Below are 288,358 nucleotides of genomic sequence, written 5' to 3'. Positions count from 1 at the left end.
ATGAAACCCAGAGTTTGGTATAATGTGAGTGTTTGGAGGCGGCACCCATGCTAGGTGACAAGCGTGTGGGTGTATGCCATGAGGGATTGAGACTTGGTCCATCCCGGGAGACTGTGAAGTCTAATAGCCTTTATTTGTGTTTATATGCATTCCTGTCTACTAGAACTTGACTGCCTTTCATGTTCGAAATCATGCTTAGGCTATATTCCTGCTCATGGTAGTTATATTCAGTCATAGTGATTCTTGTACATGTTTACCTCAGTCTCGGTTATTTGCCCATCTGATATACTGTAACACTTTGATTTGGGTTGTTTTCCCTTTCTTTATTGAGAGCTATGAGACTAGAGAGGTTCATGACCGAGTAAGGTATAGCACGTGAGTTGTCCGTGCAACATGTGAGTTGTCCGTGCAGATCCTTATATTATACTATAGCACGTGAGTTGTCCATGCGGATATAGATATTTATACTATGGCACGTGAGTTGTCCGTGCAAATTATAGCGCTTGGGCTGTAGAAGCCCCTCATGAGTCTTAACACCACCAGTGAGCGCGGCTACCTATTGAGCTTGTGCATTGAGGGCTGAGTATTGAGTGTCGAGTTATTGAGGGTTTGAGTGACAGTGTCTGTGAGGTTTCATCTAATTCACTTTGTTGCTGCATTTAGCTGAAAATTGTCTGGCTGGAATGTGTAATTATGCAACAGATCTTTTACTCATGTTTACTCTTAACTGTGAAAATTATCAACTGAATTTTTCTGTATAGCTCGTCACTACTTCTCGATTCCTTATTTATTTCTGTTACTTGATGAGTTGGTTATACTCATACTACACCCTGCACTACATGTGCAGATCCAGATGTGTCTGAGCACGGAGATTGTTGAGTCCAGGCCTGTTTGAGTTTCGGAGACTGCAAGGTAGCTGCCAGCGTCCGCAGGACCTTGTTACTCCTTCCATATTTCGTTTTGTTTTGTAATGATATTTAGACATTGACTGTAATAGTTTTAAATACTTAGAAGCTTATGACTAGTGACACCCCAATGTTTGGGGTTGGTTTCTGCATTTTGATTCTATATTGAGTTCAACTTTGGTTTTTATGAAAATTTCTGATATGAAAACATTTTAAACTACCTTTTCTATTGAATTACTGGAGTATTTTTGGTAAAGTCAGCCTGCCTAGTACCATCAATAGGCGCCATCATGACAGGTTAGGTTTTTGGGCCATGACACCTGTGAGAAGGTTAGGAGTCACATGGCTTCTGATGAAGTTTCTATAAAAAGTTTTGCCTTCTATCTAATAGGATGCATGTACTATGATGTGGGCTTGGACTGCTTAAAGAAGATGGTGAGACTGTCAGAAGGTCGAGTGTGTGTTTGTTGCTAAAAATATGGGATGTATTATGATTAGTGCAACAAGATCCTGTGAGAAATTTGGTTGAGTAATGGTGTGAGATCATGGTAGTTAGGAGGAGAAGTCATTATGGGTCCTTAGATTTTGCGATTGTGGCTTAAATCCAACTAGGGGAGCCTACCATCGATGATTGGGTCATGTGGTTATGTGTTTTTATAGTTTCCAGTTATCAGTACGTTGATGGATTAGTTATGAATGAGGAAGAGAACATCAGGGGTGATTCGAGCAACGAATTTGATAGATGTGTTCTACATTTCACCTTATTGTTATGTGAAGGTTGTGAAATGACCCAGAGTTGATATTGCTTTGTGAAGGTGATGTGCAAGGGAAGCGATTCGTTTAATTGCTTCTTCTGGAGTATTTGTGTGCTAACGGAGCACTGGTTGTTAGCTATATATTCAGGATTAGGTCAGAGTAGGCGACTCTCAACAATGGTTCTAGTAGGTTCAAGAATTAGAGTTCGATACCTAAGGATTTTCGGGTTCATCGTGTGGCTAAGGAATTAGTTTTGCAGCGGAGTATGAAAGAGACTTGGAATATTTCTATGAATATCACCTGGGCTGCGGTGCGGTGTTAGAAAGATAGAAAAAACAACTTCGAATTCACAGAAGATCTTTCCAGAACGAGTGTATCAGTTGGAGATACTATTGAGTGCATGAGGAGAGTATAAAGTGGCTTAAGGGTGTTGAGGAACCGTGATCTTGTGGTTTGGGGTCACTCGGGATGAGTGTCGATAGAGGACCATTGTGTGCTGGAAAGGAGAGGTATTAGTTCTGAAGATAAGTCAAGAGAAAACTGAGGAGTTGAGTCAGTTTAATAGTGGTTTGGATCGTCATGGTATAGGAAATGATCAGTTCCTTCCGTGCGATAAGGCTATACAGGTGCGTTGTGGCTGTACTTGCAGGCTTGGCAGTCTCCGTAATTTAGTTGTTTCAGAGGGATTCAATTCTGATGGTTTGGATATGCGCAAATGGGTCCCGAAAGAGTTATGGCGGTTTAGGACACGACTTGAGGTTTGTGTCTTCCGCGGTTAGGGGAAGTTAGTTGAGCGTTGCGATTTCTTATCTTCCGAAATGAGGTAAGTGAAAGGTTTTTAGCCGATGAAGTGTTTATTGTACTGGTGGCTTAGGGTTGTGATGAAATTCATATACTCTCGCGTAACAACATGGTAGATGCAGCGAGTGGTATGAAATTGGGATGGAATGATCAAGGTTGTGGTTCATTTGTAATAGAAATGTCACGAGCTTGGAGGAGCGGGGGATATTTCGGATGTTTAGAGTATACTGGAACTATTTTATTGTCGCATGAAAATAGTGTGTTCTATGGAAGGGGAATTTGTTTATTGGTTTGCAGATTCTTGATTAGAACTACAGAAATATCCTTGTTGGTAGCTGCTGATGTTCAGATTTTGTTACTTAGTGCGTAATATGTGGGAGTATATCCCATGGGATGATTATGTAGGTGTGACATATCGTTCATTTGAGTAGTGGAGATTGAGGTCAGGTACAGAGATTCTGGTTTTGTCATAAATTGGAGAGTTATGTCTGAGAAACACATAATCCCTATGGTTGTGGGCTGTGAAAATTTGTTCTGGATTTGACAGTTGCTTGTACGTGTCATGGATAGGGTCATTGTGGATCTTGAAAGGATATTTATCTATTTGGAAGTGTTTGGAATTGATCTAGAGGCTCATTGGTAGGACTAATGTGAAAGTACATATTCAGTACTAGATCAGATATATTTATTCAGCACAACATTTGTCTATGGATGAGTCTTCGATAATGGTTGATGTTATTCCTGTCATTATATATTTCCGATGTTCCATTTTATGCTATGAGGTGACTTGATTATTCACTTGCATGTTGTGGTCCTGTGTAGTTTGTGGTATTATAGGAGTGAGATGACCCTCGAAATGCTGGTTGTTTATTGCAACTTAGCCATGCTTGGCCCTTTTTAGTGCATGATGCTACCCATCTCCCCAAGGTTATGTGTATGAGCATTTTTGGCTCGATGGGTACCCCCATTGCTGATTGTTATGTGTGGATCGAGTGGCACGCTGCCACAGGTATGATTTTTGGATTGGGTTGCACATCGCAATGGTATCACGTGTACATCGGGTTGCATGCCGCAATAGTGAGATGTTGGGTACGGTTCATTATACTAATCTTGTGCGTATTGTTTCTCATCTGTGAGATAGGATCATAGCATTTGTTCGGTTGTTTTATCCGTTATGCGGACTGGATAGTTTTGCACTCCGGTTCACTTTTTCTTATTAGTCATATTCAAGTTGTGGCTTGCTGGCACATTGATGACGTCCTATGAGATTTTAGATGGTATTTAGTGTGGCTTATTGGTCGAGCAGCTTGTACTGGGTGAGACAATGTTGATAGACCTGGAACCAGCGCAAACGAATTTGTATAATGTATGTTTGAAGGGAGAATACTGCTAATCAGTTCAGAATACGGCAATGGTTCTTGTCGAATGGAAAAACCCCATGATTTATTGATCTATCAGGTGATTATGAGAGTCTGCACCTCTCTTTCATTGTTGCAGTATTGCGATCTTTGGAATATAATTTTTATGTGTCATGAGGTATATTATCGGTACCGGGTTCGTAAATTACAACTAGTATGGTTGGGAGATATTACTATGTGCATATAAATTATGCGATGCACCGTGTGGTTAGGACTTGACTGTATACGTATGTTTTGGTACATCTTATGGAGATTGATACAGTGTATGTAGGCAAGGAAGTTGGATCTTATAGGATATTTCGGATGTTGGAGTTTGGTTCTAAGGCTTGTGGATTAAGGTAGAAAGAAGCATCTTTAGTCTGGGTTAAGCTAATATGTTCATATGGATTATGGTGGCACGGGTAGGTGCACAACAAGTTAAATAGTGATTTTAGCAACTTTGGAACGACTCTTAGTACGTTCGAGCACGAATGTATGTTAATTGGGGAGAATGTAATGATCATACTAGTCGTTCTGAGCTCTACCATGTCATTCTGCGGTTTGAGAACTTAAGTAGCTTCACTTTATGTATTACGACTTGCACGTGCAGTCGGTTTTAATTTTCGAGTTGTTCAGAGTTGATTTGGAAGAATAATTCTCAATTCAGAAGCTTTAAGTTAGAAGAGTTGACCATGGTTCAACTTATAAGTAAACGACCAAGGAATATGGATTTGAAGATTCCTATAGGTTTGTAAGGTGATTTCGGACTTGGGCGTATGTTCGAGTTGAGTATTGGATCGTCTGTGAGCGATTCGACGGTTATTATTGGAAGTTTGCATTTTGAATGTTTTGAAATTTACTAAGTTTGACTTAGAGTGGACTTTGGTTTTATCAGACTACAGGCAGTGTTCTGGGACCTTGGATACGTTCATTTTATTGATTGGAACTTGTGCGTGAAGTTTGGTTGTGATCTGGTATGTCTAAGTGTGATTCGAAAGCGTTCGGCGAAGTTTGAAGGTTTAAATGTTTTGATTGGTTTGCATGTTCTTTGACTAGTTATAGATTGTATGGCATTGGTTTGAGGTGTTAAAGAGGCGGTGGAGCTGGTCATCGTATTTCGGAGCGAGGTAAGTCTCATGTCTAACCTTGTGATGGGTTACTTACCCCGTAGGTGCTATATTTGTTATGTGCTATGTGTTTTGGGAGCTACGTATGTATGAGGTGAGGAGTGTCCGTGCGTATGCTAGGATTCCTAATTATGCCTGAGTAGACTTAGACTCACACCATGCTATAATTATATTATTTGAGTCATTCTTGCCTGTTTAAATGCATTAATTTATATTTTTCCCGAGACTAGACTTGCATAAGGGATCATACTTGCTATTTTAGATACTTGGTGAGCTACTTGATTAGTAGTAGAAATTTATACTTCCTTTTACGGATTTTCCCCGCATTATACGAATTTTTTCTGAAAGCCTCTTGAATTTCATAACTCACACATATATTTGTGAAATGAATTTTTTTGAAAGTCTCTTGAATTTCATAATTCACACATATATTCTTGAGTGGGGCTAGTGACCCATCAAATTTCACTATTCCAATTGGGTCGGGATGAACGCCTCAACAGTACCATTCTGGGATCGGGCTGCTCGCACGGGGTAAATTATAGACAACTTTATGCCTTGTTTGGTTGTGTGCTCTACTCGTTCTATGTTTTACTTGATTGAATGACTACTTGAGTACAATGAGCTATGCTAGAGTTAATGTTTAGGTTAATGATACTTTACAAACACAAATCTGTACTTGTTATTCTTGTGTTGTGCCTCAAATTGTTGTATGAGTACCTAAAATTCAACATGATATTGATATTCATTATTCGTATGCATGTGTTCTTGTATATGCTTTCTATGAGATGGACTGGATTGACAGCATGTGAGTCATCCGTGCGGGTTGAGTTATTATAGCACGGGAGTTATTCATACCGTTGTTATGATTATGGCACGTGAATTATTTGCATTGTTTTTATGATTATGGCACGTTTATTGTCCATGTGATTATTATTATTGTACGTGAGATATGTCTTGTAGTGTCTCTAGTGGTGGGATTGATTGCTTAGTGAGTGACAAGATAGCTATGTGATGGGTATTATGTGATTGAGGACTACGTTTATATGGTTTGGAAGTGACGAGAAATATTTACTTAGGATGTGAAGGTGTAACGACCTGACTGGTCATTTTGTGTATTTGAGCCTCGTTCTCCTATTTTATTCTTCTTGTGTGCTTATTTGTGGTTATGCGACTTGCGGGGATGGTTGGTTTGGTTTCGGGGAGGTTTTGGATTGAGCTGGAACATTTAGTTCCTAGTTCGGAAGCTTAAGTTGGAAGTGTTGATCAAATTTGATTTTTGTGTATTTGACCTCGGATCAGAGTTTATATTCCTCTGTTAGGTCCTGATAGTAATTTTGGAATTAGTCATATGTCATGATTTGGATTTGGAGGTTCCTAGGTTGATTTTGTTCTAATTGGCGAAAATTGGTAATTTGAAAGTTTAGAAGTTCATAGGTTTGACCCATAGCTGATTTTGTAGTTATCGATGCCCGTCTGGAATTTCGAGCCTTGGACTAGGTTCGTATGGTCCTTTATGACTTGCATGTGAAATTTGGGGTCATTCCAAATTGTTTTGGCATGTTCGGCGCAAGTTTGGAATTCAAATATTTGGATTAGTTCATTAAGATTGAATTGGCGCGTGATTCATGGTTTTGATGTTATTTTGTGTCACGCTCCAAACTCGGGGAGCATGACCGGCGCTCAACCGAGTGAACCCGATCGAGCAAGCCTACTAGATACTTTCTACCCAACTCACCCATGATTAATAGAAGACATGATTTCATTAATTAGACATTAGGAAGATCATATATACAATACTAGATCGTCTCATTGGTTACCTCACTTTTAAGTTTCAAGATGCACACATTTTTATGATTCGAGTGGAGAAAGAGATCAAAACACAACATAATCTGTTTGACGTTTCTAGCACCCATGTACAACCCACATAGTGTCTATGGAGCCTCTAAAAGATACAAAAGAGTGTTATGATAGTGCCGCCAACAAGGCCCCGGCTATACCTCAAAATATGATAATAATATGAACAAAAGATACAATACATGACCCCGAGATGAAGTGGGGCTCACCAAGTCTGTTGGGAAGAGGAGGTACAACTATCGCTGATCAACACTGCCTGCTATGGAACTACTTGCATCCATTTAAAGATGCAGCGCCCTCGGTAAAAGGGACGTTAGTACTGTCGAATTGTACTAGTATGTAAAACTAAACACCATCTCAATAGAATGAATAATAATACAAGGGGGAAACAGTCATGAGTTCAATAAGAGCTTCAAACAATACTAAAATATCAAGTAAGGATCACATAAGTTCTCAAGTCAATTTCCATGTTATTAGGTTGGGTGATCTTTAGTGCCGATATACAATAATTCACAATACCACTGTATTCTTACACGGAGTCCGATCACGACCCGATCGGCTAGGTGGTCTCATTTGAGACATCAACCATAACCATAATTTCATTATAATTTTCAGCACAATTACCACCATGTGTGCGGCATGGAGTCCGATCACGACCCGATCGGCTAGGCCATCTCATCCGAGACATTACCTTTTTTAGTCAATCATCTCACATCATACTTCTTTCACATCCATTCAATTCATTGGCACTAGTGGCCACAATTATAAAGTCATTCTTGGCACTTGGCCGTATTTTATAATTCCAGTTTCCCCTTTCCACATTCAAACATCATTATCATTATCAACAACAATAAGGCTTCCCATTCAAGACATTAAATTCACATATGAGAAATTTGAGAATCTTAGGCACATAGAGGCTTTTCATACAATTTGACATAACAACCTTTATTCGATCTTGACATAAAGTTTTAACATTTCTAACACATATTCCACATTTTGATCGCATCCTTAAATGACAAGATGACATGAGGAAGCATTTAGAATAAATATTGAATATACATCCTTCAACACAAACACATTAGGAATAGCCAATTCTATAATGATCAATTTGGGACTTACAATAATTACATGAACACTGTGGGATTCGATTCTTAAGAAGAAGGGGGTTTAGCCAACATACCTCAATTGAGCTCCCTTTAAACTTTTAAAATGTTTTGAAATTCTTAGCAACTTCAATCTATTTTAGAAATATGACAAGTTGAATCAAAATTAGGAAGATGGTCATGATTCTAGCTCATTTGAGCACATTATCAAAAAGTAGATGTGCATTAATGTTTTTAAGGCCTTTTTTCAAAAGATTCCATCATCCCTCAACCCATTCTCTATCATTTTTAGCTCACAACCTTCTTACACCCTTTGATAACACATGCATGCAAGATGAACCACTCCCATGCCCGAACATTGTCTTGCTAATTACTCCCTTTTTAGTAGATTTTCGAAATTATGAGCTAGGGCATAGATTCTTACCTCTAAGATGAGGACTTTCTTGATAATCTTCAAGGATTGAGCAAGAATTGTTGGATATTAGGTTGAAGGTTACTTCCCCACTCTAAGAACTCCTTCTCACTCTAAAAATATTTGAAATATGCTAAAAATGGACAATGGCACATGTTTTAACGAAATAGGGTCGAGTTTAAAAACCCTAAAAATGAAGCTCCGGAATAGGGTATGCGGTCGCATATGCAACAGCAGAATGGATATGTGGTCCACATATCGGCCGCATAATTTGGTGCCAAAATCTGGAAAGAATCTTCCTGGGTCTGCGGTAGTTATGCGGCCCACAGACCTGTTCTGTGACCGCATAATGCGCCGCAGAACCTCCCTCCGCAAAAATCCAAAGGCTGATTATGTGATCAAAGTGCGGGCCGTGAAATAGTTGTGCGGTCGCATAACTGGCCGTGAAATTGACATAAAAAATGGACCAAGTAGCTGCTTCACGCTGCGGCCATTCTGCGGCCCGCAGAGTGATTATGCAGTCGCGTAATGGGCCGCAGAAATGCCCATCTCTGCAAAATATTTTCCTTTAATTCCCCAGCGCACTGTTCAATTCAAAAAGTCTGAACAGCGGCTTGCAAGCTCGTAGCGAAGAATATCTACTATCATTAACCACTACGCCTACCCCGGCATCACGGAACCCCGATTTTTAGGAAAAGTTTTACGGGGCCTTATATTTGTATCATTTGGGGCCTCGAGTAAGCCCGTGATACCTTTTGTGATTGGTTGGACGGGGTCCCCAGGGCTTCGGTGTGTTTCATGTAGGTTTCAGACAATTTCACTCATGTTTGGAGTTGCTGAATTCTGGTGTTCTTGTGTTCATCGCGATCGCAGAGGGTGTGTCATGGTCGTGGAGTGTGTTTTGGGTGGCTGGTAAATTTTCCTTCACGTTCGCGCTCGCGATCGCGAAAGGGACACCTGAGCAGACTTAAATAATTCAATTTTGAGGGTTTTTGTTACTTTATCATATTTTAAAATTTGGGAGCTCGGTATTGGGCTATTCTTTAGGGAATTTTCACGATTTAAATTGGGGTAAGTGTTTTTGAATCGAATTTGGTTATTATTCATGATTCCAACCTTGATTTTTGCATTTGAATGATGAATCTAAGTGAAGTAAATTAGGGATTTTGGAAAACCTTTTGAAAATAAAAAAAAAATGAGGATTTCTTAATGAGATTTGGATGAAACTTATATGGCTGGACTCGTATTCAAATGGGTGTTCAAAATTTTGACTTTTTGGGGGTTCCAGGAGATGGAGCCGGGTTGAATTTTTGGTTGACTTTTGATTTTTGTTAAAGATTAGAGCTATATTAATTGGAATCGATTTCTATAGCCATGATTGATATTATTGAGCTGGTTTTGGCTAGATTTGACCCGTTCGGAGGCAATTTGAGAGGCAATGGCTTTTTAGAGTATTGATTTGACTTGTTTGAGGTAACTATCTTGCCTAACCTTATATGGGGGGAATACTCCTTGAGATTTAGCCTTAATTGCCTAATTGTGTTATTTGAAAAGTAACTTGTGCACGAGGTGATGAGCGTGTACACGGGTGCTATGTATGGTTTATTACCAGATTGGATTGTAGGCTATTAATATGCCCTAATTTGATAATGTAACTTATATGAAACTTGATTAACCTATCTTGTGATTACATGATCATGATCGTTAAATTTGATTTAGCCATAGTCATGGTTTATTGTTGAACGGTTCTCCGCACTTTTATGTTATTGCCATGTCCTTATGTAGTTTATTGTTATGTTGTGAGCTTATATCTTGATGAAACTTTAGGTAATGTTGTTTTGTGATATTGTGGCACATGTGGATATGTTGTGCGGGTTGATTGATGTTGTGTGGAGTATAAGGGTGGCGAGATGCACATGTGGCGACATAAGAGAGGCATTTCATTATGATGCGCATGTGGCGAGATAAGGGTGGCATTGTTGATTATGTTATGTGATGATTTGGGGTGAATTTCTTGATTTTGTTATGTGTGAAACAGGGTCAATATTTTGATTCTTACATGTTTCTTAAAAGCTTTTGTCTTGTATTTTAATGAGTTGTTAGTTGAATTGACATATTATTACATCCCCTATTTCTTAAAGATTTGTTGACTAAGAAATGAGTTTGCTACATTTAGTTGTTCTCACATGCTCTACGACATGGTTGATATTGTTCTTTTGTACATATATTCTATTTGCAGTTATTGATATATTGCACATGTTTTAGACTAGTGAGTATCACATGACTTGAACCTTGTCACTACTTCACCGAGGTTAGTATTGATACTTACTGGGTACCGACTGTGGTGCAGTCATACTACGCTTCTACACATTCTTTGTGCAAATCAAGGTACTTCTGACCATGCGAATATCTAGAGAGGCATGCTCGATCTATTTGGAGACTTCAAGGTATCCATGTTGTTCATTTCGTAGGCCCCAGAGTCATCCTTTTACTTTAGTTCTATTGTTTATGTATTTCAAATAGTATTGCACTCTTTGAGACTTGATATGTATTCTATTTAGAGCTTATAACCCAGTACTACCGGGTTTTAGAAAGTTAATTATTGTATCCGATTTGGCTCTATTATCGCATTTTGCAGTTTTTGTTAAATTTAAAGTTGTTATATTTTGATTGCTATCGTTATGTAATATGCTTACCTAGTCTTAGAGGATAGGTGTCATTACGACCCCTATGGTGGGATTATGGTAGTGATAGAAGGGCTATAGATGCTTGATTATTATCTCGATGTGTTGTACAATCTTGGGATGTGGACATGTTGGTGGATCTTTCAGTTGTTCATTATTGGAATGAAGTAGATTCTTATATTATGATGACGAGTGTAGACTCGGGGAGATTAATTGATTGTAAAATGGTTGTGACCATGGTAAGATCATATGAAGATGTCATTTGGGGGTTAAGCAGGTGGGTTATCCCCCTTCGAGAAGGTTTGAGGTTGTATGATTCTTATGAGGCTTCTATGAAGAGTTTTCCTTCAATCCAGTGGAATGCATGTGCTACGATTGGAGTTTGGATTGCTTGAGAAAGTTCGCACGACTATCATGAGGATAAGTATACACTCTACAGATGATTTGGAAGGCGTAATTACAAGTGTTTCATGAGCTTATGAGGAGATTCGACTAGAAAATAGTGCGAGACCATGGCAGTTAAGAAGGAAGAATATTGTGGATTATCAAAATGATGTGTTTGTGACTTTAAGCCAAGTGGAGAAGTCTATCATTGATGATTGGATAATGTCGGCAGGTAATGGTTTAGTTCCTAGATATGGTTACGCTTGTGGATTGGATATGGTTTGAGAAGGATGTAGTCGAGGATGATTAGGGCAAGGAAATTTGCTCGATGCATCAATGTATTATACCTTATTAATACATGTAGGTTGTGGAATTAATCTTGTTTATATTCATTGTGGATTTAGTGTGCAAAAAGAAAGGATCCACTTGGTTGCTTAAGGATGAGGTTGCTTCTTAATGTATCTATGTGCTAATGCAGCACAAGTTATTCGGCACGTATTGGTTGTGCATCGGAGATTGGCGCAGAGTGGATGACTCTCGAGAAAGGCTCTAGTGGATTTAAGTCCTAGGATGAGTGCTTAAGTATTTGCCGGATTTTGTTGTGTGGATAAAGATTTGAGATCTACCTTAGATGGTGCCGAGACTTATAGTATTTGTGTATCATTATTGATTAAACATTGCAGTATTCGAGAAATAAATTGCAACAACTTCACATTCATTAAATATTTCTTTGGACGAGTGTTTTGATTGAGGTACTTTGGGGTTTGGCGATCAACGAGGTTTGGCTGATTTAGATGGACTCAGTTCTGATGGATTAGTTAGGTTCTAATGGATTTCGAAGAGTTCATAATGGTTTTGACTACGGCTCGAGGTTGATTTCTTCTACGGGCATAGAAGGTCTATTGTGTGTTATGATGTTCTTCTGAAATGTGTTAAGTGAAAGGTTTCTGATTGATGTAGTATATATCCTACTTGTGATTTTGAGTTAATAATGAGATTCTCATATTTTCATATGATAGCATGATAGATGCGGAGCACCTGTGGGATTGCGATCGCATGGATAAGGTTGCGGTTCAACTTTGAAAGGAAGGTCATAAGTTCTAGATAGCATGGGAAATTTTAGATTCTTAAGAGAATGCTAGCACCATCTTGTATCTCCTGAGAAGGGTGTATGTTGTAAAAGACATGTTGTGTAATGAGTTGCGGATGCTTGATTAGTACTACACAGATTACGTAGTTGGTAACCACTGATGTTCAAATTTTGTTGCTTGGTGCAAAAGGTGTATGTGAGTATTTCTCATAAGGTGATTGTGTATCAGTGATATTTCTGTCATTTAAGTGGGAGAGTTGGAGATATAATATGGAGATTCCTATATTCTTGAGGTTTAGAGACTGGATGTTTAGAGGCAGATTATTCCTTTGGTTGCAGATTGTGAAAGTGTGTTAAGGGTTTGACAGCTAATTATATGTATCATGGATAGGGTCACTGTGAATGTTTGGAAGGTTATATACATATGAGAATGTGTATTCTATAAAAGGTTGGATTTGCTTACTCTTGTGCTGCATTTGTTGTGGGTGTATCATCGGGCGGAATAGATGTTATTCATGCCCTGATTTGTTTCATATGCTACTCTCTTGTGCTATAATGGGTTGTGAGGCTACAGGATTATTCACACGGCTGTTGTGGTCTTGTTTAGTCCTTGTGGCGACATATGAGCGAGATGGATTTTATAATGTTTATTTGCTTATAGCACTGTAATAGTGCTTGCCTTTTTCATAGCTCATTATGTTATCCGTCTTCCCATGATTATTTAATGCACGTAGCGTTCTTGTTGTTGATATACACGTATTTGGCGAGTATGAGGATTATGGCTTATGGGTATTCCCATGTGGGTTGGTATGATGTTGGATTGGGTTGCACGCCGCAACGTAGTTATGTTTGGATATGTGTCATGCCCCAAACTCAGGGAGCGCGACCGGCGCTCAAGCGAGAGAACCCGGCCGAGCAAGCCTATTAGACTTACTTCTACCCAAACTCATCAATGAATAAAGAGGAGATGTACTCCATTAATGAATCACTAAAAAGATTTTATTAAAAACTTCCTTTTCATTCCCATTAGTAGCTTTATTCATAATTTTCAAAATATTACAAGTTTATAGAATTAATGAAAAACATAATTTTCATGTACCAACATTTTTAGTTCAATTCCCATTATCAACCATAACCCACAACCTGTCTACGGAGCCTCTAAATACAATAGAAGAGTAATATGAAAATGCCGGCAACAAGGCCCCGGCTATACCTCAAGACACTGTACATGAGAAGCAAAAGATACATGACCCCGAAATAAAGTGGGGCTCACCAAATCAGCTGAAAAGAGTGTACTGCTATCACTGATCAATGCCGCCTGCTGAAAAACCACCTGCATCCATTAAAGATGCAGCGCCCCCGGTAAAAGGGACGTCAGTACTGTCGAATAGCACTAGTATGTATAGCTAAAAAATTTCTTTCAAAATAGAATGCTCATATAAGAAAAGGCAACACATAGAAACAACAAGTCGGAATCAACAATATCCAAACGTCCAGTTAAAACACAATAATTTCCAAAATACAAACTTCATATATAATTTTGGTTAGGAGATCATTAGCACCGATATACCACCGTCTTTGTTAGCACGGAGTCCGATCACGCCCGATCAGCTAGGCCATCTCCCCACGAATAATGTGGTTTGACATGTGATGCGAAAGAAAGTTGTTACCAAGAGTAGTACCACCATATGCGCAATATGGCGTCTGATCTCCACCCGATCAGCTAGGCCGCCTTCCCACATATGCCGTGCGGGTTGGCTTTTTCAATCCACAAAGGTTCCAGCTTCATCCCAATTAAGGGGAATAATATCACAATCCACCCCTACACCGGCACGTGTAGTTTCAGGTGTGGGCCTTATGACCCACCCTTCCTCGGTATTGCTAATGATGCTCCCAAAAATAGTTTTGATTTGATTTGCAAACACAAATATCATAAATACAATTGTACTCACCTCAACATCTTTCACATGGTATGAATTCTCATTAGTATTTCCAGTCATTCAAAATGACAATATTTTCTTGGCTCATTAGGCCATTCACAAGATTCTTTATTCCTGGCACGATGGCCATATTTCATATTCCACACTTTCACCTCTTTTAATTTATAAGATCACCATCAAGTATCAACATATACGATATTTTAAAAATCATGTACATCAAATCCATTTGAAATAAAAACTTCAAACACAAATTGTTTCTTCCCAAAGAAAGAAGCATGCCAACCAACAATAGAAACACACATGAAAAATCATAAACAGTCAATACACCATTTACTCTTGCACTACTCTCCCCCAGAAATGACAATGTACAATTTCAACACATAAGTATATAGAACTCGAATCACACTAGATATATTTATAAATCAAAGCATTAGTTAAAGCAGCCACTAATGGGCATGAATTTAGTACAAAAGCTTTTAGACAATTCTATCTTTCATTGAAACACGACTCAAAGCCATAACCTTTTAATACGTAACCCACACTTTGAAACTTATAGAAACATTATGGAATTCAATTCCAAGAGAGAAAGTTTAGCCAACATACCTCAATCGCGCTTCTTTAGACTTTACAATTATCCGGAACCCTTAGCAACCTCAATCTATTTTAGCAATATACAAATTGAACCCAAAATTAGGAAAACGTTCATGGTTCTAGTTCACTTTTTATTTTTCCCACACTCTTTATCACATGCATGCAAGATGAACCACCCTCATACCCATGAAGTATCATACTAATACCCCATTATAGCTATGTTTGAAATTAAGAGCTGGGGTGATGAAGCCTTACCTTTTAGGGTGAAGAATTTTGGTGCTCTACTTGAATATTTCCAAGGCTTTGAGTGATGGTTGAAGATAAATTGATGAAACTTAGGCCCTCCCTCTAGAACCCTCTCTCTCTCACACTAGAAATATCGGAAATGAGCTTCAAAATAGACTAAAGGGGTGTTTTAACAGAATGGGGGTCGGGTTTTAAATTAAAAAAATAGGTGCCCCGACACAGGTCTGCGGCCGCATATGTGACTGCATAATGGTTATGCAGTCTGCAAAGTGACTGCAGAAATGGCCCTCAAGGGCCTAAACTTTCAGCCCAGGTATGCAACAAGTATGCGGTCCGCATACTCGTTCTGCGATCGCATAATGCACCACAGAACTCCCTCTGCAAAAACCCAAGAGGGATTATGTGATTGATATGCGGTCCGCTTATCGATTATGCGGTTGCATAATCGACCGCAAAAAGGACCTCATGTTGGCCAAACTTACTGCTTCACTCTGCGGCCATTATGCGGTCCGCAGAGTGATTATGCGGCCGCATAATGGTCCGCATAAACGCGCTTTTCTGCCAAATATTTTTCTTTACTTTTTGACACATTGTACAACCTAAAAAGTCCATCCTCAAACACGTAAGCCTACTCCAGCACCACGAAACCTTGAATTCATTTGCAAAAATTACGAGGCTTTACACTGAAATACTTCAAAATTTTTCGGGGTGTTACAATATGATTCCTCCTACTTATTTTGTGTGTTTTGTTTCTCTCTTGTAGATGGGTTCATAGCATTGTGCTTTTGTGGTGGTATTTGTTGACTTTATTGGATAATTCTTTTATTTGGTTCTCTTTTTATTATTAGTTACATTCGAGTTGTTGCTTGTTTGGTGCACGGAATGCATCATATGTGGTTCTAAGGGGCATTTGGGTTGTCTATCGGTCGAGCAGCTTGTACTAGGTGAGATGGGGTTATTAGTGCAATCGGATTTGGATAAGGTATGTTTGGAAGAAGAATATCATTAGTCAGCTTAGAGTTTTGCAAATAGTTCTTGTTGGGTGAGAGGACCCCATGACTTATTGATTTGATGGGAGGTTATGAGTTTCCACATGTTTCTTTCACTATTAGTAGTGTTTCTAAGGTTCAGAACAAGGTTTATTTGATAAAAGGTATGTTACCCGTACCATGTTTGGTAATGAGCAGCTAATGTGGGCAGAAAGTATTGTTATAAATATATGAGTTATGCAGTACATCAGGTGGTTATATCATGGGATTATATTTATGGCTTGGTGCAGCTTGTGCGGATTGATATAGTATACAAGTACAAGAACCGAATGTTAGAGGGAGTTCCGAAAGTTAGAATTTGGTTCTAAGGATTGTAAGCTAAGGTTGAAGAAAGAATTGTCAGTTAGGATTATGTTAATGGGATTATGTGGATTGAGGTGATGATATATCATCCACGAGTATATATACTATGAATTATACAGTGATTTGGCAGCTTTGGAACGACTTTTGGCACGTTTGAAGATGGACGTATGTTTAAGTGGGGGAGAATTAAACGACCGGACCGATCGTTTTGAGCTTTAGCATTCCGTTTGGCAGTTTGAGACCTTGAATAGCTTCATATGATGTACTTATGTATTTGCCGGTTTTAATTTGCAAGGTTTGGGATTGATTTGATTGAGTGATTCTCAATTTGGAAGTCTTGCATCGGAAGAGTTGACAAAAAGTCTGACTTATGAGCAAACAACCTCGGAATCGGGATTTGAGGATTTCAATAGGTTCGCATGGTAATTTTAGACTTGGGCGTATGTTCAAATTTGAATTTGTATGTTCCTAGAAGGTTTTGGCTCTATTTGTCGAAAGTCAACAATTTGAAGAGTTGGAGAGTTCATAGGTTTGACCTGGAGTTTAATTTGGTATTTTCCAGACTCCTAGTGTGATTTTGAAACCATGCATAGGTTCATATATTTTAATGGAACTTATGTTCAAGGTTTGAAAGTAATCCAAATTGTGTGAGTGTGATTCAGACACTCTTTTGAAAGAATAAAGATTAAACAACTTTTAAAAAAAAATTATTTGGTTGAGCCTCGATTCTTTGTTGTGATATTCCAATAGGTGTCTTGAGACTTTGGATAAGTTTGAATAATTGTGGTTACCTGATAGGTCATTTTGAGTTTTAGCATTTATTACCGTATTCCGAGACCTCGATTAGCTCTATTTAGCATCCTTGATTTGTGTGCACAGTCCGTGTCTTGTTCCGGAAAGTTTTTATGTGAAATATTGAAGAAAATGTGAATCTTTGTCTTAAAAATGGTTTGAGTTGACTACGGTCAACATTTTGTGTAAACTGACCCGGTTCAGTATTTTGACGGTTCCGGTGGGTCCGTATCATGATTTGGGACTTGGGAGTATGCCCGGAATTGAATTCGGAAGTCCCTAACTTGATTTTACGTGATTTGTTGAAAACTATATTTGAAGGTTTAAAGATTTTCGAAGTTTGACCGTAGGTTGACTTTATAGCTACCGGGTTTAGATTTCGGTTCCTGAACTTGGTATAGGTTCATTTGACTATTATTGACTTGTTTGCAAAATTTGGTTCAAAACGGAGTTGATTTGATATTATTCGGATACTCGGTTATAAATTTGAAACTTCTTAACTTTCATTGAAAATTTCATGCATTTTGATGTCTGATTCATGGTTCTAGGTGTTATTTTTGTGATTTGATTCCACGAGCAAGTTCGTACGATATTATTACACTTGTGTGCATGTATGGTTTGGATCCCGAGGGGCTCGGGGAGTTTAGGATAGGCTACGGGTCATTTTTGGACTTAGAAGGTTGCTGGTTTTCACTGTTGCTGATGTCTGGTGTGTTTTTCTTCGCGATCGCGAAGAGTAACTTGAGCTGGGGGTGGATTTCTTCATCGCGAACGCAATGCCTAGGTCGCGAATGCGAAGTACTGGAAGATTACCCTTCGCGATCGCGATCGCGGCCAGCCTCTCACGAACGCATAGTGTTAGGGGGCCTGGGAATAAACTTGATGGTTTCTCTATGTGAACGCGAGCCCTGGCTCACGAACGCAAAGGTCAGGGGGTGAAGCCTTCGCTAACGCGTAGGCCATTCTAGCTGATGTGCATTGTGAACGCTTCTGACCTTTCACGAATGCGAAAAAGCCTGACGCCTAATGACTTAAATTTCTCAAAGTCGGGATTTAACCCATTTTTTCACCATTTCCAAGTTTGAGCTCAGCCTAGAGGCGATTTTGAAGAGATATTTTATCCCAACTTCATAGGTTAGTAGATTTTAACTTGTTTTCTTCCATTTCCATAAACACCCATTGATTTCTAATGTCACGACCCAAAATCCGACTAGTCGTGATGGAACCTAACCCAACCCACTAGGTAAGCCAATTATCAACTATCCAATTCCAATGAATTTAGTAAGGCAATTAATTAAAAGAAAATATATGAAACCAATACATTTCCCCAAGAACTGGTAGTACAAATCATGAGCTTCTAAGAATAGAGTTTACAAAGCTGGTATGAAATAAATACATTATCTGTTTGAAAAGTATATAAACAGAGTTTTATGAATCTAAGGCTACCATGAACAAGAGGCAGCTACAACCGTAACGCAGGTACACCTTTAGATCCAGCTCCCGGCGAACACAGCAACATCAGCAGCCAACATCTGTACACAAGGTGCAGAAGTATAGTATGAGTACAACCGACCCCATATACTCAATAAGTAACAAACCTAACCTTAAGTTGAAAGTAGTGACGAGTTTGTACCAAGGTCAGAGTCCAACTCCAATAACCAACAACAGTTCATAACCACATAAAGCAAGTAATGAAAGAAGTAACCCAAGGAACAAATGCTCAACTAAATCATGATTTTCAAAAATAGCTCTGCCTTTCAAGTGTATCAGTGAAAGTCCCAAGTCGTTTACCGAAGTTACCAAAAATACGAATAAGTTTGAAAACAGTAATTTTTCCCAAAAATCCTTTCAACAATGATAAGATGTTTTATTTTCTTTCAAGATACCGGTGGAAAAATGCATTACTATGCCAATAGACCAATATGTGTGAGAAGTCATGAATGACGTGATACCGTACAGCGTGAGGAAAATACATCTCTATGTCTGTATGTCATGGGTGCATGTCAATGCAATGTATTTCAGTGATAAAACCATATGCATACTTCTTAGAGTATCAATTCACTCAGTCCTCCCCATCACTCAGTCATCACAGTCACTTAGTCCTCACAGTCACTTAATCCTCCCAATCGCTCGGCACTCACACTCGTACTCGCACTCGGCACTCACACTCAGTAGGTACCTGCGCTCACTGGGGGTATGTACAGACTCCGGAGGGGCTCCTTCAGCCCAAGCGCTAAATCTACACGGACAACTCACGTGTTGCACAGACAACTCACGTGCTATAGTATCAATATTTGTATACGCACGGATAACTCACGTGCTATAGTATCAATATTTGTATACGCACGGACAACTCACGTGCTATAATAAAGCCTACAAGGCCTGCTGCAGGCGGGCAGCCCCGATCCATATAATAATAAAGTATATAAAACCAATATGGCTTGCTGCGGCGTGCAGCCCGATCCCATAATTATCCTCACAATCAGGCCCTCGGCCTCACTCAGTTATCAATCTCTCTAGTATCTCGGGCTCACAATGTCATGAAACTAGCCCAAAATGATGATATGATGAATCAATAAATAGCAACAGAGACTGAGAGATGATATGAAATGAATGAACATGACTAAGTATAAAATTTCATTTTAAACCAATAATTCAACAACAATATGATTCTCAGCTCAATTTCTTTAACACATAAAACTACATAGAAAATGCTAAGATTATTTGACTACAAAATTTCACGGAACCAATTACATCACAATTTCTATAGTGCCCGCCCACACGCCCGTCACCTAGCATGTGCGTCACCTACAAACAATTCACATAATACGTATATTGAGGATTCATACCCTCAGCTCCAAGATTAGAAGAGTTACTTACCACGAACACGACGAATCCAATGTCGAGCAAGCTAAACAATACTTCAGAAATCCAATTCTGCACGTATCAACTTCTGAACGGCTCGAATCTAGCCACAATTAATTCGATTCAGCCAATACCAATTATTGTAATTAATTCAATAAAAAAATACTAATTTTTCAATAAAAATCCAAAATTAACTCAATAATCTCCTGTGGGGCCGACGTCTCGGAACCCGACAAAAGTTACAAAATATGAACGCTCATTCAACCACGAGTCCAACCATGCTAATTTTATCAAATTCCGACACCAACTCGGCCCTCAAATCTTCAAATTAAAGTCTATGACATTTTCTACTATTTTCAACCCAAAACACTAATATGTTGATAAAAACAACAATAGATTCATATAATTTAACCAAAACTGAGTTAGAATTACTTACCCCAATCCATAAGGTGAAAAATCGCCTCAAAAATCACTTCAATCCGAGATCCATAGCTCCAAATGTGTTAAAATGGCCGAAACCTCAAAATATAGCTTCTGTCCAGGTATTTACTCTTCACGATCGTGAAGCACAAAAATTTCCAGCCCAAAATTTGCACTTCGTGATCGCGGAAAACCACTCGCGATCGCGAAGCACAAACTCCCCAACTCTTCCAGATAGCCTATAGTATAATAGTCATAACGTTTTATACAACACTCCAAATGATAAATGGTTTGATTTTCTGAAAACTAGACATTAAGGGCTATAACTTTCATTTTTGGATCATCTTCATATTCCTTGTAGATTGCGAGATATAAGCTTCCAAAGTTGGGTTAGTGCAGCAAAGATTTTGTTCTGCGCGATCGCGAAAGAGCTTCCGCGATCGCAATTCACAAGGCCCCAAACTGCTGTTTGCTCTTCGCGAACGCGACAAAATTTTCGCGATCGCGATGCACACCTCTGTAGATAGAAACCAGCAATTAAAAATGGCTTAGAAATGGTCTGAAACCACCCCGAAACTCACCCAAGCCCCTCGGGACCTCAACCAAATATACCAACAAGTCCTAAAACATCATACGAACTTAGTCGAAGCCTCAAATCACATCAAGAAACGTTAAAACCATGAATCATGCCCCAATTTAAGTTTAATAAAACTACAAAATTCCAAGTTCTACATTCGATGCCGAAACCTATCGAATCAAATTCGATTGACCTCAAATTTTGCACACAAGTCATAAATGACATAACGAACCTATTCCAATTTCCAGAATCGAATTCCGACCCCAATATCAAAAAGTCAACTCCTCGGTCAAACTTCGAAACTTAAATTTCTATTTTAGCCATTTCAAGCCTAATTTAGCTACAAGCTTCCAAATAATTTTTCGGATACGCTCCTATGTCCAAAATCGCTATACGGAGCTACTGGAATCATCAAAACTCTATTCCGGGGTCGTTTACACATAAATCGACATCCAGTCACTATTTTAACCTAAGCTTTAAGCCTTGGATTTCATTCTTCCAAACTAACTCCGAAATACCTGAAAACCAAAACCGATAATTCACACAAGTCATAATACATCGTATGATGGTATTTAAGACTTCAAATAGTAGAAAGGAGCATAAATACCCAAAACAACCGGTCGGATCGTTACATCTAACCTTTTATCTATGCTTTTCGTGGAAGAAATTAGGGATTTAGGTAGAAATTGGGGATTTTGAGAAATTGAGATTTAGACCTCAAATGGAGGTCAGATTTCGAAACTATTCACATAATCGGGCTCGGGGGCGAATAGATTATTGAGTTTTTGTTCGAATCTCGGGTTTTGACCAAGCGGGCCCGGTATTGATTTTTGTTGACTTTATCCAAAATCATTAAAGATTGAATCTTTTTGAAATATGGGTAGTTTCTAAAGCTTATTTTAAATTGTTTGAACTATATTTGGTTAGATCTGATTGGTTTGGAGATGCATTTCAGAGGAAAGGACCTTGTTGAGCTTTGATTTGATTGCGGAGTGAGGTAAGTGTTTAATCTAACCTTGACTTGAGGGAATTAGGAATTTTTGAACTATATGTGTTGTATGGATTTTGTGAGAAAACAGCATATATGCGAGGTGGCGAGTGTATATATGCCGTCAAGATATTTGTTTCCGTGTTTCTCGTTATTTCATGAATTATCTTATTCCATGCCTTAATTATTACATGATTTATTTGACTTCTATGTCGTAATTGTTAATTGTAATTTATTTATTCTTGTATTATATTGTTTGTCCCTTCCATGACTCCGTGCTTAATTGCTACTTTCCTTTAACTGTTTCACTTACACTCTTTGACTGTCACATGCTTTACTTGTCCTATTATTTTTGTAATATTTATTACATTCTAAGATGTAGTTTCATTTGCGCGAGTTGTTGAGTTTGTTAGATACCGATAAACCTTTAAATTAGAGACTTCGAATTTTAAAGATACTTGGATTATTATGTGGTCCTTTATTGCCTTGTACTTTTACTCTTTGATGTAGAAATTCTAGTAAATTGAGTTATTGGATTGTTTATGTTAATTGGAAGTATTTGGGGATTGGGTTGTATGCCGCAACGGAAATTGAAAGATATTGAATTGAAATGGTGGAATAAGGGAGGATACTTATTGACGGTCAATTTTGACCCTCCCTTTTAAAATTAATTTATTTATAATTAATAATTTACAATGAATGTTTTGAAAATATTTTCTATCAATAAATACCTCTTTCTAAGAATTAATTCAGTATTAGTTTTTAAAATTAATCATTTGGTATGAGTATTATATAATTAAAAATATATTTACTATTTTAGGATTATTAAAATAATTTCTATGCGTAAGTTTTATAATTAACTCAATAAATTATTTCTTAAAATAGTTAATTAGTTTACTATTTTAATAATTCAAAATTAATGTCCTAGTGAAGTATTTTACCAATAATCAACTGCATTAATTAGTGGTATTTAAGAATTATAATTTTTACTATATTTTATTGAAAATAATTAAGTTTATTTAAATTAATTTCAAAACAGTTAAAAACCAAAAGGCTACAATTGCAATTCTTTTATTAATTACAAAGTGGCTACCATTTAAATAATTTCTAGCCCAAATACAAGGCCCAATCCGAAATGACCCAGTCCAAACACCCATCTCATTTGCCACCTTGGTGATCCGTGATACCCTATCTTAGCCAATGAGAGCGTGCCACATCACTCGCCTCTCTCACTCACAAAATAAGCATAAAGTCATCTGGGTCGTTCATTTTTTGATCAATGACCCATGATTTTCACTTCATGTTCTCTTTAATTTTTAAACACTCAAACCATTTAATCCTAATAGTTGGATTTCAGGAATCCAACGGACACCGAAATTCCGCCCCAAAAATCTTTAATCCTTGATTTATTAGGGCCGTTGATCTAATGATCCAACGGCCCAGGTTCTATCTCCCAACTTTAACCTAAAGACCAACCAAACTTCCCCCAAACCATGATCATTCTACTCAAAGACTCGGCCGCCTCCATTCCCCTTTCCTCTCTATTCTCTCAACTCCCATTACCCTAATAAATCAAGAAAACCTTGCACAAATTTGTGAAAAGCCTCAAATCGCCCAGAAAAAATTCCTTCTGCCCTTATTACCCAGGATTCTCGCTGAATCCTTATCATTTTGCCTTTGAAATTCATTGCCCCAAATCCGAAAACCCTAGCCTGGAGAGGAAACTTCAAATCAACCATGGCTTTTCAAATCCATGGCATGCATGGCCTTTCATTTTGTCTTTAAACTACAAAGCTCATCATTCCTTTCCTTTTTCGCCATTCGATTTCAAAAGCCCTATTTGAAGAGGTCACAACAAATAGTGAAATTTTAACTCGACAGACCTCCTCCTCTGTCTTTTCAAATCAAAGGCGAGTCTGGGACATTAGATGGCCTCAATGTTGATATTCAACACCAGTGGTCAAATGCAATGACCTTTGAGTATTAGGGTTCTAACCAGTGGTCCTTCGCACCTCATCGATTAGCTTCTCTCTTCTCAGGTAAATCCTCAAACGATATTCCCTTTATTCTCTTTCAGTTTCAATCAATATTGCTATCATTTTCAATCTGTCATCACTTTCCACTATTATTTTGAATTCTTTGAAACCCTAGAGCTTTAAATGGCACTATAAGTAGAGCTTTTAATGTTCTCACCAAAGACACAAAAAAATTACGAACCGATCACCTAACACTGAAAAGAAACGCACACACACAAATACTGAGAAGTTTATGATTCCAAGCCTTAGGTTTCTTACTGTTTTTCCTTTCTTTTTGCTAAGTACTATTGTTAGTCTAAACTTGAGGTTTCTGGGATCTTACGCGACTGAAAGAGCTCTCGTTTGGTCTGCTGCTCTCAAAAAGGTCAGCACATCTCTCATTCTTCTCTTTTGTTCATTTTATTTGAATACTACAAGCATGCTAAGTTAGGTTATGAACATTACAATTATTTTTATGGTGTTAATATGTTAATACTTGTGTTCAGTTAGTTTAATGGCTACTTGTGATTAGTTGTCTTGCTATGAATCTTTAAATGATGATAGATTAAACTATATAATTGATTCTTGTTGATCTTATTTCCTTAGTTTCCAACAGTCTACATATTTAAGTTATTATATGTTCATGTTCACATGAAAATCATAGCTCTTATTGACAATCAATAACCTTTATCCTTGCATGTAGCATCTCTGTAGTTTGTGAGCTTATGAAGTTAAACTTATATTTTGATAACTATGATTGGATGAATTTGAAGGGGTTAAGTTTATATCCTCTATCCCTTTAAACCTTAAGCAGGAACTTTGAGTGTTTATATGCTAGCTTCCCTGCTTATGTCTGCTAGACTGTTTCTGAGTTACTACTATGGTCTTTCACTTTGTTTTAGTTGCTTGTTGCTTCTATTAACCTAATCTTGTTTGAACTAAACCTCTCCTTTCTTCTCCCAGTAATCCTATTGTACACACCTGTCAAGGTTAACTTATGTTTTCTCACAATGTGATCATGATCCTTGTTCTTTCTATTTGTTATAAAGACTAATATTGGTTAGACTGAACTTAACTATTTTCTTGATAAGTCAAAACCCTCAACAGCATATTCATTTGGTATCATATATCTTATCTCTTATCTTTAAAGTTATCATTCATTCATCTTTGAAAAGCTTGCATGCATTTTATCTTTTAAAAGGACCTAGTCACTCTGCCTTAACTAAGTGACAACTTGTAAAAAAGAAAGCATGATTATCTTTGGTATCCATATACTAACTTAGAATTACGTTTTGAGTTAAACCTATCCTGATGTAGTTTCTTTCCCTTATCTGAAACTCTTTTGCTTAAACTAATCCTACAAAAATATTTAAAGTTTACCCTGTTTACATAAGAATCATTAGTGCATTTGAAGTGTTTAAGTATCTGACTGAATACTGCATGCTCTTGTTTAGTTCTTGATTATATATCCTATCTAGAATTGCCCTAATCCTTGCACTCTCGATAACTTTTAAACCAAGTCTAATCCACAAAGTCTCATAAGGATCCTTGCTGATGTTATCTAAATTTGATGATTTGTTAGGAGCATGATTCTGTAGAAATCCATTGGGATTCCATGTTGTAGTCTATAAATTGCATACCTATTAAAAGGCTTGATCATGTCCAGGATATCTTTGACAACCTCTGTAAATGATTAGTCATGACTGTGTTGCTTGAATTTTCATTGCTGATTCTATTTTAAAATGTTAATATAGTAGTACCGACCTATATATGTGCTGAAAGCAAAGTAAGTCAGTTCCTACTAGGTTTGCCATACATAAGAAACCTCTGCATATGTTGAGTTGCTGCCGTATAGCTTTGCCTTTCTTGGAATGTTATTCTACCCTAAATTTAGACCTTTGTAATATGCTTATGATGCTCACATGTATGTGTTTCAGAATCATATCTTTAGAATTCATGTGGTATATGTTTGTTTCGTAATTCAGTATAGACTATATGTTCTTATGTTAGGAGGAAACATATATATTTTGTGGTAGGCAATGCTATAGCATTTAATTTACATTGGAAGGGCCTCATTGGCATTTAAACCCGTAAAAAAAATATGTTGTTAGTTTTATGGGTATTTGGGAGTGGAGTTCAACTCTAGGTTAGGCTGCCCTCCCCAACACAAGCATTGTCCTGGGTAACTTTGAAGTGTTGGGGGATCCAAAGGAAGCATCGACCTTGAGTGGAGCTTCCTTCTTAGCCCTTAATTAATTGACGCATTTACTTCTTTGAGGGTTTAATTTTTAATGACAATGAAAGAACCACCACATTAGTATAATTTCTCACAGTATTGATTATTGTTTGTTTCAATTGTTTGTGTATATTCTTGTCATGTATATTTGAATATGCTGAGAATGTGGAGTATATTTCTAATGACCTTCTTTGTTCTTTTGGGCATATGTACATTTGGGCTTGCTGAGTTCCTAAAGAGTTTAGGCCCAAACCAGCTTTGCTGCATCTTTGAAGAGTCCAGTCTTGCCATATTCGCACCTCTCAAATTGTTGGGGCCTACCTTATTGAGGCCCAATCATCAGAGTCCAGTCCTATCTCCCTACTTCTTTCGTTATTGTTCATTATTTCCATAGCTTAGTTTACTGCCTTTATTATTTTTCGCTTTCTGCCTTCGTTGTTTTATCATATTTTATTCTCACGTATTTAACACTCATATATTAGATTATGTACTTTACCTTCATGATTTAGTATTACATGAAACATAGGCAAATAACTAATATAGGACTTAAAAGGAAATAGGTAGTAATAAATATTCACCTCCTTTAATTATAATTTGCTTATCTTGTATACTCACCTTTCTTAAAGATTATGAAGCTCAGGCCTTTAATCAAAACGCATCAGTCCATTTTCAAAAGAAAATCAGAAAAGAATTGCCGGATTTTACTAACATCGATTTTCTCATAAAGGCAATAAGGTACTGCCATCTCAAATGAATTTTCAAAGATTCGCTTCTTCAGAATTTTTAAAACCAAGGTACATTTAAAATCACTTTCCTACAAACATCTTTTAAAATTACTCTATCATCTATCTTTCAAGGTACTTACCTCATGACTTAATAATCATAAACTTTAAAATATAGACCACTTTCAAACTCTCCTAACCTTCAATAACTCTTTTATAATCCTACAACCCTTCTAAGTGTTACATATACTCCCTTTAATACGTAGTAAGCCATGCCTTAGTAATAATTAAGTATAGTATAAATAATTAATTCCTTAAAATTAGTCTAAGTCCTATGGAGCTACCTCAGGTAGATTTTAAGGGGTGCCTAACACCTTCCCCTTAGAAGAACAAAAACCCTTACCCATAATCTCACCGGTTCGAAGAACCCCAATGAATATAACTTAGTAATTGAATAGGTACCCTAGTATACCTTTAAATATTAGGTGGCGACTCTCTTTCATCAACAACATAGAAAACACAAGTCGAATCCTATCTTGACTAGTGCAAAAGAGGGTGCAAAAACATGGCGACTCTGCTGGGGATATCACACTTACATTTTGACCTTAGAAGACTTAGACTAATTTGTCCTCTAGATTTATTTATACCTTGCTTTGATATGCTTACCTGCTTTATTTGCTCTTTATAAGTATTTTCTCTCTATGATTACTATATTTATTACCGATACACCTGTGTTTATTACTGCTTTATATACACTGTCATCACATTTCTTCCAATCGAGTCTTGATCGTACAATATCACACACAATGGCACACAAGGGATATCTTTAAACCCTCCGAACCTTTTTTTCAAAACTCTCTAGTTTCAGAGAATGGCTTTGTTACGTCAACTGACATAACTTCTCGCATCCTTCAGTCCAATCTAAATGTAGGAAATACTCTACACTAGTAAAATAGGTCATATTGCATAAACCTTGGGTGAGTGGGTCCTTGGTACCGACACACAATTAGGAAAGCCACCTTGATGTCAATGGGTCATGCACCCAACGACATAATTTCTGTGGAAAGACAAACAAACTTGACAAGACACTTAAGGATCCGAAGCAAACACTTACCCAAATATCTTTCTTTCACCGACCTCAAAAAATGAAAACCAACCAAAACATCCCTGAAATCAGCATGGCCATGGGAGCACCACATAAGTTGAAATAGTGGTGGAAGAATATTCGTCAGGAAAACGAAGATGAGGTTCGGACGCACCTAGGGGCTTTAACCTCATTGATGAACATCCGAGCAGACAAGGTGCTCACTCGCCTGTTGATAGAATTTTGGGATATGGCTAAGGTGGTGTTCTAATCTGCCGATAGTGAGCTGGTACCGACATTGGAAGAAGTCACAAGTTTCATGGAGCTACCGTTCAATGGAAGAAAGCTAGTATTGCCAGTTACTATGCCCGGTTATCGATTCTTGGATGTTTTTGGTCTTAACAACAACAGAAGCCTCAGACGTATCGAGGACGGATGGGTGAGTCTCGACTGGATGTTTGATAGATTTGGGCACCGCGAAAGCTACGAATGGTATTCAGGGGAGTTTCAATGTGACCAGGAAATGTGGGAGAGTCTCAGGCCTATCACTTTGGCAACGGCACTGTTTGGATTATTGGTCTTCCTGCAGCGAATGGTCTGTATCAATATCAACCTGTTACTAGTGATCCAGGCAACCTTCTGTGGCAATCTTCAAGATATTCTGGTGCCGATGGAGTTAGATAAGATGCTAAGAGCCTTGTCCGCATGTGCATGAGGGTCTGATTTCTTTAAAGGTTGTAAGTTGCTGCTTCAGATTTGGGCCATTGAACACATCTTCCAGCGAGAGGCCACCATCGACTACTTTGTGGGTGTCAGCAATATGATCCGCAGCCACAATGAAAGAATGAGACATAGGATCTCCCCGCATGGGCAATAAGAATTGAGAGAAATAATAAGAATAGGAAAATGGATCAACTGGAAACCTTCTTGGTTAGGTGGAAGGGCAATCTTGAGGACTCCTCAGAAGTACTTCATTGAGTTGATCGGACTGGAAGGCATTCAACCATACTCACCCCTGTGTGTCCTCAGACAATTCGGGATGATCCAACATGTTTCTCTGTGGACAAGGATGGCGATGTATGAGGATGAGTACATTGGCCAGATCATATTCACGGGATAAGAAGATTACAAGAAGAGTGGAATGACCTGGTGACAAAGCCTATGGTTAAAAACTCATGGTGTACTCCCTAGTATTACGTCTGGATTAACGAAGAAAAAGAACTAGCCCGGCCAAGCAGAGAGGGTATAGCCTGGTTAGAGGACGCGGTGGTTACTTTACAGATTTACCATGAGATCTTGTTGTATTATCCTGTGACCACATCAATGCATCATCAGGTGGTCCCAAGATCCATTGACCACATGTTGCCACCTGCTGAAGAGGATGATCAGGTAGTAGAGTGCATCTAGATAGAATCAAGCACATAGCCAGAAGAAGATCTGGAAGAGCAGTCTGAATTCAATGACGATTATGAGGAGTTTGAGGAAAACTCGGAGGATGATCCGGAAGAGGAGCCTGAGGAAGAGAAAGTCATGGGAAACGACTCAGGGGATGGTTATTAGAGTTGGTTGATTTCCCTCTCTTTCCCCATTTTGTACCTTTACCCCTAGGTTTCTCTTTTACTTTCCAAAAGGGCGAATTGTCCAAGCCCATGCGAGTTCTATGAAACAATAAAGTCTAGAAAAATACAATCCATGGCAGCACTGCAAGCGGTCAGCAAGGTCATCAAGTCAGGATCAATCGGTAGTGGAAAGAAGAAGAAAGAGGACGTCTCAACAGTCGTCCCTTACTACCAACCCAATCCACCTCACGGAAGCACCTCTTATTCCCCAAACAACCACTCACCACCACCCACTTATGCTCCAGTCTATAATACCCAGCCATTTACCACCTTCAACCACAATACAACCCTCCTCGAGTCAACAACAACCAAAACCCACAACGGACATATGCTCATATCCAAACCACTACTCATCAGAACCGACATGTTTATGCATCACGCACTCATCCCAACTTTGAATAGAGGGGTCCTAGAACTTATACCCCGATTGCTGAGCCTCTGGCCCAATTGTTTGAAAGGTTGAGAAGAGCGATATTGATACACCCAATCAAATGAAGGGTTCCTGAACATCCCTCCAAATATTTTGATGCCACTAAAAGATACGTGTATCATTCCAATGTACCTGGGCAAGATAATGAAGACTGTTTCATGTTGAAAAATAAAATTGAAACCCTGATCAAGAGTAGAGCCATTCAGTGCACTCTAGCACCACCAAATGTGAATCGCAACCCACTACCAAATCATCGAAATCAGGGAGCTAACATGATCACATTAGACGAAGAACATGACCTGAAGGGAACAATTGTCACTATAGGGAATGCAGAAGCCGCAAGGATACCTTATCAAAAGGCTCCAATCATTACAGTTCAACTAAGGCCTACAGTGACGGTTCAAACTTATCCGCAGCAACCTGCCGATGCTACTCGAGATGAAGGAGATCGGGAGTACAAAACAGTCCCATGGACATGCCAGCAAAAGAGAAAGGACAAAATGTCAGACTCTGTCGCATCATATGATATGACTTGGTCGGGGAGAGAAAAAATTCTAAGGAGGAACAGAACAGCCCTAGAAGCCGCTGAGTTTTGGAACAGAATGTCAAGCAAAGAGTATTCTTTGGAAGAGCAGTTGAAGAAAACTCCAGCACAGATATCTATCATGGATCTATTAATGAGCTCTAATATTCATAAGGACACTTTGTTGAAAGTACGAAGTGGGGTAAGTGTACCAAGTAACACCACTAGCGAGGCGTTGGTCGTGAAAATTGGAAAAATGGTCAAAGCAAATCTGATCACTTTTAGATGCGATGAACTTCCTATCGAAGGTGCAAGTCACAACAAGCCTCTTCACATCACTGTCAAATACGGGGACAAAGTGGTGTCCCGGGTGCTAGTCGATGGAGGGTCAGGAGTCAACATTTGTTCACTCTCCACCCTGCGGGAGTTAGGAATTCATTTGAGGGAAGTCAAGGAAAGCCACGTAAGAGTAAGAACCTTGGATGGTTCGCAAAAGGATGTTATTGGAGAAATTTATCTAGCTTTGCAAATTGGGCCGGTCGATTTTTTGGTATTGTTCCAAGTGATGGACATCTCCTCTTCTTATAATTTGATGCTGGGTAGGCCCTGGATACATATGACAGGGCCCATGCCGTCTACTTTGCACCAATGCATAAAATTCAAATAAGGATGCCAAGAGATCGTGGTTCATGATGATTGGGGTCAATCAGCCTATTGGAGTATGTTTTCCCATTCATTGAAGGGCTGGACGGAGTTGCCTTCCACACAGTGGAAATCATGCAGACTACTGAGATGTAGAAGACTGAACAAAATTTGGGAATGCAGTCGCCGTATATATCCAAGATGGCTATGAGGGAGATGATGAAATATGGATACAATCTAGAAACATGGTTGGGATCCAAGTCAGATGGAATCACAAAGCCAATTGAACATAATGGGTAGAAAGGAAGGGCTGGTAGAGGATATCAGCCTCTGTAAGGGAAATCTCGCACTGTTAGCTCCGAGAAAAAGGTTTTTGTGCCAGAGTATGTTTCAAGTTCGGGACAGAGTTCAGTACCCGAAGATGATATCATTGACAGGATGGGAAAGTTATTCATGAATATGATTGAAGAATATTGTGAAGGAACTGACATCAAGACACCGACTATCAGGGATGCCGAACTAGGGGAAGAGCTGTAGGATTGGACATCCAGTCCATCTTTAGTTCACCGGGATTCATGGTAGTATGGAACTATAAAAAATGTTTCTTTTGAAAAGAGCACGGTCAATTGAGGCTTGTACCGTGTTTGTACCCTTTTGTCATTTTCCTATTGTGAATGCTTAAGACATTCCCCTTTTGATGAAATAAAAGAATCATTTTCCTAAATATCACAACTTTGGTTTACTGCTTTATTTATACTTAGATTTTCTTTTTAGTAATCAAACCGATAAAAAACCGTGTTCCACGATTATGACATAAACCCAAACCGCTAAGTGAAATGACCCAGATTACGAGGAATATAACGAGAGTATGATGCCAGACAATCTCCCACAGTAGATCGATTAGCTGGAGAGTCAGAAAAAACCCAACCTTGAAGAAACGAAAGTGGTCAATCTTGGAAGCGAAGAAGATGTAAAGGAAACCAGAATCATCATTCATCTAGAAGCCGAGAAGAAGGAAAAATGATTGAGCTCCTCTGACAGTACATCGAGTTCACATAGTCCTATGATGACATGCTAGGAATAAGTACCGACATTATCTTGCATCGACTACCCACTGACCCAACCAGACTGCCGGTCAAGCAGAAGCCCAAAAAGTTCAAACCTGATTTAAGTCTGAGGATAAGAGAAAAGTGACCAAACAGATAGAAGAAAATGTAGTAAGGGTAAACAACTATCCAAGCTGGATGGAAGACATCTTCCCAGTGCCCAAGAAGGATGGAAAGATCATAATATGTGCGCACTACCGGGATCTCAACAAAGCTAGTCCAAAGGACGATTTCCCCCTGCCAAATATCCACATCCTCATCGACAACTACGCAAAGCATGAACTGCAGTCGTCTATGAATTGTATCATTGTATACCATCAAATCTTAATGCTCAAGGAAGACGCAGAGAAGACATCTTTCACCACGCCTTGGGGAGTCTACTGTTATAGAGTTATGTCGTTCGGTCTCAAGAACGCCGGCGCCACCTACATTAGGGCCATGGAGACCCGCTTTCACGATATTATCCATAAAGAGATTGAAGTGTATGTGGATGGTATCATCATAAGGTCTCAAAAGATTTCAGAGCATTTGGACGACATGAAGAAATTTTTTGAATTCCTGTGAAGGTACAGTTTGAAGTTAAACCCAGCAAAGTGTGCGTTCGGAGTCCCAGTTGGGAAGCTATTGGGGTCCATTGTAAGTAGGAAGGGGATAGAACTGGATCCATCAAAAGTCAGGACCATCCAAGAATTACCACCACCAAAGAGCAAGAATGATGTCATGAGTTTCCTGGGAAGATTGAATTACATCAGTCGTTTCATAGCCCAGTCCACGGTAATCGGTGAACCCATTTTCAAGCTGCTAAAGAAGGATGCTGCCACGAAATGGATGGAGAAGTGCTAGAAAGCCTTCGACAGAATCAAAGAGTATCTTTCAAACCCGCCAGGTTTGGTTCCCCTCAAACCAGGGAAACCATTGTTTCTCTATTTGTCAATCTTGGAAAATGCCTTCGGCTGTGTGCTAGGGCAGCATGACGATACCGGGAGAAAGGAGCATGCCATCTACTACTTAGCAAGAAATTCACACCATGCGAGGCCAAGTATACCCTGATAGAACAAACTTGTTGTGCTCTGACTTGGATTGCTCAGAAGCTAAGGCATTATATGTCAGCATACACTACGTATCTGATATCTGGGCATGACCCACTCAAATACATATTTCAGAAGCCAGTGCCTACCTAGCTAAATGGCAAATTCTCCTCAGCGAATTTGACATTATGTACATAACTCAAAAGGCTATCAAAGGGAAAGCTTTAGCCAACTACCTCACCGAGAATCCACTGGATAGAGATTACGAACCGCTTACAATGTATCTCCCCGATGAAGAAGTACTATTTGCCGGGGAGGATATTGCAGAATCATACCCCGGGTGGAGAATGTTTTTCGATGGAGCAGTAAATTTCAAAGGAGTCGAAATTGGGGCAGTCCTGATTTCAGAATTTGGATAACATTACCCAACATAGGCAAAGATAAGATTCCCTTGTATTAATAATATGGCTGAATATGAAGCGTGCATTCTTGGAATCAGAATGACAGTCGATATGAACATCAAAGAACTTTTGGTCATAGGAGATTTCAATTTGTTGATACACCAAGTCCAAGGAGAATGGTCCACCAAGAATGTCAATATACTGATGAACTTGCACTGCGTGAAGAAGTTGTGCAAGAAGTTCACAAAGATTGATTTCAAGCACATCCCCAAAATTAAGAACGAGTTTTCCGACACCCTTGCAACCTTATCATCTATGATTCAGTATCTAGACAAGAACTACATTGACCCTATCGAGGTAGAGATCAGGGATCAACATGCCTATTACTTCCATGTGGATGAAGAACCAGATGGTAAACAATGGTATCACGACATCAAGAAATTCCTTGCAACCCAGGAGTACCCAAAGAATGCTACTAATGATCAAAAGCGAGCCTTCAGGAAGTTAGCAAACCATTTTTTCCTCAACAAGGAAGTCTTGTACAGGAGGACCCTAGACTTAGGTTTGCTGAGATGTGTAGACGCCGCTGAAGCAACCAGACTACTTGATGAAATACATGCAGGGATGTACGGACCCCACATGAATGGGTTCACATTAGCCAAGAAAATTTTGAGAGATGGATACATTTGGATGACTATAGAAAGCGATAGTATCCGCTATGTGCAGAAGTGTCACCAGTGCCAGATTTATGGAGATTTCATCCAGATTCCACCAAATGAGTTAAATGTAATGGGTTCACCCTGGTCGTTCGCCGCTTGGTAGCTATCGACTATTTCACCACTAGGGCAACACCATACATGTTGGTATACGATACTGAAGCGGTGATACCCCTATAGGTCAAGATACCGTCCTTAAGAGTCATTCAAGAGGCAAAATTGAATGACACGGAGTGGATACGGATCTGGCAGGAATAACTCATGCTCATTGACGAGAAAAGAATGGATGCAGTATGTCATGGCCAGCTATATCAGAACAGGATGGCCATCACATTTAACAGAAGAGTGAAGCCTCGCCAATTCACACCGGGGTAGTTGGTTTTGAAGAAAATCTTTCCCCATCGAGAAGAAGCCAGACGAAATTTTGCACCAAACTGGCAAGGTCCTTATGTTGTTCACCGTGCACAATTAGGTGGAGCTTTAATCTTGGCAGAAATGGATGGAAGAGTCAACACGAAGCCTATCAACTCAGACATAATCAAGAGGGATACATTGGCAACCCACGTAGGGTTTGATTTCTCTCCCCCTTTCTCTTGTAATAGAAAAACCAAATATTATTTTTGTATATTGTTTAGGAACTAGACCAACTTGATTTACTTAAAAAGGAATAGGTAGGAAATCCTCATTGGATTCAGTCGTCTTCGGAAATTGAACTACGTTCTGGCATGATTCCACTTGGATACGTAGGTTGTCTGAGTCAGACTCGACCATTTTCATTATTAATCTTATCATTTTGCATATGTTGTAATCGAACTACGCTTCGACCTGATTCCATTTGGATATGAAGGATGCCTGAGTTAGGCTCAGTCATTTTCATCATATCTTATCATCATCCCACGAACTACGTTCACACCTGATTCCATTAGTTCTAATTAGGACGCAGTCGCAACAGCAAGTAGCCGCGTTTTTAGAGGCATCACAGAAGATCGACATCAATAGGATGAAGTTCTCAAAGGAATACGTTCACGTGTGGAGAACCTTTCGTAACATATTAGAATCCGGAACGACGGCATTTTCCTTAAAAGAAAACAAGTATTTTCAAAATGTTTTCTAAAAATATATATACATATGTGTATACAATAATTTGTTCCATCTACCGAACCTCGTGGCGTAATCATGTCAAAGTTAGGGGCAAACCAACACGGCGGTCGACACAAACCAACTCCCCCTCCCTACTAAGAAGTTTTCTTTGAGTGTAGAGTCAACAAGGAATAAGGAAGCACTAGGACCACACTGGGGCAAATGACGAATTCACCACTTGCATAAGATTATCTCTCCTCCTCTTTTACTTAACATTTTCTAGTACAGCTAAAAGCTAACTCTTGAATCCTCTGTAGGTGCCTCGGAATCAGACTGCTGATACGGAAATTTGTACATAGCAAATCGTCCGCTCACCTAATCGGAGCATCTTGTACAAAATGGACAGTCGGCTTCACCAATCGAAGTCTTGTATATAGCAAACCGCCAGTTTAATCAATTGGAGCACCTTGTACAAAATGAACGTCAGCTTCACCAATCGAAGTCCTGTATATAGCAAACCGCCAGCTCAATCAATCAGAGCGCCTTGTAAGAATCGAACGTCGGCTTCGCCAATTAGAGCCTTGTATATAGCAAACTGCAAACTTAGCCAACAAAAGCAATTCGCAGAACCACTCCGTTAATCACGGACACCGGAATAGACAATCGCAAACTTCGTCACCAACGTTCTGCCAATCGATGTCCGCAACCTAGTTTTGCAGTCAAGAGTATCTTTTGGGCATGATTTTATTATATTTGCTATTACTTTGAATGTTTTAACATTTTGTTCGTGCAGCTTTAGGCATGATTATGATTTTAATCGATGACTCCCGAGCAGAGAATACTTTACATTTCAGTGCAAAGCTCTCCCAATAAGCGTAGATGCACTTTAGAAATCAAGCTCTCCCGAAAGCGGAGACATTTCTCAGTGCAAAGCTCTACCAACAAGTGGAGACACACTTTACCAATAAAGCTCTCCCAGCAAGCGGAGATAATTTTTGAACTCTTTGACAGCTGCAGAACGGTACACAGCCTGGCTAACAAATCAAGTCAGTATCAAGTATCCCATCATCCCAATACCAAATAACGGCTCGCCGACTATCGGGCATCATCATTCCTGCATCATTTACATCACATCTTAATATATTATGCATTACAATATATTGGTATGTGTGTATTTTATTTGTTTTGTAGGAACAAACACCGTAGTATGGAACTTCTTCTTAGCAGCAGACCGAACTACAATGCTATGGGGAAAGCCAACCCAGTAGCAGGCCTAAGATCCCAACTCAAGACAATCAGCAAGCTTAAAATTTTGAATCATTCAAATCAGGCCACAAAATTTAAGCTACCATGAGTGACCAATCTTCTGTCTCGCCGTATCGTCGCAATACGATACTGGGACAATTCCTGCGAGTGCTGCTTCCCCAAAGTCCCTACTCCAGAACTACATGAGGCTTGATGCTCGTTAAGCCTGAGGAATGTAAGCAATTCAAAGCCAAAATTCGGCCCCATATTCCCAAATCTTTCCAGATTCTTCCTCAACTCAATCCTACAAATTCACCATTTCTTGCAATACCTGCCTAAAAGTCGAGACAAAAATGGCTTTGGTTTAGTTTCTCTGCCCGAAACCTCTTTCATCGTCTCCGATCATAGAGGCGCAGCTGTTGACGGCCAATTTTGACTCTCTCTTTTAAAATTTAATTTTTTATATTTAATAATTTATAATGAATATTTTGAAAATATTTTCTATCAATAAATACCTATTTCTAAGAATTAATTCAGTGTTAGTTTTTGAAATTAATTATTTGGTATTAGTGTTATGTAATTACAAATATATTTACTATTTTAGGATTATTAAAATAATTTCTATGCGTAAGTTCTATAATTAATTCAATAAATTACTTCTTAAAATAGTTAATTAGTTTACTATTTCAATTATTCAAAATTAATATCCTAGTGAAGTATTTTACAAATTAAATTAATTTCAAAAGAAATAAAGATCAAAAGGCTACGATTGCAATTCTTTTATTAATTACAAAGAGGCTACCATTTAAATAATTTCTAGCCCAAATACAAGGCCTAATCCGAAATGACCCAATCCAAACACCCATCTCATTTGCCAGCTTGGTGATCCGTGATACCTCTCTTAGCCAATGAGAGTGTGCCACGTCACTCGCCTCTCTCACTCACATAACAAGCACAAAGTTAACTGGGCCTTTCATTTTTTAATCAATGGCCCATGATTTTCACTCTATTTTCTCTTTAATTATTAAGCACTCAGACCATTTAATCCTAACCATTGAATTACAGGAATCCAACGAACACCTAAATTCCGCCCCAAAAATATTTAACCCTTGATTTATTAAGGTCTTTGATCTAGTGATCCAACGACCGAGGTTCCTTCTCCCACCTTTAACCTAAAGACCAACCAAACTTCCCCCAAACCCTAATCATTCCACTCAAAGACCTGGCCGTCTTCTTTCCCCTTTCCTCTTTATTCTCTCAACTCCCATCACCCTAATCAGTTAAGAAAACTTTGCACAAATTCGTGCAAGGTCTCAAATCGCCCAAAAAAACATTCCTTCTGCCTTCATTACCCAGGATTCTCTCTGAATCCTTACTTAATTCGCCTTTGAAAATCCTCCTATAATGTCAAACGAATCAATACATATCTATCTCTAAGTAATCTTATATTGCATTCTCCTTTGATTCAACATTGAGCTGGAAATATTTTGCGTAACTCTTGTAGTTCAGTCCATCCATATGAGAACTTGCCTACTACAACATACTGGAGTCCTTCTATGACGTTCATTCGTTCAACTTCTGCTTCTGTGAACTTAACAAGAGGCTGCCCATTCAGAAAAGTTGCTCGTCTAACAGGAATTGGCTCAATAGTAGGTCTCAAATTGGAGTTCGCAATCACTGGATTATTTATCACAGCTGGCTTCAGAATATTGGAGTAATCTTGTGGCTTGAAGTTGTTATTTGTGGTCATAGTAATTGGTGAGATGGTTGGAGGAGGATGACCAGCCGTAAAGGGTTGTTGGTCACTAGCCAGAAAAGTCATGGCAGCTTGAATCGCTTGATGATTGTTAATGTCCTTTGGATTTAGTGGAGCAACTAATTTATTGATGTGGAGCTGGACATTTTGGTTAGAAGTTGCTGATAGCTTAAAGGTCTGTGGGTGCTTTGGTTTATCAAAATTGGTTGAAATCTTTGGGTATGTGCATGTCATTAGTAAAGTGGTGCTTTGAGTTTGTATGTGGGAGGGATGAGAGGCCTGAACGTCGACTACCTGTGAAAACGCATTCTTAGGCAAGATTTGATCACCACAGTTTTGAGCTAATTCTTGGAAAGTAACATGATGGGTAACATCCTGATTACCCTGAGCAACATGAGGATTAGTCTGGACACCCAAAAGGGCTGTCGAATTGGCCTTGACATTTTGTCGACTAGCTTGTGATCTCAACTCAAAAGAATCACCATTTTGAAATGTTGTGGATTTTGGCTCAATGAAGTGTTGATTTTGGAAGTTGTTAGCAATCCGCTCAGCAGTAGGAGTCAATTTGTATTGGTCTTGAGACAATTGAATCACCGTAGCATCCTTGCCGACCAACTGGTTTTCACCGAATATTTGCAGCACTTCTCGGAAGATGACTCGGACGGTGGAATGCTCTGAATTTTTGTGGAGAGTTATAACATGAGCTGGAGAACATTTCCCACGGCTTGGAATCTCAATATTTGACTTATATTTGACCATTGGAATTTTTGAAGAAACTATGTGTTGTTGCGCTACAGTAGTCCGTGTATTGCTATGAAGATTTGTAACCGGTGGTAATGAAATTGATGATGAAACCAATTGGGGATTGTGCGCATTGATAGTGGGTTTGTTTTGGGACAGGTCCGGTGGAATTCCACCGCTGGATGGTGAAGTTGTGTACATTCCGGCTAGTGTGGAGAATTTGGAGCCATGGTCATCAGTTATCTACAGCCATAATCTCAGATTGGGTCTTCTATGCTATTAAATCAACAACAAAAAATTGGAGAAGAGACACACACGTACGGAGAGATTGGATATGCTGGCTATGGTGATGACTTTTTGTCTTCTTTTTCTGATTATATTATGGTGATGATTTTGATGATCAGAAAAGACAACCTTGGCTAGAATTTGTATAAGAATTTATTCTTTGCTTCTTTTAAAATTGGAACTAGTTTGAGGGATTTGACTTATTATGGGGAGCCTGTGGGCATTTTGGATCGGTAGGTTCGAAAGTTGAGATCAAAGAATATAGCTTCGGTGATGGTTCAGTGAAAAGGCCAGCCACTAGAGGAGGCTACTTGGGAGACTGAGCAGGAGATGCGGAGTAGTTATCCACACCTATTTGAGAATCAAGGTATGATTCTAAACCCGTTCGAGGACGCACATTTATTTAAGAGGGGAAGAATGTAATGAATCTGTCGGTAAGTTTGTGTATTATAGCCCCCATTCCCCTATTTATCGCTTCTTATATGTTCATTTTTTGGTTATGTGACTTACCAGGGTGGTTGGATTGGTTTCGAGGAGGTTTCAGAGTGAATTGGGAAAGTTAATCCCAAGGTTAAAGGCTTAAGTTGAAAGAGTTGACTGGAGTTTAACTTTTGTGTAAATGACTCCGGAATGGAGTTTTGATATCTTCGATAGCTTCGTAGGGTGATTTTGGACTTAGGCGTATGTCCGGATATTGATTTGGAGGTCTGTAGGTTGGTTTGAGACTTTTTGGCGAAAGTTAGAAAGTTGAAGGTATAGAAGTTTGAGAAGTTTGACCGAGAGTTGACTTTATTGATATCATGTTCGAATTTTGGTTCCGAGAGTTGGAATTGGCCCGTTGTGTCATTTGGGACTAGTGTGCAAAATTTGAGGTCATTCAGAGTTGATTTGATATGGTTCGGCATTGGTTTTAGAGGTTGGAAATTTATTAGTTTCATTAGGCTTGAATTGTGGTGCGATTCATGATTTTGATGTTGTTTGAAATGATTTGAGGCTTCGACTAAGTTCGTATTGTGTTTTAGGACCTGTTGGTATGTTTGGATAGCGTCCCGGGGTCCTCGGGTGTGATTCAGATTAAGTTCAGCTTCATTTTGGACTTTGTTGGACTGCTGATTTTCTGTGTATCCAGTTTCCTCTTTTGCGATCGCGAAGATTTGTTTTTGGAAGCTGAAAATTTATTCTTTGAGTTCGCAATAGTAATCTCGCATTCCCATAGCTTTGTAAGGCTCAGGTCATCGCAGATGCGAGGAGGTTCACGTGTTCGCATAGAGGAGTGGTCAGCTGGAGCATCAGGCTTTAAGCCTACGCGATCGCGTAGATGTACACGCGTTCATAAAGAGTCAGGTCTGGTAAGCATCATGTTCGTGACTGTGTCTTCGCGTTCCCGTAGACTAATTTGGAGGGCAGTGATTATTTGTTCTTCGCGATCGCGACATAGGTCCCACGATCGCGATGCATAACACCTGGGCAGAATGTTTAAAACTCATTTTGAGGGTTAAAGTTATTATATCATATTTTGAGTTGTAGAGCTCGGTTATGGGCAATTTTGGAGGGTATTTTCACGTCTTGAATCAGTGTAAGTGTTTTTGACTCGGATGTGTTCATTTATCATGATTCCATCATTGTTTTTATCATTTATTTAGTGATTTGGAGTAGGAAAATTGGGGATTTTATTGAAATTTTTCAAAAATGAAAAATGGAGATTTGAAGGTCGATATGAAGCCAGAATTGGATGATTTTGGTATGGTTGGACTTGTAATCAAATGTGTGTCTAGAATTTGTGAATTTTGTCGGGTTCCGAGGTGCAAGCCAAGGGTTGACTTTTTGATTTTTATAAAGATCAAAACTTTATTGTTTGAAGTTGTTTCCTACTACATTATTTGTTGCTATTGAGTTGTTTGTGACTAGATTCGAGTCGTTTGAAGGCAGATACGCGTGGGAAAGGCTTGTTGGAGTTTTGATTTCCACGTTTTGAGGTAATTAACGTTTCTAAACTTGGAATTGAAGGTAGTTATCCCTGAAAATAGTGTTATTTGTGTTGTGTTGGGCGTGTGGGCGTACACCGTGGAAATCATGGTTCGGGTTGATTTTTGTACTGTATTGCTTTCAAGTCTTATTTTATCCATGCAATCCCTACTTGTTAGAGTAATCTGTGATTCATGTTTAAAATCATGTTTAGGCTATGTGCTTATTCGGTTGAGACTTAATGAGGTTATTTATATTATTTTGAGTTAATTGCTTTAACTGTAATTATATACTCAGTCACGATTCTTAATTTGAATATCATATCTCAGTCTCTATTATCATTCATTGTTACATCACATGTTATTATTGTTTGGACTGAGTGGTACGAGATTGTGAGCCCGTGAGACTGGAGAGATTGATGACTGAGGTGGACCTGAGAGCCGAGATCTGAGTGTTATTGTCACGACCCAAAACTCCGCCTTAGGTGTTGATGGCACCTTGTCTCTAAGACTAGGTAAGCCAATTACTTACAACAATTAAGTCAGTTTAACAATGACGTTTCAAAATAGAGTTTAATATAAATACCGAAATAAAGGTGAAACAAGCCTACGTTGCAATAATCACAACAACCTCCCAAGACTAGGTAATACAGAGTCACGAACTCTAGCTGAATACATAGAAACATCTTCAAACAAAATAAAACACTGTTCGGATATCGAATTAATAGTACAATCAAAAGGAAAAGGACTCCAAGGGACTGCTATAAGTGCGATGCTACGGTGTATGCTTGTGCTAGTGTACTATCACAGTTCAAGTCAACAAGTAATATCAAAGACATCGAGTAAATCATTAAAAGCAACACAATAAGGCATGTAAGGTGCATGACATACATAAGAAACATCACACCATCACACGAATATCATCAATACAATGTCCCCAGGCCATCACATATCATCTCTGACATAGCCACCCTTATCTCTCCGTATTGATAACATCATAATAGTCACCCTTATTGCTCCGCCCAGACATTTAACATAATAGCCACCCGTATCACTCCGATAGCCACCCATATCACTCCGCCCTGACAATATCATTAGCCACCCATATCACTCCGCATAATTATCAATCGTGAGATGCCACCCTTATGCTCCGCATAACGATAATCAATCCACACAACAAATTCACATGTGCTAACATCATAACAACACGACATATCAACTTATACACAAGTGCCCATAGGCCACAACCTCTTAACAACAACAATACCAATATCACCACAACACATAGCCCATGGCTCAAACACGATGTGTACAACATCACAATAGCAACAAAATTAACAGGGAAAGTAACTCAACCATGAACAATGCCCCATTAAACAACAACTTCAGCTAAAACAGGTTAATGACTTTTAATAACTTCAACTTCAATAAATTGCTTAAGAGTAAACTCATTAATGAAGGTATTTCCACGAAATGGCAAACTTCGAGTTCTAGTGTATGACATAAGCTAACAATGAAAGAGATGGCATGAACTAGCAACTGCGTCAAAATGCATGAGAATAACTCGACAATGAAAGGATATCATGTAATAACAATTTCAATTAGGAATAACTCAACAATAAAGGAGGTCACATTACAAATAAAGAGGTAACAGCTTCAAATAAAGCATATAAGAGTAAATTTGACGAGAAAAAGATATGAAATGTACTAACAACTTCAAATAAAGCACGTGAGAGTAAACTTGATAAATAAAATATATAACATGTGCTAACAACTTCAAATAATTACATGAAAGAAGCCTAAGAGTCTAAACCGGTAAATTTCTACATATAAACCCGAGTATGCACTCGTCACCTCACGTACATGTCTTTCACATAATTCAAATAATACAATCAACCCAAATCCTAAGGGGTAGTTCGCCCACAAAACCTTAGGCAAGATACTTACCTTAAAGAAGCTAAATCAATAATCTAAAATGACCTTCTCGTGTGAAACAACCTCCGGACGGCTCCAATCTAGCCAAAATAACTTAATATAATAAATAAAATCCGTAGGAAACATTTCCGAATAATATTTAATGAAATCTAAAAAGTCAACCCCGGGTCCACACCTCAAAACCCGACAAAACTCATAAAATCTGAACACCCATTCCGATATGAGTCCAACCATACCAAAATTATCCAATTTCGACATCAAATCGGCCTTCAAATCATCATTTTACATTTTAGAAAGTGTTTTACAAAAAATCCCCAATTTCTCCAATTCAAATCACTAATTTAATGATAAACCTCTCAATCTTCCGAACATTCAACTTTCCAACTTTCGCCAAAATGCATCAAATCAACCTACAGACCTCCAAATCCAAATTCGGACATACGTCTAAGTCCAAAATACCATACAAAGCTATTGGAATTATCAAAACACCATTCCAGAGTCATCTACACAAAAGTCAAACTCCGGTCAACTCTTACCACTTAAGCTTCTAAAACAAGAATCATTCTTCTAAATCAATCCGGAATCGCCCGAAAACTAAAACCGGCCATGCACGCAAGTCCTAATATATTATACGATGTTTATCAAGACCATAAACCACCGAACGGAATGCTAAAGCTCAAAACGACTGGTCGGGTCATTACCTTATCCCCCTCTTAAATAAACATTCGTCCTCGAACGTGCCAAGAACCGTACCGAAGCCACGACATCACTGAATAAACTCATCATACATATACTCGCAAGTGACCCCACGTCACCCCAATCCACATAAACCTGACAATACCATCTCAACTAAAGATTTTTCCTTTCACCCATACCGATAAGACTTAGAACCAATATTTTCACCATCTAATCATCTCCCAAAGACCCGATTCCCACATAAACACACTGTATCATCCTCAACCAGCTGCCACAGCTCATGCATACACCCACAAGGTATGACCATCCGATGTAATACATCGCCCATATGCCCTCTCTAACCACAATAGTTGTTCATAATCAAATCCTGCACGGACAAATAACCTCATATCAGCTAAAACCTTGTCCCAAACCTTCACAAAACTAACAATGATGAAAACAAACAAGAAGATCTCATAACCACTCACCCAAATCAACAAGTCACACCCAACACCACCTGGGCACATACCTCGCAAGCTAAACCCAATAAGCACAACTCGAATATGACTGAATATGAAAAGAGAAACACACGATAGAACTATCAAACAAGTCCGATAGGAATAACTCCCTATCAGCACCATACTATGAATCCATTCCACAAGGGAGAAACAAAACATATGAACTAATCATAAGGATCTCATCCTAATATAACTCCACCGTGGCACGTAGCCCGGTCCAAACATATCCATCCATATGAAAACACGAGGATCCCATCCTCATCTCTAAATCACAAGTAGAATACACATCACATCAATCGAAACCTTCCAGTAACTCAATTCTGCGAGACAAAATCACAACACGTAACAAACTTCCTATAATGGTAGAGTGCCTAAATGACCAATCGTAACCAAACCACCCAGAAATCACATCAAAACCTACCATAATGAATAACAAAAAGTTCATTCTTGTCTCATAGCTCTCAATTGTGAACAAACCAAAACTATAGATATGGACTACCACTAAAGAGTCTCTCAACAGAGGTAAACACATAAGTAGAGCACAAGAATCACGGAACACACCCATATATGAAGCAAGATAGGAGGACTCACTCTGATAAATAGGATCGGATCAAAATAAGACTGTTACTCCCCTATGACAAGTCGAAACCATACTTGTAACAACACCATCTAGTGCAGCGGGCTCAGCCCTTCCATGGAAAGCGTATCAACGGGCGGGGCCTCCCCCTCTAGGGCGCCCTCTACCCACCTGTCCTCCACCCCTAGTTGGTTGTGCAGGTGGAGTAGCAGCTGGAATAGAGCATATAACCTGAGTGCTCTGATGAAATCCACCTCTCCCGAGTCTGGGACAATCTCTCATAATGTGCCTAATATCGCCACACTCATAACAACCCCTTTGAGGGCGTGGCTGCTAGTACTGAGTCTATGCCGAATAACTAGAATAATTGATATAGGAACCCTGTGCAGATGGTGCATTACAAGATGACTGTCCCATATAAGTACCCTGAGATCCCTGACTAACTGGAGCACCACGCATAGTCTGAAGTGCAAACTGGGCTGGCCGACTACTTGAGCCTCCGCCATGATGGGTCATAGTTGAAGAGTAGAATCCACTGAATCTTCTAGATCCTCAAGACCTCTTAGCCTCCTTATCCTCCCTCTCCTCACCCCAAATATTCTCTAACCTCCTGACAATCTCCACAACCTGCTGAAATGGAGTATCAGTCTCCAACTCCCGAGCCATGCTGAATCTAAGACCATAATTAAGCCCCTTGATAAATCTGCGGACTCATTCTCTGACTATAAGAACCAAGGTAGGTGCATGTCAGGATAGCTCGCTAAACCTGATGGCATACTCCGACACTATCATAGTGCCCTGGCGCAGCTGCTCGAACTCTGTGCGCCACGCATCCCTGAGGGTCTGGGGAACAAACTCCCACAAAAACATCTCTAAAAACTGAGTCCAAGTGAGTGGTGGTGTATCAGCTAGCCTACCCTTCTCATAAGCCTGCAACCACTGATACACTGCTCCTGACAGCTGAAATATAGTAAAAGAAACTCCACTCACCTCTACAATACCCATGGTGCGGAGAATACAATGACACTTCTTTAGAAAACCCTGTACGTCCTCAGTCACCGTGTCACTGTAAGTCTCCACTGCTCCTTCTTAGATGCCTCTGTCCTGACCTCAGGCTGAACTGCGATAACGGGTTATACTGGAACCACACCCGGAGTATGACCATCATGAGCCTGCTGGTCAGGAGTACGGGCGGTGGGAGTCGGAGCTCCTCCACCAATCTGTGAAGTAGCCGGTGCAACTAGGATCAGTCCCGCCTGAGCCAATGTACCAAACATGCTCCAGAACTATGCTAAAGACTCCTGAAGTCTGGGGGTAACAACAGGCCCTGCGGTTCCTATCACCCTACCGGAGCTACTGACGGTTCCTCAACTACTGCTCTGGCAAGTTCTCTAGCTGCGACACGTGCCACTTCTTGGCCTCTACCTTGGCCATAGCCTCTCGCAACTCTAGCAGGGGGTGCGGGTGTCTGCTTAGCTCATTCGACAGTACGTGTCCTCACCATCTGTTAGAGAATAGAGATACAAAGGCTCAAACTTCAAAATCAACAAATTCGCACGACATGAATAAAAGAAGTGGAATTTTCCTAAAAATTTCGTAGCCTCTCAAAGATAAGTACAGATGTCTCCGTACTGATCCGCAAGACTCTACTAAACTTCCTTGTGACTTGTATAACCTATGAACCTAGAGCTTTGATACCAACTTGTCACGACCCAAAATCCCGCCTTAGGCGTGGTGATGGAATCTAGTATCTTAGACTAGGTAAGCCGATTACTTACAACAATTAAGGCAATTTAACAATGATGTTTTAAACAGAGTTTAATATAAATAGCAAAATAAAGGTGAAACAAGCCTACGTGACAATAATCACAATAACCTCCCAAGACTAGGTAATACAGAGTCACGAAATCTTGTTGAATACATAGAAATATCTTCAAACAAAATACAACACTGTTCGGATATCGAATTAACAGTACAATCAAAAGGAAAAGGACTCCAAGGGACTACGACAACTAAGCAGCTCTACCTTGAATCTTCGTGATCAAGAAACTAACTCTGCCTGAGTCCGTTATCTCCAATACTTGGATGTTTACAAAAATGTGCAGAAGTGTAGTATGAGTACACCACGGTCGGTACCCAGTAAGTATCAAGACTAAACTCGGTAGAGTAGTGACGAGGTACAAGTCAAGATACCTACTAGTCATAATAACTTGTGCAGTAAATAGGTGTAAAGCTAATAATGGAAGCAATAAGAAGTAAATGACAACAAGGAATAAACATGTGATATAACTGTAAAGTAATCCGAACACTGTTAAGTACTAGTGAAAACAATTAAGGAAAAATAATGACAACCGAATACTCAAACTGATCTAACACAAGTTTCACAACAGAATTACTCTGAGATACCTCATCTCATAAATGCAAGTTATGAGTCTCCAAGCACAAATCATATGCTCATGGCACCTCGTGCTCGCATTATTAATCACAACCGCACAAACAACTCATATGTCAATATCTCAATCCACCCGGTATGACCACTAGCTCACAAACACAATCTGTCCGGTGTGGTCACAGGCTCAATACCAAAATCCGTTCGGCATGATCACATGCTCAACATCGCAATGGAAGCAGATAATACAAGAATACATAAGCATGACCAATGGATGTCAAGTTTCATACTTCTGAACTGGTATAAGTGGCATGCTATAGTGTATGCTTGTGCAAGTGTACTATCACAATCCAAGTCAACAAGTAATATCAAAGATATCGAGTAGCTCATTAAAAGCAACACAACAAGTCACGTAAGGTGCATGACATAAACAAGAAAAATCACACCATCGCACGAATATCATTAACAAAATGCCCACAGGCCATCACATATCATCCCTGACATAGCCACCCTTATCTCTCCATATTGATAAAATCATAATAGCCACCCTTGTCGCTCAGCCCAGACATTTAACACAATAGCCACCTATATCATTCTGATAACCACCCGTATCACTCCACCCTGACAATATCATTAGCCACGAGTATCACTTTGCACAATCATCAATAGTGAGATGCCACCCTTATACTCCGCATAACGACAATCAATCCACACAACAAATTCACATGTGCTAACATCACAACAACACGACATATCAACTCATACACAAGTGCCTATAAGCTACAACCTCTTAACAACAACAATACCAATATCACCACAACACATAGCCCATGTGTTACAACCCAAATTCGCATACCATAGATCACATCGTAAGTTAGTCGATGTAAATCCAAGAAGAGATTATCTTTGAGATGATAAGAAGTTAATCCTATTGGTCTTAAACGATACAAGGGTGTATAAGAGTGGTTAACAAGTATTTGAAGTTAAGCTAATCAAGGATGTTGTAACCCGTATTTTCGGATAACACTAGAGGTGATTAACTGTCCCAAGAGGTCTTGTTTTAATGTATTTGAATCATATAATATCCGCATCATATGTCTTGAAGTCAAGCGAGTTATGAAATAAAAGTCGATAAAAGTTGTCGCAACTTAGGTTTATAATTTTACTTAAACTTTAGGTCAAATGTTACTGCATTTTACTCCCAATGTGCTTGGAATTATGGGGTGATCTACCTATCAAATTGAAGATCTATGAGTCTAGTTTCCAACGCATTAAACCGTTCGTCGATACGATCTCGGAATAGAGAGATATTCGCGTTTTCGCGAGAGTGCGCCAAGCTACTCTCTATGGGGCCCACAAAGGCGGTTTAAGACATTTGGACATATATAAGATAACTCAACCCCGTTTTAAGTCATTATTTTTCAGTATATTCAGACCTTATAACCCTAAAAACATTCTCTCAAGGTTCTCTTATGATCCAAGACCCAAACAAAGGGCAAACAACACAAATCAAATGTCGGGAATCCCGTGGCGCTAGTAAGTTTCTTGTTCTTCTTGTTGTTGCTGATTTTTGTGTTGTTCCAGCTCGTGTGGGAGGTTGTTTTAAGTGTTTTATGTCCTGTAAATACACCTTCAAGTTTTTAATATCAACCCTAGGTGATTTCAAGTCTTCTAAAGTAATTCTAGTGCTGAAAAACCCGAATTAATTGCTAGTTTCTGCTTCCTTGTTCTTGTGGCAGAATTGAAGGGATATTTCGTGGAAAATTAAGGTCAAATTGGAGTTGTTCTTTCTGTTTAAAGGTAAGGAACCTCTTACTCTATATATATTTAAGATTATCCAAGTTGCAGCTAAGTCGTTGAAGCTAGAACTTGTGAAATATATATCGAAAAGCTTGGTAGTAATGTTGTTGGTTGGTGGACTGTTTTGGAGGCTCAATATGATTATTAATGATGTTGTTTGGGCTGTTTGGTGATTGTATTGACTTGTGGGAAGTCATATAAATAGGGGAGGTGCTGTCCGTTTCATCGTAAAATAGGTTGTGGTCGATACATAATAGTTACGACGCTTAAACGATAATGATAGTGTCATTTGTCTTATTGTAGACTAAGGAGTCGTGATATTTGCATAGCTTGAGGTTGGGCAGTATATACAAGGTATGTGAGGCTATCCCCTTCATTCTTTTGCACGACTCCGATTGTACATAATGTAATGAACGAGCTCCCAAAGATACTCTACTCTTAGAAGCTAGCAGTACTTACATTGCTGCCCTTCTTATGAAACGATTGGTATTGATGTTACTTCTCTTATTCTTATATTATCAATGTTGTTGGTAGTTCCTAATTCTTATAAGTTTCTTGATGAAGAGTTAATCCTAATAACGTGTACGAAGGATACCGACCTTACGTCACTTCGAAAGGTTCAAAATGTGATTCCAATGAGTCCAGCATGCATCATATATATGTATCTATTTTACTCTACCGAGCCGCGCTATAGTTGGCCGGGTATGGCACCTATTGTGCAACCACTAATCAGTTGGGTTTTACCGAGCTCCACGTGGCCGGGTACGATTCTACCGAGCCCTATGATGGCCGGGTACGTTTTACCGAGCCTATTACGGCCGGGTACGATATGATGATGATGATGCCCACAAAGGCATATGTTTTAAAAGTTTATGTATATATATATGTATGTATCATGTATTTCATGTCAGTAGCCCTCAGAGGTACCCAGATGTCACAGGTTGTATATTCCCTATCACTGTTTACATTATTGTTCTTACTTATGCTATTCTGCCTTACATACTCAGTACTTTATTCGTACTGACGTCCTTTTTATTTGTGGACGCTGCATGTCGTGCTGCAGGTCCTGATAGACGGGTAGACGCAGCTCCCCCATCACAGTAGGCTATCCGGTTCAGCGTTATTGGCAAGATCCTTTCTCCGGACTTGCCGTGGTCTTGGTATGCATTTTTGTTATAGACATTATGGGTATGTCGGGGCCCTGTTCCGGCAATGTTGTAGCACTTATGTTCTTTTAGAGGCTCATAGACAGGTGTCGACTCATGTATGGTTTGGAATGCCTTGTCGGCTGATTTTTGTTGTATAGTCTTTCATGGCACCATGGTAGCTCGTACCTGATATATAGTTTCTTGATAGTCTTGTCGTCCCATGTTACGTATGTTCATGACATTATCTTTCATTGTTGGATGTTCATGATCCATGTCTTTTATTTATATTGGTCTTGTCGGCCCTTAAAGATAATAAGGAAGGTTAGATAAAATGTACGTTGGTGCTCGGCAAGTATGGCCCGGGTGCTAGTCATGACCCTCCAGTTGGGTCGTGACAAACTTGGTATCAGAGCAAGTCTGTCCTAGGGGTTGTCTATGAGCCGTGTCTAGTAGAGTTTTGATTATGGATGTGTAGCGCGCCACATTTATAATCAGGAGGCTACGTGACATCTAGGGTTGTTACCTTCTTCCTGAATCTAGATCGTGCGTAGAGTTGAGTAGTAAGTGTTCATATCTAATATTCACCTTGTTTTATTTCAGCGATGCCTTCGACTAGGAAGCAAGCAATTAGTAAACGGCTTGATACAGCTGTGGGAGAGGGTAACATTCAGGTGCCTCCAGCCAGAGCAGGCCAAAGTGAGGCTCAGAGTGAGATGCCGTCTCATACCTCTCTGTCTCCTCCAGAGGATATTAGGAGGCACCCAGTACATCCAGTTCCTCCGTCTGGCACTACAGACCACGATATGCGCAGTGCGGTACAGTTGTTGGCTAGCTTGGTAGCTGCTCAGGCTTAGAGGCAGAATACCGGTGCTGCTGATAAACCGGTTAGTGCGAGAGTTCGTGATTTTATTAATCTAGACCCTCCAGTGTTTACCGGATCAGACCCCAAGGAGGACCCGCAAAACATTTATTGATCAAGTTCATTGTACATTGCGGGTTATGCATGCTAGTGATACGGAGGCAGTAGAGTTGGCTTCTTATCAGTTACAGGATTTAGCGATTTTATAGTATGATAGTTGGGAGAGATCTAGGGGTCCGAATGCTCCTCCAGTCGTGTGGAAGGAATTTTCTGAGGCCTTTCTTCGTCACTACTTGCCAGCTGAGATACAACGAGCTAGAGCTGATAAGTTCTTGAACCTTCGACAGGGTAATATGAGTGTACGAGAGTATAGTATACAGTTTGATTCTTTAGCAAGGTATACTCCCCATATGGTGGCCGAGATGAGTGATAGGGTGCACCTGTTCGTGAACGGGTTGGGACCACATCTGATAAATGAGTGCACAACAGCCTCCTTGGTAGAGGGCATGGATATTTCCCGTATTCAGGCTTATGCCCAGACCCTTCAGGATCATAAGTTATAATGCTAAGCTCTCTAAATGTGAATTCTGGCTGAACTCAGTAGCATTCCTTGGCCATGTGATATCTGATGAGGGTATTAGTGTCGACACTCAGAAGATCGATGCAGTGAAGAATTGGCCGAGACCTACAACACCGTCAGAAGTCCGCAGCTTCCTGGGGCTAGCAGGATATTATAGGCAGTTTGTAGAAGGGTTTTCCTCTATATCAGCACCATTGACTAAGTTAACACAGAAAACTAAGTTCCAGTGGTCTGATGCTTATGAACATAGTTTTCAGGAGCTAAAGAATCGATTGACATCCGCGCCAGTGCTCACTCTCCCAGAAGGAACAGAAGGTTATGTGGTATATTGTGATGCCTCAGGTATAGGTTTGGGGTGCGTATTGATGCAATGTGGGAAGGTGATTGCTTATGCATCAAGACAATTGAAGAAGCATGAAAAGAATTACCCGACTCATGATTTGGAATTGGCTGCAGTAATATATGCTTTGAAGATATGGCGGCACTACTTATACGGCGTCCATGTTGACATCTACACAGATCACAAGAGTTTACAATACATCTTCAAGCAGAAGGAGTTGAATTTGAGGCAGCGTAGGTGTCTTGAATTACTGAAAGACTACGACATCGAGATATTGCACCATCCTGGTAAAGCCAATGTTGTGGCAGACGCTCTCAGCCGTAAGTGAATGGGAAGCTTAATACATATTGAGGCAGGTAGACAAGGGTTGACCAAAGAGCTTCACCTGCTGGCCAATATGAGAATCAGATTGTTGGACTCTGATGACGGAGGTGTTACTGTACAGAATACAGCAGAATCATCTTTGGTAGCCGAGGTAAAAGCACGGCAATATGAAGATCCTACCTTAGTAAGATTGAGAGAGGGAATTCAGCAGTGTAAGATTACAGCTTTCAAGATCGGAGGAGATGGGACACTGAGATACCAGGGCCGATTATGTGTACCTAGTGTGGCAGGGTTGCGAGAGAAGATTATGATTGAGATTCACCAGTCCCGATATTCTATCCATCCTGGCTCGACAAAGATGTATCATGACGTTAAGGAGCAGTATTGGTGGGATAACATGAAGAAGTCTATTGCAGAATTTGTAGCCCAGTGTCCTAATTGTCAACAAGTAAAGATCGAGCATCAGAAACCTAGTGGATTGATTCAGAATATAGAGATTCCGACCTGGAAATGGGAGGTGATTAATATGGACTTCATTATTGGATTACCTCGCTCTTATCATAAGTTTGACTCCATCTGGGTGATAGTTGATCGACTTACAAAATCTGCCCATTTTCTACCAGTTAAGACAACTTACACGGCTGAAGATTATGCGAAGTTGTATATCAAGGAGATTGTTAGGCTTCATGGTGTGCCGGTATCTATTATATCAGACCGAGGAGCTCAATTTACGGCTAACTTTTGGAGGTCTTTTCAGAAGGGTTTAGGCACACAAGTAAATCTCAGCACTGCATTCCATCCGCAGACTGACGGACAGGCTGAACGTACCATCCAGATGCTTGAAGATATGCTACGAGCATGTGTTCTAGATTTCAAGGGGAATTGGGATGACCATCTGGCACTTATAGAATTTGCCTACAATAATAGCTATCATTCCAGTATTAAAATGGCCCCGTATGAGGCACTGTACGGGAGGAGATGTAGATCACCAGTTGGATGGTTCGAAGTCGGTGAGACAGAATTATATGGGCCAGATTTGATTCACCAAGCCATTGAGAAGGTGAAAGTGATACAAGAGCGACTGAGGACGGCACAAAGCAGGCAAAAGTCTTATTCCGACGTCCGACGTCGTGATCTGGAATTTAAGGTTGGTGATTGGGTTTTCCTGAAGATCTCGCCGATGAAGGGTGTTATGCGTTTTGGGAAGAAGGGTAAGTTGAGTCCGCGGTATATTGGGCCGTACAAAATTCTTCGACGAATTGGACAGGTTGCTTACGAGTTAGAATTGCCATCTGAATTGGAATTTGTCCACCCGGTATTCCATGTATCTATGTTGAGGAAATGTATTGGAGACCCTTCTCGGGTCATCCCTATCAAAGATGTACAAGTTACAAAGGATCTATCATATGATGAAGTGCCAGTGGCTATATTAGATCGACAAGTCCGCAAGCTGAGAACAAAGGATGTAGCTTCCGTGAAAGTATTATGGAGGAACAAGAATATAGAAGAAATGACATGGGAAGCAGAAGAGGAGATGAAGTCTAAATACCCTTACCTATTCCAGAGTGAAGATAACGAGGATGCCGGGGGAAAGAAGGACGCATTATAAGGTGAAACGGCTCTATGAGATAAGCAATAGCTTGTGAATACTCTTTTTTTAATACAAAATGGTGATATGCAGATAATGTACATATCCATAATGCTTTGTATAGTCTTGTATGGCCATAGGTTGGGTTTAACTGCTTGAAAGTTTCGCTAGTGTCCATTTTATAAGGGAAACTCAGCCGGAAATCGCCGTCGGAATCCACGATGAGTTAGACACCCCATAAACCCTTACATTCGAGGACGAATGTTCCTAAGGGGAGAGGATGTTACAACCCAAATTCGCATACCATAGATCACATCGTAAGTTAGTCGATGTAAATCCAAGAAGAGATTATCTTTGAGATGATAAGAAGTTAATCCTATTGGTCTTAAACGATACAAGGGTGTATAAGAGTGGTTAACAAGTATTTGAAGTTAAGCTAATCAAGGATGTTGTAACCCGTATTTTCGGATAACACTAGAGGTGATTAACTGTCCCAAGAGGTCTTGTTTTAATGTATTTGAATCATATAATATCCGCATCATATGTCTTGAAGTCAAGCGAGTTATGAAATAAAAGTCGATAAAAGTTGTCGCAACTTAGGTTTATAATTTTACTTAAACTTTAGGTCAAATGTTACTGCATTTTACTCCCAATGTGCTTGGAATTATGGGGTGATCTACCTATCAAATTGAAGATCTATGAGTCTAGTTTCCAACGCATTAAACCGTTTGTCGATACGATCTCGGAATAGAGAGATATTCGCGTTTTCGCGAGAGTGCGCCAAGCTACTCTCTATGGGGCCCACAAAGGCGGTTTAAGACATTTGGACATATATAAGATAACTCAACCCCGTTTTAAGTCATTATTTTTCAGTATATTCAGACCTTATAACCCTAAAAACATTCTCTCAAGGTTCTCTTATGATCCAAGACCCAAACAAAGGGCAAACAACACAAATCAAATGTCGGGAATCCCGTGGCGCTAGTAAGTTTCTTGTTCTTCTTGTTGTTGCTGATTTTTGTGTTGTTCCAGCTCGTGTGGGAGGTTGTTTTAAGTGTTTTATGTCCTGTAAATACACCTTCAAGTTTTTAATATCAACCCTAGGTGATTTCAAGTCTTCTAAAGTAATTCTAGTGCTGAAAAACCCGAATTAATTGCTAGTTTCTGCTTCCTTGTTCTTGTGGCAGAATTGAAGGGATATTTCGTGGAAAATTAAGGTCAAATTGGAGTTGTTCTTTCTGTTTAAAGGTAAGGAACCTCTTACTCTATATATATTTAAGATTATCCAAGTTGCAGCTAAGTCGTTGAAGCTAGAACTTGTGAAATATATATCGAAAAGCTTGGTAGTAATGTTGTTGGTTGGTGGACTGTTTTGGAGGCTCAATATGATTATTAATGATGTTGTTTGGGCTGTTTGGTGATTGTATTGACTTGTGGGAAGTCATATAAATAGGGGAGGTGCTGTCCGTTTCATCGTAAAATAGGTTGTGGTCGATACATAATAGTTACGACGCTTAAACGATAATGATAGTGTCATTTGTCTTATTGTAGACTAAGGAGTCGTGATATTTGCATAGCTTGAGGTTGGGCAGTATATACAAGGTATGTGAGGCTATCCCCTTCATTCTTTTGCACGACTCCGATTGTACATAATGTAATGAACGAGCTCCCAAAGATACTCTACTCTTAGAAGCTAGCAGTACTTACATTGCTGCCCTTCTTATGAAACGATTGGTATTGATGTTACTTCTCTTATTCTTATATTATCAATGTTGTTGGTAGTTCCTAATTCTTATAAGTTTCTTGATGAAGAGTTAATCCTAATAACGTGTACGAAGGATACCGACCTTACGTCACTTCGAAAGGTTCAAAATGTGATTCCAATGAGTCCAGCATGCATCATATATATGTATCTATTTTACTCTACCGAGCCGCGCTATAGTTGGCCGGGTATGGCACCTATTGTGCAACCACTAATCAGTTGGGTTTTACCGAGCTCCACGTGGCCGGGTACGATTCTACCGAGCCCTATGATGGCCGGGTACGTTTTACCGAGCCTATTACGGCCGGGTACGATATGATGATGATGATGCCCACAAAGGCATATGTTTTAAAAGTTTATGTATATATATATGTATGTATCATGTATTTCATGTCAGTAGCCCTCAGAGGTACCCAGATGTCACAGGTTGTATATTCCCTATCACTGTTTACATTATTGTTCTTACTTATGCTATTCTGCCTTACATACTCAGTACTTTATTCGTACTGACGTCCTTTTTATTTGTGGACGCTGCATGTCGTGCTGCAGGTCCTGATAGACGGGTAGACGCAGCTCCCCCATCACAGTAGGCTATCCGGTTCAGCGTTATTGGCAAGATCCTTTCTCCGGACTTGCCGTGGTCTTGGTATGCATTTTTGTTATAGACATTATGGGTATGTCGGGGCCCTGTTCCGGCAATGTTGTAGCACTTATGTTCTTTTAGAGGCTCATAGACAGGTGTCGACTCATGTATGGTTTGGAATGCCTTGTCGGCTGATTTTTGTTGTATAGTCTTTCATGGCACCATGGTAGCTCGTACCTGATATATAGTTTCTTGATAGTCTTGTCGTCCCATGTTACGTATGTTCATGACATTATCTTTCATTGTTGGATGTTCATGATCCATGTCTTTTATTTATATTGGTCTTGTCGGCCCTTAAAGATAATAAGGAAGGTTAGATAAAATGTACGTTGGTGCTCGGCAAGTATGGCCCGGGTGCTAGTCATGACCCTCCAGTTGGGTCGTGACACCATGTCTCAAACACGATGTGTACAACATCGCAATAGCAACAAAATTAACAGGGAAAGTAACTCAACCATGAACAATGCCCCATTAAACAACAACTTCAGCTAAAATAGGTTAATGACTTTTAATAACTTCAACTTCAATTAATTGCTTAAGAGTAAACTCTATAATGAAGGTATTTCCATGAAATGGCAAACTTCGAGTTCTAGTGTATGACATAAGCTAACAATGAAAGAGATGGTATGAACTAGCAACTGCGTCGAAATGCATGAGAATAACTCGACAATGAAAGGATATCATGTAACAACAATTTCAATTAGGAATAACTCAACAATAAAGGAGGTCACATTACAAATAAAGAGGTAACAGCTTCACATAAAGCATATAAGAGTAAACTTGACGAGAAAAAGATATGAAATTTACGAACAACTTCAAATAAAGCACGTGAGAGTAAACTTGACAAATAAAATATATAACATGTGCTAACAACTTCAAATAATTAAATGAAAGAAGCCTAAGAGTCTAAACCGGTAAATTTCTACATATAAACCCGAGTATGCACTCGTCACCTCGCGTACACGTCTTTCACATAATTCAAATAATACAATCAACCCAAATCCTAAGGGGTAGTTCTCCCACACAAACTTAGGCATGATACTTGCCTTAAAGAAGCTAAACCAATAATCTAAAATGACCTTCTCGTGTGAAACAACCTCCGGACGGCTCGAATCTAGCCAAAATAACTTAATTTCATAAATAATAGCCATAGGAAATAATTTCGGATTATAAAGCTTCGATCTTTAATGAAAACAAAAAAGTCAACCTCGGGACCGCACCTCGAAATCCAACAAAACTCACAAAATATGAACACCCATTCCGAAAAGTATCATACCATACCAAAATTATCCAATTCGGACATCAAATCGACCTTCAAATCATCATTTAACATTTTAGAAAGTGTTTTACAAAACCCCCCAATTTCTCCAATTCAAATCACTAACTTAATGATAAAAACAAAGATAAAATAATGAAATATAATCAAATCTGGGTCAAGAATACTTACCCCAATCCAACACGTGAAAATCCCCTCCCAATTCGCCCGAATTCGAGCTCTCTAATTCAAAAAGTGATAAAATAACAAAATCCTCGAAATAGAGTACTTTTATATTTTGCCCAGGTGTTCCTCTTCGCGATCGCGTAACAACCTTCGCAATCGCGAAGCATAAAAATACTACCCAGAGAAAACAAGCTTCGCATTCGCGGCACATACCTCGCGAACGCGATGAACAATGAGGTACAACTTCGCGAACGCATCCCAAATTGCGCGAACGCAATGAGTAACAATCCACCAGCCCCCAGCTTCCTTACGCGAAAGCAGATGCTATAACGCGAATGCGAACAACAACCAGCTCAACCTTTGTGATCGCGTGCCCACATTCGCGTCTGCGATGAAAAAAATCACTGAGTTCCCAGAATCACATCGCGATCACGGCTTCATCTTCACGATCACGAAGAACAACAGACACACCAGAAAACCAACAACTCTAAAACATGCAGAAATGGCCCGTAGCCCATCCGAAACACACCCGAGGCCCCCGAGACTCCGTCCAATCATACCAACCAATCCCGAAACATAATACAAACTCTCTTGAAGCCTCAAATCACGTCAAACAACACCAAAGCCACAAATCGCACATCGCTTCAAGCCTAATGAACTTCTAACTTTAAAATCTAATGCTGAAACATATCAAACCAGTTCCGAATGAGCTCAAATTTTGTATGCAAGTCCCAAATGAGACAACGGATCTATACCAACTCCCAAAATCACAATTCGAACCCGATATAAATAAATTCAACACACGGTCAAACCTCTTAACCTTCCAAACCATCAACTTAACTTTTGCCAAAATGCATCAAATCAACCTACGAACCTTTAAATCTAAATCCGAACATACGCCTAAGTCCAAATCCCCATACAAAGATATTGGGATTATCAAAACACCATTTTGGAGTCGTCCATACAAAAGTCAAACTCCAGTCAACTCTTACCACATAAGCTTCTAAAACAAGAATTATTCTTCTAAATCAATCCTGAATCGCCCGAAAACCGAAACTGTCCATGCACGCAAGTCCTAATATATTATACGAAGCTTATCAAGACCTTACACCACCGAATGGAATGCTAAAAGTTAAAATGACCAGTCGAGTCATTACAGTTATTGTGGAACAGACTGCAGGCCATATTGGCATTATGACTATTATGTGGATCGTGTTGCACACCGCAGCAGGCCTTATAGGCTTTATATTATCGCTTGGAAAAAATCCGCCCCTTCAGAGTCTAACATACCAGCAGTGAGCGCAGGCACAAAAATATACATACACGTGTTTTGGTGAGGGGCATTGATGCCAAGCACTCGTCCAGTGCTGAGTAGTTGTGTGGACATTTGGCAGACAGATTGAGTATTTTCTGAGAGTGTGAGTACTCAGGGATATCACCGTGAAATCATTCATTGACATGCATATTTGACATGTAGGCATAGAGATGTACCATTCCTCATGATAACTGTAATTGACATGTTCCTATCAATGTTGGCATTAACTGTTGAACTTGAAAGTATGTCTAAATATCTGTAACATGAACGAGCTTATTATGATATTTTCTCTGAGTTGTTTATTGTTTCTGTCATCATTTAATCTGTTTTGTCATTATGTTGGACTCTTATTGTCTTCTTCTGATCTCGTCACTGCTTTCAGCCCAAGGTTAATTAAGTTACTTATTATACATGGGGTCAGTTGTACTCATACTACACTCTGTACTTTATGTGCAGATCTAGGTACATCTAGACATGGTGATTGCTAGATCTGTTCTAGTACCTGCTTGGAGACTTCAAGGTAGTTTTTATGACGTCCGCAGACCTTGACTCTCTTTCCTTTTATTTTCTTCAATACTGTTCTATTACTCAGACAGTTGTACTAGAGTTTTTGGTTTATGTTGATACTTAGTAGTGCTCATGTACTCGTTGACACCTGATTTTGGGGTGGTTTTAGTAGTATTTCACTTATTTGTATCATATATTTATGAGATTTCCACTGTTGAGTTTATTTTAACATGTTTATTTAGATGTTTAGTTGTTATGTGATTGTCGGCTTGCCTAGAAAGTGTGTTAGGCGCCATCACGATATGCTACGATTTTGAGTCGTGACATAAAGAGATTAAGAATGTTTCATTGAGAAAACAACCCTAAATCAAAGTATATTAATAGCCTATGGTCTAATCCGGTCATAAACCACACATACGCAGGTGTACACACTTGTCACCTCGTGTACACATAGTTTCACATAACACAATTATGCAATGTCAACCAATTCCTAGGGGTATTCCCCTACAAAAGGTTAGGCAATATACCTACCTCAAACAAGCTAATTCAATACTCCAAAAATACTTTTCCTTTAAAATTCACCTCCGCTCGGCTCAAGTCTATCAAAATAGACTCAATAATATTAAACAATGATAAAGGAAATAATTCCAAACAATAAAGGCCCAATCTTTACCTAGTCTCCAAAAAGTCAACAAAAGTCAACCAACCTCGGGTCCGACCGATCAAAACCCGAGAAAAACGGGTAGATTTTGACTACCAATAACTCCACGAGTCCAAATATATGATTAATTTTCAAAACCGAGTCCAAATCGACTCTCAAATCGCAAATTTTTATTTTTCAAACTATAGTAAATAATTTCCAAAAATTCCCTTAAAATTTTATGATTTTGATGTTAATATTCATAAGTAATCATGTTATAATATCAATATTGAGTGAAAATCACTTACCCAATAGCTATGTGTTAAAATCCCCTACAAAAATTGCCTCCACCAAGTTTAGGGCTCAAAATGTGATAAAATGAGACTAAGTCCCGACATCCCATCTATAAACCCACCTGTAGAATGCGACACAGGTATCGCAAATGCAAAGTTTGAGCAGCCCATAGAATGTTGCAAATGCGACCAATACTTCGCAAATGCGAGCCAACAGGCGTTGCAAAAGGGACCAAAAGATCGCAAATGCGGCCAGCCCATGCCCAGTTCCTCCATCGCAATTGTGAGACTGGCTTCGCATTTGCGAAGCCTGTCACCCATGTCCACCTTCGCAGTTGCGGTTAATACCTCACAACTGAAAACTGGTCTTCGTATTTTCAAGACCTGCAGCACCAGCAACAATCTGATCTCAACTCAAAACACTCTGAAACACGTTCGAATCTCCTCCGAGCCCCAGGGGCTCCACACTAAACATCCACACAAGTATAGAAACATCATTCAAACTTGCTCACGAGCTCAAAACACCAAAATAACATATAAAACCATGAATCGAATACCAAAACGCATTATGCAAACTATGAAACTCTAGAACTTCTAAACTCACAACCAAGCGTCTGATTCCTATCAAACCAACTCAGAATGACACCAAAATTTGTACACACATCTCAAATGACAAAACGGACCTATTCCATATCCCGAAATTATAATCCGAATCCGATAGCAACAAAGTCAATCCATGGTCAAACTTATAAAATTTTTAAACCTTTAAATTGCCAATTTACGGCAAAAGAGCATATTCATCCTAGGAACCTCCAAATTTGATTCCAGGCATACATCCAAGTCCAAAATCACAATTTGAACCTATTGGAACTATCAAAATACCATTATGGAGTCGTTTTTTATAAATGTCGAACCTTGTCAACGCTTCCAACTTAAGCTTCCAAACTAGAAAATAAGTATTCCAATTCAATCCAAAACCTCCCTGAAACCAAATCAACTATCCCTGCAAGTCATATAACTACAAATACACATACGGGAAGCTTCAAAAGGGGAAACAGAGCTCAAATACACAAAAAGGTCGCCCGGGTCATTACACAATCCAACTCAGTCCGTGAATCAATTGCTAATTTATACATCAAATATTATGGATGAAACATGTTTATACATCTATGTATCATCTCAACCAGTAATGTTTTGTAAAGAAAACTATAGAATTCTTGGTTTATAGACATTTTCTGCTACGGCTTTCAACTTGAAATCTCTTTTTCACCTTCTTATAAAAGTGTAGTTTGAAAATGTTTTTCTATAAAGAATGTTGGTTACCATACCCTAAGATCCCTCTAAAACAAAAGAGGGAGAAAAAAGAAAAACAAGAGTTGATCTTTGAACCATTCAGAGATTTCTATCTCTATTGTAGTATCCCCGTGAACTGGATATATAGGTAAAAATGCTCTCTAGTATCATCATTTTGCATCATTTTTATGTAACAAATAAGCTATATAAGGCCTTTTTCTAATCAATTTCGGGGTTGATTCCTCTGGAAAATTTATTGCAGCACATATACATTAACAAGAAGACTACACTGACAAATACTATTGTTTGAGGACATATAGAAGCGCATTGAAACACCTCTCCCCATTAAAATATAAAATCATAACAAAAAGATTTGTATCTAGGTTTGAAACTTTTCTTTACTACATGTGCAAATAAGGACATAAGAATACTGCAGGTTCTGTTACATCTAAGTTTCAATGATAACAACAGTGTAAATCTAATCGTATCTATTTGATTGCAGAACATCAGGAAGTAGCACTACTTCAAGAGAAGTTCAAAGGCAAGGATATTAGAATAGAAACGAGATCAAAGGCAACATGAACAATGCTAAATCAAAGAAATTCAAAGCCATCAAAAAGGAAATAAAACCAGTCCAGACGCTCTAGTCTCAATCAAAGGATATCGAGGCTGTCTCAACAAGGAAACATATAAAGTGCAGCTGCTAGAGAAAATCAGGCCATACTTCAAGGACTAAATTAGAATCAAAAGATTGATCAACCAAATCCAATCCACAAGTCACTCCTTGAAATTTGGATATGAAAGGGGAAGGACGTAAACGAATCCAGCCCATCTCACGTGCAGGATTCGGAGGCACCACTTGGGTCAAATCTCTTAGAGGATTCGGTGCATCAATCAAAGATCAATCTGCAACGGCTATTCAAACTCTCCTATAAGAAGACGGGCAATCTCAAGAAGAAGATTAACACAACTACACAAACTATTTTCTTAGCCTCTCTAGTTCTTAGTACAAACATTGTATTCTTGAGTCTGTAAGTGTCACAAAATATAGGAAGAGTTAGAACACAAAAAGAGAGTTGTGTCAATATTACAAAAACCACTGCTACTGAATATCGTTGATGGTGAACGTACTAAAATCATAACTATTGTAATCCTTTATCAAAGATCTATAAGAACCCTTGTAACCCAAGGGAACTGGACGTAGGTACCACACCGGTACTGAACTAGTATAAAAATTGATGTGCCTTCTTTACCTTTCCGTTTGTTTATTTCATTCCTACTGAAATTGTTCACTGTGCAAAAACTAATTGACTAAACTCACACTTAGTCAACCAAGATTTTAATTGGCTACAATTTACCTCATTCTCCCCCCCCCTCCCCCGTACTTTCAATTGGTATCAGAGTAAGGCTCACAAATATTGCTTAACAGCTAGTGAGGAAAAGATCATGAGATCAAACAAAGTTGTTGGAGCGCTATTTCAAGAAGGAACCTCTCAGGTACGACCTCCATATTTCAACGGGCAACACTTTTCTCACTGGAAAGTACGTATGGAAACATATACTATGTCATATAACATTAAAGCTCGGCGCGTGATCAAAAAGGAAACTCTTCCAATTCTGCCAAAGAAAGATGAAAATGGTCAAGTCATAGTATCAACTGATCCACTTGACTTAGATGACTACACTGATGAACAATCAGCCGTCATAACAGTGAATGCCAAAGCAAAATATTTACTGTATAATGCTAATAGTGGAGAAGAATATGAAAATATATCAAGCTGTGAAACTGCTAAGGAAATGTGGAATAAATTAGAGGTCACGTATGAAGGAACTAACAAAGTGAAAGAAACAAGGATCAATCTTCTTATTCGGGACTATGAATTATTTCAAATGAAGGATGGAGAATCAGTAGAGGAAATGTTCTCCAGATTCAGCAAAATCCTTGGAGATTTAAAGTCATTTGGTAGACCAATAAAAAGAGGAGAACAGGTCAGAAAAATCCTAAGAAGTCTTTCCATGATTTGGCAACCCAAAGTTAGTGCTCTGGAATGTCAGGATCTTGACGAGATGTCGTATGATGAACTTAGAGGTGATCTAATTTCCTTCGAGAAAACTCACTTGGACAGGCAGATTCAACAAGAAAAGACGAAAAGAGTTGCATTCAAAGCGACTGTGGCTGAACCCGAAAATGAGAACGGAAGAGGAAGGAGGAGAATAGGATGAAAACATAGCCGTGCTCTCTCAAGTTGTAACAAGCATGATGAGGAAAAACAGAAATAGCAGGAGAGGTAAATCAAACTTCAGAAAAGAAATGACGAATAATGATAATGATAAAAATGATGGAAGATGCTATGAATGTGGAAAATATGGACACATTCAAGCTGAATGCCCCGAACTGAAGAGGAAACTTAGCAGGAACTTTCAAAAGAAAAAGTCCTTTGGAGCCTGGAGTGATGAAGAGGAATTTGACCATGAAAAAATTACAAATATGTGTTTCATGTCCATAAAAGAAGACAACAATGAGGACTCAAGTGAACTTGGGTTGATGGCAGACGAATGAACAGATGAGGAAGATAACTCAGGTGAACTTGGTCATATGGCATACGAAGGAACTAGTGAGGTACGTCTTCCTACATGTCCTAATTGTTATGAACTCCAAGAATTTATTGATATTGCTCTTGCAGATATTGAGAGAGTTCTAAATGAACTCATAAAAATCAAAAGAGAAGAAAAATTGGGCCTTAAAGTTCGAAGTTTGTGAAATTGAGCGTGATATGCTTCAAGATGAAGTTAATGAACTTCAACTTCAACTGAATGGATTGCAAAAATCCACCAGTCATAGTTCTATCAAATCCAATCAGATTGCTCCTCATACATCTTTGATTATAACTAGAAATCCTACTGCATGCTCTTATTGTGACAAAAATGATCACAACACTAACCAATGCAGGAATAGAATCAGAGTAGAAAGAGGCTCTGAAAATCCCAATAATCATTCTTGCTTTTATTGCGGAAAACTTGGGCACACTTCTAACCATTGTAGGTTCAAGGACAACAGGAGATGGGTCTGGCGACCTAAATTTTCTAGTCAAGCTAATACTCAGAAATCTAACCATTCAGGACTCAAGCAGGCTTGGGTACCTAAAAACAAGTAATCTTTTTTTTTTTGCAGGAACACCACAAGAATAATCGAAAAGGAAAATAGTACCTTGATCGCACGTGTTCCAGACATATGACTGGTGACAAACAGTTATTCAAAACGGTCACCAAACTAGATGGAGGAACATTTACTTTTGGTGATAAATCAAAAGGAAACGTAATTGGAGTTGGAAAGGTTCCCGTCAGCTCAACATGTGATGTAGATGAAGTATACCTGGTTGATAAACTTGGTTACAATCTTCTCAGTATCAGTCAACTATGTGACAAAGACTATGAGGTTCGTTTTAAGAAACATGATTTGTTTATAGAAGACGAATCAGGTAAAGTTATTTTTTCTGGTAATAGAGACAGGAATGTCTATACTATCAGTAATGTAGATAGTCTTGGTAATAAAATTTGTCTAGCATCTATGATTAATGATCCCCGAGTATGGCATAGAAAGCTCGGCCATGCTAGCATGCATACTATTCAAAAACTTTCCAAACACGATCTTGTCATTGGTCTTCCAAAACTAGATTTCTCAAAAGATCATATTTGTGATGCATGTCAATTAGGAAAACAAACTCGTTCATCTTTCAAAATCAAAAACATTGTCTCTACTACTAAACCTCTTCAACTCTTGCATATGGATTTGTTTGGTCCAACTAGAATAGCTAGTACTGGTGGTAAAAAATATGCTTTTGTTATTGTAGATGATTTTTCTCATTTCACTTGGGTTATTTTTCTAAGTCATAAAGATGAAGCTCTAAGGAATTTTGAAGTTTTCTGTAAGAAAGTTTAACGTGAAAAAGGATATTACATTTCCACTATCAGAAGTGACCATGGAGGAGAGTTTGAAAACTTCTGCAATGATCAAGGAATCTCTCATAACTTCTCTTCGCCAAGATCACCTCAACAGAATAGAGTGGTAGAACGTATAAATAGAAAGTTGCAGGACATGGCACAAACTATGATTGTAGAAAACTATCTACCCCACCACTTCTGGGCAGAAGCTGTGAGCACAGCATGTCATATTATTAACAGATGTCTAATTCAACCCATTATTAAAAAGACTCCATATGAGCTATGGAATGGTAAGAAACCCAACATCAGTTACTTCCACCCATTTGGATGCAAATGCTTCATCCACAATAATGGAAAGGACAATTTGGGTAAGTTTGATCCAAATAGAGACGACGGTATATTTCATGGATATTCTCCCTCAAGTAGAGCATATAGAGTTTACAATAAAAGAACTTTATGCATTGAAGAATCAATTTATGTTATTTTTGTGGATACTAAACCTCGCTCAAGGAACGAAAAACTTCCTGAAGATGAGGAAATTTCTATTGTCCCAAAGTCTGTTGTTGTAGGAAAAGACAGTCAAGAAGAGTCGACCATTCAGCAGAATCAGTCAACTGAGGAGCACATTGAAATTCAGGAATCTTCTTCTGCAGAACAGTCAACCACTGGGGAAAAGGAGCAAATCACAAATGTTCCAAATGAATGGAAAAGTGAACCAGGATATCCTCACAAATTCATCATTAGAAATCCACAAGAGGGTATCACTACTAGAAGATCTCAGAAGTTAAACTCTCACGTAGCCTTAATATCACAATTTGAGCCAAAGAAGGTGGATGAAGCCCTAAAAGATGGCTATTGGATCAAAGCAATGAAAGAAGAACTTGATCAATTTGAAAGAAATAAAGTATGGGAATTGGTTCCAAAACCATCAAATGCTTCCATTGTAGGAACTAAATGGGTCTTCAAAAAGAAGTTGAATGAATCCGGTAAAGTGGTTCATAACAAAGCAAGGCTAGTTGCTCAGGGTTCCTCTCAGCAAAAGGGACTCGACTACGATGAAACTTTTGCACCTGTAGCAAGATTGGAATCTATTCGAATACTACTTGCTTTTGTTGCTCAAAAAGGATGCAAACTCTTTCAAATGGATGTAAGAAGTGCCTTTCTCAACGGATACATTTCTGAAGAAGTATACGTGAAGCAACCTCCTGGATTTGTAAGTGGCAGCTTCCCAAATCATGTATTCAAGCTGTCTAAAGCTCTATATGGACTCAAGCAAGCTCTCGAGCCTGGTTTGAAAGATTAAGCTCTTTTCTTCTAAATCAAGGTTTCAAACGAGGTAATATCGACACAACCTTGTTTATTAAGCACTCAAATTTAGGTAATATTATTACTAAAATTTATGTTGACGATATTATTTTTGAAAGTCCTAACTCTGTACTATGTGAAGAATTCACTCATGCTATGAAAGGAGAATTCGAAATGAGCATCATTGGAGAGCTAACATTCTTTCTTGGACTGCAAATCAAACAGTCTCCCAAAGGAATATTTATCGGCCAAACCAAGTACACCAAGGAACTTATAAAGAAGTTTGGCATGGAGAATGCAAAGTCCATTGGAACTCCAATGAGTTCAACAACAACGCTTGAAGAAGATTATAATGGAAAAAGTGTGGATGAAACGATGTATAGAGGAATGATTGGATCTTTATTATATCTCACTGCTAGTCGACCAGATATAATGTTCAGTGTGTGTAAATGTGCAAGGTTTCAGTCGGCTCTAAAAGAATCCCATTTTACTGCAGTTAAATGCATTATTAGATATCTTATTGGGACCTCTAAATTAGGATTATGGTATGCCCACTCTAACAATTTTGTGTTAAAAGGTTTTTCAGATGCAGATTTTATAGGTGATAAGATTGATAAGAAAAGTACTAGTGGCACATGCCAACTATTGGGAAATTCTCTAATTTCCTGGCATAGCAAGAAACAAAATTCTGTTGCTTTGTCAACTACTGAAGCATAATATTTAGCTGTTGGAAGTTGTTGTACACAAGTTCTTTGGATCATGCATCAACTTCTCGATTATGATTTATCTCTTACCTCTACTCCTATATTTTGTGATAATACTAGTGCTATATATCTATCAAAAAATTTTGTGCATCACTCTAGGTCAAAGTATATAGAAATTAAGCATTATTTTATCCGTGATCATGTTGCAAAAAGGTGATATTGTATTAGAATTTATTAATACTGAATCTCAACTTGCTGATATTTTTACAAAACTTCTTTTAGAAGAAAGATTTTGTTTACTGTGTAAAAAGAATGGCATTATGCCTATTTTGTAAAAACTCTTTCGTTTCTGTATAATATATTTTATTTCCTTACTTAAGTTTGCTTAATTGATGAAGTGTTTTAATTTTGATGTGTGTAATTATTACACTCCCATCGGTGCCGCCGAAGAAACTCCTCATAAGTGTCACTTCATTCTGAACCTGGCCTTTCCTTAACCGAGGCAACCCTTCAACCTTCCAAGCGCCTAGATAAGAAACCTTCTCTCCCTCTCATTCTTCATATACTCTAACAAAATTTCCTTACCATGGCAAAAAGAAACCTCTAATCTTCCACTGTCACCAGACGAAGCAGACGATTTCAGAAAACCCAAAACCCCGAAGAAACTGTAGACCTGGAATCATCACCTCGACTTAGACTTTCTTAAAACCGACAATGAAAGTAGTGAATCATCGGAGGATCTACCTATTATTCAGAAAAAGGCAGGAAAGAGGCCTATGGAGGAAACCCCCAAAAATCCTACATGCAAGAAAGGGAAAGTGGAAAGCACGGATTTTGGGCCAGAGGATAAACTAAACTTTTATGGACCAAGTGAGAAATCAAGGTTTGAGTCCTACAAGTCAAAATCTATAGCTTATGGACGCTCTGTAAGTCTTTCTCTTATGAAAAGTCTGCATTGTGATATGATTGCTATTTTTGACTTTCAACGTCTTTCTTCTATGTTTGATACTATTGGAAATTCCGTGTATGAAGAGCCTGTGAGAATGTTCTATGCTAATCTGTTTGTTAATGACAAAGATGGCTTGGAATCCATGGTTTTAGGCACTCGAACTGTTCTTGACTCTTATTAATTTGATAAAGTATTTTCTGCTAAGTTCCATGGGTATGGTGTTTTTGTGCAAAATTCCTGGCCAAAAGATTTTGAAGTTTCCTTAGAAGAGGCAAAAGCTTTTCTGTCGGATAACCCCCTGACATTGGTCCTAAAAATCTGAAGTTTGAACACCAAGCTTTAGCCCACATGATAGCCACCACTTTACTTCCTAGAACTGGGTCCCTCAATACTTTGACTACTAAAGATATTTTTGTTCTTTATTGTCTTGTGAACAATAAAAGACTTGATTAGTTTGTGTGGATTCGTCAATATATGCTTGAAAGTATCAGGGATATATCCTTTTCTGTTGCTTGTCTACCCTATGATTTGCTCATCTCACACATTCTTGAAGTTATGAAGGTTGATTTGGCACCTTTCTCATCCAAGCACATTACCAATACCTATGATAAGACTGCATTTGCTATGATGGGTTACACCTTAAGTGACGACGGATGGGTCAGGCGTGCCAAAGTTGAAAGTGCTCCAGTACAGGTTGAAGCACCGACTGAACCAACGGAGACTCAGTCGACTGCCACTAACAACCTACAGGAGATTCAGCAAAATCTAGATGGGCAAAAAATCCTTCTCATTGCAATGAAAGAACAAGCGGACAAAATCCGGGAAGTCGCCAAGGAAATAGGTACAGATGTGGCTAAGCTCAAGATGGTCATGGGAGCCACGAGGAGGCAAGGGATCAGGGCATTCAATTCCATGACAGAAAAGATGGACAAAATCACCAAAGAAGTTGAAACCTCCTATGACGCCTTCTACACCAAAGTGATCAATACCCTGAAGTACTTTCTAGGGAGAAACTAAAGCAGTGCATGTGTGTTATAAAATTTTTGCTTTTATTTTGTGACTTCTTTTTTTGTTTGTTTTTGCGTTGGTCTGTAAGAACCATCACTCTATGCTTCTGCTGAAGGCATAACCTCTGCTACCCTAACTAGTCTGTCTATTATCTGCCTATTATATACTCTATTATGTATGTTTTGTATTCATTTTTTTTCTTTTTGATTGATGTTAAAGGGGGAGAAAAATCTGAAGAGTAAACCAAAGCAACAACTCAAGGGGAGCAGTGATATGCAAATCTAAGTAACAACTCAGGGGGATCAGGCATCTCAAGCTATTAAAGGGAAGTATACTCTGTTTACTCTCTCTTGATTGTCATTATCAAAAATGGAGAGATTATTACATCTAAGTTTCAATGATGACAATAGTACAAATCTAATCGTATCTATTTGATTGCAGGAAATCAGGAAGTAGCACTACTTCAAAGAAAGTTCAAAGGCAAAGATATCAGAATGAAAATGAGATCAAAGGCAACATGAACAATGCTAAATCAAAGGAAGTCAAAGCCTTCAAAAAGGAAACAAAATCAGTCTAGACGCTTTAGTTTCAATCAAAGGATATCACGGCTATCTCAACAAGGAAACAAATCAAGTGTAGCTGCTAAAGAATATCAGGCCATACTTCAAGGACTAAATTAGAATTAGAAGATTGATCAACCAAATCGAAGCCACAAATCACTCCCTGAAATTTGGATATGAAAGGGGAAGGACGTAAACGAATCCAGCCCATCTCACGTGCATGATTTAGAGGCACCCCTTGGGTCAAATCTCTTAGAGGATTCTGTGCCTCAATCAAAGATCAATCTGCAACGGCTATTCAAACTCTCCTATAAGAAGACGGGCAATCTCAAGAAGAAGATTCTTACAACTACACAAACTATTTTCTAAGCCTTTCTAATTCTTAGTACAAACACTGTATTCTTGAGTGTACAAGTGTCACAAAATATAGGAAGAGTTAGAACACAAAAAGAGAGTTGTGTCAACATTACAAAAACATTGTTGTTGAATATCGTTGATGGTGAATGTACTAAAACCATCACTATTGTAATCCTTTATCAAAGATCTAAGAGAACCCTTATGACCCGAGGGAACTGGACGTAGGTACCATACCGATATTGAACCAGTATAAAAACTGTTGTGCCTTCTTTACCTTTCCGTTTGTTTATTTCATTCCTACTGAAATTGTTCACTGTGCAAAACCTAGTCGACTAAACTCACACTTATTCAACCAAGATTTTAATTGGCTACAATTCACCCCCTCTAGAAGATTCTTCAATTTTTGTTTTTTAAATTCCTCTGCCTCCTGCATCAGATCTTTATCTAACGAATTCTCATCTTACAGCTTTCCAGAAACTGACTTTAAAAGGTCTATCTTGAGTAGAGTTGTTAAAATTTTCTGATTAAATTCAGTTTTTAGTTTCATTTTTATTCTTTCGCTAATAAGCCATTGTCATACTAACTGTTTGAAACTTTAACTAATCATTCAAGAGACTTAGATAATTGAAATCTAAGGATTTGTCCATGACTTTTTTATATTAGTTTCAAATTGAGTCATAAATAAAGCCACCTTCCATGAGGGAAACCATCAAGACCATACTCGCAAATGAGAAAAATTATTATCCTTCTGCTAATATTCATCTCGAGAATAAAATTTGAATTACCTTTTTCTATGAGCACACTGACCACCGAAACCTGTATGTCCAAGCCAAAAAGTCAACATAGAGATGCAGTTGTATTACTTGCAAATATTTTTACAAACAAGATAATGAAGGTAAGTTGGTAGAAGACATAAAGAGAGTTTTAACTATATTTGAATAACCTCTCAGTTGAACATGTTGGGAAAAATAATATCCCACCCACGAGTAATATCTACGATAAATAATAATGACACAAGAGAGTAACAATGAAACCAAATCTTTTAACGGGGTAAAATTTAATATCCGAGAAGAGCAATATAATACCACTATAATATTACAACGTTATAATGTCAAAAGACTACTACGACTCAGAAGAAATAACACTCTTTATTTTAAATATCTCACCACAATACTACTACCACTCTATTTTCTCACATACTATAAAATAGTCTGTGGATTACTCTCACAGCTCTAATACTTTATTCTTATTTTTGGTACGATTGAAATGAAGAAACGAGGCCTATATTTATAGTAAGAGCTGCCGTCCAAATAGCCAATAAAAATTTGACTTTTGCAATTGCAAAATGCAAATTGGTTTCAGGCGCCCACAATTGCTTGACATTGCATTCCTTGTCTGCTACAATGCTTGACCTTTAATTTCAACTTGCATTCCTTTTGCTTTTGCTTTTGAATTTCCTTTTCTAAATCATTTTCTTTTTCTTTTCTTTATTCCTTTTTTATTTAAATAGGTCCCATAAATTTTCCTTTTAATTTTGATTTTTCTTCTTCATTCTAAGATTTGATCTCAATCTCGTGAAATCTTCAAACTTGAGAGGTTTTGTAAAAATATCTGCAACTTGATCATGAGACTTCATATATTTGAGCTCGACTTCCTTCTTGGCAATGCAATCTCTAATGAAGTGATACCTTGTATCTATATGCTTGCTTCGATCATGATACACCAGATTCTTGGCAAGTGCCTGTACGGATTTGTTGTCAATACAAATCTCTGTAGCTTCAATTTGTGGTAAATTGAGCTCCTTCAATAATATTCTTAGCCAAATAGCATGACAGGTACATGATATTGCTGCTACATATTCGACTTCACAAGTCGAGAGAGTAGCTATGGACTATTTTTTTGAACTCCAAGAAATAACAGAATCACCCAAAAAAAATATAAAGCCAGATGTGTTTTTTCTATCATCAATATCTCCCGCATAATCACGATAACAATATCCCATAAGGTTGAAATCACTAGAAGAAGAATAAAATAGCCTAACGTCAATCGTACCTTTTAGGTAGCGAAGAATTCTTCTAGCGACTTTCAAATGAGGGGAGGTAGGAGCTTCCATGAAGTGGCTTACTACTCCAACTACAAAAAGTATATCTGGCCTGATACAAGTCAAGTATCTCAAACTTCCCACAGGACTTTTGAAAAATGTGGGATCTACTTTTTCTCCTTCATCAAACTTGGACAATTTTGTCCCATTCTCTATCAGTGTGTTCACGGGGTTGCAATCGAGCATGTTGAACTTCTTCAATATCTCTTTTGTATAGCTTTTTTCAGAGATACAAATTCCATCCTCTATCGGCTTCACTTCTAGGCCCAAGTAGTATGACATGAGCCCTACGTCCGTCATCTCGAACTTACGGGACATATCTTTCTTAAAAGCTTCAAACAAACTTGGGTTATTACCCGTGAAAATAAGATCATCAACATAAAGACAAATAAGCAAGATATCTCCATTAGTATGAATGTTAAGGTAAAGAGCATATTCATGGAGACAACGAGTAAACTCATTTTCTTGAAAATACTTATCGATGCAACTATTCCATGCCCGTGGGGCTTGCTTCAACCCATATAAAGCTTTGTTCAACTTCAATACTTTATCTTCATAGTTTTTGACCATGAAACCCAATGATTGTTCAACATAGACTTCTTCTTCAAGATAGCCATTCAAGAAGGCTGACTTGACGTCTAGTTGATGGATCTTCAACTTCATTTGTTCCGCCAAAGAGATCAGCAAATGAATTGTCTCCATGCGGGCAACGGGTGCATAGACTTCTTCATAGTCAATGCTTTGTCTTTGCTTGTAGCCTTTAGCCACAAGTCGTGCCTTGTATCTCTCCACATCTCCATCAGTATTCTTCTTTGTCTTGTGTACCCATTTAACTCCAATTGCTCGATGACCCTTGGGAAGAGTTGTTAACTCCCAAGTGTTGTTCTTCTCTATTTACTTGATCTCCTCCTCCATGGCGTGCCTCCACCTTTTGTCTGTAATAGCTTCATCAAAGTTCATTGGTTCACTATCAGCAAAGAGACAGTATAAAAATCAAAATTAGTAACTTCTTCTGTGTCATCATAGAGCTCTTGAATACTCCTCGTCCTTTGCGGTTGTTCGTTTGAACTTTGTTGAGAAGAAGGAGATGCAACATTGGTTAGAGAAGGAGGTGGAGTTGTATCCTTCATAGGTTCCATGGTCTCTAGCTCTTCTTCATCACCAAAGTATGGAAGAAAATCATATGAAGTTTCTTCCCGAGCTTCCCAATTCCATGCCTATTCATCATCAAATTCAACATCACGACTCATCACCACCTTGTCGCTATTTGGGTAATATAGCTTGTAGAATTTTGACCTCGTATCATAGTCAACAACCACATGCTTGACACTTCGATCGTCAAGTTTCGCTCTCCCTTGATGTGGCACATGAGCATAGGCTATGCTCCCAAAGATTCTCAAGTCCTTGACACTTGGATTTCTTCCACTATATGCTTCTTGAGGGGTTTGATCTCTAACATTCCTTGTTGGAGACTTGTTGTTCAAATAAACTGCACAAAAAATAGCTTCGGCACAAAATTACTTGGGCATACTATTAGCTTTCAACATACATCTAGCCATATTAAAAATCGTTCGATTCTTTCTTTCTGCAACTCCATTTTGTTGGGGTGAATAAGGTACCGTTAGAGGGCGACGAATTCCATGAGACTGACAAAAGTCATTAAATTCTTTTGAAGTGAATTCGCCTCCTCTATCGGATCTTAAAGATTTTATTTCATAGCCACTTTCTTTTTCCACAAGTACTTTGAAAATTTTAAAAGTAGTAAAAGCTTCAGCTTTTTGGTTCAAGAAATAAACCCAAGTCTTTCTACTAAAGTCATCAATAAAGAGCAGAAAGTATTTACTTTTTCCAAAGGAAGGTGGATTGATTGGTCCACACATTTCAGTGTGAATATATTGGAGCGGCTTGGTTGATCTTGACATAGCCTCCTTTTGAAAATTCCTCCTTGCATGTTTTCCAAGAAGATAAGCTTCACACGATTGATTGGATGGTTGATTGATGGTATCCCATGCACCATGTTCTTTTCTTCCATTGTTTTGAGCGCTTCAAAATTCAAGTGCCCAAGTCACATGTGCCAACACCATGATTCATCTTGCATATTAGCCTTCAAACACTTTGCATCAACTGTCTTAAGATTCAGAGAAAATAATCTATTATTTGCCATATGCACTTTAGCAATTAGAATTCTACTTGAATCTCTAAGCCAAAGATGCATATTTTCACGTAGATGTCATATTTCTTTCAAGAAGTTGGCCCAAACTCAAAATATTACTTTTTAATTTTGGGACATAATAAACATCTTGAATTAACTTGTGGTCACCTTTTTTACAAGAGATTAGAATCGTACATATCCCTTCGATTTGAATCTTTGAGGTATCTCCAAACGACACATTACCTCTCACCATTTTATTGATCTCCACAAACATCTATTTGCATCTACACATATGATTGCTTGCTCCATTGTCCAAATACCACGAGCTGCAATCATCCTTGTCTTCTTCCTTGAGATTCATATTCTTCTTTCTTGTCGTCAACAAGGTTAGCTTTTTCTTCAACATTGCTACGACATTCCCAAGAGTAATGACCAAATTTATGACAATTATAACACTCAATTTTTGATTTGTCATATATTTGTATATTATTTTCTTAGTAGTAGCCACGTCCTCTTCCTCCTCTTTGTTCATGACCACGACCTCTAAATGTTTGATGGATTTTAACTTCATTGTTGAAGTTATTACCATTACTTCTTCCTCTTTCATGACTGCTACGCCCTCGTCCTCGTCCGTGTCCTTGATATCTCTTTTTACCTCCACACTCCTTAAAGGATGTCTGAGTTTTAAAAAGTTGCTCCAATGGCACTTCTTGTCTTCTTTTGATCTTTTCTTCGTGGGCCTACAAAGAACCCTCCAATTGCTCTACCATCATAGAGTCTAAATCTTTATACTCCTCGATAGCATACACCATAAAATCAAATTTAGGTATTAAATTATGAAGGATCTTTTCTACCACATGGACATCTTCTACGTTCTCCCCGTATCTTCTTAGTTGATTTACAACAGCCTTCAGTTTTGAACAATAATCCGAAATGCATTCGGATTCTTTTATTTTTAAAACTTTAAAGTTATCCCTTAGAGTTTGAAGTTTTACCTTCCCCACCTTGTCAACTCCTTGGACAGAATTTTGTAAAATTTCTCAAGCTTCCTTTGAGGTGGAAGCATCTGCCACATTCTCAAATATGGTATCATCCAAACATTGGTGGATGAGCGTGAGGGCTTGTTGATCCTTCTTCTTTATCTTTGCCAAAACATCTTTTTTATTTTGAGGCAGAGCTTCCTCATTATCGAGTTTTGCATACCCTTTGTCTATGATTTCTCACACATCTTGAGAGCCAAGAATGGCTTTCATACGTAGACACCATTTCTCATAATTTTCTTTTGTGAGATGGAGGTAATGAAAAGACAGCGGACCATTATTCGCCATGGCTCTGATACCACGTTATTGGGAAAAATAATATCCCGCCCAGGAATAATATCCACGATAAATAATAATGACACAAAAGAGTAACAATGACACCAAATCTTTTAATGGGGTAAAATACAACACCCAAGAGAAGCAATATAATACCACTATAATATTACAACTTTGTAGTGTCAAAAGACTACTGCGACTCAAAAGAAATAACACGCTTTATTTTAAATATCTCACTACAATATTACTCCCACTCTATTTTCTCACAGACTATAAAATAGTCTGTGGATTACTCTCACACCTTTAATATTTCTCTCTTATTTTTGGTGTTATTGAAATAAATAAACGAGGCCTCTATAAATAAGAGTTGCCGTCTAAATAGCCAATCAAATTTGACTTTTGCAATTGCAAAATGCAAATTGCTCACATGCGCCCACAATTGCTTGACATTGCATTCCTTGTCCGCCTACAATGCTTGACCTTTAATTTCCGCTTGCATTCCTTTGGCTTTTGCTTTTACTTTTGCTTTTCCTTTTCTAAATCATTTTCTCTTTCTTTTCTTTATTTTTTTTTTATTAGGTCCCACAGAAAAAAGAGAGGCTTTTCTGGATGATGGAACCACTATTAACATCTTGACAGATATGCTATAATTTACATGCCGTGGGATCAAAGAGGATTTTTGTAAATGAACTGCTGCATTTATAATTTCTATGTTTTAGCATTTACTGAATTAAGTCATTTATTGCTGAAACACGAAAAAGAAAATGGCAGTCGCTTGTCAGCGTAGATTGGGAGGCGAAGCATTTTTCTTGCCTTCAAACTCTCTGAAATCTGAATATGCATTTGAAATTATTGAGCAGATGTATATGTTCAAGGAAGTCAAAGAAAGTGACAATATCACTTGTCTACCTTTTCAATATTTCATAATGATCTAATACTCATGCTAAATACAATATATGTCCCCAAAGAAGTGATAAAGTTTATGGTTTACATGAACTAAAAGCTTTGTTCAAGACTGCACTTTTTTTTTCCAAAACATAATCACCCCAAGTCAATATTATATATTTATACACAATCCATGTTGAAAATACAATAAAAACACATATATCATAATTTCCCGAAAACCCAATATAAACAAAATAATTAAAAAATCATTACCAAAAATATGAAACTAATGTACAAAAAGCTTAAAATCATTCATATAAAAAAAAGCAAATTAAAATACCAAAAATCTCTTTTTTGAAGGGTAATAACTATTATAAATCATTTAGCACCACAAAGCTATGTATAAAAACTCAACTCTTTTTAAACATTTGTCACCTTATAGGATCGGGTGGTTCGCCTCGGCAAGATTATGTATCACACTCTTATGGGATCGGACCGTTCGCCTTGGCAGCTCTATGAAATACTCTTATGGGATAGGGCCGCTTGCCACGGCAGAATCGTGCGAAATACTTGATAAGGAGTCTGCGTACTCATGAGTTTTCTGACTTGAGATGTGACGTTGATTTGTTGTTGACCATTAAGTATTCCATTTGAGGTATCTAATAATTGACAACTTTGTGTTCACTGTTCAGTTGTAGACCGTATTATTTGCCTATATTTGTTCTCACTGTTTACTTACCATATTTCATACTTGTCTACCTTATTATATTTGATTTATTGGACCACTAGTAAGTATCAATATCGACCTCTCGTCACTAGCTCTTCGGGGTTAGACTAGATATTTACTGGGTACGCTTTGATTATATACTTACGCTATACTTCTGCACTGAATGTGTAGGTACTGAGACATGTAAATTAGATGGTCATCTTAGCGCATCGGCACAACTGCAGAGGGAACTTTATGGCGAGCTGCATTCTATGTTATGATTCGCGGTTCACGGAGTCTCCATCTTATTCAATTATTATATCTTGTCTATTTTACATTCCAGACAGATGTTGTGGTAGTGTTGTATTGTTCTAGTAGATGCCCATGCTCTTGTGACACCGGGTTTGAGGATTCCTAGTGGATGTTCATTATTTTATTTCACGTTATTATTATCACTTCACTTTATGATTTATTTATATTCGGAAATTTGGTATAGAAAAGCACATGTTTCTATGAGTGCTAGATTTTATTCTATTTATTTAATGAAATTCCTGATTTTAAAAATTTTAAATGGATATTTAAGTGGAGGTTCACGCGTTGGCTTACCTACCAGCATAGTTGGGCGCGATCACAATGTATTATGGGATTTGGGTCGTGATAACTTTATAATAGAGCGCTAGGTTCACTTAGGTCTCACGATTCATGAGCAAGTCTAGTATAGTCTTGCGGATCGGTACAGAGACGTTTGTACTTATCTTCGAGAGGCTACATGGCTATTCGGAGAACTTCCCTTCTTCATTCCTCATCGTGCAGTTTGATTTAATTGAAGCTTATGTCTTCATTTTATTCCTACTCATTCTTATATGATGTTGAGAGCCTGTTATCAACTGGGCATCGAGGAGTTTTAATGGTGCTGCAAATGTAGTGTAGGATATTTTTATCACTCCATCTTCGGGCGGACTATTATCATCGCCTTGTGGAGGGGTGTTATGTCATTTCATCCCAGTGTTAGAGTTGCCTATGGTTTCGAGGCTATGCATAGTGTATTGTGATGTTCATGCATTATCGCACAGTGATGGTGTGAATGGTAGGGTGCTTATTTATTGTCGCGGCAGCGAATGTCCCTAGAGGATGATTTCTCGGTTCATGGCTTAGAGATTCAGCATTTAATTCCAGCAGAGGAGAGGCAATCAGACTATGGATGTTTAGGCTTTGGTTGACGGAATAATAAGATTGGATATTTTTGAATGTGGTGGAATTCTTGTTTATGATGTGGTGTCGTCGTCTTTGTTTGAACACATTTAGGCTCGTCAGTGTGATGGTCTTCATTGGTTTGCCTTCGGGGTAGGGTGTTGTGAAATGGTACCTAAGAAGCGGGTATCAGAGATGGTGTGTGTCGCAACTTCAAGGTCGAATCGGTGTTTCTAGTGTTGATGGCTCGAGAAAGATGATCTTTATGGAGGCTTAGAGTTGGTGGCAATTCATTAGTTCAGATGATACACAGATGGATTATAATTTGAGGTAATACTTAAGTAGCGAAGAATGAGGAAGGACATGGAGGGTTATGTCTCGAGGTAGAAGAGTTGTTGGCAGGTCATGTACGAGCAGGAGAGATCGAGTAGTTTGCTTAGGAAGTTTGAATGTGACGTGAAGAATTTGCTTGGAACATAGAGGAATGTGTAAGCTTGATTATCATTTTTGGATGCAACATGACTTCAAGTTTTGGAACATATTGTTGGACCTTTAATTGATGCTAATGGGATGAACGGACTATTGCAGCTGGCGGATGATTGTGGACACAAGAGAATCAACTGATTTTATAATGGTCGAGGTTTTGGCTATGCTGTTGGAGGATATCGGTATGAGGTTACATAGGTGGGCTATCTCCTGTGAGAATGGTAGGGTTGCATGACTCCTGATAAAGTTCCTATAAAGAGTTCTGCCTTCTACCCAATGGGATGCATGTACTGCGATGTGAGATTGGATCGCTAGAACAAGATGGTACGACTATCAGGAGGTCGAGTATGCGATTATTGTTGATAATTCAGGATGTGTTATGATTAGTGCAACAAGAACTTATGAGAAATTTGGTTGAGCAACGATGCGAGATCATGGTAACTGAGGAGGAGGAGTCATTATAGGTTTTGGATTTATGTGATTGTGGCTTAAAGCTAAGTGGGGGAGCCTACCGTCTATGATTGGGTCACGTGGTTATATACCTTTGCAGTTTCAAGGTATCGGTACGTTGGTGGATTAGTTATGACTAAGGGAAAAAAATATCAGCGGTAATTTGAGCAAGGAATTTGATGGATGTGTGCTATATTTCGCCCTATCGATTCATGAGAAGATTATGGAATGACTCAGATTGGATATTTCTTTGTGAATATGACGTACAAGGGAAATGATTCATTTGGTTGCTTCATTGGGTGCTCATATGCTGATGGAGAACTAGTTGTTGGGTTATATAATCGGGACTGGATTAGAGTGGGCGACTCTCAATAATGGCTCTAGTGCATTCGAGATTTTAGGTGTGGTGCTTAAGGAATTTCAGGTTTGTTATATGGCTGAGGATTGGGTTTTGCAGTATAGTTTGAAGATTACTTGGAGCATTTCTATGTTATCAACGGGTCTGTGGTTTAGTGTTAGAAAAATGGGAAAAACAGCTTCGGATTCACAGAAGATCTAATCAGCGCAGGTGTATCAGTTGGAGTTACTATAGACTGCATGAGGAGGGTATGAAATGGCTTATGGGTATTGAAATGACGTGGTCTTGTGATTTGGGTCACTAAGAATGAGTGTTGATTAGGATTTGTTATGCGATTGAATAGAGGCATTGATTCTGAAGCAAGTCAAGAATAAATCAAAAGAAGCTGAGTCAGCCTAGTAGTGGTTTAGATTGGCATGGTTAAGGAAATGATCGGTTCCTTCGGTATGGTAAGGCAATACATGGGTTTCGTGGATGTACGTGCGGGCTTGACGACCTCTATAATTTGATTGATTTGGAGGTATTTGATTTTGATGGTTTTGATTATGTGTAAATGGGTCCCGTATGAGTTATGGCGGTTTAGAACACGACTTGAGTTCTATGTCTTTTGCGGCTATGGGAAGTTGTTTGTGTATTGCAATTCTTCTTCTAAAATGAGTTAAGTGAAAGGTTCTATCCTATGAAGTGTTTATTCTACTGGTGCTTCAGGAGTTATGATGAAATTCTTGTACTCTCATGTAGAAGCATGATAGGTGTAGTGAGCGGTATGGAATTGGAATTTCAGGATCAAGGTTGCGATGCAGTTTTGACAGGAATGTCGCGGGCTCAGAAGAGCTAGGGAGAGATTTCAGTTGTTTAGAGTATGTTGGCGTTATTTTTGTGTCGCTTGAGAATGGTGTTCTATGGAAGATGCATTGTGTATTGATTTATGAATTCTTGATTTGCATTATAGGAATAGTATGGTTGGTAGCCATGGATGTGCAGATTTTGCTACCTAGTGCGGAATGTCGTGGGAGTATCTCCCGCAAAGATGATTGTATAAGTGTGACGTGTCAGCCATTTATGTAGTAGAGATTGAAATCAGGTATGGAGATTCTAGTACTGTTGCTGATGGGCGAGTTTATGTCTGAGAGGTGCTCTATTTCTTTGGTTGCGGACTGCGGAAGTTTGTTCTTGATTTGATAGTTGATCGTATGTGTCATCAATAAGGTCATTGTGGATCTTTGGGAGGTTATATACCCATTTGGGTATGATCGGAATCGGCTTTGTCCATGGGTGGGTCTAATGTGAATGTATATTCTATACCAGATCAGATATGCTTATTCGGCATAATATTGCTTATGGATGGGTCTTCGGGCGTGGTGGATGGTATTCCTGCCTTCGCCTATTTCAGGTGCTACTCTTTATGCTATGTGTGTTATGAAACAGCTTGATTATTCACACGTGTGTTGAGATCCTATGTAGCTTGTGGTGTTATGTGAGTGAGATGGCTCTCTAGATGCAGGTCATTTATTGCACCTTAGTCGTGCTTGGCATTTTCTAGCGCATGGCATTATCTGTCTCCCCAGGGTTGTGTTTATGCATTTGGCGTGCTTGTGATCGATATTCGGGCATTTCCTGGGTATGAGCATTTTGTCTAGATGAGTGTTTACTTATTGATTGTTATGTGTAGATCGGGTGGCACGCCTCCACGGGTATGATGTTTAGATCGGGATGCACACCGCAATAGTGAGATGTTGAGTACGGTGCTTTATACTTATTTTGTGTGTTTTGTTTCTCATCTCTAAGATAGGTTCACAGCATTGGTTTGGTTGTTTTTGTTCGTTGCACAGGCGGGATAGTCTTGTATTCGAGTTTATTATTCCTTATTGGTCATATTCGAGTTGTGGCTTGATGGCGCATTGACCGCGTCCTATGAGATTTTAGATGGTGTTTAAGGTGGCTTATTGCCTAAGCAGCTTGTACTCGGTGATACGAGGTTGTTGGACCTGAAATTAGTGTAATCAGATTTTTATAATGTATAGTAGAGGGAAAATGACACTAATCAGTTCAGAATGAGGCAATGGTTCTCGCCAAGTAGAGAGACTCCATGAGTTATTGATTTGGCAGGTGCATATGAGTTTCTACACATCTTTTTCATCGTTGGAGTATTGCGAGGGTTGAAACAGGGCTTATATGCGTTATGAGGTATATTACGGGCATCTGATTCATGAATTTGCCGCTATTGTGGTTGGAGGATGTTATTATGAGGATACGAATTATGCGGTGCATTGTGTGAATTCATCATGGGTGCATGATCATGTTTTGGTACAGTGTATTGAGATTGATACGCCGTGCGTATGTTAGAATCAGACTTGGTATAGAATTTCGGATGTTGGAATTTGGTTCTAAGGCTTGTGGGCTAAGGTAGCAGGAAGGATCTTTAGTCTGGCTTGAGCTAATGTGCTCATATGGGTTGGGGTGGCACGGGTAGGTGCACGAGGTATTAAACAGTGATTTTGGGAAACTCTGGAACGGTTCTTGGCACATTCAAGGATGGACATATATTTAAGTGGGGGAGAATGTAATGATCCGACCGGTCGTTTTGAGCTCTAGCATTTCGCTCGGCAGTATGAGACCCTGAGTAGCTTCACTTCATGTATTATGAATTACACGTGTAGTCGGATTAGATTTTCGGGAAGATTAGAGTTGGTTTGGAAGAATAACTCTCTATTCGGAAGCTTTAAGTTAGAAGAGTTGACCAAGGTTTGACTTTTGAGTAAACGACCTCGGATCGGAGTTTTGACGGTTCCATTATATCCGAATGATGATTTTGGACTTAGGCGTATGTCCGGATTTGGATTTGGAGGTTTGTAGGTTGATTCGATGCTTTTTTGGCGAAATTTGGAAGATTGAAGGTTTAGAAGATTGATAGGTTCGACCGAGAGTTGACTTTATTGATATTAGATCCAGGAGTTAGTATAGGTCCGTTGTGACATTTGGGACTTACATGCAAAATTTGAGGTCATTCCGGGTTGATTTGGTATGGTTCGACATGAATTTTTGAAGTTTAAAAGTTCATTAGTTCTTTAGCCTTGAATTGATGTGCGATTCATTGTTTTGATGTTTTTTGGTGCGATTTGAGGCCTGAAGTAGGTTCATGTTATTTTGGGACTGGTTTGTGTGATTGGACGAGGTCTCGGGGGCCTCGGGTATGTTTCGGATAAGTTTGGGTTGTGTCGCGCTCTTATTTGATATTTCGACGGCATTTCTTTTGGAATAAAGGATACCATATTGAGAAAACGACCTTTTATTTGTGATTAGATTGAGCCATTAGATCCGCATCGTAATTACGGAACCATAACAACAAGAATCGTCAAATTCCGAGGTCGTATGAGATAGTTATGCCTATTTCCGTATCGGGAAAGATTGTTGGTTTCTGGTGCGCATTTTTGTTCTTAGAGAAGGCGAGTGAGGTCCTACGAACGTGAAGAAGGAATTCTGGGTTGACCGGTCAACGCGAAAAATTGCTCTTCGCGAACACAAAGGTGTCCTACGAAGTCGAAGAATAAAAATCACATGGGCAGTATTTTAAGTTGGGAGACCAAGCATTTTAGTGTTTGGAGCATATCTTGAGTTCTAGAGCTCCGTTTGAGGTTATTTTTGTGGTGTTGTTCTCATCTCAACAAGGGGTTTCAGATCGTTTGGAATTGGGTTGAGAAGTTATGGAGGCATTGGAGCCGATTATCGGAATTTAGAGCGAGGTAAGGCTCCTGTCTAACCATGTGAGAGGGAATTTACCCCGTAGGTGTTATATTTATTATGTGCTATATGTTATGGGAGCTACGCACGTATGAGGTGACGAGTGTCCGTGTGTATGATAGAATTTTTGATTATTTCTGAGTAGACTTAGACTCACGCCATGCTTTAATTGTACTATTTGAGTTATTCTTGCATGTTTAAATGCTTTAATTTACATTTAGCTATTTGGGATTAGGCTAGATACTTACTGGGTACGCGTTGATTTACGTACTCATGCTATACTGTTGCACTGAATGTGCAGGTATTGAGGCATGTACATTAGGTGATCATCTTAGCGCATTGGCGCAGTTGCTGAGAAAACTTTATGGTGAGTTGCATTCTATGCTACGATTCGCGGCACATGGAGTCTCCATCTTATTCAATTATTATATCTTGTTTATTTTATATTCCAAACAGATATTGTGGTAGTGTTGTATTGTTCTAGTAGATATTCATACTCTTGTGACACTGTGTTTGGGAATTCCTAGTTGATGTTCATTATTTTATTTCACGTTATTATTATCACTTCAATTTTTCTATGAGTACTGGATTTTATTCTATTTATGTAATGAAATTACCGATTTTAAAATTTTAAAATGGATAGTTAAGTGGAGGTTCACGCGTTGGCTTGCCTAGCAGCATAGTTGGGTGCCGTCACGACCTATTATGGGATTTGGGTCGTGACATATTGGGTGCTTGATTTTTGTTTTGATGTGTTGCACAGTCTTGAGTTATGAGTGTGTTAGGGATCTTTCATGTTGATTGTGGAATGAAGTAGATTCTTATGTCTTGTTAACGAGTTTAGACTCAGGGAGATTTAGCGATTGCATAGTGGTTGTGACCACGGTAGGGCATAGTGAAATGCCAGTTTGAGGCTAAGCAGCTGGGTTATCTTTTGTGGGGTGGTCTGTGGATGTGTGATCCTTATGATGATTGTGTGGAGAGTTTATTTCTACCAGTGGGTTATATGTGTTACAATTTGAGTTTGGATCGGTTGAGGAAGTTGACTTGACTGTCACGGGGATGAATGTGAGCTTAGAAGATGATTTGAGGTATTTTATGATTTGTGTTACATGAGCTTATGAAGGATCTAGTCGAATTACAATGCGGGATTATGGCAGTAATAGAGTAAGGGTATTGTGGGTTATCAGATGTTTTATTCTATCGCTTCGAGCCAAGTGAAGGAGTCTGCTATCGACGATTTGACTACATGGTTATGTGCTACATTAGTTTTGTCTGAGGCATACTTGTGGATCGATTATGACTTGAAGAGTTTGATTTTGAGGATGACTTGAGTAAGGAAATTTCTGGATGCATGATGTATTACACACTGAGGATATATAGAAATCTTGTGTCACGACACAAAATCCAACTAGTCGTGATGGAACCTAACCCAACCCGCTAGGTAAGCCAATTTAACAAAAATCCAATACCAATGAGATTTACTGATAGAAATAAAGTTAATATAACTGAACTTCTATACAAAGAATTCCCAAGGATTGGTAGTACAAATCATGAGCTTCTAAGATTTAGAGTATACAAAGCTAGTATGAAATAAATACATCATCTGTTTGAAATATACATGAACAAATTAACAATTCTAAAGCTACCAAGAACAAGAGGTGGCTATGACCGGAACGCAGGTACATCTTCAATGCTAGCTCCCGCCATACACAGCAACATCAACATCCAAAATCTGCACGCAAGATGCAGAAGTATAGTATGAGTACAACCGACCCCATGTACTAAATAAGTAAAAAACCTAACCTTAGGTTGAAAGTAGTGACGAGCTAGGAAAAAGGTCAGAGTCCAACACCAATAGCCAACAACAGCTTATAACAATATAATAAAAGTGGTACAAGAAATAATTCAGAGATATAATACTCAGCTCGTTCATAGTTCCGAAAAATAAACATGGTTTCCAAGTATATCAGTGAGAACCCAAATCTTTTACTGAAATCACCAAAATTTGAGTAAATCTGAAAAACTATGATTTTTCCCAAAACATTCAACAACAGGTAAGATGTTTCATTATCAAATGGCATGAGGAAAGTACATCTGTATGCCTACATGTCAATGTGTATGTGAAGTCATGAATGACACAATACTGTACAACATGAGAAAAATGCATATCTATGCCTGTATGTCAAGTGTGCGTGTCGAATGAAATGCAACACAGTGATAAAACCATATGCATACTCTCATAGTATCAATTCACTCAGTCCTCCTAGTCACTCAGTCCTTAGAGTCACTCAGTCCTCACAGTCACTCAGTCCTCCCAATCACACAAAACTCGCTCTCAGTACTTGCGCTCGGCACTCGCACTCAGTGGGTACCTGTGCTCACTGTGGGTGTGCAGACTCCGAAGGGGCTGATCCAGCCCAAGCGCTATAATAAGCCAATCATGGCATGAATCAATAAAGCGTACTGCGGCGTGCAACCCGATCCCATAAATATCACTCACAAATAGGCCATTGGCCTCACTCAGTCATCAATCTCTCCAATCTCTCGGGCTCACAATGTCATGAAAATCAGCCCAAAAATGATAATATGACGTATCAATAAATAGCAATATAGACTGAGATATGATATGCAAATGAATGAGTATGACTGAGTATGTAACTGCAATTTAAGCAAATAACTTCACAGCATATATGACCTCAGTGGGTCACAACAGAATAAGCATATAGCCTAAACATGGTTTCGAACATGGATCACAGCTCAATTACTCTAACACGTAGAAATCTCATGGATAGAAACAAGATTAGGTAACTACACAGTACCAAAGAAACAATCGAGTCATAATTCACACGGTGCACGCCCACACGACCGTCATCTAGCATGTGTGTCACTTCAACACCAAACACATATCACGTAAATTCAGGGGTTCATACCCTCGGCACCAAGTTTAGAAGTGTTACTTACCTCGAACAAGCCGAATCCAATACCGAGCAAGCCAAAATATACTCTATAAATCCCATCTCGTGTGTACCAACCTCCGAACGGCTCAAAACTTGCCAACAACAACTCAAATACATCAAATAATGCCTAAGGAAATAATTCCAAATGATAAAGGTCAAATCTTTAATCAAAAGCCCAAAGTCAACCAAAAAGTCAAACCCAGGCCTGCACCTCGGAACCTGACAAAACTCACAAAATCCGACAACACATTCAATTAGGAGTCCAACCATATTAGTTTCACTTAAACCCGACTCCGAATCAATGTTCAAAACTCAAAATTTCACTTTATGACACTTTAGACAAAAAAAACCCCAATTTCTCTTTTGAAATCATCAACCAAATGTAAAAAAAGAGGATATATTCATGAAATATAATAAAATCGAGTAGAGAACACTTACCCCAATCCATATGGTGAAAATCGCCTAAACAATCACTTTAATCCGAGCTCCATAGCTCCAAATATGTTAAAATGGCCGAAACCCCCGAAAATAGAGTTCTTATAATCACTGGACGAATTAATGAATCGCGATCGCAGAAATACCATCGCGAACGCGAAGAAGAAAAATACACTACCCCAGAAATACTCTATGCGATTGCGGACAAACCTACGCGATCGCGAAGAAGAAAAGCATCTGCCACCAAAATGCACTACGTGTTCGCGGTACTCCTCACGCGAACGTGATGACCATAGACTTCAAAGCTCCGTGAACGTGGTCTATATAACGCAATCGCATTGAAGAACTCTCTAGCTCTCAGCTGCCCAATCTCAACACTACGTGACTGCAATTCCTCATACGCGAATGCTTACAGTAACCCACATAGCCCTACATGAATGCAGCCACCCAATCGTGACCGCGATGAAGAAATTACCCAACTCCAGATTTACTCTACGCAATAAAGATCTATTCTCCGCGATCGCAAACAAGAAAACCAGATGCTCAACAGAACCAACAATGCCAAATTGAAGGAAAATGATCCGAATTAAATTTGAAACACGCTCGAGCCCCTCGGGACCCCCGTCCTAACATTCCAACAAATTCCATAACATAATACAAACCTACTCGAGGCTTCAAATCACACATAACAACATCAAAATCATGAATAGCACCTCAAATCGAACATAATGAACTTTGAATCTTTCAACTTCCAAAACTCGTGCTGAAACATATCAAATCAACCTGCAATGAGTTCAAATTTTGCACACAAGTACCTAATGACATAACGAAACTATTCAAATTCTCAAAACCACAATACAAACCCGATATCATCAAAGTCAACTCCAGGTCAAACTTATGAACTTTCCAAACCTTCAAATTTTCAACTTTCGCCAACTAGCGCCGAAACCTTCTAGAAATAACCAAATGCAAATTCGGGCACGCTCCTAGGTCCAAAATCACCATTTGTACCTAACGGAACCATCAAAACTCCGATCCGGGGTAAAATTCATAAAGGTCAAACTTGGTCAACTCTTTCAACTTAAAGCTTCTTAGTTGAGAACCGTTATTCCCAATTAATTTCGAATAACCTGAAAGCCAAAACCGACAATTCACACAAGTCATAATACATCATACGGAGCTACTCATGCCCTCAAACTACCGAGCGAAGTGCAAATACTCAAAAAGACCAGCTGGGTCGTTACATTCTCCCCCACTGAAATATATGTTCGTCCTCGAACGTGCTAAGAGTTGTTCCTAAGTCGTCAAATCACTGTGTAACCTTACCACGCACATAACCGAGGGTGATTCCACGTCACTCTAATCCATGTAACCCTGAAAACACATCATAACTGAAGATCATTACTTTAACCTTAGTCTGTAAGCCTTAGAACCCAATTTCCAACATCCGAAATCCCTTACAAGACCCGAATCTCGCATCTACACATTGTATGATTCCAAACATGCTGTATCAAGCCATAACCATAACTCAAGATGTAATCACATGATATGCCATACAACTCGCATACTCGTATCAATAACTCCCGATCACAGTAATTGCTCAAAACAAACCTGATACCGATAGTAAACCTCATATCAAATAAAACCTCGTTCAAAACCTTCGTACATTGCCGATGATGAAAGAAACACATAGAAACTCATAACCACTCATCATGTCAACAAATCATGGAACTCCCCCTCCTTCAACAAGAACTATAGCCAATTTCTAAGATGACTTTCGATACTATCCTTCCAAACATACCGTAATCAAATTTGATAGCAATCACTTCAGGCCCAAAGACTACATTTCATCAAGTACAAGCTACTCTACTGACACGCCAATCCAATACTTCCTAGAATCACAAACTGTGCAATCTGTGCACCAATAAGCAAAAATTCAAACGCACCCAAAGATGGAAAATGACTCAAATGAGAGAACCGTCCCGCAAGCTCAACAAGTACCACCACCAACACAATGCTACAAACCCATCACACATAGTAGAACCAAAACACATGAATCTATCACTACGGATCATACCCCAACATAGTCCCGCTGCAATGCGTAACCCATCCAAACACCAGCCCAGATGAAATACCTCTAGTCATCATGCTCAAAATCAACAACTACACGTAATTCGATATCAAATACACGAAGTGTATGCCCATAACCACGGAGAAGCAAATAGCACAATATACCACAACCGAAAAAAGGCCATAACCATGGTGCAATCAACCATTCCACCCCCTAATCACCATCTCGCTGGAATTCTGCTATAAGGCCCAAATAGAACCGCACCATATGTGCATATAACCAATGAGTCACAACCCCTCGTAGCGTAAAAGAATAGCTCATAGAACATATCAGAACACGAACAAGCTCAACTCTAACTGAATGACATGCCTTTCAACAATAACAATGCCAAGTCAACAAATCCGACCCGACGTAGAATACACATCCTCATTGGGCCAACCAATGGGGCCCCAAATCAACTCCGGCCATCTCCAAATGAATAAATATCCCTCCAACAGTCCACAAGGATTTAACCATAATACGTACCACCGTTCGGCTAACCTTGGCCATATCTTCACAGTTCACATCCATGAAATGATCTTCTTCTGGGAACTCCCAGTCTCCAAATCCATAGCATACACGAATCACCATATCCGATCCCAACTCCACCGCCCGAATGTCTAGCACATCTCTCATACACGATCAACCCACGAGGAACACTTTTATAATTCTTCCATGCTATATAGAAAAATCTGAACATCAGCAGTCGATCAATCATGCGAGTACCACAATACCAATGAAGCATCCATAAGTCAAAACACAGTGCGCCTTCCGAAATGCGCACCCTTCTCAGGCTTTACCAAGTAGTTATAGCATTCATCGAAACAATAGAGACCATCCGTGCTGTCTAAGAATTCAGGACCTTCCCTTCCAAAACTAAACCATGACCTTGCACATGCAAATCTTAATCCCACGCAACATACTGCATCTATCATGTCATCATATGAAAAGCACGAGAATCTCATAATCAACTATAAGTCACCAACAGAATACATACACGATTAGTTAGAAATCTTCCATTTGATCCCATCCAAGAGGAAATCATAACATGCAACATGTTCCTCATGCCGGTAGGAAATATCCATCTCATACCGTGGTAGAATCCATTGAGAACTCTCTGAAACCCATTTGCACCTAACCAAACCACCAGAACTGAATCTTACTAACTCAACCAAACCTACGCAGGTCGCCAAACCCAAGAGTATTGCTACAGAACCCCTGTAGAGATTCACCACATTATTAGCACCCAAAGAACCGATCATATCTATTACTTTGTTGATCCAACCTACTACCAAGCTGTCCTATTTCTCTGAGTTCCTTCCGAATTATCCTCAAGTTGACACTTCTCCTTGCCAGAAAACCACGATCCTTACCCAAAGCTCGCCACGCGAGATTCTAGCATAAAACCACACCGCCCTAAAGCTCATAAGCCGTTGTATTCCCTCTTAAGCACCCCAAAAGTACCACAACCGAGACACCTACTCCGAAGAGACCTTATGTGAACCTAAATTGTTTCTTTTACCCTCCCGATCTGAAATGTAGAATCCATAGTGATACATAAATACTGCAAGTCCCAATACCATTCGACTCAAATCTCTGATTCTAGCCATATTCAAATCCGAATAAATTCTCAATTGCTATATATAAATCTTTAATCCATGAAAACCTTCTTGAGAATCATCCACTATGCTCAAATCTCAATTGCACCGCCCAAACGGGCCGAACGACCTGTGCCCCATTATCATGAAGACACCCAAAGACATCCTTCACGAATAATAACTCAATCATTTCATGATTTCCATATACCCATAAAGTGTAATACATCTTGAATCCAGAAATTTCCTTGCTTAAGTCATCCTCAAAACCAACCTCTGCAAGTCATAACCTATCCACAACTATGCCTCAGACCGAAACCAATACAACACATAACAATGCAATCAAATCGTCGATGGCAGACTCCCCACTTGGATCAAAGCCATATATCAACACATTTGATAACTCACAATACCCATCTTCTATTACTACTATAATACCGCAGTGATATTCAACTAAATCCTTCCTAATCTCATGTAACACAAACCATATAATACCTCAAATCATCTGCTAAGTTTGCATTCATCCCCGTGACAGTCAAGTCGACTTTCTCAACTAATCCAAACTCAAATCGCAACACCTATAACCCACTGGTAGAAAAGAAAGCCTCCACACAACATCATAAGTATCACAACTCCGTAGACCACCCCGCAGGAAATAACCCACCTACTTAGCCTCAAATTGGCATCTTTCTATACCCTTTCGGAGCCATAATTACTATGTTATCACTTAATCTTCCTGAGTCTGAACTCATTAACAAGATATGAGAATCTAATTCATTCCATAATTAAACAACATGAAAGATCCTTCAACACACTCACAACTCGAGACTATACGTCACATCAAGAGAGAAATCAAGCACCCAATAGTCCTTTTTACATCTCAAGCAAACTCTTCTCGTCACATTCAAACCATCTGAACACATCCTGCAGTCACATCATACTCATCATATATCCATCCAACCACTCATTGAGCCACAAATCCCACTCATAGGGACACTACTGGACATATAAGTCCAAAATCATATACTCACACAACTGACACTATCGAGCCTAAGCTGCGATCTAAAACCTGGCCTCAAGTCCTCCACACTGACCCATCACCAAACATCAGAAACACATCTTGTACCTCATCCATAGAATCAAGAGTCGTTGATGCACAACTGATACAAAGCGCTCACATACGCATACGTGTGAGTGAAAGAAATTCAAGAGATACGCTTCATGTTGAATCAATGTTGCACGATAAGGAAATAAAGATGGGATATTTATCCAAAATGCCCTGTAGCCTCTCGAAGATAGGTATGGATGTCATCATACCGATCCGCACGACTCTACTAGACACTTTCTCATGACTCGTAGAACCTATGAACATAGAGCTCTAATACCAACTTGTCACGATCCAAAATCCAATTAGTCATGATGGCACCTAACTCAACCCGCTAGGTAAGCCAATTTAACTAAAATCCAACACCAATGAGATTTACTGAGAGAAATAAAGTTAATATAATTGAACTTCTATACAAAGAATTCCCAAGGACTGGTAGTACAAATCATGAGCTTCTAAGATTTAGAGTATACAAAGCTGGTATGAAATAAATATATCATCTGTTTGAAATATACATGAACAGATTAACAATTCTAAAGCTACCATGAACAAGAGGCAGCTATGACCGAAACGCAGATACATCTTCAATGCCATCTCCTGCCATACACAGCAACATCATCATCCAAAATCTGCACGCAAGGTTACGGAAAATAGGGACGCTTTTCAAGTATATCAGTGAGAACACAAATTTTTACTGAAATCGCCAAAATATGAGTAAATCTAAAAACTATGATTTTCCCAACACTTTCAACAACAGGTAAGATGTTTCATTATCAAATGGCATGATAAAAGTACATCTATATGCCTACTTGTCAATGTGTATGTGAAGTCATGAATAACGCAATACCGTACAACATGAGGAAAATACATCTCTATCCTTGTATGTCAAGTGTGCGTGTCGAATGCAATGCAACACGGTAATAAAACCATATGCATACTCTCAGAGTATCAATTCACTCAGTCCTCCTAGTCACTCAGTCCTCACAGTCACTTAGTCTTCAGAGTCACTCAGTCCTCCCAATCACTCGGCACTCGATCTCAGCACTTGCGCTCGGCACTCGCACTCAGTAGGTACCTGCGCTCACTGTGGGTGTGCAGACTCCGGAGGGGCAGATCTTGCCCAAGTACTATTACAAGCCAATCATGGCATGAATCAATAAAGCATGATGCGGCTTGCAGCCCGATCCGATAAATATCACTGACAAACAGGACCTCAACCTCACTCAGTCATCAATCTCTCCAGTCTCTCGGGCTCACAATGTCATGAAAATCAGCCCAAAAATGATGATATGACGTATTAATAAATAGCAACAGAGACTGAGATATGATATACCATCGAATGAGTATGACTAAGTATGTAACTACAATTTAAGCAAATAACTCCACAGCAGATATGACCTCAGTGGGTCCCAACAGAATAAGCATATAGCCTAAACATGATTTCTAGCATGGATCATAACTCAATTACTCAAACACATAGAAATATCGTGGATAAAAACATGATTAGGTAACGACACAATACCACAGAAATAACCGAGTCATAATTCACACGGTGCACGCCCACACGCCCGTCACCTAGCATATGCCTCACCTCAACACCAAACACATATCACGTATATTCAGGGGTTCATACCCTCAGCACCAAGTTTAGAAGTGTTACTTACCTCGAACAAGCCGAATCCAATACCGAACAAGCCAAACAATACTCTATAAATGCCATCTCGCGCGTACCGACTTCTAAACGGCTCAAAACTAGCCAAAAGCATCTCAAATACATCAAATAATACCTAAGGAAATAATTCCAAATGATAAAGGTCGATTCTTTAATAAAAAGCCCAAAGTCAACCAAAAAGTCAAACCCGGGCCCGCACCTCAGAACCTGACAAAACTCACAAAATCCGATAACCCATTCAATTACGAGTCCAACCATACTAGTTTCACTCAAATTCGACTCTGAATCGATGTTCAAAACTCCAAAATTTACTTTATGATACTTTAGACAAAAAACTCCAATTTCTCTTTTGAAATCATCAACTAAATACCAAAAACGAGTATAGATTCATGAAATATGATTAAAATCGAGTAGAGAATAATTACCCCAATCCATATGGTGAAAATCGCCTAAAAATCACTTCAATCCGAGCTTCATAGCTCCAAATATGTTAAAATGGCCGAAACCCCCGAAAATAGAGTTCTTATAATCACTGAACAAATTAATGAATCGCGATCGCGGGAATACTATCGCGAATGCGAAGAAAAACAATACACTGGCTCAGAAATACTCTAAGTGATCGCGGACAGACCTACGCGACCGCGAAGAAGAAAAGCCATTGCTACCAAAATGCACTATGCGTTCGCGGTACTCCCCACACGAACGCGATGACCACAGACATTAAAGCTCCGAGAACGCGACCCATATAACGCGATCGCGTTGAAGAACTCTCCACCTCTCAGATGTCCAGTCTCAACACTACACGACCATAATTTCTCATACGCGAATGCTTATAGTAACCCACACAGCCCTACGCGAATGTAGCCACCCAATCGCGATCGCGATGAAGAATGTACCCAACTCCAGATTTACTCTACGCGATCGCGATCCATTCTCTGTGATCGCGAACAAGAAAACCAGATGCTCAGCAGAACCAGCAATGCCAAAATAAAGGAAAATTATCCGAATTAAATCTGAAACAGGCCCAAGCCCGTCGGGACCCCGTCCGAACATTCCAACAAGTTTCATAACATAACACGAACCTACTCGAGGCCTCAAATCATGCATAATAATATCAAAACCATGAATCTCACCTCAAATGAAACTTAATGAACTTTGAATCTTTCAACTTCCAAAACCCGTGCCGAAACATATCAAATCAACTCGGAATGAGCTCAAATTTTGCACACAAGTCCCAAATGATATAACGAAGCTATTAAAATTCTCAGAACCATAATCTAAACCCGATATCATCAAAGTCAACTCCTGGTCAAACTTATAAACTTTCCAAACCTTCAAATTTTTAACTTTCGCCAATTAGCGCCAAAACCTTCTAGAAATATCCAAATGTACTCCCAAGTCTAAAATCACCATTCAGACCTAGCATAACCATCAAAACTCTGATCCAAGGTCAAATTCTCAAAGGTCAAACTTGTTCAACTCTTCCAACCTAAAGCTTATTAGTTGAGAACCATTCTTCCCAATCAATTTTGAATAACCTAAAAGTCAAAACCGACGATTCGCACAAGTCATAATACATCATACAGATCTATTAATGCCCTCAAACCACCAAGCAAAGTGCAAATGCTCAAAACGACCGGCTGGGTCATTACATCTTGGAGCGATTTGGGTTTATCATTCGTGATTGATGTCATGTGCTAAGAAAAGGATTCACTCGGTTACTTAGAGATGTGGGTTACTTCTGGAGGTAGTCATGTGTTACTAAAGTATAAGTCGTTCGGCTCGTATCGGTAGCGCACTGCGAATTTGAGCAGAGTGGATGACTCTCGAGAAGATTCTAATGAATTCACGATTCATATGTGGTATTTGAGTAATTTTGGAATATGTAAAGGGCTATGATATGAGATTCACATTGGATGGTATCAGGACTCGTGGTATTTCTATATCATTATGGATTCTACATCTCAGCATCTAAAATATAAAGGAACCAACTTCAGATTCGCGGAAGGTCTCTTTATAGTGGGCATTTCGGTTGTGGTACTATTAAGGGCTTAAGAGGGTATACATTTCTTATGGGCATTAAGACGACATGATTTTATTGTAGGATCTCTTGTTGTGAGCTTTGGGTAAGGATCGTAATGTATTAGTAAGGTGGAGTGTTAACTTGAAGGCAATTCAGAAGGAACTCAGAGAAATAGGACAGCTTGGTAGTAGGTTGGATCAGCATGGTAATGGATATGATCGGTTCTTTTGGTTATTACGATGTGGTGAGGCTTTACAGGTGTTTTGTGTAAATACTCTTGGGCTTGGCAACTTGCGTGACTTGGTTGAGTTAGGGGAATTTTGTTCTAATGGTTTGGTTATGTGCAAATGGGTTTCAAAAAGTTCTCGATGATTTCTACCACGGCTTGAGATAGTTGTACTCTACAAGCATAGGGAGTTTGTTGCATGCTGTGGTTTTCTCCTGGATGGGACCAAGTGGAAGGTTTCTAGCTGATTGACTATGTATCCTACTTATGACTCAGAGATGATGACTCTCATGCTTTTATATGATGGTATGTTAGAGGCAGTGCATCTTGTGGGATCGAGGTTTGCATGTACGAGGTTGCAGTTCTGTTAGGAGAAAAGGTCATGAGTTCTAGACAGCATGGACGATTTCAGATGTTTAGAAGAATGCTAGTACTATTTGGTATTACTTAAGAAGAGTGTACATTTCAGAGGGCGCAATGTGTTTTGACTTGCGGATGCTCGACTAGTACTATGGTAATCGCCTGCTTGATCGACTGGTGATGTTCAAATTTTGCTATATGGCATGGAAGAATTATGTAAGTATTTCTCGAGAGATAATTATATATGAGGGATTTGTCAATCATTTGAGTGGTGGAGTTGGGATCGGACATTGAAATATTTGTATTCTATGGATTTGAAGACTAGGAGGATTTGTAGAGGCAAATTGCTCCTTGGTTGCGTACAATGAAAGTATGTTAAGGGGTTGACGACTGAGTGTATGTATTATGGATTACGTATTCTACATTAGGTCGGATTTATTAACTCAACAAAACTATTGTTGACGGGCGTATCACTCGGTTAGGGTTAAGCTTGTTTGTGTTCTGATATGTTCTATGTGTTACTCTTCTATGCTACAATGGGTTGTGATCGGTTGGTTATTTGAACATGTGATGCATTTTTGTTTGGGACCTATGGCAGAACTTGGGTGAAATAATTCTTGGGGTGTTGAATGGTTGGTTGCACCTTGGTTATGGTTTTTCCTATTTATGGTATATCGTGCTACTTGTTTCTCCATGGTTATGGTCCTACACTTCGTGTGTTCGTTGTTGATTTGTGTATGGTTTTTGATTTTGAGCATTATGGATTAAGGTATTTCATGTAGACCGGTGTTTGGATGGGGTCACGCATCATAACGGAGTTATGTTGTGATATGATCCTTTGGGTAGATTTGGTGTGTCTTGGTTCTCCTTTGAGTGATGGGTTTATAGCATTGCGCTTGTGCTGGTACCTGTTGAGATTGCAAAACGGTTCTCTCATTTTATCTCTTTCTATTTTTGGGTACATTAGAGTTGTTTCTTGTTTGGTGCACGGATTGCATGGTATGTGGCTCTAGGTAGTATTGGTGTAGCATGTTGGTAGAGAACCTTATACTGAATGATATGAGGTTATTGGATCTCGATTGAGTGCTATCAGATTTGATTAAGGTATGTTTAGAAGAATAACGTCTCTAGTCAGCTTAGAATTTGGCTATGGTTCTTGTTAGGGAAGCGAGATCCACGACTTGATGATATGATGAGTGATTATAAGCTTCTGTGTGTTTCTTTCATCATTAGCAGTGTACGAATGTTAGAATAGGGTTTTATTTGACATGAGATTTGTTACCGGTACTAGGTTTGTTAATGGGCAACTATTGTGGTCGAATTTTATTGCTATGAGTATCTGAGTTATACGGTATATCATGTGAATATATCTTGAGTTATGGCTATGGATTGATACAGCTTGTTCAGACTTGTACAGTGTCTAAATGCGCGATTCGGGTCTGGTAATGGATTCTAGATGTTGGGGATTTGATTCTAAGGCTTATGGGTTAATGTTGAATTAAGAATCTTCAATTATGTTATGTTGTCAGGCTTACATGGATCGGGGTGACGTGGGATTACCCATGGGTATATGCACGGTGAGTTCATACAATCATTTGATGGCTTTAGAGCGAATCTTGGCACGTTTGAGGACAAGCGTATGTTTAAGTGGGGGAGAATGTAATGACTGGACCAGTTGTTTTGAGTACTTGCACTTCGTTCAGTGGTTTGAGGTCTTGAGTAGCTGCATATGATGTGTTACGACTTATTTGCATCGTCGGTTTTAGTTTTCGAGTTATTCGGGATTGATTTGGAAGAATGATTCTCAACTAGGAAGCTTTAAGTTGGAAGAGTTGACCAAGTTTGAATCTTGTGTAATTGACCTTGGATTAGAGTTTTGATGGCCCCGTTAGGTCCGGATGGTGATTTTGGACTTGGGCGTATGCCCGGATTTGCATTTTGGACTTGGAAAGTTCATAGATTTGACCGGGAGTTGACTTCGATGTTATCGGGTTTGGATTGTTGTTCCGGGAGTTGGAATATGTTTGTTATTTCATTTGAAATTTGTATACAAAATTTGAGGTCATTTAGAGTTGATTTGATATGGTTCGACACGAGTTTTGGAAGTTGAAAGTTTAAAATTTTATTAAGTTTGATTTGAGGTGCGATTCGTGGTTTTGATGCTTTTATGTGTGATTGTAGGCCTCAAGTAGGTCCGTGTTATGTTTTGGGACTTGTTGGCATGTTCGGACGGGGTCCCTAGGGGCTCGGGTGAGGTTCGGACGGGTTTCGGACCATGTTGGTGACTGCTGGTTTCTACTGATTTTTGGTGCCTCATTTGTTCTTCGCGATCGTGAGGATAATGCCGCGATCGCATAGTATTAGGAGCTGTATTTATTCGCATTCACGCTATAGGGATCACGCTCGCGGTGGTTGAAGCTTTAAGCCTTCGCGTTCGTGACTGTGTCTACACGTTCGCGTAGTGTTGAGCTGGGAGCTGGGAGCTGGAGGTGATGTCTTCGCATTTGTGAGGGTCAATGTCGCGTTCGCGTAGCGTTGGCTAGTCAATGCATCGCGCTCGCGAGGTATATGTTCCGAACGCATAGTGTTATTTTATGGTTATGCATTTTTTTCATTGCGAACACGAGGATTCTTCCGCGTTCACGAAGCGTATCCCTGGAGTAGATCTATAAGTACTCTATTTTCGGACTTTGAGTTATTTCATCACATTTTGAGTTGGGGAGCTCGGAATTTGGCGATTTTGGAAAGGATTTTCACTATATGGATTGGGGTAAGTATTTTCTACTCGAATTTGATTATATTACATGATTCTATCTTCGGTTTTTGTATTTGATTAATGATTCTAAAAGAGAAATTGGGGGTTTGTCTAAACTTTCCTAAAGTGAATTATTAAGATTTGAACATCGATTCGGAGTCGGATTTGAGTGACATTAGTATGGTTGGACTCGTAATTGAATGGGTTGTCGGAATTTGTTAGTTTTGTCGGGTTTCAGGATTCAAGTCCGGGTTGAGTTTTTGGTTGACTTTGAGTTTTTAATTAAAGATTTGACCTTTATAATTTGGTCTTTTTCCCTATGGCATTATTTGATGTTTTGAGTTGCTTTTGGCTAGTTTTGGGTCGTGCGAGATGACATTTATAAAGTATTGTTTGTCTTGCTCGGTATTTGCTTTGTCTTACTTGAGGTAAGTATCTTACCTGAACTTTGTTGAGGCACTAGTTGCCTGAGTTATTTGTGATAGCTACGTTCTATGGGTGTGCATATGTGTGGGGACAGAGCCCATGTGCGAGCACCGGTGTATTTATCTAGGCTCGGGGTAGTGCTTAGGCTATGGCATGCCTTGAATTGATTGTTAAGCCTTAAGTTGTGATGTTTCTTATATTTGTAACCTTGTTGTGAGCTATTTGATCCATGTTTTGAGGTTACATAAAGGCTAATTTCCTAATTGAACTTGATATTTGCTATTTTCGTGATGAAATTGCAGATTTGAGCTATGATAGTATACATTGCACATGCATACACTTTAGCATGTCACTTATACCAGTCTAGGAGTATGAAATCTAGTATTCATTGATCATATACATGTGTTCTTCTATATTTGCTTTAGTGTGATATGATTTGGACTGGATGTCTGTGACCACAACAGGCAGATTGTGTTGTTATGCATGTGACCACACTGGGTGGAATGTGTTATGATGCATGTGACCACACCAGGTGGATTGTGTTGTTATGCATGTGACCACGCCGGGCAGATTCTGTTGTTATGCATGTGACCATGCCGGGAGGATTAGGTTGTTATGCACGTGACCACGCCTGGTGGATTATGATTATTGGCACATGATTTGTCTGTGCAATACGTGAGTTGTCCGTGCGGATCCGGATACTGATATTATGGCACGTGAGTTTTTCATGTAGCACGTGAGTTATTGATGCGATTGATATTATTAGCACGTGAGTTGTCCGTGCAGTATGTTCAATTGGCCATGCAGCGTGTAGATACGGATCTATCTCCCAAGGGTCACCCTCTCATGTTTCTCTCTTGATGGTGTACACGTAGATTATGAGAAATCGACAGGTTTTTGGTTGATGTGAGCTCTAGGAGAGATGGTTATTGGTTTGGTTTGACTATTGAGATTCTGATATGGGCCTGAGAGTCGTGATATGATTTCTAATTAGATCGGGTTGTGCGCCGCAATGGGTTGATGTTTGGTTATTGCATTTCTTCTTTACTTGAAATTTCCTTTGTTGTCTACCTGATTTATTTGCATATCTTCTTTATATGCTGGATTGTTGACTGAGCTGAATACATTGAGAAAATATGTGAGCACCAAGGTGCTTTTATCTGTGATATCATGATTTGATCTTATTTTTGTCCTATACTTGTGGGAATTTATGAACTATACAGGTGATAACGGGTATCATTTATAATTCTTGCTTTTATTACCTCGCCGAGGTTAGTTATGATACTTATTGAGTACATGAGGTCGGTTGTACTCGTACTACACTTCTGCACCTTGCGTACAGATCTTGGAGTTGATGTTGTTGTGTATGGCGAGAGTTGGTATTGAAGATACACATGCCTTCCGGATTGAACTACCATTTATCCTTGGTAGTTTTAGATTTTAAATTCTATTTATGTACACTTAAAACAGATGTTGTATTTATTTCATACCAGCTTTGTAAATCTATGTCTTAGTGGCTCATGACTTGTGCTACCAGTCCTTGGGTTATTGTATAAAAGTTCAGTTAATTCATCATTTATCTCTTATTAATCTCATTTGGATTGTGTTGACTGTTAATTGGCTTACCTAGCGGGTTGAGTTAGGTTCCATCACGGCTAGTCGAATTTTGGGTCGTGACATTTTGACTCTTATGCCACCTATCAGCATATCATTACTCTAAGTGGCGAGTCTATTTTTCTACCAATACGGATAGTCTCCCCACTTTAAAAATATTCTCAACTAAATATTCCGGAAGTGGAGAGTTTATTTATGGAGGGAATGTCTTGCAGCCTCTTCCCGATATCATTATGATGTACTTCATAAGCAAAGAGAAGTATGTCTCTTCCATTTAATGCTTGAGACACATGTCTTGTCGTGATTGGCTCTGCAGTTTGTAGCGGCTTTTTAGGGTTTCTTCGGTTGTGTCTGTTCGATATGACAGTTCCATGATGACGGTCCATGATGACGTTTTTTCCTTATAACTACCATATTATTCCCCTTCCAAAACTTCTTCTACTCTCTTTCATTTTTATTGAATCCTTTTTGAAACTCTCTCTTTCTCTTCGTGCTTCTATATTTAACTTAACAATGGCTTCCCAATCTTCAAACCCTTCTTCATCCTCCGATCCTCATCGCGTTATTATAGTGGTTGACCACTATTCTTCCCTCATTAAGTATGGTCTTCTTCCTCTCGTATGTAGAGAATTCCATTGGAAACCTTATTTCCTAATCATTTCCCCTAGTATTGATTATCGAATCACCACTTACCATGAAGGTTATTCGTTCAACTACACTTATCTTTTTACTTTAGGATTTAAACCTCTAATAGACCTAGTGATTCTAAAGTTCTGCCGCTATTTCAATGATCGCCTCATACAAATAGGACCGATAATATGGAGGGCGGTAGCATGACTTTGTTACTTATCGAGTTTCGTTCCGCTCCTTTCACTTTTTAACATCTCCTCCATCTATATTCCTCTAAACTCTTTTGCATGGGTGTTTTCACACTCGTAGTAAGGAGTAAGCACGTCTTAGTTGGTCTTGAAGATGATCGTGACCGAAGTTGGTATGCTCACTTCGGTTCTATCCCAACCCATGCTTTGGTGAAAGAAAATAATATGCATTTTCCCGAATAGTGGAATTTTGCACGTAAGTGTTTTCCTTTATTTTTGCTTTCTGCTATTTTTTCTTTCATAGAATACTAGCCTTATCACTTGTGTTTTCTTCTTTTGCAGTAATCATGGAAGTCTTTGGTGAGCTTCCTGACTTCCGTGGTTGGGTAGAACCAATGCTGTGCACTGCTCCTATGTAGCAAAGATCTTGAAAATTTCTATCCCAAAAATTTGGGTGGAAAGTCAAAACCAACGGTATGTAACTTTATTTTACCGTGGATTTTTTTATGCTTATTTTGACATCCTTTTTGATTCTCAGGATTTGCAATCCGCAGACTTTGTCCCTCTCCCTCTCCCATAGTTAGACTCAATGTTAACACTATTCAGCAGTTGATTTTGAATGTGTAATCTTCGAAGAGGAAGAATAAAGAACCCCTTGCCTCCAATGAATAGGATGAATAAGAAGGTTCCTTAGTGAAGATGCCTCGAGTTAGGAGACAAGTCATTTTGGATGATGAATCCAACATCCCTCAAAACTAGCCTTCAGACTCCGTGACTTTTCACTTGGTCGATGAGCCTGAAGATATCCCTCTAGAAATTTCAGAGGAGGAAGATGTTGAGCCTGCTTTGAACCTCCTTCAAGCCCTATTGAAAGACTCTTTACTCAAGGATTTGAGGGTGAAGAGGAAGAATTTGGCTTCGTTTCCGAAGAGCCACCTCTTACCACTCTCCCTATGAGTCCCTTTGCTCCTGCTGCTTCTCCCGTTGTTGTTCCTAGAGATAAAGTCGGTCCTTCCACCGAGGGCAGTATGAAATAAGTTATGATTGAAGTCCCCAAGGGTATCAATTTGCTGAAGAAACCTAACCGAGTTGTGGTGTGGTTGAAGCATCTGATTGACCCCCTCGAGAGGAAAAAACTTGACTCCGTCTTCTCCATTACTCTGATGAATGATGTGATTTATTCTTCTCTCAAGGTATGTTTTTCCTCTCTTACTTCTTTCATTTCTTACTTCCTTAGGTCTAGGGTTTAGAGCAATAACTTAGGCTTACTACTACTGAGTTAGAAGTAATGAGGTCTTCAGCTAATCAGGCAGAGAAGGAAAAAACTAAGATGGAGGCCACTTTTGCTGAGCAGCATTCAAGGGCCACTGGGGAGATTCAAAGTACGAAAAAACTTCTGAATAAAAAAGAAGTGTACGTGGGTGATGTGGTCCAAGCATTGACTCAAGCTCAAGAACATCCCTATGCCTCCGCCAACAGATTTAAATTCCTTGAAACTACATTGGAACTTTTGAAGGTTTCATATGATGTTGCCGAAGCTAAAAAGGAAGAACAAAGGGCTGAAGTTGAACATTTGGAGAAAGTTTACGAGGCTCTCGAGGACAAGATAACTCTAGACGTGAGTTGGGCCCTCCTGAACACTCGTCTTGAGACTTTGACTGAGGATAGACAAGAAGGCTTTGATCTCGAAACTGAGATTGCCAGGGCTTAAGAAGCAACTGATACTACTCAGCAACGTCAAAACGTTTCTACACTCGAGGATGAAAGTTCCAAGGGTAATTTAAGCAAAGGCAGTTTAGAGACCGATGCTACTGATCCTCAGTCTTCATCTTCAAGTCCCCCAGTTGATCCTTCCGCTCCTTCCCAAGATGCTCCTTAGTTTTCTTTTTCAATAGTTATCTTAGATGTTTTTGGATATGTTTGGATGTTTTTATCAATATCAATGTTAACTTTCAGCGTGTTTTATATATACATCTGCTCATTAATTTTCGAGCCTTTTTTCGCATTATCTAAGTAGACTGAATGTTTTAATATGCCGTGACTAAATACACACGGTCTTACTTATAAAAGAGGACCCTTTTATGCAATCGACACTAATGAAGATGACGTCTCACTTTCATATTGGTGTAAAAATATGAAATATGAAGTAATTTGAAGAAGTTTTATTTGAACTTTCAAAGAAAATATTCATCTTATAACATTTTCATAACTGCCTTCTCGTAGCAGGTTTACAAGTAAGGGCATATTTATTCCATGACTATTTTTGTAGCCTTAACCTAATAGCTCTTGGGAGTTTTCTGTTAAATCTTCAATTCTTTGCTTCCCATCCATTCTTTGAGCTTGAAACTTTGAAATTTTCTTCAAAGTTTTCTTTGAGAATTTCTTGATATATGCTTCTCCCATGTGTATAGTCCCTCTAGTGTTTGAGCTTTGAAGTATGAAAACTTGAACATTGGATCAACTTTCCTCCACGGTCCTTTTCCTAAAAAGTAAATACATAAGAAACTCGGGGGTAACTCTTTAGATGATGACTGCTGAACCATTCCCCATCAGAACTGTTGTAACCTTAACTGAGAATAATTAAGTATTTTGCGTGCCTTTTGGGTCTAATATCATCATCTGGTTTAGGTTAGGTTTTTTCCTACCATATAAAAAGGTTAGTAAAAATTATATGAACAAATAAACAATGAACTTTGGGATACCGGACCATTAGTACTTGCTCAAAGGTAGTATTTCTTCAAGTGTACTGCATTCCAATTGGAAGGTAACACTTTCCAGTCCATGGTCTCCAACTTGTACTCTCCTTTCCCAGTAATGCCTCGAACTCGATATGGTCCTTCCCAATTCGAACCTAATTTCCCTGCATTTACCACATATCTTAACTGAAACACCTTCTTGAGGACGAAGTCCCCAATCTTGAAGTATCAAAGGTTCGCTCTTCTGTTATAATATCGCTCTATCCTTTGCTTTTGTGCTGCTATCCGTATTGAAGTTGTTTCCCTTTGTTCTTCTGGCAAATCCAAATTTGTACGAAGTTCCTCCTCATTGGATAGTTCATTTTTATGTTCAAACCTCAGGCTTGGTTCCCCTATTTCTACTGGAATTAGCACCTCAGTACCATAAATAAGTAAAAATGGAGTTTCCCCCGTGCTTATTTTGTCATTGTTCTGTAGGCCCATAATACCCCATGTAGCACCTCATACCACCTGCCTTTTGATGCTTCCAAACGTTTCTTTATACTGTTAGAAATAATTATATTTCTCTACTCTGCTTGTGCATTAGCTACGGGATGATATGGTGTTGATGTAATCCTTTTGATTTTCCATCCTTTGAGAAAGTCAGTGACCTTTTCTCCTACAAATTGTGATCCATTTTCACATACAATTTCCCTTGTAACCCCTAATCTACGTATTATATTCCTCCAGATGAAGTCGATAACTTCTTTTTCTCGTACCTGTTTGAAGGCACCCGCTTCCACCTAGAATAATAATCAGTTAAAATTAATAAAAACCATACCTTTCCTAGTTCTTGCGGCAGAGGACCTATGATATTCATTTCCCACTTCATAAACGGTCACGGTGCGATAACCAAATAAAGCAATTCTGCCGGTTGATGCATATTATTTGCATACCATTGGAATTTATCATACCTTTTTACGAAGTATTTCGCCCCGTCTTTCATTTTTGGCCAGTAATACCCTGCTCTTATTAGTGTTTTCACTAGTGACCTTCCACCAACGTGATTTCCACAATGTCCTTCATGTACCTCTCATATCACATATTCAGTTTGTGAGGGCCCAATGCATCGAGCTAAAGGTCCGCCAAACATCTTTCGATACAAATTGCCTTCTATTAAACAATATCGAGCCATTTGAATTATTATCCGTTTGGATTGTTTTTTGTCCTCGGGTAATATTTCATACAACAAATAATTCACAAATTCATTTCTTAAATCCCACATTCAATTATTAAAATTTACCTCATTTTTGGCTTGATCGAGCGTTTAGTACAATAAATGTACTGCGATTGCATTTTCCGTATTCGACACATCGGCTACTAAACCCAGATTTGCTAATGCATCAAGCTCTGCATTCTCCTCTCTTGGAATTTGAATTAATTTCCACATTAGGAACTGATGCAAAAATTTCCTTACTTTTTTCACGTATTCCTGCATTCGTGTTTCTCTAGCCACGTAATTCCCTTGTATTTTATTTACCACAAGTTGAGAATCGCTTTTGATTTCAACCTGATCAATTCCCATCTCTTTTGCAAGTTCCAAACCTGCAATCACTGCCTCGTACTTGGCTTCATTATTACTTATAGGGTAATATTTTATTGCTTGCCTAATAATTTCTCCTGAAGGTGAAATTAAGACGATACCCAAAGTTACTCCCTTTACATTTGAGGATCCATCAGTGTATAATGTCCAAGTCCTCAGATTAGATTCGGTAAATGCCCGTATCGCATTTTCAACTTCAGGAAGTAAGCTCGAACTGAAATCTGCTAGTGCCTGTGACTTTATGGTAGTTCGTGGCTGATAAACAATATCATATTTACTAAGTTATATTGCCTATTTAGCTAAACAGAAAATATTTCATACTGAAAAAAATAGTTACGACAGAAATAGGATGACATTGAAAATAGGGTCGTAACTTTCTTGAAGTCATTATTAATGCCAATGCTAGTTTTTTTAAATGAGGATATTGTGTCTCAGCTTCCAACAAAAACATAGTAAATTAGAGATTGTGTACGTTTTTCTTCTCGCACCAATACCGCACTTACTGCCACTTCAGATACAACTTAATAAATGAGTAACCTTTCTCTATCCCTTGGCTTTGACAGCAAGGGCAATTTTGACAAGTATGTTTTCAAATCTTTCAAAGCTTGTTGACAGTCATCTGTCCATTTAAACTGATTTTGCTTTTTCACAGTGAAAAAGTTGTGAAACACTTTCTGAGGATCTAGATATGAATCTCCCCAGAGCTGCTACTCTCCCAGTTAACCTTAGTACTTCCTTTTTACTCATAAGTACATCCGGTATCTCTTCGACTGCTTTAATCTGAGCCGGATTTACTTCAATCCCCATGTTAGAAGTAAGGAAACCTAAAACTTTATCGGAGGCTTTACCAAAGGTGCAGTTCTCTCGGTTCAACTTCATGTTATATTTGCGATGTTAAAGGTTTCATTCTTATGTTTGAGATGATCTTCTGCTTGCGCTGATATGAATAGTTTGTCATCAATGTAGACTTTCATGGTTTTTCTCAAATGTTCTTGAAACATTTTGGTCACCAACCTTTGGTGCGTAGCTCCAGCATTCTTCAACCCAAAAGGTATGACTTTGTAACAATAAGTCCCATTGTCTATAATAAAAGAAGTTTTTTCCTTGTCCCGAGGATACATTTTTATTTGATTATATCCAGAATAAGCATCTAAAAACTGAAATATTCATGAACTGCAGTAGAATCGATTAATTGATCTATATGCGATAAAGGAAATGGATATTTAGGACATGCATCTACACATACTCGCCATTTACCATTTTTGTTTAGGTACTACGATTGTATTGGCTAACCAGCCAGGGTATTTTACCTCACGAATCGAACCAATTTTCAAAAGTTTACTTACTTCCTCTTGAATTACCTGGTTTTTGAATGCTCTTTGCTTTCTCTTCTTTTGCTTCACCGGTGGATGTAATGGAACTTCATTTAACTTATGAGTGATTACCTCCGGTGGAATACCTGTCATATCTGAGGGCGACCAGGCAAAATAATCAGCATTTGCGCGTTAGAATTCAATTAACTTACTTTTCAGCTTCGAGCTTATGTCTGTCCCAACATAAACTTTTCTGTCAGGCTAGTGGACGAACAATATAACATCTTCGAGTTCTTCTGCATTTATTTTGATAGTTTTATTCCCTTCTGGGTCTTGGATCATATCAAGTCTTGTATCTATATCTGCTTCGTTCCTCGCACCTTCAATTGAGGTAGAAAACAAATTCTCCTCAAACAGAACACTATAATTGCTATTTTCATCTCTGTCTTTGGATGTTCTATCCGCCGCAGCAACTGTGCTGGTTTCTCGTGCCGCTTCTTGATCTCCCTTGATCTGACAAATCCCCCACCATGATGGGAATTTGATAACATGATGCAAACTTAACGGTACTGTATCCATATCATGAATCCATGACCTTCCTAAAATTATGTTGTAAGCGATGTCTACATCCACCACTTGGAATTTGGTGTCCTTCATGACACCCTCGACAAATGTAGATAGCGTAATTTCTACCTTTGGTATGACACTTGAGTTGTCTAACCCAGAAAAAGATCGAGCCTTGGGTATCACATGATCAATTGCTTGCATCTTACTGACTAATCTCAGTGATATGATATTCACAACGCTACCTGGATCAATAAAAACTTGCTTGACATTAGTATCATGAACAAGTAAAGATATTACAAGCACATCGTTGTGAGGGATGAACAAGCCACCTGCATCCTCATCTTCAAATGTTATGCTATCTCCTTCCAAGATTGTCAAATTTGCTTCCCATGGGTCACTGAGATTTTGGTTGTTCTTTTTTATGTCGTGTATGTAACTCCATTAACCTCCTCACCCCTTGTTATTACATTTACCGTCCTCTTTGGCGATGGGGGCTTTGGTGGTTCTTCCCTATTTTTCATATAAGACTGATTTCCCTTCTTACTAAATAAGTCATTGAGATAGCCCTTTTTCAGTAAATAATCAACCTTCGCTTGTAGAAACCTGCAATATGTCATTCTGTGACTGTGATCATTATGAAATTTACACCACAGTTCCTGGCTTCTTTTGCTAGGATCTTATTTCATCTCTTTAGGCCATCACACCTTATCTCTCATGCCTCTTAACACATCTACTAACTCGGAAGTACTGACGTTGAAGTTGTAATCTCTTATTTTTTATCGGGAATTTTGATCATTGTTTCTTGTCATATCCCGTTCTTTACCAAATCAAGAAGAAGAACATGCCTTTTTCTAATGTGATCTCTAATCAAATCGTGCATGTTCTGGTTTTGGCCTTAGATCTCGCCCTGCATGTCCCATGTAACATTCGTACCTACTTTTTCCGGATCTCCTTTCTGGTTTTGAGCGTCTTGATCCGAACCTCTCCTCCACCTTTGGTTGGGATACCGTATCTTCTTTAATTTGTAACTTTGTGCTATATCTATTATAAATATCATTCCAAGTAGTTGCGGGAATTCACGTAAACTCTCCATTAATCTTCTCGTGGCTTCTGAGCTTCTCTCTTTCAGGTTGCTGGCGAATGCCATTGCTGCCCAATTATCAGGTATAGGAGGTAACATCGTCCTTTCTCGCTGGAAGCGATCCACAAACTCTCTGAGCAATTCCGTAATTCCTTGTTTTACCTTGAAGATATTTTTCATTCTTTTTTCTACTTTTGAGCTCCCGAATATGATTTTATAAATGAATCTACAAGCTCAACAAAAGAGGCAATTGAATTTTTCAGGTAAGAGAGAATACCATGTTAGTGTTCCCTTCGTAAGATTCACCAAATTTTTTCACCAACACTGATTCGATTTCCTGCTTGGTTAAATCGTTGCCTTTGACTCCTGTAGCAAACGGTAATATGATCTCGTGGGTCGGTAGCCCTATCATACTTAGGAGTATCGGGCATTTTAAAATTTTTCAGTATTGGTAATGGTGTTGCACTTAGCTTCCATGGATGTTGTGATTATTTGTCTATATTCACTCATTTAATCACATGTGATACTCCCAGTATCTATTATATCCACTCAATTGGTTCCTTGAGTTGCTTATGCAAAGTTAGAACTAAGTTTTACAAATTAGAATTATTTGGCGTACCTGACCCTCTGGCTCCAGAGTTATTTGATATTTCTCCACTTCCAGAGTTTTCAATCACTGAATGAGAATTTTTCACAGTTGTGTTAACTGGTAATAGAGCCTGAACAACCCTTGGTAACCCACTTGCAAAAGCACGCAAAGCTTCATCAATCTCTATGCAATAAATTATTTCAAGTCATCTTGCACATTTGACTGTTCCTCATGTTGTTGTCAAGCATTGCGATTAGCATATCTAACAGGTGAATTTTCTCATGAACGTTGTAGAGAATACGTGGGTGTGTTGTGTGGAGGAGTCCCTCCTTATTGTCCATCCTCAACCTGAACAATTTGATCAATTCCAGATATAATTTCTTGATAAAAATATGTAAATGGAAAGTGAAAAGATAACTAGATTTTCTGGAAACGGAACCAATTTGTTTAACCATAAAATATTTTTTATCGTCAAAGCAAATAAAAGAATAATTCCGTTTTCTAGTAACTAATTTTACTTCACTTTTTCACATATAAAAGAATTAAAAATAATTCAAAGAAATATTGAGAGAATAAAGAAAAAGAAATCTTATTGATTATTGCAGCTGTCTTCCAATAGGAAAGAATATAATCTTCCAGTAGCATAGAATAGTAGAAGTATAAGCAATTGATAGTATAACTTTGTAAATTTCTTGATGGGAGTATAAGATATGATAAGGGGATTTATATAAGAGTACAATTTGTAACTTTTTTGCCCTACTTAATTCCTGCCCGTTACTAATATTTATTACATTGATTACCCATTATATGGGTGATTCATAAAGGTTATGGTAACAACAACAAATCGCGCATAATCAAGAATTATGCTGATTTCTTTCCCTACTCCTGGCTATTAATGAAACTTCCATATTCGTGGACTTTAATTATCCATTCCGCACCTATTTTCTCTTTCCAGTTTTCATGTATGATATCTTTGTAGATATTCCCGTGGGTGTTTTAATCATATCTTCTCTAATCTTCATTCTTCTTTATTTTTTTGACTATTATGCCACATGTCAGCATATCATTAGTCCATATGGCGAGTCTATTTTTCTACCAATATAGGCACGTGTTGATTTTTTGGTTGACTTTGTGCAATGATAAAGATCGAAGCTTTATTGTTTGGAATCCATTCTTGTAGCCTTCTTTGACGTTATTGAGTTATTTTTTGTTAGATTTGACCCGTTCGGAGGCCGATTCGAGAGGCAAGGGTTTTTTGGAATATTAATTATCGCGCTTTGATGTAAGTATCTTATCTAGGTTTAACTTGAGGGTATTTTCCCCCTTGATTATGGTGTTTTGAATATGTTAGGGTAGCGCATATGCGAGGTGAAGAGCACATATACACGCACCGTGTTTATTCATGATCCAGGCAGCTTCTAGGCTCTTATTTGCCTTGTTTGACAATTTTGCTTATTTGATACCGTGTTATTTTATACTTGTTGACTATGTGAGCTATTACTCATGCTAAAAAACATGTTTAGGCCATTGCTTTTCTATTGATACATGATAGAGCAATTTTGCTATGTTAAGCTATTTGCCTTAGCCGTAGTCATATTCCTCAGTCATGATATTATATCTGTATGTTATAGCTTTGTCTCTGTGTACCCTTTATATGTTATCTTGCATGTTGTTGGTGTCCTTAATTGTGTGACATGGGTTTGAGCTGAATTGTGGCATGTTATTATACTCCGTGTGATGTTTTGTTTATGGTACTGTGAGAGTTTGGCATATTAAGACTTGAGGAGATTAATGACTCTTCTAGGGACATAGAGTCGTGTTGGTATTGGTAGTGATATGATGTGTGATCGGGCCCCATATTGGGCTGAGTTGTATTAGTATTGAGGCGCTTGGGTAGAGTGATATTGATCGTTGACTTAGATCCGATCAACGCTTGGTCTTCGGATCTGCCCCTTCGGAGTCAGGTAATAACCCATGTTACTTTGGGCACTGTGAGTGCAGGCATTTGGTAGATGCTTAGTGATGGGATTTATGCCAGGTACCCATACAGTGCTGAGATTGTACTTAATTGATGATTTAACTGCAAAATCATTTATTTTAGCGTGGATACTTGTCATGCAGGAATAGAGTCATGTCTCATGCTAATTGATACTTTATGTCTTGAACATTAATGCCTTAATTGCGTTATTTGGAAATCATGCCTATCTTCCAATTAATGTGACTAAGTTAAACTTGATATTCTTGAGTAGCTTTTTCTTTTGCTATTATCTTTATGTTGTTATTGTTATTGCTGGCTGTTGAAAGTGAGTAGCAAACTTTGCTAATCTTAGCACTATTCTCAAATCGATGTTAATCTTTCAACTTACTGAGTACATGGAGTCGGTTATACCCATACTACACTCTGCACTTCATGTGCACATCCAAGTTCATCTGATAAAGGTTATTTCTAGAGGGTGGCATCTGTTCATGTTGGAGACTCCGAGTTAGCACTTCTATTCCGTTCACAGGTCTTGAAGTCCCCTTTTTTTCTATTTCCCGTTATTACTATTAGTCGTTCAGACAATATTATATTTTGATTAAATCTTGTACTTATACTCTATAGAGCTCATGTACTCGTTGACACCAAATTTTGGGATGGTTTTTTCCTGTTGTATCACTATGTTGAATTCAATTATTTATATCATTCCACTATTGAGTCTATTTCCTGCTATTGTTGAAGTTTATTTAAGCGTATTGAAGTGTTGGCTTGCCTAGTAAGCGGTGTTAGGCGTCATCACGGCCCCGGTGGGATTTTTGTGTCGTGACATGTTACTATCAGAGCATTAGATTTCTTAGGTCTCACGAGTCATGAGCGAGTCTATTAGAGTCTTGTGTATCGGTATGGAGACGATATGCTTATCTTCGAAAGGCTATAGGCTATTAGGTAAACTTCTCTTTCTTTCATTCTCTATCGTGTGTGTTTATTTATCCTGAAGATTGAACATTTGTCTTTCTATAATCTCACATATAGTGAGGACACAAGATTCTTTGGCTGATTATGTTGCCCCTAGGTCCAATGCCGCGAGAGGCCGGGACCGGGGCAGAGGTAGGGGCAGAGCATGCGCTGCAGCTAGGGCCCCTACTCGAGCAGCTGTTGTGGAGCCACCAATAGCTCCCATTAAGGAGCAGGTTCATAACTATGTTGAGCTGGAGGTACCCGCTCATGTCCCCTAAGGTTTACTTGTTCCACCAAATGTTTAGGATACTTTGGTTCGTATGGTTGGTTTGTTGGAGAGTTTAGCTCTGGCCGGGGCATTTCCTATTGTACAAGCAACTTCCCAGGTAAGGGGAGGAGCGCAGACTCTAGCTACTCGTACCCCAGAGCAGGTGGCCCATGGTTATCAAACCCCTGGAGTGTTACCGGTTAGGGGAGTTCAGCCTATTGTTGCTGTGCAGCTTGAGGGGAGGCCCGCAATGTCATCCGATGAGATGAAGAGATTGGATAAGTTCACAAAGTTGCATCCTCCTTACTTCAATGGTACACCTTTAGAGGATGCCCAAGGATTCTTGGATCGTTGCCATGAGATTTAGTGCAACTTGGGACTAGTTAAGTATAATGGAGCTGACTTCATCGCCTTCTAGATGTAAGGTCCAGCCAAGAGGTGGTGGCAGGTTTATGAGCTTGGATTAGTTGATGCCCCGCACTAGGAGAGAGAGTATCTGAGGAAGCAATTTGAGCACCTTCAACAGGGTCAGATGTCTGTTACTGAGTATGAGAAGAGGTTTACAGAGCTATCCCACCATACTACTATTTTGGTTCCCAATGATGAGGAGAGGGTGAGGAGATTCATTGATGGTCTTCACCCTAGTATTCGCATTTTCATTTCATCAGGTTGTGCAGATAGCGAGTCGTGTTGAGCGCATTCGCAGTGAGACTAGGGAGCTAACGTAGGGTAGGACAAGGGGTCCCGTTATTCAGGTAGCTTCAATAGTGTCTCGTCTGGAGGCCGAGGTTGATTTGGGAGAGGTCATTCTAGTAGGCCAGCTTATTATGCACCATCATCCGGTCGAGGAGCTGCTGTGTAGTCTTCATTCGGTGCATTTCCAGTGCAGAGTTCTTACCGCACTCCATCAGTCCAAGGTTCATCAGTACTAGGTCCTTCTAGTGGGTATTCTGGCTCATGGGGGTCCGACTCAAGTCCCGCAGTCATTTTCGGTTAGAGGTTGGTGTGAGTATGGAGACCTGGGGCATGTCAGGAATACTGGCCCTATCTTCAAAGAGGTCCAATGCAGCAGGGAGGTAAAACTATGATTCCCACACCAGTTGCTACACCAACTACTCAGCTAGCTTGGGGTAGAGGTCATTCAGGGCGTGGTCGTCCTAAAGGGGGGGGGGACTCTATCGAGTGGAGGTCATGCCAGATGCTATGCGTTCCTAGGGAGGACCAAGGTCGTGGCTTTTGATGCTGTTATTATAGGTATTGTTTCTGTGGGCCACAAAGATGCTTTGGTATTGTTCGATCCTGGCTCTACTTATTCGTACGTGTCATCATATTTTGCTTCTTCTCTAGATATGCCACGTGATTCTCTTGCTATCCATGTTCACGTATCTACGCCGGTTGGGGATTCTATCATGGTGGATTGAGTTTAACGGTCCTGTGTGGTCACCTTATATGGTTTTGAGACAAGGGTGGACTTTCCATTATTAGATATGGTGGATTTCAATGTGATCTTAGGTATAGATTGGTTATCTCCGTACCATGTTATTCTTGATTGTCATGCTAAGACCGTCATGCTGGCTTTGTCGGGGTTGCCGAGGTTGGAGTGGAAGGGTTCTTAGGTTGCACTCCTAGTAGAGCGATCTCATTTTTGAAGGCTCAACAAATGGTAGAGAAGGGTTGTTTGTCATATCTAGCTTTTGTCATAGATGTTAGTGGTGATACTCTCACCACTGAATCAATTCCAGTAGTGAGAGAGTTTCCAGATGTGCCTCCTGCAGACCTACCAGGCATGCCGCCCGATAAAAATATTGATTTTGGTATTGATTTGGCACCGAGCACACAACCTATCTCTATTCTCTATATCGTATGGCTCCAACAGAGTTGAAGGAATTGAAGGAACAGTTGCAAGGGTTTCTGGATAAGGGGTTCATTAGGCCTAGTGTTTCACCTTGGGGTGCGCCAGTGTTGTTTGTTAAGAATAAGGATGGCTCTATAAAAATGTGTATTACCTACAAACAATTCAACAAGGTTACCATCAAGAATAAGTATCCATTGCCACACATTGATGATTTATTTGATCAGCTTCAGGGTGCTAAGGTGTTCTCAAAGATTGGCTTGAGATCGGGGTATCACTTGTTGAAGTTTAGTGATTTGGACATCCCTAAGATAGCTGTTAGGACTCGTTTTGGGCATTATAAGTTTTTGGTACTGTTGTTTGGGTTGACCAATGCCCTAGCAACTTTCACGATGAACAATGTGTTCCAGCCTTATTTGGATTCTTTCTTCATTATGTTCATTGATGATATATTAGTGTATACCTGTAGTACGGAGGAGCACAAACAATATTTTAGGATTGTACTTCAGACTTTGAAGGAGAAGAAGTTTTATGCTAAGTTCTCCAAGTGTAAGTTTTGGTTGGACTCGATGGCATTCTTAGGCTATGTGGTGTCGAGTGATAGGATCAAAGTGGATCTGAAGAAGATTGAGGTAGTTCAGAGTTGGCCCAGACCTTCTACCGCTACATGGTTTAGGAGTTTCCTAGGTTTGGCTAGTTACTATCACCGCTTCATGGAGGGTTTCTCGTCTAATGCAGCCCTATTGACCAAGTTGACTTAGAAGGGTGCTTCTTTCAGATGGTTGGACGAGTGTGAGGAGGGCTTTAAGAAGTTGAAGGCAGCATTGACTACAGCTCCAGTTTTGGTGTTGCCATCAGGATCAGGGTTGTATATTGTCTATTGTGATGCTTCACGTATTGGTCTTGGTTGTGTGTTGATGCAAGACGGTAGGTTGATTTCCTATGCATTATGTCAGTTGAAGCCCTATGAGAAAAACTACCCATTACATGATTTGGAGTTAGCAGCTATTGTGCACGCGCTCAAAATTTAGAGGCATTTCTTATATGGCGTGTCTTATGAGGTGTATATAGAACATTGGAGTCTTCAGCATCTATTCAAGAAAAAAGATTTGAAATTGAGGCAGTGGACGTGGTTGGAGTTATTGAAGGACTGTGATATCACCATTCTTTACCATCTATGGAAGGCTAATGTGGTGGCTGACACCTTGAGTAGAAAGGCGAAGAGTATGGGGAGTTAAGCATTTATCCCAGTTGTAGAAAGGCCTTTGGCTACAGATGTTCAGTCTTTGGCCAATAGATTGTGAGATTGGATATTTAAGAGCCTAGCGGAGTCCTTGCTTGTCTTGTGTCACAGTCGTCCTTGTTTGAGCACATCAAGGCTTGTCGGTATGCCGATCCCCATTTGCTTGTCCTTAAGGACACGGTACTGCGAGGTGGAGCCAAGAAGGTGATTATTGGTAATGATGGTGTATTGTAGCTTTGGGGCCAGATTTGTGTTCCTAATGTGGATAGGTTGAGAGAGTTGAAACTAGAGGAGGCTCATAGTTTTCGGTATTCTATTCATCTGGGTGCTACGAAGATGTACCGTGATTTGAAATAGCATTATTGGTGGCAGAAGATAAAGAAGGACACTATTGGTTATGTTTCACGGTGTTTGAATTGTCAGCATGTCAAGTATGAGCATCAGAGACATTGTAGTTTGCTTCAGAGGTTAGATAACTGAAGTGGAAGTGGGAGCACATTACTATGAACTTTGTGATTGGATTGCCACAGACTTTGAGGAGATTTGACGTTTTTTGGGTCATTGTAGACAGACTGACTAAGTCTACTCACTTCATTTTAGTCATGACTTCTTACACTTTGGAGCAGTTAGCTAAGATATACATTAGAGAGATTGTCCACTTGCATGGTGTGCATGTGTCTATTATCTCGAATCAAGGCACTTAATTTTTTTGCACTTCTAGAGGGTTCTTCAGTGTGAGTGGGGCACGTAAGTCGAGTTGAGTATGGAATTTCATCCTCAAACGGATAGGCAATCTCAGCGGACCATTAAAAAAGTTTAAGGATATGTTGAGGGCCTATGTTATTTATTTTGGAGGCTAGTTGGATCGGTTTCTACCATTAGCGGAATTTGCATATAAAATGTTGCCAGTCCAGCATCCAGATGGCTCCTTATGAGGCACTATATGGGAAGCGATCTCATTCTCTAGTTGGTTGGTTTGGCCCTGGTGAAGCGAGGCTATTGGGAATAGATTTGGTTCGTGATTCTTTGGAGAAGGTAAAATTTATTCAAGAGCATCTTCATACAGCGCAGTCCAGGTAAAAGGGTTATGCTGATAGGAAGGTTCGTGATGTGGCTTTCATGGTGGATCAGAAGGTTCTTCTTCAAGATCGCCTGTGAAAGGCGTGATGAGGTATGTGAAGAAGAGAAAGTTGAGACCTCAGTATAAAGGTCCATTTGAGGTGTTAAAGAGAGTGGGTAAGGTGGTCTACAAACTTTCTTTTCCACCCAAATTATCGGGACTTCATCTGGTATTTCATGTTTTCATGCTTTGGAATACTATGAGGACCAGTCATATGTGTTGGATTTCAGTTCAGTGCAGTTGGATGAGAATCTGGCTTATGAAGAAGAGTCGGTTGCTATTTTTGATCGATAGGTTCAGAAGCTAACGTCTAAAGATATTGCATCAGTGAAGGTTCAGTGAAGAGTTCAAATAGTTGAGGAGGCGACTTGGGAGACCAAACATGATATACGGAGCAGATATCCTCATCTATTTGACATACCGGGTATGATTTTAAACTCATTTACTTAAGAGGGGAGAATGTAACAACCCAGCCAGTTATTTTGTGTATTTGAGCCCCGTTCCCCTATTTGATACTTCTCGTATGCTTGTTTATTATTTGGTGACTTGCAGGGATGATTGGTTTGGTTCCGAAGATGTTTTGAAGTGATTGGAACACATATTTCCATGATTGGAAGCTTAAGTTATAATAGTTGGTCGAGGTTTAACTTTTGAGAAAATGACCTTGAAATGGTGTTTTGATGGATTTGGTAGGTCCGGATGGTGATTTTGGACTTAGGCATATGTTCGGATTTGGATTGGGAGATTCCTAGGTTAATTTGGCTCTAATTGTCGAAAGTTAAAAATTTTAAGGTTTGAAGAATTGATAAGTTTGACTCATAGTTGACTTTATGGTTATCGAGGTCCATTTAGGATTTCGAGCCTTGGGATAGGTTCGCGTGGTGATTTATGACTTGTGCGCAAAAGTTGATGTCATTCTAAGTTGGTTAGACGTGTTTCGGCATGAGTTGGAAAGTTGGAAGTTTGATTAGGTCATTAAGTTTGAATTGAGGTACGATTTGTAGTTTTGATGTTACTTTGTGTGATTTAAGACCTCGAGTAGGTCCGTGTTATGTTTTGGGACTAGTTGTTATGATTGGACAGGGTCCCGAGGGGCTCGAGTATGTTTCGGATGGGTTCCAGATCATATTGGAGCTAGTTGGCAGGTCTGGTGTTGGTACACCGAACCTGCGGAGGAAAGGTTTGCAGATGTGGTGTCTCACCTACGAAGGAGAAGTATGCATTTGCGAAGGAAGGCATGAGGCTGGAAGTGCACAGATGTGCAACTCTGACCACGCCTGCGGAGGGCACACCTACGAGGGCAGGCCGCACATGCGGATCTGCAGAAGAGGAAACTTTGCCGCATATGCAGAAGGTTGGAATTTTAGTGGGACTCACATAAGCGAGTCTTTTGTCATACATGCGGCATATTTTGTTGCAGAAGCGTAAATCTCTAGGCTGAACATTTTTAATCGAATGCTTGGCTTCATTTTATCATACTTTGAGATTGAGAGCTCGAATTGGAGCGATGTTGTTAGGTGATTTTCACCCACTTGGATTGGGTAAGTGTTTTTAACTCGAATTTAATTATTATTCATGATTATATCCTTTATTTTGGCTTTTGGTTGATGGAATCTAAAGGAGAAATTGGGGTTTTCGTAAGATGTTTTGGAGAATGAATATTTGAGATTTGAACCCCGATTCAGAATCGGATTTGGATAAAACTTGTATATTTGTACTCGTATTTGAATGTGTAGCATTTGTGACTTTTGTTGGATTTCAGGAGGCAGGCCCGGGTTGACATTTTGGCTAACTTTGTGCAATTGGATAAAGATCGAAGCTTTATTGTTTGGAATCGGTTCCTATAGCCATGTTTGACGTTATTCAGTTGTTTTGTCTAGATTTAGTATTGATTCTCGTACTTTGAGATAAGTACCTTGCCTAGGCTTGTCTTGAGGGTATTTTTCCCGTAGATTACGATGTTTGCTACATGTTGGGGTGACGCATATGCGAGGTGACGAGCAAATATGCGCGCATCGTGTTTATTCATGATCCGGGTAGCTTCTAGGCTCTTATATTCTTTTTTTGGCAGTCATGCTTATTTGATACCATGTTTTTCTACACTTGTTGAATACGTTAGCTATTACTCATGCTAAAAATCATGTCTAAGCCATTACTTTTCGATTGATACATGATAGAGCTATTTTTCTATGTTAAGCAATTTGCCCTAGTCGTAGTCATATTCCTCAGTCATGATATTATATTTGTATGTTATATCTCTATCTTTGTGCACTCTTTATATGTTACCTCACATGTTATCGGTGTCCTTAATTGTGTGACACAGGTTTGAGATAAATTATGGCATGTTATATACTCCATGCGATGATTTGTTTATGGTACTGTGAGAGTTTGGCATATTGATATTTGAGGATATTAATGACTATTCTAGGTCCATAGAGTCATGTTAGTATTGGTAGTGAGGTGATGCGTGTGTGAGGCCCCATATTGGGCTGAGTGGTATTGATATTGAGGTGATGCGTGCACCAGGCCCTACTTGGGCTGAGCGATATTGATCATTGACTTAGATCCGATCAGCGCTTGGTCAAGGATTCTCCCTTCTGGTGTCAATGATAACTTTTGTTACTTTTGGCCCTGTGAGTGCAGGCACTTGGTATGCACTTAGTGGGGTCTTTATGCCAGCCACCCGTACAGTGCTGAGATTGTGCTTAATTGATGATATAACTGCGAAGACATTGATTTTAGCATGGATACTTATCACACAGGCATAGAGTCATGTCTTTCTCATTCTAATTGATATTTTATGTCTTGAACATAGATGCCTTAACTGCTTTATCTGGAAAGCATGCTTATCTTCCAATTAATATGATTAAGTTGAACTTGATATTCTTGAGCTACTTTTTCTCTTGCTATAATCATTATGTTCTTATTGTTATTGCTAGCTGTTGAAAGTGAGTAGTGAACTTTGCTAATCTCGTCATTATTTTCAAACCGAGGTTAGGCTTGATACTTACTGAGTACATAGGGTTGTACTCATGCTATACTCTGCACTTCATGTGCAGATCCAGGTGCATCTGACAGAGGTGATTGCTCGAGGGTGGCATCTGTTCACGTTGGAGACTCTGAGATAACACTGCTATTTTGTTCACAGATCGTGAAACCCACTTTTCTCTTCCCTATTAGTACTGTTAGTCGTTCAAATATTGTGTTTTGATCATTTATACTCTATAGAGCTCATGTACTCGTTGACACAAGATTTTGGGATGTTTTTTTTTAGTTGTATCGCTATGTTGACTATTATTCTCTTTTTGAGTCTATTTCCTGCTATTGTTGAAGTTTATTTATGCATATTAAAGTGTTGGCTTGCCTAGCAAACGGTGTTAGGCACCATCACGGCCCCGGTGGGATTTTTGTATCTTAACAAATGGACAAGGTTGCTATTCTATTTTGAAAGGAATGTCATGTGTTCTAGAGAGCATGGGGGATTCTGGATGCTTAAGAGAATGTTAGAACTATCTTGTATCATATGAGGAGAGTGTGTTTTGCAGAAGATACATTGTATATTCATTTGAGGATACTTGACTAGTGCTACAGAGATCGTGTGGTTAGTACCTGTTGATATTCAATTTTTTCTACATGACGTGGAAGGTTTATGGGAGTGTTTCTAGTGAGATGGTTGCGTATGCGTGACGTATCGGTCATCTAAGTAGGAGAGATCGGGATCATGTATGGAGATTTTTGTATTCTCGAGGTTAGAGATGTGATCTTAGTGGATGCGGATTTATTTTGTTACTTGCGAACAGTGAAAGTGTAATAAAGGGGATTGTATGTGTCATTGGTGGTATCATTGTGGATATTTAGAAGGTTATTTACTTAGTTAAAGATGATTTGAATCAGTTTGGGGGCCTATTTGTAGGCCTAATGAGCATAAGTACTCTATACTGGATCAGATTTGCTTACTCATCGCAACTTTTATTTATGGGTGTGTCATCGGATTGAATGGATGTTTCTCCTGCCCTGATCTATTTCATGTTATACTCTTTTATGCCAAGATGAGTTGTAAGACGATTTAATTATTCACACGCATGTTATAGCCCCGATTAGGCCGTGGCGATATAGGAGCGAGATGGCTCTTGAGACGCTGATGTGTTTTTGCACCATAGTTGTTCTTACTTTTTCCGTAGCGTGTTATGCTATATGTCTTCCCATGCTTATGTTTATGCACTATATGTGCTTGTTGTTGATACACATGTGTTAAGTGAGTTAGGGCATTATCGCTCGATGGGTATCTCCATATGGATTGTTATGTTTGGATCGGGTTGCACGTTGCAACGGTGTTATGTTTGGATACGATTTTCTGGTTCGTAGTCCGTGTGTTTTATTTCGACCTTGCGGGATGGATTTGTAGCATTGTGCTTTTGTGATTGTATTTGTCGGGCTTGTTGGACAGTTCTCTCATTTGGTTCTCTTCCATTATTGGCTACATTTGAGTTGTTGCTTGTTTGGTGCATGAATTCCGTCATATGCAGTTTTAGGTGGAATATGGCGTATCCTTTCGGTTGTACTGGTTGAGACGAGGTTATTGGACCTAAAAATTAGTGCAATCGGATTTGGATAAGATGTGTTCGGAAGAAGAATATCATTAATCAGCTCAAAATTTGGGCAGTTGCCCTTGTAGGGCGAGAGAACTCCACAACTTGTTGATTTAACGGTTGGTTATGAGTTTCTACATATTTCATTCATCATTAGCAGTGTTGCAAAGGTTGGAAACAAGGTCCTATTTGATATGAGGTATATTACCAATACCGAATTCGGCAATGAGCAGCTATTGTGGTCAGAAGATATTGCTATGAGTACATGAGCTTTGGGGTACGTCATGTGGTTATATCTTGGTAGTACATTTATGGTTGATACAGCTCGTCGGTGTTGATAAAGTTTATGTATGCAAGAATCGGATCTAAGAGGGAGTTTCAGATGTTGGAATTTTGTTATAAGGATTCTAAGCTAAGGCGGAAGGAAGAATCTTCAGTCAGATTGTGTTAATGGACTTATATGGATTGAGTTAGCATGGGATTTCTCATAGGTGCGTGTATGATGAGCTTATGTGTCACGACCCAAAAATTCCAACCAAACAGGGTCGTGAGGGTGCCTAAGGCCATTCGCTAGGCAAGCCAACACAACATGTAATACGAAAGTAAAGCATTAAATATTTGACAACTGATCAATAACATAACATAAAAGCAGCTCTGTAATAACATAATAACATTCTAAGACCAATAACTAGCGTAAGCAACCCCAAGATTTGGTGTCACAAGTACATGAGATTCTAGATCCAACTAAATACAAGGTTCTAAAAGAAATGCAACATTCTCCGGATAAAAGGGAACAATACAATAGAGTCAAGATAATGGCTCAATGCATGCAAACGGGATGCAGCTCTACCTCGAATCACCAATGCAGTGTCCGCTAAGCACATCTCGGGGCTCCGCTGGTACCGATGTCAAGATCTGCACAAGAAGTGCAGAAGTGAAGTATGAGTACAACCTACCCAATATACTCCGTATCTATCGATCCCAACCTCGACGAAGTAGTGACGAGGCTATGAAAAGACACCTACAATAAACCTGTATAATTATATACATAAAGCAATGGAATAACAAATAAAGTATCAAAAGTAACAACAGGATAGGGACATGTAGAAAAGGGAAAATAAGCGGAAACAATAAGTAACGGTCACCAAGTAAACCTCCTTCAAAATAAACACTGAAACCATCAAGTCAAGTTCACGTTTCAATTATCAAGCCAAGCAATAAATTCAACAAATTACATGGCATCACCCTTCGTGCTTTTACTCTCATCCTCACCATATGTCATAAATGCAAGTGCATGACATCACCCTTCGTGCTTTTACTCTCATCCTCACATGATCATAATAAAAATGCATATGCATGAAATCACCCTTCGTGCTCTAACCTCTCATGATAAATAATTATGTACACGACATCACCCTTCATTCTTTTAACCTCACATTAATCTATCAATGATATAATTATACAAATGAGGTACGGAAATACCCTTCGTGCTTTTCACTCTTCCTCACCAAGCAACAAAAAAAACCTAAGTATCAAGCATCGTGGGAAGCAAATTTCAACCTCAACAATAGTGTTAGAATAAGCAAACTCAACTTTCAATGTCACAAAAATTCCAACATAACCAATAAACATGAAGCGAATAGTCAAAGAATAAACAATCTATCTAAGGCATGCAAGCCATAGTAAATGAAACAACATGGTGCAAATAAGGCAAATTCCACCTGCATGCTTTAATCCAGGACAACGTATATACACTCGTCACCTTGAATATACGTCATCCCCACACATAATTTACGTAGAAAATAGATCAAACAAGTCCTAATTACCACGACACTTACCTCTTCTTGGAATCAAATCAACAATCAACCACGGGTTTTCCTTTGGAACAAGCATCCAAACTATCTGAATCAAGTCAAATATTTCAAACAATACAAAAAAGGTTTAGAAACTACCCACGAATGAAAAAGGTTCAATCTTGATCTTATTTGAAAAGGTCAACAAAAGTCAACCCCATGCTCGCTTGGTCGAAATCTGAGATTAGGACCAAATACCGATTAACCATTCACCCCCGAGCCTGGTTATGTGATTTGTTTCGAAATCCGATCTCAATTCAAGGTCTAAATCTCAATTTTATAAAATTCATAAATTCAATCCAAAACCCCTAATTTCTACCTTGAAATTCATGAATTTGATGTTATAATTCATGAAAACGTAATTAAAATTGATTGAAAACTAGTTAAAGTTGCTTACCAGTGAGTTTGGAAAGACAATCCTCTTCGAAAATCGCCTCTAGAGAGCTTAAGGTTAAAAACTGGTGTAAAATGAGCTAAGTCCCAATTTTCCCAACTTTTATCTAGCTGCATTGTGATGCCCGCAAAAGTGAACAACTATCTGCAAATACGAACAGTGCACAGATGTCGCAAATGTGACTTTTCTTTTGCAAATGCGAAGGGTCCCACTATCATAAATGCGGCCAAAGCTTCGCATTTGCGAAGCTGCCTACCTAGTTCAGTCATCATAACTGTGACATATGGATCTCAATTGCGACCTTCCACCAGTCTGCAAATGAGATCATCTTTTCGCATTTGCAAAGTCCTAACTCCCAGCCCATTTTTTGTATTTACGAGCCTGACATCGCAAATGCGAGGCTCGCAATTACGATTAGATTCTTGCAAATGTGAGACCTGCAACCTTACACCAGCAATTGCATACCTTCAGTAGTTCCAAACTCAACCAAAACACATCTGAGCCTCTCGGGCTCTAATTTGAACATCCACACAAGTGTAATCATCATATAAACTCGTGCGCTACCTCAAATAATCAAAATAACATCAAATATCAAGAATCGATCATCAAAACTTGAAATTTTCAACTTAAAACTCAATTTTGGAAATTTTCACATAATGCGTCCAAATGCGTTTGGGTCACCCGAGACCCCAACCAAACATGCGTACACGTCTAGAAACATCATATGAACTTACCAAAATCGTCAAAATACCGATCCGAGTTCGTTTACAAAAAATGTTGACCGTGGTCAACTCTAGCCTCATTTTAAGTCAAAAATCAAATATTCTTCAAATTTCACATATAAGCTTTCCGAAAAACAATACGGACCACGCACGCAAGTAATATAACATCAAATAAAGCTATGAGAGGTCTCGAAATATATAAATAAGGTCCAGTACTAAAAATGATCGGGTCGTCACATTATGAAATTATTTGACAGCTTTGGAACGACTCTTGAAACGTTCGAGGATGAACGTATGTTTAAGTGGGGAAGAATGTAACGACCTGACCAGTTGTTTTGAGCGTTAGTATTTTGTTTGGCCGTTAAGACCTTGAGTAGCCTCATATAATGTGTTATGACTTGCGTATCTAGTAAGTTTTGTTGTTTGAGAGGTTCAGGATTGATTTGGAAGAGTGATTCTCAATTTTGAAGCTTTAAGTTGGAAAGGTTGACCGAAGTTTGACTTTTGGGTAAACAACCTCGGAATCAGGATTTTGTGATTTCAGCAGGTTCGTATTGGGATTTTGGACTTGGGCTTATGTTTGGACTTGAATTTGGGTGTTCCTAGAAGGTTTTGGCTCTATTTATTGAAAGTTGGCAATTTAAAAAATTGGAGAGTTCATAGGTTTGATCAGAAGTTGGCTTCGATGTTATCGGATTCCTATTGTAGTTTTGAGACCTTGTATAGGTCCATTTAGTTGATTGGAACTTGTGTGCAAAGTTTGGTTGTGATCTGGAATGTCTAAGTGTCATTCGGACGAGAATTTAGAATATTTGAAAGTTGAGAGAATGATCTTGATCTTTGATTCTTGATTTTGATGTTAATTGCGGTATTTTGAGCCTTGGATAAGTTGGATATTGTATTTGAACTTATTGGTATGATTGAACGGGGTCCCGAAGGCCGAAGGGCTTGTGTGTGTTTCGGAGTGGTTCCAGGACATTTCTATGTATTTTGGAGCAGCTGAGATGATAGTGTTTTGCAGTGCTTCGGGATCACGAATCTAGGCTCCCGATCGCGGAAAAGAATCTTGGCAAGCTGGTATTTTTGCTTTGCATTCACGATCTAGGGCTCGCATTTGCAGTATGTGTTTTGGGGGATGGGAGTTGTGTTCTTCGCATTCGCGGAGTTTGTATGTGTTCATTTAGAAGTGTGTTAGGCGGGAAACTTGGTCATCGCGTTTGCGTGGCTTCAGTCGCATTTGCATGGAGCGGGAGCTGGTTGAGCTTTGCGATCACGAGGGTGCTTCCGCAACCGCGAAGGAGGATTTGGGCTGGTGGCAGACTTGTGCTTCTCGAACATAATGCTCATATCGCGCTCGCGAAGGGTATTGTTGGGCAAAGTACATAAGTGTTATATTTTTGAATTTTTACCCATTCTTTCATATTTTTAGGCCTAGACTTAGAGATGAGCGATTTTTCATGGAGATTTTCATAAAAGGAAAGAGGGTAAGTGATTTCAACCTATTTGTGATTATATTTCAAGAATTTACATGGTTTTCTACACCTAGAACATGAAATTTCGAAAGGAAATTCGAAGATTTTACCTACACTTTAACAGAGTGTATTTTAGGGTTTTGACCATCGGTTTGGACCCGAATTTAGGAATAATTATATATTTGGACTCGACAAGTTATAAGTCATCGAATTTTGGTATTAGCTTCGAATTTCGGACACGTGAGCGCGAGTTGACTTTTGTTAGATCTTTGGACATTCATCAAAGATCGAATTTATATGGTTTGGGATTGCTTCCTGTAATATTTTTTGACTTCCTTGGTCAATGTTTGGCTTGATTTTGCATGATTGGAGGGCTAAAGCAAGGTTTTGACGCGATTTGAGGTTGAAGCTAGCCCGAGAAAAGGTAAGTCTCTTCGCTAGCCTTGTTAGGAGGGAAACCCCTAGGATTTGGCTTAATTGCTATGTGTTTAAGGTATTGGAGGTGGTGTATATGCAGGATGGAGAGCACATATGGATGTACCGAATTTATATTATGTCCAGGGTAAAATTAAGATACTTTATGCCATATTTTGATTATGTAATCATCTTGATTCATAGTTTGTTTGGCTTATGTGACTACCTTGCTCTCTTATTCATGTTAGAGATCATGCCTAGGTTTATGATTATTTATGAAGTCATGGGGGCTTATTTTTCATATGTTGAATTATTTGAATCATTCGTAGTCATATAAAATTTTTTGACCACATATCCGTATGATTATTATTAAGTCATTGTACATCTCTTATATATAAATTCTTGGACATATACATTCATATCATATTTGGATACTTGATCTAGACTGATATTGTGCCACAAAAGATAAGGTCGGGTGGTTGAGATACAGTTATAACACACAAGACATGAGAAACGAGGTATTTGATTATAAGTGAGCTATCAAGCTCCTTTTTGCGCTTGGATAAGGATCCGTCCATCCGAATTTAGGTGATTACCCATGTTACTTTGGGTGACAGTGGTCGACACATGGATTATGTATCAGGTCGATACATGAATTTTGTATCGGCTTTTTGTGATACATGAATTGTGTATCGTGGTACATCAATCTTGTACCGATTATGGTTAATGATAGAGTCTTGAGCATATATAGACATCTCTGATCCATTTAAAAGCAGTCATTTAAATAATATTTGTTGCATTTTATCTATATATGCTAGTTGGAAGCCTCAAATCAATTTATTGAAGCAAGTGATCTTTAAATACCATATTTGAGCAGCGCTATAATTATCTCTAGTACTAGAAAAGCATGTTTTATATCTTTAGACTGTGTTACAACTTTAATACATGTTGTTCATGAGGATATTTATTATTTCAGTTCCAGGCTCTATTATTTATATCTGTTTTGTAAGTATCTTGATGCTTATAATCTCGCCACTTCTTCTTCGATGTTAAACTTGATGCTTACTGGATACAGACTGTGGTGTACTCATACTATGCTTCTGCACATTTTTTTGTGCAGATCCGCAGGAGGGTACTAGAGGAACCACTTGTTGAGCTAGGCGTTCACTCAGAAACTTAGAGCAAGCAGCACAACATGGATTCGTTTCGCAGTGCCCGAATCCCTATCTTTTGATATCTTCTGTCTATTTTTATTCTCTCATCCAGTTTCGATTATGTATTCAGACTTGTACTTATTCAGTAGTTGCTCATGTACTTGTGTCATCTAGACTTTGGGGTTGTACTGTTTTGGTCGTGTTCGGACCATGTTATAATTGTATCATATATTATCCTGATTTGAGGTTATTTCTGTCTTTATTTATGATATGACTCTGTTAATTCAAGGAACCTGGACTACATTATGTTCTTTGTGATCTAGCTGGCTTATTTAGCAAATATGGCTAGGTGCCGTCACAGCTTAAGATGGAATTTTGGGTTGTGACACAACCCAAGCTCCTCAACTGTCTCTTGTTATTAGTAGAAAAAAATTTATGTAAGCCAAAAGAAAGAAAATTGACAAAGTTATCTAACAACGAAGTACTTACTCCTATATCTCTCCCGACAATTAAATGTCACCATCATGTCACCTAGCAACTTCCTATTTGATAAAAGTTAAAATCTTCCGTTTAGATTTTACTTCCAATTGATTAGGGCTCAACATATTACCGTTTCATATTATGTGTTCACTATAAAATAATTTAACTTCAAAATTATAGTTTTACCTTAATAACATACTACTATAATTACAAAAATATTATGAGTTATTTAAGACATAAATTTTACTCTTAATAACTTATTTTTATAGTTAAAAAAAATTATATTTGTTAAAGACACAAATTCCAAACGTATTCCTTTTTTTCTTTATACGGTCAACAATTGTTACATAAAGTAAATAAAAAACTAGTAGTAACAAATAAGAAACGAAAAGAAAGTTGTCAAGGAGACAAAAAACCAGTACCCACATGTTCCATTGTCAACTTTATACTTACCATGTGAAGTTTCATTCACATTTACAGTTCCCCAAACCAAAACTTTAACACAGAAAAACAAAGAATAAGAGGAAAACAAAAAAGGCAAAACCACATGCGCTCAAAATGTGAAAACATAAACTAGCTTAATGCTTTGCAGCAAACTGGTTGATTAGTGCAAGCGCATTGCTAGTGACCTGAGCTACATGAGTAACCCGAGCTCTAACCGAAGCCTTAATCCTACCATTGAAAGTCTTTCCAGCGAACCCATCTCCGCAAGTATTTTCATCTGTAAGAGCAGCACTGATCCACGTCTCTATGTTACTCATATGCCACTCAAAATCCTTCCCACGGGCGCTCCCCATATTCTTTAGCTCCTTAACAGATTTGCTTATCCTGCTAATTGTATCACTCATTTGTTCCACACAATCTTTAAGAGCTGCATATTCTCTTGGCTTCAACCCCTTGAATTTACACAGCTTGTTGACAAATGCTTGTGTGGATTGTGCCCTGTCAAGGCTCACTGACAACGCAGTTTGTGCTAGTTGTTGTGGGCTACGTTTTATGGCTGGTGCGAACCCCGCTAAGGAAGTGAAGCATACTTCAGGGTAAGTGGTGAATTTGCACGAGCTCTTGATGGAACTGGTGGCGACTGTGGCGGAATTCGCCGTGCCGGAGAAGCAGAAAAGAGAGAGCACAGCTGCTAGCAGTATAAGCTTCAGTGCTGCCATTTGTTTTTTCTTAAGAAATGGATGTTGGGGGATATGACTAAATTGGGGGCATGGCCTTTGAATTTATACAGAAAGATCTGGGATTGGATTATAAAATGGGGCCCAAGACTGGTGATTTGTTTTATTTTATCAAAGACCAATGACTGGTGATTGATGATAAAGGAAAGATTCGCCGTGTAGACGTCGGTGTAGCGTGTTTGCATGAGTTATTAGTCTAAAATAGACATATTTCGAGAAATGCACTAATCAAGCATTAATTAAGGAGGCCGCTTGATTACCAGGATAAGGATACTAATAATGAAATAGAGTTATATTTATTTGATGTTTGATTATGAATATTTATTAATATTGATATAAATTTAATATTAAAATTATAGTATTCCCATATAGGATATTCCATCCCATGAAATAGCATTGTTTATCCAACAATTAAAACAAAAAACCCTTAAGGGTGTATGTGATTATGTATCACATAGTCACAAATTTGGATTAGGTTTGAATGGAGTAGAATACAAGTACTAATACTACAGAGTATAAATTAGAATGTTAGTTGAGATAAATTATTAGACACAATCTTTGAGCGTTATTGGTACCAACACCGACATACACGTAGTTAGTGCTCTGTAGTTTAATGTGTACTGGTCACACGCTACTGATAAGTATAACTGCGTGAATTCACATAGTATTGGTGCATGTCTATCCTGTTAACAATTACTCTCAAATTCTCAATGTCTCATTTTATATGATATATAATTTTTTAATTTGATTAAAAAGGACACATTTCACTTTTTAGCTGCTAATTAAACTTAGCATCCCGACTTTTCCTTAATGATATTGTTGTGCTCAATCAGTGAAAAAAATATTTTGGGCTTTTGGCATATTTGACCGATCGGTCAAAACTAATTACAGTCGCTAGCCAAATATATAAAAAAAAAAATATTGATTGTGTATAAAATATATATATTATATGTATATTATACGTTAATATACAAATATATATATATATATATATATATATATATATATATATATATATATATATATATATATATATATATATATTATTTCTAGCTATTATTCTGGAGGAGGGCTATATTGTTTAAATTTCTCAAATACTTGAGCTTACATATTATTATTATCCGTTTTCGGTCAAGTCTGTACGATTTTTTTCAAAAGGTTTTACACCGTATATATAGATTCCTAATCTTTTCAACATTCAATTATAACCTGATATATCTTTCATTTTTTATTCGAACACCCAATAAAAATATATTGGTTGGGGGGCTCACCTGATATATCTTTCATTTTTTATAAAGGGGGAGCCGGAGAGATAATAAAATGACATGTAGAACTCTTATACAACACTTGTTTAAAAGAATAATTTTAATAACTTATATAATAAAAGTATTCATTAATTTTTAAACTTCGTGCTAGTCTCAATATCCTATTTTAATATGCTATACCAGTACATTATATTCTCTAGCACTAATGCTAATTATAACTAATCCGTGTGGGAGTTGTACGGGGTCGGTGGGATATATTCTTTTGTCTGTCTCTAAAGACGGGTACTTTGGAAAACTTGTTAGGGTTTGTTAATGTTATGTTACTATTGTATTTGAGGAATTAGATATATGATATGATATGATATGATATCTGTACGGAGTTTTATTAGTGTGAAAAGACTTTTTTTCCTTCAAAAGCTGTGGGAATGAAAGACTTCTGTATCTAACTATTCATATGTCGTGCTTTTCCATTAAAAGCAAGCGCATTAGGGTCACAACTTCACATGTGAAGCGGAGAATTCTCCTCCTTATGTCGTATTTCATTTATAAGGCAACAAAATCTTGCGCTTGGACTTGGTAAGTTTAGTATGAAAATAGTATAATATTACTTATTTAAGACTTTAAAAAATAGAGATAAAATGGAAGCTTAATCGCTTATAATTAGCCACTTGGGTTGGACCCACCGATCCACCAAAATAGAATAGCAGTAGTGATAGTGGACAAAAATACATATTTTTTAGTATATTTGTATTCTATGTATTGTGTTATTTGATGAAGATTGTGTTTACCCAAAAAAAATCGGGTAACAATTGAATTTATACGCGCTTTTAAGGATACATGATATAACTTGACACAAATTGAGAATATATATATATATATATATATATATATATATATATATATATATATATATATATATATATAAATTGACTGTGAAAGAAATGAATGCAAACCAAACGAATCAAATATCCTCGGCCCTTGAGTTCGGTCACCCTCGAACCAAGTGAAGGTTCAAATGAAATAAGAACAGAATAACAAGATATTGAAAGCTAAAAAGAAGCAATATATTATTTTATATTGCGTAAATGTCCTCTGTCTTACAAATGATCAGACCCCCTTTATATAGTAGGGGAGTCCTACTCTTGGTATAATTCTTAATACAATAAGGAATCCCATGATAGGCTAATTAATCTGCCTCTCCTTGATACGTGCCGGGATTTTCGCCGCGATCCTCGTCCGATTGCGGATATTTTAGCTTTCTGTTATTTGGTTCGGTAAGCTTCCCTTGGTCCCGTTCGATCTCTATCTTGCTTGGTCTCGATCTTGCTCGTTCTCGATCTTGCTCGTTCTCGATCTTGGCCGGTCTCGATCTTGGTCGTTCGATCTTGGCCGATATCGATCTTAATTGATCTCTGGGTCACGAGCTCGGAAATCTAACTTCGCATCATGGTTCGATATAACACGAGTTTGAACCTTGCCCTATCATGTTCTAGTCTCGATCAGTCATACGAAAGGCAAGCCCGTTTTTTACTGTATACAGATAGTCCCCTCGTTTCTCGGAGAGAAGATGACGAGAAATGATATGAACTTCCGAGCTTCGCCTCGATGGGTCATGATGTAAATGACGAAACGTCACTGGTACACCTGTTCATGACGTAAGTGTTGATACCTAATTTTTCCTGATATATATATATATATATATATATATATATATATACTTTCAAAATAGTGCATATGCATCATCATTAGTTTATAAGCATATACAGGTATTTTTTATAATTTTTCATAATTTTTAAAGACTTTAAATCAATTTATTTCTGCATTTGTATTGTATAAATATCCAGTAATTATCCTTCAAATTATCTTTTATGATGATTTAATCATCTAAACTTATCATTTATACTAATATGAGGTTTTAAATATTTTCAGTGCATTTTTTATAATTACATTTGCATTTTAAGGCTAAATTACATATTTTACAATAATAGCCCATATGCATGTATAATTACATTATTTATGCAAAAGATAACCTTTTATATTTTTATAATGTTACGTTATTATTTTTTATCTTTTAGTACACAAATAATATTTTTATTATTTATTAATTACTTTTATAAATTATGTTTTTGCTAAAATATTGGATATTTAAAAACTAGCCTCACACCAAACAATGGCCAAAGTACCTAATACACTGGCCCAAATACCCCAGTCCAAACCAAATTAACCCAACCCCATAAACCCGGTCGCGACCCGTTTAACCACCCGACCCAAGCCCCCTTTTAAATCGTGGTCGTTGATCTCTGAGATCAACGACCCACATTACACCCTCCCCTTTAACTACCTAAACCCCTAACCCTAATCTCACTCCCCCTCATCCGCCGCCTCTGCATCCCCTCACCTCCCTTCTCCCTCCTAAGAACCCTAGCGCCGCCTCTCCTAAAATCTCTCCTAATCCCACTAGACATGGGATTATACGGCTATTTCTTACCATACTCGACCCCATTATGGTACTGGCTACTCTCCTATAGTGCTTGCCTAAACATGGCAAGAAAATCTCCTCAAAATCAAACCAAAATCGGTTCAAATCCCTGTATTTTGAATGTTATTCCGTCTATGTTCAGCCTATGCTACTATGAGTTTGAACATTTGTTTATATTCTGTTGATTCTTACTAATCCTAAAAATTAGGGCTTCAGATCTATTTAGATCGTACCAAAATTGATTTGATTCTTTGATTTTAAACGATGTTTCTATCTATATTCATCTTATTCTATGCAACGTTTGATTTTTTATTTTTAGATTCTGGCGATTTTTTGCACTTTCCCTAAAATTAGGGTTTTGAAATTTCTCTCTTTTCCCTACTGATTTCGATTGCATGTGATGTTCTTTCCTTTCTAGTGTTTGATTGATATTTTTCCTTATTTACTTGTTCAATCTCTGTCACTATATAAACCCCTCCTTATTCCCCTTTAGAAGGAGACTCTTTTGGAATCGCTATAATCTCACTAAAATTTAAAGCATTATTCTGTTATTTCTTCATTATCACGTTCTATACTTTGGTTCTTGGCCGGCTGAAAGCCAAGGCCACTAAAATCTGGGCTCTTACTTCTCATTGATGTTCAGAACACTGTGGACTTTTATTCTTTCTTGTATTTTCGTTTAGCTGGTGAGTTACTGAACCTTTGTAATTTTGTTCCTATGTATCTGCAATTTGCATATGCCTTCACTTCTGAAGTTCGTTAGTTTAATGAGTTTTCTGGGTTGTTTTGTGTGCGATTCTGTTTATTTTACTTAAATTTTTTAGGTCTCCTTAACGTTTAACTTCATAATGTTGATAGCTCTAAGCATGCCTAAACTTGATTCGAGTAAATTAAATTCTTCTCAATGTATTACTACTGTTTGGTATCTTTGCACTTGCAAGCATCTCCGTGGTATTTTATTTTTGCTTTAGGCTATCAATCCTATTGTGTGAACATGCTTTACTTGCATAATTTGTATCCTCTTTAGTCGACTAGTCAATTGTGTTCAAAACATGAATGTTCACATCTATTCTATGGCACAAGTCTATTTTGAATTTTTATGGTTATATCTTGCTTATATAGCATGTTTTAATCCTGTCAATCACGACTAGTTCTCTATCAATATGTCCCTTTTAGCATATTTTTTGCTCCCCTGATTCACCAGTAGTTGTAGTAATCTATTTCCCTATCATGTCTAAATGTAGTTCTGCCACCAAATTAATGTGACTATTTCATAACACTAGGACTTATACTTAGTATAAGTTGAACCTTTTCTTTTATATTATGAGCTGTGTATGATACTTTTCATCAATCCTGCAAACCTGTTCTTCCCTTGACTTTGCTAATGTAGGAGTGTTTATGCACTAAGTGTTGAACCTGTTTTTCTAAAAAAAAATTATAAGCTTGTTCTTAAACTCTATAACTTGTCCAACTATCTGCTATATGTGCAACTTGACTACATCTGTATCCCTTAGTTTTGTCTCTCAACCTTGGTTTACTTCACTTACTGCCTGGTCTCTTTTGAGTTCTTATTCTTAGCCGGCTGAAAGCTAAGGCTACTTAGGTTTTATCATTTGACCTACCTAGTGTGAGCACTGCTCGGGGTCTAATTGAGACCCTTGTGAACTCTGACACACTAGGATTTGGTCCTTAGTCTTTCTCTGAATTTCCCCTATCAACCTCCCTAGTGTGAGCACTGCCCTGGGTCCTTAAAGCCCTTGGGAACTCTGACACACTAGGTTCATGGTTCTAATTGCTCAACTATGTTTTCACCTACTGGCTGAATCAATTAATTTCTGGCTACCTTATGTAAATGAAGATATGACTTCTGGACTGTTGTGAACTATGTGGACTTGAGAATGAAGGCCTGACCTGGCTTGGCTGGGTATATCTTTGGTATGCTGTAGGCTCACTATAGTTATTTTACTCTATAATTTATGCCATTCATTGGGTCTGTAATAATATTGTAATAATAATTGGGGTATTTGTAAAATTGGGAAAAGGGGGTTTATCTTAATACTTGCATTGAAACGGGTAGAAATCCTGCCTATAGGTATTTTACTTTGCTCAAATATGTTCTGCTATTGTGTGTGTTAGATAACCTACCTATAAGTATTTAATTTGTTTGACATATTTTGCTTCCACATGCTAGAAACCATGCCTATAGGAAATTAAATGACTAATGTCTCGATGTGCGTTACAGCATACTCATTAGGCGCTATAGGATTCTGTTAATTTACATACTACCTAATCTGCCATTTAAAAATCCTACCTATAAATCTTAATTATTGATTATAAAATTCATGCCTATAGGATCTAAAATCAGTCTTAATTATTGATTTTCTTGCTCGTTTCATTTAAGTGTTAATGTTGAACTTTCAACACTGTGTCATTGTCACTATTAGAAAGCATACCTATAGGATCCAACTAAGCAATTCTGAATATTCTCCTGCAATTATCATTGCTAATTACTTTATAAATCACCTAGATATCATGCCTATAGGTTTAACCTCTTATAACCTATAATCAATAGGAAACTGCGTAGTCACTTAGAAGTCGTTCTAAAATGGCATCTCGCTCTGAAACTGCCTGCACACTTGAATCCCAAGGTCACATAGAAACTATGCCTATAGGGCTTAATGACTTTAACTTGTCTCAATTCTAAAACTGTCAAACGCCTAATTTGTTTGCGTGCATTTGTTATCTAAGTGCGGAGGCTAACTTGAGCCCTTAATTGCCTTCACATGAAGTCCAACTTATTTTGTATGTCGCCTAGTTTTATCATTTTGAGCAACCTAAGTCAAGTCTAGAACCACCCAAGATAAAGGTCCAAATGCCTTCTGGACTATAGGTATGGGACGGGTAGTGCACACATAAGGTACGATTTAGAATCAACTAGTGCGCTTTAGGTAAAAAACTTAAAGATAGTAATCAGGTAGCAGGAGATGATAGTCTGTGCCCGCTAAATAATACGAGTAATACCCCATCTCGAGGAAGTTACGAAGTATTATTTATGTTGCACGGGGTGATCCTTTAGGCTAAAAAACTTAGTACCCCCCTATCTTGTCTTTAAACTAATTATCTGTGTTTACTCAAGGACCTTCTAATAATGATTTTTTTTACTTCTTATTTTTCTCTCTGACTATTTGACTAATTCATATAATTCGAGTTCGGCCGGGACCCACAGTTGTGGATCTCGAGGAATGACTAACACCTTCTCCTCGAGGTAATTTGAGCCCTTACCCGATCTTTGGTGACGCAAACTGGTTAAACCAGTGTTACATGCAAATAGGTGCCCTAATGCACCTCAAACCCATTAGGTGACGACTCTCTCTTTTAACACCTTTCCTTTAAAAGAGTTGTCACGTGTTGAAGCCTGATTCCGCGAGAAAGAAGGGGCGCGACAGCACGACGACTTTGCTGGGGATATTTTTTAGGCTCTTACCATAGCGAACTTGGTCTATATGAATTAGTCTTCTTTGATTAATGTGTTTCCTTGTTCTTTATCGTTACATGAACACCCCGCTTCCATTTTCCCTTTTTATGGCTACATGCACACCCTTTCCCCTATTTCCCTCTATTTTGCATTTGTATTAATATGCAAATCTTTGCTTAATTTGGTTACAATGTGCGTTTTCCTTTATTTTCTAGTCATGTTTACTTGCTTCGAATCATTTTTAAATTTGCTACATCATGTCTCTCCCTACCCCTACCCCCTTGCTTGCTTTATTGCAATTCTTTCACATTGCGCGAACTAACTTCTTCCTTGTTTTCCTTTCTTTTTATGTCTTTACGCTCCATTTAATACTGCATTTATTGTCTTCATCATGCAAAATACTTGACAACGTGTTGTTTTATCTTTACATAAAGCATGCTCCACATCATATTCCACTCGTGCGTAATTAATACCATAGCGGCACTTGATGAGTGTCTGCACTTTTCCTAAATCACCCTTTTAGATTTGGAAAGGCTTATTTGCGGTAAAACTAGTCGATCAGCGGTGCAATCGATGGTTCCGTGCCTTCCCCTCTCAAATTGTCCACTTGAGGGTACCGATCTAGACTCTTCTAGAAACCCCCCACTCTTATATTAACTGTGCATGCATCATGTCTAAACCTAGTATGGGTTAGAACGCTGTTCGCGTAATAACTCTCTAAGGCAAGCCTTGTCCAAAGCCCATTGGGACTTCCTTAAATCCCAATGGTTACAATCATGATATGTGCATTATTTGGAGAAAACGTGCCGATATGCTAATCATTAATGTGTAAATAGTCAAATCCGGAGGGGAAAGGGCTAACTTTATTTGTTTTGTAGAAATGAGGCACGAAGTCCCCAGGTTCGACATGGTTCGAAGTATCCCACCTTTGTTTCTAGATTGGTGGGAAAATCTCTCACCGAGTGACAAAAATTATGTGAAAAGAGTTCTCGGGAATTTACCTTCTTTGTTAGATATTCATCCAAACAATTTATTAATTGAGGCTGCCACCATGTTCTGGGATGAGAAGAGGGTCGTCTTCCATTTTGGTGATATATAAATGACTCCCCTTATAGAGGAAATAGGAGGCTTCGCTGGGCTCCCATGGGATAGCCCTGGCTTGTTGGTACCGAAAAACCGTACTTCTCGAGATTTCCTAAAAATGATGAGTTAGTCTGTCTGAAGAAATCTTGCATACCATTCAACTTCCTTTATGAGCATTATGGTCACAGCAAGTCATATCACCTTTGCCATGATGAATTTGCCATCACTTCTTTAGGTTGGACTCGCCGCCGATTTTTTGTATTCATTGTCTGTTTTCTGGGGATGCTGATATTCCCGATACAAGGAGAAAGGATCCACACTCGCCTAGCTATGGTCACTAAGACCCTAATGGAAGGAATTGAGGGGCAAACTTACACTATTGTCCCAATGATCATGGCTGGGATGTATCGAGCCTTAGACCATTGCAAAAGGGATATAGGCATTTCGAGGGTTGCAATCTGTTGCTGCAAATATGGTTGTTGGAATAACTTCAGAGAGGACGATACCATCAAGAATTTCTGCGACGACCATGGAATGACCACATAGCTTATCACCATCCGAAGACAATGACTTTTATCCTAGACAGGTTTGCACAACCGAGAAACGCTGTGAGCTGGGTACATTTCTTTAGCAATTTGACTGATGACAAGGTACATTGGATGTTCGAGTGGTTCCCTAGCAGTGAATTCATCATCAGGTCGAGAGATGTTCCTATCTAGTGCTAATCGGATTAAGGGGAATCTATCCGTATGCTCCTATCAGAGTCATGAGGCAAGCTAGGAGAAAGTAGGTTATACCACAAGTTTCCAAAATGATTCATTACAAAGCAGATTTCCAAGGGAATGTCATTCCATTTAAGTTCGAGGCACAGCACATGTGGCATCAAAAGATTATTGTGGAGAAAGATACCATCGAGCCAGACAGGTATCATGCCGGCCATATTTACTTCTACCCATCATGGTTGGTCGATGACATAGCAGGAGAGGTCAAGCCAGGGGTTGATTTGAGAAATAGGGTCATAGACGATGCTGCTGAAGCACAAGTCAAATACAGGAGGTTGCGCAAAAGGGTCTTTGAATCTGAGGCCAGACATTTGGAATAGCATAAAGTGGACATGGAAGCAATCAATGAATGGAGGGGAATCGCTTCTAAATCAACAGAAAGGTTGGAGTATTTGGAGCAGGGTTTGATGGAACTTGAGGGAAAGATGAGGAAAAGGGTCTCGAATTGTTAGAACGTAGAGGGCAATGAAGAAGGACATCTAGCAAGGGCGTATTTGCTATTGGACTTGCGCGACCTAGGGAATCTGATTAACGGTGCTAAGAAGGCCAAGCTTGGAGAGAGTCCCTCTGGGACCAAGTAGATTAGGGGCAATGTTTTCTAGATTCATTTTAGAATTTGATTGTAATAAGGCAAATGCCACTAGTGACTCTTTATAATTATTGTCGTTTTAGTAGAGATTTGGTATATTTATCATATTAATGAAATGATGCAGTTATCGGCATTGAGTTTTTTCCAAAGCTATATGTCGCTAGGCCTAACTGGGGCACGATGTGGTCCCCAAATTAGGACGCGGATTCCGCAATACGTGTTTAAATATCGTAAATATCTTTTTAATACTCCTTACTGACTTGTTTACCTTTTGTTTTTCTTCTTTTCTTTGTTTATTCCCATCTCCTAAGGTTGATTTGTGCATACTGGCATCATCGGCATATCATACCAGATCTAGAGGTCCTCCACCTCCTCCTCCTCCAAGTGATCCTAAGAACAAAGGAAAGGCTAAGATGGATGATCTGAGCGATATCAGGAAAGACAACGCTACACATGCAAATAATGTTGAGACTTCGGATGGTCGGAGTACTCCGGCACAGAACGACTTGGTTTTGCGATTAGAGAAAAAGATACTGGAGTTACAAGGGGAACTTGAGCAGGTCCGTTACTTGGCAAACCTTTCCCTTACCCTGAATGTTCCCGACATCAACCAACAAAACGCCCAAAACTCAACACCTCCTCAAAACACACAAAACCAGCACCCGCAAAATCCTCCCGCACCTCATCAATACGCCACGCCTCCCCAAAATCCTAATCCTCCACCAGTACCAACTCCTCCATAGCATCATCATCATCCGACCCAGTACCCACAAACTACCACATACCACACTCCTCAGAATGCACCACAGCCTACTCCTGACCCGCAAAACTCAACCAATGACCACCATTACGCCCAGACTCCCAGAGTCCACCAAAGCAATCCCATATATGTGGAATCCTTACCCCACACCCCACAACAGACCCTATACATACCCGAATCCACCGAGAAGGACATGCTCATCAAGAACATGGCAGAGGAACTCAAGAAACTTACCGGCAGGGTTCAAAATGTCGAAGGGGGAAAAGGCATTGAGGGTTTGAATTATGAAGATTTGTGTATTCAGCCAGATGTAGAACTACCAGAGGGTTACAAACCTCCTAAGTTTGAAATATTCGATGGAACTGGTGATCCGAACGTGCACTTGAGAACATATTATGACAAGCTTGTAGGAGTTGGCAGGGATGAAAGAATCTGCATGAAGTTATTCATGAGAAGCCTCACTGGAGATGCCCTGTCTTGGTACATCAGCTAGAACCCAAAGAAATGGGTTAATTGGGTAAGCATGGCATCGGATTTCATGGATCGGTTTAAGTTTAACACAGAAAACGCACCAGACGTTTTCTACATTCAAACTCTCAAGAAGAAGCCAACAGAAACGTTTCACGAGTATGCTACTCGGTGGAGGTCTGAAGCTGCAAAAGTAAGGCCAGCACTGGAAGAAGAACATATGAATAAGTTCTTCGTCAGAGCTCAGGATCCGCAATACTACAAAAGATTGATGGTTATTCAAAACCATAAATTTTCTGATATCATCAAGTTGGGAGAGAGAATAGAAGAAGGGATCAAAAGTGGAATGATGACAAATTTTGAAGCACTCCAAGCCACAAATAAGGCCCTGTAGTCAGGAGGTATCTCCAAGAAGAAAGAAGTAGGTGCAGTAATGGTAGCCCAAGGTCCGAAGTCTCCTCTCACATACCAAATATCTCCGCCCATATATAAGCCTTCATCTCCCAGATACCAATAACCTTCCACCACTTACCATACTTATAACACCCAACCCGCATACTACCACTCACCACCAGCCCGCCAAAACTACCAAAAACCTAGACCAAATTTCGACTGCAGACCACCCAGACAATACACCCCAATTGCCGGGTATATCACTCCCATTCCCGCTATCGCCATGGAAAATTCCTCTCAATGGGTCAATCCAAATAAGACATGTGCCTATCACTCAGGCATAAAAGGTCATACTATTGATGAGTGTCGTACTTTGAAGGATAGGATTCAGACATTAATTGACGCCAAAGTCATATAGGCAAAGGAGGCTGCACCCAATGTCCGTAACAATCCTCTCCCGGATCACAGGGGCGGGGGGGTAAGCATGATAGAGACCGATGAAGAATGGGACTCAGAGGGGTCAATTGGACTCATTCGAGAAGTGGATAATCCTGAAACATCTCCAGTCACTCTCACACCTATCATGGTACAAACTCAGGAGCCAATTGAAGTTGAGGTAGCTATACCAACTTCGTTTGAGGTTGAAGTAACAATACCCTTCACCGTGATGGTAGCGCATACACCGTCTTATAAGTCTAATGCTATACCGTGGGATTATGTTGCGGAAGTGAGAAGGAAAGGAATGGGGAAAATGGAAGAAACTGGTACAGCACAAGGTATGACTAGAACTGGTAGGGTTTACATGAACGAGCATTTGGAGGGAACAAGTAAAGAAGCCGCTTCCAGGTAGCCCATCATTGAAACCAGCCCGGATGATCTTTGGAGAAAGGTGCAAGCAAAGGAGTATTCTGTGGTTGATCATTTGAACAAAACCCCTGCTCAGATATCCATTCTATCACTACTGCAGAATTCTAAGGCACACAAGAACGCGTTGATGAAAGTGTTGAATAAGGCTTATGTACCCAACAACATTACCAGTGGAGAGATGGCCAATATGGTAGGACAAGTGTTGGAAAGCCACAAGATCACTTTTCATGAAGATGAGCTACCACCAGAAGGATTAAGTCACAACAGGGTACTGCATATCACAGTGCAGTTTGAGGATAAGTTCATTGCCAGAGTCCTGATAGATAGGGGTTCGAGTCTTAACATATGTTCACTAACTACTCTGAAAAGATTGGGTAAAGGCCTACATGAGATATGAGCAGGAAGTATGAATATGAAAGCATTTGATGGGTCTCAAAGGGCCACAATTGGGGAAACTAACCTCAGCCTACAGATGGGCCCAACCTGGTTTGATGTTGAGTTTCAAGTGTTGGACATATCTGCTACCTACAACCTATTGTTGGGACGACCTTGGATACATGCCGTTGGGGCCGTAACTTCTACTCTACATCAGGTCGTGAAGTTTGAGTGGAACCATCAAGAAGTGATCATCCATGGGGACGGGAGTAATCCTATTTACACCAGTCAAACTGTTCCGGTCATCGAGAATAGAAGGAAGTTGGGTGGAGAAACATACCATCGCATCGAGCGCATCAACATAATTGAAAAGGACAAATGGTAGAGTAGTAAGATAGAAGGCATATTGGCATGGACAAGGAATGAGCCTGGGAAAGGTCTCGGTAAGAATCTCCAGGGGATCATCAAACCAATACAGCTAAAGCGTCACGGCATAACTTTTGTGTTTGGGTATGAATACACCTGGCAAGTGTATCAGAATTGGTCGCCATCATGGCGTGGTCCTTATTACCCTCTAGAGCAACTAGTACCACATTTGAGTCAGTCATTTCATCAAGCTGACATGATGTGGGAGTCCGAAGAAGATGAAGTTCTAGTTGGTATAAGGAATTTGTTTCTAGATGATGAAGACATGGATTGCAGTGCGATAGTTGAGGAGGAGGAGGAGGAGGAAGGCCTCATTATTCACACCATGGAGAAGGAAGTTGTTCTCAAGAACTGGATTGCTGCACCATCAAGGGCCCGTCGAGTTTCAGGGTAGCCTGGCAATTAGCATCATTTATTTTAAAAGCAATTTTTATGAGCATTTAAGACATTTTCAGTATTTTATTTTAATCATGTTTTGTTTTGAAATAATTGCTCGGGTCATCGAGCCGTACCTGTTTCACGTTTTCAAGATTTATCTAATGCATTGTTGTTTTTAGTATTTTTTATTATTCTTTACATTTTTCTCTATAGCATTATTATTACCTATCCCGATAAACTTACGACTGTGACACGTAATGAGACAACGCAACATAAGGATAATGATTCAAAGGATCTGGAAGAGGATATAATACCCGAGGAAATTGTTAGAAAAGTTGAAAACTTTGAAAACAAGCCTAAGTCCAATTTGGATGAGACTAAAACAGTTAATCTAGGAGACTCCGAAATAGTCAAGGAAACACGTGTAAGCATTCATCTATCAACATCAGAGAAAGAAGAATACACTCATTTCCTAAAGGAATATGAGGATATCTTTGCATGGTCCTATGATTATATGACTGGTTTGAGCACGTCCATAGTATCCGCCGGTAAAGCAGAAGCTCAGAAAGTTCAAGCCAGATATGAGTTTGAAAATAAAAGAAGAAGTCACCAAGCAGATCAAAGCTAAGGTTCTTAGAGTGGTTGAATATCCAACTTGGTTGGCTAACATCGTGCCAGTTCCGAAGAAGGATGGGAAAGTCAGAGTATGCGTCGATTATCGGGACCTAAACAAAGCAAGTCTCAAAGATGATTTCCCGTTACCCAACATACACATACTGATCGACAACTGTGCCAAGCATGAACGCTAATCCTTTGTGGTTTGCTTCGCGGGATATCATCAGATTTGGAAGGATGAAGAGGATGCCGAAAAGACAACTTTTATCACACCATGGGGGGGTGTACTGCTATAAAATGATGTCGTTTGGTCTAAAGAATGTTGGGGCCAATTATATGAGGGCCATGACAACTATTTTACACGACATGATACACAAGAAGATAGAGGTATATGTGGATGACGTCATCATCAAATCTAAGAAGAGTATATATCACATAGCAGACTTGAGGAAATTCTTTGATCGGCTTCAGAGGTACAATTTGAAATTGAATCCAGAAAAATGTGTCTTCGGGGTCCCCGCAATAAAGTTATTAGGATTCATCATCAGCCGGCGAGGAATTGAGCTAGACCTATCAAAGGTCAAGGCTATCCAGGATTTGCCACCTCCAAAGAACAAGAAAGACGTGATGAGTTTCTTGGGACGTCTTAATTACATCAGTCGCTTCATAGCACAATCAACCGTGATCTGTGAGCCGAATTTCAAAATGTTAAAGAAGGATGCCGCAACCAGTTGGACTGAAGACTTCCATGATGCTTTTGACAGAATCAAAAAATATTTGTCCACACCGCCAGTCCTGGTCCTGCCAGAACCTGGTAGACCACTGCTACTCTATCTCTCCGTATTAGATGGGGCTTTCGGTTGTGTCTTGGGATAACACGATGAGACGGGAAGGAGAGAAAATGCCATATACTATCTGAATAAGAAGTTCACACCCTACGAAGCATGGTATTCTTTGTTGGAATGCACCTGCTGTGCTTTGACCTGGATAGCCCAGAAACTGAGGCTCTACTTCTGTGCCTATACCACATATCTCATATCAAGGATGGATCCTCTGAAGTACATCTTCCAGAAACCCATGCCTATAGGGAAGCTAGCAAAACAGCAGGTATTGTTGAGTGAATTCGACATCGTCTATATGACTCAGAAGGCGGTTAAGGGACAAGCATTAACGGATCATCTTGCGAAAAATCCTGTAGGAGGAGAATACGAACCACTAAAAATGTATTTTCCTGATGAAGAAGTATCATTCGTAGGAGAAGATATCGCTGAAGCCTACGACGGATGGAGAATGTTTTTCAATGGAGCCGCAAACTTCAAAGGAGTGGGTATTGGAGCCGCTTTGGTGTCAAAAATAGGTCAACGTTATCTGGTATCCGTGAAACTCAGATTTCCATGCACCAATAATATGGAAGAATATGAGGCTTGCATATTGGGGCTCAATTTGGCCGTTGACATGAATATCCAGGAATTACTGGTAATTGGTGATTCGGATCTTCTGGTACATCAGGTGCAGGGAGAATGGGCTACAAAGAATACCAAAATATTGCCATATCTATATCATGTGCAAGAGATGATAAAGAGGTTCACGAAGATAGAGTTTAGACATGTCCCGAGAACCCAGAATGAGTTCGCAGACGCATTGGCCACTTTGTCCTCCATGATATAGCATCCGGACAAGAATTTCATCGACCCCATTCCGGTAAAGATTCATAATCAGCCAGCTTACTGCGCTCATGTTGAAGAAGAAATAGATGTGAATCCATGGTTCCATGATATCAAGGAGTACTTGGCAAAAGAAGAGTACCCGGAGCAAGCAAATCATACTAAAAAATGCACGCTTCGAAGATTGTCCAACCATTTCTTCCAAAGTGGAGGAATTCTGTATAGAAGGACTCCAGACTTAGGATTATTACGGTGTGTTGACGCCAGGAAGCTTCCAAACTGTTCGAAGAGATACACTCTAGAACTTGTGTGGACCACACATGAATGGTTTTGTTTTAGCCAAAAAGATAATGAGGGCAGGTTATTTTTGGATGACTATGGAAACAACTGCATCAGGTATGTCCAGAAATGTCATCAGTGCCAAATACACACAGATATGATACGGGTGCCGCCAAATGAACTCAATGCAACGAGTGCACCTTGGCCTTTTGCCGTTTGGGGGAATGGACGCCATTGGACCAATCGAGCCCGCCACTTCAAACGGGCACAGGTTCATTTTAGTGGCCATAGACTACTTCACAAAATGGGTCGAAGCTGCATCCTACAAAGCTGTAACCAAGAAAGTCGTCGCAGATTTTGTCAGAGATCGTATTATTTGCTGATTCGGGGTTCCAGAGTCCATCATCACTGACAATGCCGCCAATCTCAATAGTGACCTAATGAAAGCTATGTGCGAGACCTTTAAAATCAAGCACAAGAATTCCACAGCATATATGCCTCAAATGAATGGAGCCGTGGAGGCCGCAAACAAGAATATCAAGAAAATACTGAGGAAGATGGTAGACAACCACAAGCAATGGCACGAGAAGTTACCATTTGCCTTATTGGGATATCGTACCACAGTCCGCACATCAACCGGGGCAACTCCCTATTTGCTGGTCTACGGTACCAAGGCTGTCATTTCTGCCGAGGTTAAAATTCCTTCTCTAAGAATTATACAAGAAGCTGAACTCAGTGATGCAGAATGGATAAGAAGCCGCTATGAACAATTAGCTCTCATTGACAGGAAAAAATGAATGCAGTGTGTCATGGTCAACTCTATCAGAATAGGATGTCCAGAGCTTTCAACAAACGGGTCAAACCTAGACAGTTCGCACCGGGGCAGTTGGTACTGAAACGGATCTTCCCGTATCAAGTTGAAGCCAAAGGAAAATTTTTGCCCAATAGGCAAGGGCCCTACATGGTTCACCGAGTAATAACAAGAGGAGCACTCATACTCGCAGAAATGGACGGAGAGGTTTGGCCAAAGCCTATCAATTCAGACGCAGTCAAAAGATATTATGTTTAGAATGTTCGCATTTCTTCATCTCATATAATTGAACTACGCTCGACCTGATTCACGTTTAAGAGGGGATACGTAGGCAGCCCTGTGGGTTCAGTCACAATTCAATAAAATTTTCATTTTCCCCACAACCAGAAACTGGGGCAGAATTTTGAGGAGGATCCTCAAAATTTCGGAGCAAGTCCAGCCAACGTCATCATATGCAGAACGGTCAGAGAATCGACTAAGTAAACTGGGGCAGAATTTTAAGAAGGACCCTCAAAATTCTAAGGAAATCGCAATGTCTGTAAAGTGTCACAGTCATCGGTTCATCTAATTTATCCGATATTGCATACTAATGTATTTTAAATAACTACATTCATCATATGCACGCACATTTTTGAAAACTTTATTTTTTATGAAACAGCCAGATGCTACCCGTGGTAACTCAAGCAAGACTTCGATACAAAGCAAGGCAAAGTAGGCAGGTGGAGGTGCGAACCAACCTTCCCCCATAAAACTCACGATTGTCCTTTGGATGTAGGAACAAGAAATATTCTCAAATTCGGGCACATCTCAGAATCATTGTCTTCATAACGACAAAGTTGCCAAGCGTAAACACATTTCCCGCTAAGAAATACTCTGCTACTACTTATTATCTATTCATTGCATGAGACTAAGCATTATCTCCATCTTTCATGAGACTAATTGCATAAGGCTAAGCACTGCCTTCCCCTGCATAGGGACTAAGCATTGTCTCCACCTTTGCATGAGGCTAAGCCCTGCCACCTAAATTTCACAAGGCTAAGCATTGCCTCCCATTGCATGAGGCTAAGCCTTGCCTACTTAATTGCATAAGGCTAAGCACTGCCTTCCACTGCATGAGACTAAGCACTATCTCCAATCTTTGTATGAGGCTAAGCCCTGCCTTCCATTGCATGAGACTAAGCAATGTCTCCAATCTTTGCATGAGGCTAAGCCTTGCCTCCTCAATTGCATAAGGCTAAGCACTTACTTTCATTGCATGAGGCTAAGCCCTGCCTCCTTAGTTGCATAAGGCTAAGCACTGCCTTCCCTTTGCACGAGACTAAGCATTGTCTCCATTCCTGCATGAGACTAAACATTGTCTCTCCTTACATAACCACAAATGATATGCTATTCGAAACCTTGCACTATTCTCTACCTCGGGGCTAAGCTCTGCCCCCGATCTTACATGAGACCAAGCTCTGTCTTGTTTTGCAATATGTCTTTGCATCTCATGGGCTGAAATATCGCCATTTTGTCCAAAGGCATCATAGTCCGAAGGCATCATCCTCATAGCCGTAAGACACCATGCCATGGTCTGAGGATCTCTCAATATTGCACATCATTATTCAAAGGCGTCATAGTTCAGAGGCACCATCCTCATGGCCCGAGAACATTATTTCATGGCCTGCGAATCCCCTATCTCACGATTCATGGCCCGGTACATCATGGTCTGAGGACACGATCCCCATCGTCCAAAGACAGCTTTTATGGTCCAAAGGGAATTTGCATCATGTTTAAATTCTAGCAATAATCCATATATACTTGCATGCATTGTGTTTTAAGTCTTGCAAGTAATCCAGGAAGTAACCGTTCTCCTAACGGGAGCAATCTTCGCTCCGATTTCCGTTCAACGTTCATATCTTTCAATTAATTCAAACGTAACCAACCACCGTCTGTTAATCGTTCCCATATGATAACTGTTCAAATATCCATATCCACCCCCCAGATACATCCATTTACAATCCCGATATCATCCTGTCCAGAAAAGCTTGTCCGTTCCTACAACAACTCCATCGGTTTATTCCACCTTTGGATCCAGAACTACACATGACCTGATTCCTGTAAAATCAGGGATATGTAGGCAACTCAGAAACTAGGGTTCGGCCTATATTTTTCAAAATCACCCCATTCGGTCAAAATCGGTCATCATTTCTTTACCCGATAACTCTTTCATCATTCCCGGGTAAAGAGGGGCAGCTGTTGATACCCAATTTTTCTCTCATATTTTAAATATATATATATATATATATATATATATATATATTCAAAATAGTTCATATGCATCATCATTAGTTTATAACATATACAGGTATTTTTCATAATTTTTAAAGACTTTAAACCAATTTATTTCTGTATTTTTATTGTATAAATGTCCAGTAATTATCATTCAAATTATTTTTTATGATAATTTAATCATCTAAACTTATCATTTATACCAATATGGGGTTTTAAATATTTTCAGTGCATTTCTTATAATTACATTTGCATTTTTAAGGCTACATTACATATTTTGCAATAATAGCCCATATGCATTTATAATTATATTATTTATGCAAAAGATAACATTTTATATTTTTATAATATTAAGTTATTATTTTTAATCTTTTAGTACACAAATAATATTTTTATTATTCATTAATTACTTTTATAAATTATTTGTTTACTAAAATGTTGGGTATTTAAAAACTAGCCTCACACTAAACTTATTTTTGGACCAAACAATGGCCCAAAGTACCTAATACACTGGCCCAAATACCCCATCCCAAACCAAATAAACCCAACCCCCTAAACCCGATCGCGACCCGTTTAACCACTCGACCCAAGACCCCTTTTAAATCTTGGCCGTTGATCTCTGAGATCAATGGCCCACATTACACCCTCCCCTTTAACTACCCAAACCCCTAACCCTAATCTCACTCCCCCTCATCCGCCGCCTCTGCATCCCCTCACCTCCCTTCTCCCTCTTAAGAACACTAATGCCGCCTCCCCTAAAATCTCTCATAATCTCACTAGACATGGGATTATACGGCCATTTCTTACCATACTCGACCCCCTTCTGGTACTGGCTACTCTCCTATAGTGCTTGCCTAAACATGACAAGAAAATCTCCTCAAAATCGAAATAAAATAGGTTCAAATCCCAGTTGTTGAATGTTATTCCGTCTATGTTCATACTATGCTATTGTGAGTTCGAACATTTATTTTTATTCTGTTGATTCTTACTTACCTTAAAAATTAGGGTTCAGATCTCTTTAGATCGAACCAAAATTGGTTTAATTCTTTTATTTTAAATGATGTTTCTGTCTATATTCATCTTATTCTGTGCAACGTTTGATTTTTTATTTTTAGATTATGACGATTTTTTGTACTTTCCCTAAAATTAGGGTTTTGAAATTTCTCTTTTCCATACTGATTTTGATTGCATGTGATGTTCTTTCCTTTCTAGTGTTTGATTGACACTTTTCCTTATTTACTTGTTCAATCTCTGTCACTATATAAACCCCTCCCCATTCCCCTTTAGAAGGAGACTCTTTTGGAATCACTATAATCTCACTAAAATTTAAAGCTTTATTCTGTTATTTCTTTATTATCATGTTCTATACTTTGGTTCTTGGCCGACTGAAAGCCAAGGCTACTAAATTATGGGCTCTTACTTCTCATTGATATTCAGAACAGTGTGAATTTTTGTTCTTTCTTGTATTTTCATTTAACTGGTGAGTTAATAAACCTTTGTAATTTCGTTCCTGTGTATCTGCAATTCGCATATGCCTTCTCTTCTGAAGTTTGTTAGTTTAATGAGTTTTCTGGGTTGTTTTGTGTGCGATTCTGTTTATTTTACTTCAATTTTTTAGGTCTCCTTAACATTTAACTTCATAATGTTGATATCTCTAATCATACCTAAACTTGATTCGAGTAAATTAAATTCTTTTCAATGTGATACTACTGTTTGGAATCTTTGCACTTGTAAGCATCTCTGTGGTGTTTTATTTTTTCTTTAGGCTATCAATCCTATTGTGTGAACATGCTTTACTTGCATAATTTGTATCCTCTTTAGTCGACTAGTCAATTGTGTTCAAAACATGAATGTTCACATCTATTCTATGGCACAAGTCTATTCTGAATTTCTGTGGTTATATCTTGCTTATATAGCATGTTTTAATCCTGTCAATCACGACTAGTTCTCTATCAATATGTCCCTTTTAGCATGTTTTTGCTCCCCTGATTCACCAGTAGTTATAGTAATCTGTTTCCCCATCTTGTCTAAATGTAGTTCTGCCACCAAATTAGTGTGACTATTTCATAACACTAGGACTTGTACTTAGTATAATTTGAACCTTTTCTTTTATATTATGAGCTATGTATGATACTTTTCATCAATCCTGCAAACCTGTTCTTCCCTTGACTTTGCTAATGTAGGAGTGTTTATGCACTAAGTGTTGAACCTGTTTTTCTAAAAAACAATTATAAGCTTGTTCTTAAACTCTATAACTTGTCCAACTATCTGCTATATGTGCAACTTGACTATATCTGTATCCCTTAGTTTTGTCTCTCAACCTTGGTTTACTTCACTTACTGCCTGGTCTCTTTTGAGTTCTTATTCTTAGCCGGCTGAAAGCTAAGGCTACTTAGGTTTTATCATTTGACCTACCTAGTGTGAGCACTGCTCGGGGTCTAATTGAGACCCTTGTGAACTCTGACACACTAGGATTTGGTCCTTAGTCTTTCTCTAAATTTCCCATATCAACCTCCCTAGTGTGAGCACTGCCCTGGGTCCTTGAAGCCCTTGGGAACTCTGACACACTAGGGTCATGGTTCTAATTGCTCAACTATGTTTTCACCTACTGGCTGAATTAATTAATTTCTGGCTACCTTATGTAAATGAAGATATGACTTCTGGACTGTTGTGAACTATGTGGACTTGAGAATGAAGGCCTGACCTGGCTTGGCTGGGTATATCTTTGGTATGCTGTAGGCTCACTATAGTTATTTTACTCTGTAATTTATGCCATTCATTGGGTTTGTAATAATATTGTAATAACAATTGGGGTATTTGTAAAATTGAGAAAAAGGGGTTTATCTTAATACTTGCATTGAAACGGGTAGAAATCCTGCCTATAGGTATTTTACTTTGCTCAAATATGTTCTGCTATTGTGTGTGTTAGATAACCTGCCTATAAGTATTTAATTTGTTTGACATATTTTGCTTCCATATGCTAGAAACCATGCCTATAGGAAATTAAATGACTAATGTCTCGATGTGCATTACAGCATTCATTATGCGCTATAGGATTCTATTAATTTACATGCTACCTAATCTGCCATTTAAAAATCCTGCCCTATAGATCTTAATTATTGATTATAGAAATCATGCCTATAGGATCTAAAATCAGTCTTAATTATTGATTTTCTTGCTCGTTTCATTTTAGTGTTAATTTTTAACTTTCAACACTGTGTCATTGTCACTATTAGAAAGCATGACTATAGGATCCAACTAAGCAATTCTGAATATTCTCCTGCAATTATCGTTGCTAATTGCTGTATAAATCACCTAGATATCATGCCTATAGGTTCAACCTCTTATGACCTATAATTAGTAGGCAAGTGTATAGTCACTTAGAAGTCGTTCTAAATGGCATCTCGCTCTGAAACTGCCTGCATGCTTGAATCCCAAGGTCACATAGAAACTATGTCTATAGGGTTAATGGCTTTAACTTGTCTCAATTCTGAAACTATCAAACACCTAATTTGTTTGCGTGCATTTGTTGTCTAAGTGTGGAGGCTAACTTGAGACCTTAATTGCCTTCACATGAAGTCCAACTTGTTTTGTTTTTGCCTAGTTTTATCATTTTGAGCAACCTAAGTCAAGTCTAGAACCACCCAAGATAGAGGTCCAAATGCCTCCTTGACTATAGGTATGGGACGGATAGTGCACGTATAAGGTACGATTTAGAATCAACTAGTGTGCTTTAGGTAAAAAACTTAAAGATAGTAATCAGGTAGCAGGAGATGATAGTCTGTGCCCGCTAAATAATACGAGTAACACCCCATCTCGAGGGAGTTACGAAGTATTATTTATGTTGCATGGAGTTATCCTTTAGGCTAAAAAACATAGGACCCCCCTATCTTGTCTTTAAACCAATTATCTGTGTTTACTCAAGGACCTTCTAATAATGATTTTTTTACTTCTTATTTTTCTCTCTGACTATTTGACTAATTCATATAATTTGAGTTCGGTCGGGACCCACAGTTGTGGACCTCGAGGAATGTCTAACACCTTCTCCTCGAGGTAATTTGATCCCTTACCCGATCTTTGGTGACGCAAACTGGTTAAATCAGAGTTACTTGCAAATAGGTTCCCTAACGCACCTCAAATCCGTTAGGTGGCAACTCTTTCTTTTAACACCTTTCCTTTAAAAGAGTTGCCACATGTCGAAACCCGATTCCGCGAGAAAGAAGGGGCGCGACAGTAAGCAACAACTCAAAATGTTCCATCGGTCCAGTTATCAAGGTATTAACTGCTTGTGAGTCGCTGGTCGGCGAGTACCGGTGCTAAACCATCACCAGCATGCTATAAGTACCCTAGCTTTTTCTCATTCAAACTTTTTACATTCAAAGCTCTTCCTACTCTCGATTTTTCTTCAAAAACCCCTTTGCTTTAGAAATTTTGCACCCATTTTTCTTGAATTCTCATCAATCTGCATACTATCTTAATTCTCTTTTCTCATGTTCTTTAATGGCTAAAACTTCTAAAACCGTACCGCAGAAGGAGGCTGCTTCTTCATCACGACCCACAGGCGATGAGGCTGCGGCGGAACCCCACCCTGAGGAATTCGTTATGGCAGGGTGTCCGACTATTACTGATTATAAGGTCGAAAAGGCCTCCTTGGTAACGGGCCGATGTGAGCTGGTCTCGAGGTATATATGCACAATCACTGAAAAATACCTCGCTAGGGTTAAACATGACTACAACTGGGTCAATAAGCATGTGGTGGTTCCTTCGCCCAAGGAATCGATCACTACTCACGTGGAGAGGTTTCTAAGTATTTACACTTACCCCTTTATGTTGGGTCCCTTAGACCCCATCATTATTGCCTTTTGCAAGAGGTATGATGTGACCCTCAGCCAGATCCACCCCTGCTTATGAAGAATAGTGATTCTCCTCCAATTTTTTGTAAATAAAATCGAGGAATGTCCCTTTACCCTCGACCACCTTATGCGCCTATACAGTCCCTGACTTTATCGAGATGGGCTGATCAAGCTTACTCGCCGAGCTAGTAAGGCTCCGCTCTCGAGCATATATGAAGGTCGGGACCGAGGTTGGATGGGCCGATTTGTTCAAGTAAGGACTTTGGACCTGATTCCTGCTGAAGTCATGCCATTTCCCGAGAAATGGAACATGAAACGTAAGTAGTACTCCGCTTTGAAGGTTTAATCTCGTTGCTTTTCTTCTTATTTCTTTCTTCATTGATATTTTTTGGTGTCGCAGCTATCGCCCAGATGTCGGACTCAATTCCAAAACTTAACAAATGGGTCGAAGGCCTTGTGTTACAGAGGCCATACTCAGAGCCTGCTTGGATGGAGTTGTTGAAGGGTTGATGGGAGGCCTGCAATCATGGTAAGTTTCCTCCTTAGAACGGTGATCGTTCGGACTTTTTCTCGGGCTCACTCATATTTTTTCCTTTGTAGGACTCGAAAAGGATGTTGCAATGAGGCCCTTATCTGGTGATGAAGAAGTCCTTCCGCACCCCCTGCTCCGAAGCAGGCCAAAGAAAAGAAGAGGAAAGGGGCTCCGAGTTCCCCGGGCTCGGAAAAGAAAAGACTGGCGAGGAGGTCTCGCAAGCCCAGGGTGGACACCGGTGCTATGTATTCGGATTCAATCCGCCAATTCAGGGACGAGTTCGATGAAGAAGAGGAAGATAATTCCAAATTGGTGGCCCGTTTGCGGGCTAGCGTCACTGTACAGGAAGTTCTAGAACCGGCGAGCGTTGAAGTTGAAGTATACCGACATGAGGAGTTCGGTGAGAGAGCTCAAGTTGAATCTTCTGAGCTAGAAAGGGTCAAGCCCATTCCACCCCAAGTTAGAGGGGTCGAGAGAGAGAGCATGGAAAGTGTCCCAATAGATAAACTTGGAGCGGTCGACCTCAGCGGGTCTCCTCAGATTTCAGATGCCAGGATCAATGAGGCCGGTATGTTGAGTCCTCAGGGGGTGACCGATATCCACGGCTTCTTGGACGTGGTTGAGTCCTCTGCTTTGGAAGACGTCACCGGGCTTGGTGACCTGTCAGTATCAAGGGAGGAATCATCGTCGGGCACTACTGGTCTATTCAATGAAGCACGACAAGCATTAAATCAGGTAAATTGACATGCCTTTTCTTTCTCATATATTATAACTTTTAAACTTGTAAATAACCATAACATATTCCATTATGCTTGTAGGCTTCTGTGCTGCATCACGAGGCTTTCCTCCGATATCGGGAGGAATTGGCTCATCATGAAGCCGAGGTCCGGGACCTCACTGAGAAAAGTGACACCTACAAGCTTCTCAGTGAGAAGCTTCAGGACGATTTAATAATGGCTCGGGACGAGCAGCCAAGAAGGCCGAGCAGGTATTCCGAGTGCTTTACGACAGTGAAGATGAATTGGAGATAGTAACTAATAATCCAATCCTGTAGGTCTATCAGAGGCTCGAATAGATCGGGGAGCTTCAGAAACAAGTAGATACAATACAAGCCGAGGCTGAAGAGTTCAAGAAAAATATGGACATTTTAGCCTCGAAAAAGGAAGCCGTCCAAGCACAACTGGAGTCGGCCGAGACCCAGCTCTGAGATAAAAAAGAGAATGCCTCGGTGCAGCTCAAGAAAATCATAGAGCTTCAAACTCGATTGAACTTGGCTGTTTCTGATAAGGCAAACTTGGCTAGCGAACTCGAAGTAGCCAGATCTGAGGTGGCCGTGGCCAATACCAAAGCTGATGCCAAAGCGGCCCAATTTAAGGTCGATGTCGAGGCCATCTAGGCGAAGGCTAAGAGAATGGTGGATCATGCAAAATGGAAAGCTCGAAGGGAAGACCTCGAGGAAGTTCACGCTAAGGGCTTCGATGTTATGGCCGAAATCAAGAATGCTAAAGCAGAGGAAACCAGGACCCAAAATCTGGCCTTTCCTGAGGAGGACTCCGATAGCTTAACCGAATTCGAAGACGGAGAAGATCCCGGGGATGGAGATGTTACCCCCGATGAGGACCAGACCACTTAGGCCTTTATATTTTTGCTTTCGTTAGCACCTTTATTGAGGCCGTTTTGGCCGTTGTAAATTTTTGTATTAGTTCGATCCGGCCTTTGTAAAAATTATTATTATATATATAAGGCTTTTCTTCCCCTTTCAGCTCTCAAACTTTTCCTTTGCTTTATTACTTGTATTCACAAAGGTCAGAATGCCTAAGCGTGAAACAATGTGGTTGTGTTCGAGGGTTCAAACAAATATTACCTTTATTGCCTTTCTGGGTTAAGGCGTTGTTGGGGTTCGATGTTACCAAATATTTTGCTCCAAATATATCTTGAGTTTATGAATTTGCCGAGGGCAACCTTTAGAACGGGTTATGAAAAAAATTCTCTTTTTCGAAGGCCTGTTTTTGTTACTGGTCTCGGACGTCTCTGAGCCGTGTTAAATTAGCCGTAGCCTTTTAGTTCGGGAACTGTCCATTGGGCTTATTTTCCCGAGTCATCCGGGCTTGCTCGAGATAACAGTTCCCGATTGGGGTGGCCGTGGCCTTTTTAGAAATTGGGGAGTTGCCTAATAGGTCTTTTGCCTCCGAAGCCCGATGACTTGGGCTGTTTGAGTTGGACTATAGTCTCCAAATGAGGGGGTGGTCGTTCGTATTCTGGTTATGTATTGCCCTTGATCTTGTATTTTTCGGGAGTACGAAGTTCTCTAAAGGGATGTAAAGAGGAAAAAATTTCAAACATAATATGATTGCAAGGAAAGTACTTCTCTTTATTCTCGATCGAAATAATCATATATGTGTACATATTTTATGGCAGGGCTCTATCAATCTATATGGGCACGATTGTTTTTGACCATTTGGCTCTTACAATAAATCATTTTTATCGAGACCCTCCCTTTATGAAATACTTTCCTCGCTAGAGTTGATACTCGAAGACAATGCTTATCCGAGCGTAGCCCCCCAATATTCGAGGTTGATTGTAAAGTGACCTCAGATATTGTTGAATTGATCTTCGATGACGATTCGTAATCGGGCTTCATTCTAAGTTAGCACGATTCATGGTTGCCTCATTAAAAACCTCACCGAAAAAAAAATATTTGAGACAAAATCGGTCCAAGGGGAAAAGAGTGCAACACGTGCTTCCAGACCTAAATACTTCGTGCCGTGCGCCGAAAAATCCATCGTCATTTTTTGTTGACCACCTGCAAGTGTTATTTTGAAAAATAAAAAAGGAAATGAAAAAGGGTCGTACCTTAGTAGTATTACCATTTTAGGTGAGATATGTTCCAATTGCTCGGTATTGTTCTCCATTCATCGTTCCGAGATTGTAGGACCCATTTTCGGTAACCTCGATAATTTGTTACGGTCCTTCCCAATTCGTACCTAATTTTCCTTCATTCAGATTTCGGGTATTGAGGGTGACTTTCTTTAGCACTAAGTCCCCGTTGTTAAAATATCAAAGATTGGCTCTTCGATTGTAATATCTCTCTATCCGTTGCTTTTGGGTGGACAATCAGATGAAGGCAGCTTCACGCCTTTCATCCAATAGTTCTAGTCTCGTATTCATGGCCTCATCGTTTGATTCCTTTGTTGCATATCAGATCCGGATACTCGGCTCTTCGATTTCGATCGGTATTAGAGCTTCAGCACCATAGAATAATGAGAATGGGTAGCCCCGGTACTGGATTTCGTGGTTGTGCGGTATGCCCAAAAAACTTCGGGGAGAATTTCCTTCCACTTTACTTTAGCGCCAGTTAGCCTCTTCTTAAGATTTTGGATGATGGTTTTGTTGGTCGATTCGGCTTACTCGTTCCCGCTAGGATGATAAGGTGTTGATAGAATTCTTTTGATCTTATGGTCTTCGAGAAATTTGGTTACTTTGCTGCCGATGAACTACTTCCCGTTATCACACACAAGGCCTCTGCTTCAACCCACTTAGAAAAATAGTCAGTCATAAACAAAATAAATTGAGCTTTACCTGGTGCCCATGGAAGAGGGCCAACAATATCCATTCCCCACTTCATGAATGGCCATGTTGACAAGACCGAATAGAGTAGTTCCCCGAGTTGGTGAATCATCAGCGCTTGTTTTTAGCATTTGTCACATTTTTGAACGAACTCCTTCGCATCTTTTTCCATGTTTATCGAATAATAGCTGGCTCTAATTATCTTTTGAACCAATGATTCGGCAACGGAATGATTTCCGCAAGTGCCCTCGTGAATTTCCCTCAGAACGTACTCGGTGTCTTCTGGTCCCAGACATATTGCTAGTGAACCATCGAACATTCTTCTGAACAAGGTTTCGTCTTCGAATAAGGTGAATTATGCTGCCTTCGTACGCAGGGCCCTCGACTCTTTTGGATATGGGGGAGGCTTTCCGTTTTTCAAATACTCGATGTATTTATTTTTCCAATCCCAGGTCAAGCTTGTGGAGTTTATTTCGGCGTGGCCTTCTTCGACTACTGACCTCGTGAGTTGTACGAAGACACCCGAATTGAGATCGTTGTCTTCAACCGATGACCCTAAGTTTGCGAGGGCATCGACCTCGCTATTCTGATCTCGAGGTACATGTTGCAAAGTCCACTCCCTAAATCGGTGCAAAGTTACTTGTAACTTATCTAGGTATCTTTGCATTCGTTCTTCCCTAACTTCAAATGTTCCGTTAACCTGATTCACCACGATAAGGGAGTCGCATTTGGCTTCGATCACCTCCACTCCCAAGCCTCTGTCTAGTTCGAGACCTGCAATCATGGCCTTATATTCGTCCTCGTTGTTAGTCAATTTCACAGTTCTAATAGATTGTCTAACCACGTTGCCTATGGGCAGTTTTAGTACGATACCGAGTCCGGACCCTTTTGCGTTCGAAGCACCGTCCGTAAATAGGGTCCAGATTCCCAAGGACGTACCTGAGTTAATCAACAGTTCTCTTTCAACCTCGGGTACTAGGGCCGGCGTGAAGTCAGCCACAAAGTCTGCCAAAATTTGAGACTTAATGGCTGTTCGGGGTCGATATTCGATATCATACCCACTGATTTCTACGGCCCATTTGGCCAACCGTCTCGAAAGCTCAGGCTTATGCATAATATTTTGAAGTGGATAAGTTGTTACAACACATATGGGGTGACATTAGAAGTACGGCTTTAGTTTCCTAGAGGCGCTTATCAAAGCGAGCGCCAACTTTCTAGGTGGGTATACCTAGTTTCGGCCTCACCTAAGGTCCGACTAATGTAATAAACTGGAAATTGCGTACCGTTTTCTTCCCGGACTAAGGCTCCACTTACCGCTATCTCTGATACTGCCGAATATTAGCACAGTTATTCATCTACTCTCGGCGTATGAAGTAGCGGCGGGCTCGATAAGTAACGTTTATGCTCTTCCAAGGCCTGCTGGTATTCTGGGGTCCATGTGAAGTTATCTTTCTTCTTTAGCAATGAGAAGAATCGGTGGCTCTTATCGGAGGAACTCGAGATAAAATGCATGGCCGACCATGGCATCGATCATGCGATCGATATTAGGCAAAGGAAAAGAGTCCTTGGGGCATGCTTTATTTAGATCTTTGTAATCTACACACATTCTAAGTTTATTTCATTTTTAGGGACTACCACTACGTTTGCTAACCATTCAGAGCATTTTACTTCCCGGATGGACCCTATTTTAGGAAGCTTGGTTACCTCGTCTTTGATGAAGGCATGCTTGATCTCGGACTGGAGTCTTCTTTTCTGCTTCACCGGATGGAACTTCGGGTCCAAGCTTAGTTTATGTATGGTGATCTCCGGTGGGATCCTTGTCATGTCGAGATGGGACCAAGTGAAACAATCCATGTTAGCTATAAGAAATTGAATAAGCTCTTTCCTGAGCTCGGGAGTTAACCCCATGCCCAGGTATACCTTTTATTCAGGCAGATGTTTGATTAGTATGACTTGCTCAAGTTCTTCGACCGTTGATTTGGTAGAGTCAGAATCATCGGGGATTATGAAGGATCGAGGAACCCCGTAATCCTCGTCTTCATTAATCCCTTGCTTGTCCGATTGGGTCGAGGCTGCCATCGATGATTGTTATTTGGCTTCCTGTTTTGCTTTCGAACCTGAGTCCTTTGTCGATGAGAATGTTGATATCGGAATTACTTCATCGACGACAAACATCTCCTTTGCGGCGGGCTACATCCCATAAACCGTCTTTATCCCTTATGGTGTTGGAAATTTTAATACCTGGTGAAGGGTTGAGGGCACAACCCTCATGTTGTGGATCCGTCTCCCGAATAAGGCATTGAACCTCATGTCTCCTTCAATCACATAAAACTTGATCTGCTGTATGGTACCGTCTATGTTTACCGGCAACGTTATTTCTCCCTTAGTAGTTTCACAAGCCATGTTGAATCCGTTTAGCAGTCAGGCCGCAGGTACGATTTTGTCATGTAGACCGAGTTGTTCTACGACCCTAGATCGAATGATGTTGGCCGAACTACCTGGATCAATCAATACACATTTAACTCTAGTTTTATTCATGAGTACAGAAATTACCAGTGCATCATTATGGGGCTGTATGATTCCTTCTGCGTCCTCGTCGTTGAAAGATAAAGTTCCTTTTGGTATGTAATCTCGAGTCCGTTTTTCCCTTATGATTGTTACTTTGGTGCGCTTTATCATCAGACCTTGAGGAACATCATCATATGAATGATGTGTTGGGGCTCGTCTTGTTCTTTCTGTTTATTGGAATCCCTATTTCTGAAATTATTCTTAGCTCTGTCGCTCATAAATTCTCAAAGATGCCCTTCATTGAATAACCAGACTACTTTTTTCTCTCAATTGTCGACAATCCTCCTCTCTGTGGCCATGTGTGCCATGATATTTGCATATTTGGTTGGGATACCTTTGTGTTGGATCGGTTTCTAGAGGTCGAGGCCATTTAGTGTCTTTGATGCATCCGATAGCTAATATGATGGCGAATGCATCGATATTGAAATTATATTCTCACAATCGTGGTGCTTCTTTGGGTCCGGTATGCCTGTCGAAACCATTCTTTCTCATGAGCCCTCGAGGGCTCTGGCCTCGATCATTCCTCTTTTCACTTCACACAGGGTTGCGCCCAGGTCCGTTGCCCCTACGATCTCCATTATATGGCTGGTATCGATCTCTGTTCGACCTTGATTCTCGATCCATATCCCTCTTAATTCTGTCGACGGGTCTGATAGGATAAACGAACCCGGAAGGAGCCCCGAGTTAGTTATCTTCGATCCTGATCTATGACTGATACCGATTATGTACGTCGGCCCAAGTGACAATCGGGTATTCTATTGAATTCTGCTTCAACGGTTCCACCGAGCTTCGAACATGAGTCCCTGGGTGAAAGCCTGAACTGCCCAATCGTCGGCGACCGGTGGTAGGTTCATTCGTTCCATTTGGAATCGAGACAAGAATTCTGTGAGCATTTCGTTGTCCTTCTGTCTTACCTTGAAAAGGTCTGATTTCCTGGTTTCGACCTTGATGGCTCCGGCGTGTGCCTTTGTGAAAGAATCTGCAAGCATAGCAAAAGAATCAATAGAGTTAGGTGGTAATTGGGGTACCATATCATAGCTCCCTTTGACAGGGTCTCCCCGAATTTCATTAGTAACACGGATTCAATTTCATCGTCCTCCAGATCATTCCCTTTAATTGCACATGTGTAAGAGGTGACACGCTCGTTTGGGTCAGTCATTCCATTGTACTTAGGGATCTCAGGCATGCAAAATGTTTTAGGGATCGGCTTCGGAGCCGCACTCGGAGGGAAAGGTTTTTGTACGAACTTCCTGGAATCCAGGCCCATCAATATCGGAGGTGCTCCCAGGATTTGGTCTACCTATGAATTGTATGTTTCTACCTTTTTTTCGTGAGCCTCGATCTCCTTCTCCCCTGATTCTATCCGTTTCGTCAGCTCCTCAAGCATCTACATAACTTTAGAGCTAGCCCCTGATTCACATTCGTTTGACCTTTCTATGACCGATTCATCCCTGCGGGTGACTTCCTGGGGAGGATCGGGCTCAGCCCTGCTTGGTGCGCGGTTTTTGTTCTGTAACTAAGCTATCGTCGCCTGTTGAGCCTGTAACATTTCGAAGATCATTAGTAGGTTGATCCTATCTCCTTCAATATTTTGTGCATTCCGAGTCACCGACCGGGCTCCACCACGAATGCTATTTTCGGGGTCGGTAGGCAAATTTGCATCAATAGCCACATGCGAATTAGTGTCGATCGGATCTGCGATCGAAATTCCAGCAGTATCAGCAGGCAACATCTCGTTACCGGGTGCTATGTTGTTATTTTCACCTTGGTGACCGGACTCGCTGTCAACATGTAGAGGTGTTGATTGAGAGTTTTACATTTTTGTTTTTTAGCCTGGAATCAAAGATACTCACAAGAACAAGTGTAAAATAGTGTGTGTTACGAAAGTTAGTACCAGGCGATCACTATTATCCTTAGCCCCATGGTGGGCGCCAAACTGTTTACCCAAAAAACAGGTAACAATTAAATTTATACGCGGTTTTAAGGATACATGATATAACTTGGTATATATATATATATATATATATATATATATATATATATATATATATTAAAATTGACTGTGAAAGAAATGAATGCAAACGAAACGAATCGAATATCCTCGGCCCTTGAGTTCGGTCATCCTCGAACCAAGTGAAGGTTCAAATGAAATAAGAACAAAGTAACAAGATATTGAAAGCTAAAAAGAGGCAGTATATTGCTTTGTATTGCATAAATGTCCTCTATATTACAAATTATCAAACTCCTTTTATATAGTAGGGGAGTCCTACTCTTGGTACAATTCTAAATACAGTAAGGAATCCCATGACGGGCTAATTAATCGGCCTCTCCTTGATACGTGCCAGGATTTCCACCGCGATCCTCGTCTGATTGCGTATATTTCGGCTTTCCGTTATTTGGTTCGGTAAGCTTTCCTTGGTCTCGTTTGATCTCTATCTTGCTTGGTTTCGATCTTGCTCGTTCTCGATCATGGCCGGTGTCGATCTTGGCCGGTCTCGATCTTGGCCGTTCGATCTTGGCCAATCTCGATCTTTGGGTCACGAGCTCGGCAATCTAACTTCGCATCATGGTTCGATATAACACGAGTTTGAACCTTGCCCTATCATGATATAGTCTCGATCAGTCATACGAAAGGCAAGCCCAGTTTTGACCGTATACAAATTGCATGATTAATAATGTGATTTATGCTCATTATGAATTTTTTATGTGTAGGTATATGTCTGGACGAAAGCGGATAAAAAGCAGATGAATTGATGTTAAATGAAAAGTAAAGACATAAGAACAAGAGTTGAAGCCAACTCATCTAAACACCGTGCATCACATGAGAGGTGAACGAGCCAAAGGAGTCAGCTTTCATCCAAAACAGTAAACCGAAGCCCATTGCGCGAGCCTGCATGAGAACAACAAGAAAAAAAAGGTACCTGGGAGCTCTTCCATGGGTCGCACGGTGCCAGGAGCCCAATTAAGATGTGCCCCCATTTATTCCAACCAAATTTAGATTGGATTGGATGGATTTTTAATCATCGTAGGTCATATAAATATCCCACAAAACATTTTGGGAAGGGGGATGTTTACCCGTAAAACGGTACAGTTGAATTTATACGTAGTTTCTAGACAAATGAACTAATTGGATCCTGAAATAATGCAATAATTTAAGAAATACATGATACTTATCCTTAGAATGTAAATGAAATAATAAAGATGATGATTCTGTGAACACAGTTTTCGGGAACAGCTATGATGAGACCAAAAAGCAAGATAGTAGAATTGTAGAAAGCTTTGTATAGAATAAAGTGCAAGTTTTGCTAGATAATTCGTATCTCATTTACAATAACAACTAAGCTCACTATTTATAACTATCTCTAGGGAAGGAAGTCCTAGGATCATGTCCTCCTTTAATGTCAATTATAGGGGTCATTGATGAATATGTAATGGTGAGTATAAATACCAAATTCTCTATAACGGACCGTCGCTCTTAATGCTGCAGAATATTCCATATTAAATATTACAAGGCATAGAGCATTTAACACACATTTATGAACGTTATCCTTTCCAGTGACAGGCCGAATGGCTGCGTTCGGTCTTCATCCATCCCTGTCTTGAGTTTCACGTGTCCTCCCTTTAGACGACCACGTGTCATATCATATTTCACCCTATGCACTCACATATCAAGTGTGTCATTTAGACACAAATTGATAGCCAGCCAAATACAAAAAATGCATGAGTTTCACGACCCAAAATCCACCTAGTCGTGATGGCATCTAACCTAACCCGCTAGATAAGCCAAATAACAGTCAACATAATTCAAATGAAATTAATAAGAAATCAATAAGTGAAATAACAGAATTTCCATACAATAACTCAGGGATTGGTAGTACAAGTCATGAATCACTAAGACATAGATTTACAAACTGGTATGAAATAAATACAATATCTGCTCGGAATGTACATAAACAAAATTTGAATATAAAACTACCAAGGACAAGTGGTAGCTATATCCGTAAAGCAGGTACATCTTCAGCGCCAACTCCTATCATCCACAACATCTCAGCTCCAAGATCTGCATGCAAGGTGTAGAAGTGTATTATGAGTATAACCGACCATATGTACTCAGCAAGTATCATTACTAACCCCGGTGAGGTAATAGTGGCAAGAATCACAAATGATACTCGCTAATAACCTGTTCAATTCATATATCTCATAAGTACACAGTAAGAATGTTATCAGTTATAAATCACAGATAAAGCTTCCTCGGTGCCCAAAGATAATTTAACAGGCTGTTTTTCAGTTAACAATCCAGCATATAGAGAAGATATGCATCTGATATCATTAAATCATCAAACTTGCATATAGAGAATATATGCGTGATTAATCAAGTCAAGCCACATGGATTCACATATATAGAAGATATGTATCGTATCTCATCTCATCAAGTAAGGTGGCATATAAAGAAGATATGTACAAAGGATGTATACAACCCGGAGCAAGAAAATGGAGAAGAGATACAACAAATATCATGTATACATCCAAGGAAATTGCAAGTAGAGAAGAAATGCAATAACCAAAATTCAATCAGTTGCGGCACGCAACCCGATCCAAATAGAAATCACAATACGACTATAAGGCCCACATCAAAATTTCAATAACCAAATCAAATCACTGATAATTTTTTCCAAAGTCCGCATCAATCAAAAACCCATATGTTTCTCACAATCTGCGTGTACACCATCAAGAAGGCACATGAGAGGGTGGCCTTAGGGGGATGGATCCATATCCACACGCTGCACGGAAAACGCAGTTTCTCAATATCAAAATCCGCCCAGCGCGGTCACATGCTCAATATCACAATCCGCCCGGCGTGGTCACAGGCTTAATATCACAATCTGCCCGGTGTGGTCACAGTCTTAATATCACAATTTTCCCGGCGTGGTCAGACTCTCAATATCAAAATACGCCTGTCGTGGTCACATGCTCAATATCATAGTCCGCCTGGGGTGGTCACATGCTCAATATCACAGTGTGCCCGGCGTGGTCACAGGCTCAATATTACAATCTGTTAGGCATGGTCACATGCTTAATATCATAATCCGCATGGTGTGGTCACGTGCTACTAGTTCAATCCATATAACATAGAAAGCAGATATACAAGAATACATGTATATGATCAATGAACATCAAATTTCATACTCCTGGACTGGTATAAGTGACATATTAAGGTGTATGCATGTGCAAAGTGTGCTATCTTAGCTCAAATCAGGCAAATACGTCACAAAAGTAGTAATTATTAGGTCCAATCAGGAGATTAACCTCTATGTAATCTCAAAGATGGATCAAATAGCTCACAAAAGGGGTGCAATCAATCCAGGGCATATCATAGCCTAAACACTACCCCGAGCATGAAAAATATCCTGGTGCACGCACATGGGCTCAACCTCACACATGTGCGCCATCCATAGCACGTAGCTATCTTAAATAACTCAGGCAACTAGTGCCTCAACCAAGTTTAGGTAAGATACTTACCTCAAGTAAGCCAAATTAATACTCTAGAAGAACCAGCCCGTACAAATCGACCTCCGAACGACTTGAAACTAGCCAAAAGCAATTAAGAACATCAAATAATGCCATAAGGAACAAATCCAAACGATAAAAGTTGAGTCTTTAATCAAATACTTAAAGTTAATCAAAAGGTTAACCTAACACCGCACCCCAAAATCCGAAAAAACTCGCAAATTCTGACAACCTATTTGAATACGAGCCCGACGACACTATTTTCACTCAAATCCGACTCCGAATCGATGTTCAAATCTCAACTATTCATGTTATAAACGTTCTCGAAAAGAACCTCCAATTTCTCTTTTAAATTCACCAATCAAATACTAAACTCGAAGATAGAATCAAAAATGATAATCAAAATCGAGTTAAGAACACTTACCCCAATTCAAATGGAGAAAATCACCCAAATCCGAACTCCCAATCTCAAAATATCAAAGATGAGTTCAAAATCCGATATTAACAACTTATATGCTCTTCCTAGTAATACCCTACGTGATCGCGATGTAAAAAGTGATACACTGCCCCAGGTACTTCTTCGCAAACGCGGCCTGAAGCACGCATACGCGATGGACTACTGGCCCCAAGCTCCGCGAACGCGGATGGACAGTAGCGAACCCAACCCATGCTGACCTTTGACCCTCCCCCGCCCCAACATAGTACGAACGCGGTACCAATTATGCGAACGCGAAACACAACTATCTTAACCCTTCGCGAATGCGCTCCACCTGCCGCGAATGCGATGAATAAACCACCAGTGTCCCAAAACACACTTCGCAATCACAAAGCTATTACACAATCGCGATGCTCAACAGCCCAGCACCAAAAATCAGAGAAACCAACAATGCGAACATGAGGGAAAATGTCCTGAAACCACCCTGGTATTCACCCGAGTTCCTCAGGACCCCGCTCGAATATACCAACAAGTCCAAAGTATATCACGGACCTACTCAAGGCCGCAAATCCTACAAAGTAACATATAAACCATGAATCGCACCTCAATTCAAGCTTAACAAACTATTACCAATTTCCAAATTCTAAACTTACGCCGAGCACGTCTAAAAAACTCGGAATCACCTCCAATTTTGCACACAAGTTTCAAATGACATAACAAACCTATTCCAACTTCCGGAACAACAATTGGAACCCAATAATATTGAAGTCAACTCCCCATCAAACTTATAAACTTCTAATCATTCAAATTGCCAACCCTTGCCAATTAGAGCCAAAACCTTCTGGAAACATCCAAATGTAAATCTGGGCATACACCTAAGTCAAATATTATCGTCTTGACCTCACAAAAAAAACAAAAAAAACTCCGATTCGAGGTCAGATACATAAAAATCAAACTTGGTCAACTCTTCCAACTTAAAGCTTCCTAATTGAGAATCATTCTTCCAAATAAATTCTGAACCACTAGAAACTAAAACCGATGATACACATAAGTCATAATACACAATATGATGCTACTCATGAGCTCAAACCATCAAACTAAATCCAAATACTCAAAACGACCGGTCGGGTCGTTACATTCTCCCTCACTTAAACATAAGTTCCTCCTCGAACGTGCCAAGAGTCATTCCAAAGCCATCAATCACTATATAACCTCACCATACCCATACCCATGGGTGATCCCATATCACCCCCAATCTATATAAGCCCGGCTACCCAACTTAACTGAAGATCTTTACTTCAACCTTACTCCATAAACCTTGGAACCTGATTTCCAACATCCAAAATTCATTATAAGACCCGATTCTCTCATCTATACACTATATAAGTTCTAACAAGTTGTATCAACCTATAACCATAACCCAAGATATAATCACATGATATACCACATAACTCAGATACTCATAGCAATAACTTCCTACCACAATAGCTGCTCAATAACAAACCCGGTACCGGTAACAAATCTCATATCGAATAAAACCTTGTTCGAAACTTTCGTACACTGTCAATAATGAAAGAAACACGAAGAAAATAATAACCACTTATCAGATAAATAAGTCGTGGAGCTTTCTCGCCCATCAAGAACCATAGCTAAATTCTAAGCTGACTAGTGAAATTATTATTCCAAACATACCTTAATCAAAGCTGATAACACTCATTCAATGTCCAATTACCTCATCTCATCTAGTACAAACTACTCGACCGACGCGCCACACCAGCACCACCAGAGCCACATAGCGTTCAATACGTTTACTAAACAAGCACAACTCGAATGTACCTAATGATGGAAAAAGAATCAAATGAGAGAACCGTCCTGCAAGATCAACAGATACCACCACAAGTTGCAATGCTATGAATCCATCACACGAAGGAGAAATAAAACACACAAAATAAGCACAAAGGATCATATCCTGACATAACTCCATTACTATACGCATCCCGATCCAAGCACCGGTCCTCATGGAATACCTCGAGCAATGATACCAAAATCAATAACCATATATATATCAACGACAAACACATGAAGTTCATGACCATAATCATAGAGAAACGGACAACACAATATACCCCAAACAGGAACACCATAGCCAAGGTGCAATCAACCATTCAACACCCCAAGAGCTATCTCGCTCGAATTCTGCCACAAGGCCCAAACAGAATCGCATTATGTGTGTAAATAATCAACAGTATCAACACCCATATGTATACGGGTGAAACCGGACCCATAAGCCGGCCCGGTTCTCGATAAAATAAATCGATTAAGGAACGCGATGACAAGTAACTAGAATTGAGGTAAGGGACTTATCGATTCAGGCACCGGGGTCACGACTCCCACCCTCGAGTATATAGAGACATGTTCCCGGGATAGTCCAAATCCCAAAAGACTTCAGAGAGCATTATTGGGCAATCGAACACGATTAACAGAAGGCCGTAATATCCATGACCAACAAGGTATCACAACGCGGATCTCGCCACGTACCCACAGGAATCCAGTAATTAGTTAAACGGGAGATTTTTACTTTTTATGGAATTGTACCTAGAGTGGGATTCCCCTACTATATAAATGGGGGTCTGATTATTCATTGAACACATTGTAACATGCATCCTAAAGCAATATACTATTATTTTTCTATTATTCAAAGCTCCTATGTTGTTGATCAGTATTTCATTATTATAAGCCCGAGATCAAAGACAGATACGTCGTTGAGGCTGCCCTCGAGTCCAAAATCACCCCCTCTTATTTTCAAGTGGTTTGATAATTTATTACATCTCTTGCCCACAACAGGGTTGACTCCAAGCCACCCCGGGAAATCGCTCGCAGAAATGAACCAGGCACGGAGAGATCGAGTGATGACGAACCCGAGACTAACCTCGAGATCATAAAAATGCTCGAGGAATTGACAAAACGGTATAATCGGGAGAAAAGAAAATCGAAGCCAATGACAAAAAGGTGAACCTACAATTCCAGGGTCAACCAAATCCCAGGAGCACCACAGATATTGAAGGGCCTGGATTACAAGAAGTTTGTTCAAAAACCTTTTCGTCCAAGCGTAGCTCCGAAGCCAATCCCGAAGAAGTTCCACATGCCCGAGATTCCTAAGTACAACGGAACAACCAACCCAAATGAGCATGTGACCTCCTACACATGCGCCATCAAAGGGAACGACTTAGAAGATGATGAGATCGAGTCCGTCCTGCTAAAAAAATTTGGGGAACCTTTGTCGAAGAGAGCTATGATATGGTATCACAACTTACCTCCTAATTCTATTGACTCGTTTGCTATTCTTGCAGAGTTCTTCATGAAAGCACATGCTGGGGCCATCAAGGCCGAGACTAGGAAGTCAGACCTTTACAAAGTGAAATAGAGAGATAATAAGATGCTCAGGGAATTCGTGTCCTGGTTTCAAATAGAACAAATGGACCTGCCTCCGGTCGCGAACGATTGGGCCGTTCAGGCCTTCACCCAAAGACTCAATACTCGAAGCTCATTGGCATCACAGCAGTTGAAGCAAAATCTAGTAGAATATCCAGTTGTAACTTGGGCTGACGTACATAACCGGTATCAATCAAAAATTAGGGTCGAAGGTGATTAGCTTGGGGCCCTTTTTGGGTCCGTTTATCCCGTCAGAGCTATCGACAAACCCAAGAGAGACATTAATCGTGAATCGAGATCAAATAGGGATAGGTATCAACCATACAATGGGGACCGAAGAGCTAACGGGTCTGGACAAAACCCTATGAGAAGTGAAAGAAGAAGCGATCGAGGTCAAAATAATCGGGGACTCATCAGAAAAAGTGGTTTCGATAGGCCCATCGTCCCTAAGGAAGCGCCAAAGTTATCGGAGTACAACTTCAACGTCGATGTTGCTGCCATCATATCTGCCATCGAACGCATAAAAGACATCAAGTGGCCTCGACCTCTACAGTCCGATCCAGCCCAAAGGGACCCCAACCTAATGTGTAAGTATCACGGCACTCACGTCCACAGAACGGAAGATTACCGATAATTGAGAGAGGAAGTATCCCGTTTATTCAACAACGGACATCTCCGAGAGTGCTTGAGCGATAGAGCTAAAAACCATTTCAGGAATAGGGACTCTAATAAGCAGATCGAGTAGGAGGAACCTCAGCACGTCATTAACATGATCATCGGTGGGGTCGACGTCCCCCAGGGGCCGATGTTAAAGCGCACCAAAGTGTCCATCACTGGAGAAATAGGGACTCGAGATTACGTGCCAGAAGGAACCTTATATTTCAACGACGTGGATGCTGAAGGCATCGTGCAGCCACACAACAATGTACTGGTAATATCTGTACTCATAAATAAATCTCGAGTAAATGTGTGTTAATTGATCTAGGTAGCTCGGCCAATATCATCAAATCGAGAGTCGTAGAGCAGCTGGGTCTACAAGACCAAATTGTGCATGCAGTCCGAGTTCTAAATGGATTCAACATGGCATGTGAGAGCACTAAAGGGAAATAACACTACCCGTGAACATCGCTGGAGCCATTTAGGAAGCAAAGTTCTACATGATCGAAGGAGATTTGAGATACAACGCTCTGTTCGGGAGGCCGTGGATTCACAACATGAGGGCAATGCCCTCGACACTGCACCACGTGTAGAAATGCCCAACACTAGGAGGGATTAAAAAAATTTACAGAGAGCAATCAGCCACAAAGGAGATGTTTGCGGTCGACGAGGTGGTCTCAATATCCGCACTTTCTACACCAAAGGATCCGAGTTCGGTCGCAAAGGAAGGAACCAAATATCAATCACCGACACCGGCCCTGATCGAACCGGAGAAGTAGGGGACGGATGAGGACCACGACTACGGAGTTCCCAGATCTTTCATAGTCCCCGACAATTCCGATGCCACTAAATCAACGGTTGAAGAACTGGAGAAAGTCATATTGATCGAGCACCTGCCCGATCGTAAGGTTTACCTAGGTACAGGGTTAAATCCCGAGCTTAGGAAAAAACTTATTAAATTCCTTATGGCTAACATAGATTGTCTTGCTTGGTTCCACCTAGACATGAAATGGATCCCGCCGGAGATAACTACCCATAAGGTGAGCCTGGATCCGAAGTTCCACCCAGTCAAATAGAAAAGGAGGCCTCAGTCTGAAGTCAAGCATGCATTCATAAAAGACGAGGTATATATACTCCTTAAAATATGGCCCATCCGAGAGGTTAAATACCCGAATTTATTAGCAAACATAGTGGTAGTTTCTAAAAAAGGGAATAAATTTAGAATGTGTGTATACTAGAAAGACTTGAATAAGGCATGCCCTAAGGACTCTTTCCCTCTGCCCAATATCAATCGCATGATCGATGCGATGGCTGACCACGAGATCCTCAGCTTTCTCGATGCATACTCTGGGTATAACCAAATTCGGATGGACCCGGGCGACCAGGAAAAATCATCCTTCATCACTAAGTATGGCACCTACTGCTACAACGTAATGTCATTTAGACTAAAAAATGCTGGTACCACTTACCAACGCCTAGTAAATCAAATGTTCGAATAACAAATAGGAAAATCAATGGAGGTTTACATGTTAGTTAAGTCCCTGCGAGCAGAGGACCATTTGAAACATTTACAGAAAACCTTCAACATATTGAAGAAATACAATTTGAAGTAGAACCCGGAGAAATGCGCATTCGGAGTCGGGTCTGGGAAATTTCTCGGATTCATGGTATCTAACCATGGAATCGAGATCAATTCCGATAAAATCAAGGCCATAGAGGACATTACCGTGGTGGATAATGTCAAGGTCGTTCAAAGCCTAATCAGGCAAATAGTTGCGTTGGGCCGATTCATTTCAAGCTCCTCCGACAAGAGCCATCGGTTCTTCACATTATTGAAGAAGAAGAATAAATTCTCATGGACACCAGAGTGTCAGCAAGCCTTGGAAGAACTCAAGCGGTACTTTTCAAGCACGCCTTTGCTTCATACTCTGAAGGAATATGAACAGTTGTACCTATACTTAGCAATATCTGAGATAGAGGTAAGTGGATTCCTAGTCCGGGAAGAAGAAGGTACGCATTTTCCTATCTACTATGTTAGCATGACTCTAAGCGAGGCCGAAACTAGGTATCCTCACCTGGAAAAATTGGCGCTCAGTTCGCTAAGCGCGTGTAAGAAGTTAAAACCGTATTTTCAATGCCATCCCATATGTGTCGTGACTACTTACCCATTAAGGAACATAATGCATAAGCCTGAGCTCTCGGGACGATTGGCCAAATGGGCCATGGAAATTAGCAGGTACGATATCGAATATCGACCCCGAACAGCCATCAAATCTCAAATTTGGCGAACTTCGTGGCCGACTTCACGCCGAACTTGATACCCGAGGTTGAGAAGGAGTTATTGCTGAACTTGAGGATCTCCTTCGAAATCTGGATCCTCTTTACGGATGGTTCCTCGAATGCAAAGGGGTCCGGACTTGGCATCGTGTTGAAGCCACCAACGGGTAATGTAGTTAGGCAATCTATTAGAAATGTAAAATTGACTACCAACGAGGCTGAGTATCAGGCGATGATTACATGTCTCGATTTGTCTAGAAGCCTGGGGGCCGAGGTGATTGAAGCTAAGTGTGATTCCCTCCCTGTGGTGAACCAAGTCAATGGGACGTTCGAAGTTAAAGAAGAACGAATGCGAAGGTACCCAGATAAGCTGCATGTGACATTACATCGGTTCAAGGAATGGACTTTGTAGCAGATTATATAGATTAACTCGACAAGCTTAACCTGGGATTGGAGAAACAAGTATATAGATTACATGAAGACCAGAAAATGTCCCTCGGATCCAAAAACATCAAGGGCTCTGCGCACAAAGGCGGCCATATTTAGCTTGTCCGAAGAAAACACCCTATTCAAGAGAACGTTCGATGTCCCACTCGCCATATGTCTGGGACCGGGGGATACTGAATATTTTTTGAGGGAAGTTCACGAAGGAACCTGTGGGAACCATTCGGGTGCCGAATCGTTGGTCTGTAAAATAATCAGAGCCGGCTACTACTGGATCGACATGGAGAAAGACGCAAAGGAGTTCGTGCGAAAATGCAATGTGTGTTAGAGGCATGCACCAATGATTCATCAGTCCGGGGAGCTAATACACTCGATCTTGTCACCCTGGCCATTCATGAAATGGGGAATTGACATCGTCGGTCCTCTTCCTTGGGCACCTGGTAAGGCTCAATTTATATTATTTATGACAAACTATTTTTCTAAATGGGTGGAAGCCCATGAATTTGAGAAAGTTAGGGAGAAAGAAGTTATTAATTTTATTTGGGATCACACAATATGCATGTTCGGAATGCCGGCCGAGATCGTGTGCGACAATAGGAAGAAATTCATCAGCGATAAGGTGAGTAAATATTTCGAGGACCATAAGATCAAAAGGCTCCTATCAATACCCTATCACCCTAGTGGAAACGGGCAAGGAGAGTCTACAAACTAAACCATACTCCAAAATCTTAAGAAGAGGTTGACCGACACTAAAGGAAAATGGAAGGAAATTTTCCCGAAGTCCTGTGGGCATATCGATCAACCTCAAAATATAGTATCGGGGCCACCCTGTTCTCGTTGGTCTTCGATGCCAAAGTGCTAATACCGGTCGAAGTAGGAGAATCGAGTCTCCGATTCTGATACGTGACCGAACAGTCAAATGATGAGGCCACAAACAAGTGCCTGGAACTGTTGGACAAGAGGCGCGAGGCCACCCTTGTCCGGCTGGATGCCCAAAAATAACGGATCGCAAGGTATTACAACCGGAGAGCCAACCTCCGACACTTCAATATCGGGGACTTGGTGTTAAGAAAAGTGACATTAAAGACCCGAAATCCGAATGAAGGTAAGCTGGGCCCGAATTGGGAAGGTCCATATCAAATTATCGAGATCACCGGCAATAAACTTAAAGTAGGGAACAGTGAGCGACTACCGAACAACAGGAACGTGACCCACTTAAAACGGTACTACTGCTAAGGTATAACCCCATTCATTATTTTCTTTGCATATATTACGAATTGAACTAACACTTTTAGGCAACGAACAAAGAATGATACAGTTATTAGTCCTGAAAGCACGTGTTGCACTCTTTTTCCCTTGAACCGGTTTTGTCCCAAATGGGTTTTCCGGCAAGGTTTTTAACGAGGCAACACTAGATCATGCTAACTTAGAATTGAAGACCGGCTATGAACCGGAGTCAAGGATCACATCAATAGTATCCGAGCCCCCTCTACGATCGGCCTTGAATACTGGGGGCCATCACCCTCGGATAATAGTTTTAGCAAGGAAGGAAACTTTGTGCTCGAACAGTCAGGACTTGGTAGATAGGATTTATTATAAGGTCCAAATGGTCAAATGAACCGTGCCCACGTAGACCACTTAAGCCATAACACGAAGCTTGTAAACATTTGCAATTTTGTATGTTGCGCACAGAAATGAAAGAAAGTTCCTACCTTGCAGATACATATTTTGTCTCTTAAAAACTGCTACATTTTGTTCTTTAAGGACATCGGGCCCAAGGGCCGCCTCTGTCCGGATCCAAAAGGTCAACCCCACTCGGGGACTTTCATCCAAGGAAAACTCAGACGACTTGGGCTATCAAAGCCCGGGGGCACAAAATCCTATTAGGTAGTGCCCGAACATTAAAGGCTACGGCCGCCCCCACTCGAGGACTGTCGTCCTGGGCAATCCCGGACGACTCAGGAATTGAAGCCCAGGGTAATAAGCCTATTGGGAAATTCCCAAACTTATAAGGGTACGACCATCCTAGAAACGGCTCGGAGACGTCCGAAACCCGTAACCAAAACATAAGGCCTTCAAAATTTTCAAACCGATTCAAAGGCTACCCTCGGCAAAATTACAATCTAAAAAATTCTAAGTAAGTAATTCGGGGAAAGCTTCCGGTCATACCAAGCCCCCATGAGTCTTAAGCAAAATTATATCGAGAACAATCCCTGTTCAAACTTCCAAACAAGAGCTTATTACTACGTGCCAAGGCATTTGAAACTATCGAAGGGAAAAATGAAAGAGCCTTGTATATATAAATAAAGATATTTACAAAGGCTAAACGACCTCAATAAAATATACAAAAATACAAAAACGAAGAAAAATCTTCAAGGCACCTAAGCCTAATCTTCGCCGGAGCCCGCCTCATCGCCGGGGCCATCGGGGTCTACTACGCCCTCGAATCTGCCGAAACCCTCAGAGCCTTCGTCATCCTCGGGGTATGCCAACTTCATGGCCTCGGCCTCGAGCCTCTTAGCATTTTCGATCTTGGCCGATAGGTTAAAACCCCAGGCGGTCTTAGGCTGCCTCAGCGTCAGCTTTGTACTAGGCCACCATCTTTTCAGTGTTGGCCCTGGTTATTTCTGCCACTGACTTGGCTGCTTTAAGCTCTTTGGCAAGGGTATCCCGTTCGGCAATAGCCAAGCCTAGTTGGGATCAGGCTTCAGCTTTCTCCCTCGCCTCTCAAAGTTGGGCCTCTGCCGAGGCCATCTGCTCCCGGACAGTCTTCTTTTTCGAAGCCAATCGATCCATTTTTCCCTTCCACTCTTCATCCATAGCCTTGACCTCGTCCATCTCGGCTCAAAGCTGGTCGACCTGATCAACCTTCTGTTGGACCAGCGGGTTCTGACTGTTAGTCACCATGTCTAACTCGTCATCACTAACTTCAAAGATCTTTACCTGTTCCACCAGGTTGGCATGTTCTTTCTGAGCCGCGTCCAACTCGGCTCGAAGGTTCTTGACTTCTCCTTCGCATTGCTCACTGAGAAGCTTATACATGTCCCTCTTCTCAGCAAACTCTTTGACTTCGGCCTCAAGTTTGATAAGCTCATCCCGGTACCGGAGAAAGGTATCATGGTGAAGCACTGAGGCCTGCAAAATAAGGAAAGGAAAAGGCATTAGAGTCGTCAAAAACTAAACCCGAAGATAATAGAGTGTGAAAACACCTTACCCAGTTCAGCGCGTGTTGTGCTTTGTTGAATAAGCATGGCGCAACCACCTCGTTCATTTTTGCCTGGTCTTCTTTATTTACCAGGCACCAGAGGTAACTAGCTATCCCTACAGGGGCGGAAAGAACCCGAGCATCCTCCGGAATGGTGATAAAAACACATCGCTTGCGATAAGGATTCGTGCTCGGATCGGGGAACTGATTGATCAACCTCAGGCTCAAGTTCGACCCACCGACCTCTGAGAATGGACTTTTTCTCAGCACCTCTAAATCTCCCAACCCGGTGAAATATTCCAGGGCAGTTAAGTCCACACCATCAAAGAAGCATTGAAGGGGATTGTTCGCTCCATGGACCCCTTTGTTGGATCTCTCCTTCGTCGCTCGGGCTTCATCAAACATAGACTCCATGAACAAAGGCGATCCTGAAATTTCTTTGACACTGGGCGGGGCAGAGCCGACGTCTCTAGGAGTCTCGACTCTCGCCCCTGCGCCAGCCTCATGCACTTGAGGGGGATTAGCCTCCGTCGTTCCCTCATCGGCTGCTGCCAGCTCCTCAGGGATAGATGACTCGTGGGCCACAAAAATTTCATCCTCCTCGGGCTGATCCCTGAGCCGAAAAAGTAAGTCTGAGTCAGGCACTTGGTAGCTAGAGCTTTCCTTTGACTTACGAGCCAACCTTCTCCTTGGTTTCTTTCATTTTGATATCGGGGAACTCGGGGTCCTCCTCCTTTTCTTCTCTCCGGCTATGGCTCCGGGCTTACCCAAAGCGGGAGGATCAGCGGGTAGGTCCTCACCCTCTACTAAGGGCCTAAGCTCGATGGTCTTAGGCAAGCCTGCAAAAATAAAAGAAAGAAAAGGAGCAATGACGACATAGTAATGAAAAAAGAATGTTTAAGGCTACTTATCTAGAGAGAGGAATCTTACCGTGAGATCGGGCCTCCCAGTGGCCCTTCAAGAGCTCGCTCCACGAGCACTCGGCATATGTGAACAAATGCCTCTGATCCACTCCTTGAGCCGAGGAATGGCATTTGGAACTCGAGCGAGGGCTGCACCATAGCAAACACCGATGAGAAAAAGGAAGATAAAACATGAAATCAACGTTTAAAATCAGTTATACTTATGTGATACGTTCCACTTCTTGGAGAATGGCCTCCACTCGGACAAAGCGTCCTTGCCAACCCTGATCCCTGTCCTCGTCGATACTCAAAATTGGGGCTTTGCTGGCCCGACGTACATGCTTTATCACTCCCCCCGAAAGATTCAGAGACTGTATAAGCAGAGCAGATGATCGATGGTGAACGTGCACGAATCGATTTTGTAAACAAAGAATCAGAAGTGGATCACGATCCTCCACAATAATGGGTTAATTTGGCCAAGGCATACGTCATAACTCCTGTAAAAGTCCAAGATAACCGGGTCCACCGGGACCAATATAAAGGGACAAGTGTAAACACTTAAATATCCCTCAACATGTGTGGTGATATCGTCATCGAGCTCGGGAATCACTACATCCTTTTTCGCCCAGCCGAACCCTTTTGAATAGCAGGAAGTTTGGCCTCGGTAATATAGTAGATGTACTGTGACACCGCCTTGCATCGGCCTTGAACCGAAGAGGGCTTTTCAACCTTTAAGTCGTCATTGACCGAACACCCCCCGGAGATGAACATTTTCAAGGGGGGATCAGTTGCCGGATCATCGATGGCCACACCTGGAATGGACTTTTTGAGGACGACCACATCAGGGGCAGTCTCCTCGACCTCAGTGGTCGGCCGCGAAGAAGAAGGAGAATCTTTTCGGGGAATGGTCTTGGAAGTCTTTGCCATTTCTTTTATCTGGTTAAAAGGGTTTGAAACTATGAAGGAGAATGGGGAGATGAGGGGTGAGAACTTGCTAATAAAAACAAGCACACTGGCTTAAGTAATGGGTAAAAGAAAGGTTGTAACTTGAAGAACGAAGGTAAGAATATTAAGGGATGAAAGAAGACTGTAATATCTTAAAGGATCGAAGGTAGAAGCTTGGTCAAAAGTAAAAATGAACGAAAGAAGGGGTATTTATAGGGGCTTGGCACTGTTTCACATTCAGGCACGACCTGCCGACGGCTGACACCCGTTAGGGGTCATTATGATATGACTGACGGGGCATTTCGGTTTCTTTGTCATTTTGTGTTGTAGCATGTTGAGGAAGAGATCGAAGAACTCATGTCGTTCCTCGTCGTTTCAGTAAAACTTACTCTCCGAGAAACGAGGGGACTATCTCTATACGGGTAAAACTGGACCCATAAGCCGGCCTGATTCCCGATAAAATAAATCGAGTAAGGAACACGATGACAAGGAACCGAAATCGAGGTAAGGGACTCATCAAGTCAGGCACCGGGGGCACGCCGCTCACCCTCGAGTATATCATGGCCATGACCCCGGGATCGGTCCAAATCCCAAAATACTTCGGAGAGCATTATTGGGCAATCGAACACGATTAACAGAAGATTGTAATATCCATGACCAACCGGGTATCACGGTGCAGATCTCGGCACGTATCGACGGGAATCCAGTAATTAGTTAAATGGGAGATTTTTACCTTTTATGGAATTGAACCTAAAGTGGGATTCCCCTACTATATAAAGGGGGTCTGATTATTCATTGAACACATTGTAACACGCATTCTAAAATAATATACTATTATTTTTCTGTTATTCATAGCTCTTACGTTGTTGATCAGTGTTTCGTTATTATAAACCTAGGGATCAAAGACGGATACCTCGTTGAGACTACCCTCAAGTCCAAAATCATCCCCCTTATTTTAAAGTGGTTTGATAATTTATTACATCTCTTGCCTATTTATTTTAGCAATCTTCACCATTTGTATTGAATAAATTCACGTATCCTTAAAACCACTTACAAATTTATTTGTTATCCATTTTTTAGGGTAAACACCATCGTAGCATAAAAGAGTAACACATGGAACATATCATACACGGATAAGATCAACTCTAACCGAATGACATATCTCTCAATAATAACTGTACTAAGTAAGCAAATCTGACCCGATGTAGAATACATATCCTCATTAGGCCTACCAGTAGCCTCCAAATCAGTTCTGATACTCCCCAAATAAGTAAATAACCTTCCAAAAATCTATAGTTAGTTATCCATAACACATACAAATAGCCATCAAACTCTTAACATATCTTCATCGTCCGCAACCAAGGAATAAATCTGCCCCAGAGAACTCTCACTCTCCAATTCCAAAGAATGCAAGAATCTCCACCTCCGAACCCAACTCCGCTACTCAAATAACTGACACATACCTCATACACAATTATCTCACGAGAATCACTCTCGTGAATATTCCGCACCGCGTAGAAAAATCTGAACATCGGCAGCCAATAACCCGAAAATTACCATTATACCAATCAAGCATCCGCGAGTCAAAACACAATGCACCTTCTGAAATGCGCACCCTTCTCAGGTGATACCTGATAGTGCCAGCATTCTTCTAAACATCTGAAACCGTCCATGTTGTCTAGAACTCATGATCACCCCTTCAAACAAAATTGCAACCTCGTACATGCAAACCTTAATCCCATACGTCGCACCGCATCCATCATGCCATCATATAAAAATACAAGAACTCCATTATCAATTTGGAATCACAGGTAGGATAGTCACCCCATCAGCCGGAAAACTTCCACTTCACCTCGTCCAAGAGAAAAATTCACAACACGCAACATACTCCTCATGCCTGTCAAAAACATATATCCCAAGCCGTGGACGAAATCATCGTGAACTATTTGAAACACATTAGCACAAAACCAAGCCATCAGAACTGAATTCCTCTAACTCTACCAAGTCACGCAGGTCGCCAAGACCAAGAGTATTGCCATAAAACACCTATAGAGTCTCACCAACAAAGGAACTGATCACTTCTATTACTATGCTGATCCAAACCACTACCAAGATGACCTATTTATTTGCGTTCCTCTCGACTTGCCTTCAAGTTAACACTTCTCCTAGCAAGTGCACTAGGATCCTTAACCCGAAGCTCCCTCCAAGAGATCTTAGCATGAAAACATGTCGTCCTAAGGCCCATAAGTCATTGTATTCCCTCTTAAGCACCCAATGGTACCACAACCAAAATGCCCACTTTGAAGTGACCTTCGTGAATCTGAAGTTGTTTCCTTAACCTCTCTGATACTGAAATGTAGAATTCATAATGATATAGAAATACTGCAAGTCCAGACACCATCCAATGGAAATTAAGATCTTAGCCATTTACAAATCTGGGAAATCCTCAAATATCACATATGAATCTTGAACTCATTAAAACTTTCTCGAGATTCATCCACTCTGCTCTAATCTCCAATGCACCACCGAAACGAGTCGAACGACTTGTGCTTTATTAGCACACAATCACCTAAATACGTAACCCCTACCTTTCAACAACTAAGTGAATACCTTCTCCTCGCACACTACATCCACTACGAATAACAAACCTGAATCATTCCAAGATGTCTATGTGCCCATAATGTATAGTACATCATGCAATCGATAATTTTCTTCCCTGCACCATCCTCGAAGTCAGCCCTTTCCAAGTCATAACCATTCCTCAAGTATGCCCCAATCCAAATTTAATATAACATATGACCAAGGAAACTGATCATCGATATCAGACTCTCCCCACTTAGCTCGAAGCTATATAACATAACATCCGATAACCCACAATACCCTTACTCAATAACTACCATAATCTCACACTGTAATTCAACTAAATCCTTCATACGCTCGTGTAGTACCAACCATATAATACCTCAAATCTTCTACCAAGTGCATATCCATCCTCGTGACAATCGTGCAGCCTTCCTCAAGCAATCCAAACTCAAATTGCATCACATACATCCCACTAGGTAGAAAGAAAACTCTTCACAAAAATATTATAAGGATGACATAAACTCAGAAAATCCCGCAAGAGTTAACCCACATGCTTAGCCTCAAAATGGCATCTCTCCATGGCCTTTCATGGCCACAACCACTATGCAATCACTTAATCCTCCCGGGTCTGAACTCGTCAACAAGACATAAGAATCTACTTCATCCTACTATGAGCAACTAAAAAATCCCTAACACACTCATAACTCAAGACTGTACAACATATCAAGACAGAATTTGAGCATCCATAGCCTTTCACATCCCAAGCAAAATTCTCATCGTCACATCCAAACCATCTAAGCACATTCTGTCATCATATAAAACTCATCATATAAAACTCATCATATAGCCATCAAACCACTCACTGTGCCATCAATCCCACTCCTAGGGACATTACCGGACATATGAGTCCAAAAGCGCATATTCACACAACTGAAACCTCCGAGCCCAAGCTGCGATCTAAACCTGGCCTCAAGTCCTCCAGACTGGCCTATCTCCACAACACATAGAACACATCTCACACCTCATCAATGACATCACAAGCCATCGATGCTAGCTGATATTGAGTGCTCACACAATATAAGAGTGGATGGAAGGGAATCAAAGAGATACGCTTCAATATTAATCAACGTCGCACGATAAATAAGGAAATATGGGAGGTTTCCTAGATGCCCTGTAGCCTCTCGAACAAATGTATGGATGCCATCATACCAATTCACAAGACTCTACTAGACTCTTGCTCATGACTCATAGAACCTATGAACCTAGAGCTCTGATACCAACTTGTCACGACCCAAAATCCACCTAGTCATGATGACAACTAACCCAACACGCTAGGTAAGACAAATAGTAGTCAACATAATTCTAATAAAATTAATAAGAAATCAATAAGTGAAATAACAGAATTTCCATACAATAACCTAGGGATTGGTAGTACAAGTCATGAGCCACTAAGACTTAGATTTATAAACTGGTATGAAATAAATACAATATTTGCATGGAATGTACATAAACAAAATTTGAATCTAAAACAACCAAGGACAAGTGGTAGCTATATCCAGAAAGCAGGTACATCCTTAGTGCCAACTCCCATCATCCATATTATCTCATCTCCAAGATCTGCATGCAAGGTGTATAAGTGTAGTATAAGTACAACCAACCCCATGCACTCAGCATGTATCATAACTAACATCAGCGAGGTGATAGTGGCAAGAATCATAAATGATAGTCGCTAATAACCTATTTAATTCATATATCTCACAAGTACACAACAAAAATGTTATGAGTTATAAATCACAGATAAAACCTCTCAATGCTCAAAGATATGGTAACATGCTCTTTTTCAGTTAACAATACAGCATATAGAGAAGATATGCGTCCAATATCATTAAATAATTAAACTTGCATATAGAGAAGATATGTGTGATTAAACAAGTCAATTCACACAGATTCATATATATATAAGATATATATCGTGTCTCATCTCATCAAGTAAGGTAGTATATAAAGAAGATATGCACAAAGGAATGTATACAACCCTAAGCTAGCAAATAGAGAAGAGATGCAACAAAAATCATGTATACATCTAAGGAATTGAAAGTAGAGAAGAAATGCAATAACCAAATGTCAATCCATTGCGATGCACAACCCAATCCAAATAGAAATCACAATACGGCTCTAAGGCCCATATCAGAATTTCAATAACCTAACCAAACAACCGATAAGTGTTTCCAAGGTCCTTATCAACTAGAAACCTATCGGTTTCTCATAATTCGCGTGTACACAATCATGAAGGCACATGAGAGGATGATCCTAGGGGGATGAATCCATATTCATTTACTTCACGGACAACTCACGTCCTCAATATCACAATCCGCCTGACGTGGTCATAGGCTCAACATCACAATTCGCCCGCCGTGGTCACGTGCTCAATATTACAGTCTGCCTGGTATGGTCATAAGCTAAATATCACAGTCCGCCCGGCGGGTCACAAGTTCAATATCACAATGTGCCCGGCGTGGTCACAGGCTCAATACACAATCCGCATGCCGTGGCCACGTGCTACCAGTCCAATCCATATCACACAGAAAGCAGATATTCAAGAATACATATACATGGTCAATGAACATCAAATTTCATACTCTTAGACTGGTATAAGTGATATGATAAGGTGTATGCATGCTCAAAGCATGCTATCTTAGCTCAAATAAGGCAAATACATCACAGAAGTAACATTTATCATATCCAATCAGGAGATTAACCTCTATGTAACCTCAAATATGACTCAAATAGCTCACGATACGGGTGCAAATATACGAATCATCACAGCATGAAGCTTAGAAATCAATCCAAGGCATATCATAGCCTAAACTCTACCCCTAGCATGAAACATACCTCGGTACATGCACATAGGCTCAACCCCACACATGTGTGACACCCATAGCACGTAGCTATCACAAAAAACTCAGGCAACTTGTTCCTCAACCAAGTTTAGGTAAGATATATACCTCAAGCAAGACAAATTGATACTCTAGAAACGCCATCCCACACGAATCTACCTTTGAACTGCTCGAAACTAGCCAAAAGTAACTCAAAAATATAAAATAATGCAATAAGTAGCAAACTCAAACGGTAAAGGTCGAATCTTTAATCAAATACTCAAAGTTAGCCAAAACGTCAACCCAGGCCCGCACCCTGGAACCTGACAGAACTTACAATTTTCGACAGCTCATTCGAATACGAGTCTAACCATACAAGTTTCACTCAAATCCAACTCCGAATCGATGTTAAAATCTAAAATATTTACTTTAGAAAAGTGTTTGAACCCCCCCCCCCCCCCCAAATTTCTCTTTTAGATTCTCCAATCAAATTCAAAAATCAAAGATAGAATCATGAATGATAATCCAAACCGAGTTAAGAACACTTACTCCAATCCAAGTGGAGAAAATAACCTAAAATATCGTCCAAATCCGAGCTCCTAATCTCAAAATATCATAAAATGAGTTCCAAGTCCGAAATTAACAACATATATGCACTGCCCAGTAGTACCCCTACGCGATCACGATTATACCCCATCGATCGCGATGCACAAAGTGATACAATTCCCTAGGGACTTTTTCCCGAATGCGGCCTGAAGCATGCGAATGCGATGGCCTACTGGCCCCAAGCTCCGCGAACGTGAATGAACATTTTCGAACGTGACCCATGCTGACCTCTAAGCCCCCTTCCCCCAAACATAGCGCGCGTGGTACTATTTGTGTGAATGCGAAGCACGACCATCTCAACCCTCTGCGAATGCAATCAAGCGGTTGCAAACATGATGAATAAACCATCAGTGACCCAAAACACACTTCACGATCGCAAAGCTCCTACGCGATTGCGATGCTCAATAGCCCAACACCAGAAATCAGAGAAACTATCAATACCAACATGAGGGAAAATGGTCTGAAATCACTCTAAAACTCACCCCAGCCCATCGGGAACCCTCCCGAACATATCAACAAGTCCCAAAATATAACACGGACTTACTTGATGCCTCAAGTCCCACTAAATAATATCAAAATCACGAATCATACCTCAATTCAAGCTTAACAAACTATTACCAATTTTCAAATCCCAACTTACGCCGAACACATCTAAACAACTCGGAATCACCTCAAATTTTGCACATAAGTTCCAAATAGCATAAAGAACCTATTCTGACTCCCGAAATAACAATCCAAACATGATAACATCAAAGCCAACTCCTGATCAAACCTATAAACTTTCAAACCTTCAAATTGCCAACCTTTGCCAATTAGAGCCAAAACCTCCTAGAAATATTCAAATATAAATTCGGGCATACTCTAAAGTCCAAAATCACCATTCGAACCTAACGAAATCAGAAAAACTCTTACCGGGGTAAAATACACAAAAGTCAAACTTGGTGAACTCTTCCAACTTAAAGCTTCCTAGTTGAGAATCATTATTTAAAATAAATCCCGAACCACTCGAAACTAAAACCGACAATACACACAAGTCATAATATATCATATGAAGCTACATATGACCTCAAACCACCGAACTGAATGCAAATATTCAAAATGACCGGTCGGGTCGTTACAATAAAATTACATGACTGCCGAATAAGATGGAGACACGTGGATTTAACTTAAACAGATTAAAAAATATCTTTTGAAAAAAGAAAGTTAAAAGAAAAATAAGAACCCCACCCCACACCTTTGTCATCTTCCCCGATGTCCCCCCTCCTTCCGTCTGCTTCCCTAGAGACCCCCCTCCCCACTTCGTCTTTTTTGCAAAAGTCTCCGCCTCCTTCATTTTCTTTCCCCAGATCTGATGTGAAAGATGAAAACTCCTGACAAAGAGAGGCCTTTGTTGTGCTGCTTACTGCTCTCTCTCACTCTCTCCCCCTCTCTCTCTCTCTTACAGAAATTTTGCAACAAATAGAGGAAACTGACAACGGTAGTCCCTACTTCGGAGGACGATCATGTCTTCCCCGTCATCCGTTTTAAGGCTGAGATGTCATTGGTTGATGCGGTGTCGAGATTGCAGAGCCTCAAGTTAATAGATTATGTGTCGAGGCATGATTAAAGGAAGGCAAATAGATTTGGCATCACAGATGTTCACTTTTGCGGATTTGATATTTTCTAGAGCTTCTGAAAATGATCTTGAGTGCATTTTCACTATCATTTACAAATGAAAATAAACATCATCACCTATGAACAAATGGATAAACTCCATCATTCTCTTCATTTTGTTTCAATCGAAAGAAATTAATGAAAACTCAGATCTGAAAAAGGAAAATATTCATGTCAATTTTGATTCTTTTTTTTGGTTGAAAATCCATTCTTTTAATAATTGTTTGATATCTTGACGAAGAATGATTCACTAGTGGTTTAATTTCTCTAGCGGCTTAGTAGGAGAAGAGAGAATCTGAGTTGAAAAAGAGGAGAAAAACGAAGAAGAATGAATATTTCGGGTTTTTCCGGCAATCATCATTTATTCCGGCCATGAAAACTAAGATAGTAAGGTAGATAGTGGTGGACCGATGGAGGAAAAGAGTGGAATGACCTAGGCGACTGTGTGTGAAAAAATAGGAGGAAAAAAGAAAGAGAAAAAAATTTATAAAAGAAAATTGATCTATCACGCTCTTAAAAATGGTGTAATACATGTACTATGCCATATCACCAAATTGTGTCCAAATGACATATTTGAGATGTGGTTCGAGTGTTACAATAAAACATAATTAAAATAAAGTGTTTAAGTAAAAAATGTAGACAACTTTAAGAAGATATGGATATATTCTATCATAAATGTACATATTTCTTTTTAAAATATAACATTATTATACATGATCTAGGGAAGAAGCATGGGTTCGCGTGCCCTACGAGCCCCTCTATTACGCAATCTCACGCCAATCTAAAATGACTTTGTCCCCTTTATATTATGGAATAAACTCAAGGAAGTAGCAGTTCATGAGCAAACCCCCAAAAACAAAACCTTTAATTGAGATTCATTGGCAATTAATTATGTGCTAGGCCTTCGGCCAATGTTTGGTTGAAATGGTAAAAGGAGTATTTGAAAGTCAAAATTATGTTTAAACACGAATTTTACTTTAAATAAATTGAATACCACAATATTTTTCGAAGAATTAATATTCATCCTAAAAACACCCATAATCTTTTTCCAAATTTGTCACGGAGGTTGGCATTTAAGAAATGTATGTTCTGTTTAAGTAATGGTCTTTCAAACACCCCTTTTCTTTTCAAAGAACTCAGGCAATTGATGACTTTGAAAGAAACTCGTAGAAAGTTGCTGCATATGACGTCCAATGTGACAGCAGCAATTTTACTTAACAGTGCACCTCACCCTACCACCCCTGATTCAACCCTGAGAATATAAATAAACTAATGTTGTATTTTGGTTAATAGCTTAATGACTAGGCGAATTAGCCGTCCATTTCCACCGTTTCAATTTACGTGAACATATTTTTTTTTAGTCCGTACAAAAAATAATAATTTCTTTCTTTATTTGGAAATAATTTACCTTTATGCAATAATTTATAGCCAAACAAAATATATGTGTCTCATTTTACACCACAAGTTTAAAAGTCTTCTCTTTTTTCTTAAATTTCGTATCCAGTCAAGTCAAATGAGTTTACATAAATTGAAACTGAAACGGAGGCGTAAGTTTCTTCAGAAAGTCCACCAAGGACTAGTTTTGGATGTTAATGCATGTGTAATTTACATTGCAACTAGTCAACTACACGTTAATGACATTCACATTTGTCCTCTATTTTATGAGGTGTACGAACTCACTATCTTGTAACCTTTTCTTTCTTTAAATTCTTTTTTTTTTGGGGGGGGGGGGGGTGAGGGGATTAAGTACTAATTTAATACATGTTGTTGGAATTTCTAGCAGCTAACATCCCAATTTTTTTCCCTCATAAGAACTGAGACCATTTATTGATCCAGGGCCCACAAGGGACCATTTTGGGTGATATACACATATATAGAAAGAGAGAGTGGGTGTGTGTTATATTAATGTCCATTTGTTTTTGTCAGTTATCACGAAACAACAAGAATTGCCAACCCAAATTTACTTACTCCCTCCGTTTAAAATTAGACGAGATACTTTTCTTTTTAGTTTGTTTTAAAATAAATGATATATTTTTAAATTTAAAAATAATTCAACTTTAAAGTCTTCATTTTATCCATTTTACCTTGATAAGAAACTTTTATAATCATAAAAATATCATGGCCCCACAAAGCTTTTATTGTAACGACCCGACCCAGTCGTTTTGAGCGTTTGCGTTCCTTCCTGCTATTTGAAGTATTGAGTAGGTTCGTCTGATGTATTATGACTTGTGTTAATCGTCGGTCTTGATTTTTCAGATGACCCGGAAGTGATTTGGAAGAATGAATTTCATGTTTGAAACTTTAAGTGGAAGAGTTGATTAAGTTTGACTTTTGTGAATTTGACCCCAGAGCGGAGTTTTGATGGTTCCGTAGGTACGGATGATGATTTTTGACTCGGGCGTATGCCCGGATTTGCATGTGGATAATTCTAGAAGTATTTGGCGCTAATTGGCGAAAGTTAGAAATTTGAAGGTTTGAAAAATTCATAAGTTTGACCGGAAGTTTACTTTGATGATATCCGGTTCTGATTATGGTTCGGGGGATTTGAATAGTTTCGTTATGTCATTTGGGACTTGTGTGCAAAAGTTGGGTTCATTCCGGATTGATTTGATATGTTTTGGCGCGAGTTTTGGAAGTTAAAAATTCAAAGTTCATTCAAGTTCGAATTCAGGTGCGATTCGTCGTTTCGATATTGTTATGTATGATTTGAGGCCTCGAGTAGGTCCGTATTATGTTATGGGACTTGTTGGTATATTTGGTCGAGGTATCGAGTGGCTCGGGTGAGTTACGGATGTACTTCGGATAACTTTTCCTCTTGTTGCCTTGTTGAAGAGTTACTAGTACCGGTGTAGCCACATCTGCAGAGTCGTGGCCGCAGAAGCGACTTCGCAGATGCGGGCTGTCATCGCAGAAGCGAGGTGAGAGCTGGTGAGGAAGACCGCAAAAGCGGATTTTTGTCGAAAAGCGATGCCGCAGAAGCGGCTAAGTGCGTCGCAGATGCGGCGATTCCTGGACAAAAGCTATATATCGAGATTTTTTGGTTCTTTTATCATATTTTGAGATTTGGGGCTCGGATTGAGACGATATTTGAAGCAAATTCCATCACAAGGATTGGGGTAAGTGTTCTATACTCGGTTTGGATAATATTTCGTGATTCTATCTTTGATTTTGGTAATTGGATTATGAATTATAAAGAGAAATTGAGGGTTTTAGCCTAAAGTTTCATAAAGCGAATTTTCGAGTTTTGAACATCGATTTTGGAGTCGGATTTAAGTGAAACTAGTATGGTTGGATTCAAAATTTAATGAGTTATCGGATTTTGTGAGTTTTGCCAGGTTCCAAGGTGTGGGCCCGTGTTTGAGTTTTAATTGATTTTGGGATTTTGAGTAAAGATTCGACCTCTATTAATTGGAATTATTTCCTTAGACTTTATTTGATGTATTAGAGTTGCTTTTGGATAGTTTCGAGTCGTTCGGAGGTCGGTACGCGCGAGATGGCATTTTTGGAGCATCGCTTAGCTTGCTCGGTATTGGATTTGGCTTGTTCGAGGTAAGTAACACTTTTAAACTTGGAGATAGGGGTATGAACCCTAATTATACGTGTTATGTATTTGGTGTTGAGGTGATGCACATGCTAGGTGACGGGCGAGTAGGCATGCACCGTGTGAATTATGACTCAGTTATTTTTGTGGTACTGTGTAGTTATCTAATCTTATTTGTATCTATGAAATCTCTACGTGCTAGAGTAATTGAGTTGTAATCCATGTTAGAAACCATGTCTATGGTATATGCTTATCATGTGGGACCCACTGAGGTCATTTCTGTTATTGAGTTATTTGCTTACATTGCAAGTACATACTCAGTCATACGCATTTATTTGCATATCATATCTCAGTCTCTGTTACCATTTATTGATACATCACCTCATCATTTTGGGCTAATTTTTCATGACATTGTGAGCCCGAGAGACTGGAGGGATTGATGACTGAGTGAGGCCGAAGGCCTGATTGTGAGGATATTAATGGGATCAGGCTGCACGCCGCAACAGGTATTATTGATTTATGCTATGATTGTCTTGTTATAGCGCTTGGGCTGAAGGAACTCCTCCAGAGTCTGTACACCCCCAGTGAGCGCAGGTACCTACTGAGTGCGAGTGCCGAGTGTGAGTGTGAGTGTGAGTGCCGAGTGATTGGGAAGACTGAGTGACTGGGAGGACTGAGTGAATTGATACTCTAAGAGTATGCATATGGTTTTATCACTGAGTTGCATTGCATTCGACATATACACTTGACATACAGGGATAAAGATGTATTTTCCTCAAGCTGTACGACATTGCGTCATTCATGACTTCACATACACATTGGCATGTTGGCATAGAGATGTACTTTCCTCATGCCATTTGAAAATGTAACATTTACCTATTGAAAGTTTTGGGAAAAATCATAGTTTTACGAACGTACTCATATTTTGGTGATTTCGGTAAAAGATTTGAGTTTTCACTGATATAGTTGAAAAGCATGCCTATTTTTCTGGAACTGTGAACGAGCTGAGCACTATATCTCTGAGTTACTTCTTTTATCACTTTTATTATGCTTTTATGAACTGTTGTTGGCTATTGGTGTTGGACTCCGACCTTTGTTCTAGCTCGTCACTACTTTTAACCTAAGGTTAGGTTTGTTACTTATTAAATACGTAGGGTCGGTTGTACTTATACTACACTTCTGCACCTTGCGAGCAGATGTTGGATCCTGATGTTGATGTGCACGGTGAGAGCTGGATTTGAAGATGTACCTGCGTTCCGGTCATAGCTGCCTCTTGATCTTGGTAGCTTTAGAATTTTAATCTGTTCATGTATATTTCAAGCAGATGATGTATTTTATTTCATATCGGCTTTGTAAATTCTAAATTTTAGAAGCTCATGATTGTACTACCAGTCCTTGGAAAATTCTTGTATAAAAGCAGTTGTATTATCATTTCATTTTTTTTATAAATCTCATTAAATTGGTTAGTTGTTAATTGGATTACCTGACGGGTTGGGTTTGGTGACATCACGACTAGTTGGATTTTAGGTCGTGACAAGTTGGTATCAGAGCTCTAGGTTCATAGGTTCTACAAGTCATGAGCAAGTGTCTAGTAGAGTATTGCAGATTGGTATGATGACGTCCATACCTATCTTCGAGAGGCTACAGGCCATTTTGGATGAACTTCCCATCTTTCTTTCCTTATCGTGCGGTATTAATTAAACTTGAAACATAACTCTTTGAATTCCCTCCACGCATTTGTGTGCGCATGTGAGCGCTCGGTATCAGCCGTGCATCGCCAACTTGTGATTCCATGGATGGGGTGCGAGATGTGATTTTTGTGTGCTGATGATGGGTCAGTCTAGAGGATTTGAGGTCGGGTTATGACTGTAGCTTGAGCACAGGGATTTCGGTTGTGTGAGTGCGTGCTTTTGGACTTATATGTCCAGTAGCATCCCTATGAGTGGAATTTGTGACTCGATGAGTGGTTGGATGGCTATATGATGTGCATCACGTGACTACGGGATGGTTTCAGATAGGTTGAATGTGACGAGAATAGTTTGCTTGAGATGTAAAAAGGACTATTGGGTGCTAGAATGTTGTCTTGATGTGACGCATAGTCTCAAGTTATGAATGTGTTGAATGATTTTTCATGTTGTTTAATTGTGGAACGAAGTAAACTTTCATGTCTTGTTGTGAGTTCAGACTCAGGAAGATCAAGTGATGGCTTAGTAATCGTGGCTGCGAAAGGGTATAGCAAGATGTCAATTTGAGGCTAAGCAGGTGGGTTATCTCCTGTGGAGTAATCTACGGAGGTGTGATCCTTATAATGTTGTGTGGAGAGTTTCCTTTCTACCAGCGGGGTATATGTCTTGAGATTTGAATTTGAATTTGGTTGAAAAAGTTGACCTGATCGTCATGTGGATGTATGCGAGCTTAGTAAATTATTTAAGGTACTATATGGTTTGTGTTATGTGAGCTTATGAAGGATTTAGTTGAATCTCCCTGCGGTATAATAGCAGTAACAGAGTATGGGTATGGTGAGTTATCAGATGTTCTATTCTATGGCATTGAACTAAGTGGGGGAGTCTGCTATCGACGATTTGATTGCTTGGTTACGTATTGTATTGGTTTTGGTCTGAGGCATACTTGTGAATCGGTTATGACTTGTAGAGGTTGAGATGGAGGATGACTCGAGTAAAGGATTTTCTAGATATGGGATATGTTACACTTTATAGGTATATGGGAATCATGGAATGATTTGAGTTTTTATTCATGACGGATGTAGTGCGCATGGTGTAAAAATTAGATCGGTTGTGCTAAGGCGGGGTCACTTCTTTGGGTGATGTTGTTCTAATAGGGCACAGGTTGTTCGGCCCGTTTGGTCGGTGCAGTTGAGATTTTAGCAGGGTGGTTGACTCTCGAGAAAGTTCTAATGGATTCAAGATTTTCATGTAGCAATTGAGAATTTTGCGGATTTGTATATGGATAAAATCTGAGATTTACATTGGATGGTGTAGAGACTCGTGGTATTTCTATATCATTATGGATTTTACATTCCAGTATCAGAAAGGTGGAAGAAACGACTTCAGATTCACAGAAGGTCTCTTTAGAGTGGTTATCTCGGTTGCGGTACGTTTGGGGTGCTTAAGAGGGAATACATCAGCTTATGGGCCTTAGGGCGGTGGGATTTTATGCTAGGATCTCTTGTGGTGAGCTTTGGGTGAGGATCGTGGTATTCTAACAAGGAGAAGTGTCAGCTTGAGGGCAATTCGGAAGGAACTCGGAGAAATGGGACAGCTTGATTGTAGGTTGAATCGGTGCAATAATATATATGATCAGTTCTTTGGGTACTTATGATGTGATGAGGCTCTACAAGTGTTTTGGTATCAATACTCTTAGCTTTGGCGACCTGCATGGCTTGGTTGAGTTAGAGAGACTCAATTCTGATGGTTTGGTTATGGGCAAATGGGTTTTGACCCTCAATCATACATTCTCACTCTCCAAAATCATAGTCCAAACTTCCAAATCCCACCTTTAGTTAATACAAATTAGGTGTAATAATCTATGGGTAATCAATATCTAACACGAAAATCAAGTAAGGATTACTTACTCCTTCAATTATGATGAAAAGCCTTACAAAAATCTCCCCTAGCCGAGCTCCACATCTCCAAAAATGAGAAATGACCAAACCCATTAAATTATAAAGCCTGCACAACATTTCTGCATTCATTCCGTAGTCATCTACTTAAAAGTCAAACTCCGGTCAACTCTTACAACTTAAGCATCCAACCATGGGACTAAGTGTCTCAATTCAACCCAAAACCTCTCCGAAACCCAACCAACCATCCATGCAAGTCACATTTTCGTAAGTACAAAAATGTAAATCATTAAATAGGGAAAATTGGGCTAAAATACTCAAAATTACAGACTGGGTCGTTACAAGGCTTGGTACTACGATTTTGTAAAATATCTATGCCCATTCTTTACTTGACAATGAAGCAGAAGCTTTCTACCCGAGGCAGATAGCACTAATGAGTGCATGAGCATCAGAGTTTAATGGATCATGTCTGAGCTTAAATTGGTTTTGATGATTAACAAACAATTGACAGTAGAACCAAGTTTCTTGAAGTAGATGGTTGAAGAATATGTGCTTAAAAGTAGTTTTGATGATTAACTGACAATAGACAACGAACTAGAACTCTTGAAGATATTTGTTATGTTAATATACAAGGGATACATATGGTTAAAGCAGATATTGAAAGAACCACGTCCCTTGAATACGCTGATAAGAAGCTAGAAGTTTATTCCTAATGCAAGTCGATTGAGATGGAATTCTATTGAAATTTGAATTCCTTGAATGATTTATTTCGTGCACTGAAATTATGGTAATAATTGAAAAAGTTCGTGGTCAACAAGGATTTTTATTAATTATGGGAATACTTGCATAAAAATAAAAAGTGTGTGAAAGGAGTCTTTTAAGGAAAGTCAAATCCTAATATAAGTCGGGATTCTTGAAAAATTAAATACGTGGGCTATAAGAAAAATAGTTGTAGGAATTCGTGTTCGAAAAGGATTCAACAATTATGAAATACTTGCATTAAAGGAAAAGAGTTAAGGAGTTGGGAAAAAAATAACAAAGCCAAATTCTAAAAGGATTCTTTTTCTTAACCGATTTCTTTTAGGTTTTGGAGCATAACTTGGAGAAGAATTTTATCCAATCTCATGCCTATATAAAACATCACATTGTTGCTATTTTATCTAAGGTTGTTCTGCACAAATACAGAGAATCGTCCAAAGAAAATAACATTCATAGCAAGAATGTATTTTCAAGGATTCAAGCTGCTTAGCTGAAGAACCAGATCCAGAAGATGAAGATGAAGCTGCTGAAGTTCTTTAGTTGTTTAGGTTGAGTTTGTTGTTCTTAAATTGTAACCTATCATGTTTTTAAAGAAGAGTAAACAAAGGTGAACAATTCTAAAGAGTTTTGTTTCGCATACTAAGCAAAAATTAGTTTAGAAAGGGGTAGCTACAGTTAGGCTGATTGTAGGGGAAGGGTACTAGAGTTAGGCCTCTTTTTTTTTTAAGATTAAGACGCCTGAATCTGAATAACACCTGGATATTAAGACTGGTTGTTATTTTTAACATCAGAATGTATAAAATTTATCTTTATTTAAAAATTAATAAACATAAATTTAAACGAAATACTAATTAATCTAATATTCTATCAATTATATATATATATATATATATATATATATATATATATATATATATATATATATATATATTGGTAGTTGATGGAGGTGATGGCTAGCAGAGGTGCTTGTGAATACCGACTAGAGGTGGTGGTTTTGGTTGTTTGTGGTAATTCTGGATAGTAGCTAGTGTTGATTAATAGCAATGGTGATTATGATTTAGGATGGTAGTGGTGGGTGGTGATAGTTATTAGTGGTGGGTGGTGATAGTTATTAATGGTGGGTGGTGGGTAATGGTGGTGATTATGGTTATGATTGAGAAAGGTCATGGTAGATGGTAGTAGTTTATAATGGTGGGCGGTGCAAGCTATGATTGTTGATGGTGATGGGGTGGTTGGTTGTAGTAGTTGAGGTGGGTGAGTGTGTGGTTTTGGTTGAGTATAATGGTAGGGTGAAAGGTGGTGGTAGTGGTGGCGGCTATGATTGAATATGGTGGTGATGGTGGTGGTTGAGTATAGTGGTAGTGGTAATTAATAATGGTAGCCGGTGATAGTAATTAGTAATGAATGTGGATGATAGCATCTTAATGAAATTAAGTCTTTGTTATAGATCTTAATCATACAAACCTATTTAGACACATTAAGTGGTTGTAAAGTAAACAAACACACTTAATGTCTGAGATCTAAATAACTAAGATTCAGGCTTCCATTAAATACAAAAAATGAGGCCTTAGTCTCCTTGGTTATAGAGTTGTAACCTAAAGCTTAGCTACAATTGGGTTGATTGTAGAGGTAAGGTACTAGAGTTAGTCCCTTTGGTTATTGCGTTGTAACCTAAAATTGCTCTTTGAAGATAGTGAGGTTTTGAGAAAATCCAACTAGGGTAGGTTGTGATTTGTTACTCCCTTGAGTAAAGAGGTTTTCCACGTAAAAAATATTGTGGTGTTTAATGTTCGCACTTCACTTTCAATTTTGTGTCAGAATAGTTAAATCAAAGAACCATATTTTTTGGCAGGCGAAAATGGGGCAAGACACAATTCACCCCCCTCTATGTCTAAGTGAATCCTAAAATAAAATTTGTATTAGAGCAGGTTCTTTCATTAGAGGTTAACACCTTGAAGGAACCCAAGATGGATGCACCTCTAGGAGTTCAAGAAGGACAATCAACAATAAGGCCACCATTGCTCAACGGAAAATACTATTGATGGTGAAAACAAAATGCGAGATTTTTCTGAAAAGCGAAGATTTATAACTCTGGACATCGTTGAGAGAGCTCCAAATGTTCCCGTGGAAAAAGACAACAAGAGTGAAGTAATTGGCCCTAAAACTAGGGAGAAATATAATAATGAAGATTTCAAGGCTGTGCAGAAGAATGTCAAGGCACAAAAGATCTTAATCTGTGGCATTGGACCTGACGAGTACAATCAAATTTCTACATGCACTAATGCTAAGCATATCTGAGATGCTTTGCATATTGCTCATGAAGGTACGAGTCAAGTTAACTAGTGAAAAATTAACGTGCTTACCCGACAGTATGCACTTTTCAAGATGAAGAAGGGGGAAGCTTTCCAAGAGATGTACACTCGACTAACATCGATCATAAACAAATTGTTCTCTCTTGGAGAAGTTATTTGTAATGACCCGGTCGGTAATTTTTTGTATTGTAGTCCCATTCCCTATTTATTTACTCTTCTATGTTCATTCATGGTTATGTGACTTTTCGGGATGTTTGGATTGGTTTCGAGGAAGTTTCAGAGTGAATTGGGACACTTAGTCCTAAGTTTGGAAGCTTAAGTTGAAAGAGTTGACCGGAGTTTGAATTTTTTGAAGATGAGTATGGAATGGTGGTTTGATGGTTTCTATAGCTTTGTATGATGATTTTGGACTGAGATCATTCAGAGTTAATTTGATATTGTTTGGCATTAGTTTTAGAAGTTAGAAGTTCAGTAGTTTCATTAGGACTGAATTAGGGTGCGATTCGTGATTTTGATGTTGATTGATGTGATTTGAGGCTTCGAATAAGTTCGTATCGTGTTTTAGGACTTTTTAGTATGTTTGTTTGGGGTTCCGAGTGCCCTGGGGGTGTTTAGGATAGTTGTCGGATTCATTCTGGACATAGAGGAATTGTTGAATTTGTGCTTCTAGTTTCCTTCTTCATGATCGCGAAGAGTGGTTTGCAATCCCGTAGAGTTATTGTTGGCAAGTGAGTCTTTGTTCTTCGCGTTCACAAAGATATGGATGCGTTTGCGAAGCCTTGGGGTGTTTGTCCATCGCGAACGCGATTGAGTAGACGCGTTTGCACAAAAAGAAGGGAGGGCCTGTGGATGGCACGCGTTTGTTTATCACGATCGCATGGTCAGGTCCGCGATCGCGTAACTTTTGGGTGTTGGTCATCGCGTTCGCGACTAAGCTATCGCGTTCGCGAAAGAGGATTGAGAAGCTGGTGAACTTTGTTCTTCGCGATCGCGAAAGGTAAACACTTGGGCAGAATGTTTAAAATTCCATTTCGAGGGTTAGAGTTATTATATCACATTTGAGTTAGAGAGCTCGATTTTGGGCGATTTTGGAGGAGATTTTTATGATTTGGATCGGGGTAAGTGTTTTTGACTCAGATTTATTATTATTTTATGATTCCATCTTTGTTTTTAGCATTTAATTGGTGAATTAAAGTGAAGAAATGGGGGATTTTAGGAAAAATTTCTAAAGTGAAAATTGAGAATTTGAAGGTCAAATTGAGGTCGGAATTGGATGCAATAGGTATGGTTGAACTCGTAATTGAATGGGTGTTCAAAATTTGTACGTTTGGCTAGGTTTTGGGGTGCGGGCCCCGGATTAACTTTTTTTATTTTGATAAAGATCAAAACTTTATTGTTTGAAGTTGTTTTGTACGATATTATTTGATGATATTAAGTTATTTTTTGCTAGATTCGAGTCGTTTATAGGTCGATTCGTGAGGGAAGGGATTTGTTGGAGTATTAATTTGCGTGTTTTGAGGTAAGTAATATTTCTAAACTTGGAATTGAGATAATTATCCATGGGAACCATGTTATTTTGATTTTGTTGGGGGTGACACATATGCTAGGTGATAGACGTATGGGCGTGCACCGAGAAAATTATGATCCGAATTGATTTTTGTACTGTGTTGCTATCATGACCTTTTTTATCCGTATTTTTCCTACTTGTTAGATTAGTGGAGTTATGGTTCATGTTAGAAATTATATTTAGGCTATGTGGTTATTTGATTATGATCTGATGAACCTATTTATGTTATTTTGGGTTATCTAACTTAACTGTAATTATACACTCAGTCATGATTCTTCATTTGCATATTATATCACAGTCTCTGTTGATCATCCATTATTACATCGCATGTTATCATTGTTTTCCCCATATGTGGTGCTATTGGGCTGAGTGATATGAGATTGTGAGCCCTAGAGACTTGAGAGGTTGATGACTGAGGTGGGCCTTAGAGCCGTGTTAAGAGAGTTATTGTGGATCGGCTGCATGCCGAAACAGGCCATATTGGCTTTATTAGTATTATTATTATGTGGATCGGGCTGCACGCCGCAACATACCTTATTGACTTTTGATTAGCGCTTGGGCAGGATCCGCCCCTCCGGAGTCTGACATATCAGTAGTGAGCGCAGACACAGTGATATATATATATATATATATATATATATATATATATACACGTACTTTGGTGAGGGGCATTGATGCCAGCACCCATATAGTGCTGAGTGATTGTGTGTGTGTAATGAGGTGGGCAAATGAGACAAACAACTTGAGTATGTCGAGAGTGAGAGATTCTGGGGATATCACGGTGAAATCATTCATTTGACATGCATACCTGACATGTAGGCATAGAGATGTATCATTCTTCATGCTAGCTGCAACTGGCATGTTCTTATCAGTGCTGGGCTTTAATTGTTATACTTGAAAACATGTCTAAATTCATGTAATATGAATGAGCGAATTATGATAATTCCTTTGAGTTACTTATTGCTATTGTCATAATTATATTTGTGTTGACGTTTATATTGGTTTCTGACTTTCTTTTTCTGAGCTCGTCACTGCTTTGAGCCCAAGGTTAGTTCTGTTACTTATTGAGTATATGGGGTCGGTTGTACTCATACTACATTATACACTTCGTGTGCAGATCCAGGTACATCTAAACGTGGTGATTGCTAGAGCCATGTTACTACCAAAAATTGGAGACTTCGAGGTGGCTGGTATGATGTCCGCAGACCTTGACTCTTTTTTTTTTATTTCTCTTATTACTGTTATATTGTTCAGATAGTTGTACTAAGAATTTGGTTGTATTTTGGTACTCAGTAGTACTCATGTACTCTTTGGCACCAGATTTTGGGGATGGTTATAGCAGTATTGTTATTGTTTTTATTAGAATATTATGATATTTCTACTGTAAGGTTTATTAAACCATGTTTATTCAAATATTTAGCTATTATGTGACTGTTGGCTTGCCTAGAAAGTAATGTTAGGCACTATCGCGGCTCTGGTAGGAGTTGGGTCGTGACATTATTCCTAGACACAAAATTGTTAGAAAGATCTTAATCATACTACCATCTTTATGGGATAGCAAGGTCAATGCAATCATTGAGGAAAAAAATCTAAATACAATGACTATGGATGATCTTATTGGAAATCCACCGACCTGTGAGCTGAAGTTGTATCAAGAACAACAGATGACTGAACCTCATAAGGATAAGAACCTGGTCTTAAGGCTACTGAAAAGCTGGAAACCGATAATGTTGATATAGCACTAATGACACGTAGGTTCAAAAAGATGATGAGAAAAGGTAGTTTCAAGAAAACTAATAGCACCTTCAAATCAAAGGCTCTAAACAGGAGCAATTCAAATGTGTGTTACAAGTATGGCAACCTTGATCACTTTGTTAGGGATTATCCAATGCAGGAGATCGAGTGGAAAAGGAATAATTCTCACAAAGTGAAAGAACAGAAGGACTATGTCCTGGATCGAAAGATGCAGAAGAGGACAACATATGAAATTGTTAAAAAGACATTAGCTACCATAGGAAATACCTTGACTGGTGAATCTAATGATGGAATCAATGTGGAAGATCAATCCATGATGGACATAGATGATTCTAACTCAGATAATGAAAATATCCTTGCATTGATTGCAAATTTAAATTCATAGTGGAAGATGATCAAGCTGAGGTAATTTTTCTTGATCTTAACGAAAAGGTTCATACTTACTCTAAAAAGAAAATAGTTTCTCTATCTAAGGTCTTGATTGATGCATATCATAGTCTCTATGCTAAAAAGGAATAACTCATAAATAAATATGCTTCTCTTACATTTGATAACAAAAATCTAGAGGTAAGTAAAGAAAACCTGGAAAGAACTATTAAAAGATCCAAAGGATCAAGTTCTTACTCTAGGTAATAAAAAAATCAGTTTTTGAGATTGAGAATAAAATTCTTCATGATGCACCTACTAAAAGAAAAAGCTATGCTAGTGAGATTCAAGAAAACCTCGAGAACAAATTGAAAAAGCCAAAACATGATCTTTGTACTGAACATAAAAAAAGTAAGTTGCTTCAGGAGAATCTGAATAAGACTTAGTATGAGCTAGATAGATCGCTTCGATGGACCAGGTCCTCAAAAGTGTTAACAACCCTGCATGAAAATTACAATAGTAATACACAAGGACTATGGCATAAAAAGGTTAAGACCCTATAGAATCCTAAAAGTAAGTACGCCCATATCCTTAAAAATTATTGTTTCATACATTGTGATAATAGTGATCACTTTAAAAATTCGGGTAAGGCTAAATCTTAAGCAACTCAAAAGAATGTCAAGTTTACTTAGAAAAAGAAAAATTATGAAACTTGGTTCTTCTTTGAAAAATGCTAGACTGCCAGGTTGGAGTAAAATATTATTTAATTCATCTTTTTACTCAAAGAAAGGGACCCAAGTTTGTCTGGCTTTCTAAAGCTAACACCTCATCTAGTTTTTGCAGGCTAAGGTGAGAGGGAGCAACCAATTGTGGTACTTGAGTTTGCTTAATGGTTGCTCGAGGCACATAATTGGTGAATAATTATTTTACCTCGATTGATAGTCTTTAAATAAGAGTGTATGGCATGGGTAAGAAAAGAAATATCATTGGTATAAGTAAGGTTGGTAAGTCTTACTCTCGCGTGATTTAAAATCATATATTATGTTAAAGGTTTAAAATAAAACTTCCTGAATATGTTTCAAATGTGTGATAGAGAAAACCAAGTTCTGTTCACTTTTTTTGTGTGTATTGTGACTAATCTAAATTCTAGATTCCTGGTTCTCACAGAACATAGGCACAAAAATAATTACAAAGTTGATATTATGTCACTTCCAGAAAATAAACTAACGCGTCTTAGTGTTTGGAATGATGACTCTTTATTGTGGCATAAGCATCTAGGACATGCAAGCTTCTCATTGCTAAACCAATTCGTGAGAAAGGACCTGCTTCTTGTTCTGTCAAAATCCAAGTTCACAGAAGATAAAGTGTGTGATGCTTGTGCTAAAGGTAAACATGTGAAGTCCTCCTTAAAATTGAATAAACTAGTAAGTACTTCTAGACCCTTGGAGCTGTTGCATATGAATTTATGTGGTCCAATAAAGGTTCAAAGCAAATGTAGAAAGAGGTATTTATTTTTTATTGTTGCTGACTATTCCAGGTACACAAGGACTTTGTTTCTTGCTTCTAAATATGAAACATATGATGTATTTGTTGTATTCATAAAGAAACTACAAAGAGAAATGGATAGTCAACTTGCTGACATTAAGTTTGACGATGATATTGAATTTGATAATGCTAGTTCTCTTGAATATTATGTTAATCATGACATACATCATACGTTTCTGCACCTAGGACCCTCTAGTAAAATAGTATAGTTAAAAGAAAAAATATAACTCTAGAGGATATGACAAAAACTATGCTAATTGCTAGTGGACATCCTAAGAGTTTCTGGACTGAGGCTGTAAACACTGCATGTTACATAGTTTTTAGGTGTATGATTTGACTTTATTGGAGAAGGCCCCTATGTATTACTAAAAGGCAAAAAATATCTAACTTATCCAAGAGCTTCTGGTTGTGAGTGTTTTGTGCATAATAGGAAAAAGTCCTCAGGTAAGTTTGATGGAAAAAGTGATGAGGGTGTCTTCCTCGAGTATTCATCACATAATAAGACATATAAAGTGTATAATAAAACAACACTATGTGTTGAATAAAGTGTTCATGTAATTTTTGATAAAACTAATCACTTGGCTGAGAAAGTTTTACAGGATAATGATGATAGAATCGGACTCATATGAAAATATGATGATGGACAAGATCCAAATAGCCTGGAAAGTATTGATGAGAAAGGTGATCCAGTGAACAAACCAAGTTCCATGGAAGTTGAGCATGATGTACAACAAACAGGAAGAACCGAACAAGTTATTTCTAGAACGACTGGTGTCAATAAACCTGGTTCCTCTACTGATCAGGAATGAAAAATGCTACTGAAGGAATCCACATAAAATTGATAATGCAATGTTTCTAAGACGAAAGTAAGGTTGGACATTTAATGGGAAATGAATTTGAGATGAGCATGTCTGAAGTACATCTAGGAATTACTCAACTACTTTGATATGGATGATGCGAAGATAATTGGTACTCCTATGGCCATTGCTACTCGCCTGGATATGGATGAAAGAACATGGTTTGTCAGTTGCAAAAAAACATAAGGGTTTCAGTTAAATCCCAAGGAGTTATATTTGAAATATGAAAAGAGAATCTCGAGGTATCTGAAAGCTACTTAAGGCATGGTTCTTTAGTACCCTTCTGGTGGTACTTTTGACTTGGTGGAACATGCAAATACAAATTATTTTGGGAACCTAGTAGATAGAAAGAGCACATTTGGGATGACTCACTATCTAGGTTCATGTTTGATCTCTTGGGCGACAAAGAAGAGAAATTCTGTGGTTTTGTCAATTTCTAAAGATGAATATGTTGATACAACATCGTGTTGTGCATAACTATTATGGATCAAGTAGCATTTAGAAGACTATAGTGTGGTGATTGAATGGTTTCCTATATTCTCTGACAGTATGGGTACTGCGAATATGGCAAAGAACCCAATTCACCATAAGAGATCAAAATATATTGATGTAAGACACCACTTTGTGAGAGGCAATGTGGAGAAAGGTCATTTATGTATGGGGTTTTGCAAGACTGAAGAACGGATTGTCAATATACTTACTAAAGCTTTGAGTAGGAATTACTTTGAAAGGACTCCGCTTGGAATTTGATTGATCAAGACGAACAGATCATATTTTGGATTCCCTTAATGATTGGCTATGTTAAAATAAAGTGTCTAGTATGTCTAAGTGTTGAAAACATGCCTAACTCAATTTTATACTGTAATAGGTTTGTACGCATGGCATGGTCATGAAGCTCAGATGAAGTCTAATAATATTATCCCTATTCTTAAGTGGACACTCAACCATATTAAGGTAATCAGTCAAAGAAACTAGTTCTTTCGATATTCAGGTATGCACCTCTTTTCAAACATTAGTTGCATTAGATTAAATTGCTGCTTCATTGAACTTGGTTCCTACACCAATCTTGATCTTATCCGAGTATTAAAAGGTGATCATCACTTCTATCAATCCATGTGTAATGACCCGACTGGTCGTTTTGTGTAATTACACCACATTTTTCCTTTTGATGCTTCACACATATGTGTTCTTGGTTTTATGACTTGCGGGATAGATTAGTTTCGTTCCAGGAAGCTTTCGGGTTGATTTGGACCCTTTTGTTCTTGACTTAGAAGCTTAAATTAAAAATGTTAATCAAACTTTGACTTTTGTGAAAATAACCCCGGAACGGTATTTTGATGCTCTGATAGCTTCGTATCATGATTTCGGATTTGGGCGTATGAATTTGATTTTGGAAGTCCATAGGTTGATTTTTTTTGTTTTACCAAAATTTGTCAATTTGAAGCTAAAACGTTTGACCATAGGTAGCTATTGAGTTTAGAATTTAATTTTGGGACTTGAAATAGGTTTGTTATGCTATTTAAAACTTGTATGCAAAATTTTGTATCAATTGGAGTTGATTTGTTAGGTTTCGGAAGTTTAGTTGTAATTCTAAAGATTCTTGAAATTTACTTTGAAACTTATGTATTTTAGTGTTCGATTCGTATTTTTAGATGTTATTTTTGTGTTTTGATCGCGCAAGAGAGCTTGCATGATATTTTTAGACTTGTGTGGATGTTTAGTTTGGAGCCCTGGGGGCTCGGATGAGTATCAGACATGTTTTAGAAGGTTTTGAACTGAAATGCAGAATCTGGTGTGCTGATGCTTCAGGTATCGCATTTGCAAAAACCAAGTTCACAATTGTGAGCTTAGCAGGGGCCTCAGGTATCACAATTGCAATACCTGGCTCGTAATTTCAAAGTGACTTAGGATTTTGGGTAGCTCGCATTTGCGACTAATCTGTCATTTTTGCGAATTGCGAAGTCCCTATAAGCTGGTCAGAGGTTGCATTTGCAATGAATTATTTGAAAAAGAGAGGGTTCGCAATTGCGAACCCATGTCGCAATTGTGATGTCTACAGCTGATCAAAAATGTTGAAAGTCGGGATTTCATCTCATATTCTCTTATCTTGGAACCTTAGACTCGGTGGGAGGCAATTTGGGGAGGGGATTTTCATCTACAAACTTTGGATAAGTGATTCTATTATATTTCCTACTATATTCCATTAATATATTTTAGATTTTAACATCAAAATCATGTGAATCAAAGTGAAAATTTGTGAAACTTTGTCAAGTTTTTAAAAAATAAGAATTTATATTTTGAGAGTCGATTTGGACTCAGATATTGAAACTAATCACATATACGAACTCGTGGGGTTATGACTTCTGTTGACATTTTCCGAAAAGTGTAAAGATCATAGCTTTATCTATTGTAATTAATTTTCCTTGCATTGTTTGATGCTATTAAGTCGATTTTGGTTTGATTTGAGTCGTGTGCAGACGAATTTTTGGGGAAAAGCTGTTTTCGAGGTTGAATTGGCCTAGTTGATGTAAGTATCTCACCTAACTTTATGTGGGGGAACTACTCCGTAGGATTTGAGTTTGATTGTGTCATTTGTGTTATGTGAAAGCCGTGTACGCAAGGTGATGAGTGAGTACACGTGTTATATGTGGTATTTGACCGATTTAGGCTACTTAGACTCTTTCCACGCTTTAATTGTATTGTCATATCATGTTCTAAATTCTCGTAGTCAACCTGTTCTTACTTGTGTTAGCTTATCCTTACATGCCTTAAACATCTTTGTTAACACTTGTTCACATGTTACTTGATATTTAGCTTTTATGCTTTAGTTGAATTTGTTTCCTCTTTTATTATTACATGTTATCTCTTTCATTATCGGTTTAACATTATTTGAAGTCATTGTTATATGTTATCTCTTTCATGGTTGATTCTCCTTATTTGAAGCCATCGATATATGTTATCTCTTTTATTGTGAGTTGTTCTTATTTAGTATCTTGGCTACATATTACCTTTCTCATTGTTGAGTTATTGGTGTTGAAGTTGTGAAAGCCGTTATAACGTTGAGGCGAAGTGTTAATTGTTGAGACATCTTTCTTGTTGAGAATTTACATTCATGATTATTGTCGATATTCTTGAACACATTATGGTGGAGCCACGGGCTATTATTGTGAAAACATTGATATTATTAATTATTGGAAAGTTGTGACATATGGTCACTTGTGGTGCGAGTTGTTATTGTGATTTGATATTAATGCGCATGTGGCGGTATAAGGATAAGGGTTAATATGCATGCGGCGGCATAAGGTGGGACTTATGTACGTGTTGCCTGTAAAATAATTACGTGTAGCCACGTGGCATAATAAGGTGGGCTAAAGTGTGTGTAGCTATTTCAGGAAAAACGTTTTCAAAACTATTTAAATGTAAGGCTCACGCGGCAATATAAGGAAATATTGTGATTGAGATTGTGAATTTTGAGTACAAAGCGGTACCTCGGTTGTGATTCTCAATATGTACGAGGCGGTACCTCATTTGTGATTCCCAATATATACGAGGTGGTACCTTGGTTGTGATTCTTGCTGTACACGAGGCGGTACCTCGTTATGATTCTTGTTGTTTATCTTGTGTTGTAAAGAATTATTTGGTGGGAGCACTTCTAGTTGTTTTGTTTTTCCTTGTTCTATCAGTTATTGTCCGTATATGAGCATTGTGGTTTTTTTCAATTGCTTCCCTTATGTTATCTCTATGCTTACAATCCTTTCATTAGTCTATGTTATTAACTTGCTTCATATTACTTATTGCTCTACTTTTACTTCTTGTTATTACGTTTTCATTCTGTTTATTATATCTTAGTAGGTGTCTTGACCTGGCCTCATCACTACTCTACCGAGGTTAAGCTTGATACTTACTGGATACTATTGTGGTGTACTCATACTATGCTTCTGCACATCTTTTGTGCAGATCCAGGTACGTCTGCTTGTGTCAGACATTAGTGATCGACTGTTAGCTGCTTTTCGGAGACTTCAAGGTATACCTGGTCGGCGTTCGCAGGACTCAGAGTCACCTTTCCTTATCTTTACTTCCTGTTATATTTTCATTCAGACAGTGATGTAGTAGACATTCTACTATTACTCTCTAGAGCTTATGACTTAGTTCCGCCGATTTGGGAAGTGTATTGTTGAGATTCTATTTCAGAAGATTATATCAGTTTATCAGACTTGCTTTAGCATTTTTGTTAAATTATTTCTGTCAAGTTATTATTAAAAGTTAGGCTTACCTAGTGATAGAAACTAGGTGCCATCACGACATCCTAAGGTGGGAAAATAGGGTCTTGACAAGTTGGTATCAGAGCTCTAGGTTTATAGGTGTTACGAGTCATAAGCAGGTTTAGTAGAGTCTTGCGGATCGGTACGGAGACGTCTGTACTTATATTCGAGAGGTACAGAACTGTTAGGAAAACTTCACTTTTTTAAGTCCTTATCGTACTATTTGGTTGACTTCGAAAACTGAAACTTTGACTTTCTATTCTCTCACTAATGGTGAGGACATGCACTGCTGGATCCGATGATCAGACACCTGCGCCCCCTGCTAGAGCCGTGAGAGGCCGGGGCAGAGGCCGAGGAAGGGCACATGGTGCAGCCAAAGCACCTGCCCTAGTTGCGACAGAGCAGACGCCAGTAGCTCTAGTTGGGGGGAGGCACCCGAGGCGCCCGTTGCCACCCCTGCACTTTAAGAGACCCTCGCACAGTTCTTGAGCATGTTTGGTACTCTAGCTCAGGCGGGATTGATTTCACTTGCACCAGCCACATCTCAGGCTGGGAGGAGCTTAGACTCCTGCGGCCCATACCCGAGAGCAACATGTCCATGTCGATTAGGTCCCAGATATTATACCAGTACAACCTGTTATTCCGGTTGAGCCCGAGGTTAGGGCAGCAATATCTGAGGAGGAGAAGCTTAGACTTGAGAGGTTCAAGAAGTTTCACCATCCTACTTTTAATAGTTTGGCTTGAGAGGATGCATATGGTTTTCTAGAGGAGTGCCACCACATTCTCCATACCATGGGTACTGTGTAGACGACTGGGGTTTCTTTTACTGCATTCCAGCTGTCAGGAGCAGCGTATCAATGGTGGCGAGTGTACGAGGAGGGTAGCCCATCCGATGCAGTTTCACTTACATGGACTCGGTTTTTAGAGTTGTTCTTAAGAGAGTTCGTTCCTCAGACCCTTAGGGATGCATGGCGCACAGAGTTTGAGCAGCTGCGCCAGGGTACTATGATAGTGTCAGAGTATGCTGTCCGATTTAGTGATTTGTCCAGACATGCACTTGCCTTGGTTTCTACAATTAGAGAGCGAGTCTGTCGATTTATCAAGGGGCTCAACTATGGTATTAGATTCAGTATGACTCGAGAGTTGGAGACAAATACCCCATATCAGCAGGTGGTAGAGATTACAAGGAGGTTGGAGGGTATGCGAGGTCGTGAGAGAGAGGACAGGGAGGCCAAAAGGCCTCGAGGTATGGGAGGATTTAGTGGTGGTCACGCTACAACTACAGCCTGTCATGGCAGAGGCTGTGTGAGCCGTCCAGTTCACTCAGCACTTTCAGCTTCTAGTGGTGCTCTGGTTATTCCGAAATCTCAGGTTGCACACCTTGCTCAACCACATTTTAGTGCACCTCCTGAACGGGGTGCCTCAATGGTCAGTCCAGCCGACCAGGCCCTAGTCAGTCCCAGCAGCCACACCCACTAAAAGCTTGCTTTGAGTGTGGTGATACGCGTCATATAGTTAGAGACTACCCCAGACTAACGAGGGGTGCACCTCCACAAACTACTCAGGCTCCATGGATTCAGTCTGGTCGACAGACTTCACAGACCATGATTTCTGTCCCAGTTGCCACTCCACTCGCACAGCCAGCTAAGGGTGGGGGGACGGGCAGGTGGAGGTTTCCTTCGAGGGGGAGGCCAGGCCAGATTCTATGCTTTTTCGAGTAGGACGGAGGCAGTCGCCTCAGACGCAATCATTACAGGTATGGTTCCTGTTTGCCTTAGGGATGCACTATTCTTATTTGATCCAGGATCCACTTATTTGTGTCATCTTACTTTGCCCCGTATTTGGATATATCTCGTGATTCTTTGTGTTCTCCTATTTATGTGTCCATACCTGTGGGAGATTCTATTGTTGTGGACCGTGTGTATCGGTCGTGTGTAGTTTTTATTGGTGGTTTAGAGACCAGAGTTGATCTATTGTTGCATAGTATGGTAGAATTTGATGTTATCTTGGGCATGGACTTGTTGTCTCCCTATCATGCTATTCTGGATTGTCACGCCAAGATTATGACATTGGCTATGCCAGGTTTGCCACAGTTACAATAGAGGGGTGCATTGGATTATATTCCTAGCAGGGTTGTATCATTTCTAAAGGCTCAACGGATGGTTGAGAAGGTGTGTGATGCTTATTTAGCCTTTGTGAGAGATTTAAGTGTTGATACTCCTACAATTGAGTCAGTTCCCATAGCGAGAGACTTGCTAGATGTATTTCCAATGGATCTTCTAGGCATGTCGCCCGATAGGGATATCAATTTTTGTATTGACTTGTTGCCGGGTACTCAGCCCATCTCTATTCCACCATATCATATGGCCCCAGCAGAGTTGAAGAAGTTAATTTATCAGTTGCAAGAGTTGCTTTATAATGGTTTTATGTATCCCGGTGTGTCACCTTGGGGTGCTCCAATCTTGTTTGTGAAGAAGAAGGACGGTTCTATGCGCATGTTTATTGATTATTGGCAGTTGAACAAGGTTACAATGAAGAACAAGTATCCATTATTGCACATTGATGACTTATTTGATTAACTACAGGGCGCTAGAGTGTTCTCAAAGATTGATTTGCGGTCAAGTTATCATCAGCTAAAGATTCGGGATCCGAATATTTCGAAGACTGTCTTTAGGACTCGGTATGGTCACTATGAGTTCCTTGTGATGTCATTTGGGCTAACCAACGCCCCAGCAGCAGTTATGCACCTGATGAATAGTGTATTCCATCCATATCTTGATTTATTCATCATTGTATTTATTGATGACATCTTGGTGCACTCCTGCAACTGGGAAGATCATGAGCAGCACCTGAGGATCGAGCTTCAGAGCTTGAGAGAAAAAAAGTTGTATGCAAAATTCTCAAAATGTGAATCCTGGCTTGATTAAGTGGCATTTTTGGGTCATGTGGTATCGAGTGAGGGGATCAAGGTAGATCCAAAGAAGAATGATGCAGTTCAGAGTTGGCCCAGACCGTCTTTAACTACTGAGATTTGGAATTTCCTTGCTTTGGCCGGGTATTATCGCCATTTCATAGAGGGTTTCTCATCTATTGCTACTCCTATGACCAGATTGACCCAGAAGGGTGCTCCTTTCAGATGGTCCGAGGAGTGTGAGACGAGCTTTCAAAAGCTCAAGATTGCTTTGACTAAAGCCCCAGTGTTGGTGTTGCCTACGGGTTTGGGGTCTTATACTATATTGTGGTGTATCACGTGTTGGCCTTGGCGCGGTGTTGATGCAAGACGGTAGGGTGATTGCCAACGTGTCTCGACAGTTGAAGGTCCATGAGAAAAATTATCCGGTCAATGACTTGGAATTAGCAGTTATTGTTCATGCCTTGAAGATTTGGCTACACTATTTGTACGGTGTACCTTGTGAGGTCTTTACCAACCACCGGAGTCTGCAAAATCTGTTCAAATAGAAAGATCTTAACTTCTGGCAGCGGAGATGGTTAGAGTTTCTTAAAGACTATGATATCACTATTCTATATCATCCCGGGGAGGTCAATGTGGTGGCTGATGCCTTGAGTCGAAAGGCGGGAAGTTTGGACAGTTTAGCATATCTACCGGCAGCAGAGTGGCCATTAGCAATAGATTTTCAGGACTTGGCCAATTAGTTTGTTAGATTGGACGTTTCGGAGCCCAATCGAGTTCTTACTTGCGTGGTATCTCGGTCGTATTTATATGATTACATCAGAGGGCGTCAATATGATGATCCCCATTTACTTGTCCTTAAGAACACGGTACAACATGGCGATGCCAAGGAAGAAAGACATAGTGATGTATCAAGATTTGAGGCAGCACTATTGGTAGAGGATAATGAAGAAAGACATAGTGATGTATGTAGCTTGGTGCCTGAATTGTCAGCAAGTGAAGTATGAGCATCAGAGGCCAAGCAGTTTGCCTCACAGATTCGAGATTCCTGAGTGGAAATGGGAGTGTGTCACCACAGATTTTGTTGTTGGGCTCCCACGAACTCAGAAGAAATTTGACGCGATATGGGTGATTATGGACAGGTTGACCAAATCGGCTCATTTCATTTCGGTAGTGACTACCTATTATTCAAAGCAGCTGGCTCCGATTTATATCTGCGAGGTTGTCCGACTTTATGGCGTGCTGGTATCCATCATATCTGACCGGGGTACGCAGTTCACATCGCATTTTTGGAGAGTTATAAAGTGTGAGTTAGGCACACAGGTTGAGTTGAGTACAACATTTCACCCTCAGACGGACGCCCAGTCCGAGCGAATCATTCAGATATTAGAGGATATGCTTCGTGCTTGTGTTATGGATTTCGAGGGTTCTTGGGATCAGTTCTTGCCTCTTGCGGAGTTTGCCTATAGCAACAACTATCAATCGAGTATTCAGATGGCTCATTATGAGGCCTTATATGGGAGACAATGTCGTTCTGGTTTGAGTCGAGAGAGGCTACGTTATTGCGCACAGATTTGGTTTGAGATGCCTTGGAGAAGGTCAAGTTGATCCAAGATCAGCTTCATATAACCCAATCTAGGCAGAAGAGTTATGCGGATCAGAAGGTTCGTGATGTTGCATTCATGGTTGGAGAGCGAGTCTTGCTACTAGTTTTACCCATGAAAGGTGTGTTGAGGTTCGAGAAGAAGGGCAAGTTGAGCCCTAGATTTATCGGACCTTTTGAGATCCTTGAGAGGATCGGTGAAGTGGTCTACAAGCTTGCATTTTCACCTAGTTTATCTGCGATTCATTTGGTGTTCCATGTTTCTATACTGTAAAAGTATCGCGGTGATCCGTCTCATGTTTTAGACTTCAACTTAGTCCAATTGGACTTATATTGAGGAGACGGTGGCTATCTTGGACAGAAAGGTCCGAAAGTTAGGATTAAAGAAAGTTGCTTTGGTAAAGGTTTAATGGATGGGTCATCCGGTCGAGCAGGCGACCTGGGAGACCGAGCACAATATGCGAAATTGTTATCCTCACCTTTTCACCACTTCAGGTATATCCTTATGCAGGTTTGAGGACGAACGTTTGTTTTAAGAGGGAGAGAATGTAATGACATGAATAGTCATTTTGTGTAATTGTGCCATGTTTCCCTTTTTGATCCTTCACACATGTGTGTTCATGGTTTTATGACTTGCGGGGTTGGTTAGTTTCATTCCGGGAAGCTTTCGGGTTAATTAGAACCCTTTAGTTCTTGACTTAGAAGCTTAAATTAGAAATGTTGACCAAACATTGACTTTTGTGAAAACGACCCCAGAACAGTGTTTTGATGGCTCTGATAGCTTTGTATCGTGATTTCAAACTTGGACGTATGGCCGAAATTTGATTTTGGAAGTCCATAGGTTGATTTGTGTTGTTTTGCCAAAATTTGGCAATTTAAAGTTGAAAAGTTTGACCGTAAGTTGACTTTTGGCTATCGAGTTCAGAATTTGATTTTGGGATTTGGAATAGGTCTCTTATGCTATTTAGAACATGTCTGCAAAATTTGGTATCAATTTGAGTTGATTTGATGGGATTCAGACGTTTAGTTATAATTCTAGAGATTCTTGAAATTTACTTTGAAACTTATGTGTTTCAGTGTTCGATTCAGAGTTTTAGATGTTATTTTTGTGTTTTGATCACGCGAGCGAGTTCGTATGATGGTTTTAGACTTCTGTGGATGTTTGGTTTGGAGCCCCGGGGTCTCGGATGAGTATCACACATGTTTCGGAAGGTTTTGCACTGACATGCAAATTCTAGTGTTCTGATGCTTCAGGTATCGCATTTGTGAACACCAGTTTCGCAATTGTGATCTTAGCAGGGGGGGCCTCAGGTATTGCGATACCTGACTCGCAATTGTGAAGTGACTTAGGATTTTGGGTAGCTCGCGTTTGCGACTAATCTATTGTTTTTGTGAAGGGACAGGGTTCGCATTTGCGAACACATTTCTCGCAATTGGGAAATCCCTATAGGCTGGTCAGAGGTCGCATTTGCGATGAATTTTTCGCAAGTCGCAATTGCGACGTCTGCAGCTGATCAAAAGGGCTAGAAATAGGGATTTCAACTCATATTCTTTCATTTTGGAACCCTAGACTCGGTAAGAGGTGATTTGGAGAGGGGATTTTCATCTACAAACTTTGGGTAAGTGATTCTAATCCATTTCCAACTATATTCCATCAATATACCTTAAATTATAACATCAAAGTCAGGTGAATCAAAGTGAAATTTTTGTGAAACTTTGTCAAGTTTTTGAAAAATAAGAATTTGAGTTTTGAGAGTCGATTTGGACTCGGATTTTAAAACTATTCACATATATGAACTCGTGGGGTTATGGGTAGTCGAAATCTACCCTTAGACCCAGGTTTTGACTAGACTTTTGTTGACCTTTTGGGAAAAGTGTAAAGATCATAGCTTTATTTATTGTAATTAATTTTCCTTGCATTGTTTGATGTTATTAAGTCGATTTTGGTTAGATTTGAGCAGTGTGGAGACGAATTATAGGGGAAAGGCTATTTGCGAGGGTTGAATTAGCCTAGTTGAGGTAAGTATCTCGCCTAAATTTGTGTGGGGGAACTACTCCATAGGATTTGGGATTGATTGTGTCATTTGTGTATGTGAAAGCCATTTCGCAAGATGACGAGTGGGTACACATGTTATATGTGGTATTTGACCGGTTTAGGCTACTTAGACTCTTTCCACGCTTTAATTGAATTGTCATATCATGTTCTTAATTCTCGTAGTCAACTTGTTCTTACTTGTGTTAGTTTATCCTTACATGCCTTAAATGACTTTGTTAACACTTGTTCACATCTTACTTGATATTTGGCTCTTATGCTTTAGTTGAACTTGTTGCCTCTTTCATTATTACATGTTATCTCTTTCATTGTCGGTTTAACATTATTTGAAGTCATTGATATATGTTATCTCTTTCATGGTTGATTATCCTTATTTGAAGCCATCGATATATGTTATCTCTTTTATTGTGAGTTATTCTTATTTAGTATCGTGGTAATATATTATCTTTCTCATTGTTGAGTTATTGGTGTTAAAGTTGTGAAAGTCGTTATCACTTTGAGGCGAAGTGTTAATTGTTGAAACATCTTTCTTGTTGAGAATTTACATTCATTGTTATTGTCGATATTCTTGTACACATTATGGTAGAGCCATGGGCTATTGTTGTGAAAACATTGACATTGTTGATTATTGACAAGTTGTGACATATGAGTACTCATGGTGCGAGTTATTATTGTGATGTGATATTGATGTGTATGTGGCAGTATAAGGATAGGGGTTAATATGAATGCGACGACATAAGGTGGGACTTATGTGCGTGTTGCATGTACGGGAATTATGTGAAGTCATGTTGCCTCCTAAGGTGGGCTAAAGTGTGTATAGCTATTTCGGGAAAAACGTTTTCAAAACTATTTAAATGTAAGGCTCACGCGACGGCATAAGGAATTATTGTGATTGAGATTGTGAATTTTGAGTACGAGGCGGTACCTCGGCTGTGATTCTCAATATATACGAGGCGGTACCTTGGTTGTGATCTTTGTTGTACACGAGGTGGTACCCCGTTGTGATTCTTGTTGTTTATCTTGTGTTGTAAAGAGTTATTTTGTGGGAACACTTCTTGTTGTTTTGTTTTTCCTTGTTCTATCAGTTATTGTCTGTATATGAACATTGTGGTTATTTTTAATTATTTTCTTTATGTTATCTCTATGCTTACAATCCTTTCATTAGTCTATATTATTAACTTGCTTCATATTACTTATTGCTCTGCTTTATGTTACTTCTTGTTATTACATTTTTATTATGTTTATTATATCCTAGTAGGTGTCTTGACCTGACCTCATCACTACTCTATCGAGGTTAGGCTTGCTACTTACTGGGTACCCTTGTGGTGTACTCATACTATGCTTCTGTACATCTTTTATGCAGATCCAGTTATATATGCTCATGCCGGACGTTAGTGATCAATTGTTAGCTGCTTTTCGGAGACTTCAAGGTATACCTGCTCGGCGTCGGCAGGCACAGTTGCCTTGACTTATCTTTACTTCCTGTTGTATTTTCATTCAGATAGTGATATAGTAGACATTCTAGTATTACTATCTAAAGCTTATGACCCAGTTCCCCGGTTTTGGGAAGTGTATTGTTGAGATTCTATTTCAGAAGATTATATCAGTCTATTAGACTTGCTTTAGTATTTTTGTTAAATTATTTCTGTCAAGTTATTATTAAAGTTAGGCTTACCTAGTCATAGAAAGTAGGTGCTATCACAACATCCTAAGGTGGAAAATGGGGTAGTGACACCATGTGAAAGGGGGAACGAGTCTCAAGTTGGTAAATCTTTTCATGTTAGCTGTCTGAACTCTAGACAAATCATAAAGGTGGATTTAAATTTCAAAATTAATTTTTCTCTTCTCTGTCTAGGAACCCGAGCCTCAAAAATAAAATCTTTTCTAATATGTGGTTACTGAATCTAAGCACACTAAATTTGTTGGTGATGCTTCATCCATTGAGCCCCAAATCGATATTCTTAAAATCCTATTTATGTCCAAGAACCAAAATCCTAGAACACCATGTCCTAAAAATCAAAATCAAGGCTTATTGATTATTCTGTTGAGCATGATAGTGAGAAATCTGCGCTTGAAATTTCTGAAAAGGAAGAAGCATATTCTTAGGGGGAAGATTCAGAAGTTATGGTGGATGCTACACAAGTTCAAGCAGAACCTGAAAATACTCGCAGTATTGTGCCTAATGGATGTATTTTTGAAAAAGCCTTTAGATATGCTATATGATGTGAGTAATGTTAGTGATAAAACAGTAGAGGTGGATAAAGAGAAATAAGTGAGAAAAATTAAATTGAAGGAATTAACAGTAAGGGAGAAGGTTCCCCAGGATCTCCTGGCAATGAACCAGGTTCTTCAACTAATGGTGAGGGTTAAAAAATATTTGTATGAGAGTATGGTTGAAGAAGTTAGAGATGTTGAACCTGGTAGTCTAGGATTTGAGAGGGTGATATTAATAGAGTTGTTGATGAGAGGGTTCTTTTAATAAAGGTGTTGAGTAGAGGGTGCTATTAGTAAAGGTGTTGATGAAATTAAAGCTGACGAAGAAAAGTAGCCCAACAAGGAATATGGTTTCTTGGATCAATCGGACTGAAATTTGTCAAGGTTGGTAACTAAGAGATAGAAGAGGGAGAAGAAGTGAACAAAGAAGATGGCATTAATTATTTTCGCTATCTAAGAGGGCATAACAATTGCAAAAGTTCTTTTGGTAAAGGTGTTTCGGATGCTAAAGAATATGAGAAGAGGAAAAGGGCAAGTTTCGGTTAATGGATGAACCAAATGTTATTGTGCCTATAGATCTTGAAATAGATGAAGAAGCTAAAAAAGAAAAGTTCCTCTACTTCAAAAGAAAAAAGAAGAATAATCTTGATAAATTACGGACCATCTCAAATAAAGGAAAAAGAAAATTGAAGAGAAAATAATACAATGAGGTGGAGTTAGCCACCATGTGTGTGAAGAGGAAAAGCTAAACTGCCAGGTAGGGAGGCATTGTGTTGAATCATAGAAGTAAAAAAGCGAGATTAGAGTTGGAATATCTATGTCTCTAGAGTGTAGAAGTAACCCTATTCCAGTCAATGAACGCGGTCCTTAGTTTTTCCTAGTAATGTCCAAACCAAGTCCTTACCAAGTTACGCCCTATTTTGATATGCTATCATTTGTACTCTACTGGTTAAATATTTTTTGTGTGGCATTTAACGCATGTTCTTATTACTTTTGTTGGTTTGGGTCTAATAGACTTAATATGGTACATATATAACTTTTCATATTCTTGGTTTGATTAGTCTCTTAAGATGGATAGTATCATAAGACTAGTGTTTGACCTCTTGACTTATGTGCATGTTAGTGTAGTTGGAGTGACCATGAGTTTGATATTTCTTAATTCTCACTTTTGACTCTACTAACGCTTTGTTTTTCAATAATGCCAAAAGGAGAAAGTTAAGGATGTGCTCATTGACTTATCAATGAACCTAGTCTTTGTGTTTATATTGTCATAATATTGATTGTGTTCTAAAGAGATGTTTGCAAGAAAGATGTTGAACCAATTTCATTCTTGCACCTAGCCATATATAGAGTTGCAATGAATAGGAAGATGAGTATCTTGAGCTACTGATCAAGCAGGTTCTTATGTTGAACAATCTGCTTCTTAAGTTAAAGATTACACATGGGTGTATTTGATGATTGAGCTGAGTTGCACATGTGTTTGTCATCATCAAAAAGACGGAATATATTAAGCTGAGCTTAAATTGGTTTTGATGATTAATAAATAGTTGTCAATAGAACTAGGTCCCTTGCAGTAGATGACTGAAGATTATGTACTTAAAAGTAGTTTTGATGACTAAGTGACATCTGACAACGAGCCAGATCTCTTGAAGATATTTTTGTATTGATATACAAGAGTTACAAATGTTTAAAGCAGATATCAAGAATCAGGTCCCTTGTAGACGCTCATCAGAAGCTAGAAACTTATTCCTACTACAAGTCCATTGAGCTGGAATTCTATTGAAATTTAGATTCCTTGAAGGATCTATTTCGTGGGATGAAAGTACGGTAATAATTGGAGAAATTTGTGGTCAACAAGAATTTATTAATTATGGAAATACGTGCATTGAAATAAAAATCTTGTGAAGGAGTCTTTGAAGAAAAGTCAAATCCTCATGCAAGTCAGATTCCATGAAGAACTAAATTCGTGGGTTATAAGGAAAATATTAGCTGAAGTAATTCATGTTGGAAAAGGATTCAACAATTAGAAATAATTGCATTAAAGGAAAAGGCTTGAGGAGTTCGAAATAAATAAGGAAACCAAATCCTCAAAGGATTCTTTTTCTTAACCGATTTCTTTTAGGAACTTGGAGCATAAATTAGAGAAGGATTTCGTCCAACCTTATGCATATATAAAGCATCATGTTGCTGCTATTTTCTCTAACGCTATTCAGAGAAAATAGCATTCGTAGTAAAAACGTGCTTTCAATGATTCAAGTTGCTCAACTGAAGAACCAGGTTCAGAAGACGAAGCTGCTGAAGTTTTTAGTTGTTTAGGTTAAGTCACATGATCTTAAATTGTAACCTATATTGAAATTGAAGAAGTATAAACATATGTGAAAAATTCTAAAGAGTTTTATTCTGCTTTCTAAGCTAGACTTAGTTTAGAAAGGGGTAGCTATAATTGGGTTGATTGTAGGGGAAATGTACTAGAGTTAGTCTCCTAGTTATAGAGTTGTAACCTAAAGCTTAGCTACAATTAGGTTGATTGTGGGAGCAAGGAACTAGAGTTAGTCCTTTTGGTTATTGAGTTGTAACCTAAAACCGCTATTTAAAGTGAGTGAAGTTTTGAGGAAAATCTTACTTGGGTAGATCGTAATTTTTAACTCTCTTAAGCAAGGAGGTTTTTCACGTAAAATATTATTGTGTTGTTTAATTTCTACACTTTACTTTTAGTTTTGTGTCGGAATAGTAAAGTCAAAAAATCAAGTTCTTTGGCATGTGAAAATCGGGCAAGACACAATTCACCCTCCTCTTGTGTCTAGGTGCATCCTAAAATAACAGATCATTTTAATTAGTTACAACTGTCATAATTTGTTGCTTAGGTTAGGTAGCTCTGCATTGTAGCTGACTCCTATACTCTCATCAGAGTTGATATTGATCCATCTTTGTTGAGCCTATTATAATTCCTCTTTGTCAAGTCAATTCCGGACGGAAGTATATTGAAGTTTGTTGTAACGACCCAACCGGTCGTTTTGTATAATTGTATCTCGTTTCCCCTTTTTATGCTTCACACATGTATTTTTATGGTTTTATAACTTACGGAGTTGATTAGTTTCATTTCGGAAAGATTTTAGGTTGATTTGGACCCTTTGATTCTTGACTTAGAAGCTTAAGTTACAAATATTGACCAAACTTTGATATTTATGAAAAAGACCCCAGAACAGTATTTTGATGGTTCTGATAGCTTCGTATCGTGATTTTGGACTTGGGCGTATTCCCAGAATTGAATTCGGAAGTCCGTAGGTTGATTTGTGTTGTTTTGTCGAAATTTGGCAATTTGAAGTTAAAATGTTTGACCAGAGATTGACTTTTAGCTATCAAGTTCGGAATGTGATTTTGGAACTTGGAATAGGTCCTTTATGCTATTTAGTACTTGTCTGCAAAATTTGGTATCATTTGAAGTTGAATTGGTAGGATTCGGACGCTTAGTTGCAATTCTAGTAGTTCTTGAACTTTACTTTGAAATCCATGTGTTTTAGTATTTGATTCGTAGTTTTAGATATTATTTTTTATATTTTGATCGCGCGAGCGAGTTCGTATGATACTTTTAGACTTGTGTGAATGTTTGGTATGGAGCCCCCGGGGCTCGGATAAGTTTCGAACATTTCTCAGAATGAATTGAACTGAAAATGGATTGCTGGTGTTGTTGATGCTCTGTTATCGCAATTGCTAGCACTAGCCTCGCAATTGCAAAGGTGACAGTGGGGCTCAGATGTCGCAAATGCGAATTTCCCTTCGCATTTGCAAAGTCAGCAGGCCTGAGGGTAGGTTCGCAATTACGATCATTTGGTCGCATATGCGATAGTGGCAAGCTTCCCAATTGTGAAACCTTTGTTGCAATTGCGACTTTTCATTGAGGATGTCAGGGTTCGCAAATGCGACCCCTGATTTGCAATTGTGAGGGCTCCCAAATGTGAACCCTGTGTCACAAATGCGACATCTGCAGCTGGTCATAATGGCTGAAAAGTCAGAATTTCACCTCATTTCTCACATTTTAGAACTCTAGACTCGGTAGGAGGCAATTTGGAGAGGGGATTTTCATCTACAAGCATTATTGAAGTGATTCGAATTTATTTTCAACTATATTTCATCAATATATCTTAGATTTATCATCAAAATCATATGAATTAAAGTGAAAATTTATGAAATTTTGTCAAGTTTTTGAAAAATACGAATTTGAGTTTTGAGAGTCGATTTGGACTCGGATTTGGAAACTAATTACATATATAGACTCATGGGGTTATGGCTTATCGGAATCTACCCTTGGACCTGGATTTCGACAGAGTGGGCCCCGGGTTGATATTTTGGGAAAAGTGTTAAGATCATAGCTTTATCTATTGTAAGTGTTTTCCCTTGAATTATTTGAAGATATTAAGTCAAATTTGGTTAGATTTGAGCCGTGTGGAGACGAATTTTAGGGGAAAAGCTATTTTCGAGAGTTAAGTTGGCCTAGTTGAGGTGATTATCTTTACTAACTTTGTGTGGAGGAACTATCCCTTAGGATTTAGGATTGATTGTGTCATTTGTGCTATGTGAAAGACATGTACGCAAAGTGACGAATGGGTACACGGATTATATGTGGTACTTGACCGTTTAGGCTACTTAGACTCTTTCCATATTCTAATTGAATTGCCATATTATGTTTTAAATTCTCATAGTCAATCTACTCTTACTTGTGTTACTTTATCCTTACATGCCTTAAATGACTTTGTTAATACTTATTCTACATCTTACTTGATATTTTTCTCTTAAGCTTAGTTGAAGTTGTTGCCTCTTTCATTGTTACATGTTATCTCTTACATTGTCAATTTATCATCATTCGAAGTCATTATTACATGTTATCTCTTCCATTGTTGATTTAGTTTTATTTGTTCCATTGTTGATTTACTTTTATTTGAAGCCATTGTTACATGTTATCTCTTTCATTGTTGATTTAATATTATTTAAAGTTATTGTTACATGTTATCTCTTCCCTTGTACGTTATTCTTATTTGATATCGTAGTTACACATTATCTCTCTTATTGTTGAGTTATTGGTGTTGAAGTTATGAAAGTCGTTATCACGTTGAGGCGAATTTATTTATTGTTGAGATATCCCTTCTTGTCAAGAAATTTACATTCATTATTATTGTTGATATTCTGTACACATTGTGGTTGAGTAATGGGCTTTTGTTGTAGAAATATTGATATTGTTGATTATTGACAAGTTGTGGCATATGGGCACTCGTGGTGCGAGTTGTTATTGTGATGTGATATTGATGCGCATATGGCGGTATAAGGATAGGGGTTAATGTTCATGCGACGACATAAGGTGGGACTTATGTGCGTGTTGCTTGTAAGGGAATTACTTGAAGCCACACAATGCTATAAGGTGGGTTAAAGTGCATGTAGATATTTCGAGTTAAATGTTTTCAAAACTTATTAAAAATGAGACTCACGTAGTGGTATAAGAAACGATTGTGATTGAAATTGAGAAATGTGAATACGAGGTGGTACCTCGGTTGTGATTCTTGTTGTATACGAGGCAGTACCTCAGTTGCGATTCTTGTTGTATACGAGGCGGTACCGCGATTGTGATTCTTGTTGTTTATTTTATTTTGTAAATAGTTATTGGTGGAATACTTCTTGTTGCTTTTATTTTTCTTTGTCTTATCAATTTGGATCCGTGTTTGACTTTGGTGGTTCACTTTAAATTGTTTCCCTTATGTTATCTCTATGCTTACAATTCTGTCATTAGTCTATGTTATTGACTTGCTGCATATAATTTATTTCTCTGCTTGCCTTTACTTCTCGTTATTAGGTTTTCATTCTGCTATTTATATCCTAGTAGGTATCTTGACCTGGCCTCGTCACTACTCTATCGAGGTTAGGCTTGATAATTACTGGGTACCAATGTGGTGTACTCATACTACGGCTCTGCATATCTTTTTTTGCAGATCCAGGTACGTTTGCCAGTGCCGTAGCTGCTTTTGGAGATTTCAAGGTATACTTACTCAACGTCTGCAGGCCTCAACGCCACCTTTTGTTTTAGACATTCTTCTATTTATTTCTTGTTTCAAATAGTATTGTATTTCGAGACTATTAGTACTTCTTGTAGAGTTTATGACTCCGTTCCACCAGGTTTTGGGGAAAGTTTTGGCTATTGTACTGTTGAGTTTATTATAATAGTGTGAAGGTTTAATTTGAAGTTTTAGTAGTATTTCCTCTATTTTCTCTATGTATATTAGGCTTATCTAGTAATAGAGACTAGGTGCCATCACGACATCCTACGGTGGAAAATTGGGATCTTGACATTTGTTTTTGTTACCAAATTATTCTCATTGTTCTTGCCTTGTTGGAGCTTCGAGTGATCATTTATGTATAATTCAACAATATCACATGGCATTATTCTACTACACCAAAAGAAGTTTTTAGTTGCAATACAGTTTTCTTTTAGCGGCAATATTAATTGCCGTAATATTTACCCGCAATAGATTAAATGTCATTGCATCCAAGGTCTCTAAAGCCTCTAGCAACATTTATGTCGAGTGCTGGTAAAGAATATTACTGCTAAAAGTAATTACTTGTAGCGACTTTTATTTGGCGACAATTATTATAACCACAAAAGTTGGTTTATAAATATGTTATCCAACATTTTATGCGGCTTTGGTTATTGTCGGTAAAAGTACAATATTTGCAAGTAAAGAAGATTTGTTTTAGTGGCAATTATCATGGCAACTAAAATTGACCGTAAATTCACTTGAATCCAAAGATTTAACAAGTACTATTTTATAACATCAAAAACAAAAATCACAAGAGCAATCAGTCAGAAGATTTTTACACGATGAATTATCAAACTCAAAATGCCTTTCATTAAAAACAAGAACGGCAATGACTCGATCGGTCATTTTATATATTTGAGACCCATTCCCCTATTTGATATTTTCTTATGTGTATTTCATAATTGGTGCCCAGTGGGTATGGTTGGTTTGGTTGCCGGAAGGTTTGAGGAGATTTGAAACACTTGGCCTCATTTTGGAAGCTTAAGTTGTAAGAGTTGACCAAGGTTAGACATATTAGTAGACGACCTCAGATTGGTGATTTGATGGTCCAAATAGCTACGTATGGTAATTTGAAACTTAGGCATATGTTCGGATTTGGATTTGGAGGTTCTTAGAAAGTTTTGATTCTATTTGCCGAAAGTTAGCAATTCAAAAGTTTGGGGAGTTCATAGGTTTGATCGGGAGTTGACTTTGATGATATTCGACTCGGATTATTGTTCCGCAACTTGTAATAGGTTAATTTATTGGATTGGAACTTGTCTGCGAAGTTTGGTTGTGATCTGCAAAGTCTAAGTATGATTCGTACGCGTTCGGCATAGTATGAATGTTTAAAGTTAAGAGATGGATTTTCGTCTTCGATTTGTAGACCTATAGGAAAATTTTCTAGACAATCATATTTTAGACCATTTTTTAAACAACACAGTAGTCAAATGATACATGTTCTCGTTTATGAATTCTATAGTCATGATTTCTTGGCGGGAAGTATTAAGAACATAGCTGGTAGTATAAGCAGTTGAACCAATTAATAGAATTCTATAGGTATGAAGCTAAGTGTTTAATCATAATACATGGTTTCTAAGTGAAGGAAGAAATACTTAAACAGGTTAGCAAAGAGTATGTCCTATGGACATGCTTTCTAAACACATTGACAGTATTCTATTACCGGATGATCAGGGCCCTAAATTCACGATTTCTAAACGGATAAGCAAATTTGAAAGTCCTATCGGCATGCTGTCTATTAGAGAGTAGTGCACATAAGTAGAACATGATGGACAAGTAGCAAACAAAGTCATTTGGCTCCTATAGGCATGTGCTCTACCCATTTATGCAAGAATTAGACTACCCAAGCCCTCTTTTTTTAACTATTTCCCCCATCATTCATTTTTGTGACTTGCCGGGAGGTTTCGTTTTGATTTTTGGAATATTTTGGGACACTTAGTCCCTAAATAGAGGTTTAAGTGTCAGGATTTTGACTGTAGTCGAAAGTGTATGAAGACGACTCCGGAATGGAGTTTCGTCAGTTCCGTTAGTTCCGTTTGGTAATTTTTGACTTAGGAGCGTGTCCGAACTGGGAATTTGAGGTCTGTAGCTAATTTAGGCTTGAAATGGCGAAAGTCGAATTTTTGGGAAGTTTGACTGGGTGGTTGATTTTTTGACATCAGGGTCGGATTTCGATTTCAAAAGTTGAAGTAGGTCTGTATTGTTGAATATGACTTGTGTACAAAATTTGAGGTCAATCGGACGTTGTTTGGTAGGTTTCGGCATCGTTTGTGAAATTTGAAAAATTTAGACATTCTTTAGGCTTGAATCTGGGTGTAATTGGTGTTTTGATGTTGTTTTGAGTTATTCGAAGGCTCAACTAAGTTCGTATGATATTTTGGGATGTGTTGGTATGTTTGGTTGAGGTCCTGGGGGCCTCGGGTGAGTTTCGGATGATTAACGGATTATTTTTGGACTTGCCTTGATAGCTGAAGTCTGGTTGCAGCAGGTTCTGGTTTCCTTGTACGCGAACGTAGGGATTCATTCGCGATCGCGTAAGGTTATGCGGGGCTGAGGTGAGTTTGTTCTACGCGATCACAGAGTTTTGAACTTGATTGCGTATGTGTACGAAGTTGTGCTTCACGAACGCTTGGCTAAGGTCACGTTCGCGTAGAAGAATTTGAGCAGGAGGGGAGGTGTGGCCAATGCTCTACGCAATCGCATGAGGCAGGATGCGATCGCATAGGTATGGGAGGCAGTGATCCCCAATTGTGTGGGTGATTTCGTAATCGCGTAGGGTAAAAATCCTGGGGCAACCAAGTTGTTCTTCACGATCGCAAGGCTATTTCCGCGATCGCGATTAAGGAAATGTCTGGGCAGTATTAAAGTTTCCAAAAATGGGGTTTTTGCCATTTTATCAAAAACGTGAGTTGGGAGCATGTAATTCGGTGATTCTTGAAGAGATTTTCGTGGAGTTGATTGGGGTCAGTGATTCTTACTTGGTTTTGGTTAAATCCCATGATTTCATCTTTAATTTTATCATCTAATTTGTGATTTGGAGTGAGAAATTGGAGAAAAAGAAGAAGAACTCTTGAGTTGGAATTTTGAGGTTTTGAATGGGATTTTATTATCAGATTTGAGTAAATTTGGTATGGTTAGACGCGTGAGTGAATGGGCTTTCGGGTTTTGTGTCTTTTGTCGGATTTCGAGACGTGGGCTTCGGAGCCGGGTTCGGGCCAATTTTGGATTTTTGGCTATAATTTAGTACTTTTCTTGTGGAATTGATCCCTTTAGCCTATATTGATTGTATTGTTCTACTTGTGGCTAGATTCGGAATGTTTGGAGATTGATTTGTGAGGCAAAGACATTTCAGAGTAGAGATTTACTTGGTTTGAGGTAAGTAACAGTCTTAAATCTGGTTTTGAGGGTATGAAATCCCGAGAATTGGTATAATGTGATATTTGCAGGTGAAGCACATGCTAGGTGATGGGCGTGCGAGCGTGCACCGTGAGGGATTGTGACTTGGTCCGTCCCGTGAGTCTGTAAAGTCGAATAACCATTGTTATTGCTTGTTTTTCGTTGTCTTTGAGGAATTGACTGTCTTTCATGTTAGAAACCATGCTTAGGCCATATGATATCACTGTTGGGACCCGCAGTGGTCGTATACTTGTTGAATTGATTGCTAATTGCTGCCTTGTACTTAGTCATAGTCTTATTGTTTCCTCTCATTTCTTGTTGATACTTGTTGTATTCTCTGTTTGGGCTGGTTATTATGATATTCTGTGAGCCCGAGGGGCTGGAGAGGTTAGTGACTGAGATAGGGCCTGAGTGCCGAGCTGCGAGCTGTGAGGTATACGGATCGAGTTACATGCCGCATCAAGCCTTCGGGCTATATATATATATATATATATATATATATTGTGGATCGGGTTGCACGCTGCAACAATATTGGATCGGGTTGCATGCCGCAACAATATTGGGTCGGGATGCACGCCACAGTAATATAGCGCTTGGGCTGAAGATGCCCCTCCGGAGTCTGCACACCCCCAGTGAGCGCATGTACCTACTGAGAGTGTGTATTGAGGGCTGAGAGCCGAGAGTATGACCTGTTGAGATGAGTTGAGTGGCAGCTACCTTGAGAGGCTGTACTTGATTTTATTTATTTTTGCACTTAGTTGTTATTTGTTGTTGTGGTGAAATTTCTTGAAGATGCATATCTGTTTTACTTGAGCTCGAACTGATTTGACTTACACTACCAGAATTGAAAGGATGTTCACTCTCTACTGAAAACTTTTGAAATGAACTGTATTTTTATAGCTCGTTACTGCTTCTCAGTTCCTTATTTAATTCTGTTACTTGCTGAGGTTGTTGTACTCATGCTACACCCTGCACTTCATGTGCAGATCCAAGTGTGTACGGTTCTGGCGGTCGCTGAGTTCGTGTGTAGGCTAATTATCGGAGACTTACGAGGTAGTTGTCGTCATTCGTAGTCCTTGTTTCTTATTTTCTCTTGTATTGGAATTTGGCACAGACTGTAGTAGACTCTGTTTTTAGATTGGTTGTTAGATGCTCGTGACTTAGTGACACCCCAATGTATAGCACTTATGTTTTAATTGGGTTTTACCCCGTTTCATGAAAAACTGCAGTTATTTTACATGTCTTAATTCATTTCTGTTAAATTTTGAAAGTGTTTTGGAAACGTCGGCTTGCCTAGTACCATGATAAGCTCCATCACGACGAGTTAGATTTTGGGTCATGACAAGTTGGTATCAGAGCCTAGGTTGCATAGGTCTCACGAGTCATGAGCAGGTTTAGCAGAGTCTTGCGGATCGGTACGGAGACGTCTGTACTTATCTTCGATAGGCTGCCGAACCCTTAGGAAACTTCACATTCTTGAATTCTTGTCGTGCGAATTTGTTGATTCTAGTAACTAAACATCTGTTGTTTCAATCTCTCACAGATGGTGAGGGCTCGTACTACCGGGCAGGATGGACAGCCACCGGTGCCACCAGCCAGGGCCGCGAGAGGCCGAGGTCGCGGTAGAGGCCGCGGTAGGGGTTGAGGTTCATCCCACACAGCAGCTGGGGCAGTACCTGTAGATCCGCTAGTTGCCCCAGATCAGGACCAGATTCTCGTTGTTGATGCACCAGCTCAGGCACCACTTGTGCCTGTTGTGATTCCACACCTTCAGGAGGCCTTAGCTCAGATTCTGACTGTGTGTACCAGTCTTGCTCAGGTGGTCTCTATTCCGGCCGCAACAGCCACTTCTCAGGCCGGGGAGGTACTCAGACTGCCGCTGCCCGCATATGAGAGCACGTGGTACAGGGATTTCAGACATCGGGGGAACCCCTAGCCCAACCGGTTGTAGCTGCTCAGAACTATGTGGTTCCTGCTATGCCTGAGGATGAGCAGCGTAGATTGGAGAGGTTTGGGAGACTCCAACCTCTATCGTTCAGTGGTACAGAGGGACAGGATGCACAAGGTTTCTTGGACAGGTATCAGAGGATACTTCGTACGACAGGTATTCTAGAGACTAGTGGGGTCTCGTTCAGTACCTTTCAGTTCTCTGGGGCTGTATTCAGTTGGTGGGAGGCTTACGATAGGCATAGGCCGGTCGGTGCAGCGCCCCTTACCTGACAGCAGTTCTCCTTTATCTTTCTGGAGAAGTTCGTGCCTCAGTCCCGTAGAGAGGAACTGCGCAGACAGTTTGAGCAGCTTTGTCAGGGTGATATGTCTGTGACACAGTATGAGATACGATTCTTGGAGTTGGCCCGTCATGCTATCTAGTTGGTTCCCACAGACAGGGAGAGGATCAGGAGGTTTATAGATGGTCTCACTTATCAACTGTGATTGCTTATGACCAGAAAGAGTGTCTGGTGCTACTTTTGATGAGGTTGTCAACATTGCTCGTCAGATTGATATAGTTAGCAGTCAGGAGAGGGTTGAAAGGGAGGTAAGAGGCCTTGTGGACATGGAGGATTTAGCGGTGCTCCTTCTAGGGGTCAGTTCCAGCACGGTAAAGGCCGTCCTTTCAAACATGCTTAGACGGCTCATCCAGGTCACCGTGGTGCATCATCTTGCCATGGTTCTCACAGTTATCAGCAGGGCCGTTCATCTCTCGGTGCCCTCCCAGCGTAGAGCTCGTCCCGTGCTCCATAAGGTCAGGGTTCGTCTATGCCAGGTCCTTCTGCCATTTATCCCGGTGCTTGGGGCTACCTTCAGTCCCCTGCACTAGCACGAGGGAGTTGTTATGAGTGTGGGGAGTTTGGTCACATGAGGAGAGAGTGTCCTCGTATAGTGGGAGGTCCAGCTCCGCAGAGGAGCTAGTCTATGTCATCAGCACTAGCCCCTTCACCACCCGCTCAGCCAGCCCGGGGTGGAGCCCAGTCAGCTAGGGGTCACCCGAGAGGGGGAGGCCGATCAGGGGGCGGCCAGGCCCGTTTCTATACTCTTCCTGCCAGACCAGATGCTATTGCTTCGGATGCTTTGATTACAGGTATTGTCTCAGTTTGCCATAGTGATGCATTTGTATTATTTGACCCTGGTTCCACTTATTCATATGTGTCCTCATATTTTGTTTATTATCTGGATATGCCCCGTAAGTCTCTAGTTTCACTTGTTCATGTATCCACTCCTGTGGGCAATACTATTATTGTGGATCACGTATATCGGTCATGTGTGGTAACCATTGGGGGTTTGGAGACCAGAGTGGATCTTTTGCTGCTCAGTATGGTCGATTTCGATGTGATATTGGGTATGGATTGGTTGTCCCTATGTCATGCTGTTCTAGATTGTCATGCTAAGACTGTGACGTTGGCGATGCCGGGCTTGCCGAGAGTTGAGTGGAGCGGTTCTATAGACTATGTTCCTAGTAGAGTGATTTCATACTTGAAGGCTCAGCGGATGGTTGAGGAGGGCTGTCTATCTTATCTGGCCTTTGTGAGGGATGTTACCGCAGAGGCCCCTGCTATCGATTCTGTTCCGGTGGTGCGAGATTTCCCGAATGTGTTTCCTGTAGACCTGTCGGGCATGCCGCCCGATAGGGATATTGATTTCGGTATTGATTTGGTGCCGAGCACTTAGCCCATATCTATTCTACCATACCGTATACCACAGACTGAGTTGAAGGAATTAAAGGAGCAGCTTCAGCAACTCCCTTATAAGGGGTTTATTCGGCCTAGCGTGTCACCTTGGGGTGCACCGGTTCTATTTGTGAAGAAGAAGGATGGTACTATGAGAATGTGCATTGATTACAGATAGTTGAACAAGGTCATAATCAAGAACAAGTATCATTTGCCACGTATTGATGAGTTGTTTGACCAGCTTCAGGGATCGATGGTGTTCTCCAAGATTGATTTAAGGTCAGGGTATCACCAGCTGAAGATTCGAGACTCGGATATTCTTAAGACAGCTTTCAGGACCCGATATGGTCATTATTAGTTCCTTGTAATGTCTTTTGGGCTGACCAACGCCCCAGCAATGTTCATGCATCTGATGAACAGTGTGTTTCAGCCGTATTTGGACTCGTTCATCATTGTATTCATTGATGTTATCCTGGTGTACTCTCGTAGCCAGGAGGAGCATGCCCAGCATCTAAGGATTGTGTTACAGCGATTGAGGGTGGAGAAGCTTTATGCAAGGTTCTCCAAGTGTGAGTTTTGGCTCAGTTAAGTGGCGTTCTTGGGGCACGTGGTGTCCAGTGAGGGTATTCAGGTGGATCCGAAGAAGATAGAGGTAGTCCAGAGTTGGCCCAGACCATCCTTAGCCACGGAGATTAAGAGCTTTCTTAGTTTGGCAGGCTATTACCGTCATTTTGTGGAGGGTTTTTCATCTATTGCATCGCTTTTGACCAAATTAACCCAAAAGGGTGCTCCATTCAGGTAGCCGGATGAGTGCGAGGAGAGCTTTCAGAAGCTCAAGACTGCCTTAACCACGGCTTCAGTTCTAGTTCTGCCATCAGCTTCTGGTTCCTACATAGTGTATTGTGATGCCTCACGGATCAGTATTAGGTGTGTTCTAATACAGGAGGGTAGAGTGATTGCTTATGCTTCGCTCCAGTTGAAGACCCATGAGAAGAACTATCATGTCCACGACCTTGAGTTAGCAGCTATTGTTCACGCCTTGAAGATTTGGCGACACTATTTGTACGGGGTCTATTGTGAGATTTACACTGATCATCAGAGTTTACAGCATCTGTTCAAACAGAAGGATCTTAACTTGAGTCAGCGGAGGTGGTTGGAGCTTCTTAAGGACTACGATATCACCATTTTATACCATCCCATGAAGGCCAATGTGGTGGCTGATGCCTTGAGTCCCCAGGCGGAGAGTTTGGGAAGTTTAGCGTATCTTCCAGTAGCAGAGAGACCCTTGGCATTTGATGTTCAGGCCTTAGCTAGACAGCTTGTCAGATTGGATATTTCGGAGCCAAGTCGGTTATTGGCCTGTGTGGTCTCTAGGTCTTCTCTTTATGATAGTATCAGGGAGCGTCAGTATGATGACCCCCATCTGCTCGTCCTCTAGGACAGGGTTCGGCGAGATGATGCTAGATATGTGACTATTGGTGATGATGGCGTGTTGAGGATGTAAGTCCAGATACGTGTGCCCAATGTGGATGGGCTTCAGGAGTTAATTCTTGAGGAGGCCCACAGCTCACGGTATTCCATTCATCTGGGGGCTGCAAAGATGTACCAGGATATGAGGCAACACTATTGGTGGAGGAGGATGAAGAAGGATATAGTTGGGTTTGTGGCTCAGTGTCTCAACTGTTAGCAGGTTAAGTATGAGTATCAGAGACCGGGTGGCTTGCTTAAGAGGTTAGAGATCCCAGAGTGAAAGTGGGAGCGGATCACCAAGTCCGTGCACTTTATTCCAGTTGGTACTACTTATTCTTCAGAGCTGCTGGCTGAGATTTACATCCGAGAGATTGTTCGCCTTCATGGTGTCCCAGTTTCCATCATTTCAGATAGAGGCATGCAGTTTACAGCGTAGTTTCGGAGGGCCGTGCAGCGAGAGTTGGGTACTCAGGTCGAGTTGAGCACAGCCTTTCACCCTCAGACGGATGGACAGTCCGAGCGCACTATCCAGATATTGGAGGACATGTTGCGCGCTTGTGTCATTGATTTTGGGGGTTCATTGGACCAGTTTCTGCCACTCGTATAGTTTGCATATAACAACAGTTATCAGTCGAGCATTCAGATGGCTCCATACGAGGCTTTATATGGGAGGCAGTGTAGATCTCCGGTGGGATGGTTTGAGCCGGGTGAGGCTAGGCTCTTGGGTACAGACCTGGTCCAGGATGCATTAGACAAAGTGAAATTGATTCAGGAGCGGCTTCGCACGGCGCAGTCTAGGCAGAACAGCTATGCTGACAGGAAGGTCTGTGATGTGTCTTTCATGGTCGGGGAGAAAGTTCTACTGAAGGTATCACCCATGAAGGGTGTTATGAGGTTTAGGAAGAGGGGAAAGTTGAGCCCTCAGTTCATTGGGCCTTTTGAGGGACTTAAGAGGATATGAGAGGTGTCTTACAAGCTTGCCTTGCCACCTAGCTTGTTGAGTGTGCATCCAGTATTTCATATTTCTATGCTCCGGAAGTATATCAGCGATCCGTCCTATGTTTTGGATTTCAGCACGATTCAGTTGGATGGTGATATGACTTATGATGTGGAGCCGGTGGCCATTTTGGAGCAAAAGCTTCGGAAGTTGAGGTCCAATGATATAGCTTCAGTGAAGGTGCAGTGGAGAGGTCATCTTGTGGAGGAGGCCCCTTGGGAGACCGAGCGGGAGATGCGAAGCAGATATCCACACCTATTTGAGACTCCAGATATGTTTCTAGACTCGTTCGAGGATGAACCACTGTTTAAGAGGGGGAGGATGTAACGACCCGGCTGGTCGTTTTAAGTGTATTAGCCCTGATCCCCTATTTACTTCTTCTCTCATATCTATTTCTGCTATTGTAACTTGACAGGAGGTTTCGTTTTGGTTTTTGGAATGTTTTGGGACACTTAGCCCCTAAATGGAGGTTTGTCTCAAGATTTTGACCGTAGTCAAAAGTGTGTGAAGATGACTCTGGAATGGAGTTATGTCGGTTCTTTTAGCTCCATTGGGTGATTTTGGACTTAGGAGCGTGTCTGAACTGCGAATTTACGATCTGTAGCTAATTTTGGCTTGAAATGGCGAAAGTTGAATTTTTGGAAAGTTTGACCGGGGGGTTGCCTTTTTGATATCGGGGTCGGATTCCGATTCCGGAAGTTGGAGTAGGTCCTTGATATTGAATATTACTTATGTGCAAAATTTGAGGTCAATCAGACGTGGTTTGGTAGGTTTCGGCGTCATTTTTGGAATTTGAAAGTTTAGAAGTTCTTTATGCTTGAATATGGGTATAATTTGTGTTTTGATGTTGTTTTGAGTGATTCGAAGGCTTGACTAAGTTTGTATGATATTTTGGGATGTGTTGATATGTTTGGTTGAGGTCCCGGGGGCCTTAGATGAGTTTCGGGTTGTTAACGGATCATTTTTGGACTTGGCTTGATAGCTGAAGTCTGGTTGCAGGAGGTTCTGGTTTCCTTATACGCGATCACAGGGATTCATTCGCGATCGCATAAGCTTATTCGGGACTGAGGTGAGTTTATTCTACGCAATCGTAGAGTTTTAAACGCGATCACGTATGTGTGGCCAATGCTCTACGCGATCGCGTGAGGCAGGATGCGATCGTGTAGGTATGAGAGGTAGTGATCCGCGATCGCGTAGGGTAAAAATCCTGGGGTAGCCAAGTTGTTTTTCGCGATCATGAGTCTATTTTCGCGATCGCGATTAAGGAAATGCCTGGGCAGTATTAAAGATTCCAAAAGGGAGGTTTTGCCATTTTATCAAAAACTTGAGTTGGGAGCATGTAATTAGGCGATTCTTGAAGGGATTTTTGTGGAGTTTATTGGGGTAAGTGATTCTTACTTGGTTTTGGTTAAATCCCATGATTTCGTCTTTAATTTTATCATCTAATTTGTGATTTGGGCTGAGAAATTGGGGAAAAAGAGGAAGAACTCTTGAGTTGGGATTATGAGGTTTTGAATGGGATTTTGTTATCGGATTTGAGTAAATTTAGTATGGTTAGACTCGTGAGTGAACAGGCTTTCGGGTTTTGTGACTTTTGTCGGATTTCGAGACGTGGGTCTGGGAGCCGGGTTTGGGCCAATATCGGATTTTTGGCTATAATTTAGTACATTTCTTGTGAAATTGATCCCTTTAGCCTATATTGATTGTATTGTTCTACTTGTGGCTAGATTCGGGATGTTTGGAGATTGATTTGTGAGGCAAAGGCATTTCGGAGTAGAGATTTGCTCGGTTTGAGGTAAGTAACAGTCTTAAATGTGGTTTTGAGGGTATAAAACCCTGAGAATTAGTATAATGTGATATTTTGAGGTGACGCACATACTAGGTGACGAGCGTGCGAGCGTGCACCATGAGGTATTGTGACTTGGTCCGTCCCGTGAGACTGTAAAGTCGAATAACCATTGTTATTACTTGTTTTTCCTTGTCTTTGAGTAATTGACTGCCTTTCATGTTAGAAACCATGCTTAGGCCATATGATATCAATGTTGCGACCCGCAGCGGTCGTATACTTGTTAAATTGACTGCTAATTATTGTCTTGTACTCAGTCACAGTCTTATTGTGTGTCATATCTCTATTTCCTCTCATTTCTTATTGATACTTGTCGTATTCTCTATTTGGGCTGGTTAGTATGATATTCTGTGAGCCCGAGGGGCTGGAGAGGTTAGTGACTGAGATAGGGCCTGAGTGCCGAGCTACGAGTTGTGAGGTATATGGATCGGGTTGCACGCCACAACAAGCCTTCGGGCTTTATATATATATATATATATATATATATATAGGATCGGGTTTCACGCTGCAATAATATTTGGATCGGGTTGCATGCCACAACAATATTGGATCGGGTTGCACGTTGCAACAATATTAGATCGGGTTGCACGCCGCAACAATATCGAGTCGTGATGCACGCCGCAACAATATAGCGCTTGGGCTGAAGGAGCCCCTCCGGAGTCTGCACACCCCTAGTGAGCGCAGGTATCTATTGAGAGTGTGAATTGAGGGTTGAGAGCCGAGAGTATGAGCTGTTGAGATGAGTTGAGTGGCTGCTGCCTTGAGAGGTTGTACTTGATTTTATTTATTGTTGTACTTACTCTTTATCTGTTATTGTGGTGAAATTTCTGGAAGATTCAAATCATTTTTACTTGAGCTCGAACTGATTTGACTTACACTACCAGAATTGAAAGCATGTTCACTCTCTACTGGAAACTTTTGAAATGAACTGTATTTTTATTGCTCGTTACTGCTTCTCAGTTCCTTATTTAATTTTTTTACTTGCTGAGTTGATTGAAAGCACATGCTGCACCCTGCACTTCATGTGCAGATCCTGATGTGTACGGTTCTGGCGGTCACTGAGTTCGTGCGCGGGCTAATTATCGGAGACTTACGAGGTAGCTGTCGGTGTTTGCAGTCCTTGTTTCTCCTTTCTTATTATCTTTTCTCTCTTGTATTGGCATTTGGCACAAACTATAGTAGACTCTGTTTCTAGATTGGTTGTTAGATGCTCGTGACTTAGTGGCACCCCGATGTCGGGCTATGTTTTTGCAGTTATGTTTTAATTGGGTTCTACCCCGTTTTATGAAAAACTCTGGTTATTTTAAATGTCTTATTTCATTTCTGTTAAATTTTGAAAGTGTTTTGGAAAAGTCGTCTTGCCTAGTACCACGATAGGCATCATCACAACGGGTTAGGTTTTGGGTCGTGACAGTTTTACAAATTATTACAAACCAAATGGAATAGTTACATGCCCAATTACAAATATAGAATAACCCAGTAACATATCTGGACCTTTAAATAGACTTAGAGCTTAACGCGGATGGCATGCCCAAAGTCCAGGTGCTGACAGTGTACTTCAGACCTCAGTACCAAAACCTGGACAAGCAGACCATGCCCAAACAATAGGAGCAACTATCTTGTCTACCCATTATTATTAACAAACATCAAAACACAAAGAAAATTGGTGACAACCTGTGCAAACCAAGTTATCCAAATAACTTCAAATTTAGGCAAGAACACATACACATTAGGTTCTTGGTGTTGCAACTAACAAAGAAGTTGGACTCTTAAATAACATCTTAGGATATGATACCTAAGAGGTAAAAGAGAACATGAACAAGAGCAAAACAACCTTTAGCCTAAATATCTTAAGAAAATTTCCTCCAACATGAAGGGATATACAAAATACATAGGTCAGAGCAAATACACACACCGGATGGGTTACAGGTTCGTGAAACTAATTCAAGGTGACAATATCACAAAGATAGATACCCTAGAGCAGTGAGGACTTAATCACAAGGAGCATAACAAATAGGGGTTCAAGGCAAACTGTCATGACCCAACCTAGGGCCACGACGAATAATTGTCACTAAGTGCCGATCATCATTAAACCTGTTGATAATCTACTAATCATGAATATAACTGATAAACTGAACAAGCATAAGCATAGCTGATAAGAATTGTACCATCTGGAAAGCTGAAAAGGCTAACACAAGCTAACATATAAAAATATACTAACTGCACAGGTGCATATCTACATTCCTCTAGGAGTGCTTTAACAAGTATTGGACGAAACAGTGTTTCACCATACCCAAACTAGCTAACTGTACAGATAGCAAAAGATAAGTAACTCCGGGAGTAAGCAGAGTGACTCCAACAGCTAGAGGATGGCCTACTGATGTGTCTTAAGTGTTGATGTATCTGTACCTACGCGGCATCATATGGACTCAAGAGATCATGAATGAAACCATAAACGGAATCACAACGTAATATGACGCCCGTCGTCCAAAAGTTGGACGAAGGAGCCTATCCCTATTTTAGGGAGAAAATGAGAATATACATGAGATACTAAGGTTAATTAACTCATTAGGATCCCTCTAGAATCAATTTAGAACCAAGGAACTCAAAATTTATCCAACTCTTCAAATTTCTAAATATTTTGGCAGAGTTTCCCCTAAAACTGGATGATCCCCAAAAAATAAAAGCAAGCATCAGAATATACACCGGAATGGATACCCGACCAAGATTATAACATCAAACTAAAGGATATCCATTTATCCATAATAGTGTCAAACGATCGACAAAACAGAATTATGAATGTAATGTCCGCTTATAATGGCTAACTTGTGACATGAAAGTATAAATATGATTTAGGAATAATTAAGAATCAACACATGATAATTGAGCTTATATAATCTTAAATGAAGATATTATAATCCTATGGGGGTTAATTATACATAACAACATCAAAGGAAGGGAACAAACGAAAGTTCGGATGGCATAGGCCAGATGGGCCCTTTTGTTTTTGTTGTGCTTTGAAGTTCCAACCTAAACTAGTTTCTTCCCTTCTTTACATATGGAATTGAATACTATAAAATGATAAAATACATGCTGAAATTCCCTTGAAGAACTCTTAAAAGATCAAGAAGAATTGCTAGAACATAGCTAAACCAAATCATATCGAATACGAAACGAAAACCCTTACGTATGCTTGCATAGCTAAAATAAAGAGGTGAAAAGCTTCCTTAGCCGCAAAGATCTTTCTAAAACTCGAGTTATAAGGAGAAAGGAGGATGACAAAGTCTTACCAATGTCGTAAGGAACGTGTTGATATGTTCGCATCTTAATTTTGACTTACGGATTATAGACTTTCTTTAAAACCCTAATTTTGTGTTTAGGAGGTCTAGAGAGAGTTTTTAGGTCTGATTTGGATTTAAATGAGGCTTAGAGACGGAGGCTACAACTTTATATATCAAGATAATCCTCAACCGACCTTGTGGGTCCAAAAGGGAGCTGCTTGTGTAGTCTCGCAAAAATGAGAATATCTCTCCACTCCTACGTTGAATCAATAAATGGTTTAATTACTTGGAACTAGACTTGTAGATCTTCAATTTGGTAGGTGGATCACCTCGTAATTCCAAGTACATTTACAAAAAAGCTCTGTGACATTTGATCCAAATATTAAGTAAAATTATGAACGTAACTTGCAACAACTTTTGTCGACTTTTGTTTCATAACCTGTTTGACTTCAAAACTTAACACACGATTATAATAAGACTACAATACCTCATAATATCACCTTCATATCATGTTAAGCACCCTAGTATCACCCTAAAAGTACGGGTTATAATATTCTCAACTTGCTGACTTTCGGCAAAACTTATTTTCTTCGATTCGTTTAGCTTCTACACCTTCCAACCCTCTTGGTACTTGCAGTTCATGATCTTAAACATTTGTAATCTCCAAGGTAACATGATTAACTTACTTTATGCACTTTCAAAGATGATCTTATTTTCGAGCGTTGATCAATTGACATATGACGTACTCTTACGTACGAAAACATGGGGCGTAACACAAACATGGTCCAGAACTAATCCTAATGAAATAACTAAATGGAAGTTCATACATGGAAGACTTAGCAGGAAACATCTAATATGGAACATGGTCAGGAACTGCTTCAAATAGAGGTTCTCATAGGAAAGGTTCTCAATATAAAAAAACCTAAAGCAAAATATGGCTTAGAGCTAATTCAAAGTAGAAAACAAATAAAAATTCATACATGGAAGACTTAATATGAAGATCTAAGGTAATAAATGGTCAAAACTAATCGTGTACCCAAACAGAAATCCCTATAGGGAAGATTAACATGAAATTTAAGGAAAACATGTCATGATCCAATTCTGATAACAAATAGCAATTCCTATAGGTAAGGATTCAGCATAGAAATCTAAGATAGGCATGGTTAAGGACTAGTTCTAAGAAAGTAGCAATTAGTAATTTACACGTGAAAGACATAGCAAAACATGTTCAAAATAATTCTAGGTAGATGCCAATGTCAATCTCCACAGGAAGGTTTCAACATAGAAATCTAAGTCATGACATAACCAAGGACTTAATAATGGAGACATAATAGACATAAATACCCACATGAAAGACTTATCGCAAAATTCAGGGCCGACTAGATCATAAGAACAACAAATCAACAAGCAGGTAAACACCTAATTCTGAGAAGGTCAGAAATCATTCAAGTCAATCATATAAGAATAACTATGTTTGTCAAAACTTGCCTTAGAGGTCTTAGACTTAGGCCGACTTAATACTAGTAAGCATAGATCTACGGAACAACATTTGGATAATGGAAATGCAGTGAAGCATACAACAACAGTACAATATTAGAGTTCACAAATAGTAGGGAAAACTAAGCCATGCTCGTCCATAAAAGTTCAGACAATATTTGCACGCATAATACACATGACATGAACAAGTAAAAGAGAAATAATTAAAATTGTAAGAGTCAAGAGCACTAACCAGTTGCAAGATAAACTAGCAATGACTGAGAAAAATTAGAACTTCAGTAGTGGCGCAATAGGAGCAGTTGAAAGACAACAATGACAACCCCAAATCTTCCGTGCTTCAGAGTTTACAAGAACCTCGAAAGGGATCCGATCAGTGCTTGCACCAGAGGAGGTTGTTAAGCAGTACCATAGTGGCCTTGGCTTTCAGCCGGCCACTAACCAATTGAACACAATATTCTCAAAGAAATAGAACAAAGAATAGAACAATTGCGAGTGAGAGGGAGTGAAAAAAGTCTATCTCAAGTGAATATTGGTTGAGGGGTTATATAGTGCTTAATTAGGCAATCAAATAAGGAAAGAAATCAAGGAGATACAAACATGGAAAAGAAAATATCGCATGTAAACAGTAAAACACCCAGCAAAGGAAAGAAAATGATTTTCAAACCCTAATTTGGGTTCCCTGATCACAAATCAGTGGGTAAATGTAAGAAACGCACCCTTTCACATGTATATAGATGCAATATTGTTCAAATATCACAGGTTGAAGTCAGTCTGGTTCGATCTTGAAAGATACTTCTTGCCAAAATCAAGCAAGGGCTTAAGTAATACCACAAACGCGTGAATAATAGTGAGATAATACGAATAAGGTAAGTGAACCATAGTGGGGTCCCATTTTCTAGTTTGAATCGGAGATGGGTTGAGTGGTGAGGTGGCTAGGGTTTTGCAGAAAGGGGAGAGAGTGGAGAGGATTTAGGGGCGGTCGGTAAGGGTGAATGAGGATTATGGTTAGGGGTTTGGTAAAATAAAGAAGGGTGTGGGTTATGAGCCATTGATCTTTTGAGAACAACGGCTGGGATTAGAACGAGTCGGGTGTGGGTCATTTGGTTTTGATACGGGGTGTTGGGTTTGGGCTGCAGATGAGCCAAACGAATAAGCATGGTATTTTGGACCACTTTTGAGTCTAAAATTGGCTTGGTTTTGGGCTAAAATTAAAACATGCAAAAATGAAGAAAATAAATTAACAAAAATAGCTAATAAATATATAAAAATGCTATTTATACAAATAGTGGCTTAGAATTGTAAAATTATAAAGATAATATTTTCACCTAAATAATACAATAAATATAATTATTTGTGAAAATATAAGCTATTATTGCAAATAATATGTAAATAGTGTTAAAATGTAAATATAATTATAAATGATGTAAAAATACTATAAAATATGAATAAAAATATAGATAATTAATTTGGACAATTAATTACTCAAAAATAGTTTTAAGGGAATAATAAAATAAATATTTACCAATTAAAATGATAAAATCAATTTTTAAAATGCTTATAAAAATAAAATAAAATTATTTGTATAAAACTTTCATGATAATAATTTGATAAAAGTATAAAAAGATTGATATTCAAAACATATCATGGAATAGTAGTACAAGGAAAAATTCCACAAATATCATTGAAAATGTACAAAAATACATGACAAACATGAGGGCAAAATTGAGTATCAACAGAGAGTTCATACGTTTGATCGTGAGTTGACTTTGATTTTACTGGGTTCTGATTGGTGTTTTGAGACTATGAATAGGTTCATTTGGTTGGTTAGAACTTGTGTGCAAAGTATGGTTGTAATCTAGAATGTCTAAGTGTGATTCAGATGTGTTTGACGTAGTTGGAATGTTTGAAAGTCAAGTGATGGATTTTGGGCGTCGAGTCTTGGTTTTGATGTTAGTGTTTTGAGCCTTTGAATGAGTTTAGATAAGGTATTAGGACTTTTTGGTATGATTGGACGGGGTCCTATAGGTCTCAGGTGTGTTTTAGAATAATTCTGAATTATTTTGGTGTCTTTGGGCAGGTCTGGTACTGGTGGGTCGCACCTGCGATGATTTTTACGTAGGTGCGAGGTTGCTTTTGCGGAGGTTCAGTATCTTTTACGAATTTGGGGATGTCAATAGTTATGTTGCTTTTGCATAAGAAGGTGCGTAAATGTGAGGTCGCACCTGCAGAATATTTGGTCGCAGATGCAAGAAAAGGCCTGGAGTTGGGAGTCCGCTTTTGCGGAACTCGTGGCACAGATATGAGGGCGCTTCTGCGAATGGATTTACATGCCTTCATAGCCGCAGATGCGGCAAGTGTTCCTTAGATGCGAGGATGGGCAGCTTAAGTGGAGCTCGCAGATGTGAGCCTTGGACCGGAGAAGCGGTGTCACAGATGCGGCGATGTGGTTCGCAAATGCGGAATCGCTAGCAGATATTATAATTTCGAGGCTTAGCTCATTTTTTACTGTTTTGAGATTTGGAGCTCAGTTAGAGGCGATTTTGGAAGGGGTTTTCACCACAATTTTGAGGGTAAGTGATTTTTTGTTGATTTTGGCTATACATCTTGTTTTCCCATAGATTTATACACTTAGATTATTGAATTTGAAAGAGAAATTTTGGGGGGTTTGTCTACACTCGGGTTTTGACCGTGTGGATCCAGGTTAACTTTTGTTGATATTTTGCGGATTTGATTAAAGATTGAAGCTTTACTGTTCAGAATTGATTACTATGGCTTTATTTGACATTATTGATTTGTATTTGACTATATTCGAGTTGTTTGGAGTTGTATTTTGACGGTTAGGCGATTATTGATTGATTTTAGCTTATTAGGTGGAGGTAAGTCTTCATTCTATGCTTGTAAGATCAAATTCTCCTCATAAGTGATTTATTTTCTACTTGCTACTTGATTAAGGTGCTTCGTATATGCGAGGTGACAACCGTATATGCGTGGCTAGGTTATGATCATAGCCGGTTACAGTTAGGCTTATGTTATGCCTTGTTGAGATTATATGAATTGTTATATATGTTTCATTGATTCTTTAACTATGTGATTAATCTTAAATCATGCTTAGAGATTAAGTTAGAATTATGACTTACTGATTTGAACTTGACAGACTTCTTTCACTGTGTTAGGTTTTCTACTTTTAGCCATATTCATGCAATTGCCTTATTTGACCTATGATTTGGTGATTATAGGCTCTTGTTGCTCATGTTTGATATTATGACCGAGCTTAAGAATAATAAGTAAAAATATTGGACAGTTTTGGAAAGTCGAATTACATGGTTTGTCGTAGCTATCTCTTATTCATGTTAATATTCGTCTACATTCTATTATTTTATCCTGATGCACCTTTATTACATCATTTCATATGTATATACATGAGTTGGAAAATTGGATATTAAGAAAAGTTGAGGATTTGACACAAAGCACATTATGAGTGGATATTGATTATGGACTTCAGTATTATTATGGATTGGGTTGCATGCCGCAATAGCACTTGGATTTGGATCTGTCCCTCTAGAGTCAAGTGATTACCCATGTTACTTTGGGCCCTGTGAGCGCATGGACTCAGATTCACATTATTTTTGACACTTGGCCAGTGTTGACTTGTGGATTAGTACGGTGAGGTATTGAGATTTGATCATGATCACGCATATGCATTCTAGATTCATGTCGTAGCTCATATAAACATTTTGATTGAGTTATTCATGATTTTGGAAGTAATTGAGATATTTACCTGTATTGTGATTCCTTAACCTGAAAAGCATATCTAAATATCAAATATTACTGTGTCTTTCCCTTTGTATCCATTTGATGATATCATGCATTACCTACAACTTTACTTTATGCTTTTACTTGCTTAACACACTGCTAATGAGTGTCAGTGTCGAGCCCTCGCCATTATTTCTTCGAGGCTAGACTTGATACTTACTAAGTATCATGGTTTTATACTCATACTACACTTTTGCACGTTTTGTGCAGATTATGAGGCCGGTACCAGCATACCCGTCTAGCTACATAGAGATTTGTATCAGAGAATTCATGGTGAGTTGCCTTATTGGTTGATCCGCAGCACATGGGTTCCCCCTCTTTTGATTATATGTTCTTGTCCATTGTTTCTTCCAGATAGATATTGCTATTTTAATAGCTATAGTTCACTCTTATTAGATGCTTAAGATGTTGTGACACCAGGTTTTGGGCATTACTAGATAGGTGTGGTCATGTTTAGACCCTATCTCGGATATGTGTCTTTATATAGTGATTTTGAGACTATTTCCTCTTTTATTTTTTATCATCACTCTGTTAATAACTTAATAAATTAGCTTTTGTATTATTGTTGTGTGTTGGCTTGTCTAGCATGCAGGTTAGGCGCCATTACGACCTTTGATAGGATTTTGGGTCTTGACATTTATCATCCCATGAGTACATGATTTGATATCCTTTGATTGTATACATGTATTCTCGTATATGCTTTCAGTGGTATGGCTTGGAATGACAATACGTGAGTGGTCTGTGCGGGTCGAGCTGTTAGATCACATTATTTTCAATGCAGTGATTATGATTATAGCACATGAGTTGTCCGTGTAGTGTGTGGATAAGGATCCACTCCCCTATGGTTGTCCTCTCATGTTTCTCTCTTGACGACGTACAAGCGGATTATGAAAACTGATCAGTGTTTGGTTTTTACGTATTTTCTATATGTGCAAACACCTTGGATTTATACATAATTTTTATTCCATATCTTCTCTATATGATAGCTTCGGAATGTATACATGCCTCTTTATGCATATCTTCTTTATATACAGCTTTGATTGAAGAATTGCTTCATAGTATATATCTTCTCTATATGTCAACCTGTGTAACTAGACTTGCTTATTTATGCATAGCTTCTATATATGCAACTATTGATAATTTATTGAGGTTATACGCATATCTTCTCTATACGTCAAACCTATGAACTCTCCAAACATTTGATTTGCCAACTTTCGGCAAATAGAGCAAAAACATTCTAGGAACCTCCAAATCCAAATCCGAACACATGCCAAAGTCAAAAATCACCACACGAACCTATTGGAACCATCAAATCACCAATCCGAGATCGTCTACTCAAAAGTCAAATATTGGTCAACTCTTAGAACTTAAGCTTAAAAAATGAGACTAAATGTTTCAAATCACTCTCAAACCTTCCCGCAAGGAAATCAACCAACCCCGCAAGCCACAAAATATGAAATACACATATGAAAATATAAAATAGGGTAATGGGACTCAAATACACAAAATCACCGGCTGGGTCATTACATTCTCCCCTCTTAAACACGTATTCGTCCTCCGATGGGTTTAGAATCAGACCCTGGAATGCCAAAAAATGAGGATACATGCTCGGCATATCATGCTAGATCTGCCAAGTTGCCTCATTGCCGGTTGACCTCTCCACTGGACCTTCACTGATGCAATCTCTTTTTATCTCAACTTCAAAACCTGCCTATCAAAAATGGCCACCTGCTCTTCTTCATAAGCCAAATTCTCATCCAATTGTACTAAAATGAAATGCAACACATGTGATTGATCTTCATGATACTTCCAAAGCATGGAGACATGAAACACCAGATGAACTCCCGACAAGCTAGGTGGCAAAGCAAGTCTGTAAACTACCTCACCAACTCTCCCTAACATCTCAAATGGACAAATATATTGAGGACTCAACTTTTCTTGTTTCCCAAATCTCGTCACGCCCTTCATAGGCAAAACTCTAAGAAGAACCTTCTTACCCTCCATGAAGGCCAGATCAAGAACCTTCCTATCAGTATAACTCTTCTACCTGGACTGCATTGTCAAATCCGCTCTTGAATCAACTTCACCTTCTCCAAAGCAGCATGAACCAAATATTTTCCAAAAACCTAGCTTCACCAACCTCAAATCAACCAATTGGAGAACGATTAGAAGCCATATAATGCCTCATATGGAGCAATTTAGATACTAGACTGGTAAATATTGTTGTAGGCAAACTCTACTAAGGGTAGAAACCGATCCCACCGCCCTCCAAAATCAATAACATAGGCTCGCAACATATCCTCAAGGATATGAATTGACCGCTCGGATTGCCTGTCCGTCTAAAGGTGAAATGCAGTACTCAACTCCACGTGCTTGCCCAACTCACGTTGAATAGCTCTCCAAAAGTGTGATATAAAATGAGTGTCACGGTATGAAATGATGGAGACGAGTACCCCATGCAAGCGAACAATCTATCTGATGTAGATACGAGCCAACTTCTCTAAAGTGTAATAAGTCATAACCGGAATGAAATGCGCTGACTTGGTTAACCAATCATTAATGACCCAAATGGCATCAAAATTCATCAAAGTCCGTGGCAAACCTACCACAAAATCCATAGTAATGCGCTCCAACTTCCACCCTTGTATCACTAATCTCTGAGTTAAACTACCTGGTTTTTGATGCTCATACTTGACCTGCTGACAATTCAAACACCACAAAACATGCCCAGCAATGTCGTTTTTCAATCTCTACCACTAATAATGTTGCTTCAAGTGACGATAGATCTTCGTAGAACCTAGGTGAATAGAATATCGTAAACTATGAACCTCCTTAAGAATTAACTCCCTCAAACCATCCTCATGAGGAACACAAACTCGACCCTGAAGCCGCAATACATCATCATCACCAAGGATCACCTCCTTACCACCACCTCGCAACACCGTGTCCTTAAGGAAAGTAAAAAGGATCATGATATTGAAGAGCCTTCATGCACTCAAATAAGGATGACTGTGTAACAATACACACAAGAACTCTACTAGGCTTAGAAATATCCAACCTCACAAATCTATTGGCCAAGGCCAGAACGACCACAGCCAAAGGCCTCTCTGCAGCTAGAATAAACACCAAACTCCCCATACTCTTTACCTTTCGACTCAAGGCGTCTTGCCATAACATTAGCCTTTCCCAGATGATACACAATAGTGATATCATAATCCTTCAACCACTACAACCACCTCTGCTTCCTTAAATTCAAATCTTTTTGCTTGAATAGATGCTAAAGACTCTGATGATCAGTGTAAGCTTCACAAGACACGCCATACAAGTAATGCCTCCAAATCTTGAGCAGATGCATAATAGCTGCAAACTCCCAATCATGTATTGGATAGTTCTTCTCATGGGGATTCAACTGGCATGACAAAAAACGTATCACCCTACTGTCCTGAATAAAAATACAACCGAGGCCAACACGCGAAGCATCATAATAGATAGTATACATCCCTGATCCTGAAGGCAAAACCAAGATTGGAGTTGTAGTCAAAGCAGTCTTGAGCTTCTGAAAGCTCTCCTCACACTCGTTGGCCAATGCGAATTCGATAGATGAAAACACTTCCACAAACCGACAATAGTAACTATCCAAATATAAGCAATTCTTGATCTTTGTTACGGTAGAAGATCTGCACCAACTCTGAACTGCCTCAATCTTCTTCAGGTCCAACTTAATCCCATCGCTAGACACCATGTGACCCAGGAATGCCACAGAATCTTAACCAAAACATATACTTAGAAAATTTAGCATACAACTTCTTCTCCCTTAGAATCTATAGCACAATCCTCAAATATTGCTCATGCTCCTCAACACTACGGGAATACACCAAGATATCATCAATGAATACAATGAAAAAGGAATCCAAATAAGGTTGGGACACACTGTTCCTCAAATGCATAAAAGTTGTTGGGGAATTGGTCAAACCAAAAGGACATCACCAAAAGCTCATAATGCACAAATCGAGTCCTGAAAGTCATCTTAGGGATACCCAAATCCCTAATCTTTCATTGAAGATAATCAGATCTCAAATCAATCTTCGAGAACACCCTGGCACCCTGAAGTTGATCGAACAAATCATCAGCGCGAGGCAAATGATACTTGTTCTTGATAGGGACCTTGTTCAACTGCTTATAATTAATGCACATCCTCGTAGAACCATCATTTTTGTTCACAAACAATACTAGCATACCCCAAGGTGAAACACTTGACCTGATGAATCCCTAATCCAACAATTCTTACAATGTTTCCTTTAATTCCTTTAACTCAATTGGAGCCATGTGATACGATGGAATAGATATGGGCTGAGTGTCTAGCATTAAATCAATATCCCTATCGGGTGGCATGCTCAGTAGTTTTGCAGGAAACACATCTAAAAACTCCTTCGCTACTGGAACTGACTCAGGAGTATCAGCACTAGCATCTCTACCGAAGGCTAGATACGCCAAACACCCCTTCTCAACAATCCGTTGAGCCTTCCAAAATAAAATCACCTAGCTAGGAGAGTGACCAACTGAACCCCTCTATTCCAACATCTGCAACCCCGGCATATCCAACATTATGGTCTTAGTGTGACAATGAAGAATAGCATGGTACGGAGATATCCAATTCATACCCAAAATCAGCCTAAAGTCAACCATATTAAGCAACAAAAGGTCAGCCCTAGTTTCATAACTCCCAATAGTAACCACATAAGACCAATATACACGATCTACCATAATAGAATCGCTAACATGTGAAAACACATAAATGGGATTATCAAGAGAATCATGTGGCATATCCAGACAAGAAGCAAAATATGATGAAACATAAGAATAAGTGGAACCATGATCAAATAATATTAAAACATCCATGTGGCACACTAAAACAATAACGGTGATCATAACATCTAAAGCAACTACCTCTGGCCTGCCTTGGAATGCATAACAACGGGCATGTCCTCCACTGGACTGACCTCCACTTCTAGGATGGCCTCGAACAAAGTGGCCCCGCCCCTAGATAGATGTGCGGTGGTGTAGCTGTTGGCACTGGAATCATGCATTGGGTTCCCTGACGTGTTATATTGCTTAGATGCCTTGGACAATCGCTCTTGAGATGATCCACATCTCTACTCTCAAATCAACCCCTCCTCTGGCGAGGTTGTTGGCTCTGTGATTGTCCTTAAGAACCTGAATATACACTCGAAGAACCCTAAACATATGAAGTACGGTATGAACTCTATGCTGGTAGGTGCTCTAAAAGATGACTGGCCTGGGCGAGCACTGTATGAAATATGGCTGACTAAAGAACCATGAGGAACATGACGGGCTAACTAAGCATGCCTAAAAGTACGGCCTCTACTGTGATGCCCCTGGCCTCTAAATGAGGCACTACTAAAACCACCTAAACCACGGGGCCTCTTAGCATCCTTGCTCCTCTCTCCTACCTGTGGATACGTTCTAACTGGAAATCTTTATCGCCTGGTGGAAAGTAGTATTAGTCTCGACCTCTTAGGCAATCCCGTACTGGATACCCTAGTTAAGGCCCTCAATGAACCTCCTAACTCTCTTCCTCTCAATAGGGACTAAACACAATATGTTGGGAGAACTTCGTGAACCTCATCTAGTACTGGGTCACGGTCATAACCTCCTAGCATAGATGCTCAAACTCACTACACAACTCATCTCTACAAGTATGTAGAATAAACTTCTCCAATAAGAGAATTAAGAACTGAGACAAAGTGAGTGATGTTTCACCAGCTGACTTACTCAACTCATAAGTCAACCACCATTTGTATGCTGGCCCTAACAATTGGAAGGTAGTAAAGTCAACCCTCTTTGAGTCCACCAGACGCAAAGTGCACAGAATCTAATGACATTGATATAGGAAACCTTGTACATCCCCAGTTGGCTCCCCATTAAAATGAGGAGGATGAAGTATCAAAATTCTCCCCATCGTCTTCTGCTCTTTAGCAATCAAGGCTGGTCTAATCTCAGGCAAAACTACAATGACTGGATGTACCGGTAGAACTCCCATCATCTAATAACCATGATCCAGCTGCTCTAGTATATGTTTGATAGGAGTCTGGGCTCCGCCCCTAGCCTGTGAAGTAGATAGATCAATAGGGATCATACCCACCTGAGTCAAACCCTCGAACATGCTCAGAATACGAGCCAAAGTCTCTTGAAGTCTAGGTGTAGCAATAGGTCCCTCCAAGGCTTGAGTTGGTTCTACCGGCTCAACATTATTAGGAATCTGCTCCTCAATTGAAGCTAATGGCGGCTCCACATCGGCTGCTCTAGAACGGACCCTAACTAAGGCACATGCTCCATCTTTGACTCTACCCTAGCCTCGGCCTCTCGCTGCTCCGACACTGGGGGAAGCATCATCGGCCAAATAAGCTAATGTCCTCACCATCTGTGAGACAATTGAAAGATAAAGGTTCAAACTTCGGAATAAACAAATACACACGATAGAGAATAAAAGAAATAGAAGTTTTCCTCACAGTCATGTAGCCTCTCAAAGATATGTACAGACGTCTCTATATTGATCCGCAATACTCTACTAGCCTTGTTCATGACTCATGAGACCTAAGCAACCTAGTACTCTGATACCAAGATTTCATGACCCAAAAACACCAAAGGTTGTAGTGGTGTCTAACCTTACTTTCTAGGCAAGACAATCATATAACATTGTGGAATAATAATAAAAGATACCGAATAAATGAGTCTGAAAGTCGAACAATCATAAATAAATACCAAAACAATACGACAAATCTCCAGAACTATTAATACTGAGTCATGAGATCTAATATACAAATACAAGTCTGCTAATATATTATACTATATTAAAGAATAATAGTAATAAAATATAGAAATAGATGCCAAGGAGTGCGATCAAGAAGAAGCTCTACCTCAGGTCTCAACCGCAACAGCAGCAACTCAGCTCTCAACTCTCAAATGGGTCGGACTCCTGGATCTGCACAATTAAGTGCAGAGTATAGTATAAGTACAACTGACCATATGTACTCAGTAATCATCATGACTAACCTCGTCGAAATAGAGGCGAGAGTTATCAATATACTCACTTATCAAACCTGCTAAGTTCATAAATATACAAGTACACAACAACAATACTAAAATCTAAGCATGGAGTATAGGCATAGTCAGTCAATACACATAGGGAAGATATGCACTAGTTTTATAACAGTTTAACAGCTCAACATTGACTTGACTTTGATGATATCAGAGTCGGATTTTTATTTTAGAACTTGGAATAGGTTCATTTAGTGTATTGGAACTTAGGTGTAAAGTTTGGTTATGCTCTGGAATGTCTAAATGTGATTCATACACATTCGCCGAAGTTGGGAAGTTTGTAAGTAAATAGATGAATCTTGGTCTTTGATTCATAGTGTTGATATTATTTGTGGTGTTTGGAGCATTTGGATAATGTTGGATAAGGTATTAGGATTTGTTGGTATGATCGAATGGGGCCCGGGAGGCTCGAGTATGTTTCGGATTGGTTTCGGACCATTTTGGTATTGATGGCAGTTCTAGCATTGGTGTGTCTCACCTACGGGGTTTGGTGCATAGGGGGCACAGATGTGAAAAAGATCTAGGAGCTGGGATGTCTCTCATGTGGAAGCTCATGCCTAGAAGCAATAGTGTAGAAGCGATTGTCGTTGTGCACCTACAATATCGCAGAAGCGATTAGTTGGTCGCAGGTACGAGGTTGGCTGAAGGGAGGAGATCTCTCATATGCGAGCTATTTCTCGTAGAACCATGCCCGTAGAAGTGCTACTTTGTCCTCAGAAGGGGAATCACTCGCAGAGTACTTTTATTTTGAGCGTTAGCTATTTTTCATTATTTTGAGTTTTCGAGCACAGAAAGAAGCGATCTTTGGAGAGATTTTCATCAGCACTTTGAGGATAAGTAATTTCTACTTGGATTTGAATATACATCTTATTTCGCCATGGTTATACACTTAGAACATGAATTTGAAAAAGAAAATTGGGATTTTTGTACAAGTTTTTAGGAAAGTGGATAATTGAGATTTGAACCCCGATTTGGAGTCGAATTTAGATAAGACTTGTATATTTGGACTTGTATTCGAATGGGTAGTCTGGATTTGTGAGTTTTGCCGGGTTCTAAGAAGTGAGCTGAGGTTGTGAGCCCGCGTTGACTTTTTATAATTTATTAATGATCGAACCTTTATGCTCCGTAATTATTTTCTTCAATATTATTTGACACTGTGGTGTGTTATTTGACTAGATTTAAGCCATTCAGAGGCCAATTTATGAGGCAAGGCATTCTTGTATTATTGATTTTATTCGTTTGAGGTACGTATCTTGCCCAAATTTGGATTGAGAAACTTGTTGCTTGAATTGATGATATTGTCTGCGTGTTGCAGTGACGTACATGCGAGGTGATGAGCGTATGTGCGTGCACCAGGTTTATCCATGTTTGGGGTAGTCTTTAGGTTGTATTACGCCTTATTTCAGATAACGTACTTATTGTTATCATGTTTTATTATATTTGTATGACTATGTGAACTTCTTGAATCATGTTAGAGATCATGTGTAGGTTTTTGTTTCATGTTTGAACATGATACCGGTTAATGAATGGTGTACCCACCTAATTTGAGTTGTAGTCGTACACTTTCCGCATGCATACACTTTATGTGGTGTGGACTGGAATGACAATACGTGAGTAATCCATGCAGGTCGAGTTGTTATAGCAAATGAGTTGTCTATGCAGTGGTTATGATTATAGGCCATGATTTGTCCGTACAGCGTGTGAATAAAGATCCATCCCTCTAGGGTCATCCTCTCATGTTTCTCTCTTGACAACGTACATGCAGATTAAGGAAACTTATCAGTGATTGGCTTATGTGTACCTTCTCTATATGCAAACACCTTGGAATTATACATGATTTTTATTGAATATTCTTTCTATATGCTAGCTTCGGAATGTATACATGCCTTTTACGCATATCTTCTCTATATGAAACTTTGATTGAAGAATTGATTCACAATACATATTTTCTCTATATTTCAACATGTGTAAGTTGACTTGCTTATTTATGCATACCTTCTTTATATGCAATTGTTGATGATTTATTGAGGTTCAAAACATATGTTCTCTATATGTTGAGGTGTTAAAATCTTACGAAGCTTGTGCACTGACTGATTTTGCATGTACTTCATGCTTAGATTTCGGTATTGTTGATGTGTACTTGTATATTTATGAAATGAACAGGTTTGATAAGTGAGTCTCATTGATAACTCTCGCCACTGTGGCACTGAAATTAATCATGATACTTACTGAGTACATGGAGTCGGTTGTACTCATATGATACTCTGTACTTAGTTGTGTATATCCAGGAGTCCGACCCAGCTGAGAGTTGAGAGCTGAGTTGATGTTGTTGCGATTGAGACCCGAGGTAGAGTTTCTTCCTGATCGCAGCATATCTTCGTGATGGCACCTAACCCAAATTGCAAGGTAAGCCAACATTCAAAATCAATCAAAACAAGACAAGTAAAATGATATGATGTCATATCATATTTAAAACATAAATACGTCTCAATTCAACAATACCAAATACGGAAAATCCAACAACTCCCAAAATCCGGTAGTACGAAGTTATTAGCTACTAAGATAAAATAAAACCGAGTCTCCCAATACAGGTGTATTGTCTAGAACAATAAATAACATAAAAGGAAAGAAGGGGACTCCACAGGCTGCGAATCAAGTACGGCAGCTCACTTCGAAGTCTCTAAGTGTAGCTGCTAAATGCCATCTTGAATTATGCTTGGACCGATACCAGAATCTTTACAATAATATATAGAAGTTGCGTATGAGTACAAAAACTACATGTACTCAGTAAATATCAAGTCTAATCTCGAAGAAGTAGTGACGAACTTTTGACAAAAGTGTGATATTTACTTTCTTAACCTGGATAGTTCATAATAGTATAAAATCTCAAAAAATAACCAAGATCAATAAATATAACAATAAGATACAAAAATCAAAGATAGGATAAGCATGTTTCTCAAAATAAGATAACCAAAACACAATTTAAATTCCATGTTTGCATATAAATATAGTACGCACTAAGTAACATCTATATGAATGCTTTAACAAGAGTCTAGTATGATCATCCATGCTCAAGACTCAATCATAACCAATATCCATCACATCCCATGTGCACGAACATGATCTAGCATGTCCAGCGTGCTCCAACATGATACGCGTATCACCTATGCTCATAGGGGCCAATGTAGCATAAGTAATTACCTGAATTCAAAGGACAGATCAATATCCTGCGCACGAAAATCCACGTACCATAACATATCAATATTACAATAATTGCACGACATAAATTGTCGTCGCATAACAATATTATTCTGCTCATAATGTCCTAGTTTGCTATAATCACTTTAATCCATATCAAGATCTCATCTCTAAGGTTGTATGCAAATGCTAAGAAAATAACTAATAAGATGTGCAAGGAGATAATAAATAAAAATGTGGTTGTGTATTCATGATATAAAATATGACAACAACAAAATTAAGTTTATCAACAATCATAAGAATAGCCTATCATACCAAATAAGAAGTCTTAATCTAAAACATAATCTCTAACATGAATAATTTTACCCACATAGTCATACAATAAAATAAAGCATAAATCAAGAATAACAAACAACCAAACAAGGCTTAGAGAATCATAGAACTACCCCAAATATGGTATAGCCTTGATGTATGTATATACGCTCGTCACCTCACACATATATCACCCCCCAAATCACGTAGCATGTAGCATATAAGTCTAATTTGTAGAAAATTACCTCTTAACAAGATTAGATAAGAGACTTACCTCCTCCTGGAACCGCTTCAATCCTAAAATATCGCTTTTCCTTTGAAATTCTCCTCCAAACGTCCTAAACGTAACCAAACAATACTTAACGGAGTCAAGTAAAGTCATAGAAAAATATTGCAAACAATAAAGCTTTAATATTTAATCAAATCTCAAAAAGTCAAGAAAAGTCAACTCATGCCTACATGGTCAAAATTCGAGTCCAAGGTTAAATTTTGTTTACCCATAACCCCATGAATTTAAATATATGATTAGTTACCAAATTTGAGTTCAGATTAGTGTTCAAAATCCCAAAATTCATGTTCTTATGTTTTAGACAAAAACTTCGAATTTCACTATTTGATACCACATTGTAGGTGCAAAAATTCATAGGAAATCAAGATATGATAAAATCCAAGTAAGAATTACTTACCCTCAAGATTGGAGTGAAAACCTTCTTCAAAATCTCCTTTTCACGTTCTGCAAAACTCAAAATGGTAAAAATCGACTAAATCTCAAAATATGGACATTAAATAACCCTCCCAGCAAATTGCTCTACACAATAGCGACCATGACCCTCGTGATCGCGATTCACAAAGTTGTTGTTGGCCTTCCTTCCACACGTTTGCGTCTATCCTTTTGAAGTTGCAAAGGCCACTGGACTAGTCATCTACGTGATCACTATACCATTTACGCCACCATGATGCATCACCTACCAAAGCTACGCGATCACAAATCTCCTCACACGATCGTGAAGCACAAAATTCCCCTGCCCAAGTGATTCACACACTGATAGAAAAAAAAACTAGTAATCCAATCCAATTCGAAATGCTTCGTAATCATTTCGAAAATCACCCAAGCTCCCTGGGACCCCGACCAATCATCCTAGCAAGCCTTCTCTATCAAATTAACCTCCAAGAGACTCGAATCTAGTCTAATACAACTCGATAACGTCAAACAAAATTGTAGAAATCAATCAAAAACAATAAAGCTTCAATCTTTAATCAAATCCTTAAAAGTCAACAAAATTCAACCTCGGCCAACATGGTCAAAACTCGAGTTAAGGGTAGATCCCGACTTCTCGTAACCCCATGAGTCTAAATATGTGATTAGATCCAAAATCGAGTCCAAATCGACTCAAAATTTTCCAATTTACACTCCTTAAATTGTAGACAAAAATCTCAAATTTCTCTTTCAAATTTCAAAATCTAACTGTATAAATCCATGGGGAAACAAGGTATATACTCAAAATAAAGTAGAAATAACTTATCCTCAGAGTGGTAGTGAAATCTCCTTCCAAAATAGCATCTAGCCGAGGTCCAAAACTCAAAATAGTAAACAATGAGCTAACCCTCGATTTATAACATTATGTCAGACGTTTGGCATCTACGGTCAAAATCTCAGATCTGTGAGTCCGCTTCTATGGACCCAAGCTCGCTTCAGTAAGTTTCCCAGCGGCTAACCAAACCCCGTAGGTGTGACACCTCTTCACAAATGCGAGGCTGCATCTGTGAAACACCATCGCAGAAGCGCTCATTGCATCTGCACCCAACACGTCACAAATGCGACCACTAACCATTACCTCCATCCTCGTAGATGCTCACCCAATCTTCGCAGGTGCGACATCGCACATGCGCACCATCTTTGCAGGTGCAACGCACCAGTACGAGCAACTGCAAATCAATCTAAAATGGTCTGGAATCATTATGAGACACACTCTAGCCCCGCGGGCCCCCTTCCAATTATACCAATAAGTCTGAATACCTAATACAAACTTATCCAAATACTCAAAACACCACAAATGACATCCAAACCAAGAATTGAAGATCAAGATCCATCTTTCATCTTTCAAACTTTCCAACTTCACCAAACACATCTAAATCATGCCTAAACATTCTGGATTACTACCAAAATTTGAACACAAGTCCCAATAAACCAAATGAACCTATCCAATGCCCCAGAATTCCAACAAAGCCTGATAACGTCAAATTAAACAATCGGTTAAACCTACTAACTCTCCAATTCATAGAATTGCCAACTTCCGCCAAATAGAGTCAAAACCTTCTAAGAATCTCCAGATCCAAATCTTAACATTCGCGCAAGTTCAAAATTACCAAACAAACCTATTCAAACTATCAAATCTCGATTTTGAAGTCGTCCACTCAAAAATCAAATCTTGGCCAAGTCTTACAACCTGAGATATCTAAAATGGAACTAAGTGTTCTAATTCACTCCTAAACCTTCTTGAAACCAAAACAGCCATCTAGGAAAGTCATAAAACAATAAACAACTATATAAGAATCATCAAATAGGGAAACGGGGCTCAAATACTTAAGACGGCTGGTCTGGTTGTCACAAAGAGGAGAAGAAGAAGAAGAAGAAGGACGAAGAAGAAGAAGAAGAAGAAGAAGAAGAAGAAGAAGAAGAATGACGACGACGACGAAGAAGAAGAAGAAGAAGAAGAAGAAGACGAAGAAGGACGAAGAAAAAGAAGAAGGTGAAGAAGGACAAAGAAGACGAAGAAGGACGAAGAATAAGAAGAAGAAGAAGAAGAAGAGCTCCAGAAAGGGGGCCCAAGAGGAAAACAAGAAGAACCATCCCCGAGTCCTGCCTCCAGTTTCCTTTTCACGGCTTTTGAATGAACTTCAAATTCCACATGTTCCTCCAATATTTCTCATGGAGAATGATGACCAGCCAAAATTGCCCCAGAGGCAAAGGTCTAGCAAATAGATTATGGCACCGAGAGAAGAAGCTATTGCCTCCATGCAAGAATTTTAATAAAGTGGACATAGTTCTTCTAGAGAGGCCACAGTTGTTGAAGCACGACTTCGTCAGGTCCGACATGGACCCTTATTTTGAAACCTTACCTAGTGCCCTCATGTATGAAACCCAAAAAGTCTACTACCCCAAGGAGGGAGGTGCTAGTGGAGATCCTCATCAATGTGAACGTCTTCTGGTGACCCAAGAAGTTTGCTTTGTAGTTCAAAGGCTTTATTAGGCCTCTAGAGTGGAGTATATGGACAAGGATTTGATCGCAACTCTTTCCAATCACGTGGAATAATCAGGGTTCAAGGTAGAGTATTAAACATCTCTCTTTGCCTACCATCTTATTCTCTTTTAATTTTTCTAATAGCCTATTTTCGTAGGTTAACCTAGCGGCAATGGAAATTCATACTAGAATTGGGAGGATCGATGTTGTTCGATGAGAGTAGGATTAGGAGATTGAGAGGTTAATGAACACCCCGGAAGAGAGGCATGCAGAGAAGGAAGCTATGTCCTCGAAGATCCAGGAGGCTTATGAAAGGATCAGATGGTTAGAGAGAAAGATGCCTCAAATCTTGAGTTTTCCTAGCAATTCAACGAGCTTAATTAGAAGGTGTAGAGCCTTGAAATCATAATTCAGAGGAAGGAGGACCAATACCAAATTTTCGTGGAGGAACGAAGCTGAGATATCCCCAAAAAACCCTCGTGGACCAGTACAAGAGGCTATCTAGAAAGATAGCCGAGCTTACATTGAAGATAGAACTCTCTAAGGTGGAGAGCAACACATTTTGGTCCTAGTGGTATGATGCTCCCTAGGAATTGAAGAAGGTCAAAAAGAAGGCAGCAAAAGGCAAAAAGTATGCCTATTTAGTGGCTTGGCAGAAGACCCTTCACGAGGTCCATTCTAAGAATTTCTCACCAGATGAAGAGATTGCCAAGGTAGATTCCCTTATGGATAGGAAAAATCCTTAAATATCATCTTCCTCCAATGATTCTGAAGGATCCAGGGAAGAAGAAGAAGAAGAAGAAGAAGAAGAAGAAGAAGAAGAAGAAGAAAAATAAAGACGAGGCATCTATCCAACCTACTGAAGTCCCCAGCAACAGGGATGATGAAGCACACCCTTTGCCTCTGGCTTCTGCAATTTATCCTTCTTCATTTCTCTCTTCTTCCTCCCAATCACCTTTGTAGGTATCAGGAGGCCTATGAGGGTCTCCTTTGTAAAAGTTTTTGTATTGTGGGCCTTTTGTACCTTTTATAATAAATAACAAGTTTATTTATTTTCTTGTGCTTTGTTTTTGTATATTCGTAAATTATGATTAGTGGAGTCTTATAGGATAAGCCTAGATAAAAATGGAGATGAACTCATGAAATGTTTATAAAAAGCGGTTATAGTTGCCTCATAATACTTTTTGTGTTTTACGGTGCCTAAGGAGAAGACGTCTCTTCTTCCTTTTGGGGCATGGGATTAGTAATTTTCCACCATTGGAGGTAGTCAACCTGGGAGAGAGATATTACGGCATGGCCCAAGGTCTGATTATATGGGAGATTTTTCCTTTATTATTTTATGGAAATTTAGCATGGGCAAACTCCCCAGACTTAGGCTCTTTCGAGAGGGCCTGCTTCCGGGCTGAGTGGTATCTGTTTTGGTCCACCTTCTTCCCGAGTGATTTTCAGTATGGGTGTTGACTGTGATCTTTCAATCAGTCCTTGGTCTTAAGTACTGTATACGGCTTTTCATCGAAAGAGTTTGTTCGCCAAGTTGTGGCCATAAAGATTTAGCCATTAATCGGGCAAGTTATATAGATACCATAAATTTAGCTATTAATTAAACCTATTTTACGGATATTATAGTCTCCCTATCTTCCAGGTTCTTGATAAGAAGTGCCTGGGAAATGGGACAAAAGTTGATAGATGTTTTATAAGGAAATATTCCTCTTTCGTATCCCAAGGATGATGATGATTTGGAATGTGATTGACAAGAGGCTCTGTCCTCTTTGGCACCGAGGCCCTCTGTTGAGGTGATGGAGTCTGCCCAAGGTAAAAAAAAAAAAGGGAAGGCGGCTAAGGCCTCTTCTAGCAAACGGGTGAAGACAGAAGTTAAGCCCGTTATTTCTAATATTTTGCAAAAGGGAGTGATACTTGGATAGATGGCGGTGTGTGGAATAGCACTGCATGTCCTGTGGATACACTTTCTTCCTTAGTACGACCTGAGCATCTTCTTTTGATAAAGGAAGAGTGTGGTTGGGAGGACTTGGATGTTCAAGTTCCCCTATGCTCTGATCCAAATTTCAAGCTATATAGTGGGCTTTACTTTCTTGTATACTTACCCCTTCACTTTGAAGTCCAACCCCCCCGATAGATTCATAATTTGAAATCTCTATTAGCACTTAAACATCAATCTGGCCCGGGTTGAACCGATAATTTAGTAGCTGGTAGCTTTCTTTTTCCACCTATTGAATCTATCCAGTGTGAGTTTTTCTATTCAACATCTCCTTTATCTATATTCCCCGTAGTTGTATCGGGGCAACATCATCATTTTTTCTAGTCGAAACTATTAATTAAGCATATTTTATAGCCCCCTATCTTCTAAGTGCTTCATAAGAAGTGCCTGGGAAATAGGAAACTTCTAATAGTACAAATGTTGATAGATTTCTTAATGGGAAATGTTGCTCATTCGTATCCCCAAGATGATGATGATTTGGCATGTGATTGATGAGAGGCATGTGCAATCTCTTATTAATGACATGTAGCCAGATATTATAGGATCTATTGTCAGTAGCACTTTCCTAGGAAATGATAGGTGCTTTTAGTGATTGATGTGAGCCTGATTCTCAAGTGATCTTTGGCTTTACATTTTGCCTATAAATATACGCAATTGATGTCACTGCTTCTATCATCTTTCATATTTAAGTCACTTCTTTGATCTTTCTTCTTGTGTTTATATTTATTTGTGTTATCTTTTTTACATGAAGTGCCATGGACAAACAAGAAATCTATCCTACTGCTGCCTCAGAAGCTCTGTCTTCTTTGGCATTGAGGCCCTCTGTTGAGGCGGCAGAGTCTGCCCAAGGTAAAATTAAGAAGGTGTCTAAGTCCTTTTCTAGAAAACGGGTGAAGACGGAAATTAAGCCCACCATTTTTGATGTTTTGCCAAGGGAAGTGATAATTGGATAAATGGCGGTGTGTGGAATAGCACTGCATATCATATGGATACACTTTCTTCCTTAGTGCGACCTGAGCATCTTCCTTTGATAAAGGAAGAGTGTGGTTGGGAGGATTTGTATGTTCAAGTGCCCTTAGGCTATGAGTGAATTTTAAGATATAGAGAGGGTTTTACTTTCTTGTATACTTACCCCTTCACTTTGAAATTCAACCCCCCGATAGATTCCATAATTTGGGATCTTAGTTAGCACTTCAATATCAGCCTAGCCCAGGTTGGACCGACAATTTGGCTGCTGGTTTCTTTCTTTCGCCACATATTGAATCTATCCAGTGTGAGTTTTTCTCTTCAACATCTCCTTCATCTATATTTTCCGGAGTTGTACCGGGGCAACATCATCATTCTTTCTAGTCGGAGTACTCTGAAGGTCATGGACGCCGAGGATGACCATGACAGAGGTTGGCATAATCATTTTGTGGCCATTTCTACCCATGACTTTACCCAGTTCACCAGAAGAGCACTCCCAAAAAAGTGGTATGATAAGCGCAAGTATGTTATTTTTTGTCCGAAACTTCCTCTTTGTTTTTTCTTAAATATTCCCTAAGTTGTAGTTGTTTTTACGCTACTCGAAGAGGCGCCTGATATTGAAGAGTGGGTTGGTAAGATCTTATCATTCCCGTATGCCGGAGAGGTTCTGGAGGTATATATCCGAAGCTTTTGGATTGGAGGGCCAACAATCACGATATGTTTTTGGCTTGCTTATACATCCTTGTTTATGCTTCTCACGATCTAAACTATTGCTTTGTATAAATGTATTCCGACAAAGGGGAGTTTGCCCCGAGCTTTGGTGGATCTTCCTCCTAACATTGTTCAAGAAAGAATTAGGGAGCTTTCAGTAGATTGGCGGAGCAAAAAAATCTCTCAGTCTACTGCTCCAACAAATGCTCCTACCATCTTTCCATGGAGGCAGACTCGATCTAGCTTTGGGAAGAGGTTATTCTAGTCCGGAACTACCAGCTCCATTCTCATTGGCATCGAGGAGGTGGAGTCCTGAGTGGGCTTGCAAGGCAATTTCCTTGAAGCAGAGGTTGCCCCAGAAGTTCATGTGCCCCGGCATCATCAACTATGATTATGACCCTAGCAGTTCCCTGTATGTCCGCCACTCCACCAGCTCTAATTCATCCCCGGGCCAGTCCTTCCATGAGTGTTGGTAAGCATCGCATTCCGGCGGAGGTTCCTGATGGAATATATATACCATGGTTGGAGGAGATTCCCATTTCAAATTATGTGAGTGACATGGCGAGTTTCACTCTTCGATTATGCTCTTTTTATTGCATAAAAATGTTGTATTTCTCTCTGACTTCAATATCAGAGTTAAATGGTCACCTGGACACTAGTTGAGTTTACGAAAGAGCGCATTTAGAGGGTAGCTCATGAATCCTGGGTGAAGATGATGGAGTAGGAGCTGCAGCAGATGATGTTTGAGCTTGCCCGGTCTGCTCAGAGGATTTTCATATTGAAGGAATACTTGGCGAGAAGCTAGCCCTCCTAGACCAAGCCATCAGGAAATGTGACAGCCTAACACTTTAAATTCGTGATTTGGAGGAAAGATGAAGGGACCTTGAGCCACAAATTAGAGCTTCAAGGGCTTAGGAGGAGAGGCTTAGGCGTGAAAAAGGTAACATTGTCTCTATCTTAAGGGACTTTGAAATTCATGCCGAGCTTACCCAATTGTTACGACCCGATCGGTTATTTTATAAATTAAAGCCTCGTTCCCCTATTTGATGCTTCCCGTACTTTTGCTTTTGTGACTTGTGGGGATGGTTGGGTTTCGGAAAGGTTTGATAGTGAGTTCGAACACTTACTTTTATTTTTCGAAGTTTAAGTTGCTAGAGTTGATCAAGGTTTGACTTTTGATTAAATAACCTCGGAATCAGGATTTGATAGTTTCAATAGATTCGTATAGTGATTTTGGAATTGGGCGTATTTTTAAATTTAGATTTGGAGCTTCCTAGAAGGTTTTGGCTCTATTTGCCAGAAGTTGGCAATTGAAGGTTTGGAGAGTTCATAGATTTGACCGGGAGCTGACTTTGATATTATCAAACTCTGATTCGTGTTTTGAGACTTTGGATAGGTTTGTTTAGTTGATTGGAACTTCCATGCAAAGTTTGGTTGAGATCCAAAGTGGTTAGGCATGAATTGGATGCTTGGTTGAAAGAATAGAAGTTCTTGAACTTAAGAGAAGTTAAACTTGTAGTTTGACCTTTGATATCTAGATGTGATGATCTCGTATGTGTTTGGGAACTTTGGATAGGTCCGAGTAGTATTTATAGACTTGTTGGTATGATTGGACAAGGGCCCGGGTTGCTCGGGTGAGTTTCGGACCCTAGATCATGTTTGGTGTTGTAGATTTTGATGGTGTCTAGTGTACTTCACGATCGCAGAGCAGGTCTCACAATCGCAGAGAAGGATTTTGAGCCGGCTGATGTTTGTTCATCACATTAGCGTAGGATCATGGGCAATGATCTTTGCATTTGTGTTTAGAGGGTCGCGTTCGTCGAGCGTTTGAGGCAGGCTAGGCGATTAGCCTTTGTGATCACAGGAAGGGGCTCGTGTTTGCCTAGGTATGTGGGTCTGAGCTTCGCATTCACGAGGTAAGCAGCTCGCAAAGAGATGTCAAGGCGAGGGTCTGAGTTTGGCCTTCGCAATCACGAATGGCCTTCGCAATATGGGCTTAACAAAGAAGCTCAAAATGGCAAAACAATCATTTAGTCCCAATTCGACAAGTCATAACCATATCACGAAGGCCAAACTCAGACCCTCGCCTTGACATATCTTCGCGGGATGATTACCTCGCGAATGCGAAGCTCAGACCCACATACCTAGGCAAACACGAGCCCCTTCCTGTGACCACAAAGGCTAATCATAAAGTTTGGCTTATGATTATGTTTTGCCATTTTGAGCTTCTTTGTTAAGCCATTTTGTTGAACGTGAAATTGCTTATTGAATTATTGAGATGAATTGTATTACATGATTAGTCATAGCCATCTTTTAGCCATATGGGCTTTTATCCACATTTCTATTGTACTACTTCATGCATATATTCATGAGTTGAAAATTGAGTATTGGGGAAAGATGAGAATTTTGGCACCACAGACATTGTGAGCGGATATTAATTATTGGTGATGTTGTGATTGGATTGGGTTGCACGCTGCAATGGTAATATATGTGGATCGGGTTGCATGCTGCAACAGTATTGTTGCTATTAGTGGATCAGGTTGCACTTGGAGGCCATGGCCAAGATGGTCAGCACCTAGAGAGTTTTGTTGTTGCACGAGTATTCCAGGAGTCCATGGCCAAGATAGTCAGTGGGAGTTCCACATCTCAGGATGAAGGGGGAGTTCAGCCCTCTGCTACTCATACTCCGAAGCAGCCTATTGTAATAGCTAGACATGTGGTTATGTTTGCTATATCTACTGATGAGCAGAAGAGGATGGAGAGGTTTCAGAGTTTGTTTCCTCCACACTTTGAGTGTGGTGCTTCAGAGGATGCCCAAAATTTTCTTTATCAATGTCATCATATGCTTGGCAACTTGAGCTTGGTAGAGTCCAACAGGGTGGACTTCACTACATTTTAGTTTAGAGGAGCTGTCAGGAGATGGTGGCAGACTTATGAGTTTGGTAGACCAGTAGATTCACCTACTTTTACTTGGTCTCAATTCTCACGGTTGTTCCTTAAGAGGTACATCCCATACACCATGAGGAATGAGTTAAGAGGCCAGTTTGAGCATCTTTAGTAGGATCTCCTGACTGTGACCGAGTATAAGGCAAGATTCATAAAATTATCTCACCATGCTGCTATTTTGTTCCCCACAAAGGCTGAGAGGGTGAGGCAATCTATTGAGGGTTTGAATTATGGCATCAGGATTTCTATGGCTCAAGAGACAAAGATAGCTAAAGGATCAATCGTATTCACAACAAGGGGCAAGAGTGTATGCGGAGATATAAGAGACCATGTGATTCTAGTAGCCTCAGTGGTGCCTCATCTGGAGGTAAGGATCAGTTAGGTAAGGTCCATCATGGTAGGCAATTCCATTATACATACCACATGGGCAGGGGTGTAGTGTATTGGCCATCTTTTAGCACTCTTGCCCTATCATCTTTCAGTGCCCTCCCAGCGAGTTTGTATCGTGCTCCATCTATTTAGGGTTCCTCTAGTGGGTATTCAGGCCATCAGGGGAAGGTTTAGGTTCATCAGCCTCTGTTATCTAGAGGTTGTTATGAGTGTCGAGATCTTGTCCACGTGAGGAGGCATTGTCCCAGGCTTGTTAGGGTGCAACTCCATAATTTTCACAGCTAGTGGTTTCCGTACCAGTTGCTCCACCCCCTGCCCAGTCAGCTAGAGGGGGAGGACATACAACCAGGGGTCATCCTAGAGGAGAGGGCCAGGTTGGTGGTGGTTAGATCAGTGGTAGTCCAGCTCATTACTATGTTTTTTCGGGTAGACTCGAGGCGGTGGCTTCAGATGCTGTGATCACACGTATGGTTTTGGTCTATCATAGAGATGTTTCCATATTGTTTGATCTGGGGTCTACTTATTAATATGTGTCACTATGTTTTTCTCCTTATTTGGATATGACACACGGTTCTCTTGATATTCATGTTCATGTATCTATAGTTATTGAGATTCTATTATGGTGAATTGTGTATATCTATCTTGTGTGATTACTATTGGGGTTATGAGACCGAGGTTGATCTTCTGTTGCTTAATATGGTGACTTTAAGGTGATTTTGGGTATGGATTATTTATCTTCGTACTATGTTATTGTCATACTAAGATCATGATGTTGGTTGTGTCAGGGTTGCCAAGGTTGGAATAGAGAGGTTCTCTTGGTCATACCCCTAGTAGGGTGATTTCATTTTTTAAGGCTCAATGGATGGTTGAAAAGGGGTATTTGGCGTATCTGCCTTTGTGAGAGATGTTAGTGTTGATACTCCTACTATTAATTCATCCTAATAGTGAGGGAGTTTCCATATGTGTTTCCTAGAGACCTACGGGGCATGCCATCTGATAGGGATATTGATTCTGGTATATATTTTGTGTTGGTCACTCAGCACATATCTATTTTCACCGTATCGCATGGCTCCGGCTGAGTTGAAGTAATTGAAGGAGCAATTGCAAGAGTTGTTAGATAAGGGTAGTTAAACAAGAAGGGTGGTTTTATGAGGATATATATTGATTATAGCCAGTTGAACAAGGTCACTTTCAAGAACAAGTATCCATTGCCTCGTATTGATGATTTCTTTGATCAGCTTTAGGGCGTCAAGGTGTTCTCGAAGATTAATTTGAGATCGGGTTGTCACCAGTTGAAGATTAGGGCTTCGGACATCCCTAAGACGGCTTTAAGGACTCATTATGGGAATTATGAGTTCTTCGTCATGTCTTTTGGTTTGACTAATGCCCCAGCAACTTTCATGCATTTGATGAACAGTTTTTTCTAACCTTATTTTGATTCCTTTGTCATTGTATTCATTGATGATATTTTGGTGTATTCTCGTAGTGTTGTGGAGCACGAGTAATATTTGAGGTGCTTCAGATTCTGAGGGAGAAGAAGTTGCATGCTAAGTTCTCCAAGTGTGACTTTTGATTGGATTATACATTCTTTGTCCATGTGGTGTCTAGTGATGGGATCAAGGTGGACTCCAAGAAGATTGAGGCAATTTAGGGTTGGACCAGACCTTCTAGCGCTATAGAGATCAAGAGTTTCTTAAGTTTGGCTGGCTACTATTGTCTCTATGGAGGGATTCTCATCTATTGCAGCCACATTGACTAAGTTGACTCATAAGGGCACTCCATTCAGATGGTCTGATGAGTATGAGGTGAGCTTTGAGAAGCTCAAGACTTCTTTGACTATAGCTCCAGTTTTGATATTTCCCTCAGGATCGAGGATGTATAATATTTATTGTGACGCTTTACGTGTTGTCCTTGGTTATGTGTTGATACAGGATGGTAAAGTGATTGCTTATGCGTCACGCCAGTTGAAGCCTCATGAGAAGAACTATCTGATACATGATTTGGAGTTAGCATCTATTGTGCACGCGCTCAAGATTTGCAGGCATTACTTGTATGGCATGTTTTGTGAGGTTTAAACTGATCGCCAGAGTCTTCATCATCTATTCAAGCAAAAGGATTTGAATTTGAGGTAGCGGAGGTGGTTGGAGTTGTTAAAGGATTATGATATCACTATTATATATCATTTGGGTAAGGTTAATATGGTAATAGATGCCTTGAGTAGGAACGTGGAGAGTATGGAGAGTTTGGCATTTATTCTACTTGTGGAGAGGCCTTTTGTTATGGATTTTCATGCCTTTGCCAATAGATTCATGAGGTTGGACATTTCATCCTAACAGAGTTCTTGTGTGTGTGGTTACTTAGTTGTTCTTGTTTGTGCACATTAAGGCTCGTTAGTTTAATGATACCCATTTACTTGTCCTTGAGGATACAGTGTTAGGAGGTGGTGCTAAGGAGGTGGTTATTGGTGATGATGGTTTATTGCAACTTCAGGATCGGATTTGTGTTCCTAATGTGGATGGTTTAAGGGAGCTCATTCTTGAGGAGGCTCATGGTTTGCAGTATTCTATTCATCCAGGTGTTATGTAGATGTATCATGACTTGAAGCAGCATTATTGGTGGTGGAGAATGAAGAAAGACATTATTGGGCATGTTTCACGGTATTTGAATTGTCAGCAGGTCAAGTATGAGCATCTGAAAACCAGATGGTTTGACTCATATATTGGTTATACCGGAGTAGAAGTGGGAGTGCATTACTATAGACTTTGTGGTTGGATTGCCACGGACTATGAGGAGCTTTGACATTGTTTGGGTCATTATGGACAGGCTGACAAAGTCTGCGCATTTCATTCTGGTCATGACTTCTTACACTTCAGAGAAGTGGGCTCAGATCTACATCATAGAGATTGTCCGTTTGCATGGGCTGCCTATTTCTATCATATCGGATAGGGGCACTCGATTTACATCGCACTTTAAAGTTCCATTCATTATGAGTTTGGCACACAGGTGGAATTGAGTACTGTGTTTTACCCTCAGATGGATGGGCAATCCGAGCAGACTATTCAGATCTTTGAGGATATGTTGAAAGCCTATATCATTGATTTCGGAGGCTAGTGGGATCAATTTCTACTATTAGCGAAGGCTGCATACAACAATAGCTACCAGTCTAGTATCCAAATTTCTCTATATGAGGCCTCATATGGGAGGCGATGTCATTTTCCAGTTGGTTTGTTCGAGCTTGGTGAATCAAGGTTGTTAGGTTCATATTTGGTTCGTGATGATTTGGAAAAGGTGAAGTTGATTTAGGAGAGGCTTTGTACAACGCAGTCCATGCAGAAGAGTTATGCGAATAGGAAGGTTCGTGATGTGGCTTTCATGGAGGGTGAGAAGGTTTTTCTTAGAGTCTTGCCTATGACTGGCATGATGAGGTTTGGGAGGAAGGGAAAGTTGGACCCTTAGTATATTGGTCCATTTGATGTTTTAGATAGAGTTGGCGAGGTAGCTTACAGGCTTGCCTTGCCACCCGCTTGTCGGGAGTTCATTCTGTAGTTCATATTTTCATTCTTTGAAAATATTATGAAGGCAAGTCACATGTGTTGGATTTCTGTTTAGTGCAGATGGATGAGAATGTGGCTTATGAAAAAGAGCCAGTGGCCATGTTAGATAGGTAAGTTCGGAAGTTGAGATTAAAAGAGATTGTATAGTTAAGGTTAAATGGAGAGGTAAACCAGTCGAGGAAGAAACTTGGGAGACCGAGCACGATATGCGGAGCAAATATCCTCATCTTTTTTGGCATTCCAGGTATGATTCTAAACCCCTTCGAAGACGAACATTGATGAAGAGGGGAAGAATGCCATGACCCGATTGGTTATTTTGTGTATTAGAGCCTTGTTCCCCTATTTGAGGCGTCTCGTATGTTTGTTTATTATTTTGTGACTTGCGCGTATGGGTGGTTTTATTTTGGGAAGGTTTGAGACTGAGTTGGAACACTTAGCTAGCGTTTGGCCAATAATTCCCAAATTTATTTTGAAAAATCTGATTTAGGTGAAGTTTGGTTTGAAGATGAAAATGTGTTTGGACATCAATTTTCAAAACATATTTCACTTTTATTTTTTGAAAAAATATTAAATATGACTTATACCCACAGGTTCTAAAAACTATCACAAATACCCAATAGTACCTTCTTCAATAACATTCATTAGCATTATCACAAACCATACTCTTGAGAATAAATAAATTTGGTACAAAATTATCATTTTTATGATGAACTATATAATATACTATCAGATGACCGAGAAGACGAAGCAGCATTGTTATAGAATAATAAATGGTGGGCTCTTTTATAAAATACAAAAGTTTGGGGTAATTTTCAAAAAATTTAAAAAATGTAATAGTAATATTTTGGGCTAAAACCATCTCTTGAGCTGGTTTTGGGAATTGGGTTTTGGAATTTGGGAATTTGCCAAAATACGGATAAAATTTATGAATAAACATGTATTTGCCAAAAAATATTTGGAAATATTTGGCAATTCTATGGCCAAACGGGTCCTTAGTCTCATTTTTGGAATTTTAAGTTTCTAGAGTTGGCTCAAGGCTTGACTTTTGAGTAAACAACCTTAGAACTGGGATTTGATAGTTTCAATAGGTTCATATGGTAATTTTGGACTTGGGCGTATGTTCGAATTTAGATTTGAAGCTTCCTAGAAGGTTTTGGCTCTATTTGCCGGAAGTTGGCAACTTAAAGATTTGGAGAGTTCATAGGTTTGATCGGGAGTTGACTTTAATATTATCAGACTCTGGTTGGTATTATGGGACCTTGGATAGATTCATTTAGTATATTGGAACTTTTGTGCAAATATTGGTTGAGATTCGAAGTCGTTAGGCATGAATCGGATACTCTGTTGGAAGTTTAGAAGTTCTTGAACTTAAGAGAAGTTGAACTTGTGGTTTGACCTTTGATTCATAGGTGTGATGATCTCGTATATGTTTGGAAGCTTTGTATAGGTCCGAGTAGTGTTTATGGACTTGTTGGTATGATTGGACCGGGGTCCCGGATGGGTCGGGTGAGTTTTGGACCACCTGGAGCATGTTTGGTGTTGCAAATTTTTCTGGTGTCTGGTGTGCTTCGTGATAGTGGAGCGGGTATCGTGATCACAGAGAAGGAATTTGAGTCGTTTGGTGTTTGTTCATCACGTTCTCTATTGATTTGTCACGTTTGCGTAGGCTCGTCGGCAGTGGTCTTTGCATTCGCGCTTAGATCGCGTTCGGGGAGCGATTGAGGTAGACTAGAGGATTATCCTTCATGATCGCGACAAAGGGCTTGAGTTCGCTTAGGTCTGTGGGTCTGAGCTTCGCATTCGCGAGGCATCTTCCGCGTTCGTGAAGAGATGTCGAGGTGAGGGGTTAAGTTTGGCCTTCAAAATTGCGAAAAGCTATCGCGATCGCGAAGGGTATGCCTCGGCAGACTATTTTAAGTTATAATTTTGAGATTTAAGCCTATTCTCTCATATTTTGAACCCTAGACTTGGAGAGGGATGAGTTTCCAAAGAGATTTTCACACAAGGCAATAGGGTAAGTGATTTCTACTTGATTTTGATTATATATCTTGTTTCCCCCATGCAATTATACACTTTAATCATAGAATTTTGAATAGAAATTTGGGAATGTTGTCTACAATTTAAGAGTGTATTTTGGGGATTTGGGAGTCAATTTGGATTTGGTTTTGAAATCTAATCATATATTTGAACTCGTGGAGTTATGGGTAGTCGGGATCTACCACTTGACTTGCGTTTTGACCATGTGGACTCGTGGTTGACTTTTGTTGACCTTCGAGGATTTGATTACAGATCGGAGTTTTATTATTTAGAATTGATTCATATGGGTTGTTTAATGTTATTAAGTTATATTTGACTTGATTCGAGTCATTTGGAGGTTGATTTGAGAGGGAAAGCTGTTTTGAAAAGTTAAAGCTTACCGGGTAGAGATATGTATTGTCTATCCTTGTAAGAGGGAATTCTTCCCATAGATGATCTATTTTCTACTTGTTGATCGATTTAGGATCCATGTATATGAATGGTGAAGAGCATATATGTGTATCTAGGTTATGACCATATCCGATAAAGTTTGGCTTTTGATTATGCCTTGTTTGGATTATGTGAACTTAATAGTCATGTTTCATTAATTCTATGACTATATGATGACTCGTAATTGTGGCTTAGAAGGATACTTAAGGTTATGACTTGCCGAATAGGGACTAAATGATTGTTTTGTCAATTTGAGCTTCTTTGTTAAGTCGTAGTCATATACTTGTCTTATTGATTTATGATTTTGTGGTTACATGGCTTAATCTATTCACATTAAATATTATGAAAAGATTGTTTTGAACGTGAAATTCCTTATTGAATTGTAGAGATGATTTGTATCACATGATTAGCCATAGCCATCTTTTAGCCATATGGACTTTTATCCGGAATTCTATTGTTATGATTTGGTGCCTCTCTTCATGCATATATTCATGAGTTGGAAAGTTGAGTATTCTGTAAAGATGATGATTTTGACACAACGGACATTGTGAGTGTCGCACGCCCCAAACCTGAGGAGGCGTGGCCGACACCCAGTGCCATACTCGGCACGAGCATACCACTCTGTAACTGTGAACAGAATTGTATCATGGTCGAGACCCTCTCGACCATACCCATCAAATTTGTATATATAAAATGGACTCCAAAATCTAGACCCGGTAACTCTGGGGGAGTGGAGCTTACCAATCAGCCTGATATTTAGCTCTATCTACTGGGAAGGTCTATCCGGCTGCCTATCAGGACCTACAAGCATAAAATGCAGCATCCCCGGCAAAAAGGATGTCAGTACAAAATAATGTACCGAGTATGTAAAGTAATAGAATAACTGAAAGGTGAGACTGAACTGATAATACAATAACTGAAAGTAACTGGGAGTCAAAGATGATCTGAAGATATGCATACTGACTCAACTCTCTCAATATAGAAAGTAAAATAGTTGTCCGACCCTATAAGGCTCAGTACATATAACTGCTCTACCGTAGTAGGCTCGGCCATGCTAGGCTCTGTATCTCGGCCAATCTAGGCTCGCTTATAGGCGCTAGGCCATAGTAGGCTCAGTATATAACTTACCATCTTATCATAGGTTACCCAACAGGGGCCTGCCTACCAATTATAGCTCGGTGGTGGTGAAAATATTATAATACTGTATATACAGTGACTCTCTGCTCTCTTGACTGGAAGAAGACAATACTTAACTGAATAAGCTACCGACAAGGGAGAATACTATAACTTATGAGACTAGGATAATGTACATAAATTAAGGAGTACGAACTTCTCTTTATGTCTCCTTATCAAACACATGTAGTTACGGTATCATATAAAAATGAAGGAAAGGTTTAGATTTAATATACCTTATCACAATCTGTCCAATAACCATGTTGAACTCGTCTCGTCGCACTTCAATTTACAGTAACGATAATAATGCTATCGTTAAGCTAAGGAAGATGCAACTATAATACAACGAACGGCAAGCTTATTTTATATTAAAACGGGCAGCATCTCCCCTATTTTCCTTGCTTTTCCAAGTCCATAAACCAACAATAACCCATACAACCTTCACACATATACTTTCTTCACCACAACACAAATCAAGCTACACAACAGCAAGTGCATAAAACATCACCAACGAAACTACTAATTAACATGACAAACGGCAAGCTCAGATTGAATCCCTTTTGAACCCTTTAACCCGAAATTCATTCATTCATTAACTTAACAACATATCCATCATAATATTAAGTATTATGGGAGGACTTCTAACCTCATACCCATCTCCTAATTCACCCTCAAACAGCCCAACAATCCAACAACAACAACACCAAGTACAACTTTCCATTTTTATGTTGTCCTTTATCTTCATATTCACAGTACCAACAGCACGTTAGACATGTAGAAAATATATTTATCATACAAACATCATAATAAAGTCATTTTCCAAGGTTTCCAACCATTTAAACTTCATGGAAACAACCTTTCCAAAACAATCCATTAAAAACAATAACATCTCAAACTATTTCAAGTCTCCTCTTGTAGTATTTTGCTCAAATAATGCAAACAACATACAAACAACTTCAAGAAAATGTAGTAAGATATTATACTCACCTTAACCAGTAGAAACAACACGAAATTTCATCCAAACACAGCCCACAACTATCCTCAATGACACCACAACACTATAGGTGATGTATTCTCTTCTTGAATCAACTTTTGTTGTTCAAGTTGGTGTGTAAACACTTGTAGTTCTCCTTGAAACTCCAATATATATGATGAAGGGACTGATTCTTACCTTAATCAACAAGAACAACATGAAACCTGAGGTTACTTCACTTTGAAGAATACTCCAAAATAGCCACAAGATGAAGAACTACAATCTAGAAAGCACCACGGGATTTCTAGCGTTTGATTCATGTTTTTATCTTTGATTTCACTCTACAATCATGGAGAATGATTTGAGAGTATTTTGGGAGAGTATAGTGTCTTGTTGGGTAGAAACAACAACCCAAATGAGCCTTGCCCCGATCTTTAAAGGTTGGAGAATCATCAATCGTTTAAGTGGGTCCCATAGGGGCTGCCTGCGCAGTCTAGAAAAAATATAAATATCTCTCTATTCTAATATCGTACCAACAAACAGTTTAATGAGTTAGAAACTAAACTCGTACATATTCAATTTTGTAGGTGGATCATCCCGAAACTCCAAGTACATTGTGAGAAAAGCTAAGCTACATTTGACCTAATGTTCAACATATTTATGAATGTAACTTGTGATGACCTTTGCCAACTTTTGCTCCGCAACTAGCTTAACTTCAAAACATAACAAACGACTATCATAAAACTAAATTAACTCATAACATAACCTCCTTATCATGTTGAGCATCCCTAGTCTTACCCCAAAAGTATACGTTATAACATTCCCAACTTGTCGACTTTCGACGAAACTTATTTTCTTCAAGCCGTTTAGATTCTAAGCCTTCCAACCATATTTGTACTTGCAGTTCATGATATTAAATATTTGTAACCTCCAACGTAACATGATTAACTTAATTTATGTACTTTCAAAAATGATCTCATTTCAGAGCTTACATCAATTGACCTACCACGTACTTTTACGTACAAAAACATGGGGTGTAATGTCATCTCCCCTTTGGAACATTTATACTAGAATGTTGATTGATGCTCTTATGAGTCTCATAACATCTATATATTATGAATACTTTAATATTGTCCTTTCCATCTAGGAAATTGTCATGTGAATAAATCCAAAGGCCAGGGCATTCCACCCTTTCAGGCCTCTTTCTCACATCACGACTTATTCTTTCAATCTCATAACTGTTGCTACCTTCTATCATGCAGATGTACAACTTTGTCCTTGTATGTGTGCCTATGTGACTCTTCTCTCCTTTTTCCTCCAGCTTTTAGCCAATCTAAAGGCCTCACTTTCTGAAAATATACAGAACTATGACAAGCTATCCCTCTAGGCATCTATAGGTGTACTGAAGTTCTTCGCTCGGTACTTTGTCGAACTTACGACTATTGCTATATCTTGTTTCATAGCCTTGGTTATCTATGCTTATGGCGTTACTATATCTAAGTAGGTATACTATGCCATAACTCTTACTTCGGTTTATTATTACCGAGGTCTACTACCCAACTCCAAGTTACTCTCTCACTGCTTATCATATATGTATATATCTAAGTCCTTTAATGCTTCCTTATTATTGTTCATCTAAAGAATGACATCCAAATCTCCTCTCATACTTTGGAACTTTTATCCATCTATTGTTGGTTCACCTTTATCTTGATCTATAATCTACCATTAATAACTTAAAACCTCTTACATAATATGTTGTCACTAGGGCTCACGTCGCATCGAGGAGTAATTGAAGTGATTTGCCTGATCTACCTAGGGACGATACTATACTTCAATAATCGTATTTCATAGCATCCCAACGTGATTCATGTTATGGGGGGTTATTCTAATCCCATGTAATTCATGAAATCCATTCTCTTTGAATCATTACTCAATCGAAGGCCTAAACGTCTCTCTTATCTATCACAATTACACCATTATTCTACTACTAGGGCAGCATTCCATCTCTTCTAAATGCTCCTAGTTTTAGACTCTTCCAAGTTTATTCAGGTTATACTGAGCTTTCTATAACTTACGCAAACTATCAGCTCTCTTGTTTGATGGGTTTAATCCCGAGGTCTTACCTATTCTTGTCATCTTCTAACTCGCCTTTTCTTATACTTACTCCTATCTACCCAAAACCTTGTCACTCTACCATACTTTAGCTTGCGACCCACATACATCTATTTATACTACTCGCAACCTTTCTTTAACTTGCTAGCACCACAGATTTCCTTTTGTTCCATCTCAATTGTCTTTAAATGTAAGCAATTACTTTTCCTGGTCGTTCTTCCACTTGTTGGATAAATACTTGGCTTATCTTAGTGCCCACCCATATTGGAATTTCATGCAACCCATATGATCTTGAATGTTACTTTTGATTTTACTTCCCGTTCATCACTCATAATAGGTGCTACTTTCTTATGGAGTGCATGCAATGTTGTAGTGAGACTGTTGTTACAAGATCATTTCTTCTTTAGGTCACTATGCTTAGATTGATGCCTTCTTCCTTATTTCCTAGTTTATTCTTTCGTTGTAGTAGATAGGGAAGATCCTCTGACTCTTGTAAAGTTGCAATCTTATTATATCGTATACCTGACAGAATTTTTGATGTTCTTATCGCCTATAATTATCCTTAGTTACTTACCTCCGCGCCTTTGTGCTCCTAGGTTTACTTCTGAACTAAAATTTTGATTGTCTACCCAGTGGAACACTTATACGGTACCTTTAACTACCCTAACTCTTATCTGAATGTTTCTCAAGGATCACGTTGTCATCATATCTGCGAGAATGCATTCCCAATGTTGGGTTTCACTACGTTCATCTTGCACTATTTGTTGACTTATCTGTATCTTCTTATCTAGCCATAACTAGGATCTTCCTAAATCAACTACTAACTACTCGTTGGTCCATTCTCACATCTATATTCCACGTAATCTCTCTTAAGTTATGTCATGTGTCTTAACTTACCACTCGCACTGACTCCTTATCTACCAAGTGTCCATGCACACTTATTTATCAATAACATCCTGGCAGGGAACCCTTACTGCCTCTCCCCGGCATCGTGGTTGCATAATGCTCTGGGGTCGTAACATATCTGTAGGATTTGAATAAGTGCAATCTCATCCCTTTCGCATTTTTATCGCATTCTTCCTTTACCATTCCATAGTTACTTGAACCACTTAACTCTGATTTAATACCATTTCACACCATCTTCCCCTCTTTAGGGGATTACTAGCATTTAATGCTCTGAAGTTTTACATGCATAAGTTTTACCTCTTCATCTTTGGCGTCTTTCAATATTTTCAACGACCCTTTCTCGCCTTGTTGTAACCCTTCTGTACTAGGGATAACTGAATTTCTTACGCACGAGAGTGACACCTAGTGTATCTGGCACATCAGTCCCTTAAGCTTAACTCTGCTCACAGTGCTTGCTATAGGGAAGCGTCTTCTTGAATGACCTTTAAAGGTTATTCTTCAGTTGTCCATTCTAATATTTCCAAAATGCGATCTCTAAAATTCTCATGATGTCGACTATTATCAAATATTTTGATCCCTAGTTCATGTTCAGTTTATCTTATTCACTAGCCCATACTGATTTTTATTACTCTGGGAGTCTAACTTTTCCTTCTGGTAATCACGTTGGAGTCACCAACTCATTTTTCGAAATGAGGATATGACTTCATGGCTTATATTCTTTTGTTGTCTCAAGGCCTTTCACCTATTGTATTTTCTGTCACTTGACTATAGACTCTGGCATCCTATCACATTTTGATTTACTGTTATCACCCTTTTATCACATCTTACTCGTAATGCTTCACTAACTCTCTTCTTATTCTCTAGATAATATTTCTCCCTATCATTTTATTCTGAAAACTTCAACAAAACATTCTTTCACTTTTAGCTCCCCTTGCTCTATTTCACTGGCTCTTCGGGTTACCTAACATTCTCTTTTTACTAGGGTCGAGAGTCATACTAAGGTAAATACTTATCCCTTCTAGGATTCCATTGCCTATCTTATGAGATTTCTGAATATTCTAGTATTCATATCTAACTGTACCATTCTAGAGTGCACCATCTGGGTGTCTCATAAGGAGAACTACTATCACGTTTGCAATATCCTTCGAAAATGTCATCTAATGCTAATAATCCATCCACCAGTTTGGGTTACTCTAACCAAAACTGGATCCTGATATCCCATCCTTCTCTTAAACTATATTTGTTAGCTTCCATAGGGCATAACTAAGATAGGTGTGGACAATTGTACATACCTTTGTTACTGTTAAAGGTAACTTAGAATGCTTGTATTTCTCTGCCTGAATTGTAAATACTGATAATCTTCACTAACTGGGTACCTCGTACCCTCCTTCACCTTGCTTCTGTTACATGTTTAAACTTATATTTTTACCTTCTTATACTCCCATGGCCTGCTATTCACGGGGTGTGGTTGATATTCCCATCTTAGGGTCTTAAGCTGGAAATTTGCACATCTGGTATGCACGATCTAATAGGGCCTCAAACAGGGTCACGTCATCAAGAACTCTCTCTCTCTCTCTCTATTAGTGCCCTTACCAGTTGTTGTATTAGCCCTCTGGCTAGCTGTAATCTTTCTAATTGCAAACATATTTGTATCATTAGCAAACATAAATCCTGACTCAAACTCTTATGACTCAGCTCTATAGTACGATTTGGATTTGAAAGAAGGGTAACAGACTCAAAAATGTCATGTAGCTTCTTGTTAATATAATGTGGTGCACAACACATCTATAAATAAGGTTCTAGTAGACATGACTTGTAGACTCCCTAAGATAGAACTGCTCTGATACCAAGTTTGACGCACCCCAAACCTGGGGAGGCGTGGCCGGCACCAGGTGCACTACTCGGCCCAAGCGTACCACTTTGTAACTGTGAACACTGGAGGGGTAGCCCTCAACTTTGGCTGATGAGGCCTACCTACAATCTAACAATACCAATCAAGGCCGACAAGGCCATATTCTGAATTATCTGAAAATAATGTCTCTCTCATCTGAGGGGTAAACATACACAAAAGATGATATATATATATATATATATATATATATATATATATATATATATATATATATATATATATATATATATATAAAACTGCTGCAGGCTAATGAAGCTGCCATGAACATCTACTGATATATAAAATATACAACACTCATCTACAAGCCTCTAGATATAATAGAATTGTATCATGGTCGGGACAGGGACTCGACCTACCCATCAAATGTGTATATATAAAATGGACTACAAAGTCTAAACCTGGTAACTCCGGGGGAGTAGAGCTTACCAATCATCCTGATGTTTGGCTCTGTCTACAGGGAAGGTCTATTCGGCTGTCTATCAGGACTTGCAGGCATGAAATGCAGCGTCCTCGGCAAAAGGGACGTCAATACGAAATAATATACCGAGTATGTAAGGCAATAGAATAACTAAAAGCTGAGACTGGACTGATAATATAATAACATAAAGTAACTGGGAGTCAAAGATGATTTTAAGATTAGCTTACCTGTAGATACTGACTGAACTCTCTCAATATAGTAAGTAAAATAGTTGTCCGGCCCTATAAGGCTCGGTACGTGTAACTGCTCTGCCATAGTAGGCTCGCTCATAGGCGCTCGGCCATACTAGGCTCTGTATCTCGGCAATTCTGGGCTCCTTCATAGGCGCTCGGCCACAGTAGGCTCGGTATATAACTTACCATCTGATCACAAGTTTCCCAATAGGGGCGTGCTCACCGATTATAGCTCGGTGGTGGTGAAAATACTGTAATACTATATATATAGACTCTCTGCTCTCTTCACTTGAAGAAGACAATACTTAACTGAATATAAAGTACCGATAAGAGCGAATACTATAACTTATGATACTAGGATAATGTACATAAATTAAGGAGTACGAACTTCTCTTTATGTCTCATTATCAAACATATGTAGTTACGGTATCATGCCAAAATGAAGAAAAGGTTTAGATTTAATATACCTTATCACAGTCTGTCCAATAACCATGTTGTACTCATCTCGTCACACTTCAATCTACGGTAACGATAATAATGTTGTCGTTAAGCTAAGGAATATGCAACTATTATACAACGAACGGCAAGTTTATTTTATATTAAAACGGGCAGCATCTCCCCTGTTTTCCTTGCTTTTCCAATTCTATAAACCAACAAGAAACCATACACCCTTCACCTATATACTTTCAGCACCATAACACAAATCAAGCTACACAACAACAAGTGCATAAAACATCACCAATGAAACTACTATTTAACACGACGAATGGCAAGCTCGGATTGAATCCATTTTGAACCCTTTAACCCCAAAGTCATTCATTCATTAACTTAACAACATATCAAGCATGATATTAAGTACAATGGGAGGACTTCTAATCTCTTATTCATCTCCTAATTAACCCTCAAACAGCCCAACAATCCAACAACCACAACAACATGTACAACTTTCCATTTATATGTTGTCCTTTATCTTTATATTCATAGTACCAACAGTCAATTTAAACTTCATGGAAACAACCTTTCCAAAACAATCCATTAAAAACAATAACATCTCAAACTATTTCAAGTCTCCTCTTGTAGTATTTTGCTCAAATAATGCAACCAACATACAAACAACTTCAAGCACATGTAGTAGGCTATTATACTTACCTTAAACAGTAGAAACAACATGAAAGTTCAGCCAAACACAGCCCATAACTATCCTCAATGACACCACAACACTATAGGTATTGTATTCTCTTCTTGAATCAATTTTTGGTATTCAAGTTGGTGTATAAACACTTGTAGTTTTCCTTGAAACTCCAATATATATGAAGGAGGGACTGATTCTTACCTTAATCAACTAGAACAATACGAAACCTCAGGTTACTTCACTTTCAAGAATCCTCCAAAATAGCCACAAGATGAAGAACTATGATCTAGCAAGCACCACAGGATTTCTAGCGTTATATTCATGTTTTTATCTTTGGTTTTCATTCTACAATTATGAAGACTGCTTTAAGAGTGTTTTGGGAGAGTATAGGGTCTTTTGGGTCGAAAAATGAACCCAAATAAGCCTTTACCCGATCTTTAAAGGTTGGAAAATCATCAACCGCCTAAGTGGGTCCCATAGGGGATGCCTGCACAGTCTAGCAAAAATGTGAATATCTCTCTATTCTGATGTCAAATCGACAAACGGTTTAATATTTTAGAAACTAGACTCATAGATATTCAATTTTGTAGATAGATCATCATGTAATTCCAAGTACATTGGGAGAAAAACTCAACTATATTTGACCTAATATTCAGCATATTTATGAATGTAACTTGTGATGACCTTTGCCAACTTTTGCTCCACAACTCGCTTGACTTTAAAACATAACACACGACTATCATATGACTAAATTAGCTCATAACATAACCTCCTTATTATTTTGAGAACCCTATTCTTACCCCAAAAGTACCTATTATAACATTCCCAACTTGTCGACTTTCGACGAAACTTATTTTCTTTAAGCCAGCTTCTAAGGTTTCCAACCCTCTTGGTACTTGCAATTCATGATATTAAATATTTTTAACCTCCAACGTAACATAATTAACTTACTTTATGTACTTTCAAAGATGATCTCATTTCTGAGCTTACATCAATTTACTTACGACGTACTTTTATGTACGAAAATATGGGGTGTAACAGAGCGGATATTGATTATTGGTGACATTGTGATTGGATTAGGTTGCATGCCGCAACGGTAATGTGTGTGGATCGAGTTGCATGCTACAACAGTTTTATTGCTATTAGTGGATCGGGTTGCACGCTGAAACGATGCTTGAATATGGTACTATCCCTCTGGATTCAGATTATTACCGATGTTACTTTGGGCCCTTGAGCGCAGACACTCAAGTTGATGCTAGTTTGGACACTTGGTCACTGTCAGATATGTGAAATTTCTCTATGAGATTTGGTATTGGACTGTGAGCATGCATTGGTAGCCTCGACCCGTGCAATGGCTATATATATATATATGGGAGAGGATGGACGTTGAGAAAGATTCCTTAACAGGTTGGTCGATGAGAATGTGAGTTTATCTTATTATCGGTGAGCCGCTTCCCCTCATACTCTTCTTCTTATATATATATATATATATATATATATATATATATATATATATATATATATATATATATATATATATATATATATATATATATATATATAAGAAGAAGAGTATGAGGGGAAGCGGCTCACCGATAATAAGATAAACTCACATTCTCATCATGACAGATGACCAACCTGTTAAGGAATCTTTCTCAATGTCCATCCTCTCCCATTCCAGTTCTTTTCTCTTTTTTAGGGAGAATTTCATTTTCATTACCTCGATATGGCCAGGTGTGAAGCAACTTCACAATCCAATGGATTCCCTAAAATCGGATGACTATATATATATGACTGTTAACTGGCTCATATTATGATTATGAAAGATTGAGATAATTGATATTGTATTATCTCTTTTGTTTGAAAAATATGTTTACATTTTGGTTTTAGTAAGTTTCTATTGGCAGACCCGATTGATTATTTCATTATTTATACTTTATATGCTTATTGAGCTGTTAGTAAGTGTCGGAGTCGACTCCTCGCTACTACTTCTTCGAGGCTAGACTTGATACTCATTGAGTACCGTGGTTTTGTACTCCGACTACACTTATACACACTTTGTGCAGGTTCTGAGGCTAGTTTAAGTGGTATTCCCCCAGTGAATTAGGAATGCTATCTGGAGACTTCCGCATGAGATGCTTACTTGATCCGGTCTGCAGCATATGGAGTTCCCTTTCCCTACTCCTTTATATATATGTCTACATATTTTTATTTCCAGACAGATGTCGTAGTCATTTGAGATTATGTATACTCTTGTTAGATGCTCGTGACAATGTTGTGATACCCCATTTTGGGGGAGTTTCTGAGACAGTTGTGGTCGTGTTTAGACCCTGTCTAAGATTCTTGTACTTTTGATATTGAGTTATGACTTATTCCATTTTGATTTTACTATCATGAATTAATTAATGGCTTAATAATTTGATTTTATTATTGATGTTGAGTGTTGGCTTGCCTAGTGAGCGGGTTAGGCGCCATCACAGCCGTTGATGGGATTTTGAGTCGTGACACCAACATGTCATATCTTTGGAATCCCTACTCAAAACACTCAGGTGGATTTGTGATAGCGATGATCTATACCTGGATGAGGAGGTAAGAGAGGCCAAATAAGCATGGAGAACTGCTCAGTTGGAGCTAGACTTGGATGATATTGACAACTACTCCTCCGGGGATGACTTGGATCCTATCGTTACACAAGGTAATATGGTTAAAGGGGCTGCTGATATCTCTTTGACTTCTCAAGTCGTCCCTCATTCAGTCACTCCACTAGCTGTTGCACCCTATTTTGCACTAGTCAAGACAGGATTCAACTTGTGATTTCTCTGTTGTTGATGAAAGATAATTGCCACCTAATATTTAAAGGTATACTAGGGTACCTATTTAATTTCTAAGTCATGTTCCTTATAGGTATGTGAACCGGTGAGACTATGGGTAAGGGTTCTTGTTCTTCTAAGGGGAAAGTGTTAGGCACCCCTTAAAATCTACCTAAAGTAGCTCCATAGGACTTAGACGAATTTAAGAATCAGTTGTTTTACACTATGCTTGATTAGTATTAGGGCATGGCTTATTGTATATATTAAAGGGAAGGTATATATAAGGGATGTAAGACTTAAGAAAGATGTGAGATTACAAAAGAGTTATGGAAGGTTAAAGGAGTTCTGAGAGTGGTCCCTATTTTATAAGGCTTGTAATAATGAGATTAAGTTATGGAAGTAATTAACTTAGGGAATAGATGTTTATATGATTCTAAAAGATATTTGTAAGAAAGTGATTCCAAATGTACCTTGATTTAAAAATTTGAGGGGAGAGAGCTTTGAAAATTCATTTGGGGTGACAGTACTTTACTGTTTTATAAAATCTGATTTCGTTCCTTGTTAATGAACCGGCGATTCTTTCTGATTTCCTTTCTGAAAAACGGGGCTGCTGTTTCTTTGATTAAATTTTGGGCTTCAAAAGAAATCTTTTAAAAGAGGTGAGTGAACAAGATAAATAATTATAATTAGCGGAGTGAATATTAATTACTAGCTAATTCTCTTTAAATCCTATATTAGTTAAAGCTTGCCTATGTTTCAGGTGATTTTAAAGCATAAAGGTAAGGTACATGTTCTAATAGATGAGTATTAAATACATGATAATGAAATATAATAGAACGATAAATAAAGTAGGCGAAAGTAAAAAAAAACAATAAACTCAGCTAAGGAAAGCAATAACTAATAACAAAGAAAATGAGGGAAAAGAAAACTGGACTCTGATGGTTGGGCCTCAAGAAGGTAGGCCCAGCAATTGAAAGATGCGGTAATAGCTGACTGGACCCTCCAGAAAATGCAACAAGGCTGGTTTGGGCATGAGTTCCTTATGAACTCAGCATTACCAAATATGTACATGCCCAAAAAAATAAAGAAGGTCATTAGATATATATTCCACATTCTTAGGATATTCAAACATGTATGAAATATATATAGACAAACAACTGGAACAAGAAATATATCAATATTCGAATACAATGGGAAATTATATTAATATGGTAGTTATACTCCACAAATAATTTACATTAAAAACCTTTCGTTGTCATTAAATATTAAACCCCTAAAGAACTAAATGTGTCAATGAATTAAGGGCTAATGAGGAAGTTCTACTCAAGATCGTTGCCCCCTTTGAATCCCCCGACACTTCAAAATTCCCAAGAGACTCAAGGCCCTGGGCAATGCTTGTGTCGGGGAGGGCGGCCCAACCTAGAGTTAAACTCCACTCCCAAATAACCTTAAACACTAACAACATATTTTTCTTATAGGTTTAAATGCCACTGGGGCCCTTTCAATGTAAACTAAGTGATATAGCATTACCTACCACAAAATATACTTTCCCTCCTAACATAAGAAAATATAATCTACATTTGGTACCAAACAAAATACATATCAGGTGCAATTAAGGATCTGACTTTCAAATGTACACAAGAAAGGAGCAGAAATATCACAAGCATGTTGTAAAGGTCTGAACACTAGAGAAGAGCACGCTCAAAAGGAAAGGCAAGTTATACAGGGTCATATATGCAACAACACAATAGATACAGATGTTCTTGTCTCTGGCAAACCAACTGTAAACTGATTGGTTTACCACTAGCACATACCTGGGTTGATAATATTACTTAACACTTTAAAGGTAATCAATGAAGATTCAAATAAAGCAGTCATGGCTAAACATTTTTATAGGAGTTATCAAAGGTATCAGGAACCAGATTAGACTCTCAACATGACTACAAATTCACAGATTTGAACGTGGACCTTAAGCGCTCAACAAAGTTATATCCTTAACAGCATTATCCCCTAACAGGTCATCATGCTCAGACAGTATCAACAAAGGACCTAATAAGATTTAAGGATCAGATCTAGTTTCAAATCAACAATAGGGGAAGGACTGGGGTGTTTCTGGACAAAGCATGAAATCAGGAATCAAATAGGAACATACAGTATTCAGTTAATTACATGAATACTTCAAGTGAAGTTATGAATTCATATAGACAGGGGAGCTTTGCACATTCAAGATCAAGTTAAGCATGTCATGAAGAGGGGGAGTTACAGATAAAGGGAAGCATTGCATTGAAACAAGTTTAACTTAAATATAAGTCTAGTTTAGCATCTAAGTATGAGGTGGTCATGCTTCTGTATTCAAAAATTATTACTTGATTATAACATAGTAACTAAGTCCTATTTTTAAGGAAAGATAATCTTAAAAATAAAATGCATGTCAGCTTTTTAAAGACCAATAATAACTTAAAGGATTAGAGACATGGAGGTATTATACCAAGTAGGTTTTGAATTGAATACGCAATTGAAGATGTTAACTAATCAAGAGACAGCCAAGTTCAACTTAACAGCAAATTATTAGTCACTTATAACAAAGAAAAAGTAAACAGGAACATGATTGTTTCATGAAGGAAAGATAACTTGATCTCAATAGAAGATGTACAGTAAAGCCATTGGCATTCATGAAATGGAGAAAGTTCAATCCCAAACAAAACTAAGTCAACAGTTGCAACAATAACCAGATGAGATCATAAAAATGCCATAGTGACAATTGAGAAGTTGTTTTCACAGTTTAACAGACACAAGTATAGAGAAGAAAAACATATAAAACGCTTAGATTTCATGCTTAAGTTAGATGGTGTGAACTTAAGAACCTTCAGATTCATCTTAGTCATGGTTATCACAGTAAAAATAACCACAAGACTAATAGAGAAGCAACATATAAAAGTAAATGTCACTGCAGGATCATCAACGAAAGGCTGTGAAGCTTAGGTAAGTATGAACAACCATTCAAAGCACATTATAGCTTAAACACATAGATTGCTGGAACTCATAAACAAAACATCATCAAGAATCACTTAATGACTTGATCAATCATATATTAAAGACTCGAGAGGCAGGACAAATATTCACAAACAGACATTAAACTCATCAAAACATAAACGTTCCCATACAAACACCATAAACAACTGTAATTCTTTGAAGATAATTAACACATTTATAGCATTCAAAGGAGATGAACAAAAGAGAGATATGAGAGATGTGCTGACCTTTTTGAGGGCAGCAGACCAAACGAAGGCTCTCTCAGTTTCTTAAGACCCCGAGAATTTCAAGTTCAAATCAGCGACAGTACTCAGAAAATGAAAAGAAAAGAATAGTAAGGAACTCTAGACTTTTTGAACTCAAAATTGCTCTTAGATGATATTAGTGTTAGGTCGTAGTATTTGTATCTGTGTGTGTTTGGTGAGAATATTAAAGGCCCCTTTTATAATACCATTTAAGGCTCTAGGGCTTCACAAATTCAAAATCAGTAGTGGAGAGTGACACATGGCAGATGATGATAGCAAATCGAGTGAGAAAATCTCGAAGACATAGGGGAATTTAGTGTTGAGTTTACCTGAGAGGGGAAATAGATTGTTGAAGACCTTGAACCAACGGACAAACCGTAAAACCCAGAGGTCACTGCATTTGACCTCTAGGTATAGAATTTCATGATGAATCTCTGAAAAAAGTTCCATGCATGCTCCAATTTGACGGAGTATATGAGGATTCGAAGTTTCACGTTTAAGCTTAGGGTTCCAGATTTTAGGCGTTTGAATTTGATCAATGAAATGGGGAATAAACCGACGGGATTCGCAGATTCAGAAGGCAAAGGAGATGAATCTCTCATCGATTTGTAACCTTGCACGAATTTGTGCAAGGTCTGGTGATTGATTTGGTTTATGAGGTTGAGAGAAAAGAGAGAAGATGGGGAAAGAGAGGCGGCGAGGTCACAGGGGAATGACTTAGGGTTAGGAGATTGGGGTTAGTCTCTGGGGTTTATGTTTGCAAGATGGAATATGGGTCGTTTGATCATTTGATCAACGGCCCTGATAAATCAAGGCTTTTTTTTTTTAAAGAAATTAGTTTGGAAAAATTAGGCAACCGTTGGATTTGTGTGATCTAACGGTGGAGATAATATCTGGTAACTTGTTAGAATTAAAAGAGAAAAATGGGAATAATTGTGGGTCGGCGATGGTTTGGATCAATGGCTCAGATCTTTTGTGTTTCTTATGTGATGGTGGGAGACGGGTGATGTGGCAAGCGTTGATTGGTGCAAATAGAGTTACTTGGATTGCCATGGTGGAAAGAGATGGGTGTTTGGGTTGGGTGTATTTTCGGACTAGGCCTGCCAATTGGGCCATGATTAATTTTAAAAATGGCCATTTTACCTTTGATTCAAGAATTGCAATTGTGGCCTTTTGGTCTTTTAATCCCTTTTGCATTTAATTTAAATAAACTTAATAGTATCCAATAAATGTGGTAAAATCATAATTATTATATACTACTAATTATTTTAAATTGATTATTTATGAAAATGCTTTATTTTCTGCATGGTAACGGTAACTTTTAATTTTCACATAATAATCTAAGTAGCTAGAAATTAAAGAGTAATTTACTAAATTAATTATAGAACCTACGTAATGCATGTAAAAATATTATTTTAAAATCTTAAAAATAGTAGATATATTTGTAATTACATAATGTTAATACTGCACGATTAATTTCAAAACCATCACTTGAATTAATTTGCAAGAATAGGTATTTGTTACTAGAAAATAATTTTAAAATATTTATTGTAAATTATTAAGCATAAATAAATTAATTTAAAAGGGGAGGGTCAAAATTGGCCATCAACAGCTACCCCTCTTTGACCGGAGACGATGAAAGAGTTTTCGGGCAAAGAAATTGAACCCAAGCCAATTTTATCCCGACTTTTAGGCAAGTATTACAGGAGATGAGGATGGTGAATTGCAGGATTGAGTTGAGGAAGAATCTAAAAAAGTTTGGGAATATTGGGGCCGAATTCAGGCTTTGAATTGCTTACATACCCCAGGCTTAACGAGGATCAGGCCTTATGTAGTTCTAGAGTAGAGACTTTAGGGAAACGGCACTCGCAGGAATTTCCCCATTACTGTATTGTGACGATACGATGAGACAGAATATTGGACATTCATGATAGCTTGAATTTTGCGGCTTGATTTGAAGGATTTGAAAGTTTTGAGTTTCACTTATCATCTTGAGCTGGTATCTTAGGCCCGCTAATAGGTTGGCTGTCCCCATAGCATTGTGGTTCGATTTGCTGCTAAGAAAAAGTTTCGCGCTGCAGTGTTCGTTCCTGCAAAACAAATAAAATACGCACATGCCAATATATTGTATTGCAGAATATATTAAGACGCGATGTAAATGATGTAGGAATGATGATGCTTGGCTGTCGGGGAGCCGTTATTTGGGATCGAGATGATGGGATACTTGATCTTGACTCAATTTGTTAGTCGGGTTGTGTACCGTTCCGCAGCTGTCAGAACATTTAAAAATTATCTCCGCTTGTTGGGAGAGCTTGATTGGTAAAGTGCATATCCGCTTGTTGGGAGAGCTTTGCACTGAGAAATGTCTTCGCTTGTTGGGAGAGCTTGATTTGCAAAGTGCGTCTCTGCTTGTTGGGAGAGTTTTGCACTGAAATGTAAAGTAATCTCCGCTTAGGAGTGATTAACTAAAAATGTAATCATGCCTGAAGCTGCATGAGCAAAACGTTAAAACATTCAAAGTAATAACAAATGAAATAAAAGCATGCCCAAGAAATACTCTTGACTGCGAAGCTAAGTTGTGGCAATCGATTGGCATAACATCGGTGACGAGGTTTACGACTGTCTATTCTGGCATCCGTTTCGACGGAGTGGTGATGTGAATTTCTTGTTGGCGAAGTTTGCAGTTTGCTATATACAAGGCTCCGATTGGCGAAGCCGACGTTCGATTTGTACAGGGTGCTCTGATTGATTGAGCTGGCAGTTTGCTATATACAGGACTTCAGTTGGTAAAGTCGACGGCTCATTTTGTACAAGATGCTCCGATTAGGTGAGCAAACGATTTGATAGTACTAGTTTTCCGTACCAGCTGTCTGATTCCAAGGTACCTGCAAAGGCTTCAAAAGTTAGCTTTAGTTGTACCAGAAAAGTTTGAGTAAAGGAAAAAGAGGGATAATCTTAGGCAAGTGGAGGGTCTGTCATTTGCCCCGGTGTGGTCTTAGTGCTTCCTTACTCCCTGTTAACCCTGCACTCAAAGAAACTTTCTTAGTGGGAGGGGGGGACGACAAATAGTGTTGAATTCTTCGAGGAACCTCCGAAACCAAATTCAAACATACGTATAAGTCCAAAATCATCATACAAACCTATCAGAAAAATCAAAATCCGATTCCGAGTTCGTTTACCTAAAAGTCAAACCTTGGTCAACTCTTCCAACTTAAAGCTTCTAAAACGAGAATCATTCTTCCAAATCAATTCCGAACCGCTCGAAAACCAAAACCAACCATACACGCAAGTCATAATACATAATATGAAGCTACTCAAAGTCTCAAACCACTAAATGGAACAGTAAAGCGCAAAACAACCGGTCGGGTCGTTACATTCTCCCCCACTTAAACATACTTTTGTCCTCGAACATGCGAAGAGTCATTCCAAAGCCATCAAATTGCTGTATAAACTTCCCATACACATACCCATGAGTGATCCCACATCACTTCAACCTATATAAGTCCGACAACACAACCTAACTGAAGATCCTTACTGCAACCTTAGCCCATAAACCTTAGAGTCAAATTTCCAATATCTGGAATCCATTACAAGTCTCGATTCTCACATCTATGCATTTTGAAAGTATGAACAAGCCAAATCAAGCCGTAGTCATAACCTAGAATGTAATCACATGATATACCACATAACTATGATACTCTTAGCGGTAGCTTCGGACCACAATAGCTGTTCAATGACAAGCCGGGTATTGGCAATAAACCTCATATTAAATAAAACCTTATTTTAAACCTTTGTACATTGCCAATGATGGAGGAAACACACATAAACATATAACCACTCATTAGATCAACAAATCGTGGAGCTCCCTTGCCCGATAAGAACCTTTGCCGAAATCTATGCTGACTAGTGACATTATCCTTCAAACATACCTTAATCAAGTCCGATAATACTCATTCCATGTCAAATAACCTCACCACATCCAGTACAAGTTGCTCTACCAACATGGCACACCAATCCTATTTAGAGTCACATACCATGCAATCTGTGCACTAACGAACAATAGCTCAGATATACCCAATGATGGAAAGAGAATGAAACGAAAGAACCACCCCGCCAGCTCAACAGATACCATCACCAGGCACAATGCTACGAATCCCTTACACAAGGAGAAACAAACATACTGGATTCGCTCAAGTATCATATCCCAATATAACCCCGTTGCGATGCGTGACCAAATCTAGACACCGCTCCACATGGTATACGTCAAGCCATGGGGCTCCCAATCAACAATCGTATGCATATCAACAACAAACATGCGAAGCGCTTGACCATAATCATGGAGAAACGGATATCACTATATATCACAAACATAAGACCATAATCAAGGCGCATTCAACCAAGCAACACCCCAAAAACCACCTCGCTCAAATTCCGCCATAAGGCCCAAACAGTACCGTATCATATGTGCAAATAGTCAATAGTCTTACAACTCATGGTAGCATAGGAGAATAACACATGAAACACATCAGAACACGAATAAGATCAACTCTGATCGATGAAACCACCATTAACATTAGCTGTGATGAGTAAACAAAACCGACCCGATGTAGAATACACATTCTCATTAGGCCTACCAGTGGCTTCCAAATCAATTTTTATCCTTCTGAAATAGGTAGATAGCCTCCGAAAATCCCACAATAATATATCTATAGCACAAGCCATCAGTCAAAAACCTCTTAACATACCTTCACCGTCCACAACCATGGAATAAGCTACCTCTGAGAATCTTCTTTGT

At 39.3% G+C, this 288,358-nt stretch overlaps 2 protein-coding genes across 2 annotated transcripts; one reads left to right on the top strand and one right to left on the bottom strand.

The window, feature by feature from the left end:
* Window positions 1-34,153: 34,153 nt before the first annotated feature.
* On the top strand, window positions 34,154-34,912 carry LOC104098380 (uncharacterized). The gene has a single exon (XM_009605098.1). The coding sequence runs from the start codon at window positions 34,154-34,156 to the stop codon at window positions 34,910-34,912; it is 759 nt and encodes a 252-aa protein (XP_009603393.1).
* A 94,527-nt stretch (window positions 34,913-129,439) lies between these two features.
* LOC104098379 (21 kDa protein-like) lies at window positions 129,440-130,584 on the bottom strand. The gene has a single exon (XM_009605096.4). It carries the CDS (start codon window positions 130,299-130,301, stop codon window positions 129,717-129,719), a length of 585 nt encoding a protein of 194 aa, XP_009603391.1. The 5' UTR covers window positions 130,302-130,584; the 3' UTR covers window positions 129,440-129,716.
* Between the last annotated feature and the right edge of the window lie 157,774 nt (window positions 130,585-288,358).

Source organism: Nicotiana tomentosiformis, chromosome 5 (genome assembly GCF_000390325.3).
Source record: "Nicotiana tomentosiformis chromosome 5, ASM39032v3, whole genome shotgun sequence".
Classification (NCBI taxonomy): domain Eukaryota; kingdom Viridiplantae; phylum Streptophyta; class Magnoliopsida; order Solanales; family Solanaceae; genus Nicotiana; species Nicotiana tomentosiformis.
The sequence above is the reverse complement of the archived record's forward strand: the minus strand, read 5'-3'. Positions and strand labels throughout refer to the sequence as shown.

What these genes read in the sequence shown, in the direction of transcription:
- LOC104098380 (XM_009605098.1), top strand. Translation starts at nt 34,154, where the DNA reads ATGGCTGAATATGAAGCGTGCATTCTTGGAATCAGAATGACAGTCGAT.
- LOC104098379 (XM_009605096.4), bottom strand. Translation starts at nt 130,301, where the DNA reads ATGGCAGCACTGAAGCTTATACTGCTAGCAGCTGTGCTCTCTCTTTTC.